The sequence below is a fragment of the Pinus tabuliformis genome, chromosome 2_1, assembly GCF_031772625.1.
Source record: "Pinus tabuliformis cultivar Carrire ecotype Pingquan chromosome 2_1, CPIR1, whole genome shotgun sequence".
NCBI classification, from domain to species: domain Eukaryota; kingdom Viridiplantae; phylum Streptophyta; class Pinopsida; order Pinales; family Pinaceae; genus Pinus; species Pinus tabuliformis.
In genome coordinates, this window is record NC_142299.1 from 862,797,180 (window position 1) to 863,010,895 (window position 213,716).

Consider the following 213,716-nt stretch of genomic DNA (forward strand, 5'->3'; position numbering starts at 1 on the left):
CCAGGATGAGCACCCCAGTGCTTTGAAGAGTCGGGAACTCTTCCCACATGAGAGGTCATATTGTATTTACGACAGGGAGATGCTGGCCATCATGCATGCGTTATCCAAATTCCGATAGTACCTAGTGGGCAACAGATTTCAGGGGAAGACGGACCATAACGAGTGTCTGCCATTTCATGGGGCAGTAGGGTCTCAATGACAAGCAACAGAGGTGGGTTAGCAAGGTGTAGGCCTACGATTTCGACATTGAGTATGTGAACGGGCAAGCAGAACATAGTGGCGGATGCATTATCTAGGAGGCTTGCGACATTTTCACTCATGAGCATTTGCCATCACTGGAAGGCACAATTACTAGTGGAGTACTCTAAGGACCAAAGGGCATGCGAGATATTGGGGGGCATTCACGCTGATGAGCTCTATAGGGTGATGGCTGAGGTCATTTACTAGAAGGGTAGTATATTCTTGGTGTCGGGCTCGCAGTTGAAGGAGATGGTTCTCCACGCAGCTCATGACTCCCCACTTTCGGGACAACAGGGGTCCTGAAAGACATATATGACAGTTAGAGAGCAATTCACATGGAAAGGCCTCAAGGGAGATGTGTTTAAATATCTGCAAGAGTGTGAGGCTTGCCAGAGGAACAAGGGGGGGTTGACTCATCGAGCTGCGTTGTTGCAGCCACTTCCCATTCTCGAGGGGAAATGGGAAAGTATCTCCATGGATTTCATCATGGGGCTCCCAGCTGTGTAGGGGAAGGATTGTATTTATGTGGTAGTAGACTGGTTGACCAAATATGTGCACGTCTTTGCCATTCCAACCCGGTATACAACGTCACAGGTGTTCGAGTTATCCTTCAGGGAGGTCTTTCGATTGCATGGACTCCCTAAGACCATAGTCAGTGAGAGGGATAGTCGGTTCATGGGAGCATTTTGGCAGGAGCTTTCACATTAGTGGGTACTGAGCTCACACCTAACACGAGCTATCATCCTTAGACCGACGACCAAACTGAGAGGGTTAACAAATGGTTGGAGGGCTATCTTTGGAACTACGTGATTTAACAGAGAGCATAGATTTAGTCGCTACACCTTGGGCAATACTGCTACAACACCACCCACCGCATGTTCATTGATATGTCATCCTTTCATGCCTTGTATGGATATGATGCTTTATCTGTTGCTGACATTGTTTTTGGAGACAGCAGGGCCCCAAAGGCCAAAGATTGGGTCCAAGAGAGCCAAGACATCCTTAAGGCTCTCATGGATAACTTATTCAGAACCCAAAACCAGCAGAAGATTTATGCAGATAGGCACCAAATTGAGAGGTAGTTTGAGGAGGGGGACTTGGTTTACTTGCGATTACAGCCATATTGCTAGTCCACGTTGAAGCAGAAAAGGGTCAAGAAGCTACAACCATGTTTTTATGGGCCGTATAGGGTGATCTGTAGAGTTAGAGAGGTGGCTTATGAGCTGGAGCTTCCTCCAGGAAGCAAAATCCACAATTTCTTTCATGCCTCAAAAGGGTGTTGGGTCAGCAGGTGACAACCACTGTGGATTTGCCACCATTGGATGATGAGGGGCATCTGTTTCTGGAATCGGAGGCCATTCTAGAGATTAGGGAGATGAAGCTGAGGAGCAGGATTATCAGAGAATATTTGGTGCGTTGCATGAACTTACCGGATGAGGATGCCACTTGGAAGGGTGAACACATACGTGAGCATCCAACGTTGAAGTTGCTTGGGGACAAGCAACATTTGGGAGGGGAGGACTGTAATGTCCCTTCCTAAATTAATTTGTCACAGGTTCATTTGTTCTAAATTTTGACAATTTTGGAAGCCATGGGACCCGTGAGATTTTTGGGAAAAGACTTAAGAAGGAAAAGGGGTCGAAATGTTTTGTTGGTAAAGCGTGGGGGCCACCCAGATGAGAAAATACACACTGCGTTAGAGGGAAGTTCGAATGGCTAAGGAGAAAATACACACTTCCTTAGAGGGAAGTTCGAATGGCTAAGGAGAAAAAGTCGAAATTCTAGTTGGAGGGGGCCCACATGGGGAAAAATAGGCACACAAATTATAAATAGGGGAGTCCCAACCTCATTTGGCATCTTTTTTCCTAATGAACTCACCTTAGTTGCTCGAGCTACTTAGCCAGGTCACTTGCCATTTAGCAATGAGCTCTCCAAGTGGAGAACTCACACTCTTTGTGGTGGACTATGAGTGCCACCCTAGTGAGGTTCCAATCTGCCATTCCGGAGGAGTGCAGGAGAAGATTCAGGGCGTTAAACTTAGTTATCACTCAGCCAGTGCGTACTTCAAGATGACTCAGTAGGGGAACACGCAAGCGCTGTTTCAGGGGTCTTCTACTGTGCAATTTCCGAGAGAATTTTGATGAAGGGAGTACAAGGAGACATTGGCCTTTGGGAAGATTTTGGGAGCAGGAGCTTGTTGTTTGAGAGTAGTGTGATTTACAACACCCAAGGCCAGCGCAAAAGCTTCTAACTGGGCACACATGGGAATTTGTGGGTCAAATTGTGGAGCAAGTATTTGCTGGGAGAGATAAAGGGAAGTTTGGGGAAGATTGTCTCAACTATTTTGGAGTGTTTTGGAGGTTTTTTTTTGGAGTTATAGGTAGGCGGTAGTTTTCGGCAGTTGGAGGAGGGCATGGTTCTTGGGAGGCCGAATTTCTAGGGTCAAACCCAGGCCAAACCCTTTCTGGGTTTTGCTGGGTTTTGTTTGATGAGCGTGGGGTTAATTTGGTAGAATTTTCTAAGCACCAGAGGTGGGGTTTTCACAACATGTTTGTAGCAGACAACATAGTTTCACTGGGGCATTACAGAGCATCATTGCAGCAACTATTTCTACCATCTGGGTTTGATCACGCACAACATAGTTTCACTGGGGCATTACAAAGCATCATTGCAACAACTATTTCTACCATCTGGGTTTGGTCACGCTTGCCATTGAGGTAAGCCTAGGTGCACCTCTTCCACATTATTGTACTATTGCTTCTAGATTGTAATAAAATGGCTCAATTGGTCGTTATTTCTGGAATTTCTATGGGTGTGCACTGAATGTTTAAATTTTAAAATTTATGGTGTTGTCTTTATTGTTTGCTTTGCATATCACTGTTTTTCCTAGTTTGGGACATTACAGGTCTTGATCGCGCATCATTGCCTTCACAATTTTTCAATAGTTCTGTTTTTTCTTTCTGTAACTCCATTTGGTTGTGGATTATAAGGAACTATCGACTCGCTCTTATTCCTAGCTTCTTTGCAAAATGCAATGAGCTCCTTGGAGGTGTATTCTCCATTATCTGATCTCATAATCTTGATTTTCTTGCCCTTCAAGTTCACTTCAGCCTTGAATTTCGGAAACTTGTCAAAGACTTCGTACTTTGTCTTCATGAAGTAAATCCATGTCTTGCAAGAAAAGTCATCAATTAATGTTACATATTATAAGGACCCTCCAAGAGATTTTACTGGCATCAGACCACATACATTGGAATGGATTAGATCTAAGATTTCCTTAGATCTAATTTCACTTCATGGAAAAGGATTTTTGACATTCTTCCCAAGCGCACATCCTTTACATACTCCTTCATGTTCTACCTGCAACTCTGGAACACCTGCAACCATTTGCTTTAAAGCTGGCAAAGCTCTATAATGAAGGTGGACATATCTTCTATGCCAAAGCTCACATGGGTTAATATCATTATGTACAAGTACTTGGGTAGGTTGTTTCAAAAGTCTATTCATCCTTCCTTCACGAAATCCAATCACTCTAGTGGAATCTATCCTAGAGCCTTTGGGCCAAACAAGAACTTTATCTTCTTTATTTTCCAAGCATGAAATAGAAACCAAATTCTTGTTCAAACCTAATACATATAGTATGGTGCTAAGATGAACATTATCAGCTAATTCTAACTCAATGGACGTTTTACCAATGCCTTTCACTGCATAACTATTATTGTTTCCAAGTTCCACCTTTTGTGATAATCTTCTTTCCATTAGACTTGTGAGGTTGTCACGATCTTCCATCATGTGCTTTGAGGCACCGCTATCTACTAGCAACAGGTTTCACTATCTGCAAAAGAACTAGTAAGAGAAGAAACATAGAATATTTCTTTATTACTTGGATCTTCATTCTTAGGCTTCTTTGGAAATTCATTCAAGTCTACTGTGATAGCATGTTGGTTTCCCTTCCTCTTTCTATCATTTGATCTTTTATGATAATCACTTCTATAATGACCAAATTTGTTACATTGGTAGCATTGAACTTTTGATATGTGTCTCTTTCCTTGAGGAGTGGATCTTCTTTCTCTAGGCCTCCTTCTTCCTCCATTTCTTCATTGAAAGCCAAACTTCTTTCTTCCTCCACCCTTCTTGAAATGTGCTACATATGCCCGGGAGTCACCTTCCGATCTGTGAATCCTTCCTCTTGACATGAGCCTTGATTCTTCTTGCGGTCCATAGTTCATCAAAATTCAGAGCTTCTTTTCAAGACAAATTTTTGCTACAAATGAGTCCTATGATTCATGCAAACCCAGTGTTCCACGAGGATGCGTCCCCCCACCTGGGAAATGCGTCCCCACGCTTCCCTGTGCTCTGGGGATGTGGGGATGTCTGGTGGACATTTCCTCACGTCCCCAAAAAACGGAAACAGGAGAAAACTTGAAGGGGGGACGTTTCCTCCCAAAAGAGGAAATGTTTCATGTGTTTCCAAAAGGATTTGAGGCCAACTCATAAAGAAAATCCCTATTTTTTATATAAAATACTATAAATATACTATGAATTGATGGGGGGAGGGGGAAGGGTTTTTTTGGTTATTTTATTTGAAGGAACCAATAACACGATGAGATGTTGATCCAAAGGATGATGCATAGGTAGATATGGAGGAGGGACTTGATGAGACATAGATGGGGTTGGTTGGTTTGCCACTTGAGCATGTTAGTGATCATGATTCAGATGGTGACATGGTTGATACTGATTTATTCATGTAGGAGCTGGATGCAGAGACTAGTAGGTCATTAGTTTGAGGCTTGAGCAATTATGCTCATTTGTCATTTGATATGTTATTATGTCACTGCTTTTTCGTTTCAGAGTTCAGTTGTAGTTTGTTTTGAATCTTGATATATGATATATTAGACTTAACTCTATAAAATTTTGAATCTTGATGTATCAGACATGACTTTTATTTCAATATTCAATATTCACAGTTATAACTTCAATATGGTTTAAACTTTTATTTTCATTGTACAATGTTATAGTTACATGTATGATTGTATCATGCTTTTGGTTTTAAATTTGTTTCAGTTATATGATTCATATTTATCCTTCATGATGTAAGCGTTATATAATGATAAAGACAATTAGTTTATAAAATTTCAATGATATATTTATAATTTTTTAGTATTTTACTGTTTTTGTAAGGGTCCCTTGTGTTAAGGACCCTGACGGCCCCCCACGTTTCCTAAATATTATCGAAGAGCTTTTGCATAGGTCGTTGTTGTGTTTCCTTGCTCCCCTGTCCCCACACCCTCGAAATTCAACCATAAGACCATAAGGATAGTAGAGATCACAATACACAATGAGAACCTTTTTCTTAGAGAAATTCTCATTGTTCCACCAAGTTTCCGGGACGAGGAGGCGAGGGAACGGGGATATGTAGGGGCGGCCTATGCAAAAGCTCCCCACCAAGTTTTAGGAAACGTGGGGGGACGTCAGGGTCTTAAAAACTTATAAATATAAAATATAAATCGATGAATCATATAACTGAAACAAATTTAAAATGAAAAGCATGACCATTGATATCACTATTATATAAATTATAATCATACATCATACATGTAAGTTTGTAACTATACAATGTAACTCCTAGTCTACTAACTTAATAACAATGCACAATGAAAATAAATTATAAAATTATAAATATTTAAAGTTTTAAACTTTAAACCTTAAACCATATTGATGTTCTACTTTCAACTATGAACATTGAACACTGATTATTGAAATAAAATTCTAACAGTAAACTCTGATACATCAAGAGTTTAATTTTATAGAGTCAAAATAACGTAAGTACTAAGAACATATCAAAAGATAAATGAGCATAATTGCTCAAGGTAATGCCCTGCTAGTCTCTGCGTCTAGCTGCTGCATGAATAAATCAGGATCAACCATATCACCATCTGAATCAGAATCACTTGCATTCTCAAACATGCTAAGTGGCACACCAACCAACCCCATTTGTGTCTATTCAAGTCTCTTCTCCATATCTCCTTGTGCATCATCCTTTGGATCAACATCGCATCGTGTCGTTGGTCCCTTCAAATACATAGGTGTCTTCCTATGCTCAAGATGTAGGGCACTGTGCATAACAACTAACTTCTCAACTCTTTTAGAGGTAAGCTTGTTCCTCTTGATAGAGTGAATGAAGCTATATGTGGACCAATTCCTCTCTGCTGCAGAGGAACTAGCAATCTGAGACAACAAACACATAGCTAGATGTTTGGACTCTGGAGCACCATCACCATGCATCCTCCACCAACCAATCGGGTCATTTTGGGCTAGATCTATGCGATCTTCCCGAGCACCACGTGTGTTGAAGGGGCCACTAAGAGATTCAAACTGAACAAATTGTTTTCGAAATCTTGATCCCTCCACCTCATTGTACATCTTTGCAATTGCATCTAGGAAGCTGTTCTTTACCTTAGGATCATTAATAGGAGGCATGCTCCCAGGCCTTTCAACATACCATTTTGAGTTTAATTCATATGCTGCCATGTGCAAAGGTGTGTTCATGCGATTCCACCTACGCTGAATGATGGGTCAAATTTGGGATGTATAGAACTCTAATGAGGGCTCCCTCTACTAAATGGCTGCCTTCACACGACCTAACATGCTATCAATGGTCTCATAGATTTCTCCAAGACTAGGAGCATTTGAATCAGTGTAACGAATGGCTTCGACAATAGGGCCCAAGAATGACACCAAATAAGAACAATTTGCCCACCAATTATTGTCCAAGAGCTGAAGCCTGATCTTCTTCCCCGTGTTTGTCTTTGATTCTAACCACCTTCTGCACTTTGAACTCACAACGAAGGATTGTAGAGGTGCTTGTACCTTTAACATCCTCTCCAATAAGAGAAAATAGTTAGCATATCTAGTATTAGTGCGATTGGGGAATTCCTTCCTCGTGTGAGCCCTCTACATGGCCAAGGAGGTGTGGTGGTTGCAGATAAACATCTGCACATCTCTAGCAGCTGTCACTAAGTCTAATATCCATTGAATCTTGCCAATGTCCTTCACTGCATTATTGAGTGCATGCACACAAGTAGTCCAAAAAATATGTTGATACCTGCTTTGAATCAATAACCTAGCTGATCTACAAATTGCTACTGAATCTGTGACAACTTGTGCCACACTATCCAACCCAACATCCTCTATAGGTTCTCGAAGAAGCTTAAATTGAAAAGATACATCCTTGCGCTTTCCAGACCAATCAACAACTTTAATAAAGAATGGACCTTCTGAAAATGTCACTATGATGTTGATTAGTGGGTGTTTTTGGATGTCAGTTCATTCATCCATAACAATAGAGCAACCAAACCTCAACCATGTTTGTCTCATTCTTTCTTTTTGCACATTAATTTGGGAGACTTGTCTATCTAAAATTGTTGTTCTTAGTTTATGTTCTCTGGGTGGTACATATGAAGGCTCTATTCTTGCAATTGCTTGGACCATTTCCTTGTAATAAGGAGAACAAACAACATGGATGGGAATTCCATTGGAAAAAACAAATTTTCCAATTGCATCATCTGTGTCATGTCGATCTAGAACATTGTATATCCCAGACACTGTTGCACCCATTGCATAAAAATGAGGCGCACCAATAGAACCCTTTGTCTTTTTTGATGAAGAACTAGATGGAGGCATATTTGTGGATGGATCAACATTTTTGCTAGAAAATAATCCTTTTCCAGTGGTTGCCCTTTCTAGCCTCCAAAGTTGCTCTCTTTGATTTGAATTCAAGTTCTTTGAGGGGCACATATTGATTTCTTTACCTGTAATAGCCAAAATATGTTGCTTCACCCTAGTATAGCTGCCAACAAAGTGATGCCCACAAATATTGTAGACTCAATCACATGAGCCACCACCAACTTTTGGATTTTTTTCGGAAGTCTGGTTACATAGATTAAAAGCGGTTTTCGAGGATTAAATGTCCCCTTTGCAAATTTTTCCAAATCTCTTGGTGGGCTTTTAGAATCTACACCATGTAAAGACCTATTCTGATTTCCTACCCTCCTGTGACTACTTTCAATTTCTTCTTGTGCATCATGTGATTCACTACCATTGTAGATGTTGCCACTGTTCCCAGAATAAATTTGACTCATTGCTGTAACTTGTAGGCTGCAACAAGGGTTTTAACTTTTAACTTTACAATTTTCAAATTTCGAAAAATTAAGATTAAAAAGTTCAGTGAAAATTACAGTGAACAACTGAAATTTACATGGAGAAAATTTCAAAAAATGCATATGCGACTATGAAAATTACAGTGAAAAATAAAAAAATAAAAAATAGAAATATTTACACAGTAGTGAGCACTCAACACTGTGCAACAAACTTACAGTGGATGGGGCCGATGGGCTGGGTGGTAGATCAACTGAGTGTAGCAGCGGGCAGAGGTTCAACAATTTTGTTTCAGGAGTGTCTGTGTGAGTGATGGATTGAGCAGTGAGCGTCAGCAATGGACTGAGCAATCGTTGATGTGTTGAGTGAGAGGATCAGCAGAGGTTGACCAAGTGTGGAGGCTGGCCGACAGAGGTTCGAGCCTTACTGTTCGATGGCGCGATGCTTGGTGTCGTGCGAGTCAACATGCAATGGTTCTTTGCATCGGGCGAGTCAGCATGCAACAGTTCAATGGCGGGTTGCTTCACCGAGTCAACAGGCAGTGGTTCTTGGCGTCGGGTTGCTTGGCGTTGGATTGCTTCACCGAGTCAGCAATGGCGGGCTGCTTGAGCCTTGGTGTCGGGCGATGTGTTTGTAGGCTGGTTGGGGATGGCGACAGTGTTCCATTCAATGAAGGAGCAGACATAAGGCTGCTTGTCGATGGCGGGGTGCTTGAGCCTTGGCGTCGGGCGATGTGTCTACAGGCTGGTTGGTGATGGTGGCAATGTTCCATTCAACGAAGGAGCAAACATAACGCTGCTTGGCGTTGGCGGTAGTGTTTAGTTCAACGAAGGAGAAAATAGAAAATGAAATGTGAAATGAACATAACGTTAAGCCCTTCCCGGTTGGTCAACTAATATTAAAAATTACGATTTTTTTGTTTAATAATTTTTTTTTTTTGCAAATTGTTTCTAGGGAAACGTCCCCTCAAGACCCCTTAAGACCCCTTTCACCTAGGAAACAACCCCAATTGGAGGAAATGACCCCAAAAATGGAAGAAATGACCCCTTTCAAGTTCCTTCGCATACCCTATCTTTTGGGAGTGTGTGGAAACCACCCCCTCTCGTCCCCAAGTCACCGTAGAGTGAGGGAGCTAGGAAACTCGACCCCTAGTTGGGGAGATGCGACCTCGTGGAACACTGCAAATTCTTCAGTTCAACAAGAAATACATGTAATGCTGCTAGTCAACTCTGAGGTCAAACTGACCAACAACGCTTAAGGTCAAACCTGGTCAGCTACCCTCAAGTCATGCCTCCAATGTGCCTTGTAACTTGGCCTGATCTAATCTTCTCTAGGCCGAAATTCGGCCTTCCATAAACTGTCCAGAAACCAGAAATGTGGCATCCAAGTTTGCCCAGAAATTTGGCTTGCCTAAAATATGTTACCTAGAAACACACACGTTGTTAATTTTCCGTTGTTCTGTGTTGTTACAATCACTTTAGTCCAATTCTTAACTTCAATTAGCAATCAAATCAATCTTCCAGTAACAAATAACAATTGTAGATAGAACAATAAATGTAATGTACAATAGAAGACAATCAAAAGCAATGATGAGACGTAAGAATTTGTCAAAGACCAAGGAAAAACCCCACAAGGGGGAAAACCCTTTCAATTTTTTCTTCTTATTAGATTGTCATAGAATGTCTGGCAAAGAGAGATACAATAATCCAATTCGTCGAAAGTCTAAGTCAATCCCTTAACTATCGAACAAAGTCAGGCAACCAATATCAAACAATGAGGCAATAGTTAAATCTGTCCCAAGACAAATATGGTCGAAGTCAAACTCTGCAATTCTGTCAAAGTCAACAACAGTCAAATGTGCCCTAACCAGTCCACTAGTCAATGGTCGAAGTCCTACAATCAACTTGGTCAAAGCAACATTAAATTCGACCTTCCAAGATTGGCCAAACCTCACCAAAACAGTGAACAAAACTCGGTCAAAAGAGAGATGAATATGTTGTCAAAGCTTCAGCTAGTCTGCGGTCAACACATGTTAAAGTCCTGTGGTCAATGCAAGTCAAAGTGCCCAGAAATCCTCATTTTTTGTGTCAATAAATGCGACCTCCTCAAACAGATCCAAATTTGGTCAAACCAAGTCAAAAGTTGCCAAAACAATGCTAGTCAAAGTATCCCAAGCATAAGTAAAACTCGATCAATAGAAAAAGACACCTTCTCCTTCTCACGTGTGAGATCAATCTTCAATTTTCAAAGCTGTACGAACCAATCCAAGCAAAAGAGAGAAGATGATGTGATGTGTGTCTTAATGAGGTACTAGTGCGCTGAATTTATATGCATTGGAGGAGACCCAATTTATCTCTAACGCTGACCCGTACGTTTGTGTCATTGTGGGTTTTCACTTTAAAAATACATTTTTCCTTAACCAAATTAAATTCTTCTTGTTAAAATTCCTAGATCTAACAGTCTCAGGAATCCTACTGCAACTAGCTGAATCTACTTCACCTAGATTGTAAATTACATTACAAGGTTATTTCAAATTTCTTCTTGAAACATTTAAGTAAATTATTGAAGCAGCCTACGCCAATTAATTATGATTCTGAAACATCGAAACTGAGCAAGGAAAATAGAAACACATAGGACACAATGATTTTTGGACAAATGTCCCCGAAAAAATTCAGTGCAGGAAAACCGATGCAACAGCTTTGAGGGTTTATTATTATTAAGCAGTAGCAAAATCTGAATACATCACTAAATACTTGACAGGGTTTTTCAGTTACAGAGAGAAATACTAGTAGAAGCTTTGTGAGTTTACCTCACACAATCACTGAGAAAAAGTCCCGACTTTTCCGGCTGCTGGATGAGATGCCCCTAGCAGTGCTGCCTCTACGCTCTCCCAGCGTCAACCCTTTCAGGCACTGCGTCACCCAATTGGGGAATCGATCAGTAGCGTAGAGTCACTGCCCTCAGCCTCCCGGTCTCACACCTCGACTTCCGGCTGCTGACACTGACCCTCTGCTCTAACCTTCAACTTTCTCTCTCTCCTTCTCTGTCACTTCTGCTTGGCCCTTCTAGCCCTGCATCAAGGCTTTTGGATCACTTACTGCCTCTTTGCTGATGTATCTCCGACTAAGAATCTCGCTCTCTAGAAGCTGCTATCCCTGCCCCTCAACTGCAAGAGATTTCCTCAATCGATTTTTCCTCCTGTGAATTTCTCACTTCAAAAAATCGATTTTCTCTATCTCTCTATGTGTTTTCCAAATGATCCTCAAGCCCCTTCTTATATCTTCCTGTTGGACAACCAACAGCCTAGATTAAATCATAATCAAAGGCTCAGATCGTTTTGGCTTGATCTACGGCTTTTTCTAGAAGTTTCACCCTGATTAGGTTAATACCCATTAATATTTTAATTTTCCCAAGTTTAGACCTAGGAATCCCATTAAAAATAGTAATTATTTTAATAAAATCACTTTTGGGTGGAATTTCCCAAAACGCTTTCTGGGTTATTTGGAATACCTATGCCCAAGCTTCCTTGCAAAAATTGAGGCTTAGAGCACATCTGTTGCTACCCCAAGTCAACACTTCCAATGACAATTTGGGGTTTTCTCTAGATGAGGAAGATTGTCCAATGGAGCAATTTATCCCTAATATGCCAAATCAACACGTACGAGCTAGGAGATAGATATTTGGATTAGAGGGAGAGAGAAGTTGACCTTTGTCCTTTCCTTTTCGTGCTTCTTGTTCTTCTCTTCTTTTGCTTGGATGCACAAAAACTGTCTTTCTTGTGAGAGGTCGACTAGTGCCTTTGTGGAGGAGGTGGAATGCCTTTATATAGTGTTCTGCCTGTCCAAAATGTGTGTCTCTCTTCACTGTGCCAATTGGACTTGAGAGGGTCGACTTGACTATTTTGGAGCCAAAAGTACCTGTGCCCAAGCAAGAGTGAAAGAGCAATCACCAAAGACAGTTGGACAAGGACAAAAGGCTCAATGGGTTCCTCATCCCGCTTCTCGGCTGAAGACAAACTCCATGATAAATCTGACTATCATGGATGGAAGATGTCTCTTGATTTGGCCTTGGAAGAAAAAGAAGTGATGGACTATGTGCAAGGTAAAATCCTCGAACCTCCTTCAAATGCACCAGCTGTTGCGAAGACGAAGTACAATAGGGTTGAAGTCAAAGCAAAGAAGATTATCAGGGATTCCATTGACAAGCATCTAGTGGCCTACCTCTCCGAATTGAAGACCTCCAAGGAAATCTACGACAGGTTGGTCGGCATGTTCATGGTCGGTAATGCTAATCAAATTCTATTTCTCAAGAATAAGTTGGAGGATATTAGGAAGAGCATTCAATCCTATTTCTTGAGGATTACTGAGATCAAGAATGATCTACTCTTGATTGGAGAAGTCATTCCTGATAGGGAACTTAGTCTCACCACCCTTGGAGGACTCCCACCTGAGTGGTATGTTTTTAGAACCACTATGCACAACAATGATCGAATTCCAGGGTTTGAAGAATTGATGTCGAGATGCATTCAAGAAGAAACAAGAATGGTGGAGCAAGAAATGCCTTCTAATAAAAACAACCCCACTGCATTCTCCGCTCATGCCAAAAAGAGAAATAATGCAGGGTCTAAAGGTCATTTCCATGGAAAGCCCAGATCTAAGGGAGGAAGGAAGGGCAGGTGCTTTGTTTGCAATAAGTTTGGCCACAATGCAAGGGAGTGTCCAAATAGAAGGGAGACATCCCATGATGATGATCACAATCATTCCAGGGGCAACTTCAACAACAACGATCAAAGGAATGGCAGGTCCAATGGCAAAGGAAAAAGGAATGCAGGACATCAAGGAAATGGTTGACCCTCCAAGAAATAAAGGAACTCCAGTTGTGAAGAATCAAATGTTGTTAACAATAAGCAAAAGGAGTACTGTCTTATATCAGCCCTCTCCATTGCCTCTCCTCCAGACACTTTGGGAAATTGGCTGATTGATAGTGGTGCCTCAAGGCATTTCACCGGATACAAGGAAGCCCTCTATACTCTGATAGAAAATGAGACAAACTTGGAGATCATCCTTGGAGACGATGCCACGTATTCCGTGAAGGGAGTAGGGAATTTTACCCTTCAATTCAAAGAAGGTAACACTATTCATTTGCAAGAAGTACTATATGTACCTGATCTCAAGAAGAACCTGATGTCCATTTCAGCTATGGAGGACAAATGATTCAAGGTGCCATTCATCGATGGAAAGGTACGTGTTTGGAAAAGAAATTTTAAAGATGCTTTTACTCTTGGGTTTAGGGTTGACACTTTGTATCAAGTTGGAGGAAGTCCATTGGGAGCCATGTTTTGCGACACATCTCTACAATCTGAACTATGGCACCGGAGGTTTGTCCATCTTCATTATAAGGCCCTACCCGATGTGAGACAGATGGTGACAGGTATGCCTGAGTTCAAAGTAGAGCATGAAGGTATATGTCCGGGATGTGCCGAAGGAAAACCTACAAGGGGACCATTCCCCTCAAGTAATAGCAAGACCATAGATATATTGCAATTGATCCACTCTGACATATCTGGTATGATGCCCGTAAACTCTTTGGGAGGATACTTATATTATCTCCCCTTTACGGAAGATTATTCTCGCAAGACCTGGATCTACCTCTTGAAGAAGAAGGATGAAGTGTTCACCTGGTTCTGACACTTCAAAGCCTTGATCGAAAACCAATCCGAGAAGAAAATCAAGATATTGAGGACTGATAATAGGACCGAGTTTGAATCTAATGAATTTCAAGATTATTGCAGAGAAGCTGGCATTAAGAGGGAGACTACAACGCCATACATTACTGAGTAGAATGGTATGGCTGAAAGGAAGAATCGCTCTATTGTAGAAGCAGTTCATGCCATGCTTCATGATCAAGGCCTTCCTAAGTTCCTATGGGCTTAAGCTGCAAATACCGCCGTGTATGTTCAAAACCGATGCCCTCATCAAGCATTGGACTCGAAGACTCCCGAAGAAATGTTCACTGGTAAGAAACCCGTTGTCTCTCATTTTAGAATTTTTGGAAGTCCTGTATATTTTCATGCGCCGAAAGGGAGAAGAAGCAAATTGGGTGCGTTTGGGAAGAGAGGAATCTTTGTGGGCTATAGTGAAAATTCTAAGGGATATAGAATTTATGTGGCTGGTCAAAAGGAAGTTGAGATAAGTCATGATGTCACCTTCAACAAAGATATGGTCCTCAGGAAGATCAACAACCTTCCTATCCTAAGGAAGGAAAAAGAAGCTGACACTGGAAATTAGGGTGAAAAAGAGGATGAAACAATGCCTAATGTTGATGAACCTACGGATCCTATAAATCCTCCTCCTCATGAGCCTTCCTCCTCTAAGGAAAGACCCTCCTGGCTTAGGGAGACTCTCGAAGATGCCGAGAGACATCTTGGACCAACGGGGACTTTCTGTGAAAGCAAGAAGACGAACAAGTATCAAGGATGCTTGATCGTCATGAGCACTATCATTCAAAATGAGCCTTCATTATTCGAAGAAGTCGTGAAGCAACAAGTATGGAAGGACGCTATGAATGAATAATACGAGTCAATTATGAAGAATGATGTCTGGGATGTGGTCCTTGGACCCCAAGACAAATCGGTTGTCACCTCTAAGTGGCTCTACAAAATCAAGCATGGAGCTGATGGAAGTGTAGACCCTCTCATTCACAAATGTAAGAGGGAGTTGGCTTCTGAATTTGAGATGAAGGACCTAGGACTCACACACTATTTCCTAGTGTTGGAGGTCTGACAAAAGGCTGGTGAAATTTTTCTCTCTCAAGGAAAATATGTTGTGAAGATATTGGAAAGATTTGGGATGGTGGACTATAAGCCTGTGACTACTCGAACGGAACATAACTTTAAGAAGTTATGTGGTAGTGTTTCTGGACTTGAATTGGGAAATGCTTCTGAGTATCATCAACTCACAGGAGCACTGATGTTCTTAGTGAACTCCTGACCGGACATATGTTTTGTAGTTAATACATTGACCCATTATATGGCTGAGCCTCATCATATACATTGGATTGGTGCCCAGAATCTTCTAAGATATCTTCGTGGTACAATCACTCATGGATTGCGATACATTGCCGAGATGTGAGGCTGCATGGCTATTTTGATGTTGATTGGGCTTGTCAGGCCAGGCAGTAACTCTCCAAAGGTAGAAAAACTGATTTGTCTAATTATTCCATAGGTAGGTTATTGTTATATACATTAGGAGTGATTGTTCAGTTCATCTCCCGATGACTGTTCACATTCCTGATTTATTTATTTACAAATTCCCCCAATCATGAAGATTAGGTGTCAACATTCCCCCCTTAATCTGAAGGGATGTTGGTGAGTCCAAGCATCATTCTGAATCGTTCAAGCTTTTCCTTTCCAAGTGCTTTGGTGAAGATGTCTGCAATTTGCTCATTTGTGGAACAATGACGGAGATGGATTGTTTTGGCCTCAACATGATGTCGAATCAGATGATATTTAGTATTGATATGCTTTGTTCGATCATGGAACTTTAGATTCTTGGCCAACTTTATTGCAGAGGTGTTATCAATCATGAGTGGAGTTGATTGTACTTGTTTTACTTGCAAATCTTCAAGAATTTTCCTGAGCCACACAATTTCTTTCGTTGCTTCAGCTGCTGCCACGTATTCTGCTTCTGTTGTGGAATCTGCTGGAACTGATTGTTTGTGTGATCTCCAGGAGACAGCTCCTGATCCAAGACTCATAACATATCTTGAAGTAGATACCCCAGTTTCTTTGTCTCCATCGAAGTCTGAATCAGAGTATCCAATCAAGCTGAAGTCGTCCACCTGTGTATACTTGATTCCAAGGTCTTGAGTTCCCTTCAAGTACCTTAGAACTCTTTTTGCAGTAGACCAATGTCCCTCACAAGGCTTTTGCATGAACCTGGAGAGGATTCCAACAGTAAATGAAATGTCTGGTCTGGTAGTAATGAGGTAGATGAGACTTCCTACAAGCTGTCTATACTTTGTTGCATCCTCAAATTCCTTTCCTTCAATAGATGTGAGCTTTAAGTTTTGTTCCATTGGAGTAGAAAGAGGATTGCACTCTGTCATGCCAAATCTGTTTAACAAATCTCCAATGTATTTCTTTTGAGAAAGAAATATGGATTTTGGATGTTGGGTTACTTCAATGCCAAGATAGTAATGAACATAGCCCAAATCAGTCATTTCAAAACGTTTCCCCAATTCCTTCTTTATGGATGCAATGTAGCTTTCATTGTTCCCTGTCATTAAAAGATCATCTACATATACCACAAGATACATAACTGTTTTGCCAACTTTCTTGACAAATAAAGTTGCATCATCAAGATCAAAATGATTGAAGTTGAGTTTCAGAAGATGCTCAGTTAGTTTTTCATACCAGGCTCGCGGTGCTTGTTTGAGGCCATACAAGGACTTCACAAGTTTGCATACTTTATGTTCATGTTCTTTCACAGCAAATCCTTTAGGCTGGGACATAAAAACATTCTCTTTTAGATCTCCATTCAAGAATGCAGTTTTTACTTCCATTTGATGGACTTTCCAACCGTTCTGAGCTGCTAGTGCAAAGAGTGTCCGGATGGTGGCCCATTTTGCTGTGGGGGCAAAAGTTTCCTCATAATCGACCCCTTCCTTCTGTGCAAAACCTTTTGCCACAAGCCTAGCTTTGTGCTTGTCAAGTGAGCCATCAACTTTGTACTTGTTCTTGTAGACCCACTTGCAGCCAATTGGTTTGGTTCCAAATGGAGGATCAACCAGCTTCCAAGTGCCATTCTTTATGAGGGCATCATACTCCTTTTGCATCACTTCTTTCCATTCATCATGAGAAGCAGCTTCTTTGAAGGAAGTTGGTTCAAAATCTGTAGACAAGTTCAATTCACAATCATAAGTAACATCCATATCAACAGGTGAATTAGAGTCATCTATATCACCTCCATTTTGTCAGTTTGAATTTCTGGTTCCTGTTTTTCCAATTTCATCAGGATGAACACTTTCAAGTGTCTTTGTCAGCCACTTTGGGGGACCTTTCTGAGATGGTCCAGGCTGCTCTGTTGATTGAGTTGAGACTGAATCAAGATTGAGTGTCCCAATTCTATCAATTACATGACTTAAAGCAGCATCCGTTGTTGGAGTTTCATGCAAAGGAGATTGTTCTTCAGAAGAAGATTCCACATGTTGTTCTAGTATAGGAATCCCCCCTTCAAGATGTGGAATCTGATTATCAAATTCTTGAAATGATTTCGTTTTTGCGAATCTATCCAAGCGATCAAGTTGCCGCTGAACAACATTGTCAGATTTGGATGATTCAAGAAAAATGACATCTCTAGATACAATAAACTTTTTATTTACTTCATCATAGAGGCGGTATGCTTTAGAGGTGTTTGAATACCCCAGGAAGATACACTTACGACTTCTAGCACCAAGTTTGTTTCTATGTACCTTTGGTATCAAAGCATAATAGGTGGAACCAAAGATCCTGAGATGTTTTACCGAAGGAACATGTCCATATCACAATTCATAAGGAGTTTTGTTTCTTATAGCATTAGATGGACATCTCTTCTTTATATATGCAGCACATAGAACAGCATTAGCCCAAAACATTATCTTTACATTTTTGAAGAAAAGCATGGATCGTACCATATTCAAGATTGTTCTATTCATTCTTTCAGCTACACCATTCTGTTGGGGATTATAAGGCACAGTTGTTTGATGTTTGTTCCCATGTTGGCGAAGATAGTGTTCAAATTCATTTGATGTATATTCTTTTCCATTATCAGTGCGAATAGACCCAATAGGAACAGGCATTGGACCACATAAATCTGAATGAATGAGTTCAAGCTTCCTATGTGCTCTTGAATGTGAATCATGAAAAGACTGTTTGCTATGCTTTCCTAGAATGCAAGCATCACATTGCTTATGTTTCCTAGGAATTGTAGGCAAACCAGCGACACCATTTTTCTTCAATAAGCGAAGACTGTCATAGTTTAAATGTCCAAATCTAGCATGCCATAATAAACTTGATGGAAGTGTACCTTCTTCATGATGAGAAATATATGAGAATTGTTGTGCATGAGCAGAGGTTCCTTGCAGTTTGAGAAGTCTTTCTTCTTCTATTCCCCTCATGACAAGTGAGTAGTCAGATGCTTTTCTTACCTCAAGCTTGCCATCAAACATATGAATGGAGTGACCTTGCTGGCGGATGTGGACAAGGACAACAAGTTTCTCTTGAGCTATGGGAGATATAGAACATGATCCAGAAGAAAGTTTGGAAGACCAGGTAGTTTAAGCCTGATTGTGCCAAGCCCTGATGGCTTGATTTTTGACTGATCTACACAGTATACTGCTCCATCAACATTGTCAATGAAATCTTCAATTTTTTTTTTTCTATGAGTCATATGACAGGTTGCTCCTGAATCAAGCAACCAATCATTTTTCGAAGAAGCAAGTGAAGCATTAAACAAATCTTCATTTACTCCAATGTTACATTGTGCCTCAATATAGTGAGCGGATTCAGGTGCTTTACCTTTGTCTGTATCATCATTTTTACCTTTCCGCTGGTTTCTTTTCTGCTCAATTTTGTCCCATTGTAGCTTGCATGTAGAAGCATCATGTGATCCATTTCGTTTGCAGCGAATGCAATGCATATCTGCGTTTTCTCCTTGAGAATGTCTGCCCCCCCTGCCTCTGAAGTATCTTCCTCTTCTTCTTCGTCCACCTCTTCCTCTTGTAGAATCTTGAGCAGGATGCTTTTCTTTATGAGCAAGGCACACAGTCTCTTCAGAAGATTCAGGAGCTGTCTTCTTTCCAAAGGCTTTCTCTCTTTCAGCAAACTTTTTCACAAGAGAGTCAAAGGTTATATCTTTAAGATTTCCATTTGCTTGTAAAGACTCAAGATAATTGGAGTAGGTAGGATAGAGTGCCTTGAGAAAAGCAATAAGAGGGATATCCAGCTCAACCTTAGTGGATTTAATATCATGCATTATAGACTTTACTTTAGATGCAAGAGCAAGAGGATCATTATTTTTCAGTTCAAGAGTGAAGAGTTTAATCATGAGCTGAACAACTTCAAGTGCAGAATGTGAGTCATAGAGTTCTTTCAGATTTTGTAAAGCTTTAAAGACAGTTGAATATGATGAAATATGGCGACTTACTTCTTCATTTACAGATGCTGCGATTAATGCATAGGCTTTGCTGTTCTTGTTTTCCCAAATGACGAGCTCTTTGTCTGATGTAGGCTACACTGGGTCATTGTCTCCTTCTCCGACACACACTCCTTTCCACAACTCATTGAAGATGAGGGTGTGTTTTATCATCCGGGACCATAGAGATGATTGAATGCATTCTGTAAAAAAATACTTCTGCTGATAAAAAAAAAAACTTCTGCTGATAAAAAAACTTTCTGCTGATATACAGTGAAGTTGTACTCAAAAGGGCAACAGATTTCAAATTCTTTATGCACTAAGTTTTCTTCAAATGTCTCCAAAATTTATAAAATATCCTCCCCTTTCATTTTCTTTTAAACAAGAAAACCATTCAATATATATATATACCACAGACTTGGACAATATATATATATATACACCCACAGTGCTCAACGTTAATACCCACAGTGTTTTCCCCGGATGCGCTCAGCTTTAATACACATTCAATACTTGAATATAGTGAGCGGATTCAGCTTTAATTCAACGGGGTTAATAATGCAAACACATTCAAACATTAATGCAAACGCATTCAAACATTAATGCAACTTCAGCTTTAATTCAACAGCGCATTCAAACGTTAATATGACTTCAGCTTTTCAAAGGAGCCTTTTATCTTTCACGGAGTTCAGAGAATTGAATAAAATAGCCGATCAACGTTTCAAAGAATCTGTTGCCTAATGCAGAAATCGACAATGAAGTAGGTTCAAGGAAGCAATCTTCAGCTATTGTTCGTGAAAAATTTCAAGGCAACAAATTTCAGAAAATCCCTCACCGAGAAGTCCACAATGAAGCAAAAGATTAAATTCAGAAGCCTTTGTCATCAGCTTTACAAAGAAGTCCCTTTTCGCCGGAGTCAAAGAATTGAACCCAATAGCAGATACCAGCTTTAATGCAAACGCATTCAAAATTCAAAACAATAATACCACTGCGCATTCAACATTCAAATGTTAATACAAATGCGTTCTTCTCCGTTCTGAAACTCCCACTTCCATTGGCGATAGCTATGCTCTCTTTTCGGAAAGCCATGGTTCAAGGCATTGTGTGTATGAGAGAATTCGCAACTCGGTCACGTGAGAGTGAAATGATCTTGGACAGGTCTGCATAGAGGCACCAACGCATCTCTGGGCATGTCAGGCCATCGACAGAGGCAGAGCAGCGCTCAGGACTGAGGCAGTGCCAGACTATTTCAGGACAGAGGCAGTGCCAGACTATTTCAGGACAGAGGCAGTGGCAGAGATGAAAGGAGTTACAACTATTTTTAGAACTGGCTCTGATACCATGTCAGGCCAGGCAGTAACTCTCCAAAGGCAGAAAAACTGATTCGTCTGATTATTCCATAGGTAGGTTATTGTTATATACATTAGGAGTGATTATTAAGTTCATCTCCCGATGACTGTTCACATTCCTGATTTATTTATTTACAAAGTCCCCCAATCATGAAGATTAGGTGTCAACAGGGCTGGTAGTGTGGTGGATTGCAAGAGCACTTCTGGATGTTGTTTTTCTTTGGGTTTTGCTTCGATATCCTAGATGAGCAGGAAGCAAATATTGGTTGCCTTGAGCATCGCCGAGTTCGAATACACAACTACTAGTATGGCCTCTTGTGAAGCTGTCTGGTTGAGGAAGCTCTTTAGGGGGCTGTTTGGACATGTGCTGGATACCACTGTGATCCTCTGCGACAACCAAAGTGGGATTTGATTATCAGAGAATCCTGTGTTTCATGATCGCTCCAAGCATATAGATATCAGGTACCACTTTATCCGGGATATGGCACAACGAGGAGCATTAAGGCTCCATCACATTGGGATTGATAAGTAGGTCACCAATATTCTGACAAAGCCCCTGGGGAAGGTCTAGTTCTTCGCCTTCCGAGAATGACATGGAGTCGTGGAGAGACACTCTTATGAGGGTCTTGTATGAGATGGACATTGAGCTCTGGGAGCTCTGGGGGCTTGGGGTACTTCTTGGAACAATGAGCAACCATAGGTTGAGTGGTTCAACCTTCCCCTAGTGGATTGTTGTGTACAGGGTGAGTGGTTCAACCTTCCCCTGTGATACCCCTTGGCGACATGTAGGCATGATGAGTGGTTCGTCCTTCTCCTGCTGAGACATCCTACCAATGTGGTCTGGGACTCATGGGAAGTACCTCTCATCTAGCCAATGAGTAGGGAAATGAGGATAGGGACCATAGTACTATCGATGGACGCATCGTGTACTACCATACTCCCTATGCTACGATGATTGATATTGATCTGGATCAATGGGAATTGACTTCGGGTCAATAAGAGTGATATGAGACACTCTCTTTTGATTGGAACTGGCTTCGGGTCAGTAAGAGTGGTATGAGACACTGTTTTATTTGGGATTGACTTCGGGTCAGTAGAGAATGGTATGATACATTCTCAATCACTTCTTCTTCTTCATAGTTCAGCAGAGCAGAGTAGAGCAGTGCATTGATGGCAAAGATAGTACAAATTGGCAGATGGATTAGCAGATGGAATTCTCCCTAGTTGAGAGAGAGTGTTAAAATTGGAAACTAGGGCCAAACTCCACACAGGTCATCTTATTTATGACAGCTGATATTTTTCTTGGATTCCTCTCTCCGAGAGGTGTAGGATTGATCTAAAGATCATCCGATTCCGACATGTACAAATGAAGTTATGAATTTATTTTGATCATGGACAAATTGTCAAGGTCGGCCAACAAACTTATGTAGGCTCATAAGCCCAACAGTCACATCTATTCATCCTCAACATTTGCTAGAAATAGATGATGCCTTAGCCTCATTTGAATACACTCATCTTCACACTTCTCTCTCTCTACTCATTGATTGGGTACGAATTCCTGGGCTTCTCTCTCTCCACAGGTCCGAAATTTCAACAACGAAATTTCGGGAGAACGAAATTTCAGGAGGCTGAAATTTCACGAGGCCAAAATTTCATGTGAGTGAAATTTCAAGAGGTCAAAATTTCAGGAGAGCGAGATTTCAGGAGGCTGAAATTTCAGGAGACCATATTTCTAGACTGTTTGATCAATGTTGACCAACATTCGTTGACCTTTTTTGACTACTTTTTTGTGAGGGCTATCTCTGTTTGGATAGGCCGCATTTCTGGGCACAGAAATCAAGGGTAAACGTTGATTGTTGACCAGCATTGACTGTAGCTAGGGCTGACCTTAGTTGCGTTGTTTGACCAGACTTTGACTGGGTTTAATTTGATTGTTTTGAGGGCTGTTTTATATTGCTGTTTGGAGGCTGAAGTTGACTGAAGTTGAGCGATTTGCTGACGGTCAAATCTGCCCTGTTGACTGGCATTGACTTTTCTGGTTAGGACTCTTTTGTTGCTGTTATAAATGATCAGATTTGTAAATTGTACTATCTCTCTCTATTGAACTATTGAAGACTAAAAGAAGATTTGATCAAGGGTTTCCCCACATTTGGGTTTGGCCCTGGCTTGTGCCACATCTTGTGTCCTCTTGCCTTGGCTTGTCTTCTACTGTTTATGTTTATGTTTTATCTGCATTTTACTATCATGTTGATGTGATTGCTAATATGAATATTGATACTGGGCTAATAAAAAAATTGAAGTAAAATTGCTCTAAAGCATAGAACATACCATGGTTGCCTAAAATTCATAGTTCATCACCCACCAGGGGTTGGGGAAATCATGGGTTACTTAATGATGCAGGAGGCACTCATGGGGGCCCCATGAACCACGGTGATGGCCATAATGATAGTTCATGTTTAGCTTTTACCCACACACTAAATTCTTTTGTCCTGACCATCTTTTTCATTTTGTGGTACATTTCATGATGTATGTGGCAATATTAGGCTTTTATCTTTCTTTTTAGTTGCATCAACCTCCAGGGCATCATTCCAGGCGCCACCCAAGGTGTGGACAGGAGGAAGGGGAGGCTAACATGTTGTAGACCCAATGGACAAATGCGGACGCAGATGGAAAAATGTGTGAAAGGGGTTGTAATGAAGCGGGAAGCGGAACCACAGCGAAAATAAGGGTTTCCCATGTAGTGCCACTTCTAAAGCTAATAGCTCACAAAGGAGATCCTACGAGGCTAGGATTGAAGATTAAATTCCAAGATGATGTAAGGGAACAAGAGTGCAAGTCAAAACCTGTTCTTTCCTTTGAATCCCCCCACCAATCCATGCCCAAATGTGCCCAGGAAATGCAAGCATAAACACACAATTTCATAATGAAAAGTCACACTTTCAGGTTTGGAAGGCCCACCTTTAAATATACGATCATGACTTATGAGCGAGGGCACATAATGTCTGGCTCAAGCAACAAAGAATAGTAGCACATCGAGCTATCAAGTGGTTGCAAGGGGCTACTGGCTGCCAACTGAAGACAACTATAGGAGAAAATTTCTCCTTTACGGGTCACGCACTGGTGGTGGGTAACAAGGCTTTCATTAATGTCATTGCATCATCACCAAAATGAGCGATGTTCATCAAAGTAGAAGATTGTTCGGGTAAGGTAAAGGATACTAAGTTCTTTGCTGTTATTGAACAAGTAGGGCCAAAAAAAGTGGTGCAAGTTATCACATATAATGGACATGTGTGTAAAGTTACAAGCTTAATTGTTGAGAGTAGATACAATCAGATATTTTGGACTCCTTGCATTGTCGACAATTTGAATCTAATATTAGAAGAGATTGAGATAAAAACATAATGGATTAAGGAGGTCATAGGGCAAACTAAGGAGATTACAAAACTTCATCACTAGCCACCACCAATCTCGAGCAATATATTGAGAAGGGAAATATGGTGATCATATTACTTGCATTTGATCTTCTCTGAGATGTAGACATAGAGAAACCTTTCATAGGAGAGGTTTATGATGGCATCGATACCATGGTTGAGAAAACTGTGGAAATTATTACACAAGAGGCTCCCACTTTTCGTTTTTGTGGATTTTGATTTTGTTGAGCAAGCGAGGTCGATCATTGTTACAAGGTGGAATGGCTTAGACACTCCATTGCGGACTTTGGCACATGCTCTGGATCCAAAAGTTTATGATGAAGAATTTGTTGTTGAAGGCAATGGGAAGAGTAAGGACCATATAAGGACAAGGAGGTGGCCAATGGAGTGAAGAAAGCCTTTTAGAGGTTGCTTCCAAGTTCTTTACAAATTGATGTAACGGAGGAATTTCCCTGTTTTGTTGCTGGATTAGAGGATTTTGCAGATATATTAGCTTTAGATGAGGAGGACCGTGAACCTAGTTGAGTGTTGGACTTCTCATGGGGCGTGGTGTTTATTTGCAAAGTCATGCCACTTGTATTTTATCACAACTAGCAAGCTCTTCATTGGCAAAACGTAATTGGAGAACTTCTAGGTTCATGGAGTGAAGCTCAATAGGTTGGGATCACAAAAGGATGGGGATCTTGTATATGTTCATTTAATCCTATGCCTTGGGTCTCGTAGGGGTGAAGAATATACAAGTGGACCTCATAAATATTGGGATGTGGAAGCAGAATATCCAAACTTAGAGCTTTCTCTTTCTGCTCTTGATATTAGTGCTAGTGGTGAGGCAAGTGGAAATGCAAGTGGAAGTACTAGTAGAGTTTCCTCTTCTACCAAGCAAGTATCTTGTTCTATTTTTGTTGATTAGGATGAGGATTTTTATGATTAATGATATGTTAATGTAGCCAATAATTGTCTTTAGCTCATGTTTTATTTCGGTTTTAACACAGATGGCCTCATGTAGAAAGGTTGATTTTGGAGCCTTAGATGTAAAGCCACATCTATAAAGGCTAATTTTGAATTTTTTCATATGTAATAATCTATGAGAGTTAATATAGACTTAGTTTTCCTTCTAAAATGTCATTTATGTGTCTCATTATTTCTTTTGTTGCAAGATATTTTGTTATTAACTCAATTATTACATATGTGTGTGTGTGTGTGTGTGTGTTGGTGAGACCTTCCAGCCGATGTTTCCATTGTTTGGGGGTTGTGTTTTGGACTGTACTCATTTCGTAAACTTCTAGACATTTCTGCATTTCATGCAAGTCAGCTCCAAATATACACAACCATGAGACTTATCGGACAGTGGAAACCTAGCAAAATGAGTTTTATGATTTACTAAAAGGTATAAAGTGATTGAGAATGACGGATTAGTGCCTTTGATTATGAATGAATTCTAGGCATATGGAATCAAACAAGGAGTAGATTTGTGTTGGGGAGGATAATTTGATTGGAGAGTTCTCTTTCTTTGATGATGAATGATGATTCTATGATGATGTTGTGCTAAATTATTGTAAGTGTCTTCTTCCATCTTATACTTGTAGACTTAGGGTTTTAATGAAATTTTCACTCTAGTATTGTTGAATCTTTTATGGCTCCAACATCCCCTTGAGAAGATTATCATCAAGTTTCTGTTGAGGAACCTAAGTGTAGCTTCCTCTCATTTTATCTACTAAGAAGATTGAAGGTTGCTAGGATTTAAGGGATTGAGAAACCTATGTATAGCTTTCTATTTTTTCTTGAAATTGCTTCTATCAGTCTTATTCCATAGATATTTGGCCGTAGACTCCATTAGATCTTGATTGAGAAGCACTAGTCCATTCTCTTGTGTCAATCTACACAATTAGATTGTTTTTTCAAATGTTTTCTAGGGTAAATTAGGGTTATTTTATAGTAAAATATGCATTTTTCAACTCTATTTACCTTGGACCTAATTGTCCTAGGGTTAGACTTTCATTGCACTAAATTGAAAAGGTGGAAATATTATTTGAGATGTGCTTTTTCAGTCTTTAATTGGGGCTGATGTCTAGGGCTTTTATTGCTGTTTTATGTGTTTTCAGTGATTGAAAATTGCTGTAACTTATTTTCTAGATTACTTGTTGAATAATTGTAATATCCCAAACACAAAATTTCTTAGACAATTGCTCAAAAATTTAAACCGTCAATTCCTAAAACCATTTGCACAAATTAATCCACAAAATCAACGACAAAAACCTGAAATACAATTTGCAACTGAAGATTTGACAAGATAATCATGAAGAAAACTCAACCTTATTCTATTAAATAGAAGAGTACATATAATGCTATAAATCGCTGGGAGAAATGTCTCCCACAAATTTCTGCGACAAGCTGAAATTGGGCCTCCAAAATGTGAACTTAAAAAAGTAGCTGCGACTGGTGAATTTTGGATGAATTGACCAAGGAGAGAGATGGGTGCTTTCCCACTCTCGCTGAATCACTTGAGGGTTTCCATCTTGGGGCTACTGAAGTTGAGATCTTTGTTCCCAAAACCTCTCCACAGAAAATACTCAAATCCAAGATGTCTCCAAATTATCTCCTCCTCTTTTATAGATTTGATGGATAGATCTCCAAGCCTCTAGAAGCGTCTCATTTTATTATTATTCTAGAGGCTTCTCTCTTGACCTACCTTAAGTGACCTTTTAATTCTATTTTATTTCACTTAAGTTACTTTTAGCCTTTTTCCTCCAGTGAATTATTTTCCCCCTTAATTAAATGACTAATTAAACCCATTTTTAATCAAGGAAAATAGTAAATCTCCCACCATACTCTCTTAGACCATCGGAAACCCCCGTTGATATAAACATGCCCCCATGACCTGGGCATCCCGTGCCCTAGAAGTCCACTTTGGTTGTGCTATAGAGGAAAATAAAAATGGGGACTTGACAAATCCTTCTACCCCAAGATTGCTTGCCCTCAAGCAATCCGTATCTGTTGACTGCAGAGGCATTTGTAAACTGATACAAGGATCCCAAATGAACCACTGTACCACACCATGGCTCCAAGCTAACTAAACATGAATGGGTCTCCCAATGCCTAAATCCCAAACAAACTGCTGACTCAATCCACCATCCATGGATCCATCTGGATCCCAAACCCCACCATAACTAATCATCCTCATCCATCCCCCGTGGCTTGAGTTGTGCGCTGTCTCTGACCGTAAATGCTGCTCCACCAGGAGAATACCAACTCATCACCTCTCTCTAGTCCAACCCCTAGCATAAACCAAGGTCAATCCCACTATGCTGATGCTGTGCTGCAATGCTAGCGAGCTGATGACCTACATCCCACTGCCAACATGCAATATCCCTCACACTTAGGGCTCTCACTGCCTATATCTCTTAATAAAAATACCGCTCCATCAATAGGATACCAGTGCATGATCTCTCGCCAATCCATCCTATGGGAAGGATCAAATGCATAGGCACTTGTATATGGAACAACTCCCCTATGTTGCACCATGGCAAACTCACGCTGCTCTGTCTGGTCCATCAACAAGATCTCTTCGAGAAATCTTGCTCCTCTCCCTATAATGGGAAAATGTGGGCAAGCTGTGCTACAAGCTTTGTCTATGTACTGTTGGAGAGGGTCGCTGCCTGAAAGTACTGTAGCTCTGCCAGCTGCCTGTGCATCTACCTACCCCTGATTAGTGGGTGGGCCAAAGATGGATGCACTACCATCTCAAAAAGGTCCTCCCTCATCTTACTGGAAACTCCATGCTCCTCTAGTCTACCAACCTTTGCAAATCTATCCTGTCAGGCTTAAGCATCTCCTGATGACAAGTGGCTACAAATATTGCCAACCTACTGGCTGTTTGTACATCTATCTGCTCCTCACCAATGGCTGGCCCCAGGGATGGCTACTTGTCCTCCTCCATCATGGGCTCAACATGGGCCACCAACTGGCTCTTTTCTAGATTAGCAATCACATCAGCATTAAAGTAAACTGCAGATAGAATATAAATATAAATTGCAGAAGACAAGCCAAGACAAGAGGACACAAGATATGGCGCTAGCCAAGAACAAACCCCAATGTGGGGAAACCCTTCGTCAGTTCTTCTTATATGTTCTTCAATAGTTCAACAGAGAGAGAGAGAGAGAGAGAGAGAGAGAGAGAGAGATAGAGATAGAGATAGTACATTTACAACAGAAGTCAACATGTTGACTTATCTAGATAAGAGCATAGATCATCTCCTAGGATGATGATACATGAGATCAGTTGAAGACATGCTGCTTTGACTGATTCTCCAAGGTGACTCCTTCACCTATCATAGTGCTGCATCTCACCATGCTGCACCATTCTGCACCCATCATCACAATGCTGGACCTCATGCTGTTGCTGTCCCAGTGTTTAGCACTGCTGTACATAGTGCCACTGCTGCACCATGCTTACTACTGTCCTAATGTACTTGCAGCACTGTACTTGCTGCTGTCCATGCTTTACCATGTTGCTACTGTCCATGATTCTTCATGCTTGCAATTGTCCCATGTTGCATCATGCTTTACCATTGCATGCTGTAATACCTCAACATTACCATGCTGTCCCATTGTAGCACTAATGTCTAGCAATACTGATCTACACCATGCTGCACCATCACTATTATTATGTGCACTATGCTGCACTATACATTGTGCTTGGTATTGCTGCCCCTATTTGCCATTGCTGCACCAATGTACAACTGCTATACCAATTACCATTGTTGTTATGACTGTGTTCAGGTTAGGGCATGACTTGTAGTCTACCACACAGTCAGGAGATAAGTCCTTTTAGGACATTGGTTTACCTTGGAGACCCTTCTCTCATGCCAAGATGCCTTCCAAAGGTCTTGTCCACCCTAGAATGCTTTTATCACAACCTCTAGCCGTGTGCTATGGCCGGTGGCCTAGCACAACATCTAGCTGTAGATTTTGGTTTGCCCAAATGACACCCAAACAACACAGTCTCCTCCCTGAATATCTTGGCTTAGCTGACTGCTCTTGGCAACACCCAAACGCATACACAATTCAGCCCTATGTTGATCTGTTCTTAGACTTGAGTGTAGACTTCTTTGACACACAACCTCACCTTATGACTGTGGCTCCCTGTCTTGCAAATAGTGCTCAAAACATGCCCAGAAAAAGTTCTGTTACTGCGCTGTCACCTACATCAACTCGAATTCCTTCACGCTGTCAACATGCTTCTACTTGCTGCGTTAGGGCTCCTTTGATTTGTGGCTAGGTATTCTTTTGCTGCAGCTTAGGGTCTCTTCTTAGCTGCGTATAGGGCTCCCTCATTGCTTTGGATTAGGGTCTTTTCTTGCTGCGAATTAGAACTCATGTTGACTGCGGCTAGGGCTTTTTAGATCTGCGGTGAGATCTACTTCAAGATTGTAGCTAGGGCTCTCCCTTCAACTACGGCTAGGGCTTCTTAGTTCTGCGTCCAGATCTCCTTCAAGATTGCGGCTAGGGCTCTCCCTTCAACTGCGGCTAGGGCACCTTTGATGACTGCATCTAGGGCTCTCTTAGATGACCCTTTCCACTGCGTCTTCCTTGAGAGAAGACAAACCCAAACAAGTGGAGAGAGGGAGATCATGAGAGTTGTGTGTTCTCAAATGACTTTCAAGGCACCTCTATTTATACTAAAATGTTGAGCACATGTGGGGTTTATTTGGTTGCTGGCCGACCTTGACGAATTGTCCCATAACACAAATAAATTCATATCTCCATGAATACTTATCGAAATCGGATGAAGTTTAGATCGATCCTACACCTCTTGATGAGAGGGATCCAAGTAAAATATCAGTTGCCATTAATAAGATGAACCACATGGAGTTTGGCCCTAGTTGCCAATTTTAACATAATTTAATTGTTTCTATATTCACACATTGAAATTTCCTGATTGTACAGTAGATACAATGATGCGTCCATTGATAGTACTACTATGGTCCCTAACCCCATTTCCTTGCTCATTGATCAGATGAGAGGTACTTCCCATGAGTCCCAGACTGCATGGGTAGGATGCCTTGACAGGAGAACTAATCATCTAGTCCCAAAGTCGCCTCGGGGTATCACAGGGGAACACTGAGCCATTCACCCAGTACACAGTGCACCATAAGGGGAGGGTGAGTCGCCTTATGATCGTGTGTTGCTCTAGTAAGTACCCCAAGCCCCCAAAGCTCCTAGAGCTCAATGCATGCAAGATGCAGGACCCTTATAAGAAGGTCTCTCAATGACTCCAATTTGTTCGGTAAAGTCACAGATTTGACCTTTCCGGGGGCTTTGACAAAATCTCTGCGACCTCTACATCAGTCACAATGCACTTGAGCCTCCTCGCTCATCGACTTACCATATCCTAGATAAGGTAGTATTTGATGTCTATCTGCTGGAGCAATCATCGAATATGGGATTCCTCAACAATCGAATCCCCCTTGGTTGTACAAACAACTCACTGAAGAGCTTCCGCAACCAGGCAGCTTCACACGAGATCATACTCGTAGCTATGTATTTGGTCTTGGCGGTGCTTATAGCAACCGACTTCTGCTTCCTGCTCATCCATTATATCGAAGTAGAATCCAAAGAGAACCAACAATGAGAAGTGCTCTAGTGATCCTCCACACTGCCTGCCCAGTGAGCATTCGAATAATCATGCAGCTTCATATTTCTGGCAATGTATATCCATGAGAGATTGTGCCCCGAAGATATCTCAGGAGATTCTTGGCACCAATCCAATGAGGCTCAACCAAATATGAGCTCACCATGCTAACTGCAAAACATATATCCAGACAGAAGTTCACCAAGAACATCAATGCAAATGAGTTAATGAAACTCAGAGGCATTTCCCAAATCTGGTCCGGCATCGTCACCATATAACTTCTGAAAGTTAAGATCCTCAAGGTAGTCACAGGCTTGCAAGTTACCATTCCACTTCCGGAATCCAACTCCCTCTTACTTCTGCAAGTGAGAGGGTTTGCACCTATTAGAAATAGGTCGTTCCTAGAAGGTGCTGGTATGAGAGGTCTATCATCCACAATCTTCAAACAATAGTATTGGATCGACTTCACTCTTAGTGAATCTCAGCTTCATCTGACAGCTATCAATCCTCTCACATGTACAAGCTGGTCACTGAAGAGCTTTTGCAACCAGGCAGCTTCACACGAGATCATACTCGTAGCTATGTATTTGGTCTCGGCAGTGCTTATAGCAACAGACATCTGCTTCCTGCTCATCCATGATATCGAAGCAGAATCCAAAGAGAACCAACAATGAGAAGTGCTCTAGTAATCCTCCACACTGCCTGCCCAGTCAACATTCGAATAATCATGCAACTTCATATTTCTCGCAGTGTATATCCATGAGAGATTGTGCCCTGAAGATATCTCAGGAGATTCTTGGCACCAATCCAGTGAAGCTCAACCAAATATGAGCTCACCATGCCAACTGCAAAACATATATCCAGACAGAAGTTCACCAAGAAGATCAATGCAAATGAGTTTATGAAACTCAGAGGCATTTCCCAAATCTGGTTTGGCATCGTCACCATATAACTTCTGAAAGTTAAGATCCTCAAGGTAGTCACGGGCTTGCAAGTTACCATTCCACATTCGGAATCCAACTCCCTCTTACTTTTGCAAGTGAGAGGGTCTGCACCTATCAGAAATAGGTCGTTCTTAGAAGGTGCCGGTATGAGAGGTCTATCATCCACAATCTTCAAACAATAGTATTGGATTGGCTTCACTCTTAGTGAATATCAACTTCATCTGACAGCTATCAATCCTCTCATATCAAACCCGGGGTAATTTGCTTCAAGCCATAGAGGGTTTTCTTCCACCTGCATAGATGAGATTCCCGATGAATCTCAAACCCCTCAGGGTGTTCCAAGTCTGTGAACCTGCTATATGAGGGGAAGGGTCCGCTTGTAAGGTTTTCCTTCGGTACATCTCAGCCATGTACCTTCATGCTCCTTTTGAATTCGGGCATCTTGGTCACCATTAGACTCGCATCGGTTAGGGCCCCATAAGTAGACCTCCAGTGTTATAGATGAGATATGTCAATTGACATGATCCCCAATGGACGATCCTGCAACTTGATACAAATTGCCGACCTTGAACCCATGAGAAAAATAATCTTTGAAAATTCTATTTACGTACCTTTCCATTGATGAATGCCACCTTGAAACCTTTGACTTCCATTGCCGAAATGGACACCAGGTTCTTCTTGCGATCAGGTACATAAAAGAGATTCTTGTAAATGAAGCGAGTTACCCTCATTCAATTGAGGGGTAACGTTCCCTACACCCTTCTCGGGATAGGTGGCATCAGCTCCAAGTATAATCCCACGATTGTTTTCATCTCTACCAAATTAGAGAGAGCACCCTTCTATCTAATGAAGTGACTTGAAGCACTACAATCAATAAGCCAGATTCCCAAAGAATCTGAAGGAGAGGGCCAATACAAGATAACACTTCTTTATCCTATCAAAAACAACATTCGATTCTTCATACGAGGGTTCCTAGTTTTCTCTGAAGAGTCGGCTGTTTCCTTGATGACATGCATTACTTGTCATTCCTCTGATCATTGAAGATGTCCCTGGAATGATTGTTATCATCATCGAGTGATGGGTCCCTGCCAATTGGACACTTCTTTGCATAATGGGTGAACAAACTTATTTCAACCAAGGCATCTATCTTTCCTTCCACCCTTAGATCCAGACTTCTCATAGAAGTGATCTTTAGGTAGGCCATCAAAATTTTTTGCTGTGCCATTCTGATAATATGCTCTGCTTCGACTTCACCCGTAGTGAATTAGAAGAGGGATGAGGAATCCATTGATCCTTTTGTCCTTTCCCAACTGTCTTCGGTGATTGCTCTTTCACTCTTGCTTGGGCTTTGCCTTCACCTCAGCTCTGATACCATGTTAATTTTAGGTATGTTCTATGCTAGAGCAATTTATTTCAATTTTCACAATTAGTTCAATATCCTTTTCAGATTTGCAATCACATCAGCATTAAAGTAAATTGTAGATAGAACATAAATATAAATCGCAGATGACAAGCCAAGACAAGAGGACACAAGATATGGCACTAGCTAGGGACAAACCTCATCGTGCTGCACCATGCTGCACCCATCATCACAATGCTGGACCTCATGCTGCTGCTGTCCCAGTGTTTAGCACTGCTGTACATAGTGCCACTGCTGCACCATGCTTACTGCTGTCCCAATGTACTTGCAACACTGTACTTGCTGTTGTCCATGCTTTACCATGCTGCTGCTGTCCATGATTCTTCATGCTTGCAGCTGTCCCATGTTGCATCATGCTTTACCATTGCATGCTGTAATACCTCATCATTACCATGCTGTCCCATTGTAGCACCAATGTCTAGCAATACTGATCTACACCATGCTGCACCATCACTATTATTATGTGCACTATGCTGCACTGTACATTGTGCTATGTATTGCTGCTCCTATGTGCCATTGCTGCACCAATGTACAACTGCTACACCAATTACCATTGCTGTTATGACTGTGTTCAGGTTAGGGCATGACTTGTAGTCTACCACACAGTCAGGAGATAAGTCCTTTTAGGACAACGGTTTACCTTGGAGACCCTTCTCTCATGCCAAAATGCCTTCCAAAGGTCTTGTCCACCCTAGACTGCTTTTATCACAACCTCTAGCTGTGTGCTATGGGCTGCGACCTGTTGACCCTGCCGCCTACACCTACCTACAAGTTAGTGAGAAAAGCCTTCAACCCCACAAGGTGTGGTTGGTGGCAAGGAACTCAGAGAAGGGGTTGTCACACTAATCCCGACTCACTCCGTTTGAGCTATCTCCTAGGTTAGCTAAGAGGGGTGGTCCCTTCTTTGAGTTCCCTGCCACCAACCACAACTTGTGGGGTTGAAGGCTTTTCTCACCGACTTGTAGGTAGGTGCAGGCAGCAGGGTCAACATCTTTGGCGTCGCTGTTGGGGACAAGTTTTCTTATACTTGGGCAAAATTGACTAACCTTTTGGTTTTAGCATTTTGAATTTTAGATTTAGATTCTTGCTTAAGTGGCGACTCCACTCAATCAAAATTTTGCAAGAGTCTCTAGTACGAGAAATTCAAGTGGTCTAGTTAGCCCCTCTCCTGGTCCTGAAAGGGTTTTTAGAGAGAGGTTGAATAGAGTTTCTCGTAGTAGAGCTATTGCTAGTCTTGGGCAAGAGGCTATTTCTGATATTCATTTGCTTTTTCAAGAACAAGTAGAGCCTAGCATCATGAATGATCTTTTTTTCTCCTTGTGACTTCACTAACATAGATGGCTATCCTCACAATATCCCTGACAAGGCTATTGAAAAGTTGCCTTCCTTTCAAGGTAACAATGCCATTAGTGCTACATCACATGTGAAAAACTTTAATGTTCGTATCTTTAAATGGTGTAACACTGCTAATTATGAGGATGTGAAGATGAGGCTTTTTGTTTTATCTTTAGAAGAGGATGCTCTTGATTGGTTCACTGAGCAACATGCTAACTCATATAACTCTTTACAAGCCATTCTATCTGCATTTTTAGATAAGTTTGGAGAGAAGAAGGAAAATAGGCATTTGATCAATGCCGTTAGCAACATGAAGAAAAATGAGAATGAGACCATGGAGGAGTTTAACAAGAGAATCAATGAATTAGTAAAAAGTATGCTTGCTACTGTTAAACCTCCTGATGAATTTCTTTTATGCTCATATCTAGATGCTTTTGGGGTTGACACCAGTGTTGTGAAAAGCGCGATTAAATCGCGCTTTTTTGAAAAAAGCGCGCTTTTTTCCCTAAGACGATTTAATCGCGCGTTTTATGGGAAAAAAGCGGCTAAAATTTTTTTTGCCGAAAAAATCGCGCTTTTTTCGGAAAAAAGCTCGGGGTGTCAGGGCAGCACGATTTTATAATTTTTTTTTTTGGTTTTTCATTTGGTCATTTGGGTTTTTTCATGCAATTTTTTTTGAAAGAAACAAATAATTTTTGAGTGGGGCAGCTTAATGATCAAGTCTAGGCCCTAGTATGGATATGCTATTCATGGTAATGTTAAATTCTTAAAGTAAAAGTGACATTCTCCTTAATCTTCATTTTCATCCTTTTACTTAAATTTTTAACATTACCATGAAATGACTCAGGATGTTTGAGAGTGGTTCCAGCCTCGTTGGATTTCATATGGAGAAAGTAGAATTTTAGATTTCATTTAAAATCCAGCAGACTTATCAGTTTTTCAGGATTTCAGGATTGGAAGATTGTAATGTTTCCAGGTGACACCACTTGCTCGGGCTACCCCTGCCACCAGTAGAGGACGTGGTCTACCTCCTATAGCTCCTACTTCTAGTTCTTCAGCTTCTAGAGCACATCAGACTCCACTGCACCAGCATCTACATCTAGAGGGAAAGGGAAAGCTGTGGCATTTTCTCGCAAGAGGGGCAGAGGAAATCAATAAGATTAGACCTCATTTTATTGTATATGACATTATGACATGATGAGATACATTATCATATTTTTTGTTGATATTTTGAGGCTGAGCTGGGACTCAGGAGTCAGGACTTACTATTCAGGACATGATTCAATGTTATGTGTGATTTTAGCGCTAGAAATGATATTAAACATCTTATATATTAGTTTTTTTATCATATTTATGTGTCAATGTATTTATTTTATGTTGTAGATGGTTTAGATATTAAAAAAATTGAAAAAAAATGAAAAAAAATGAAAAAAAATGAAAAAAATGAATATTTTTGTGCCAAACGCTTTTTTCCCGCTTTTTTCCTGCTTTTTCCGATTTTTTCCGCTTTGTTCCCCACGCCGATTTAATCCCGCTCGCGCTTTTAACAACATTGGTTGACACTGCCTATGAGTTGAGGGGGAAGGAACCTACGAATCTAAGTGTAGCTCAATCTGAAGCCTTGAAGATAGAAAGGGCTAGAAAGCAGTCAGGAAACTCTGAAATTCTTGGTTTCAATAGAGGGCCATCAAAATCAAATGATTACAAAGGCAATGCCAAGGAATAGACTGCACATGATCCTATTAAATAATTAACTCAACTCATCAAGAGAATGGAAGCAAATCACATCAAGAAAATGCAAACCATGCAAAATAGGTTGGTGGCCATGGAGAGATCACAAGTGCAAAGATTCCAAACTAGACTAAATGATAGATGGCAAAATAATAAAGGCCCTCAACAGGAGCATAGGCCTCCAAATCCATTGGAATCCACCAACATGGTAGATTAGATTCCCCCTTTTTGTAGGCCATGTAATGGTTCCATGAAGAAGCCACATGCCCATATGTGAAGAGAATCATGGAAAGTGGCATGTTAGGAGGGACAAGTGGTCAAATCAATATGTTCTCCATGGAAGATCAGATATAAACCTTTGAGAGAAATCAAGAGATTGACCATAGGCCTAATAATCTTGGGGTTTACAATATGATTGCAGATTTTGATGAGGTCACTAAGATTTTTGGGGAAAAACCTACATCTGGATAGATTCTTGCTATGGCAAAACACAAAGGGATGATTTATCAGAGAAGGGATATCCAAGACCGGAATAATCACAAATTTTTTTCTCCTACTTCAAAATTGAATTTTGACTTCGGCAATTGGGTGAATAATGCAAAGGTGTCTAGTCCAGTGACAAAACTTTTAATGATACCATCTCAAAGGGCCAAGTTACTAATGCCACTGAAGTTACTCAAAGGGAAGAAAAGCCTAGTGACGAACCAGAAGATGAGGAAATTGTATTGAAAAGTATGAAATGTTATGTGGGTAATGAAGATCATCTACCATTTTATGTTTCTTTGGTAGTGAATGATCGTCTTTTACACAACTGCATGCTTGATTCAGGGGCTTCATCAAATGTCACGACCAAGAAAGCCATGGAGAAACTGAGTTTAAGGGTTTCTAGGCCCTATCACAACATATGTTCAATGGATTCTAAAAGAATTGAAGTGTGTGGGATAATTAAAGATTTACAGGTTTTCCTTGCTGCATATACAGATAGAATAATGACTATGGATATTGTTGTGATAGATGTTCCAGATTCATGGGGAATGCTCCTATCAAGAAAATGGGCATTAGATCTAGGTGGCAACCTTCAAATGGACTTATCCTATGGCACCATCCCCATGCTTGATAATATCTTTGTCAGACTTGATCGAGAGTTAGAGAAAAGATATCAAGTTGAAGATCCAAGGAAACCCACCAATGAGATTATCTATAGATCATGCCAGACAGGGAGTGATGTAGTGTTGACAAATTTCCTTCCCCCCTTAACAGAACAGATTCAAAACGAAGAGATTAGGCATAGCTCAAAAAGATTGGGCACTTCAAATTTTCCATCAGAGCATTTTCAAGACAAAGCAGTAGGATTGGAAATAAATGCATCATCATCACCATCACAACTAACCAAGAAGAAAAGAAAAAAGCGAATATATATACCACCAATTTTGAGCAGGATCAAGTCTCAATGCATCAATAGTCGGAAAAGGAAAAGGAGCAGGTTTCGTATATCTGATGGCCACAAACATGTTTATATTGGGGCAAGTCATAGTCCCAAGATAGTCAGAATTGGGCTAGGCACATCAAAGAAAGAACCTATGGACTTGCCTGTGAGTAGGCAGGTTCTCAAGATGGATTTCACCGAAGACATCTGATGCCATGGGACATCTTTTTGTATCATATTTCTAACCTTATCTCTTGTCATTTTTGTTTAAGTAGTTTATTTCATGAATAAATTGTCATTTATGCTCTTAGAATAAATTTTCATTTCTTCGTTTCTGTACTTGATTTCTTTTCATGATATTTTGAATGGATATTGCTGATATATGTCTTTTGTTGGTGGATGTAGATTCTAAGTTCTTGCACACTGTCACTTCATATCTAGCATGCATCCCCATATGGAGCCAAATGTTGACCACTGGAGTGGCACCTGATGATTATATGAAGACTCCATGCCTAAGGATGATCCAGAGGACACTTGTACCATCGGATATCATCAGTCAACAGAGTATTTTAACTCTGCATCTATCTTCTCAGCATCTTTCTTGTACCCAGATTCCACACCCTACGGGGAATTTTAATAAGTGATACTAGTAATGATGAGTTTTGAGTCTGTAACAGACCTAAGATGTTGGGACTTGATCAACAAACTAGTACACCTTGGAATGTTTTTTTTTATCTGGTTAATTATCCCTTCTTTTTCGGAGGCAGATAATTTCTAGGTTTTTTCACTCACGTTTTAGCCCAAAGCTGGGGTGACGGTTTGAAGGTTGAGCCGTTGACACATCTTAGTGTCTGGAGCTGATGTATATTACCATACTAGATCACACAAAAAATTTCGTGGAATTTGGTTAGGTCTAGGTAGCCATTTTTTAATTTTTTAGATTTCTCACAGGTAAAAAATTGCAAATAAAATTGTATTTAAATTGTAATAAGTGTGTCCTAGTAGAAAGTTGAGGGTGAGAACTTTCTGCTATGACACTTTTTACAATTTAAATACAATTTTATTTGCAATTTTTTACTTGCGGAAAGTCTAAAAAATTAAAAAATGGCTACCTAGACCTAACCAAATTCCATGAAATTTTTTGTGTGATCTAGTATGGTAATATACATCGACTCTAGACACTAAGATGTGTCGAGGGCTCAACCTTCAAACCGTCACTCCGGCTTTCGGGTAAAACGTGAGTGAAAAAACCTAGAAATTATCCGCCTCTGAAAAAGAAGGGATATTAACCAGATAAAAAAAACACTCCAAGATGTACTCGTTTGCTGATCGAGTCCCAACATCCTAGGTCTGTTATAGACTCAGTCTCATCATTACTAGTATCACTTATTACAATTCCCTGTAGGGTGTGGAATCTGGGTACAAGAAAGATGATGAGAAGATAGAAGTAGAGTTGAAAAACTTTGTTGACTGAGGATATCTGATGGTACAAGTGTCCTATGGATCATCCTTGGGCATGGAGTCTTCATATAATCATCAGGTGCCACTCCAGTGGTCAACACGGCCTAGCACAACATCTAGCTGTAGATTTTGGTCTGCTCAAATGACACTTAAACAACATATTTTCCTCCTTGAAGATCTCAGCTTAGCTGACTACTCTTGGCAGTACCCAAATGCATACACAATTCAGCACTACGTTGATCTGTTCTTGGACTTGAGTGCAGACTTCTTTAACGCACAACCTCACCTTATGACTGTGGCTCCCTGTCTTGCAAAGAATCCTCAAAACATGCCTAGAACAACTTCTATTACTACACTGTTTCACCTACAACAACCCAAATTCTTTCACGTTGTCAACATGCTTCTACTTGCTGCGTTAGGGCTCCTTTGATTTGCGGCTAGATCTTCTTTTGTTGCGGCTTAGGGTCTCTTCTTAGCTGCGTATAGGGCTCCCTCTTTGCTGTGGATTAGGGTCTTTTCTTGCTGTGCATTAGAACTCCTATTGACTGCGGCTAGGGCTTCTTAGATCTGCGGCTAGATCTCCTTCAAGACTGCTGCTAGGGCTTCTTAGATCTGCGGCTAGATCTCCTTGAAGACTGCGGCTAGGGCTCTCCCTTCAACTATGGCTAGGGCTTCTTAGATCTGTGGCTGGATCTCCTACATGATTGGGGCTAGGGATCTCCCTTCAACTGTGACTAGGGCACCTTTGATGACTGCATCTAGGGCTCTCTTAGATGACCCTTTCCACTGTGTCTTCCTTGAGAGAAGACAACCCAAACAAGTGGAGAGGGGGAGATCATGAGAGTTGTGTGTTTTCAAATGACTTTCAAGGCACCTCTATTTATACTAAAACGTTGAGCACATGTGGGGTTTATTTGGTTGCTGGCTGACCTTGACGAATTGTCCCATAACACAAATAAATTCATATCTCCATGAATACTTATCGGAATCGGATAATCTTTAGATCAATCCTAAACCTCTCGATGAGAGGGATCCAAGAAAAATATCCGCTGCCATTAATAAGATGACCCAGATGGAGTTTGGCCCTAGTTGCTAATTTCAACATAATTTAATTGTTTTCTATATTCACACATTGAATTTTTCTCACTGTAATAATGTTTCAGAATGCAATAAAGTGGCTTATGACATACCCAAAAAATGGAGTAAAGGCCATCAACCACAACCAACAAGGGAATATGTTCACCCAACCCCAATCGTCCCTCTCGCAAGGCATACACACACTGGAATAGGAGGAATGGAGTTCTGTCTGTTGTGCTGAAGAAACACGACTTAGTGATGAGGAAAACCATCTAACAAAAATAAAGAATCTCGTTTAGAATACAACTTCTACAGGCCCAAATGACCTTCAACAATGATCTTCAGCAAGTTTACATGCACAGGTAATAGTAATGCCAACTCCCATCCAACAAATCGTGATCATGGTCTATTTGTCCCTGATGATAACCTTGTGTTGGTCAATAGTGAGCAGTGAGAAATGGGGCCTTCCTACTGTAGACAAATCGATTTCTTTAATGAAACTCATGGGATTTGTGGCCCACTTAAAACCCTTGATCTTGAAGAAGAAACACGACCTTGGGTTGAAACAATTGGTTGCCAAGATAATCAATGAACTTTGCTTCTAATTTTGAAAAAGAAAATGATGCGTTGGCCTCTTGTTTGAATAATGATTTCGGTCTCTTTCAATTGATCATCTACTGTAGATCTGATTTTCGGTCCAATGGAGCTGGTGGTGGTGGATCACTACACAAATTGGCACACGACAATGATTGAACGACCTCTCAGAATTTTGGTACGAAATTGAAGCACTTACACGACTTTGAAAATGGTGGCTCCTTGGCTTGTTAAGACCTTCGATCTGGAATCTTACAAATACAAGACCAACCTTCCTTGGAATAATATTTGCGTCCTCAAAAATCTTCAATCTGAAATTTTTATGAAACTTGGGCTTGGCTTTCATTGTTTCAAGGGTCAAATTCCAACCTTGGCTCTCGCTCCTTCTGAAACAAGCGTTTGGCCCTTCAAAATTTAATTAAAATGATCAATTTTCCCTTGAAATATTCTTCCTCCATCTGAAAAATTCAACCTTTCTCAGCTCTTCCAAATTACTTATTCAATCGTCCAAGGAATGAATATATTTGGACCCCTAAAATTTTACAAACTTTGGCCCAAAAGAAATAACAATAAAAGTTAGCTCTAATAAACTCTGGCCACTTTTCAATTTCAAAAGTGCAACTTGGGCCCTTTTCAAAATGGTATTTGATTTATGACCTTCACAAAATATCAATGTTGCACTAATCGTTATCGGGATAATGTTGGCGTGAGGAAACAATCGTAAAAAATCGTAATAATCGCGAAAAAATCGGTAATAATCGGGAAAAAGTCATTTGGTACAAAAATATTCATTTTTTATCAATTTTTTTAATATCTAAACCATCTACAACATAAAATAAATACATTGACACATAAACATGATAAAAGAACTAATATATAAGATGTTTAATATCATTTCTAGTGCTAAAATCACACATAACAATGAATCATGTCTTGAATAGTAAGTCCTAACTTCTGAGTCCCAACTCAACCTCAAAATATCAATAAAAATATAATAATGTATCTCATATCATGAGCCATAATGTCATATACAATGAAATGAACCAAATAACTAAAGTCTAATACTACTGATTTCCTTTGCCCCTTTAGATGTAGATGTCGGTGGAGTTGGCAGGCTGCAGTAGACTATGGAGTCTGCTGTGCTCTAGAAGCTGAAGAACTAGGAGCTACAGGAGTAGACCACGTCCTCTACTTGTGATAGGGGTAGCTTGGGTCACCTCCTCCTAAATTTTTTATTTTTTATTTTATTTTTTTATTTTTTATTTTTTTATTTAAATTTTATTTTTATTTTTATTTTTCCCCACGATTTTTTCGAAAAAATCGGGCAAAAAGAAATTTCTGATTACTAAGCGTGGTTTTATCTTTTTGTTGAAAATATCGCGATTATACGATAATATCACGATTTTAACAACACTGCAAAATATAATCTTTGATTCTTTTAATTTGTCGCACAATTATTATGCAAGCGACATTGTGTAGGCTTATTTGTCGATCACTTATTAAGGATGCAACAATTTGGTAAATGGATCAACTCAAGGTGTTTTTTTCAACAACGATCTGGCTTCTGCTTCTCTAGCAAAATTTTCTGCAATAAAAAATTAGCTCTGGCAATAGAATTTGGTATCTCCATTGTAAATCCTCGAGCTTGGTCTTTAGAAATAACCCTCGAATTGATCTGCAATAAACCCTTAGGCTGGTAGGAAAACCAACTCTGATACCACTGTAATATCCCAAATATAAAATTTGCAAACAATTGCTTAAAAATTTAAACCGTCAATTCCTTAAATCATTTGCACAAGTTAATCCACAAAATCAATGAGAAAAACATGAAATAAAATCTGCAACAGAAGATTTGACAAGATAATAATGCAAAAGACTCAATCTTATTTTGTTAAATAAAAGAGTACATATAATGTTTTAAATCGCTGAGAGAAATGGCCTTCCACAAATATTTGCTACAAGCTGATATGGGCCTCCAAAATCTGAACTGAAAACAATCACTGCAACCTATGAATTCTGGATGAATTCACCAAGGAGAGAGATGGGTGCTTTCCTACGCTCGTTGAATCACTCGGGGGTTTCTGTCTTGGGGCTACTGAAGTCAGTGTTGCAAAAATCGAGATTTAATTGCGATTTTCTGGAAAAATCATGATTTTTTGCTTGAAATGATTAAATCGGTGATTTTTTCCCAAAAAAACTTGATTTTTGTAATTTTTTAAATTTATTTAATTTTTTTGTAATTTTTTAATTTTGCTGATCTTTTGCCAATTTTTACCAATTTTATCCCGATTTTTACCATTTGTTCGCAACGTTCACTGAAGTTCAGAACCTTGTTCTCAAAACCTCTCCACAGAAAATAGTCAAATCCAAGATGTCTCCAAATGATCTCCTTCTCTTTTATGGATTTGATAGATAGATTTCCAAGTCTCTAGAAGCGTCTTATTTAATTATTATTCTAGAAGCTCCTCTCTTGACTTCATCTTAAGTGACCTTTTAATTTAATTTTATTTCACTTTTGGCTTTTTTCCTCCAATTAATTATTTTTTTCCCTTAATTATTTGACTAATCAAAGCCATATTTAATCGGGGAAAATGATAAATCCCCCACCATACTCTCTTTGGCCACTGGAAGTCACTTCTTAGCATCCGATCCTATGGATCTTCTCCTTCCGGTTCCAATGAACTTTTACACTGCTGTATTCCATCAAATATTTCTCCCGGATTGCCACCTCACGCAAAATTAATTAAGTCAGGTTCAATAATAACCTTGTTTTCTGAAAGTTGTCGGAATGCAACAGAACGAAAGGCAAGTTGTGTGGATGAAAGAATATGGCAATCGAATACCATTGAATCCCGTAAAAGCTCCTCAAAACACCCCCGAAACCCCTTATCACATGAACGTGCTCCCATGAGTAGGCCATCCCGTGCCCTGGAAATCCACTCTGGCTGTACTATAGAGGAAAATAAAAATGGGGATATGACAAGAGCCCTCATTTTTCTCTTGACTATTATAAATTTTGGGCTGTCTTGTTATTGCTGTTATAAATATTTGCATGCTGTAATTGTGCTGATTAAACCTCTGGTTTATAACAGCAAAGTGTAATTTTTAGATTGCTCTTTAGGACTTGCTAAGTCCTTGTGATTTAGCCATAAGGTCCTTTGAACTCGTTATCTGGAAATTATTCCTTAAATCACCCAAAACCCTAAATTTTGAATATGCTTCGGTGAATTTTATAGTAGAACCTTTAGGGGTTATTTAGCCTAATCGACTTGGGTCACTTATCCCTAAGATTTGTTGGGGTACCCCCTTTGTAGGATTGTATCTAAATATTCTTAATATAGAATATTTAGCAAGGCTTTGTCCTAAGGTGCTACATTTGGTAGTAGCAATGAGAACACTGATTGATATTCCTGTGTCAACATCAACTTGTATTCCACTTGCATTGGTCGTCAATCTGTATTTTGGCCTTGCTTGACCCTTTGATCAAATTTTCTTTCTTGGGACTTAGCCATTTTCCCATGGCTGGTACAATCACTGAATTTTGGTAGACGAATTTTATATATGATATGCTTTTTTGTTCAAAATTCTGTGTTTCATCTGTTATGTGTTGGTGAATATAGCATAGAAAAATTATAATCACATGTTATTGTTGTATATATATATTATAGAGTGTCACTTGCCCCCATATTCTGATGAATTCTACGTTTGAAAATGGTTTCCATTTACCTAGTTCCACACCAGAACTTCCATCTACACTTGGAAACATTGGCAACTTTGTCTTCAATTGATGTTTTGGAGAGTCATATTGGATGCAGGGGTTGTTTGTGTATTTTAAATGCTGTTTGAAGTAGAAACTATTGTCAGAAGTTCTGTTCAATTCTCTGTTTCAACTTTCATATCATCCTAAAATTGTTGGAACACAAATTTTGAATGTTTCCTTGTGAACTAGAATTTGGGCTAGTCCAATAAATTCCTATTTTCTTATGATATTTCTTTTCCTGATTGTGATGTTTATTGTTGGTTTTCTTGTTTTTGGCTGCAGACTTGAAATCTCCAGTGGATAGTCCAAAGCTTGTTGAGGCGTTTGGTAAACTAGCCATAACCTTTTTAAGCATGAACTCTATGTTAGTTTTCTTGAAGTAAATTGGGTGAATGTTTAGACGAGCAATAATAAATATTTCATGCTTATATGCCAACTAAGAAAAAGAGGATCCTCTTGTGCAGAACTGAGCCAGGAAGAGGTTGAAGATGTTCAGTTTAAGCAGGTTTCGTTTGATCTTCCTAATTTAAATTTTAGAATACATTTAATAATTGCTATCTTAATGCATGGCGTGGATGGCCTTTCTTAATAATTATTGTAATTGTTTCCGTCCTGTTCTTCATTATTGAGCTTGTTCACTAAAATAAACTAATCCTGCCATTCTTAATGTTGGTTAAACACTATCTCAATGGAAGCACACATCCTCTGAATTAGTGTTTGGATCAAATTGTAACAATTCCAGTCAGGTACTTGAGAAAATTGGACGATGTTAATATTGGTATCTTTTTGGTTAGTTATGATGTCCAGTTGAGTATTATACACGTAGCCCTTTTAGATTGATATTCAGTGTGTGGAGTTCTTTTCCAGGCTTTATTGATATGAATTTGATTTTTTTAAGTCTATTGAAGACCACGACCTTAGTCTTGCAGAGGTTCACTGTTGAAAAGGGCATCTCAGTTCCTCTGTAAACCTTAGGGTCGTTATAAAACCTTCAGGGAGGAACCAAGAAGACGATGTTATTTGCATCAATGTTAACAGAATTTGGTCAGCTTGAACCAATTTATATGTGCAGGGTGCAAACCAGTTCATCTTTGGCATGGTCTCAACTGGACCTACAGATTGGTTCCTTCCTGAACTGATCGGTTTGGTATTTGAACTGGTCGATTCAGGTTGGTTCTGATATGGATTGACACTTATTAAGCCTTCAGGATTAACTTGACCTTTATCCAAGCCTCATCTGGTCGCTTCTTTTTGGTTCTTCAACACCCTTTTCTGATTAGTTCAGGCTTCACTTGACCTTTATCCAACGCTCATCTGGTCACTTCTTTTTGTTTCTTCAACACCCTTTTCTGACTAGTTGTTGGAAAACAAGGTACAACACCTTATTGAGAAGGAAGCATCAAAATCTTCAGATATAGAAATTCAAATTGAAGAAAAAAGAATGAATAGTGATCTAGTTAATAGCACAACTCAAGAAGAAGACAAGCCAGTTGAGGAAAAAACACACTCAAATGTTTCAGTTTAGAGGATGAAAATTCCGAGTTAAGATTTTAACCAGCTCAACAACATCAATACCTAAAGTAAATCAGAATATTTCCACACACATGATAAGGGAAAGACAAACCAAAAGAACTCCTTATCTACATCCGAATCACAAGAACAAACATCTCAATCAATCTATGAATCTGTATCAGTCATGTTTCAAAGAATACTGAAGTTGCACAATCCAATGCTTTTATAACAATTCATCACAAGTTTCCAGCGACCTCAAGATTCCATAGAAAATTGATTTAGGATGGTCAGATCCCTTTTCAGTTCGACTATTTTTTTATCACTCAAATGATCCTTACATCTTGTATCAACGAAGATGACAGATCAAATAATTCCAAAAGATGCGAATAGATTACAAAGACAAAGAACAGAGGATATGCCTTATCAATAATAAGTTTTAAAGACAAAGCTTTTTGAAGAGGAAGGCAGTATATATATATATATAATGATAATTGTAATAATGATTAATTGAAGAGGCATGCTTCTAAGGACATGACCAAGGCTACTTGGAAGCGGGAGTAGGGAGCAACATTTTCAAAAGCTCCCGGTTTTGGAGCGAATCGGGAGCGAATTTTTATAGAATATATATTTTGATGTATATATGTCAACAAAAGCAAGTAGAATGGTGAATTAGATATAAAAAACGTAAAAACATGGATTAGACCATATAACATCAGTCATCTAGAAGTTATAATCTTCATCAGCCACGTCCACAAGTTACAAGTTCTCATTTATATAGCATGTAAGGGTGCACATAACCAAAATAGCATAAAGTGTAATCCATCTCTGAATTGAAAGTACATCAACAACTAGGCTCTAGATGGCCTCTAGCATCCAAAAAAATCATGCTACAACAAATAGCTACATATAATCAAAATCATTGCCTATCTTGGGATCTTTGTCATTAATATCACCCTCTAAGCAATTAACATAAGATAGAAAAAATGTAGCATGTCAAGTCAAGATTTTGTTTAAGTGACAGGTACAGTTTTATTAGGGTCATGATAGAGGAGTTCGACAACCAATGTCACTAACATGAAGGTACATTGAGGGCTTGGTGCTTTTGATTAAATACAAGCCTCATACCCTAGTACATAACAAAATCCAATGGAAACATTGCAATCCCCCCAATCCCGAAATCCTGAAAAACTGATAAGTCTGCTAGATTTTGAGTGAGATCTAAAATTCTACTTTCTCCATATGAAATCCAATGAGGTTGGAACCACTCTCAAACATCCTGAGTCATTTCATGGTAATGTTAAAAATTTAAGTAAAAAGATGAAAATGAAAGACAAAAGGAGAATGTCACTTTAACATTTCCATGAATTGCATATAAATAGTAAATACTAGGGCCATAAGCTTGAATATTAGGCTGCCCTACTAAAAAAATCTTGTCTTTTTGAAAAAAGTGTGTGTTTGGAACATCTTTGTGATAATTTTTTTGTGAAAAAAAACAGGGAGTGTTTTTATTTTTGCGGGAGCGTGACGGGAGCGAATTTTGGGAGCACTCCCGATTCTTTCTTGCTCGGAGTGCGCTCTGGGAGAAATTTGAAAGGGGGGTGGGGGGGCGGAGGCAATCCCCCGCAAACCTGGACATGATCATTTGTGAAAGGGTAACTACCTAGGTATATAAGCAGACCCCCACCCTCATTTGTAACATTCTCATCATATCATATTCTTATTCAATACATTTTATATATTATTGTATCCTCAATGGATATCAACATATTCTGAGTCTTTTGGAGCGTTTAACCTGCTATTACAAACTTTGTTTGTAGCATTGGTATTAGAGTGTTTACAAACTTTGTTCGTTACAATTCTCCACACGCATACCATATTGATGGATATCTTCTTGGTTTGGGCTTCGCCGAGAGTGTGGCAAACTCAAACTTGTACCACATGTTGAGGTGAAGCACTTATTTTGGTGTTGCATGTTGATGATCTCTTCTTGACAGGATCAAAGAGGCTCATAGTGATGTGCAAGGAGGACCTTGCTTTTGAGTTTGAGATGAAGGATTGGCTTGATGCATTACTTTTTGGGATCGCAGGTGTGGCAACAATCAAGAGAGATTTTCCTAGGCAAAGCAAGTATGCAGTACATATCCTGAGGAGATTCAGGATGGAAGCTTGTAGGCTTATGTCTACACCTATGATCACCAACTTGAAGAAGCTGAACGCTTCTGAATGTGAGTTAGTGGATCGACATTCTATAGGTAGTTGATAAGTTCTCTGATGTATATGGTCAACATGAGGACATATATTTGTTTTGTGATGAATACACTCAACCAGTTCATGGCGAGCAAGAAGGGTTCATTGGGTAGCAACAAAGCATGTGCTCAGGTACTTGAGGGGAATAGTGGAGTATGGACCAAGGTATGTCAGAGTTGGTGAAGTGGAGTTACAGGGTTGTACAGATTTTGCGGGAGCGAATTTTGCGAGCGCTCTCGATTCGTTCCTGCTCGGAGTGTGCTCCAGGAGCAATTTGAAGGAGGGGGGGGGGGAGCTGCTCCCTTGCAACCCTGGACATGACCGTTTGTGAAAGGGTAACTGCCTAGGTATATAAGTAGGTGCCCACCCTCATTTGTAACATTCTCATCATATCATATTCTTATTTAATACATTTTATATATTATTGTATCCTCAATGGATATCATCATATTCCATGTCTTTTGGAGTGTTTAACTTGCTATTACGAACTTTGTTCGTAGCATTGGTATTAGGGTGTCTACGAACTTTGTTTGTTACAATTCTCCACGCACATGGTATATCAATATCGATGGATATCTTCTTGGTTTGGGCTTCGTCGAGAGTGAGGCAAACTCAAACTTGTACCATGTACTTGTTGAGGTTAACCACTTATTTTGGTGTTCCATGTTGATGATCTCTTCTTGATAGGGTCAAAGAGGTTCATATTGATGTGCAAGGAGGACATTGCTTTTGATTTTGAGATGAAGGATTCGCTTGATGCATTAATTTTTGGGATTGGAGGTGTGGCAACAATCAAAAGAGATTTTCCTAGGCAGAGCAAGTATGCAGTAGATATTCTGAGGAGACTCAGGATGGAAGCTTGCAGGCTTATGTCTACACCTATGATCACCAACTTGAAGACGTTGAATGCTTCTGAGTGTGAGTTAGTGGATCCACATTGTATAGGTAGTCAATAGGTTCTCTGATATATATGGTCAACATGGGGACGTATATTTGTTTTGTGATGAATACACTCAACCAGTTCATTGGGTAGCAATGAAGCATGTGCTCAGGTACTTGAGGGGTATAGTAGAGTATGGACCAAGGTATGTCAGAGTTGGTGAAGTGGAGTTACAGGGCTATATAGATTCAAACTAGGAAGAAAGTGTAGTGGACAAGAAGAGCACATCTAGATGTTGTTTCAACTTGGGATCAACTAGATATGATCTCATGGTTCAACAAGAAGCAACACTTAGTGGCACTTAACTCGACGGAGGCCGAGCACATGGCAACTATTCTGGCAAGTTGTGAGCCCATTTGGCTTCAGTATGGAGGTATTCACCAGCTACACAGGTTAAAAGAAAGAAAAAATAATTTTTAAATTAAAAGAAAGAAAATCAAATTTAATTTGGAAAGAGACGTGCTTGTTGAGTACCCTAAAATCACTATAAAAAGACACTTGAACTTCTCATTTACACCCACAATCATCACTCAGATATTTCTTGTAACGAACAAAGTTCGTATACGCAGTGGAGTAAGCATCAAATTACTTCGAAGACATAAACATCCATTGTAGGACAAGTAATGTATATTAAATATTGTATAAGAATTGATATGAGATGATTACAATGAGGGTGAGGGCATGTTCCTCTTCATCAACGGTTATGTCCTTAGGGACATACCTTTTCATTAAATAGTTACTACTTAACTATTATTTATTATTATTATTGTTTTACATTATTTATATTATTTTGTTATATTTTTATTCATAACATTGCCTTCCTCTTCAAAAAGCTTTTTTCTCAAAGCTTAATGATCAAAGGGCTTGATCTCTTTTTTCATTTCGAATATCTTCTTGTTTCTGAACTTTCATTTTCATTGATACAAGACGATATGATGCTCTGAGTGATAAACAAAATTGTTGGAATGAGAATGGATTGGACTGTCCTAGGTTAACCTTCTGTGGAATTTTCCGATCACTGGAATTTTGTAATGAATTGTTATCATAGGATTGGATTCTGCAAACTTGAGTTTTCCTTGAAACATAAATTTGTTGTTTCCGTTCTGAATGCTTCAAATTTGTAGACTGACTTAGTTGTCTACACTTGTGATTCAGATGTCGATAAGGAGCTCTTGCAGTTTGATCTTGCTCTAATCTCTTTGTGGTGATTTCCCGATTTACTTTAGGTACTTTTGTTGTTGACTTGGTTACTGAATCATAATTTGGAATTTCCATTGTTTGAGCTGCAACATTTGAATTGGTTTTGGCTTCTAGTATTGACCGGATCGGTATTTATTCCTTTATCTTCAACTTGGATTGAAACAACTTGAGATTTTAGTACTTTTTCTCGAAGTTGTTCTAACATGTCATTTACTGATTTCTTGTCACTTTTAAGCTTCTTTATTTGCATAAGGAGGTTTTGGTTATGATTCCTTAGACGTAAAAGCTCTTCGCTTTTTGGATTGTTGACTTTGTTCTTAGTATCCTTCTTATCTTTTAAATTTTTGATTTGTTCTAATAATGTTTGATTAAGGTTCTTTAAATGTAAATTTTCCTCTTCTTGTTCTGATAAGTGCTTCTTGAGTTCCTTCCTTGTGGCTTTAGCTTTCTTGACTTGTTCGAGTAGTTTTTCATTGTGATCTTTGAGGCGTGAAATTTCTTTGTCTTTACTAGAGATGACTTCTTCAAGCTCCTTTTGTTTCTTTGATATTGTTTCTTGATTCTCTTGTAGCATCAATTTTGAAATATCCTTAAAGTCTTCTGATGACGACAATCTTGACTTTGACTTCATTGTCACTTCTTGGAATGTGATCATTTTTTTCTTATAAGGAAACATCAAAATCTTTTTTCTAAGTTTAGCATGAACGTACCCAATTCTTTTAACCAAGGTTGACCAAAAATTATGTCAATATTTGGGTTAAACATAGTTACGACTCAGAATTGAGAGATGCATTCATAGTGGTCAATTATTACTTGTAAATCATTAATTTCATACTCTTTTTGGCCAAAACTATTTGTTCTTTCTCCTATGCTTGACTTTGGAAGTAATAGTTGATTCGCCAAGTTAACATTGATATAATTTTCCTCGTCACTTGTGCTGATAGCGATATTAATCTCCTTCCCTTGGGTATTTCCTTTTAATGTAATTAATCTACAATCTGCAATTGGAAGACATTTATAAGAGAATTTTCTTTCCCTTATTTCTAAATTAGACTCCATTTTTTCCCCTTTAGAAATGGACTTTCTTTTGTGTTTTTTGATAATTTCATCAAAAAATATTTTGACTAATGAATTTTGTAATATCTATCTATATATATATGGAATACATGAATTTAGCAATTGATAGCCATAATATATATTTTATTAATAAATGAACAGATGATGATTACGTTTTGTGGGAGGCCCTGGCTATATACTGCCTTGGGTGTCTCCCCTTTGCCTAATAACTTATAAACTAACTAATTTTTTATATAACATTGCCTTCCTCTCAAAATAATGCTTTGTCGTCAAAGCATACGTAACAACAGATGTTGTTGACGAAATGCTTCAGTCTCCCAAGAAGCTTCTTCTTCTGATAAGTCCTTCCACTTGATCAAGTGTTCCTTGATTACAGAAGATCGAAGCTTCCTCTCTCTGGTAGATAATATACCTTCTGGTCTAAAATGACCCTTCCTTCATCATCTAGGGATGGAAACATTGTTTACGTTGATTGATGTTCGCACAGTGCCTTTTTAAGGCAGGAGACATGGAAGACGTTGTGAACACGACTTTTCTATGGAAGGCTTAAACTATATGCAACTTGGCTGATCTTTTTATTGATCTGATAAGGTCCATAGAACTTTGGTGCCAATTTATTTTTTCCTTTTTGTTTCAAGGACCACTGTTTGTATGGCTAGAGCTTGACAAATACCCATTCTCCGACTTCAAATTCTCTTTCGGTTCTGTTTCGGTCTGCTTGTTGCTTCATACAGTTCCTTGCATTATTCAAGTTTTCTTTTATTGTTTGGACGATTTTTTGGGTTTCTTCTAGTTGGTTTTTAACAGCAGGTAGATTTTTCTGGACGGTAGCTTGATCCTTCCATTTTGGAGGTTCGTACCCATACAAAGCTTGGAATGGAGTCATTTTTGCTGACGTATGATAAGTAGAATTATATCACCATTCAGCGAGATGCAACCATTGAACCCACTTATTTTGTTTTTCTGTAGCGTAACAACGTAGGTAGGCTTCCAAACATTTATTGACAACCTCTGTTTGTCCATCTATTTGAGGGTGATAAGCAGAACTCATATTTAGGGAGGTTCCTATGTGGTTGAACAATTCCTCCCAGAAATTACCCTTGAATTTGGCATCTTTATCACTCACAATGACTTTCAGAAAATTGTGTAAGTTATATATATTTTTGCAAAATATTTCAGCGATTTGTTTAGCTGACTCTGATTTCTTTATTTCTATGAAGTGAGCATATTTGGTGAGTCTATCGACCACTATGAAAATCTTGTCCTTGCCTTCAGATACAGGTAATCCCTCAATAAAGTCCATTGATATTTCTTCCAATTTCTGATTCGGAATGTTTAAGGTGTGAAGTAATCCAGGTGTCATAATATTTTACTATTATTTCTTTGACATGTGTCACATTCTGCTACATACTTCTGAATATCGCCACTGATCCCCTTCCAAAAGAATGATTGATGTGCATTGTAGTAAGTTTTAAAGAATCCTACATGTCCGATTGATAATGAATCATGTGACTCGTGGAGTATCTTGGATTTAAACTTGGAGTTTGCATTCAGATAGATTCTTCCTTTGTACCATAGAATATCATTCTTCCATTCAAATTTTGAGTTGTTTGGAAGGTTATTGATTATCGCTGTTATTTCTGGATCCTTGGCATACTCACTTCGAATCTCATTAACCCATTCAGGAACAATAACCGAGACTCAAATAATGTTGGTTCTTCGTCCTTCCTAGATAGGGCATTTGCTACTACATTGTCTTTTCCCCTTTTATGTAGTATCTCCATGTCAAAGGCGACAATTTTTTCAATCCATTTTTGTTGTTCTTTGGAAAGTGTTTTTTGTTGAAGGAGGTGTTGGAGACTGTTATGGTCTGTTCGAATGCATAATAGCGAGCATTTCCTTGTTGTATGTGTACTTAAGACGTTCTCTTTTATTGAGCTTCCTGCTTTCAAAAGCTATTGGATGCCCTTCCTGCATTAACACTGTGCCTATACCGAATCCGGAAGCATCACACTCGATGATAAATGGTTTAGAGAAATATGGAGTTGCTAATACTGGGGCATTAGATGTAACTTTCTTTAGTTCTTCAAAACACCTTCCTGCTTCCTGATCCCATTGAAATGAATTCTTCTTTAAAAGGTTTGTCAGAGGTGCAGTTATATGTGCATAGTTTTTAATAAATCTTCGATAATATCTAGTCAATCCTAAGAACCCTATTAGCTTGGATATATTAATCTGTTTGGTCCATTCCTTTATAGCTTTGATTTTATTAGTGTCCACTTTTACGCCTTCATGGGATATAATGTGTCCGAGGTATTCTACTTCATCCTTTCCAAAGGTGCATTTGGATTTTTTTGTGTAGAACTGATGCTCTTTCAGTAGTGTAAGAACTTTATCCAAATGTGGTAGGTGCTCTTTCTAAGTTTTACTGTAAACTAAAATATCATCAAAGAATACTAATAAAAACTTCCTAAGATATGGAAGGAATAATTCGCTCATAGTGGCTTGGAATGTTGCTGGTGCATTGGTTAACCCAAATGGCATTACTTTAAATTCATAGTGACTTTCGTGTGTTCGGAATGCCATTTTTGGTATATCTTCCAACCTGATTCTAATTTGATAATAGCCTGATCTTAAGTCCAATTTTGAGAAGTATCTTGTGCCATGGAGTTCATCGAACATTTCCTTGATAAAGGGAATTGGGAATTTGTTTTTAATCATTATTTTGTTTAATCCTCTATAGTCAATGCATAGCCTGAATGAACCATCCTTCTTCCTTGCCAATACCACTGGAGTTCATCGAACATTTCCTTGATAAAGGGAATTGGGAATTTGTTTTTAATCATTATTTTGTTTAATCCTCTATAGTCAATGCATAGCCTGAATGAACCATCCTTCTTCCTTGCCAATACCACTGGAGCAACATACATACTCTTACTTTTCGAAATGATCCCACACTTTAAAAGGTCTTGGATTAATCTCTCAATTTCCGTCTTTTGGTGATGTGGATATCGATACAACTTGATGTTGACGGGGTCTGACCCTGCTTTGACTTCTATTGTATGCTCAATTTCCCTGTTAGGAGGCATTTTCATAGGCAGGTCTTGGAATACCTTTTCATGCTTCTGAATTAGATCTTGTATCTCTGGTGACTCTTCGTTGATCATGTTTGCAGATAACATTTCTAATTGGTGACATTGTACTACATAAGCTGGTGCTCCTTTTCGAATCATCTTCATCATCTGAGATGACGATACAATTTGATTTTCTGGTGCTTGGAATCCATATAACTTGTACCTCTGCCCTTCCCAGTTAAAGCTTATGAATTGTACTTGATGGTTGGCAGAATAAGTGCCTAGAGTTCGTAACCATTGGATACCTAAGACGACATCTACTCCACCTAATGGTGTAGTGAAGAACGGGGATTCATTGAATTTGACCTTATGGCATTTCGCTACCTTTTGGATCTTCTTACCATCGGCTACCATCACCTTCATGTTGGGTAAGGGAAATGAGAAAATGTTGAGTCTCTTTGCCATGGTTGCATCTAAAAAATTGTGGGTGCTACCGGAGTCAATGAGAACCACTATGTTGTTCTCCTTTATACGTCCTTTCAATTTTAGAGTCCGGGGTTGTGATATACCTATCATAGCTGATAGTGACACTTGCGGAATACTTCCATCATCTAATTCTGGGGCATCTTCTATTTCTTCTATGTCGGAATCGTCACTGTTTGAATCAATAGTTACTTCACAGTTATATAGGTTCTTTGATTCCTTTCCTTTTGCACACCTATGTTTAGGGTCCCACTTCTTGCCACAACATTTGCATTTTCCTTCTTTTATCCTTTGCATTTCTATGTTAGATTTTTTGCCTTCATGACGATGTGGTGGAACATATCTTGTATTATTCGTATCCACAGACTGGGGCATTCTTCATCTCGAATATACTTTTTCCAGTTTTGACCATAGTATCTGTTCAAATTTCTTTTCAGCAACTTTTGCTTTTTGTCTTGCTACTTCTATTGACGTAATGTCATGAAGCTCAAGTTCCACTCGTAGATGAGTTTTAAGTCCGGAGATGTATGATTGAATTAGACGAGATTCTGATAACCCATGTACTCGTGTTGCTAAGGTCTCCCATTCTTGAGTGTACTCATCCACATTTCCTTTTTGTTGCAATCTGATGAGTGTTGAAAAGAACTCTTCTTCCTTTACACCTTGGAATCTTTTAAAGATTGCATCCTTAAATTTTCTCTAAGCGATGGCAATTGTCGTCTTTTTCCGCCACATATACCAATTATATGCTTCTTCCATTTTCATGGAAACGTGCCTGATCTTTTCATCATCATTGTCGATGTCGTAAATCTTGAAGTATTCTTCTGCTTTATTCAGCCACGCAGTGCTGCATTTTTCATTACCATCGAATTTGGGCAGCTCCATTTTTGCCTTTTGCTGATATGTCGCTAATAGTGGAGCGAAAAGAGGGTATTGATTGGCAAATGAATATCAGAGTTGCTTCTTTGAAAAAGTCGCGTTAATATTTCCTTGATGGTGCATGGATGATTTTTTTTGGAGACTCCATTTCTTCATGAGAATCTGCTGAATTTGTTGAATCCGATGAATTGTTTTGTTGATTACCTCCATCATCTTGGAGTAGTTGTTCGGGTGTATCCTTACTCCTTTCACACAAAGTGTTCAGCAACGTCATTGTCTGATTATGATTGATTTTGAATTGGATATGGTTCTGCCCGAGCTGTAGTTCTATTCGATTTGTCGTATGTTGAAGCTTCTTGATATCGTCGGAATGTCCGATAACCCTACTCTCGAGATCGACTAATTTTTGGTTGATATCATCGGAGTGGCTAGTAATCCTATTCTCCAGATGAACTAATTTTTTGCTGAAATCGACTATTGACATCAACGACATTGAATGAGTTTGTGGGGTTGTATATTTGTCCACCAGCTTTAAAGTTTCTTCCTTAATTTGAACTTAATTTATTTTAAATAATAATTATAATATTCTTTTAATATAATTAAATTAAATTAATTAATTAAATTATATATTGAAATTATTTTATAGCATAAAGTTTTTTTTAATAATTATAATAATAATAAAATAATTAGGGATTATAATGTTTGATGCATTGACTTGGGCGTATAATGAAAAAGACACAACAAAGGAAACGACGACAGTGTGTAATGACGACACAAATCAAACAGTGTGAGGTGAGTCGATGGAAGAGTGACCAACAAAGTGAACACGAGATCGATGGCAGACAGAGAGTATGGTCGGGGAGTAGAGACAATGTCGGAAGATATGGGGAACAACCGGGGAAGCACGGTCGGGAGTCTGAGTTTTGGGTGCCACGGTAGATGCAACAATGACAAGGATTATTGCATTCAACGGGGCACGATGTGGTGTGGTAGGTTATGACGTTGACGGGGAATTGATGTAGTCAGCGGGGAATAAAAGGGCAAAGATGAGAGAAGATGACAACGAATGATAACAGATAGGCATAGGCAATTTAGGACGGTGAAAAGACATAGCGGAAAGACGACGAAGGAAATACACATCGGATGGAATACCGATGGAACGTCGATGGTGAAGAACAACGAATAGAGTTGTAGCTTGGCTACCTCTGATCCCGGATGGAACACACGAATTTAGCAATTGATAGCCATAATATATATTTTATTAATAAATGAATAGATGATGATTACATTTTGTGGGAGGCACTGGCTATATACGGCCTTGGGTGCCTCTTGGTGAATGGACATGATCTTTGATCATGCCCTTTGCCTAATAACTTATAAAGTAACTAATTTTTTATATAACAATATAACAATATATATATATATATATATATATATTTTAAATAATAATATAACACTTTTTTTTGCCTTTTAATTATTTCTAATTTTCAAAGACTTCTTGTTAAAATTGGCAACTAGGGCCAAATTCCACTTTGGACAATTCATCCAATGAAGATAATCATTGCATTAAATTCCTCTTCTCGAGAGGATCAAAATCGACCTAAAGATTGCTAAATTTGGTTAAGGAAAAATGTGTTTTTTAATTAAAGCCATCTCATGTGCAAATTTTTAAGGTCACCCTCACCCTTGTTGGCATTATGATACAGGTTTTGTCCTTGATAGCAACTCACACAAAGGACAGTTCACAGTGCAACAGGTTAACAACAAAGGATTACAGATCAGACTGTAGAGATTGAAGAAAGAGAGGTATACGCTGGTTCACTTTGTCAAAGTAGCGTATACACGCGGGAACATAGAACAAAAAGAGCATATACGTATCCACGCAATTTCACAGAAGGAAAAGCGCGTATGGGGTGGAAAATCAAGGTTTTGGTCGAAGGTATTGGTCCAAGGTATTTGGTCCGTGGTATTGACCCTAGGTATTTGGTCCAAGGTATTGGGCTTAAATGGTTTTGGTCCAAGGTATTGATAAAGGGCCTAAAGCTATATAAGGAGGAGAAGATCATAAGGTCAAGTGTGCAAGCAATATGATTCTAAGGAATACTTCTGTCTGAAATATATTTTATTTGCAGGGTTATGTTTGGGACTAGATCTGAAATATTTATGTGCACCCTGAGTTCAATATTGGATTAGGATCATGAGACCTGAAATGACTTATTCTTGAATGATTTGATATTGGTTGAGACTAGCTCTGATATCTTTCTCTTGTTTTATTTGTCATCTATCATGATATGGGTTTGTTTGTTGCAGATCTGTACGCAGATTTGTCTTGGCCAAAGAGCGCGTACATGCAGGTTCTGTTCTTTCAAGTAGCGTATACAAAAGAAAAGCTTCTTTTTCAGATCTGATTAGTCTATCTCATCAAATTCTGTTGTTTTACTGCTGTCTGTCAATGAAGTCTTCTCAGATCTGAATGTAAAACTGAATGCATAAGGAGGCTGGCATTTGATTGATTGATGGTATAAGTGAGAAGAAGTGATCTCTGTCCGTGGCTGTGTGAAGCTCTGCAGGTTGACAATAGATATTCAATATATTGCTGGTTTGTACAGACTTGATTGAAAAGTTTATGTTTGTAGTAGTTTTGAAGGTATACGCAGGTTTGATTAACAGAAGTAGCGTATACACACAGTTTGGGTTCAGCAAAGTAGCGTATACACTAATGCATGATTTTTGAGGTTACAACTGGTTCTGAATGATGATGCAGAGTTCTGGGTTCAACACAGTGTTCTGGTGTCAGTGATCTGATTATTCAAATTAACTGAATGTTGGTTGATGCAGTTTAAGTTTAAAATGTTTTTGATGGGTCCAATATGAAAATTGGATTAAACGTGGCCTTCAGATTGTGGTGTTTTGATCCAGTCTAAAAATTCATGAAACGTGGTCCCTGGAGGAAGAAAGAAGGTCGTAGCCTTCTGTAGATCAACGCCTACGTACTAGTAAACATATTCGCTAGTAGAAGAGATAGGAGGTTGCAACTCCCTTCTAGTAGAAGCTGGAAAATGAGAGAAGGTTGTAGCCTTCTGCAGGTGGGTGCCTGCGTACTGGTATGAGTCTGCACTAGTACAAGATTGTAAACAATTTTTCTTATTATTAAAAGAAGATAGAGATGACACTAGCAGGTGGTTTTCACCCACATTGGGTTTCCACTTTAAAACTTGGTGTTCATGTGTGTTGCTTATGTGTGATGCTTTATTCTGCTTTTACTGCACTGTCTAATAAGTTACTGATGTGCTGGTTTAATATCAACACATGATAAATTGTCTAAATCACAAGTTCTTTGGATATACGCTAGTTTCTTTAATCACAGTTGTGTATACACGCTAGTTCATATCAATGAAATAGCGTATATAAATTTGTTTGGGAAATAAAATTATTGATTCGACAATACTGATTCACGCCCCTCTTAGTATTATTTCCAACAATTGGTATCAAAGCAGGTCCTTCAGAAGAAGCTTGATCACTTGAAGGGAGATCCATCAAGTTGAATAACCACGAAAGCATGGGATCCATCAGACCACCAATATTCGATGGGAGCAACTTTGTTTATTGGAAAATAAGAACCATAGCCTATCTACAATCTCTTGGAATAGATGTTTGGGAAATTGTGGAAGGAGGATATACATTTCCAGCAGCAATTCCTAGAGACGCGGTAGGCAAAAAGCAATATGAGACCATAGCCAAAGCTGTCAAGACTTTATGGGGAAGTTTGTCACAACTAGTGTTTGTCAAAGTCATGCAACTCAAATCAGCCAAAGAGATATGGGACAAAATCGTGCAGAGCTAAGAAGGGGACTCTCAGGTAAAACGTGCTATGCTTCAAACTCTCAGAATTTAGTATGAAACTCTTAAGATGCATAGTGATGAGAGTATAGCTAGTTACTTTTTATGTATAGATGAGGTTGTTAATTGTATGAAGAATCTGGGTGAAGAAATAAAGGAAGTTACCTTAGTTGAGAAAATTTTGAGATCCTTGTCTGCTAAATTTGAATGAAAAGTGTTTGCCATAGAAGAAAGACGGGATTTGAAGAATATCACTATGACACAGCTTCACAGAATCCTAATTGCTTTTGAGATGAGAAAAGGAAGTCCATTAGATATGAGAGAAGCCGCATTCAAAGCTTCAGCAAAAGGAAAAGAAAAGGAAGAACACAATGAATCAAGACACATTTCAGAAGAAGAAGATGAGGTAAATTTTGTCAAGAAGCTTCAATGGGGTTCTGGAAGGTTTAGAGGTAAGCTACCTTTCAAATGCTTTGCTTGTGGCAGAGTTGGTCATTATGCTTTCAGATGTCCTCATAAAGATAAATATGAAAAAGGAAAGGAATATGCAAAAGGGAATAGGAAACATGTTGTGAATAAAAGGAGTTACTATACTCATGAAGACAACGATGGTTTATCTAATAGTGATGAAGATTAAATTGGACAGGAGTACAGACTTCTCATGACTTATGATAGCAATGATTTTTGGGATAGTTTAGAAGAGGATAATGATGGTTTATCTGATAGTGGTGATTATAGACTTCTCATGGCTTATGATGATGGTAATTTTTGGGATGCTTTAGAAGAGGAAAACTTTCATAAAGAAATCTCTAAACTTAAAATCTGTTTAGAAGAAAAGAATATGATCATAGATACCTTGACATACCAACTTGCTGAAAAAGAAAAACACAATTAAAAACTAGAATGTGAAATTGTGGGTTTAAGAAATGATCTTGAGAAAACAAAATCTCTCAATCTTAGATTTGCTAAAGGATTAGAAACTTTAAATGAAATTATCAAAGTTCAACCTTCTCCTCTGATAAAGACAGGTCTTGGATATATTGAAGAAGCATTTCAATCATAGAAGCCGTCAACGTCCACCAAAAAAGCTATCTTGATGCAACAAAGACTAGTGAGCAGTATGACAGTCGTCAACAAAGGCATAAAGCTGATCACCAGGTAAATCATAGTCAATTTACTCCAAGGATGAATATCAATAGAAGTCACAACCAACCTCAGGCAAATCATACTCAATTTGCTCCAAAGATGAATATCAATTGAAACTACAATCAACAGGTAAATAGATTCGATAGTCGCAGAAACTTCTTTAATGGGCAATGTTTTTCATGTCATAATTTTGGGCAGAAAACTGCTCAATGCGTTGCTTACAAAACCATCATGACTAGAGAAGCACGAAATCAATTGAATGTAATAGGGATCAAGAGAAGTTCCTATAGTAAATTTTTTGCTCTTGAAAATGAAATAGAATGCTCAATCTGTAACAACTTTGGTCATGAAGAATCTGAATGCAGGAGCAAATTCCGGCAAACACCTCAAAAGGAGCAAACACCATTAAATCCCAAGATATGGAGAATGAAAGAATCTCAAAAAGAAAGATGTGGTATAACTTTTTATGCAAAAGGACAAGAAAATCGGTGGTACATCGACAATGGATGCTCCAAACACATGACAGGTGACAAAGAGAAACTTCACTCATATAATCTCTTAGAAAAGGAAAATAATGTCTCATTTGGAAATGACACTCCAACTGTTATAAAAGGTAAAGGTTCTGTTTTCTTGAAAGAAAAGGTTAAAGTTGGAAATGTTATGTATGTAGACGGTTTAAAGCATAACCTGTTAAGTGTTAGTCAAATGTGTGATCAAGGAAATGAAGTGGTGTTTCGATCAAACGGATGTGTTGTTTGTGAGCTTGATACTAGAGAGACTGTGATCAAAGGTACAAGAACTCCAAACAACTTATACATACTCAAAGGAGGAAAACAACAGTGCTATCTAAGCAAAAATGATGAAAACTGGCTGTGGCATAGAAGATTGGGACATCTAAGCTTTTCTCAAATAAGAAATGCATGTAGACTTAAGGCTGTTCGTGATCTTCCACATATCAGCATTCCAGAAAATACAATATGCAAACCATGTCAAATCGGTAAGCAAACCAGAGTTCACTTCATGGAAAAAGAAGGGTCAGCTAGTAAGCCTCTTGAACTTGTCCATAGAACTTGTCCATACTGATTTATGTGGACCAACAAGGAAAAAATCACCTCGTGGAGAAGAATACTTTATTTTGTTCATTGATGATTTTTCTAGAATGTGTTGGATAGGTCTTCTAAAGCATAAAGATGAAGCATTTGAAAAGTTCCAAGCCTTCAAAGCTTTGGTTGAAAATGAATCAGATCGAAAAATCAAATGCCTTAGATCTGATCGAGGAGGGGAATTTATATCGAATGAATTCTTTGACTTTTGTGAACAACATGGAATAAAAAGGCAATTCTCCACCGCAAGAACTCCTCAGCAAAATGGTGTGATAGAAAGAATGAACAGAACAGTTCAACAAATGGCTCGAGCTATGCTAGATGAATCTGGAACTCCTGCAACCTTCTAGGGTGAAGCTGCATTCACTGCCGTGACTATTCTCAACAAAGCAAATGTTCGGGTAAATAACATTCAAACTCCACATGAACTTCGGTATGGTAAGACTCCTACTATAAAATACCTTAAAGTTTTTGGAAGCAAATGTTTTATCAAAAGGACTGATGAAAAACTTGGTAAGTTTGAACTCAGAGTAGATGAAGGTATTGTTTTTGGTTATTCTTCCAGAAGTAAAGGATATAAATGTTATAATAAAAGACTTGGGAAAATTGTTGAAAGCATTGATGTTGTAGTTGATGGAGCATGCAAAAATCCAAAACAGATAAAATCAGTAGAAGATTATGACAATGAGGAATATGGGGATTACTTTCCCACATCAAATCAAAATTATATTGAAGAAGAAACCAATGAAGCACCAGAAGAAGGTATAATGGTGGAAGAAAAGACTCCGTCCAGGTATGTTCAGAAAAATCATCCAAAAACTCAAATTTTAGGGGAAAAGAAGGCAGGTGTATAGACAAGAAGAACTATTACAGGGACCTCAAGCTATCTAGCATTACTATCTTCCACCGAACCTCAAAATATAAATGAAGCATGCAAAGATGAATGTTGGGTCAAGGCCATGGATGAAGAACTTGAGCAAATTGAAAAGAATAATACTTGGGAATTAGTTCCTAGACCTCATGATAAAAATATTATAGGAACTAAATGGATATTCAAGAACAAGCTGAATGAAAATGGAGAAGTCATTAGAAACAAGGCCAGATTTGTTTGTAAAGGGTATGCTCAACAAGAAGGTATAGATTTTGAAGAAACTTTTGCACCTGTTGCCAGACTTGAAGCCATAAGGATGTTTATTGCTCTTTCCAGCTTTCAGAAATTCAAAGTATACCAAATGGATGTAAAATCAGCCTTCCTTAATGGAGATTTAGAAGAAGAAGTTTATATTGAACAACCAGAAGGATTCTTTCTTGGAAATGAGGCAAAACTTGTATGTAGACTAAAAAAAGCTCTCTATGGTCTGAAACAGGCTCCAAGGGCCTGGTATTACCGCTTTGACAAATATCTACACCAACAAGGGTTTACAAAAGGTTTTGCAAATAGCAATCTATATACAAAGATTGAAATTGATAAATTGCTAATTATTATTGTTTATGTTGATGATATCATTTTTGGTAGCAATGAAGAATCCATGAGTCAGAATTTTGCTTTAGTAAGGCAGCAAGAATTTGAAATGTCCTTGCTTTGTGAACTTACTTATTTTCTTGGTCTACAAGTTCAACAAACTAAAGATGGTGTTTTTCTTTCACAAACCAAATATCTCAAACAGATCTTGAAAAGTTACAGAATGGAAGATTTTAAACCTGTATGTGCCCCAATGGTAATAGGATGCAGTCTCAGCTCAAATGATGAATCAACAACAGTACATCAACCAACTTATAGATCCATGATTGGCAGTCTGCTTTATTTAACAGGTACCCGACTTGACATCATGCATTTAGTAGGAATAGGGGGAAGACTCCAAGCAAATCCAAAGGAATCACACCTTCAGGCAATCAAAAGAATTTTCAAATATCTTCAAGGAACTCACTTCTTTGGACTATGGTATCCTAGAGATGCAGATCTTACTCTTCATGCATATACAAATGCAGATTGGGTAGGAAGTGTTGATGATAGAAAAAAACATTAGTGGTGGTGCATTCTATATGGGTTCTAGGTTAGTGCCTTGGTTCAGTAAGAAACAAAGTTCAATTGCTTTATCTACCGTTGAAGTAGAATATGTGGCTGCTGCATCTTGCTGCACACGACTACTTTTGATGATGCAAACTTTGCAAGACATTCAGATCACATGTACTCCGCTGATCTCCATTCTATGTGATAATACAAGTGCCATCAGTGTTTCAAAAAATCTAGTCATGCACTCCAAGACTAAGCACATACACATCAAGTACCATTTTCTACGTAAACAAGTGCTTGAACAAAAGGTCAAATTGGAGTATGTTCCCTCCAAGGAACAGGTTGCTGATGTATTCACTAAACCACTGCCCAGAGAAACATTTGAATATATCAGACAAAAGCTGGGAGTAGTTGCTGCATCATCCTGCTGTTAAATCTAGTTTTTCAGAGGACGGTTATTATATGCATGTTTCATGAAGTATAGTCGCGTATACACGTGGGTTTCTGTGGGTGAAGGAGCGTATATGTTTTTTTGACAGGAAAAACAGTGGGCCAGACTCTGATATGAGTGCTCAGTCTGATGTTGACGAATTACAGTCTAACGATATGCCTTGTTCATTAATTTTTATTTGACTGACAAAGATGATTTGGTTATTAACTTGTTAACAATGCACAAGTAGCACAGGTTTAGGTGGAGCATTAGCCTTCGCACACATTTTGCATTGTTGGCATTATGGTTGCTGAATCCAGCTATGGCTTCAGATATTTATACCATTTGTTGCTTAAGTCATGTAAAAGTCTAGGGTGTGATATGTCTTCTCATACATTTGAATGAGTCCTATTGGATAAATGATGTAATTTGTATCCCCACTTTGCATGGGATGGATGATGTAATATTTATTGTATTTCTGTCATGTATTAACAATTGGTATATCCTCACTTGGTTGGGTGGATGAGTCAAATCTAGTGTATCCCCACTTGGTGGGGAGATTGATGTATGTATTCAGTCATTGGTGATAGGAAGGTCATATTCACTTAGTTGAGTTATAGAGTCATGTTATTCTTTTGAAAAACATTTTTTTGCAAACTCTGCATGTAGTCAGGGGGAGCATCGACAACATAATATATCAAAAGGGGAGAATATCTTGGTCTGCCCTTTGCCCTTGATGTCAAAGGGGGTGAGTGTCTTGGTGTTGTTGTTGCCATTAAGTCTAGAGGGGGAGACTGTTGGCATTATGATACAGGTGTTGTACTTGATGGCAACTCGCATAGATAACAGTTCACAGTGCAACAGGTTAACAACAAAGGATTACAGATTAGACTCTAGAGATTGAATAAAGAAAGGTATACACTGGCTCACTTTGTCAAAGTAGCGTATACACGCGAGAACACAGAACAAAAAGAGCGTATAAGTATACACACAATTTCACAGAAGGAAAATCACGTATGGGATGGAAAAGCAAGGTTTTGGTCCATGGTATTGGTCCAAGGTATTTGGTTAGTGGTATTGACCCTAGGTATTTGGTCCAAGTTATTGGTCCTAAATGGTTTTGGTCCAAGGTATTGGTCCTAAGTAGTTTTGGTCCAAGGTATTGACAAAGGGCCTAAAGCTATATAAGAAGGAGAATATCATAAGGCCAAGTGTGCAAGCAATAAGATTCTAAGGAATACTTCTATCTGAAGTATATTTTGTGTTGCAAGGTTATGTTTGGGACTAAATCTGAAATATTTAGGTGCACCTTGAGTTCAATATTGGATCAGGTCATGAGACCTGAAATGACTTATTCTTGAATGATGTGATATTGTTTGAGGCTAGATTTGATATTTTGCGCCTGTTTTATTCGTCATCTATCATGATCTGGGTTTGTCTGAAGTCTGGGATTGCAACAGAGTTCTGAGTCAATATTTGCAAATATGCACGCACTTTCGTCCCAGCGAAACAACGTTTACATGCAGGTTCTGTTCTTTCAAGTAGTGTATACAAAAGAAAAGCATCTTTTTCAGATCTGACTAATCTATCTGATCAAATTCTATTGTTTTACTGTTGTCTGTCAATGAAGTCTTCTTAGATCTGAATGTAAAATTGAATGCATAAGGAGGCTGGCATTTGATTGATTGATTGTATAAGTGAGAAGAAGTGATTTTTGTCCCTGCTTGTGTGAAGCTCTGTAAGTTGACAGTAGATATTCAGTATATTGCTGGTTTGTATAGACTTGATTCAAAAGTTTATGTTTGCAGTAGTTTTGAAGGTATACACAGGTTTGATTAACGGAAATAGCCTATACACGCAGTTTGGGTTTAACAAAGTAGCGTATACACTCTAATGCATGATTTTTGAGGTTACAACTAGTTCTGAATGATGATGCAGGGTGCTGGGTTCAACACAGTGGTTTGGTGTCAGTGATCTGATTGTTCAGATTAATTGAATGTTGGTTGATACAGTTTAAGTTTAAAAAGTTTTTGATTGGTCTAGTATGAAAATTGGATGAAACGTGGCTTTTAGATTGTGGTGTTGTGATCCAGGAGTATCCAGTCTGAAAATTCATGAAACGTGGTCCCTGGAGGAAGAAAGAAGGTCGTAGCCTTCTGTAGGTCGGCACTTACATACTAGTAAACATATTGGTTAGTACAAGAGCTAGGGGGTTGCAACTCCCTTCCAATACAAGCTGGAAAACGAGAGAAGGTTGTAGCTTTCTGCAGGTGGGTGCCTGCATACTGGTATGAGTCTGCACCAGTACAAGATTGTAAATGGATTTTCTTATTATTAAAAGAAGACAGAGACGACAATAGCAGGTGGTTTTCACCCACATTGGTTTCCACCTTAAAACTTGGTGTTCATGTGTGTTGCTTATGTGTGATGCTTTATTCTGCTTTTATTGCAATGTCTAATAAGTTACTGATGTACTGGTTTAAGATCAACAAATGATAAATTGTCTAAATCATAAGTTCTCTGGATATACGTTGGTTTCTTTAATCACAGTTGCATATAGATGCTAGTTCACATCACTGGAATAACGTATATAAATTTGTTTGGGAAATAAAATTATTGATCTGATAACACTGATTCACCCCCCTCTCAGTATTATTTCATTGAGTTAACAATGTCATCTACTATAAGGAAAAAACTAGCAATATTTTCATCATCATGCATTCTAAGAGTTTCATATTGAATTTTATAAGTTTGAAGCTTAACACTTTTTACCTTAGTGTCGCCTTCATAGCTTTGAACAAGCTCGTCCCATATAGCCTTCGCGGTATTCAACTACACGACTTTCACAAACTCAGATTCAACCAAACTTCCCAAGATAGTATTTATAGCCTTTGCATTGATCTCATACTTCTTCTTCCTTGCATCATCTGTGGGAATGGAGGCCGGGTATTGATATCCAGCTTTTACAATTGCCCATACATCAACTCCTAGTGCCTGGAACTTGGAAGTATGCTCTCATTCTGCTTTTCCAAAATACAAAGTTAGTTCCGTTAAACAAAGGTGGCTTGATAGAAGATACTCCCTCTTGATTGCCCATATTGATAAATCTCCATTTAAGTGATCAAGCTTCTTAGGAAGGACTTGTTCTAATACCAATTGTTAAGAAAAACACTAAGACAAGGGTGGGGGGCAGGGGGGTGAATCAATATTTTTAATTCACTTTAACTTTCAATTTTAGAAACATAATTCTGTACGCGACTGTTCTTAAATCAACTTACTTATGTATGCGACTTCAAAGAATGAAAACAACATATATCCAATATAATAATTTTTCATGTGTTCCATCGAATGATCATCCTTAACCATTGCATCAATAAATAGTAAAATAAGAAATCATAACATATAACACACATAGAACACCAAAACTTTAGGTGGAAACCCAATGTGGGAGAAAACCACCGCTACGTTGTCTCTGTTTTCTTTCTTATGATATAAGGAAATTCTTCATTACATTTTTGTATTGATGTAGACTCTTACCAGTACACAATCACCTACCTGTAGGAGGCTACAACTTGCACTCGTTCTCCAACTCCAACTAGAAGGGAGCTACAACCCCCTTAACTCGTTAACCGACTCCTATCAAAAGGGAGCTCCTACCCCCTTTGTAAAGGTTGCAACCCTCAGTTCCTTATGGACCACTTTTTAGAAAATTTCAGACTGGATCGAGAAAATTTGTAGGCCACCTTTCATCACATTTTCAAATTGGATCCATACAAACAATAAACCCAAACCAACATGAAAAACTGAAACACTGAATCTGAGTTACTGAAGCACTATAAATCAACTGAAATTCTGAATCGTCGAACCACTAAATTCAGAACCCAACAAGCACGGATAAATATCAGGGTATTTAAGTGACTATTTCAAATAAAACCCGTGATGTACACGCTTCCACTGTGTTACACCTGTGTACAAATATCAAACCACTGATAAAAATATTATGAATTACTGTAACACTGAATCAATCATTAGACCATATATAGATCATTGAATCAATCACAGTCCGCTGAACCAAACACAAATCCCCAGGCTGTATCATCGTTACCAATCCACATTCAACCCAATCAACACTGTTAGACACAAATCTTCAAGATAGAGACATCATTGACAGACAACAACAAACATAGCATAACTCATCAAATGTCATCATCAAGTTGTACTGCAAATCCTAGATCATATATGCCATATTCATGAAACATGTCAGTGTATGTACATGACTACCATGCATGACACCACATATATATTTCAAATTTTCAATACGCTGAGTAAATTATCGCAGAATTTATATGCTACTTTACTGAACCAGACCCGTTTATGTATGTGACAAATCAGAAACAAACAAGCGTACAGATCTTGACTTACTAAATCATACCTTCACTGCAATTCACAACATCTATTTAACCCAAATATTGACACAGATCACTATATTTAGATCAAACCATTATCATAGGTACATATCTAACATTACAAGCATAAATAAATCAAGCAAGTATTATTATTAGTCTTCACAACACTTTTAAATTTATCAGATCAGAACCATCTCCTTGCTCCCTGGTGCACACCTGTTCTAGATCAAATCACACATAGATAGATCATATACTTGCACACCCAACACCTTGATCTCCGTCTCCTTATATAATATTTGCCTTAGCCAATACCTTAGGCAAACACCTTGGTAATGTCGTAAATATTCTTTGACGGGATCAAATAACCATTGTCGCTCCAATTACTATAGGCCAATACCATGGTAAAGACCCTTGGTATCCAGATTACCATTATTTAGATTCTGTACGTGACTTTTGCTCATAGGACCTGGAGATGTACATGACCCTTCTTTATAGGATCCACGTATACTTTCTCAAAGTTCACCTTTAACATCTATTTGTCTTTGAACTGTCAGTTCTCTGTTTGTAGCATCTGTACCAATCTTTATTAGTTCTACGCACATAATAATATTATTGTTGACATCAATTACATCTATATCAAGTAGGTTGCCATCAAGGACAACAATTTAGCCACAATGCCAACAAAATTACAGTGTGAATAATTCATTATTTTGCCGTAAACAAAATAAATCGCATAATTAATTTATTAGTTAGAAGAATTATTTCTAGTTGCTACATTTAAAGCAAATTTTCACATGGTAGCAGAGAACAATTGACAGACAGGAGGCTCAGAGTCGAAGAGGAAAAATTTTGCTGTTTAGAGGGAGCAACAGGATAAATTTTTTCAGACGTTGCATAGTGCCTGGCCAGGTAGCGTGAATTGTTGGAGAAGGGTTCGATTTTCCAGTTGCAGTAGCCAAGACAGTTTGATTTGTCCAGGGAAGAGATTCCAGCAGGTAGAGAGAGAAACAACTAAACCTTTTTTGTAGAGTAGATTTCTTGTCTTGGCACAGAGGGTTTGCAACGGTTTACTAGAGCAGATTCAGTGGCAGGTGGAAGAGAAAGTACACACAGAGTGGGAGTTTCTCCTAGAGGGTTCCTAACTTCAGGAATCCAACAGTTTCCAGTTGCAGCAGGTAGATTTTCTTACTCCAGTAAGGAGTGAAAATAATAGTTCCAGCAGTTGAGCAGGTGAAAGAGGGAGATTTCTACCCCAGGTTGAGTTTTTGCAGAAATGGCCATAGCAAGGCTTAGAGACCAGGATAGATTGGATGGTGCTTCCAACTATATCATCTAGAAGGCCATGATGTCCTTTCTCCTAGATGAGTATGGTCTAAAGACTTATGTAGATAATGGTGTGGCAGAACCTAAAGAACACCACTAGCTAGTGAACTTCAGAAAGGAAATAACCAAGGTGAAGTGAAAGATTCTGGATGGAGTTTGAGATCATATAGTCTCACACATAGCGGCCAAGAATACGATCAAAGAGATGTGGGATTCTCTTGTAGGCTTATATCAAAATGCTTCCGAGTAGCAGAAGATGTTTATGAGAGAAAAAATGAGGAATTCTAGGTTGCAAAAGGGTGAATGCATCAACTCCTTTCTCACCAGACTTCAGGATATCTGAGATGAACTTATAGTTGTAAGAGAGCTGTCTCCACCTACATAAATGGTGAGGTTGGCCCTCAATAGTGTTACCGAGGATTGGGGGAATTTTGTCCAAGGCATTCTGTGATGAGATACATTGTTTGGGTGCGATCAAATGTGGGCAGATCTCTAACAGAAGAAGATGGGGTGAGCTCTAGTAAAGAGCTCCCTCACCGACAATAGCATCAAAGGATCTAAGGGTGCGAAGAAGGAAGACAATGCAACCCTTGAATCAAAAAAGAAAAAGGTCCCAGTCAGGGACAATGCTTGCAATGAGAAATGAACAAGAAGAAGGATCTATCATCAAGTGCTTCAGGTGTGACAAGTTTGGTCATCATAGTACTTAGTGTCCTTAGAGGAAGAAGGGCAATAAGGAGAAGTAGGATCAGGCGGTAGCATCCACAGAGATCGATAATCTTTCCTCTAGGCTAGAGGATGATATCGCCATGTATGTAGCTATACCTCTATGAGAGAGGTGGGGTAATGTAGAGCTTTAGTTCCAAAGTTATAGAGATCTAGGCAGGGTTTAACACAGATTGTGGTAGCATGACTGTAACAAACTAAATTTATATAAAAATAAACACAAAGAATGTAAAAGACAACAAATATGATTAATGATTAATTAGTTAGCAATTAATGAAAAGGTATGTCCCTAAGGACATAACTGTTAGTGAAAGGGTACTTATCTGGCTATATCTATATATATATATATATATATATATATATATAGGACCCTCATTCTCATTTGTATCATCCTACATTAATTCTTTTATTCAATATACAATTTACAATTACTATCCTAGAATGGATGTCTTTGTCTACGAAGTATTTTAAATATTTCTGCTGCGTATACAACTTTTGGTAGTTACATTGGTATTGGAGCAGTTTGATCCTCTGGCCACTTCACCGTTGCACAAAGTCATGTTCTCTGATCTAGGGCCTTGGCCATCCAGGTTTCGTCAACATTGTTGTTGTCGAGTTTGAAGAGTTTCGCTACATTTTTGGGAGTTTCTCCGTTGCTAATTCATCAGAGACCCTTGGCAATTAAACAAAAAAAATAAAGAAAAAAGTAAGTATTCAAAGAAAAAAAAGTACATATAAAGTTTAAAAGAAAAATTAAAGAAAAAAATCATATAAAAATATACTGGTAAAAAAAAGATATATATAGTCTGGTGTAAAATTTGAAGGAGAACATTCATATATATATAAAAAGGTTCTACATTATTGATAAAAAGTGCATGATAAAGTTAAGATGGAATCCTTCTAAAGAGAAGGAAGAGTATATAATATTATCTTGATTCTTCATTAAATGGTTTAGAAGCCCGTGGTTTTAGCAACCCATGGTAATTGCCCATGGTATTTTCAAGGTAAAAGAAAAACAAAAGGAATACACTAACTATATATGTGAATGGTAAGTTTTACTTTTACATGGAGAAAATTAACCGAGTCAAAGAAACATAAATGGACATATATTTTATATTATACCCCAAAGAGATGAATAGCCACATTTCACGAGGGTTGTAACTTTTCGAAAAGAAAAAGAGAAGATTATAAATAAAAGATATATAAAGAGAAGTTTTATATTATAAAGGGGTATTTTAAAGAAAAGTTCAAGTATATATATATATATACCCCTTTAAAATACCCCTTTATAATATAAAACTTCTCTTTATATATCTTTTATTTATAATCTTCTCTTTTTCTTTTCGAAAAGTTATATATATATATATATATATATATATATATATATATATATATATTAAAAATTAAGAAGATTACGAGAAATCATATCTCTTTATATAAGTATAAAGTGAAACATTCAAATATATACAAGTGAATATAAGAAAAGGGTAGTATTAAATTTTGTTCCTTAGTGGATTAAAGGGAAGATATATATTCTTATAAAACATAAAAAGGTGAATTTGGAGAATATTCCAATTGATAGCTAAGTATTCACAATCCATGAAATTAAAAGAAATTTTATATATTTAGGTTACATAATACCTTAAGTCATCTCGACAAAACAAATGGGATCAATCATTGAAAAAAATGATGGAGTTCAATTCTGAAATGACGAAGGAAGAAAGTTTTCCTATAATGGTCTTTCAATTATAGATCACAGAGTAATTACATTAAAAGGAAGTATCCAGGGAAGAGAAGTTAATGTCGCTATCAACCCAAGCAATGATAAAAATTATATCAACATCAACTTGGCAAATCAACTATTAATTCCAGATCCAAGCATTGGTGTAAAGAAAAATATTTTTGACCAAAAAGAGTATAAAATTAGTGATCAATAGGACATTATGAGTACATATCTCGATTTCATGTTGTAAGGACGGTTAAAAAGACAAACATCATACTTAGTCAATCCTGGTTTAAGGATTTGGGTACATTCATGTTAAACATAGAGAAACAGGTTTTGATATTTCCTTATAAAGGGAAGATGGTCACGTTTTGAGACATAACAAGTAAATAAAAATCAATAAAATCTTCATTAGAAGACCTTAAGGATATCTTAGACTTGATGTTTCAAGATAATGAAAAAACTATATCAAAGCAAAAGAAGCTTGAAGAAGTCATCTACAGCGAAGACAAAGAAATTTCGCGCCTCAGAGATCACTAAGAAAAACTAGTCGAACAAGTCAAGAAAGCTAAAGCATCAAAGAAGGAACTCAAGGAGTGTTTGTTAGAACAACAACAAGAAAATTTACGTTTAAAGAGCCTTAACCAAACATTAGTAGAACAAATCAAGTGTTTAAAAGACAAGAAGCGTGAAGGCCAAAATAAAGTTGACTTAGAGAATGAGGAATGCTTACGTCTCAAAAATCATAATCAAAATCTGCTCAAACAGATTAAAAGACTTAAGGACGAAAATAAATCATTGACGAATAGGTTCAAAGAACTTGTCACAAAGGAAGCATCAAAATCTCCAAATGTAATAGTCTGAATTGAAGAAACAAACATCAATACCACTAATCTCGCAGTTCAGGCTAATGCAGACCCTATTGAAGTAAAAACATACTGAGAGGTTGTCGTCAAACATAGGACACCCCAAATAAGGATGTAGTAGTTAAGTCAACAACAACAATGCTTGATGGAAATCAAGAAACTGCCTTAAAAACGTTTAAGGAAGTTCAAACAAGAGAACTTCCTTATCTACAACTGAATCACAAGAGTAAATGCCTTAATAAGTCTACCAATCTATATCACGTAGAACATAAAGAAACTTATGTTCCGAAGAATACTGAAATAAGCTCAATCCTGTCATACAATAACTATTCACCACATATCTACAAGGGTCATAAGATTTCCTAGAAGATTAATCTAAGATGGTTTGATCCGTTTTCAGTACGACAATTTTGTATATCGCTCAGAACATCATATCGTCTTGTATCAACGAAGATGAAAGTTCAGAAATGAGAAAATATTCCGAACGACAGAAGAGATTCGATCCATCATCAGTAAGCAGTAAGCTTTGTAGACAAAGCTTTGTGAAGGGGAAGGCAATGTAACAAACTAAATTTATATAAAATAAACACAAATAATGTAAAAGACAACAAATAAGATTAATGATTAATTAGTGAGCAATTAATGAAAAGGTATGTCCCTAAGGACATAACCGTTAGTGAAAGGGTACTTACTTGGCTATATATACAGGACCCTCATTCTCATTTGTATCATCCTACATTCTTTTTTTTATTCAATATACAATTTACAATTATTGTCCTACAATGGATGTCTTTGTGTACGAAGTATTTCAAATATTTCCGCTGCGTATACGACTTTTGGTTGTTATAAGGACCATACCTTTGTTAGAGGGGCCCACAGTATTTAGTAGCAGGAGAGTTAACGTCAGTTGGTGTAGTCAGTTCTAGAATGCTAGTTGCAGACTAGTTGCAGTCAGATGCTGAGGGGCACTGAGCAGTTTTGATAGTAGTGTAGGAGGCACAATTCAAAGTCAACGATGATGCAAGTTTCCCAGTAGACAGTGCAAAGGCTAGTAATAGTTAGAGACTTAGGAGACAGTTGCATTACAGAGACACGATTCTGATACTTCTCAGTTGTAGTAGTTGCAACAACAACAACCAGTGTTGATAATATCGCCGAAATATCGGCGATATTCGGAAATATCGCGATATTTTCGGCGAGCCGAAATATCGCCGACAAAATATCGCGATATTTTCGGCGATATTTCATATCGCGATATTTCCGAAATATCGCCGATATTTCCGAAAATATCGCGCGATAATCGAAAATATCGCCCAGTGACTGTAAAATTTTTCCGCATGGCCTATAAAAATCCGATTTTGGTTTTTTCCATATCATTTTCATTTTTTGTTGCTGGAGAAGGAAGGGGAGAGCTATGTGGTTTCTACCAAGGAGGGTTTGAGCGTTCTAGGCCCTAGTATTGATATGGTATTCATGGTAATGTTAAATTCTTAAAGTAAAAGTGACATTCTCCTTAATCTTCATTTTCATCCTTTTACTTAAATTTTTAACATTACCATGAAATGACTCAGGATGTTTGAGAGTGGTTCCGGCCTCATTGGATTTCATATGGAGAAAGTAGAATTTTAGATTTCATTCAAAATGCAGCAGACTTGTCAATTTTTTAGGATTTCAGGATTGGGAGTTTGTAATGTTTCCAGGTGACACCACTTGCCCAGGCTACCCCTGCCACCAGTAGAGGACGTGGTCTACCTCCTGTAGCTCCTACTTCTAGTTCTTCAGCTTCTAGAGCATAGCAAACTCCACTGCCAACTCCACCAACACCAACATCTACATCTAGAGGGAAAGGGAAAGCTGTGGCATTTTCTCGCAAGAGGGGTAGAGGAAATCAATAGGATTAGACTTTAGTTATTTTCTTATGTGCTTGTAAGTTGTACATGAACAATGAACATTGAATATTCAAGAATCAAGACCAAGCATATCACATTCTAATTTCTAAATAGTAAATTTTGATTCTATTTATTTTTTAAAGTGAACTATGAACTTTGAGAAGTAATTATATTTTAATTTGATTAGATAGGCTGCAACCTGCAATTTAATATGGATAAAAAACTATATTTCGGTATATATATATATATAAAATGTGTCCCCCGTGTCTTGTTTCCAGGTCGTTGTGTTTCGTATTGAATACTCGTATTTACGTGTCCTCCGTGTCTCGTGTCCTCGTGTCATGTGACTTAGCTTAGAAAATATTGATGTATTGTCTCCATGGAGGGTGGAGTCTGAGGAGCCCCTCTTGGAGGAGTCACCTTCATGGTTAGAGCCAGTGGCAGTTGATCCATTAGAGTAGGGGCAGCAAGAGGAGGACTCGGAGTCAGAGGAGCAGCAGCACTCAGAGGAGTAGGAGGAGGAGGAGGACACTACGGGAGCATCGGCATCAACACCATCTGCTATAGATATAGGAGAGCATAGCCCCATACCTAGCACTCATTATTTGACATTAGGTGCAGAGGCAGGGTCAGGGCCTCCTATTACTAGGGGCAAGCCTGGCAAACAACCCATCATGTTTTCCCGTAAAAGGGGGAGAGGGCAGTGATTTCAGATAGATAGTTGCTATTTTTATTTGTTATGCTACATATAACTCATGATGATGAGATACTTTTATATATGTGATGTTATTTTGTATTGGTTCTCCACATTTGAGTCCTTGAATGGACAATTATTAGGGATCAGTAGGATTTGGTATCGCCTTTGATGTATCATTTCTATTTGACATCATATATATTAGTGTTTTCTTCATATTTATGTGCCAATGTGTTTATTTCATGTTGTTATTGCTTTATATGTTTAAAATCTGAAAAAAAATGAATATATTATGCATTTTTTATGCTTGCCGATATTTGCCGATATTTTGCCGATATTTTCGCCGATATTGCCGATAAGATATTTTCTGGACCCTCGCCGATATTTTCCCGATACCGATATTATCAACACTGACAACAACAACAACAAAAGTTAGTTGGGTTGTAGTGCAGATGCAGAGTTGGCAGCAGTAAATGGTTGTACGGTGTAGTGTTGGCAACAACACAGATGTAGCATGGTTTAGCTACAGTTGATAGCAAATGAATCAGAGTTAGCGCAGTGGTGGTGGATAGTGGCAGGGAACTACAATTGTTAGACATCAACAATGTGGGGAGGATGTTATAGAGACAGTGGGAGAACACCTTCCTCGCTAAGAGGGAGTGTTGGTTTTTGTAGCATCAAATGGTGTTTTAGTCTCAAACTTTGTGGAGAGGCTAAAACACATGAGATCTCTAGAACACAAAAATCGTTTCTGGAAATTCCACCTAGAGATAACTCAATTAAATTAATTGGTCGATAATTAAAAATTCCTAAGTTTAACTTACGGAAATCAATTAATTAATGGGACTTAATTAAGAAAGGTGAGAATTCGCTAGAAACTCACATGGATTGACTTAGAGATGATCTCAACCATTGATTAAGATTTAATCGTGGCCGTTGAAGTCTCAATTAGAGATTATAAGAGGAGGTCGATGGGGTAGATGGAGAATACACCAATTGCAGATACTCAGTGATCGAGGCAGTTCGATTTCCTAGTGGCAGGTGATTTAGTAGTGAGATTGAGTCAGTGATTGAGTAGCAGGTGGCAAAGGTGCAACACAGAGATTTTTCGGAGGAGTTTCTAGCTCTAGAGGAGTCAGAAGAGGAGGCCGAAATTATTATTCAGGAGGCTGCGTAGTGCCTCAAGAAAGGTAGTTCGATTAAGCTAGGAGAGGGGTCAATTTAGCTTCCAGTGGGCAGGAAAATTTTTAGGAGGTCCGGAGAACCACTTCCAAAGGCATCATCAAACATGACGCCATCTTCAGAGGCAGATTCCAGATATTGCATAGAGGCTTGCGCATAGGCAACATAGAGGGGCTTGCACAAAGGGTTTGGAGAGCCAGTTTCTGAGGCTTACTTTGTTGCGGGATTGCTTGAGGAGGAGGGTAAATTCCCTTAGACATTTTTGCCAATATTTATCTTAGATAGAAATGCAAATTTGGCATCATTTTATTGTACTCAAAATTTCTATTATTTCATATTAATAAAACCCTCATTTGTTGCACTAGTTTTCCCTCATTGGGATTTTTTGGGGGCAATTGCCCAAAAGAAACAATGCCAATTTTTATGTGTGTGTGTGTGCTAGCGTTTCTCAGTTCCTATTTTTGTTTCCGCAATATTTTTTATGGTGAAGAAATTGTAGTGGGAATAATTCGCTATTTTGCCGTAAACAAAATAATCTGCATAATTAATTTATTATTTAGAAGAATTAAGAATTAAGAATTATTTCTAGTTGCTATGCTTCCTCATCATCAGGTACACTAATTCGTTAGTGCATCTAATTGAACCAAGCTTGTTTGTCAAGGGCACATTGAGACTTCATAATGGGTTTCGTTTCCAAATTTGGGGCTTTAAACTTGTAATAGTGTAACCTCCCTAGGTAGCAGTGGCTAATAAATAAACCTATTAAATGTTCCTAGCCCCTAAGGTGAAAGAGAGGTCCAAGGAACACCCTTCAATTGAGAGGGGTCATGTGAATAATGATGAGGTGGATAGGGACACAAGGGTATCAAAGCCAATTGCCATGGATTCAAGGATGGTGTTGATAACGGATGTCTACATATTTGGGTGTATAGATGTGAGAGGGAGCAATCATGGTTACATGAGTTACCCCACCCTTTGTTTTTCCACCCTTCTTCATTTTCCTTTTGCCTTTTTTTGATTTTTCTTTGTATTACTGCTGGGGGCTCTAGGAGATCAGAGGATGCTATGTATGATATAAGAAATTATTACCCCTTAAGTTGAGATAGTTCATCGCCCACCAGGAGTTGGGATGTGCATGGTTTCCTTAATGATGTGGGGGCATTCATGGGCCCCTAGGAACCAGGGTGATGGCCATAATGATAGGGGGTAGAGCCCATGTTTTGCTTTTTCCCACATGCTATTTTAATGTCTCGACCATCTTTTGGATTTTATAATATTCTTTTCTTTTGTTTCTTGCTTGTGGCAATGATATGCTTTTAACGTTTTTTTAGCTGCATTAACCTTTAGGGCAACATTTCTAGGTCCACCCCAAACATGTGGACAAGGGGAGGGATTGTACTAGTGCCTTGTGGATCTAGCGGTCATGTGGACCCAGAGTGGGAAGATAATGAAATAGGGTTTGTAATGTGCAGAGGGGAGTGAAAAATGACAAATGGGAGAACAGGACCGCACTGCCAAAATCGGGGTTTCCCAGGTAGTGTCGTTCCTAAAGCTATAGGCCAATAGGGAAGATCCCACGTGACTAGGATTGAGGCTTAACTGCGCATTTAAGGTGAGGGAACAAAATTACAGTCAAAACCCTTCCTCCAAGTCACCCAAGAACCCATGCCCAAAGTTCCCAAGGAAAAACAAGCATAAGCACTCGATTGCACAATGAAAAACATACCTTTAGGATTGGATAACCCACCTTCAAACATATGCACTTGACAGATGGGCGAGGGGACATATGATTGGCTGAGGGAGCGGAGATCAAGTGGCATAATACATCGGCTACACTGGTGGTTGTTAGGGGTTGCCGACTTAAGACAAATCTAGGAGAAATATTCTCCTATGGGCTCACGCACTTTTGGTGGGTAACATGTCCCAACCATCTTTCGCATTTTACATTTTTATTCATTGTGGCTTTATATGATTTTATAATTTTTTCAGCTGCATCAACTTTCGAGGTCAAGGTTCCAGGCCTTGATTGAAGGATGTGGATATAGGGTGCCAATACCAATGACTATCAATTGAAAGAATGGATACGAAGAATCAAGAGAGATGGAAAGTGGTAAGTAGGGATTGCCTTAGACATACTATATCGATCAATGCCTACCCAATAGTGCCCTTCTTAAATCCTAAGGCCTTAAAGGAGGTCCCACTAGACTAGAGTCAAAGACTAACTTCCTTAGTGTGGTGTGTGAACAAGGATACAATTGAGATTGGCCAATCATTCAGTTTGCCCCATGAATCCATATTTATATGCCCACAACGTTATATGAAAGAACATGATTGCAAGAATGGCTAGAATCACTGTAGATAGATGAGCCACCTTCTTTCAAGAAGAATGTCAAGTGGGAGAGAGTTCTGACTAGAGCAATGGGTACAAAACTCTAGCTTAATGCTATATCCTGACCATCATAGGATTGCTGACCGACGAATTGTCAAGTGAGGAGAATATTTTTTTCCTCATCTGGCTTAGCCACTTTTGGTGGGTAACATGCCGCATATAAATACCTAAACAATGGTACGTTTTTCACTAACAAACATGTCTTTTCATTACCAATTGTTAGTTATTATTTATATTTAATTTGATATATTTATGTGAATTACAACATGACTATTAAAATCATTGATTTCATCATTGATTTCATCACTGTTTGAATCTTTATCGTCTGAATCGTGTACTGTATTGCATGATCTCTCTTATGTTTTACTTCATCGTTGAGTGCTACAACACATTGGATTTTGTAGTCCCTTGCACTATGGACTATTTCCCCACAGTAGTGTTAATTTTTGTGTAGCATCAAGAGGTATTCCCGCATGCCAAGAGGCCTTCTAAGTCGGCCTAGAAGAATTATGGAAATTAAAATTTTATTTTATTTTTGTGCAGTATGTAGGCTGCAAACTATCAGGTCGGACCCACCGTGAAAGGGTGTGACCCTTGGTCAAAAGTCACCCATTTGACAAGTATAAATACACAATTTGACTTCCTTATTTCACCAATTCGGATCACATATTCTCTTTTCTATTCTTATCCATGTGCGAAGTCAAGAGGAAGATTTGAAGTTTGATCGAGTTACATAAGTTGCCATTTGATTGAGTTTGACCTGCTTTATTTGATCGAAAATCTGGTTGTGTTTGACCGAGAATCTTGTCGTTTTTTACCGCAAGAAAAATGGAAAGTTTGATAGCAGAATAGGAAGAATTTCACTGCAGGATTTGGCCATAGTTAACTGCAATTGACCTCAGGGGCCGCAGGGCCGAAATTTGGCCACATGGAGACGGTTTGATCATAGTAGACAATTGTGCATTTTGATTGGTTTGAACAACATTGATTGGCATGTATTTGAACAAGTTTGACTAGTATCTTGGACTTGGTTTTTGGCACATATTTATACACAATTTATGTGATTGTGACCGTTGTTGAAGAACAATTTGTTGGAAAATCAATGCAAATAGATTAGGGTTTGATTCTCCTTACTTGATAATTACTTGTGAGTTATGTTGGCTTCTTTTACTTCTTTATTATCTTATCTTTCATCAAGGAATTACCATATTACGTGTGTATGAAGAACACAAAACAAGAGACACAAGATGTAGGCACTATGCCAGGGCGAAAACCCCCTTGAGGGGAAAACCTAGTAAATTTTTTTCTTTCTTTCAATAGTATTCATTGAGACTCTTCACCCTAGACAAATACCAAACCTTCTCCACACCAAGTTAGCCTCCCAGATCTTCGACCTCTTTCCAGTAGCACTTCCTTCCTAGCAACTTCGACTATGCAGCAGCTTTCGGCATCAAGCAACAACAGAACTTGGAAGACTTCGATCTCCCAAACTAGGGCACAAAATAGAGAGAGAGAGGCACCAAAAGTTTGATTTTCTTCTTCTCCTTAGACTCCACCCAACTCACACTTCCTTTTGCTTCCTTACACTCACTTCGCACTTCTCTAGCTTCTCTTGAGATATCGAACTACCTTCAGATGAGATGCTCCACATGAATTTGACTTGCTTCTATTTATAGGCTTCAAGTGAGGTCGAAGTAGTGTCCTTAGGTTGACTTGTTTTCTTCTAGGCTGACTTGATGTGGAGGATACATATATTATATTTGAATCAATAGCAAACATTTTTACATGATTCAAAAGCCCAAGAAGATGTGGAGGATACATATATCATATTTGACTCAATAGTAAACCTTTTTACATGATTCAAAAGCCCAGGAAGGGTCTCTTTGAATGTGCAATGAATTTATAAACTCAATATTAATCTTAGTAGTCCACAATGGGGACTTTGACGGATATAATGATGACCCAAGCATGAAACTCATGCTTTAATAAGCCATTAATACAATAATAAAAATTCTTTTCGTTATTCTTTTGACAAGTACATTTCATGATGACTCAAATACATTAATGAAGAACGAACTTAGTTACATTTTCCAACACTCCCTTTTAACTAGGGAGGTCTTCATAATATACAAATACAATGGAAGATCTCAAACTATATGAACATTGAAGAACTTTAGGCACCACAATGCCAGAGAGTAGATGCCTGACCAGGGCAATCTATCCATTGGTCTCTCATCGCAATGGCACGGATTGGATTCCTGACTAGGGCAATCTATCCAAGTGGGAATAAGGTGGACTTAAGCTTTCAGCATCTCTAGGTACCATCAGGATTACTTGCTAACCACCAACCCAGGGACCTAGGTGCGTATCCATGGTCAGAGCTCTACGACCCACGCCACCTTCCCTACTTTGGGACCTAGACATCAACACAAAGTGCCGACCATATGTCCTCCTAGGCAATGCTTCACTCGCAAAGCCTCAACAAATATCTTCTAATCTCTTATCATCAATACAATCAACAATATCTACTAAACCAAGCAGGTTCCTCAGATATTCAAACTTCTTATTGGGAAGAACCTTTGTTAGTATGTCTGGTACTTGTTCATCTGTCGAGACATACTCCAACTTCACGATCCCATCCTGCACCAGGTTCCTAATAAAGTGGAACTTATTGTTAATGTTGAAATTTCTAAGTATTACCCATTAGAAATTTTATCTGTATTCTCTAGTTTATTTCTTCTACTTGTTAATTACGAATAAGTTATTTAAACATATAAATATCGAAATAAGCACAATACAGTCTCAACCATATACAGATCAATAGCTGAAAGAAATAGCAAACACACAAGTGACAGTTATTTTTGGACAACTCGTCCCCGAAAAACCCTACTTGGGAAAACCGGTGCAACAATTCAGAGGGTTTATTTTATTATGCAGTCTATCCTTGAGTACAACTGGGTGCCAAACCGACTCACCTGATAGAGAAAATAATCCGACAGTAATACCTCTGTATTCAGAAGCAGATATTCATAAAATTTTCCCCATGCAACCCTATCCAGCAACCTCTGAAGCTCAATGTTAGTCCACCTGGCCTTAGCGTCAACCCGAAACCCTCTGCATCAGCCCTTTGAGGCACTGCGTAGCCTCTACGGCCCTTTGCGCCACTCCTGCTGCCCTTTGCCCAGATGACACAGGCCCTTCTAGCCTTTGCACTGTCTCTGCTGGGCTCTGCGTGTTCCCTCTAGCTTAGCGTCTGCCTCTCTCTACTTCTACGTTGGTCTCACGGCACTATCTCTTCTTCTTTGTCTAGTACTTACTGCCCTCGCTGCAACTGATCACTGATTCAAATTGTCTTAGCAAACCCCACTCTAGAAAATCGAATGTCTGATCACTCTGGTGTCTTCTTCAACTGACCTTCAAGCCTCCTATTATACTTTGACTGTTGGTCCTTCAATGATCGAGATTACATCTCTAATCAACGACTAAGATTAGATTTGGCTTGATACATGTCTTTTAGAACCTTCTAACCCGATTTTATATTAATACCCATTAATATTTTATATTTCCTTAGTTTAGACTTAGGATGTCCATTAAAAATATTAATTATTTTAATATCTCCTAAATTGGGAAGAATCTATCCAAACCATTTCTGGGTCTTGGAGATCTCACGCGCTTTAGCCTCTCCAGCAATTTTCATGGCTAGAGCACATCTGATGCTACCCCAAATCAACACTCCCTCTTAGCGAGGATTGTGCTCTAGTAATACTCCACACTGAGCATGACTCTGATTATACGACACCGATTGCTGTGCTGATGCTAGGCCTCTCCGCCGAACATCCTCTGCACTACTGCATCCTGTACTGCTGCCCATGGCCCTGTCACTGCCACTGCTGCATCCTGTACTGCTGCCCATGGCCCTGCCACTGCCACTGCTGCATCCTGTACTGCTGCCCATGGCCCTGCCACTGCCACTACTGCATCCCTACGACAACTCCCTTGCATCCATTCTGTTGCTGGTCCTTTCTCCCAATACTGCATCTGCACTGCAACCCCCTCTCATCATGTTGCATCGTGCTACTGCCAACTGCTACTGCACTGCAACTCAGTTACTAAGAAGTAAGTAACTAATCCACCCAACTACTGACATCCCTGTTAGGCTAGAAACACTCTTGATGCTGAAGCTCTCTCTCCTGCTATTTTGTGCTGCCTCTACTGCTTCTGCGCTACTGCAACAACTCCCTGCCTCTCGCACCACTGCAAAACCTCTCTGTGCCATCCTGCACTGTTGCAACCTCCTCCGTGCCTCTCGCATTGCTGTAGCCTGCTACTCTGCACTGCCCAGGACTACTGCACTGTAGCACTCTTTGCCGCTTCATCTGCATCCGTTTCTACCAACATCCGCCAGTCTTGCTACTTCTCACTTTGGGGCTCTCGTAGCAAGGATTTGATCCAAGAGTTTGAGTACCTCAAGGATCTTGCCCCTTATCGCCTGTAGTCCTCTTGACTACAGCTCGATGTCTCCCCACCTCTTCTCTAAAGGTACATGAGCACTCATGGCACAATTGTCATCCTTCTCTACCTCCTTTTCCGCCTTCACTAGCGCTGCCTTGGAGTCAGATGCCTCTCCCTTGTTCTTATTCCTTGGACACTTGTTCGCATTATGACCTAGTTCCCCACAGTTGAAGCACTTAACCTTGGAGAGGTCCTTTTTCTTCCTCTTCTCCTACTTCCCCGCAGATGCCAGAGCTGCATCCTCTTCCTCTTCCTTTGATCCAGACTCCTTTGCTGCTACTTCCCGTCTTGGAAAACTGTCTGATCTCTTCTTGGCGAAGAGCTGCCCACAATTCTTCCCAGTCTGGAAGATTCACCCTGCCTAGAATGCTCTGGACAAATGTCGCCCATTCCTCGGAGATTGCATTTAGGGGGATCCTCACCATCAAGTCCTGATCCGGCGTGGCCCTATGGAAGTCAGTTGGTCCCAGATCTCCTTCAATCTACCGAGGAAGTGATCTATCTACTCCCCATTTTTCAAGGCGTCCCACATTTCCTTTGCCGTCTCCTTCTCAGCAATATGTTGGACCACATGATCTTTGACCCCATCAAGGATGATGCATTTTGCCTTGGACATCACCTCCTCGTACTTTTCATTGTCAATTGTGTCAACTGGGATAGCCACTGTTCTCAAGCCAAAGGCCTTGATGCGATGTCTATCTAGAATGTACAGGATTGTTGCCTTCCAGACCACAAAGTTGGATGCCCCGTCCAGCCTGTCCTCATCCCTTAGTCCATTGATGGCCATCTCTCTTCTCCTCCTTTCGACTCCACTGAGTCTCTACTTCCCTCTGGAAGTTCTCTCTTCGACTCCCTCTGAGTCGCTACTTCCCGTCTGGAAGTTCTCTACTAGACTCCCTCTGAGTCTCGATTTCCCTCTTGGAAATCTGCCTGCCAACCATCGAGTCGCTCCTCTCCAATCTCCTATGCACCTGCAACACTGATCCAGATTCCCTGGCTAGAAATCCTTCTCGGTAGTGACTCCCTCTACCTTGGTTTTGCCCCGTTAGGTATTGTTCTTCCCGCAACACCCCACCAGCGCCACTCCCCGCAATCTGCCCACAACTTCTTATGCCCCAACCACTGAAGGATTGAGCCTCTAGGCTTTGCGCAATCCCGACACTGGCTGAAATGCTCTCCTAGTCAACTGCGTCAACCCTCCTAGTTTTTGCGTGGCTCTTTGTGAGCCTTTTTTTCCCCTCAGCCTCTGTGCTGGCCTCTCTTTGGCTCGAACTGATGACGCAGTCCCTATGCGTCAACCCTTCTCTGCTGCTTTCTGCAAGGAACAACTTTTGTCACTCGAGACAGTTGTCTCTGTTGCAAATGATCTGCTTCAACTCTCCTGTGATCTGTAACCACGCTTTGATACCATGTTGAAATTTCTGAGTATTACCCGTTAGAAATTTTATCTGTATTCTTTGGTTTATTTCTCCTACTTGTTAATTACGAACAAATTATTTAAACATATAAACATCGAAATAAACACAATACAGTCTCAACCATCTACGGATCAACAACTGAAAGAAATAGCAAACACACAAGTGACACTGTTATTTTTGGACAACTCGTCTTTGGAAAAACCCAACTTGGGAAAATCGGTGCAGCGGTTCAAAGGGTTTATTTTGTTATGCAGTCTATCCTTGAGTACAACTGGGTGCCAAACCGGCTCACCCGAGAGAGAAAATAATCCGACAGTAATACCTCTCTATTTGGAACCAGATATTCAGAAAATTTGCCCCACGAAACCCTCTCCAACAACCTCTGAAGCTCGATGTTAGTCTGAAACCCCCTAAGGCTCTGCGCAACCTCTACTGTGCTTTGCGTCACTCTTGCTGTCCTCTGTGTGTATGACGCAGGCCGTTCTGGCCTCTGTACTTTCTCTGAGTGTTCCCTCTAGCTCAACGTCTGCCTCTCTCTGCTTCTACGCTGGTCTCTCGGTACTATCTCTGTCGCTTTGTCCAATACTCACTGCCCCTTGCTGCAACTGATCACTGATTCGACTTTTCTTAGCAAGCCTCGCTCTAGAAATTCGAATGACTAATCACTTTGGTGTCTTCTCTAACTAACCCTAAAGCCTCCTCTTATACTTTTCTTGTTGGTCCATCAACAACCGAGATTACATCTCTAATCAATGGCTAAGATTAGATTTGGCTTGATCCATGTCTTTTAGAACCTTCTAACCCAGTTTTATCAATACCCGTTAATATTTTATTTTTCCTAAGTTTAGATTTAGGAACTCCATTAAAAATATTAATTATTTTAATATCTTCTAAACCGGGAAAAATCTGCCCAAACCATTTCTGGGTTTTGGAGATCTCATGTGCTTTAGCCTCTTCACCAATTTTAATGGCTAGAGCACATCAAATGCTACCCCAAATCACCAATTGATATGGTTTGTTCTAGCATGAAATACGAGATCTCCATACATCTTGATACAACTTTGATTGTCACAATTAATCACATTAGGACCCAAAGACTTCTCAAACAAATCTGTCAGAAGCTTCCTTAACCAAACAACCTCTTTTCCTACTTCACGTGCATCCACATATTCTTCCTCAACGCTACTTAAAGCAACGAAATTTTTCTTCCTGCTCATCCATGAGATCATAGTAGCTCCCATAATAAAACATCCTCCGGTGGTACTTCTTCCATCGGTCTCAATGCCACCCCAATTAAAATCTATGTAGCCAATTAGCTTGACTTCCTTACTATCATACTTTAGGTGGTGATATATAGCGCCACGAAGATACCTCAATATATGTTTGGCAACTATCTAGTGATCATGAGGAGGCTCCAATTGAAACTGACTAAGAATGTTTACTGCAAAACATATATCTGGCCTAGTACTTACTAGATACATTAGGGAACCTACCAACTGTTGATAGGAGGTGGGATCCACGAGACTAGACTCAGACTCCCTCAATTTCTTTAGATTAGTGATCATAGGATTAGTCATCAGCTTGGAATCCATCATCCTGAATTTCTATAACAACTTGATGATGTACTTTCCTTGCCCTAAATATATCTCCCCAGGTCTCTGCCATACTTCTAGACCCAGGTAATAGTGCATTAGTCCTAGATCCTTCATTTCAAATTCAGTTGCCAACATCTTCTTGCATTCTTGAATTCTTCGCTCCACACTTGTGATGAATAGATCATCCACATATAGTAGAATAATGACAGGCTCATCATTCACGACCTTGATGTAGAGATTAAGATCAACAAAATACTTCACAAACCCAATTCTAAGTAGATATGCATTGATCCTTGCATACAATGCCTTAGGTGCTTGCTTCAAACCATATAGGGCCTTCTTAAGTTTGCAAACATGACAGTCCCTGCTCTTAACTTCAAAGCCTTCGGGTTGTTCGATGTACAGTTCTTCATCAATGGGTCCATTCAGAATTGCAGTCTTCACCTCCATTTGATGGATATTCCAACCCATTGTAGCAGCCAATGAAACCAAAGATCTAATGGTAGTGTACCTTGCTGTGGGTGCAAGGGTTTCTTCATAATCAATGCCTTCCTTTTGAGAGAAACCCCTTGCAATGAATCTTGCTTTGTACTTGTCTATACTTCTATCAACATCATGTTTGATCTTATACATCCATTTGGAGGTGACAACTGATTTGTCACTATGTCTAGGAACGATTTCCCAAACCCCATTCTTGTAGAGTCCAACTTCTTTAGCTTGTCCTTTGGAAGATGGATGTATACTAGATTTCCAAAGATTCGGCGGTGATCCACACTCGACTTCTTTCCTGTAAATACTTCTTCAGGTGTTGTATTATCAAGACTTTTATGAGGACTTCTATTTTGAATGTATACGACTGTCATTGTTGCTTCTCCCCATAAAAAATTTGGTAGGTCTTGATCAGTTAGCATAGTTCGAATGCCTTCTTCAATTGACTTATTCTTCCTTTCAGCCAATTCGTTTTGTTTGGGATAATAGGGAACAATGAGCTCCCTCTTAATACCTGCTTCCTTACAGTATGCAATCAATTCCTTAGAAGTGTATTCGCCACCATTGTTAGACCTTATAGTTTTTATCTTTCTTTCGGTTAGGGTTTACACTTCGGACCTAAATTCCTTGAACTTATCAAATACTTCATCTTTTGTTTTGAGGAGGTAGAGCCATGTCTTTCTAGAATGGTCATCAATGAATGTCACATAGTAGAGATGACCTCCAAGTGATTTGTCAGACATGGGCCCACACACATCAGAATGGATGAGGTCTAATATCTCTTTAGACCTAGTTTCACTATTCAGAAATGGATTTCTTGTATGTTTTTCCAAAGAACATCCCTTGCACACACCTTCAGGATCTAACTTCATATTGGGAATACCATGAACCAATTGACTAAGACTAGGGATGACCGTATAATGTGGATGACCATACCTCCTATGCCATAGCTCAATAGGACTTCTTTTCATATGAACCAAAGCTTGAGGAGGTGGTGTAATGACTCTGTAAATGCTTCCTTCACGAACTCTAATAACCCTAGCTTTATCAATGCTAGAGTCTTTCCCCAAACCAATACTTTTCCATCAACAAAAGCCACTCTTTCTCTTTTATTCTAAACAAGAAATAGAAAGAAAATTCTTTTCAAAGCTGGAACATATAGAATTTTGTTGAGGTGCAGCTTCAATCCATTTTTCAGCTTCAACGATGTTGATCCTAGGCCTCTAACAACATAGCTTTTGTTGTCACCCAATTCCATTGCATGAGAAGATGGCTCCTTTGATAGTGTATGAAGTTGTTTAATTTCTCCTGTCATGTGTCTTGATGCTCCACTATCAATGATCCATGTATTGTCATCATTAAGAGAACTTGTAAGAGCAGCCCATAATCCTTGACTTTTGACCTTTTGAATAAGTGGTAGATGACCTTCTTGATCCAGCTTTCAACATTGTTGATACCCATTCTTATGTAGTTCATCAAAGAGGGAGAATCCATGCTAACAAAGTGATCTTCGACTTTTCCTAACTTTAGCTCTGAAACAATGTTGGAAAACCACTGCAAATAGATTAGGGTTTGATTCTGATTACTTGCTAATTACTTGTGAATTATGTTGGCTTCTTTTACTTCTTTATTATCTTATCTTTCATTAAGCAATTACCATATTATGTGTGGATGAAGATCAAAAAACAAGAGACACAAGATGTAGGCACTATGCCAAGGAAAAAACCCCCTCGAGGGGAAAACCCAGTAAAAAATTCTCTTTCTTTCAATAGTATTATTTGAGACTCTTCATCCTAGACAAAGACCAAACCTTCCCTCCACACCAAGTCAGCCTCCCAAATCTTCGACCTCTTTCCTGCAACACTTCCTTCCCAGCAACTTCGACTTGTGCAGTGGCTTTCAGCATCAGGCAATAACAGAACTTGGAAGACTTAGATCTTCCAAACCAGGGCATGAAACATAAAGAGAGAGGCACCAAAAGTTCTATTTACTTCTTCTCCTTAGACTCCACCCACTCACACTTCCTTTTGCTTCCTTAGATGCTCCAAATGAATTCGACTTGCTTCTATTTATAGGCTTCAAGTGAGGTTGAATTAGTGTCCTTAGGCCGTCTTGATCTCTTCTAGGTCGACTTGACGTGGATGATACATAAATTATATTTGACTCAATAGTAAACGTTTTTACATGATTCAAAAGCCCAAGAAGGGTCTCTTTGAATGTACAATGACTCTATAAACTGAATATTAGTCCTAGTAGTCCACAATGGGGATTTTGACTAATTAATGATGACCCAAGCATGAAACCCATGCTTTAATGAGTCATTGATACAATAATAAAAATTCTTTTCTTTATTCTTTTGACAAGTACATTTCATGATGACTTAAAAACATTAATGAAGACCAAACCTAGTTACATTTTCCAACACAATTTCTCCTAGAAGAAAAGTTGCTAGGATTTCTTCCGTGTTTTGGTTTCCTAGGGAAGATTTGTTGTCTCTATTGTGCATGGTTGTCGCTTTATGATATTACTGTTTTCATTGTGTTACTATTGAGATTTTCTGTGTTTAATTGCTCGATAATATGAGTGGCATAAGATAAATTGGGTAGAAATCATTAGGAAGTAATAATCAGATCAGAAGATTGATTTCTACTGCGCATCCTAGTAGAAAATTCAACAAATAGTAGCTGTTGCATTTGTTGCTGTAAGTAGTTACTAGTTACTTTCGCCTTTATTATCCTTCTTAGTTTGGTTTTCTTTGTTAAAAACATCATTTTCTCAAACCTCCTCTTCATATACTCACTTTTCGTCAGCCATGAGTTGTGGGAATGTGATGTTGGTATAGTTTGCAGGTAGACTGCTTTTGGCATCCTCCTGAATCTTGATGCCACTTTCTTACAATATTTGCATACATGCATTTGCTGTTGGATATGGTTTTTCCATATGCTATTTTTCATTCGCAAAATTGCTTGCTCAATATAAATTTAGTGTTTTGGGGTTTTCACATAAGTACTTATTTAATTCATCCCAAATCTCTTCAAAACGTTTAGTCAATTCCTAAATCTCTTCTGACATAAACGATCCAAAGACAGACACAGTTCTTGCCATATTTTTTAGTTCACTGAACTAATTTTTTGTTTTATTGAATGCTGCTGCTCAACATGAGCGAGTGACAACTACTCTATTTTGATCTTCTATTCACATAAACATCTTGTTAGTTTACATATGTCACCCATTGACCGAGGGGCCATGAGTGATGGGTATCTGTTTTGGCAAAGCTGCCCAGGGCTCGTAGCTGGTCCCACCCATTTTTTTCTAGCACATGCACACATGAGCATGTGCACAAGGACATGCATGTCTTTGGAGAGATTTGAAACCTGGTGTGGGTGATAACAATACTCCACTTTCACTGACCTAACAAGCCACTGAGTTAATTGATTTGGTTGTTAATGTTTTTTTCTCAATTCTACTTGTTAATTATCTAACCCTAGTAAATAACTAATTATTTCCTATTAAATTTTCTTGCTAATTTTAAATTTTAAAATTCATCTTTACTAAATAAAACCCACCACTGGGATTTTAGTTAGCAAATAAATAAATAAAACAAAGAAAGCAAAACAACAAATTTCCACAAAAAATACACAGATATTTTCCCTTTCATATCTGCCTTTCATTTAGTAAATTTGCAGATTATACAAGGGCTCCCTTACTGGGAAAATAGTAACGTTCCACCATGGTTCCGGGACGAGGAGGTGAGGGAGCGAGGATACGCGGGAGCGGCCTATGCAAAAGCTCCCCACCAATTTTCAGGAAACGTGGGGGGATGTCAGGGTTGTAAAAACTTATAAATATAAAATATAATTTATAAATCGATGAATCATATCACTGAAACAAATTTAAAATGAAAATGTAAAAGCTGCAAAGCATGATCATTGATATGAATATCATTATCATATAAATTTAAAATTCTAATATATAATCATACATGATACATTATGATTAAACCATATTGATGTTCCACTTCCTACTATGAACATTGAATACTGAACAATGAATAGTGACATAAAATTATAAAAGTCAAGTCTGATACATCAAGAGTCAAAATTTTATGGACTTATAAAAGTAAAGTTTGATACATGAAGAGTCAAAATTTTATAGAGTCAGAATAACATAAGATCATCAACGTATCTAAAGATAAACGAGCATAATTTTGCTCAAGATAATGCCCCGCTAGTCTTTGCATCCAGCTGCTGCATGAATAAATCAGGATCAACCATATCACCATCTGAATCTGAATCACTAGCATTCTCAAACATGCTAAGTGGCAAACCAACCAACCCCATCTGTTTCTCATCAAGTCTCTCTTCCATATCTACCTGTGCATCATCCTCTAGGTCAACATCCCATCCTGTTGCTGGTCCCTTCAAATACTCAGGTGTCTTCCTATGCTCAAGACGTAGGGCACTGTGCACAACAACTAACTTCTCCGCTCTTTTAGAGGTAAGCTTGTTCCTCTTGATAGAGTGGATGAAACTATATGTGGACCAATTCCTCTCTGTTGCAGAGGAACTAGCAATCTGAGACAACAAACGCATAGTAGATCTTTGAGCTTTGGAGCACCATCCCCATCCATCCTCCACCAACCAATCAGGTCATCTTGGGCTAGATCTATGCGATTTGCCCGAGCACCACGTGTGTTGAGCGGCCACTAAGAGATGCAAACTGAACAAACTATCTTCGAAATCTTGCCCACTCCTCCTCATTGTACATCTTTGCAATTGCATCTAGGAAGCCATTCTTTACCTCAGGATCATCAATAGGATGCACCCTCCCAGGTCCCTCAATATATCATTTTGGGTTTAATGCATATGCTGCCATGTGGAAAGGTGTGTTCATGCGATCCCACCTATGTTGAATAATGGTTCGAATCTGGGATGTATAGAACTCTAATGAGGGCTACCTCTGCTGAATGGCTACCTTCACACGACCCAACATGGTATCAAAGGTCTCATAGATTTATCCAAGACTAGGAGCATCTAAATCAGTGTAACGAATGACCTCCACAATAGGGCCCAAGAATGATACCAAATAAGAACAATCTGCCCACCAATCATTGTCCAACAGCGAAAGCCTGACCTTCTTCCCCATGTCTGTCTTTGATTCTGACCACCTTCCCCACTTTGAACTAACAACCAAGGATTGTAGAGGTGCTTGTACCTCTAGCATCCTCTCAAATAAGAGAAAATAGCTAGCATATCTAGTATCAGTGGGCTTGAGGAATTCCTTCCTCGTGTGAGCCCTGTACATGGCCAAGGAGGTGTGGTGGTTGCAGATAAACCTCTACACATCTCTTGCAGCTGTCATCAAGTTTGATATCCATTGAATCTTGCCAATGTCTTTCGTTGCATTATTGAGTGCATGCACACAACAAGGAGTTCAAAAAATATGCTAATACCTGTTTTGAATCAATAACCTAGTTGATCTACAAACTGTTGCTGCCTCTGTCACAACCTGCACCACACTATCAGGCCCAACATCCTCTATAGCTTCTCGAAGAAGCTCAAATTGGAAAGATGCATCCTTGCGCTTTCCAGAATAGTCAACAACTTTAAGAAAGAATGGACCTTCTGAAGATGTCACTATGATGTTGATTAGTGGGCGTTTTCGGATGTCAGTCCATCCATCCATAACAATAGAGCAACCAAACCTCAACCATGTTTGTCTCATTCTCTCTTTTTGCACATTAATTTTGGACACTTGTCTATCTAAAATTGTTGTTCGTAGCTTATGTTCTCCGGGTGGTACATATGAAGGCCCTATTCTTGCAATTGCTTGGACCATTTCCTTGTAATAAGGAGAACGAACAACATGGAAGGGAATTCCATTGGCAAAAAGAAATTTGCCAATTGCATCATCTGTGTCATCTCGATCTAGAATGTTGTACATCTCAGACACTGTACCACCCATTGCACAAGAACGAGATGCACCAGTAGAAAAATTTGTCTTTTTTGTTGAATCACTGGATGGAGGAATATTTGTGGATGGATCAACATGTCTGCTAGAAAACAATTCTTTTCCAGTGGCTACCCTTTCTAGCCTCCAAAGTTGCTCTCTTTGAGCTGAATTCAGGTTCTTTGAGGGACACATATTGACCACTTTACCTGTAATAGCCAAAATGTGTTGCTTCACCCTGGTATAGCTGCCAACAAAGTGATGCCCACAAATATTGTAGACCCAATCACGTGAGCCACAACCAACTTTTGGATTATTTTTCGGCAGTCTGGTTGCATAGATTGGAAGTGGTTTTAGAGGATTAAATGTCCGCTTTGCAATGTTTTCCATCTCTCTTGGTGGGCCTCCAGAATCTACACCATGCCTGTGACTGCTTTCAATTTCCTCTTGTGCATCTTGTGGCTCACTACCACTGTAGCTGTTGTCACTGTTCTCACTATTCCCAGAAGAAGTTTGACTCTGACTCATAGTTATAACTTTGTAAGTTGAATGACAAATGTAGGTTGCAGCCTGTAGTGAACCTAAAAAAATTTTAAAAACATTACACAGGCTGACTAATACTAACAACGCACACATTAAACATTGTTTTTTTTTTGTTTTTAATTTACAAGAAAAAAATTTAATACATAGTCAACACTAAAAAATTAAAAAAAATGAAAAAAACACAGTCAAGTTTCAACTTTTTAAAAAACACAGTCAAGTTTAAAAAAAAGTGAAAAGAAAAGCAGCCTATAGGACTGAGACAAATTTTAAAAAATTACAATTTAGTATTTACAAAAAAAAATGGAAAAAAAAAGCAGTGGGTACTTACTGTCACAACTTGACTGTCGATGGGGGATGGGGGCTGCAAACTAGACTGTCAGGCAGTACAGTGCGGTGGTGTTGGTGTTTGGACAACACGGTGCAGTGGTGTTGGAGTCTGGTGGTAAAAACGACTCACAAAATTCTTCCTTCACCCTCAAAATCAGTGATGTGAGAGCTTCCCGAGTTTTTTATTGTTTCTTGGGATAAGTACTCACTCCCTCAACAAAACTCAAACCAAGATTTGCCTTAAGACTCAGGTAGCATGATGCGGTGGTCAGGTAGCACGGTGCTTCAGGTGACGGCTAGCACGGTGCAGCAGCGTGGCTTCCAGCAACAATGGCGTCCATAGTCCGAGTGATGGTGTCTAGGCTGCAACAATGGTATCATCGGCGTCAGCGTCCAACAATCGGTTCGATGAGCTGCGAATGGAGTGAGGGAGGGAAGCAAATAAACACTTAACAAGTTAACTTTAAAAGTTAAACACTTACCCGATAAAAAAAATTAAATTATGATTAAAGAAAATTCATTTAAAAAAATTGAATTTGGTCAAAGGGAAACGACCCCCCTTGACCCCACACAACCTGTTTTTCGGAAATGACCCCTCAGCGGGAGGAAATGACCCCTTGCCACGCCTCCCTACGTACCCTGTTTTTTGGAATCATGGGGAAACGACCCCCTCTCATCCCTAAGTCCCCGGAGCGCGGGGGAGCTAGGAAGCTTGACCCCTAGGGGGGGGATGCTTCCCCATGAAACATTGGAAAATAGCCATCTCAGAAAACAATTTGGCTGCAACAATATTTTTGGAATACACTGCACACCTGTACAAGCTGTACCACCTTTCCAAAAATTTCTAAATCACCCACAAACCACTTCTTGTCACCTATCTAGCCTGCTGTATGGCCACGCTGTTCATCAAATCTATATCCTGTTATGTTGTATGGCTGCTGTACAGCCTAATCTGCATCTCAACCTAGTCGATCTACCCTCGTACAACCACGACCTACACATGATGATATCCCTCGCTGCTACACACTATTGTTGTCATCTTCTCGCTTTTGCACACTCGGATGAATGTCCTTCACTTAATCAATTGAGATCCTCACTCATCCCACTGTGTCTTGTGCTTAATAATGTGTTTTCTTCCATAGCCCAATTTTTTTTTTATAAGTTTATGTTATGACTAAGTCCACAACCTTAATCTCCAAAGTGATTGATTGTTGAGATTAAATTTCAACTTATCATTGGTTGAGATTTATCTAATTCATTAATGCAAATAGCCTTTGCATTTCATTATATTAAGCTCACTTTTTCTCATAAAAAGAAATTACTATAATAATTAAAGTAATTGCTAACGTTAAATGGTAGCTAGACATCTTCCATATTTCTAGACACTGAGACCTGTGCATAAGTATTGGCTTGAGATACAAACATCAAAACTTCTAACTATGCTTTTTGTTTCTAAATGCATTTACTACAGTTGCAATTTAATTTTCCAAATATGGAAATTACTTGAAATTGCTTTCATTGAATTTTTATGGTACAAGTTTCTCCATTTAAAAAAACGCAATTAATGCAAAAAATATAGTATTTCTTCCCTTTATGGAAAAGCCAATCTTCGAGTTGATTTTTCCTTGGGCCCTAGGTCTGGTCTGAGGCTAATTGTGCACACAAACACACTAGGAACCCTCAACCTTCTGGCACTTTGCACAATGTAAATCTTCAACAATTAAATCAATTTAGTACACAGAGATTTGAGCCCAAAGCTTGATTATTTTAGTAATCCATCAATAAAAGAATCACGGGGCTCCTGTACTAGGGATCATGGCCCTTGATCACTAGTACTAGTATATACTATACATAGTATACAACTAGGGCTTGCACTGTGCATCATATGTTGAAGTTTCTAAGTCTACTTAGTTAGAAACCCTCCATGCACTTTATCTAATTTATTCCTACCTACTTGTAATTTTCCTTAACAAGTTATTTACAATGTAAATACTGAAAATAAACACTAGTGCATGCTCAACATATACAGATCAACAACTAAAGGAAACAGAAACAATCACACCATATGACACCATTATTTTTGGAGTAATGTCCCCGAAAAAAACCTAATGTGGGAAAACCGGTGCAACTATCTGAGGGTTTTCTTATTAAGCAATATCAAAGTACAATCTGGGGTGCCGAAACTGGCCTATCCAATAGAGAATTTCCTTGGCAATGATACCTCTCAATTTGAGACAAATCTCCTGGTTGAAACACCGGATAATCCTTCTGACAACTCCTCAGCACCAATCTTCCCCAGAAACCCCAACGCTAGCCTCTCTCTGGACTGCGTCAGCCCCTCTCTGCCCAGCACTGGCCCTGCGTCACCCCGGATGGGTCTGCGTCAGCCTTAGGAGGCCCTGCGTCAACCCTTTGGCCCTCTGCGTTAGCAACACTAGCCTCTTTGAGGGTCTGTGCAGCTCCCGACTGCCTCTGTGTGGCCCTGCATGAGCCTTGGCTGGCTCTGCGTCATGTCCCTGTCTACTATGCTCTCTCCCGGCACTATCTCTGCCTCTCTGTTTCTCTGTACTCAATGCCCCCTCAGCTGCAACTCCTGATCACTAATTCTATCTCTCTTAGCAAAGCCCTCTCTAGAGAATAGAATGACTGATCACTCTCGTGTCCTCAATAAGTGACCCTCAAGCCTCCTCTTATACTTTTCCTGTTGACATATCAACGATCGAGATTAAGTCCCTAATCAACGGCTGATATTAGATCTGGCTTGATCCATGTCTTTTGGACCATTCTAACATAGTTTCATATTAATACACATTAATATTTTATTTTTCTCTAAGTTTAGACTTAGGGACTCCATTAAAAATATTAATTATTTTAATATCTTTTCAACTGTTTAGAATCTGTCCAAACCCTTTCTTGGTATTGGAGATCTCATGTGCCCCAACCTCTCCACCAAATCTCAGGGCTAGAGCACATTCGATGCTACCCCAAATCAACACTCCCTCTTAACGAGGATTGTGCTCTAGCAATACTCCTCACTGAGTATTACTTTGATCATCTGGCATCTCTACTTGTGCTGATGCCAGGCCTTCCTGCCCAATAGCCTCTGCACTGCTACATCCTGTATTGCTGCCCATGGTTCTGCCATTGCCACTGCTGTATCTGTACGACAACAACCTCTGCATTTGTGTTGCTGCTGGTCCTTTCTCCCAGCATTGCTTCCACATTGCACCTCGTCTCATGATGCTGCATCGTGTTGCCCACTGCTGCACTGCAACTCAATTACTGAGAAGTAAGTAACTGATCTCCCAATCTGACCTCCCTGTTGGACTAGAGACCCTCCTGATGCTGAAGCTCCCTTTGTCGCTGACAAGTGCTCCCTCTCTGACCTCTGCGTTGCAACAACTCCCTGCAACTCACACCATTGCACACAATGTTGCAGGAACTGCCCCCCCTCAAGGATGCAAAGGTAGATCCGCGTCCCGTATGGATCTGCCACTGATCCTTCTGCGGAACCGCGGATTGGAAAATCAGATCTATGGTTCCTCCTTTTTTTGGCGGTTCCTACAAATTTGGATTCGTGGGGGCCCAATCCGCGACTCCTATTTCCCTATCTGCAGTTCCTATTTGCTGATCCGTGGATCCAGAAAGGATCGGGTGCGGATTTGTGGAGGTTCGAGTGTGTATCCATCGCGGATTCAGAGTGGATCCAAGAGAAGATGGACAGTTCTGCGGGGCTTTTTTTGTTTTTGGAAATTTCGAACTGTTCTTTGAGGAACTGCACTTTCCGAATACTCCGAAAGTACCCCTTGATGCTCCCTAGACGCTTCCTAGATGCTCCTTTATCTTTCATTTCTGTCTTTTTACTTAAATTTTTAACATTACCATGTAATGACTCAATAGTTTTCAGGATCAATGGGATTGTGGCGTTTCATTGGATTATATCATGTATGAGGGCATGTGATTGGCATTTAATTAAGAGCAACAAGACCTATATATACCCTAGTGTTGGTGTTATTGATTGTTGAACTCCTTTGTCATGGCCTTAGCAATTATGTACCCTTCACTCAAGTCAAAATCATTGATCAGGCATGTTAAGCTTTCTCTACCATATTATAAGGCTTGAATTAAGCTGTTCAATCAAAATTAGGCAATGTTGACTAAAATCCATATAGAATTGAAGTAGAGGCAGAGGCTAGACAAGAGAAGAGGAATCTAGATTGTAGATGGTTGATGCTGGAATAATTAATCATTGATATACAATGGATGCCATATCTATCTTGATTTATGTAAAATTATGCATGTTTTCATGTCTTCTACAACTAATTTGGTATTTTGGATGTTTTCTTTAATATAAATGAAAATATGTATATATATATAGTAGACGCTTCCGAGATGCTTCGCTTCCTAGATTTTTGGAAAATGACGCTTACATGTTCTCGCTTCCAAAAAACGTCCTTGTTTCGTCCCCACTTTGTGCAACATTGGTTGCACACCTCTCTATGCCATCCTGCACTGGTACAACACTCCTGTGCCTCTCGCATTGCTGCAGCCTACTAGCCTCACGCTGTCTTGGGACTCTTGCATTGTAGCTCTCTCTGCCGCTCCATCCGCATCCGTCTCTACCCGACTCAGCCAGTCCTGCTACTCCTCTTCGGGGCTCCTGTAGCAAGGTCTAATCCAAGAGGCTGGGTACCTCGAGGATCCTGCCGCTCATCTTCTGTAGTCTGTCTAACTACAGCTCGATGTCTCCCCACTTCTGCTCAAGTGGTGCGTGTGCACTCATGGCACAGTCATCGTCTGTCAAAACTTCCTTCTTTGCTCGTGCTGGCGTTGCCGTAGTCTCGGAAGACTCTCCCTTATTCTTCTTCCTTAGACACTGGGTCGCATAATGACCCAGCTCCCCACAGTGGAAGCACTTGATCTTGGAGAGATCCTTCTTCTCTCGCTTTTCCTGCTTTTTCTCAAATGCTAGGGCAACATCTTCTTCCTCCTGTTTGACTTTGATCCCCTCGCTGCGGCTACCCGTCTTCGACTACCCTCTGATCTCTTCCTGGCGAAGAGCTGACCACATCTCGTCTCAAGGTGGGAGAGTCTTTCTGCCCATTATACTCTGGACAAATACCTCCTTGTCTTTTGAGACAACATTTAGGGCTGTCCTCACCATCAACTCCTGATTCGGCGTGGCTTCTATAGCAGTCAACTGATCTCGGATCTCATTTAGTCCTCCGAGGAAGGTGTCAATCGGTTCTCCCTTCTTCATCTAATACGACCTCAATTGATTCTCAAGTAGCATTTTTCTCTGCACAGAAGTATGCTGGTGCAATTTCTTGAGAGCCTCCCACATCTCATATGTTGTTTCCTTCTCGAGAATGTGTGGTACTACATGATCCTTGACCCCGTCAAGGATAATGCTCTTGGCCCTCGCCATTGCCTCCTCGTACTTGTCGTTATCATTGGGGTCGACTGGGATAGCTATTACCTTGAAGGCGAAGCTCTTGACACGGTTTCTGTCAAGTACAGATAATATTCTGGCCTTCCAAACTGCGAAGTTCGACTTTCTGTCCAATCTATCTTGGTCTCTTATTCCGTGTAGTGCCATGATGCTCTTCTACTTCCCTCTTGGAAGTTCTCTGTTTGACTCATCGGAGTCTCTACTTCCCGTCTAGAAGTTCTCTTCTAGACTCCCTCTGAGTCCCGATTTCCCTCTTGGAAATCCTTTTGTCACTATCGAGATGCCCCCTACATTGATCGTCTTGTGCAACTGCACCTCTGATCCGAGTTTCTTGGCTAGAAAGCCTCAGTAGCAACTCCCTCCTCTTGGCCTTGCTTTGTTAGGTACTGTTCTGACTACAGTACCACATTAGCTCCACTATGGAATATTCCCACAGCATTCTAAACCCCATCAACCTGAAGTTGAGAGCTCCTAGGCTCTATGCAACCCCGACACTAGCAACTTGGCCTCCTTAGCCAACTTCTTCAGCCCTCCCAGCTTCTGCGTGGCTCTACGTGAGGCTCCCTTTGCCTTCCTTAGCTTTTGCGTTGCCTCTTCTCGGCTACCCTTGATGACACAGGCACTGCATCAGCCTTCCTTGTTGCTTCTCTGCTTGAAACAACTTCTGTCACCTCGGGACAACTGTTTTCTGCTGCTATTGCTCCGCTCGGCCGATGTCTTTAGTCCTCCTGTGATCTGCAATCACGCTCCGATACCATGTTGAAGTGTCTAAGTCTACTTACTTAGAAACCCTCCATGCACTTTATGTGATTTATTCCTACCTACTTGTTATTTTCCTTAACAAGTTATTTACAATGTTAATACTGAAAATAAACACTAGTGCATGCTCAACATATACAGATCAACAACTAAAGGAAACATAAACGATCACACCATTCGACACCATTATTTTTGGACCAATGTCCCAGAAAAAACCCAATGTGGGAAAACTGGTGCAACTATCTGATGGTTTTCTTATTAAGCAATATCAGAGTACAATTTGGGTGCCGAAACTGACCTACCCAACAGAGAATTTCCTTGGCAGTAATAATTGTCAGTTTGAGACAAATCTTCTGGTTGAAACCCCAGACAATCCTTATGGTAGCTCCTCAGCACCAATCTGCCCGAGAAACCCCAGCGTCAGCCTCTTTCTGCACTGCGTCAGCCCCTCTCTGGACTGCCTCAGCCCCTCTCTGCCCAACGCTGGCCTTGCATCACCTCGGATGAGTCTGCATTAGCCTTAGGAGGCCCTGCGTCAGCCCTCTAGCCCTCTGCATCAGCAACGCTGGCCTCTCTGAGTCTCTACGCAACTCCTAACTGCCTCTGCGTGAGCACTGGCTGACTTTGCATCAGTCTCTCGGGCTAATGTGCTCTCTCCTAGCACTATCTCTGCCTCTCTGTCTCTCTGTACTTAATGCCCCTCATCTGCAACTCCCGATCACTAATTTTATCTCTCTTAGCAAACCTTGCTCTAGAGAATAGAATGACTGATCACTATGGTGTTCTCTCCAAGTGACCCTCAAGCCTCCTCTTATACTTTTCCTATTGACATATCAACGACCGAGATTAAGTCCCTAATCAACGGCTAATATTAGATCTGGATTGATCCATGTCTTTTGGACCATTCTAACATAGTTTCATATTAATACACATTAATATTTTATTTTCCCTAAGTTTAGACTTAGGGACTCATTAAAAATATTAATTATTTTAATATCTCCTGAACTGTTTAGAATCAGTCCAAACCCTTTCTGGGTATTGGAGATCTCATGTGCCTCAACTCTCCACCAAATTTTGTGGCTAGAGCACATTCGATGCTACGCCAAATCAACAACATACAATTTGCAATCTACCCAAAATAGACAAGAACAAACACATAACTTGCTGAAGTAGACCATTTAGATCAGCCGTTTCTGCACCTGTTGCCCTTCAGACTTGGCAGGTCCTTTGACTCCTTAGATCAGTTGCTGACAAGTGTATTTGCTGCTCTAGAAAACATTGTACAGTAAGCCTTAACTAGATCTGCCTTCTCATAGTGAATATGTTGCTTCAAAGTCACTGTATATAGGCCCAAAACATACTCAGCAACTCACATTGGCATTTTCCATCAACCCATTGCATATTAGCCTTCATTTCATGCTATTCACAACTTCGTTTGTGAACAGACTTTGAGATCTATGGTCAGAATCTCCCCATTGTCCTTCTTGTCTTAGATCTAGGGCTTGGATTACTCCCACAGCCCTAGCAGACCTCGAATCTGCCTTTAGCAACCAACCAACACAGAGTATGAACCTCATATATGTCTGTTACACTCTTCATTCCGTCCTCTTCAAGACAAATCAAGGGTCTTGGCCCTCCACAACTGGATCTGCTTAGCGTTGAGGCCTTACAACCTTGTTGTGCCAACCTGAGGTCCTTACGACCTTCTCCTAATAGAATTGTGGTCTTTTTCGGTCTGCTATAGCATACATAGAGATCTCATCCTCCTCCACAAGGCTTTGACCCTCTCTTTCCAAGACTAACAGACTCACGACAACCCCTTTGTAACTCAGTCTTGCTCAGAACACAAAGCAAAGATAACTCATCCAATCCTCCTTAGGTCGAACTGCTGAGACTTGAAATAAACTCATCATTCTTTCAGCTTGGCCTTCTTAAGGGTTTGCGGCTGACGCTTGTTCATGGATGGCTGATTGTTCTTGGTATTGGCTCTGCCCACAACCTTTCTTTAGATATCTGTACATGTGTCCAAGTATCTTGAGGCCCTTAACCTACATCCTGCAGGCCTTGACCTCTTATTCAGCCCTACTCGACCTTCCTCTTTCATCAAAAACCCTCAACCTCTTTCATGGACAAATCTCGAGTCCTTTTGTAGCCCTACTCAGCTTGGAGGCTTGGCTTCTCTAGGGCTACATCCTTCACACACAATGAAGTTCATCTCGTTGACGTGTCTTATGAACCTCACCTTAGGTTCCTTATATACGTTTCCTTGGGTCTCTTAGGAAACCCTCTAGATCAAGGGTTCTAACTAGTGTTGCACAATCCTCTTGCCCCCCCCAAGGATCCAAGGCCGGAACCATGTCCTATATGGATCCTTGGCAGATCCTGCGGTGGAATCGCGGATTCAAAAATTAGATCTGTGGTTTCGCCGATCTGGGGCGATTCTTGGAAATCTAGAACTACTTGGGTCCGATCTGTGGTTTGGGATTTGTGATCCGCGGTTCTGGGTTTTCGATCCGCAGATCCAGAAAGGGATTTTCCTCGGATCCGTGCAGGATTGGGCACAGATCTGAGCAGATCCCGAACGATTCCTGAGGGCAACAAGCAGTTCCACGAGAGGCCCACGTTTATTTTTATTTTTTATTTTTTCCTTGATTTAGCTTAGGTTGGGGGTGGGTTTATGGTGAGTTAGAGAAAGGATAGAAGGGGTTAAAAGCCATTTCTCCCTCTCTTTTCCTCATTCTTGCATATTTGGAGTGCTTGGAGACGAGAGGAGAAGAGAGCTTAGAGAATAGATGCTTGAGGAGAGCTTGGAGGAGTGAAGGAGGAGGAGCTAGGAGGAGTGAAGGAGGAGTTTGCAGGAGTAAAGAAGGGCTGCCATCTACAAGAGTGAAAGAGGTAAGTGCAAACTCCAAACTCCCTCATTCTTGAACACCAACAACAAGGGTTTCATCTTCATTAGTTCCACAACTTCCATAGCCTGAGCCATCATCTTCTTCACTGCCACCACGTGGAGGCTCACATAGTGTTCGTGGTGGAAAGAGGAGAGATTAGTAGATATATTCACAATTTACCTTTGTCATAGATTACACTTGTGAATTTGAACTTTTGTTTGTTACTCTTCCTAGCTCAGTGTGTACTTGGTGGTGGCGAGGTGGCCCATTTTGTAAACATTATTATTTGAATTTTGGACATGACTCATGTTGACAGTTGCTCACTTGCTGGATAAGTTATTTTAATGCTTTATGATTTTATCTTCTAAATGTTTTATGTTTTATGATATGCTTAAAAATTTGATCTACGTTTGTAGTTGCTAGAATCTAGATGGTTGATGTTTGAATAATTAATCATTGATGTACAATGGATACCATATCTATCTTGATTTATGTACAAATATGCATGTTTTCATATCTTTTACAACTATTTTGATATTTTGGATGTTTTTTAATATAAATGCAAATATATATAGTAGACGCTTCCAAGACGCTTCGCTTCTTAGATTTTTGGAAAATGATGCTTCCGATGCTTCGCTTCAAAAAAACGTCCCTGCTTCGTGCAACATTGGTTTTAACCTCTTGACCCTTAGAATATTTAATTATTTTTTTCTTTGTCCTAAACCCCTTGCTTGGGTCCAAAACCCCATTTTTGGGTAAATCACCCAACAAATAACTTATTGATGGGTTGTCCTCTCTCAGTGATACCTTTTGAGCTACCCAAAATCTAACACTTTGAGAAATAAATACCTGTAAATATTTTTTCCTCTCTGTGCCTAGGGTTTTTGCACTTCACTTTCTCTGCAAATTTCCTTTGGGCATGTTTAAATTTGAAAGAAATACACATTTAAGGGTTTTTCATTGTTATTGGGAAGGGTATTTGCTTCTCTGCTACAGGTATGGTGGCTTTGGCTAATGGTATTTTGCTTTTGTTTTGTTGAAAAAATCATCTGGCTCATGCCTGTTGCGCGTGTATGCTGGTAGGCTAAATCTCTTCATAAAAAACTCAATCTTTTAACTTGTATTTATGGTGTTCTAACACCTGTGTATGGTAGGTTGTGTTTCTTCTGCCCTGTTTCATGTGCACTTGTAGGAGCAATTCTTATCAACTCTTCTTCATATCTGAAGTGTCTTAAGTTTTCTGGTCATGTTGGCTTCTATGGCTGTAATTGGCCACTTAGTGCGTGGAACTGTTATTACTAGCCACTTTATTATATTAGGATTCAATATATATTATCAAGTGTTAGTTAGCTTAACATAAGAAATATATGTTAATACTATCATTTTGTCTTCGAAATTGTCTTCTTTTTGCTTACAATTCAGAAGTACAGCCAGCTTATTATCAGAAAGCAGTCAGAACCTTGAAGAGTCTGACTGATATTAAATGTGAAGATACTGCCATATCAAATTTAATTATGTAAACTACGAGATATTAACGTGCAAAGAACATGTGATCTTAGCATTTCTAGCAAAATATAATTGGAAAATGAAATTCTGTAGCAGATGTTGAACAAATTCTCATTACTTATGGTTAGTAGTGATTTCAGGCCTGGCTCATATATTTTTGGCGAAGAGCCAAGAACCATGGAGTGGAAGAGGATATTGCAGATGAGCGCCTACAGTACTGGATTAGTCGAAATAATCAGTTGCCCACATCTCATGATGCAGTTGATGGTAATCTTCACTTGGGTCACACTTTGAGCAGGGAGTGATGTCATGATATTCATAATTTTTATGGATTTGGTTCTCTCTTTTGTTAGATTGGTTTTCCTAGCATTTTGACTATTATCATATTCCAAAGAGTACATGCCTTATTATGCAGAACATGTTTGTGCAGTCTTTAGACATTCTTTAGTTTCTAAATGGAGGTGGAACATAGGCTTCAGGATTGCGCATAGTGAGTCCCTGATGTACAGTCTTTTTTTATCTATTCAATATTTTCTGAAATGTCCATCCAAGATTTGCCGAGCTACTCATCCAATGTGAATTCAATGATATTTGTTTTGGAGCTGCAAGAACAACTTCAGTTGAGCTAAAGTGAACAGTCATCTCTCAGAAAAATGCTGAATGAAACCCAAATGCAGGATGCCCTACAGTCACTGTGATGCTCTATGTGCTGAAAATCTTGACCCGAAAAATCAACAAGAAATTCAAAATCAGCAGGCCAATTTAAACAGGAAACAGAGACACATATCAAAACATTGGCACATGTGGTTATGGAGAAGGAAAGATGCCCCCATGTCCCCTCCCCCGCCTTCTTGTTGAGGTTGAGGAAGTTGTTCATGTCAAGCTACAGCAAGAGCACACTAGGAGGGTTTGAGAACTAAATTTAAAGGCCAGGGAGCTTCCCTGACCATCTCCTTCCCTGGACACCATGCAGATTGGCCTGGTTTAAGTCAGTTGGTGATTGGATTTTTGTGCTTCGTGTTAAGCATAGGCTATTTTTCCCTCCCAATAGGAGAATTTTAGACAAGGATCCACTTGATCCGGAGTTGCAGAGCTAAAACGCTACAAGGAGTTGGTAGCAGCATCACGCCTGGCAGGTAAATGGGCAGTCATTCATAAGTTAGGGATCATCATCTGAGATTCCCATTCCCCTAGCTACTGCTGGCATGGAGTGTCGAATGTGAAAATTTCATCTATTGCAGCAACTGGAAATTATTCTTCTAACTGTAAATTTAATTATGCAGTTTATTTGCTACGACAAAAAAGAAAATCACTACTGCAATTTTCACCATAAAAATACTATGAAAAAAATAGCAAACTGGAAACTGAGAGATTTTAGTACGCACATAAAATTATGACATTGTTATTTGTGGACAATCGTCCCCAGAAAAACCCAATGCAGGAAAACCTGTCAGCAGATGAGGGTTTTAATATTATTATGTAGTAGAAATTCTCAGTACAATAAAAAGATGCCAAATTGGCGTTTCTATCTAAAAGAAATACTGGCGAAAATATCTGATGGAATTTTACCCTCCTCTCCAAGCAATCTTAGTTCAGAAACTGACCCGTGGAATGATTTGCATCAACCTCTGCGCTAGCTCTGTGCAGTCCCTTGTATGCTTATCCTGGAACTCCCTCTGAAGTAGACGTCTTGCCTGTCTCTGCTGCTGGAAGTATCTATCCAGTCCTTCTGGAAATTTTGTTGGCCTCTGGGACTTGAAACAATCCACTCCACAGCTAAATCGAACTACCTTTCCTGACGCACTACGCGGCCCCTGCATAGACTCCTGGAGAATAATTACGACCTCCTCTTTTGACTCCTCCAGAACTAGAAACTCCTCCAGGGAATCATTATGCTGCCCTCTGCCACTTGCTATTTGATCACAGACTCGATCTCACTACTAAATCATCTGCCATTGGGAAATTGAACTGCCTAGATCACTGAGTATCGACAATTGGTGTGTTCTCCATCTACCCGTCGACTTCTTCTGAAATCTTCTGTTGGAGCACCAACGACTAAGATTAAAACATAATCAATGACCCAGAGTAATTCCCCGTTGATCGTGTGTGTTTCTAGATGATTCTCACCTTATCTCAGTTAATACTGATTAATTAACCATATTCGTTAAGTTTCGACTTAGGAAATATTTAAAAAAATAGCTGATAATCTAATTGAGACACTTATAGGTGGAATTTCCTGAAACAATTTCTAGGTTTTGGAGATCTCATGTATTCTAGCCTCTCCACCAAATTTCGTGGCTAGAACATATCTGATGCTATAGAAACTAACACTCCCTTTTAGCGAGCACTGTGTTCTCTCTCTAGTGCTGCACATCCTGTTACAACACCTTATCTCTGTATCAACTCTGTTACGTTGTTGATGTCTGATTGCTATTGCCCACCAACTACTGCGCAACTCTGATGCTGCATCTGTGCTGCTGTTGCTAACTCTGCATCTGCAGTGCAACTCTCTCTTATCTGTTGCTACTGCAACTGAGAAGCATCCTAAATAATTTGTCCTTGCTACTGAAACAAGTTCTTCACCATACCCATCTGTTCTCTGAAATAGATAAACTTAACTCTCCTTAGAGATTTCGTGAGTATATCTGCAACCTGCTCTTTTGTGGGAACATATTGTAGTTGGAATCCTCCATGCTGTACACAATCTCTGATGAAATGACATTGAATATCTATGTGTTTCGAGCTGTCATGAAACACTAGATTCTCAGAGAGATTTATGCAACCTTGATTATCACAGTTGAGAGTTGTTGCCTCTAACCTTTCCCTGAACAAGCCTACTAGCAGCTTCCGAAGCCATATAGCTTCACACATTGTTGTGCTTGCTGCCATACTCTGCTTCTACAGAGCTTAGTACTATTGACTTTTGCTTCCTGCTACACCAAGAAACCATCCCTGATCCAACACTGAAACAATACCCAGAGGTACTTTTCCTGTCCACTGAATTGCTTGCTCAATCTGCATCTGTGAATCCACATAATCTGACATCATCCCCTTATGTATATATCAACCCTTACTCGACTTCGCCACACACATAACTCAAAATGTGTCTCGCTGCTATCCAATGTACCCTCTTCTTTTCTACCATAAACTAACTGAGGGTATTGACTGCGAAGCAAATATCTGGCCTACTGTTGACCAGATACATGAGAGACCCGATAAGCTGTCTATACAAGGTGGGGTCGACATCCTTGTCATTTGATGCATCTATCTTCTTCTAGTTGGTGATCATGGGTGTAGACATGGGTCTACAATCCTACATTTTGAACCTCTTTAGAATATTTGTAGCATATCTTCCTTGTCCAAGGAAGACCTCCTCGTCCTTTTGCCACACTTCCAATCCTAGGAAATAGTGCATCAATCCCAAATCCTTCGTATCGAACTCTGCTGCCAGGTTCCTCTTGCAATCTTCTATGAGCCTTGATGATCTTGTCAAGAAGAGATCATCCACATAAAATACTAGGATGAGTGGCTCACCCTCTACCATCAAATAGTAAAGTTTGGGATGTGCATCACTCTTGACGAATCCCATCTGCTGTAAGTAGTTGTCAATCCGACCATACCATGCCGTGGGAGCCTGTTTGAGCCCGTATAAAGCTTTCTTCGATCTGTACACATTAGTGTGTCTCTCATGAGTCTCGAAGTCCTCTGGCTGTTCAATGTACACCTCTTCCTCTATCACCCTGTTCAAGAATTTTGTGTTGACGTCCATATGGTGAATTTGCCATCCCATATGATGTTGAAGTTTCTAAGTTTACTTAATCTAGAAACTCTTCATGCACTTTTCCTGATTTATTCCTATCTACTTGTTAATTTTTCTTTAACAAGTTATTTACAAAGTAAATATTGAAAATAAACACCAGTGCATGCTCAGCATATTATAGATCAACAAGTAAAAGAAACAAGAACAAACACACAACATGACACCATTATTTTTGGACCAATGTCCTCGGAAAAACCCAATGCGGAAAACTGGTGCAACTATCTGAGGGTTTTCTTATTAAGCAATATTAGAGTACAATCTGGGTGATGTAACTGGCTTACCCAACAGAGAATTTCCTTAGCAACTATACCTCACAGTTTGAGAGAAATCTCCTGGCTGAAACCCCGGAAAACCCTTTCGGTAGCTCCTCAGCACAAAACACCTCCTGCAACCCCAGCGTCTGCCCAATCTGGACTGCGTCAGCCCACGTTGGCCCTGCGTCAGCCTTTCTTGGCCTGCGTCAGCCCCAGGAGGCCCTGTGTCAGCTATGCTAGCCCCTCTGGTGCTCTGCGCATCACTTGGCTGCCTTTGCATGGCCCTGCGTGAGCCCCTGTTGCCTCTGCGTCACCCTCCTTGGCTGCTGCGCTGCGCTCTCGTCACACTCTCTGCCTTCTCTGTTCCTCTGTACTCAATGCCCCTCAATTGCTCTCTTGATCACTGATTCTATCTCTCTTAGCAAACCCCGCTCTAGAGAATAGAATGACTGATCATCTGGTGTGTTCTCCAAGTGACCCTCAAGCCTCCTCTTATACTTTTCCTATTGACGATTCAATGGCCGAGATTAAGTCCCTAATCAACGACTAAGATTAGATCTGGCTTGATCCATGTCTTTTTGACCATTCTAACACAGATTTGTATTAATACACATTAATATTTTATTTTCCCTAAGTTTAGACTTAGAGACTCCATTAAAAATGTTAATTATTTTAATATCTCCTGATTTGTTTAGAACCTGCCCAAACCCTTTCTGGGCATTGGAGATCTCATGTGCTCCGACCTCTCCACCAAATTTCGTGGCTAGAGCACATCCGATGCTACCCCAAATCAACATATGAGCTGCTAGGGATATAACTGACCGAATAGAGGTGTATCTGGCAACTGGGGCGAAGGTCTCCTCATAATCTATCCTTTCTTTCTGTGCATACCCTTTTTCCACGAACCTAGCCATGTACTTCTCTACGTTGCCATCTGCAGCATACTTGATCTTGTAGATCCATCGATAACCTACAACTGACCTTTCCTCAGGTCCCAACACCATCTCACAAACATCATTCATCATGATAGAGCTGTACTCTTCTACCATGGCATCTACTCGCACTTGATGGTGTGCAACTTCTTGAAAGGTGGAAGGTTCTGCGACCTAAGCTACCAATGCTTGATGCATGCTCTGCCTTTTGTTCGTCCTGGGAACTCGAACAAACTCCTTTGCATCTCTCAATGTCTGACGAACCTCTTTGCTGGCTCGACCACTAGTAGTAGGAGGTTCTACCAACTCCTCCTCATCCTGCTCTTGCTGCTTCGTCTCCTGAGATCTCACTGGATTCCGTGCTCCTGAAGAAATACTAGTATTGGTTACTGTACTGGATCCTTGTGACTGTCCCAATGGCTGCCCTTGTTGCTGGACCAATGGAGCTTCAACTGGATGATATTGATGACTTGCAGGCATCTCACGTGATCTCTTGAAAGCTCGATCTTCCATGAACTCTATGTCCCTTTTTACTACAATCTTCCTATTGTTAGGAATGTAGATCCCGCATTCCTTGGAGGTCTCACTATACCCAACGAGAAACCCCTTCTCTGCAGTATGATCCAATTTGGTGCACTTCTCATTTGGCACGTGGCAATAAGCAACGCTACCAAAGATCCTGAAGTGACTAACTTCTGTCTTCTTCCTTGTGAAGACCCCTTCTGGCGTTTTCTTCTCCAATGCTCTATGAAGAGTTTGGTTCTGAATGTATACCGCTGTGTTACATGTCTCTGCCCATAGAAACTTAGGCAGATCCTAGTCATATAACATTGCTTTTGCAGCCCCGACTATGGTTTTGTTTTTTCGGTTCGCTACCCCATTCTATTGTGGATTATTTGGAGCTGTCCATTCCCTTCTGATGCATTCCTTCACACAAAAATATGTGAAGTCTTTATCAATATACTCTCCACCGTTATCTGAGTGAAGCACCTTGATCTTCTTCCTTGTCGCATTCTCCATGAGGGCCTTAAACTCCTTGAAATGATCGAAGACCTCATCTTTGGTCTTCAAGAAGTAGATCCAAGTTTTCCTGGAATGGTCATCAATAAAGGTGACGAAGTATTCGGCACCACTGGGAGCTCTAGAGACATCATACAACAAATATCTAAATGTATAAGTCCTTACATGCCATCTTCTCTACTGTCACTTCTTGGGAATGTTGCCTTAGCATACATCTCAAGTACACATCCTGTACACACATCATCATGTTCCGTGCCAAGATCTAGAACCCTTGTTATTATTTCTTTGAGGAGCTTGAGTGCTCCATGGTGTAGATGTCCCATTCTCCTATGCCATAACTCATTTAGCTCCTTCCCACTGCTACTGTCACTGCCTATTAGTGCCATTGGAAAGTTGAGCTGCGACTTGTACAATCTATTACTTCGCACTCCAACTATCTTACCTTCTTCTAGCTTGAGTGTTTGACAAACACTTTCTTCACTACAAAGTGGATATCATATCCCTTATCCTGTCGTTGGGATACTGAAATCAAGTTCATACCAAATCATGGCACATGCAATACATCTGTAGCGCTGGCGTTGGCTCTTGACTCCCCTTGAAAATCAATGGTACCTCTCCCTACTGGAGTACACTTCGTTCTGTTTCCCGTAGTAATTTGGAAGTCCATCTGCTTCTCCTCGTAGCTAGAGAAATATTCTCTAACCCGCAGTCATATGAGCTGATGCTCCACTCTCTATATACCTGACACCTTGTGAAGCTGATCTTGACAAGCAAGCAAATTCATCCTCCAACTTGGAAGACAAGTCTTAAGCCTCCTGAATGTCAATTCTGTCCATGGTCATAGGAAGGACAATTTGTGTGCTATTCCTCTTCTACCCGACGCTGATTCTACAACTGCAAACTGCTGCAAAATCCTCTGCGTCCAACCAAAAATCTGCTCAGTGAAAATCTAAGTTGTTGCTACTCCCTCTAACTACTGGAATCACAATCCATGCAAATCGAATTTTTCTTCCAATCCTACACTGAAAAATCAAACTTCTGCCCTAAGTTACCAGAAAACGGATACTGGAACGGATACGGGTACGGGGTTTGAAATGGATACGACAAATTTTCAAAAAATCTGGATACGATACGGCAGGAAACGGCACATAATAAATATATAAAAATTTAAAATATATATATATATATATATATATATATATATATATATATATATATATATATATATATATTAAAAATAAAAAATTCATATTACCATTCATATTTCAGAATCTAAATTTAAATTATCTATGATCTATCATGATTGATGATTGATGATTCATCATCATCAATTCAATTTTCAACTTTCAACTTTCAACATATGCCATATGGCATAAACATTCAACATTGCCATCATCATTAACGATTATTCTAACATTCATGATTCAAGTTTCAAGTTTCAACATATCATCAGACATCAAGTTTTTGTTTCAAATTTCAAACAATGTTTATCAACATGACAAACATCAAGTTATCAACATGACAAGTTACAAATTACAATTTACAAACTTACACAAACACCATCATTACCAAAATTAATAATGCATACTAATTACTACATACTATGATAATGAAAGTACAAATTTCAAAATGAACTATGACTGGCAGTCGTACTATCATAATATCATTACTCATAAAGTCATAATTCATATGGTTGTTCAAAACTTAAAAGTTTAAAAGTTAAAAGTTAAAAGTTAAAACACCATCATAAATTACAAATTTACATATCATCAAATATGTCTTCATTCATGCCACTATAATGTTCCACTTCCACATCCTCTCTAGAAGTGGCACTGGGAGTGGGAACATTGCTTCCATGTCCACTTGAAGATGCACCTATTCCCAATGATGGCTCCGAATCAAACAAACTCATGTGAGACATGGCATTCAATGTCATATCCAAGTCAGGCAACTCTGGTTCCACTTCCCATAATTTGGTGGGCCCAAATTTGTATTCATCTCTCTTGTGTGACAGAAGGCGAAGGTTTGAATGAATATACACTAGTTCCTCAGCCTTCTTAGAGCCCAATCTATTTCGCTTCACTGAATGGATGAAGCCGTATGTACTCCAGTTCCTTTCTGCTGAAGAAGAACTAGCAACCTGTGACAAGACCTTGATGGCCAATTTTTGGATATGTGGAAGTGCCCCACCATAGAAGTTCCACCACTCAATTGGACTTAATCTGCTCTTGTCCCGCATACACTCAATATCACAACCCCAACCCTCCGATCCCACAAAATGAGAAAACTATGCACGAATCCGAAGCCCAATTTCAGGATCTACAAAAAGCTTTCTAAAAGCATTTTTAAATCCTTCTGCGACTTCTGGGTCTTTGTTTGGTGCGCTTCTTTCTGGATCACGTAGCAACTCTGCAGCATAATATTTTGGATTCAGTGCATAGGCTAAAAGGTGCAATGGAGTGGTCATCTTGTTCCACCTTTTGGTCAATATATCTTTTACTTCTCTGTAAAAGATTTCATCTGGGTCATTCTCCTTGGCATTTATAACCAACCTTATCTTCTCTATCATGGAATCAATGCCCTCATACACCTCTCCCAGATTAGGCATATCTGTGTCAAACATACGGAGCAAATCCACAATTGGCTTAGTAAATGCCAAGAGGTACTCCACCTTATCCCACCATTCGTCATCAACAACCAACCGTTTCATTGCTTGTGCTCTATCAGATTGGGATTGCCTCCATTGATTCCAAAGAGAACTGCATACCATTGATTGTAATGCATCTTTCACCTGCATGAGCCTTGTTAAGACTATGGTGTGAGAAGCAAATCGAGTCTCAGCAACCTGCAGGTGTCAAATTGCCAATGTTTCAAATTTCAATCAATTTGAAAATCAAAAATCATAATTTGAATCAAATTTGAAATTATTTGATTGAATAACCTATTATGATTCATCAATTTAGATATTTGAATTTAGAGTCAAATATTTAATAAACTTTAAACTTTAAAGTTTAAGTATATGTACCTTAAGCAGCTCCAACTTAGCAAATTCCCTGTAGATGCCTTGGGACGTGGTGGTTTGTGATAAAGGCTTGAATTTCTTTTGCCTCTTCAAATATTTTTCGAATCCACTCAATTTGCTTCCCCAACTTGCTCAACATGAGGTTCAATGAATGCACAACACAAGGGGTCCAAAAAATGTGTTGATATTTGCCTTCAACAATTAGGCCTGCTGCTCTACACACCGTTGCATTGTCAGTTATTACCTGGACAACATTTTCAGGCCCCACCAATTCAATTGCTTCAATCAAGATGTTAGCAATGAATTGAGAATCTTTCACCTGCCCCTCACAATCCACTGCCTTCAAAAACATTGCCCCATGTGGGCTCTGAGCAATCACATTGATCAAAGGCCTATTTCTTTGATCTTTCCATCCATCAGAAATGATGGACACCCCTGAAATGAGCCATGAATCACGAATGGGGGCTAATTTAGCCTCCAAATCTAACTTTTGAGCACTCAACAATGTGGTGCGTATCTTCTCATACCCAGGGCTCTTGTACCCTCTTGGGGCTTCATTCAAACATTTTACCATCTTTGCCCAGTAAGGAGATCGCACAAGGTTAAAGGGAAGGCCATTTGCATAAATGCATTGGGCTACAACTGCATCTGCTATCTCTCGAGCATCATTATTAAAACTCTTCTCAAGCGGTCCCAAATTTGACCGCTTTGACCCAACATTTCCATGAGAATAAAGTGGAGGCTTTGAGACTGAGTGTTTTAAATAGGAGGCAGGATTTGCTTCATTTGCTTTAGCATCTGCCTCTTCTTGTTCTCTCTGATATTTTGCAATTTTTACCTTGCTTAAACCATTTCCATCTTTCCCATTCTCTTTAGGTGGGCCACTACATATTCGAACCCCATTGTTTTTTAACCCAAGCAAATGTGCTTTAACCCGTGTGTATGACCCCTTAAACTCCTTTTTACACTCACTGCAAACCCATGCCAATGATCCACCTCCTTGGATCTTCCCAACAGTAGTGACATATTTCCAAAGTGGTGACTTTGGATCAAATTTCTGGGTTGTTTCAGTGTCCTGTGCCACTTCCTCTGCCTCATGAATGGCTGAACTTGAAGTTGCCATGAATGATGATGACATTCACTGAAGTCTGAAACTGAAAAAAGAAAATTGACAAATATATTATATCAGTCTGGAATCTGGATGCTAATAAAATTATGTCATCATTTATTTATAAAATTATACGCCTTTCTCTTTACTCTGTTTCATAATGACAGCGAACATTGAACTTTGAAGCAAGAAGTTAGAACTTAGAACACTGTTCTTAGAACAACAGCCACTGTTGGGGAAACACTGGGTGTTCTGTTTACAGTTACACTGTGTAATTGAAGGTGGCTTCCTACACTGTACAGCCAGCTCCATGGCCTATTGGAGTCTGGACATTGCTGGTAAATTCCAATTTTAATTTTAGACATTGCTGGTAAGTGGTAAGAGTACCTATAACTGAACCTTGTTAAAATTTTCAACTTTTCAGTGTTCACTGTTCACCAGATGGCAAAAGTACAAATGATACATAAAATAAACATTTATACCATGAACCATCATATTTATACAGAATATTAGGTTCAGAACAATCATTAGAAGACTGTAAACATGCTCTAAACTGCACATTATTAGTAGAATAATCACAGGGATATTCTCTGCATAATTTTCTGAGATAGAAAGCGGATTACACTGTTACAGTGAAGATCAAGAAGGCAGAACTTCGGTGATATATCACAGTAAATGTTTCAGACTTCAGTGCTATATCTCGGTGCCTCCACAACAAATAAGTTTGGTGCTATCACAGTGATAAGGGTTCAGAGTCCAGACTCGATTGATCTCTAATATGTTGTTTACCAAATTTAGTCCCACAAATCCTTCACAATTAAGTTATTAACTCATGCATCAAAAACGTAACTTCCAGCCTTAAATTTAAATAAAAATTCTACTACGCTAGTTGCCTATTTACTCTAAATTTCGATCACAAGCTTTTCAAATTGAAATTTGAATCATGTTTATACCAGCAACTATATTAGTATATAAATGGTTTCTCACTGGACCTCTTGTAAATTGTAATTTTGTAAAAGTCTTAACAGTGAACACCTGTTTCGGCTATAGGTCTGCTTATTAAGTTATTTGTTGAGCAGCTCTGTGAAAAAATTAACCTCCATACTTATAAGTTATTAATGATAGCTGGGAAATCTATAATATATATAGTATATCGGATATCCATTCTGGAATCTGATATAATGATGACTCACAGAGTCACAAATTTAAAATTTTAAACCAGTAGAGTAAATGGCTTTTCAAGTTTTCTCCAGAGACTAGAGTCCATAATGAAACTAAAGGGAAGTAGAAAGGATGGCAAGTGAAACTATAACCGTAACGCTGCTCTAAACTTTGGGTTGATTTTAGGGATTTTTTCAATTCCATACAGAACAGCCATAGTTATGCCCATACTGCAGTATATGAAATTGAATACAGATATAGTATCACCAACAATACGTTGATTTAACCATACCATATAGTATGGAAGGATATGGCAGTATCTATATTTCTCCCATATTTCTATATGCTAAGGGCTTGTACGGTAGATGGATTTGCTTTGTCTGCTTGCGGTGGGCTCACCATCCTAAGCTGGAGTCTCGTGGATACAACTTATTAAAGTTTTAAACCATACGACAACTTAAAAGTTAAAAGTCTTTTTAACTTCTTGTTTGCAGAATATAGAATAACGGTATAACCCCGTGGGCCGTCATCTGTATTGACAGTCTCTAAATTGTCCGATATCTGCTCTGAAACAAAGTATAAAGAAATATAGATACGATCTTTCATATAAACTATAGTGATTTCAGTTTATCAAACCAGGTGATAAAAATATCAATAAATAACAAATGCAAAATAAAATACACAACCACCAGTGTATGCGAGTGTGTGTAGCGTATTTAGCCCAGTTGGAAAGGAAACTATAACCGTAACCGTAACGCTGCCATTTTAGAATCGATAGTATAAGCTATTAAAATTTAAAAGTTACGTGCGTCGTGTACCTTGAGGGCCGAGGCTTGTTCGATGCCGGCAGGAACCAGTCACTCCAGAAAACTCTCAACTCTCACTGCTCAGCGGCCGCACTCACTCAGGAATCAGAACTCGTCGTTTAGGGATTAGGTATAATAAGGTTAGGTAAGATAGTTATTAATAGGGAATAGAACGAATTTGGAACGCCCGCCAAGTGAATTTAGACCGTCGGCCAAGTGAATTAAATCAGTTCCCGGCGGCCACGAAAATCAGTTCAAAACGTATTGAATTTTCCCAAATACGCATTCGATTTTTCACATACGTATTGAAATTTCTCTGATACGAATTCGATTTTTTCAGATGCGTATTAGAAAATTCGAAATACGTTTTCAGTTTCTCTGAAACGTATCAGGTTTTTTTAAACGGGACGTGTTCTCCTTCAAAACGCCTGAAAAACGGCAAATTTTTTTTTGATACGTTTCCAAACCTGAAAAAACGTTTTTCGGCCGTTTTTCCGGCGTTTCTGGGCGAAATACGTTTCTGATACGGGAAACGGCGTTTTTGCCTGCCAGGGAGCCGTTTCCGGTATCTTAGCTTCTGCCATAACAATTCAACCTGCCTATCAAGGAATTGTGCTGCCTTAGGAATTTCGGCCTGCTACTCCTTTTGAGCAACAAAATTCTTTCCTTCGCTTTAGAGCTTCCTGGCTGATCACTCACTCTCTGATACCATGTGAAAATTTCATCTATTGCAGCAATTGAAAATTATTCTTCTAACTGTAAATTTAATTATGCAGTTTATTTACTACGTCAAACAATGAATAAAATCACAACTACAATTTTCACCATAAAAATACTGCAGGAAAAATAGGAAACTGGAAATTGAGAGATATTAGCGCACACATAAAATTATGACAATTATTTTTGGACAATCGTCCCCAGAAAAAGCCAATGCAGGAAAATCGGTGTAGTGGAAATTCGAGTACACTAAAATGACGCCAAACTAGCATTTCTATCTGAAAGAAATACTGGCCAAAATATCTGAGGGAATTTTACCCTCCTCTGTAAGCAGTGTCGGCTCAGTCTGGATGGTCATGAAGGGCCACACATTCTTTAAAATCTATGTAGTGGTCTTCCATTTGAAGTTCCCTAAGAAGATATACCTATATACTTTTAGCTTTTTTTGGAGTGAGGAGCATTGGTGACCCAATTTATCACTTGCTTGATGCAACTTGGGCACTTATGAAAGATGATGTCATGGTGGAGATCCTTATTTTCCGCACGTGTGGGTTATTTTTAGCATTTATGTTACGTTTTTGTTTTTGAGCTATCTTAAGGTCAACTTGTGACCTTAGAATCATTGAACGCATAAGCAAACATATTTTAGGGCTTTGCTTGTAAAATTATAGAAATAAGGCATGTTAGACCTCATATAAACAAAGGAGGCCTTATTTTAGTTTATCATCATCCTTCACTCATCACACTCTCCTTTGTTTGGGAGTTCACATTAGTCCTTGTCTCTTCTATTTGGCTAAAATGTGGTCTTTGTGGTGTTGATTGCCCTTGGAGATGGAATTTTGGTTGAAGATGGTTTCTTGGGATTAATTGAAGTGATTCTTGTTAGAATTTTGTAAGTTTATTGCACATTTGTGTTAAAAATAATAAGGGTACCAAGGTGGTGTTTCCTAGTGCATTATCTTTTTTGTTGAGGAAGACACATTAATTACCTTTATGGCATGTGACTTTATGGGTTACATTAAAGTCATGGTGAAAAAAATCACTTTATGTGGTACATGTACTAGGTACTTTATATTAATATCACTTTATGTCTTGAGGTGACTTTATGATAAAAAGTACTAAAGTATCTTTTAATATTAAAGTTACTTTCTATTTTGAAGTTAAATTTATATGGAGAAAAAAGTACAAGGTACAAAACATTAAAGTGACTAGGGAGTTCATTAAATCAAGGGGACCACATGAGAAAGGGGGTCAAGTGTGGGAAATGATCTCTACCATTGATCTCATGGGTTGAGATCTAATCTCAGCCCTCGATAAATATTGTTAGAGTTATCCTTGTTGGAAAATGCAATATGGCACCTATCAATTCAGATTTTCCTTATTTCTTAATACTTGCCTGTGAACTTTAATTATCTTCTTGTGTTTCTTTATTAGAACTTTTCATAAAAAAAATATCAAGATCAAAATAGTAAAGACAATGTACACAGATATTAGGCTCCAAGCTAGGGCAAAACCCATCCAATGGGAAAACCTAGAAGAAATCTTCTCTTCTTATAGAATCTGCTTCAAATGAGACAACAAAGACCCAAACCCTAGACCAAGTCCTCCAAGTACCAAGTCAGGCCTTCCAATATAATCAAATCAACACAACTTAATCCTGCATCAATCTACAACATCCACCACAACTTTGAACTTGCAACTTCATCTTGCACCTTCAGCCTTGTAGCTGCTATAGAAACCCTACTTCAACTTCTTCCAGAGATCCTTCTTTGAGCAAGGCAAATCTTCCCAAGGGCAACGAAGTCAAAACAAAGTATTTCTTCTTCCAACAACTTGATACTTCAACTCGTCCTACTACAACTCGAACTTGCAATTGTGGCCTTCCTGGAAGCTGCCAATAACTTAATTCTTCCCATTCGTGAGAGAGATAGAGCCCCAAAAAACAAGTTTTCTTCTTTCTTTTCTTCTTCTAGACCTTTGTTCTTCTTGTCTTCTTGCTTCCTAGCTACATATCGAATTTCGTTTCTTGAGATCGAACTTGTGAGTGAGTGAGTGCTAAAATGAGGTCAAATCTGCTTCTTTATATAGCCTTTCCAAGGGGTCAAATTCCTTCCTTTAGGCCGACTTGTACTTTGGAGGTTTCCAGGACTTTCTAAACTCAAAATAAATTCTTTTACAATATACATTGTTCCCAGAAGGGTCTTATAAGCATGATGTTAACTCTCTCGACTCATGACAATATATCCTATGACCTAACAAACCCTAGAGGCATGAAGAACATGCTTTTACCTAGAAGACCATCAATAATGAACACAAAACACATGCTTTAAAATAACATTTTTTTTGTTTTGTTTTTGTTACATAAGATACATATTGAAATGTGTAAAATAACAATTATGATGATTGAAACTAGTTACATTTCCAACACTCCCTCTTAACTAGGGAGGTATTCATAATTGTACAACTAGCACAACAACACTCTCAAACTAAAGAGTTCTCATAGGAAGAGTCAGATTGATAAGCCAACTGTAAGCATCAACATTATAACCAACACTGTCTTTGGAGGCCTAACTAGACAAACTCAGCTTCATTCAAGAGAATTATGCTAGGAGGATTTACGTGTGATACTGCACTACCTCTACAAGGCACATACCCCATTTGGATGTTCACAAGGTATGTCTTTTTTAGGACTATTCTTATCTTGGATTCCCAATCCTCAAAGAATATCCGTCCTCTTCAACCACTCTCATCGTGGGTACTTGTCTTATCCTCAAAGAGTGTTGGTCCTTTTCCTTTCTTGGATGCTTTATCCTCAAGGAAACCGCAAATGCTTATCCAATTCTCCACCTTTCTCTCTCCAAGGCCTTCACTTGGACTTCTGACTATTAGTCTTGGTCAAGTGATTGACACATGAAGAAGAGAATGCACATGTGATGTCCATCATCTGTCCCTCTCACCTAGAGAGGATATCCCTATTCCCTCTTGACCAGGGAATAGAAACTTGCTCCTATTCAATGAGACTCCTTTACTCCCTCTCAAATCTAGGGGAGATTTCAGACTCCTTTCTATTTGGGAAGTCACAAGCCTTGTAGCTTGTTTTCATATCGACAATCTGATCTTGATGGATGGCTACCTCTCTCTTTCGGATCTTATTATATCGAGCTTGCTTCCTTTCGAGGTACCATGGAGCCATCTTGTTTCTTCAATCTTGTGACAGGATCCAGGTCATCAATATTGCACATAACTTTCATCTTGTCCTCAATAATATATGCATTATATTGAGCCTTTCCAATCTTTAAGTTGATCATAGCTTCTTCATGAAAGTGATGTCCTTGTTATTATACGAACTTGACCTTCAGGTTATCCTCTAGCACTGCTACCTTTTATTCCCAAGATGAGCACATCTTGTCTTCATAATTGCCAAGATCATATCTTCAATTCATAGAGTTGAACTTACCAAAATTGTCATCACTTATTCTTGCAATATCCTTCCAGGTAGAAAAACAATATGTTAATCAGATAACCAATAACAAAAATATTAGACTTACCTCATCAATATGACTTTCTCATCAAGGCAGCAACATCTTCATGGCCCATCTCCACACAAATCTTCCTTCATGCATCAGAGTGCCCAAGGGTTGAACTTGATTACCAACTTTCAATTTTCCTTTAGAGACTATATTGTATGTTGCTTACTATTCTATATAATCTAGTGAGAAAGTATTGACCCTTTTATTCATTCTAGAGTAAGTCAAAATTATTTTCTTAAGCATCATATAACCATACTAAGCAAATATCATGACCAATTTCTTTTTACAAGATTTTGTACATATGAATGCTTCCCAACAGATACTTTAAGTATGCATTCCTATGCTTTAATACAATCATCTAGTTATGTGTCTTAGAATGAGTCTACAATATGACCAATTGCATCCCTTCATCCTTCAAGAGTATTGTTTCAATATATGCTAACCTTGTCATAATGCTTCTTACAAGAACCTTCCAAAATGATGGTTCTTATAGGATCGTAGTGATCCACCTTAGCAAGAATGACTACCTCTAGCATAATGTTAGACAACGAATGGATGAACATTATGCAACATGGTCCCAAAAGACTAGATGATTCTTCTAAAGCAACTCACGTAGACTCTAAATACGCTGCTATCACATGCTTCTATCTATGATGCTATGTATTTATAAAACTAAGATTCTCTAAGAGCAAACAACAATGCATGCTATTCTAAAGGAAAAACTAACATCCCAAGAAACTTGCCAAGTACGATGCCTTCATCAATAGTAAAGGTCCTTGATATCTTCTTTCTTCGAGTTCTTCTCAGGTTCTCCCATTTCTTCAGCGGTGTGAGCTTCACTTCTTTCCTTTCTTTTGTTGTTTGGCTTGTTTGGACAATCCCTCTTAAAGTGTCCAAATTCATTGCATCCAAAGCATTGAACCTTGGACATGTCTTGCTTCTTCTTGGACTTTCCAAACTTTCCCTTCTTCAACTTCTTGGTTCTCGCAATGAAGGCTTGAGACTGTTCATTTGATTCAATATCATCCTTTGCCTTGATCCTAGTCTCTTCCAAGATTCATTGAGCCCACAACTCATCAAAAGGAGTTGAATCTTTCTTAGAGTAGATGCTTGCTGCAAAACTGCTCCATTCTGGTGGCAAAGCATTTAGTACACATATGGTCATCTCAAAATCAGAAATTGTCTCCTCAAACCCTTGCAACTGATCTCTTATTTGAAAGCATTTAGTACACATATGGTCATCTCAAAATCAGAAATTGTCTCCTCAAACCCTTGCAACTGATCTCTTATAAGAAAGAAGGCCATGTCCTCATCCTTTGATTTCTTCATTTTCTATTGCTTATTCCTCAAAGACATCTTCTGTCCTAATGTACTTAGAGAGTACAAATTCACTATCTTGTCATACATAGCCTTTGAAGTTTTCATGTTAGCAAAAAATGGAACAAGATGATCCTTAATTGTTTCCACAATGATCCTTTGTGCCCTTACTTCCCCTTTCTTGTATTTTGATAACTCTTGAGTCTTGTCTTTTGTTGGTTTACTGACTTCTCCAAGAACATATTCCATTACTTCATGATCTGTAAGTGCCAAGTCAATCCTTTTCTTCCATGGTAGAAATTTGTCGAGCCAACGAGCTTATTGCTCTCCTTGCAAACGGAACCCATAAGACCTTTAGATTCATACATAGAATAATGTGATAGTTGTCAATTGAGAGTCCTTTCCTTGATGATGTCCAACTATCTTGAGGCTTTCAAGATTTTCAATGAGACTTCAATAATGTCCTGGAAAGATGTCTTGTAGGATAGCTTTAGAAACAGATTCCAAGAGTGATGAATGATGCTAAGATCCTTTAAGATCCTTTGATGCTTCCGTCAAGGATGTCTTTTGATGACCCTTTGAATAGATCTCCTTCCAAGAGAGATTAAGAACCTTCTTGTAATCTTCTTCTTTAGGCTTTCCTTTGATGAGGGCTTGATGTAGTCTTCTGCAAGTGATTTGCATTAGCAAACCCCTCTTGTGTCCACAAGGTGATCCTTCTAGCTTCCTTCTTGTTCACCTTAGCTTTGATACCATGTTGGAAAATGAAATATGGCAACTATTAATTCAAATTTTCCTTATTCCTTAATACTTGTGAACATTAATTATCTTCTTCTGTTTCTTTATTAGATATTTTCATCAAACAAATATCAAGATCAAATCAGTAAAGACAATGGACACAAATATTAGGCTCGAAGCAAGGGCAGAACCCGTCCAAGGGGAAAACCTAGAAAAAATCTCCTCTTCTTATATAACCTGTTTCAAATGAGACAAGAAAGACCCAAACCCTAAACCAAGCGTCCTCCAAGTACCAAGTCAGACCTTCCAATAGAATCAGAGCAATATAGCTTAATCCTGCGTCAATTTGCAACTTCGACCTTGCAACTTCATCTTGCACCTTCAACTCTGTAGCTACTATGGAAACCCTAATTCAATTTCTTCAATAGATCCTTCTTTGAGTAAGACAAATCTTCCCAAGGTCAACAAAGTCAAAACAGAGTATTTCTTCTTCCAATAACTTGATATTGCGACTCGTCCTACTACAACTCAGACTTGCAATTTCGACCTTCTTGGAAGTTGCAAAATCCCTAATTCTTTGCACATGTGAGAGAGATAGAGCCTAAAAAAACAATTTTTCTTCCATCTTTTTTTCTTCTAGACCTGCACTCTTCTTGTCTTCTTGCTTCCCAGCTATAGATTGAACTTCTTTTCTTGATATCAACCTTGTGAGTGAGTGAGTGCCAAAATGAGGTCGAATCCACTGCTTTTATATATCCTTTCCAAGTGGTCGAATTCCTTCCTTTAGGCCGACTTGAAGCTACTAGGGCCGACTTGTACTTTGGAGGTTTCTAGGACTGTCTAGACTCAAAATAAATTCTTTTACAATATATATTTTTCCCGGAAGGGTCTTATAAACATGATGTTGACTCTTTTGACTCCAGACAATATATCCTATGACCTAACAAACCGTAGAAGCACGAAGAACATGCTTTTACCTATAAGACCATCAATAATGAGCATTAAACCCATGCTTTAAAATAATAACCTTTTCTTTTCTTCTTTTGTTTGTTACATAAGATAATGAGTACAATAACAATTATGAAGACAAAGAAGACAATCTTGGGCCCAAAATACAATAAATGCCATAGTAGAATAGCCATGCACAGTAGACACCGAATTTTTTCCCTAGGAAACCCAAACTCAGGAGAAAATCTAGCAATCTTTTTTAGAAGAAATTGTTCAGTGTAGCAAAAGTACAATCTGCTATTTACAAGTCAAACTTGGTCAACTCAGACCAAAATGACAACACTGGTCAAACTTGGTCAAAAGGCTGAAATTTGGCCTTCTGTAGCAACAGATTAGCTCTGTCAAACTGCCCAGAAATGCTCAGTCAAACAATCAAACAATGCAGCCCACACATGTGAGGTCACACTCATTCATCCACATGTCAAACAGATCACATAATAGCTTGTTCGATGCTGGTCAAATATACCTCAGAAAACTTGGTCAATGTTGGATGGTGTTGTCATTGATGTCAACCCATGGATTTGACTGGTTTTGACTTTGACTAAAAACACCAATCATTGATGTCAAATAGTTATTGAACGCTTCTTAGTAATTGTCAGATTACATCAAGTTGGCAGCTACATTGTTGGATGGTTAAAACCCCAAGTCTTAGGGCTTGGGTTCCCTAGATTGAGAATCTACCTCAAATTTGTCGAGGGTTTTTGAAGGGTCAAATCAACGGGTTTGGGTTGGAGATATATATAATTAGATTCTCCTTGAAAATATGTTTCTCGTGGTATGTGGTACGTCATGTGGTTCGTCCTGGTTTGAGAGATATTCCCATTTGAAGTTAGGGACCCCAGTTGGTGGGATAGAACCCCAGCGAAGTGTCAATTGGCTTATTCCCATTGGCTGTGGGCATCCAAATTCAGGCATAAGGATTCCTTGTCATATCTAGTGGAAGAATTACCTTAAGAAAAATAATAACAAGTGTTCCACACCTATAGGCCCAAATCTTCATCTTGAAATCAACAGTCTTTGGGCTCAAGTAAGTAAGTAAAGAAATTTTGAATGAGTTAACATTATTAAAATATAAAGAAAAAGCTATTTAAATTTACTAAAACTCCTCAAGCGTACACTTTGAAGAAGCCCCTCTTAACTTTATAAAAGGAAAACAATTCACCTTACCTGTCACATCATTTTCAACAACATAACACATATACCTCTCTGAAACATTTGGCTTTTTTAGAAGACTCCTGAGGAATATAGAGCTCAGACTTTCCTGAGGCAACTAAGGAAGCAAGCGGATTTTTTTTGAGGTACGTTAAATATCTGTACGAAATTTTTTGGGTTATTTTATTTTGTTAATTAGTTTCTCTGTCCAGGCTTTCTCGGCCTTACCTTAGCGAGCATTTGTGACAACTCCGAGTAAATTCCTTTTCAAAGATCGATTGCATTTTTCTGTGGTTTTGACCCATTACAGTTGGAATTCAAACATTAGTTTTTGCTTGGCTCCTTGGCAGATTGGTTAGGCTCTTCTATTTCTCTTGGATCAAGTATACTTCTTAAAGGCTCCCGACCCTCCTTAGATCCTTGTGGCATTAAGGGCACAGACTTTAAACACGCACAATGCGGTCCTGGATCATGTAATGGACTCCTTTTAGTCTATAGATTAGGGTTTGAAAGATTAACAATCTTCATACAACTATGGACTGATTTTTGACAGTGCCGTGAAGTATCTCAGTAGCTGGACTTAACAAACAATTCCTTGCGACACCTAAGTAATCCAACAGTGGCATAACCTATTTCTTGGAATGAAAAATTATTATACAACGATCCTTGATGTGATTAATAGCAGCAAAATTTTTGACAAGGATTTTGACATTAATAGTATGACTTGGACTTGATTTATGTTAGTTTATTGAGACAACAACTTTTGATCCTTTGACTTGGTTATTTGCAAAATAAACACAAGCATGCTAACCAGTAATCTTTGATGTGATAACCAAACTACTATAACTTATTGACTGTGATAGATTGGAGGATCATACTACAATGCTTCTACTTGAGCCTAGAAGGACAATAGTGTGTTGAATGATCAATGGTGGGATTAACAAGTGCTGACTTGACACAGTGAATTGATATATAGGTAAACTAGATAGTGACATTTAGGCCAGCAAGTGAAGTCCATCTTGAAGCAGTGTATAGGAAGTTTTTTCACCTGCACTTGTTAATATATGACAGTAATTCACGCCGCAATGTCATTGTGTATAAGTAGAATAACTTCAAGAACCAAAGACAATAACCCTATCATAGACTTCGAATTTTATTTTGTATATCTTGTTGACAAACCTCTCATTGCAATTCTGAACCAAAACATATTGACATAATACTTACTTTATGTGACCTTACAATAATATAAAACAATGACATAGAACCTTAATTGACAAGAACACTCTTGACAGTGACCTTGTACTAATAAGGCAAGTGCAACAGTGAAATGAAGTGGCTCCTTGGGTATAGATGTGCAAATAATAAACTAATGAATTTGCGATATTATGTTAAGCTACTGTACAAGAATGTATTATAAATGTATATGTTTGTTAATAGAAATGCAATTCAGATTTATCTTTTGCATCTGGTCCATTCCATTTATGTTGTTTAACATGGTATCAGAGCTCATGGTTTCTTGAATAATCTCGAGCGTTTTGATTCACCCACCACTTCTATGCAGTGAGCTCTTCCCTGTCTCAAAATTTCACTTTATACAGGTTAATTTGTATTTGTGCTCTGCCTGTCAAAATGAACGTTTATGCTGCTCTTCCCTTTCTATTTGTCACCGCTGCTTTGTGCCTCACCTATACCCGTGTCTGTCATCTCTGGCATTCTTCATCGTCAGTTATGTCATTTAGGCTTACAATTTTGAATATTCTCTCAGTGAAATAGCATAAGAGGAGTTCTCATCGTGCTCACCCATTTTCTTTGTTGAGAAATGGCAACAAGAAATTCCAGTTTAATTTGTCCTTGAATTGAACTGTGAATTAAATTTGAATTCTATTCTTATAGCAACTAAAAATAGTTAAATTAAGTTTATTAAACTTACTTAACTTAGGAAATTTGAGTTGGAAATCTTTTGGAAGTCATGTATATGTTCTCCCTACTTTATTGGAGTCTAGTGTGAGTTAATTGTGAGTTGTAAAATAGAAGGCTCAATTTCATGAGTCAGTTCAGTTAAATTAGTTTTCAAATTGATTGAGAGAACTAATAGTGAGTTAACAGTCAGTGGTGATACTAATGAACTCCACTAGTGCTACTCTAGTTAACTGAATATTTACTCATCAGAAACTCATTCATGTGGATTATGAGAAAGACCCAATTGAGACTAGAGTGTAGGGAAATGTACTATTTGTTTTAGATTTTTCTAAGTTGCATTGGTAGTGCATGCATTCAGGAACTGATCTTTGAGGGATTGCACTATTTTTAGAGGTGTTATTTCCTTTTAAATACAAGCTATCTTTCATAGGAATTACACATTGGAATAGAGACTTGGAGAGCTTGTGAATTGGCTAAGCTTTGGCCTTGAGCTTGCTTATGAGTTGGAGATTGAATTTGCTGAGTGCTGTGATTGTTCTAGAGATAACAAGCATTGTAATTTCATCTTGATTTTCTAGATTAATACAAAACAGATAGTGGGGTTTTGAGCTGTGGCTTTCGTAGGATATTTATTGTGTTATGTGCCTTCGATTCTCTTCCTCTATTGATTATTGTTTTGCTCGATGTTTATGGGCTTCCATTGTAAAGAGTAGAAGTAGATTCTTGTCTCTTGCTTTAGCAAATTGCATTAGCTTGTGAATCTACAGGATTTTCTACATGGTATCGAAGCAAGATTTTTTTCTGGGTCGAGAGTTTGCATAGCAGATCTGGATTCCTTGGGAAAAGATACTCATTCAAAAAAAAATCGGCAGAATCGGAGTTCGGATGAGGGAGATAACACTGATTTAAAATCATCTATCTAGAGGAGATTTCGAAGTTTTGAGTTTCTGGGTTACAGGTGAAAGTCGAATTTGCAATACATACCTCAGGATCGACAGATGGCGTTCCATGGGTTGAGGCTTGAGTATGCCTTGGAAGAAAACTCGAATTTCATAGCCTGGAGGGACAGGATGGAGGCTGTGGTAGAGGATAATGGCTTGAAGGAATTTGTTGAGCAAACAATTCCTATGCCAGCAGCTATTGAATAATCCTTTGGACTTGGCTGAGTGGAAGAAGTGTGTGGCGAAGGCAAGGCAGATAATCCTTGAGAGAGTTCAAGATCATATTGTCTCAAGTCTCCATCTAAAAGAAACCCCGCATGCTATGTGGAAAACATTGACGGACTTGAATCGGAATAGCAGTGATCAAAGGAAGTTGGCACTGAAGGATAAACTTCATAAAATCAAGATGGAGAAAGGAAAAACGATTCCAAAGTACTTGACCAAGTTCACTGAATGTCGGGATGAACTTGGAAGCGTTGGAATCAAGATTGCCGAGGAGGATATGGTGAGCCTTGCTCTTCTTGGACTCCCAAAGAGTTGGCATAATTATTAGGACTCTGTCAATGGTCGGGAGAAGCTGCCAGATTGGGAACGACTATGGTTGGATTTGATGCAGAATGAGATCAGGAGGAACACCAGGGATGGCTCTTTATCAAAGACTAATGATGAAGGGAACTGTGCCTTAGTGATTAAGGCGAGGAAGGGGAAAGGTAAAATTTCTCGTTCCAAATTAGATTCTTATCATGGAGGTAAGAAGAAGGACATGACGAAAGTTTAATGCTTTCATTGTCACAAGATGGGTCACTTTGCTACAAATTATTGTTGAAGAAGTCCAAGGAGAAGTCCTTAGGACGAGCAGTGGGTGAGGCTTTGGCCTCCCAATTCGAATTAGACTTTTCCCTCATTGCATTCATGGTGTCCTCAATGATGGGAAGTGTCTGGTACTTAAACAGTGGAGCTTCTTTCTAGATGTCTGGCGACAAAGAGTTATTCAATGAATTGGAGGAGAAATATCTCAAGATGCATATCGAGATGGGTGATGTCGGTAAGTATAGTGTTATTGGTGCGGGCACTATTACTTTTCAGAGGGAGCATGCGACTTTAGTCACCTTGAAGAATGTTATGCATGTGCCCGGACTAACAAAGAACTTGGTATTCGTTGCCATGCTTGAGGATAGAGGCTATGATGTGATCTTTTAGAAAGGAAAGGCATTCCTTCGGCACATAGCCACGGGTCAAGTAAAGAAGATAGGGATTCGAGTTTAGAATCTCTAAAAGGTAGAGGTAGAGGATTGTGCTGCTTTGAGTTCAAAAGCGGAAAAGATGTTGAGCCGAGACATCGACGAGTTGTGGCACAGGCGATTGGGCCACTTGCATCATGGGGCTTTGAAGATATTGCAACAAATCTCAACTGGTCTTCCCAAAGGTACACTTGAGTAAGTTGATACATGCAAGTGTTGTACTTTGGGAAAATACACTAAGTCTTCCTTTGGAGACAGAGACAGAGACAGTCAAGCAAAGTCTATTCTTGAGAGTCCTTTCAGATGTGTTTGGATCATTCTCAACAGCATCCATGGCCAAACATAGGTATTATGTTATATTTGTTGATGACTATTCTCGTAAATGTTGGGTATTTTTTATGTTGAAAAAGGATCAAACTTTTACAAAGTTTTGTGAGTTCAAATCATTTGTAGAGAAAGAGTCTGGCAAGAAGGTTAAAGCTCTACGGAGTGATAACGATGGTGAGTATGTCTCCAATGAGTTTAAGAACTTCTGTACAATAGAAGGGATTAAACGAGAGTTCACGACACTTCATAACCCTCAACAGAATGGGGTTGCCGAGAGGAAGAACAAGAGCAGAGTAGGGGTAGGAAGGGCGATGTTTCATGATTAGGGCCTACCCCTACACTTTTGGGTTGAGGCATGCAACACAAGGGTTTATGTTCAGAACCGTAGCCCACATCGGATACTTGAGATGAAGACACCAGAGGAGGCTTATTCCAGTAAGAGGCCAGATGTTGGTTAATTCAGGATTTTTGGGTCATCGGTTTATTTCCATGTGACCAAAGATGCACAGAAGAAGCTTGAGCCAACAACAAAGTTGGGGATCTCTGTGGAGTACACTGATACACACCACAACTATCGAGTGTATATACCGACCAGTCGGATGACAGTGGTTCACAAGGATTTCAGGTTCGATGAGGAGAAGTCCATGCGAGTATCCCTTGAGAGGGAGCTTAAGCTACATGCAGATGAGGAGATTTTAGCTCCTAAGGTTGAGGGGCCTCAGATTGATGTGGAGCAACCACATGTAGAGGTTCAGAGAGTGGAGACATCCACTCAAGCAAAGTCTTCCAGAGAGGGAAGAAAGCGCACTAGAGAGGCTGACAGATTGTTGGATGATGCACAGGAGAATGTGGGAGCACCCACTTCTCAGCGCAGACAATCGAGGTCACTAGAGAGGTATACTGGATACATGGCACTTATGGGTGCATGTGTTGTGACAGAGCCATCTTCCTTTCAGAAGCAGTGCGGCAGCTGGTTTGGGTTGATGTGATGGTGGAGGAGCATGACTCCATAGTTCGAAACAATGTTTGGGATGTGGTCCTGAGATCAGAGGACAAGTCAGTTGTGAGATCTCGTTGGCTTTACAAGGTTAAAGGAAGCTGCAGATGGTAGTGTCGAGAAGTATAAGGCCAGATTTATGGCTCGTGGCTTTTGACAGGTAGAGGGGATTGACTATGATGAAACCTTTGCTCCTATTGCAAGGTACTCGTCAATCAGATCTATTTTGGCACTATCAGCACAAATGGGTTGGAAGATCCATCAAATGGATGTGAAGACTGCCTTCCTCAATGGCATGATTGAGGAAGAGGTGTACATAGAGCATCTTGAAGGTTTTGAAACTTTGGATCGTGAGTCGCATGTGTGCCGACTCAAGAGGGCGTTGTATGGGTTGAAGCAAACACCCCGTGCTTGGTACACCAAGATATATAGCTACTTCACTGGGTTGGGCTTCACGAAGAGTGAAGCGGATGTGAACCTGTATCACATAGTGGTGGAAGGTAAGCTGTTGATCATTGTACTTTATGTAAATGATCTTGTATTGACAGGTGATGAGAAGCTCATCAAATCTTGCAAGGAGGACCTTGCAAGAGAGCTTGAGATGAAGGATATGGGGCTCATGCATTACTTTCTTGGCATGGAGGTATGCCAGGGAGATGGGTATTTGTTTGTATCTAAGGGAAAGTATGCCAACGAGATACTCAAGAGATTCCGCATGGAGAGCACTAAACCAATGGAGACTCCTCTAGCTGGCAACTGGAGGAAGGAGGATGCTACTTCAGGGGAAGTAGTGGAAGCTATTGTTTACAGGCAGCTTGTGGGTTCACTCATGTACTTGGTGAACACACGACCGTATATGTGTTATGCAGTTAACTAGCTTATTTAAGTGATGGTTAGGCCTAGCAAGCTATATTGGAAGGCAGAAAAGCATGTATTGAGATACCTCAGAGGCACTACTTAGTTTGGGTTATGGTACAGACAGATAGAGAGAGTGAAGCTTCGAGGCTTCACCGATGCAGATTGGGCAGGGAGTCCATCTAATAGGAAGAGCACATCAGGAGGGATCTTTAGTATTGGGTCAACGACAATTTCTTGGTACAACGGGAAACAAATATCAGTTGCACTCAGTTCGACAGAGGTAGAGTACATGGTTGCAAGTCAGGCAGCATGTGAGGCTATCTGGATGAGGAAGATCCTGGTTGGTTTGTTTGATCAACAGATGGATCCGACAATGATTTATTGTGATAATCAGAGTTGTATCAAACTCTCTGAAAATCTAGTCTTTCATGATCAGTCCAAGCATATTGATATCCAGTATCATCATCTCAGAGATTGTGTATTGAGGCAGAGCATGTTGTTAGATTACATTCCCACGAAGGAGCAAGATGCTGACATCTTGACAAAGGCATTGTCAAGATGTAAATTCGAGTTTCACAGAGACAGGATCAGGGTAGCTGATAATCCCTTTCTTGTTGAGAGGGAGTGTTGAGAAATGGCAACAAGAAATTCTAGTTTAATTTGTCCTTGAATTAAACTGTGAATTAAATTCGAATTCTATTCTCATAACAACTTAAAATAGTTAAATTAATTTTATTAAACTTACTTAACTTAGGAAATTTGAGTTGGAAGTCTTTTGGAAGTCATGTATATGTTCTCCATACTTTGTAGGAGTCCAGTGTGAGTTATAAAATAGAAAACTCAGTTTCATGAGTCAGTTCAGTTAAATTAGTTCTCAAATTGATTGAAAGAAATAATAGTGAGTTAACTGTCAGTGGGGACACTAATGAACTCCACCAGTGCTACTCTAGTTAACTGAATATTTACTCATCAGAAACTCATGAATGTCGATTTCAAGAAAGACCTAGTTGAGACTAGAGTGTAGGGACAATGTACTATTTGTTTTAGATTTTTCTAAGTTGTATTGATGGTGCATGCATTCATGAACTGATCCTTGAGGGATTGTGCTAGTTTTAGAGGCTTTATTTCCCTTTAAATACAAGCTATCCTTCATAGGAATTACACATTGGAATAGAGACTTGGAGAGCTTATGAATTGGCTAAGCTTTGGCCTTGAGCTTGCTTATGAGTTGGAGATTGAATTTGTTGAGTGTTGGGATTGTTCTAGAGAGAATAAGCATTGTAATTTCATCTTGATTTTCCGGATTAATAGAAAACAGATAGTGGGGTTTTGAGCTGTGGCTTTCCCCGGATATTTATTGTGTTATGTGGCTTTGATTTTCTTCCTCTATTGATTATTGTTTTGCTGGATGTTTATGGGTTTCCAATGTAAAGAGTAGAAGTAGATTCTTGTCTCTTGCTTTAGCAATTTGCATTAGCTTGTGAATCTATAGGATTTTCTACATGCTCTGCGGCTCTTGTTGCTACAACATATGGTGTCTATCATGTGTGCACATAGTAATGGTGTTCCGTTCAATATATGATCCTATAGTAGCCTTAATAGAAACCTTTAGCATCAGCCTCCTCAACTTCTTTCATTCCTGAAGTAGCCTATTAAAATGAAAATTTTGTGCTTCTTATAATCTATTGAATCATCCTCTCCCTGTTCGTATTCATTTCTTTGCCATTCTAATTGAGCCATACACCTAACGTTGTCAGTATTTCCCTTCAGTGCCTGTTTCTATGCACTCGACCATCTCATTTACGTAACTTCGCTAGCACAAAATCCACGCTTGTCTCCACTGCAAAAGAGTGATGACCAGTGAGAATTACAAACTTTCATTGTTACAAAATTCCATTTGGTGCTTGACTTTTAGTATGCACTTCCGATTATAAAAATTGTGGAAGCTCTTCGTATGGAGGCTTTGGTGGCCCGACGGTTGAACGACGTCAATCCATCATAAGAAACGAAACGACTTTGATTCTGCAATAAAAAAGGAGACTTGGATTCTGCAACAATTGAGATGCGTATTTGACATTATTGCATGAGCTGCTACAAATGAATAGTACTGACACCATTCCCAAGCAAAAAAAAAGTTGTTCTTGTTCTTTCCTCCACACAGAAGTGTTGTCGTGTAGTAAAAGTGCAAGGGGGAGCACATTCCTAGAAGGTAAAATGAGAGAGAGTGTTGCAATTCCTAGCACTCAAATTTGAGACTATTTAGAGAGAATATTGCAATTCTAGCATTTTTGACTGGAAATTCACAATATTTGTATTGCTGGTTCGATGACAAATTTCTTTTAGTTTTGAAGTATTTTCAGTCTAACAACAAACTGGGATGTTTGAGAAAAATATACACATAATTACCCTTGTTGCTAATGCGATTGTCTTCACAGTTTGGGTGGATTTGATCATGAAACTTAGCACACTCGCACTATTGCTTGGCATTTCATACACAAACTAGTGCTCATTTTGGGGAATGCAAGGTTAGTGTGTTCGAGACCTGTACTTTTGTTGTCAATTTGAATGAGAATCACAAAATTTTGGAGCTCGTGAGAAGAACAACACAATCATCCAGGTCGACTATTAGTTTGGTTTCTCCTCAAGCTTCTTGCTTCCCAATGGAACTCGCTGCTAGAGAGAAAAGGCATATCATCTTTCCTAAGATCGAGGCCTTTGATGTGCCTATGTGTTGCTACCATTGCTCTTTGAAGTTGCTACAACAAAGCCACATGAAAATTTACTTTCTGCAGCCTTTTATTAATTAATGGCCTTTTATTAATTAACATGACAACTTATAGGATGTACAAGCCGAGTGAGGTTTTCTTATGTGACATCACTAGTCATTTTCTCTATGTTTTAGATTTGTGGTTTGTATTGATTTGTGATAGACTTGTGACCATCTGAAAGGTGTTGACAGTGTGGAGGTAAATGTAACAAAATTGGTCACCATTTTCAAAAATTGCAGTCACCATCATAGTTTCACTCATATTTTGGCCACATAGAGCTTGGTTTTTGGAGTTTCCCTTAGTCTTTATTGTGAGGCAATATAGCAAGCCCAAGCATCCAAGTTTTTGAATCTCCTTCTTTTGTTGAGTTGAGATGTTGAAAAAATGACCAGGATCACTGAATTATTAGAGTTGTTAAATACTTTAATACACTCCACTATTCATGATACAGTTGAAATTGGCAAGGGCACTCTCTTTGACATTCAAACATGTTTACAAAATGCACAAGAAAATATCGAATTTTTGCAGCTTGAATCACAACTACAACAAGAGGAGTTACAAAAGCATAGTCATCATTTTGAACTTGTCTTTGTTCATGACAATCCTCTCTTTGAGATTGAGATAGATTCTCATCAACTACAAAAACTAATCAAGTCATTGAAAGGACAAATTTGCATGCAGAAGCAGAAATTCAACCCACACTTTCCGTGTCTATCATCAAACCTTGGGAAGAGCTTGTCAACAAAAAGCACATAATCCGTCTTGGATATGAGAAAGATGTTTCCTTTCATATTCCAGACTATTCCAAGCCAATCAAATTTCAGAGTGTTGGATTTCTTCATGGCAGTTCATATTCCCCTGTTCTTGCTCCTCCATCACAAAAGATTGTCAAATGCCAACATTGTAATTGAGTTGGCCATGTGAAAGATCACTATTTTGATCTTCGCTTGTGCAAGCATTGTGGTCAACACACTCATTCTTCAAACAAATGGTTTAGAAAACAACCTCCTGCAAGAACAAAGATTCACGTTGGATGGATCGCTTCTTGGAAATGGGCTTCAACAACCAAGAAGATATTTCACTCATGCAACAAGATTTGTTCTCGAATATTGAAAAGTCTTGCAGTTGAGATCTCTTCATCTTCCCACCTTGTATTTAATGCGGCGGTGGGGGGGGGGGGGGCAATTGATGGTCATCTACAAGTTTCAAAGATAAATCAACAAGCTTGAGCCACAACCTGAACCTGCTACCTGAGCTTTCATATAGTGATAGCCATACCCAGATTCAAAGTTGTATCCAGAGACACAAAAGCCCCTAAGCATGCCTTTGGTTGGTGGCCTTCCTTAAACCACTGCAAGTTACAAACCTCCCTTTTCCAGGTTGAAGGTCTCCCTCTTCAAAGAACTAAGGAGCACTTCCTCTAGCAGAAGACTTCAACTTCTTGCCAATTTTGGAAGAGTTTCGGGAATCACACTAAGTGTTCTTTTGGTTGGTGGCCTTCCTTAAACGATAATAGGTTGAAGACTTCCCTTTTTCTAGGTTGAAGGTCTCCCTCTTCAAAGCATTAAGGAGTACTTCCTTAAGTAGAAGACTTCAACTTCTTGCCAGATTTGGAAAAGTTCCGAGAATTGCTCTAACCGTTCCAGTGTTGGTGGTCATCCTGAAACCACCACTGGTTGAGACCTTGAGTTCTTCCACCTGATGCCATCATTTTAGAGAGCACAATCAGCCAATTGCTATTACAACTCTCTTCTTGGACTCATATATGCCCCTTCGGATTAAGAGGGGGGGGGGGACGTTGGACACCTAATCCTCTGAGGGTTGGTGTGGAATGTGAACAGTCACCGGAGTCCCATAGACCACTTGGTATACGAAGACCAAGGGTCAAACAAATGTATTATAAATGTATGTCTTTGTTAATAGAAATGCAATTCATGTTTATCTTTCACATTTGGTCCATTCCATTTCTAAGTTGCAGGAAACGTGGCCCTAGGGGGCGTTTCGCCAAGGGAAACGAAACGAAACGCGTTTCCCTGTACCGTACGGCCTGGAAACGCGTTTCCGGCCGTACGGCCACGTTTCCCGAAACGGAAACGTGGCCATACGGCCGGAAACACGTTTCTAGGCCATACGGGCCACGTTTCCCCCAAAAAAACATTTGTTTTTTATTTTTATTTTTCTAATGTAGATCTCTTACATTTGTTTGCCCTAGTGTTGATATGCAGTTCATGGTAATGTTAAATTCTTAAAGTAAAAGTGATATTCTCCTTTATTTTTCATTTTCATCCTTTTACTTAAATTTTTAACATTACCATGAAATGACTCAGGATGTTTGAGAGTGGTTTCGCCGTCATTGGATTTCATATGGAGAAAGTAGAATTTTAGATCTAACTCAAAATCCAGCAGACTTATCTGTTTTTCAGGATTTCAGGATTGGGGGGATTTCAATGTTTCCATTGGATTTTATCATGTACTAGGGTATGGAACTTGTATTTAATCGAGAGAACAAAGCCCTCTATGCAGGGGAGACTCCCAATAATCAAGAGAATGTAGGGTACTAGGGTATGAAACTTGTATTTAATCAAGAGCACTAAGGTCATTCGACTACGTAGGAGGAGACTCCCAATCAACCACGAGACAAAAAATTAGAAATTTCTCGTGGCTGATTTTGGATATTTCTATTTTCATTATGTGATTATTCATGAGTAAATGTGATGTAAATTTAGATACTTATAGTCTATGCATTGACAATTGACAATTTTATCATAATGTAATAAATTAGAATGTATCATATATGCTTTATGATTGCACATATTTCTTAAATTCCTAATATATATATATATATATATATATTCGCGTTTCCCCGTTTCCAAAATTTGGGGAGGTCGCGTTTCGTATCGCTTCCCGTTTCGGAAACTCGTACCCGTTTCCCCGTTTCGTGCAACCTTGTTCCATTTGTGTTGTTTAACAATATGAATGTAACAATAGCAATAGATATAATCTTAACTTGAATTGATATGACAATGTCCTAGTACAATAATGAAATTAGTGAGCAATATTGACCTTGTAACTTTGTACAGTAACTTGACATAGACAACGAATTTAGCCTAACAAGTGACATGATTGGACTTGATGTGACAAAACTAAGTAACAAATATTTGATTAACTGTAATTTGACATCGATGTGATGTGACTATTCTAGAGAAATTGTGACTTGATGTGACATAATTCTTTGTAACTTTTGCTTGGCTTGATATGGCTTTACTTCTTAAGACAATGACATACTTCAGCTTGACTTAACAAGAGATCTAAACAATGACATGTCAATGACCTTATGACAACTGCAATTCATGATTAGTATGATGAGCACTTGATTAAGTAACCTAACTCAAAGTCTTGATAATGTAATTTTGATATAACACTTGGTAGGAATCCAAATGATACATCCTTGTGAGTGCCTTAAGTTGACATTATATATGTAATAACTGGGTACAAATATGATGAAGTTCACTAATAATATAAGTTCACTGTTAACCTGGTACTTAGATATGATACTAGACCTAACACTTAAACATTACATAAGCCATAGTCTAACATGTGGAGATGATGCTTTCATCTTGACTTAACATGACCTAGCAGTAATACTTGACTATATAGGTACAAATATTATGATTGTGATGTGACACTGATACTAACATGTCATACAAAGACTTGTGACTGAAATAAACTAGGAATGTGTACCAAATGTCTTGCAGTGATGACCTAGAGAGTGTAAATGACACAACTATGACCTTGTAGGGCAACGGGTCTTTAAGGGCGGTATCATCTTGTTGTACAACTTATTGGCGTAAAGATGAATAACAGTGTATGATCAATGATTAGCAACAGTGAAAAGACATGTTGGTAGCTCTGTGTGTGTAAAGCTTGAGTGCATTGGTAGCAAGTCATAGGGATGACTTGAGGCATCTTGGAGTATGCCATTATCAAATGTTTGGGTTTAGCATTTGCAACAGTGCAGACAGTTTGGGTTAGTGATGTGGTTGCTTGCATATAAGCTTTGATGCTTATTCATTCACGAGTAGTGTAGTGCAGTGATGTGCAGTTGGTAGCCAACATTGTGAAGTGCAGTGATTATACAACAATGTTAAGTGGCCTATGTGAGCAATGCAATTGAGTAGCGACAATGATATGCAGTTGAACAGTGATAGTGATGTGCAGTTATTAGAGATAACAGTGACAATGATGAGCAGTTGGGCAGTATTGTGCAGTGATGAACTTGAGCAATTTTGTACAGTGGTTAGTGGTTACTAGGATTTGACATCTTCTTTACAACATTCTTCTATTAATTCAGAGAATAGGGGGATCCAGTCTGAAAATTGTGAAACGTGGTCTGTCGGCTCTTCAGGGCGGTAGGGTGGTCCAAGGCAGGTGATTGGAGACACCTTCAAGTTGTGGCTTGAAAACTTTTCAGGGTGGCAGGGTGGTGCTAAGGCAGGTCGTGGCTTGCATAGGGCATTGTGGCGTCTTTTCAGTTGGGGTTGATAAATTACAGGGCAATGAAGGATCCTTCTGATAATAGTTGGTAAATAGAGTGTTGGGGTACTCATTAGGTTGTGACCTGAATCATACGGCGTTGGGGCGTCCTTCTGGTTGCAACACGTATTAAGGTGTAGTAGCATCCTACAAGTTGTAGCTTGTGAATTAGGGGGTTGATGCCTCCCTCAGTTGTAGCTGAAATCTTGATGTAATTAATTTTTCTTTTGAAGAGAGGAAGACAAATACTAAGAAACATTTGATGGTTTTGGACCCGAAGGTGGTTTTCCACATAGAAATTTGTGTCCACTATTTTATCTTTCTGCATTGTTGTATGGTGTTGCCTACTACTGATTATTGTTTATGATTATTTGAAGAAGAACAATAATAATAAGTTAATAACTGAATATTAACTAACACTTTGAAAAGTATTAAAATGTGCTAATTGCTAAGAAACACTGATTCACCCCCCTCTCAGAGTTTCCAACAGTCAAAGCTAGTCAAAACAAATCTTAGAAAGTTTCTTTCAACATTGGTCAATCCTGGTCAAATGGTGGTCAAACTTTCAGAAATTAGGCTCCTTCGAACTTCAGCCTCTTCTTCATTGCTTCCCACATATGAGAGAGAAATCTGTGAGTGATGAGTGAGTGTCCAAGTGAGGAGGTCAAATGCCTATATATAGTGTTCTTGTGGTGCCCAAGGGGCACGTCTCCTTGCTGGGCTGACTTGACCTTTTGGAGCGAAATTAAAGAATTTATTTTAATTTCATTTTCTTTTATTAAGTCGAATTGAGTAGCTAGGGAATACCTCCCGCAGCTACCCAAAAATCAACACTCCCTCTTAGCTAGGGAGGTATTCACCTTAACTTCCATAGATGTCCACTTTGCTAAAAATTTCTCCATCCCAAGAAAAGATTGAATGAGCCTGCTATGTTAATGTATTCATCCACTGGAAAGCATCCTTCATGAGCATCATGCAAATGATCTAATCACCCACTAGCCAAATACCCTTTGGCGATATGGTCAAGTACCCCTTGACTAGGGTAAAGACAAAACTAGTCCTATGTCACCAACTAACCAAGTCATCTCTCCCTGGCCAATGGTGAAACCCTGGGCCCATTTACCATTCCCCCATGTTGTCACATGGCACTCGAATGGTAAAAATACTTGCCCAATCCTTTGAAGCACTCACTTTACCCACTAGCCAAGTGACCCTTGGCAATATGGTAAGAACCTTCTGACTGGGGTAGCACTCCAGGCCCTAATGCTATTTGGGCCATTTTCTCTAGCCACATGACATGGCACCCAATCAATACCTTTGAGCTAAGGAGAACGTCTTCCTTGATGCTACAACATCAACACTCCCTCTCAACGAGGGAGGTATTGTCAACTACGCCAAGATTGCCCCTGAAGTATACAGACTTCATTCGAGACAGAGTCTTTGTGATGATGTTAGTAACTTGTTCGTTTGTAGAAATGTATTGGAGCCTCACCACTTCATTCTGTACCATGTCTCAGATGTAGTGGTACTTGATCTCAATGTGCTTCGACCTGGCATGGAGAACTAGATTTTCTGAAAGCTCCACACATCTTTGATTGTCACAATGTATCACAGTGGTCTTCAACACCTATTCAAACAATCCTGCGAGCAACTTCTGAAGCCAGAATGCTTCACTACTTGCCAGACTAGCTGCAATATGCTTAGCCTCTGTAGTTTTGAGTGTGACAGATGTCTACTTCCTGCTCATCGAGGATATTATAGCAGAAGCCAAACTAAAGCAACATCTTGATGTGCTATTCTTGTCTTCAACACTTACTACCCAATCAGAATCTGTGTATCCCTGTAGTTGTACTTCACCATTTGAGACATATCCCAGTCCATAATTGACCGTACCACCCAAATATCTCAACACATGCTTTGCCGCAATCCAATGTCGATGCCTCAGTTCCACCATGAACTTTCTTAGAGTGCTTACTTCAAAGCAAATATCAAATTTGGTATTAACCAGATACATCAAGAATCAGATCAATCATCAATACATAGAGGGATCCACCAAATCTGAGTCAAAGTCTCTCAACTTCTTCAAATTGGTCACCATGGGTGTGGCCATGGACTTGTAGTCCATCATCCCAAATCTTTGAAGAATCATAATAATATACTTCCCTTGACCAAGGAAGATCTCACATGGTTTCCACCACACTTCTAATCCCAAGTAGTAATGCATCAAACCTAGATGCTTCATCTCGAACTCAGAGGTCAACTTCCTCTCACACTGCTCAACGACATTTTTTGCTCCCGTAAAAAACAAGTCATCAACATATAACAACAAGATCATAGGTTCACTTTTAACAACCTTGTAGTAAAGATTTGGATCGGTATCACTCTTGGTGAAACCAAGACTCATTAGGTATCCATCACTCCAAGAATAACAAGCTCGAGGTGCCTACTTGAGTTTGTACGAAGCCTTCTTCAGTTTGTAAACATGAGGCTCCTTCTCATGTACCTCAAAGCCGCAAGGTTGCTCTATGTACACTTCTTCCTGTTGATGTGAGTAGGCATTAGAAGGCCCTCTACAATTGCTTAGTGTCTTATCATTTGTTAGATATTATTTGCCTCTTCTAGTGATATATGCTTCTTTCCCAAGTTTAACTTAGGAAAAGTACAATAATTAGAGTCAATTAATTATTGTGGACTATTGGGTTATTTTATAAGGATAAATAATTTAATTTTTTAAGTGAATTAGAATTAATCTCAGCTCTTGAACTCCAAGATGTTTCTAGAAGGAAGATTCAAGATATTTCTATAAGAAATCTTCAAGATGATTCTAGAAGGAAGATTTAAGATGTTTGTATAGGGGAGATTGGGGCTAGAGATCTAGACTCAATGAAGACTATAAATGGAAGCTAGCGATGGAGGTGAAGACACAACAAAGAGCATAAGTGTGTGATTGAGTCATCACGAGAGATAGAGCGTTTCTCTATGGAGTGTGAGTGGTTCACTGACCAGTGCATAGAGGAGGAGAAGTGCGAGTAGGTTTGATCGAATCCATGAGGGCCGAGTTGGAGGAGATTGTAGGGACGAGTTGCCAAAAGGAGATCGAGTTTGTCTAGAGAAGGCCAAGTTGTTGGAGTGTCGGGTTTTTCGAGTGCACATTAGTGGCAGGGTGCAGATCAAGTTGCTGGAGGGCGCAAATCTGATTGCTGGAGGCGATTTCTTCAGAGCAATTTGATATGGAGGCATATTTCCTTGATGCCTATTTAATTGGGCCGAATTCATTCTGAGGGAGCTGAGTTGTAGGTTCCAGATTGCATTTTTCCTTTCTCATGTGGGTCGAAAAACCTAGATTTTCCATATAATGAAACAATGGAGAATTGTTTGTGGGTTAATTAATTTTGGCAATGTGTGATTGATCTCTTTGGTTTATTTCTGTCGCATATATTTAGTTCTAGAAGTTAAAGATACCAGTAATTTTATTTTTTGATGATTCAGTTATTATTTTGGTAAATAAATAATAAACTGGGGATAAATTAAATTGTCGTGAGAAAATAAATATAGCTGGTATTAGAAATTTAACATGGTATCAAAGCAATCTAGAAGACTTTGAAAGGGAGATCTGAGATCACAAGGGTTTGTAGCAGGAAATTTTCCTTTTTGCAGCAACGGAATTATTTCTAAAAATTTTGTAGCAGGGTTTTGTGGTCGTGTTTGATTTGCGAAGATGGCATATCATTAAACAGTTTGAGATATGAAGAAAAGTTGGATGGGGTATCAAATTTCAGTCCCCGGAAGGAGCGAATTACCTAGATTTTGAAGATGAATGATCTCTGGGATTTAGTAAGCACAAATGTGCAGGTTCATTGTTAATTTTAGGTAACAATGATATGTTATATGCTTAGCACAATTACTTCAATGTTCCTTTAGCAACCCAATGACAATTTCAATTTAGTTTTCCAATAGCAATCACATTAACCATTAATTAGATTGACACTAAAAGTAGATAGAACATGAAACAAGATGCAGAAGACAAGCCAAGAGAAGAGGACACCAGATTTGGCAATGCCAGGGAAAAACCCCAATGTGGGGAAACCCTTTTGATCAAATCTTCATTATTCATATCAGTGTTCAGCAACGCAGAGATGAGATGAGATACAAATATGGTTCATGATGACAGGATGGCATGATGATTGATGATGATGGTTGGATTGGCAGGTGGAATTCTCCCTTGTTGAGAGGGAGTGTTATAATTGGCTACTAGGGCCAAATTCCACCTTGGGACAACTCATTTGATGGAGATGATGATTGCATTAAATTCCTCTTTTCGAGAGGACCAAAAATGATATAAAGATCATCCAATTTGGACAAGTAGAAGTGTCTTTTGGAATTTATGGCCACACATGGGCAAATTGTTCAGGTCGGCCACATCATCATGTAGGCTCATGAAGCCCAATGGACATGACTCTTCACCCTCAACGACTTGTATAAATACAAGTGACTTCTCACCTCATTTGGCATCATCATCACTCACACATTCTTCTCTCTCCTTCTCTCATTGGTTCGTACAACTATTGGACAACTTCTCTCTCTCACATGTGTGGCAAGAAGGATGAGTTTTTGGACTGAATTGCAAGGCCAAAAATTTCAGGAGCAGACCAAGTTTGACCAACATTGACCAGGGACTCTTTGACCTGTTTTGACTGTGATTTTTGGAGGGTTATTTCTGTTTCTTTAGGTTGCATTTCTAGGCACAAAAATCGAGAAGATCTGGGCAGTTTGACGAGCACGGACTTCAGGGTTGATTGCAATTTTGACCACAGATTTTAGGAAAAAAGTTTGATAGTTGAGTTTATCACTGTTTTGGGCTGATTTTGACCTCCTATTCAGGCCGAGTTTGACTGAATTTGACCGAGCTTCAAAGGAGACATTTTGCTATTGATTTGACCACCGTTGACTTTCTGGTTAGGGCTGAATTTGATTGCAGTTGACTGCAAATTTGATAGGGTTGTTTTGATTGTGATTTGGCAAGTCAAATTTGACTTTTTGTACTCTCTCTCTACTGAACATTTGGTATAATAATAAGAAGATTTGATCAAACGGTTTTCCCCACATTGGGGTTTTTCCCTGGCATCTGCCAAGTCTAGTGTCCTCTTGTCTTGGCTTGTCTTCTGCATCTTGTTTCATGTTCTATCTACTTTTACTGTCAATGTGATTAATGGTTAATGGAATTACTTTTGGAAAACTAAATTGAAATTGTCAATGGGCTGCTAAAGGAACATTGAAGTAATTGTGCTAAGCATAGAACATACCATTGTTATCTAAAATTAACATTCTCTAAGATCCTATACAAGCAACAAAACATAGAACCAAAGATATGAAGGCAAGCTGCATAATTCTGGATGGTGTGAGGGATCATATAATTCCTAACATATCAGTGAAGGATACTTGTAGTCAGATGTTGGTAGCTCTAACTAGTCTTTATTAGAGTACAAACGAGAATAGAAAAATGTTGCCATGGGAAAAGTTGAACATCATCAAAATGGGCAGATCTAAGATCATGACTTATATCTCACAAGGGTCCAACAGGCTCGTGATGAGCTTGCAACTGTGGGGGAAACTGTGCATGATCTAGAGCTCATCAAAGTTTCTTTGAAGGGGTGCATAAAGCAGCGGTCTACTTTTGTGGATGGGATTCTTGCTTGTTAGCAACTTCCTAATTGGAGCCTACTATGGGACAATTTCACCTAGAAGGAGATCTAGGAAAATTCATTGACCGGAGGATAGTGAAAGGGTGGTGAGGAGAAGGACGAAGTTGCTCTTGCCACACAAGTGAAAAAGGGCAAAGCGAAGGCCAAGTAGAACTAGGGGGAGGAGCATTTTCATAAAGGAAGAAGGAAAAGGACATGAATAAAGTTAAATGATTTGCTTGTCATAAGTTTGGGCATTTTGCTACTCAGTGTCCCAACAAAAAGGAGGGCAAGGGAAAGACTGCTACAACAAATACTGTGCATCTGGAAGAGATGGCAAAGAAGTTGGATAAAAAATATGCCCTAGTATCTTGCCTTTCTGGGACCGTCATGAGAGGTGTCTAGTTCGTGGATAGTGGAGCATCTCATCACATGATGGGATCGTGGGACTTCTTCACCAACATGACTAGGGGGCCTAGAGATGTAAATGTGGAACTTGGTGACAAGGCCAAGTATGCATTCGAGGACACTAGGAATATCGAGTTCTGGATGGACTCCATGGCATCACAGAGGTGAACGAAGTGCTATATGTACCGGGCTTGGGGAAGAATCTCATTTCAATTTCAGCTATGAAAGACAAAGTTCTGGAGGTCAACTTTACGAGAGGTGAAGTGGCTGTTGGGCCGAAGGGGACTGATTTCGACAACAAGCGAGTGATCGGTAGCAGGGCGAGAGATCTCTATCTGTTGCGAGGGAAACTGGTGAAGGCTCTCATCCATGAGAGTGATAGCTAGAGAAAGATTTGGCATAGGAGGATGGGACACCTACACTACAAAGCTATTCTGATGGTGCAAAGGATGGTTACTAATTTTCTAGAGATCCGGGTGGAGCGAGATGGAGTTTGTAAAGGGTGTGCACTTGGTAAGCAGGCTAAAAATGCGTATCCTCATAGTGAGACTAGGTCTAAGGGTGTGTTAGACTTGGTGCGTTCTTATATTTGTGGTCCTATGTTTGTGACATCGATCATAGGATCTTTATATTTTGCAACGTTCACAGATGATTGTTCTAGGAAAACTTGGATCTACTTCTTGAAGACCAAGGATGAGGTCTTTGATCGGTTTCGAGAGTTTAAGGCTCTTGTGGAGAGCCAGACAAGAAAGAAGATTAAGGTGTTGAGATCAGATAATGGGGGCAAGTATACCTCCAATAAGTTCTTGGAATTTTGTAGGTAGGCAAGAATTGCGAAGGAGCTCATAGTTTCTTACAACCTTAAACAAGGTGGGGTTATCGAGAGGAAAAATAGGGCCATCATGGAGGTAGCGAGGGCAATGATCTATTATCAGGAGTTTCCTATGGTTTTGTAGGCAGAATACCACTGTGTATGTGCAAAACAGGAATCCTCACAGGTTGTTGGAGGACATGACTCTTGAGGGGCTATTTATAGGAGTGAAACTAGATGTGAGCCACTTGCGACAAATTCAATTGTTTAGTTTATGTCCATGTGCCTAAAGAGAAGAGGACTAAGCTCGAGCCCTTATCTGAGAGTTTCTAGATGGTGGGGGGTGTCAACTGCCAGGTACTCGGGGATTAATTTCGTGACGTCTTGGTGACTTTGGCCTTGAACAGTTTGGCTTTTGTAGTTTTGATATAATTTTCCAAACCAATTTCTTGTTTACATTAGGAGACATCATTGAATGTACGTTGCCTTAGGCAGTTGTGATTTTCTCTTTTAGTTTTGCTGGTGTCGTGGTCACCAAAGCAGGAGTTGTACACAGAGGCTCTGTAAGTTCCTCAAAAGTATTGGTTGCTTCTTTAGTCTAATAAAATGCTGCTTTCTTCAAAAATTTTGTTAGAGGTGCTGCTATTTGACCATAATTCTTAACAAACTTGTGGCAATATCTTGTCAATCCTAAGAATCCTTTGAGTTTCTTCAAGGTATTGAGAATTGGTCATTCCCTCGTAGCTTTGATTTTGTTAGGATCCACCTTGATACCCTCATGTGATACAACTTGACCCAAATATTCCACTTATTGAACCCCAAAGGAACACTTGGAAGGCTTTGCATTGAGTTGTTTCTCTTCTAATCGTGTTAATACTTTGTCGACATGTTGTACAAGGTCTTCCCAAGATTTGTTGTAGATAATATATCATTAAAAAAATACTAACACAAAATTTTTAAGGAAGAGTTTGAAAATAAAATTCAAGTTTTGAAATGTTGAAGGTGCATTTATAAGTCCAAATGGCATAACCAAAAACTCACAATGAGATGTTCATTTTTAAAGGCTTTCTAATCCGATAATTACTTTACAATGATTTTTTATGAATTCATCTTATAGCACGTTCATAATTAAGTAATTATATAAGAAAATCTCAATAGTAAACAATAATGATAGTGGGATCGCGAAGAGAGTCAAACATGAGACAAATTTTTGCCCTGGTAAAACCCTAACTAGGGGAAAACCCAACAACCTTTTCTTAGAAAAATTATTCAATTCAACAAGAGATACAATATGATTTTTCTAGTCAAACTGACTAGCAACAAAACCAAGGTCAAAATTGGTCAAACTGAGAAATTTCGGCCTCCTACACCTCAAAAAGAAATTGGCCTCTTTCCACACATGCAAGGGAAAACAGTAAGAAAAAAATAAGATTTGCTTGTTCAATGCTTGGACTGTGAGGTCAAACTTCAGACTACCCTTCACCTTCTTTCACATGGATGAACAAAAGTTATTGTATTTTGTGTTATTCGAATTGGTGCTAAATGGAGGAACATGAATGGTGTATATATAGTAGATTAGAGTACCCTAATGGGCATGTCCCTTGTCTTGGGATGACTTGAGCAATTTAGAGTCGATTTGACTTTTTGGAGACAATTTAAATTCAAAATTCTTCTTTTATATTTCTTTTGTGGGCCAACTTGGAGTAGCTTGGAATACCGACCACAACTACCCCAAAATTCAACACTCCCTCTTAGCTAGGGAGGTATTCTCTTTGACTTCTTTAGATGATCTCTTGTTGAAAAATTTCTCTATTCCAAGAAAAGGTTGAATGAGCTAACTATGTTGATGAATCCATCCACCTCATGTTTTATACTAGAACCACATGGAAAGCAACTCGCATCAACATCATGCAAATGAATCTAGTCACCCACTAGGCATATCCCTTTTGCAAAGGATCTAGTTAGTCACTCACAAGCCAAATACCCATTGGTTGGTCAGGCATTCCTTGACACAAGTCTAGTCCTTGTTTCACCAATCCACCAAGTCGTGACCTGGAATCAAACATGCCTTGACACATAGTGAAACCCTGGGCCCATTTACCATTTCCACATGTCATCACATGCTATTGAATGGAAAATCACTTGGCCGAGGCTATAGGCACTCAGTCAACCCACTAGCAAGTAACCCTTGGCAATATGGTCAGACAACCCCTGACCGGGGAAGCACTCCTTTGCCTTAATGCTGGTTGGGCCAATTTCCCTAGCCACATTACATGGCCCTAGGTCATTACCCATGACGTGTCAATCCTAACCTAGGGAGAATCTCCACCCGTTGATCCTGGAACACAGGCTTTGTGAGAATGCCATCAATCCTTCTTGTTTGTAGAAATGCAATGGAGCCTCATTGCTGTACCATATCCCGGTACTTGATCTCAATGTGCTTCGGCCTATCATCATGGTTGTCTCCAACATTTGATCAAACAATCCCGCGAATAGCTTCTAAAGCCACACTGCTTCACAAATTGCCAAACTAGCTGCAATAGTTTCTGCAGCGTTGAGTGCGATAGATGTCTGCTTCTTTCCCAAGTAGAATCCAAACTAAATCATCATCGTGATGTGCTCTTCTTGTTTTTAGCACTCTTTGCCCAAGCTGCATTTGTATTATCTCTACGACTATACTTCATCATTTGAGACATATCTCAATCCAGATCCAATTGAACCATGCTGATATCTCAATGCATGTGCCACGACTGCTTTCTGGTCACCGTAAATGGGTGCTCACTAGTGATGCCAAAATAGATCATCTTGTGGCAATCCTGTACAATGTTGCACGAAGCGGGAGCGCGAAGCGGGAGCGCGAAGCGGAAGTGCGGAGCGCGGAAGCGTCATTTTCCAAAAATCTAGGGAGCGAAGCGTCCGCGGAAGCGTCTGCTATATATATATATTTTTATATATTTTTTTGCATTTATACTCAAAACAAACATCCCAAATACCAAATTAATTGTAGAAGACATGAAAACATGCATATTTTTGCATAAATCAAGATAGATATGGCATCCATGATTCCATTGTAGTTACTAGTATGTACAACAATCATCTATATTCTAGCTATTACAAACATACATCAAATTTTTAAGCATATTATAAAACATAAAACATTTAAGCATATTATAAAACATAAAACATAGAGCATATTATGATTTATCTAGCAAGTGAGCAACTGTCAACATTTGTCATGTCCAAAATTCAAATAATAATGTTTACAAAATATGTCACTTGGTCACCGCCAAGCCAAAAAGGTTCAAAATTCAAATTCACAAGTCTACAAGTCTAATGAGTAATCTATGACAAAAAGAAGTAGATTGTGAATATATCTACTAATCTCTCCTCCTTCCACCACGAATAGAACGTGATGGCGGGCCTCCACGTGGTGGCAATGAAGAAGATGGTCCCTGTGTAAGTCGTGGCACTGGAACTGATGAAGAAGAACCCCCTGCCGTTGGTGTTGAACCATGGAACCTAGAAACCAAGGGACCAGATGGGGGTGGGGGTGGTGGCATATCAACACCCGTGTCATCATCCTAGAATCGCTCAAAAAATTCATGCAAAAAAAAAAACACTAGTTAACAAAAAAATTAAAAACATGAATTAGAGAAATGCTTTATAAGGGAAATTTGGAAAATTCATACCACAATGGACATACCTGGATAAGAGAATCCTCTAATTGCTCTAGTCGCAACACTCCATCCTCCAAATTGGGCTCCTCTGGATTCTTGTCCCAAGTCAACAAGTCTTTATTAGACTTTGCATCTTCACAGTAATGGGACAACAATCGCAAGTTGTAATGAACATAAACCAAGCTCTCTGCCCGGTCTAAATTCAACCTGTTCCTTTTAACACTGTGGATGAAAGAATAAGAGCTCCAACACCTCTCTGCAGAAGAAGTGTTTACCACCTGTGATAGCACCCGCAATGCCAAACTCTGTAGAAGTGGAGTAGGCCCTCCATGCATGTTCCACCACTCAAGAGCAGAAAAATGCTCTCGATCTTGAATTGCATGCATGCTCGAAAATGGACCAGTGTTGCTCGTATAGTTGCTCACCTGTCTCCGTACCAATGCAGCCTCCTCCTCATCAGGGATTAATCTACTCAATGCAGCCATATATTTTTCGTGAACCTCTTTATCTTGGTGTGGTTTTCTCCTGACTCCCCCCCCAGGTGCTGGTTTTGAAAGCCATGATGGATGATAGTATTTAGGTGTCAAAACATATGCTAATGCATGCAATGGAACATTTAGCATATCCCATCGTTTTTCCACCTCTTCACGAATATAATTGTACAAGGTGGTATCTCTAGGCTCAACAATGTCTTTAATCTGCCCCAACATGCTATCCATTTGCTCATACACCTCCCCAATTACTGGTCGATCTGAATCTGCAAACTTGATCATGTAATAAATTGGTTTGGTGAATTGCAAAACATATTTAACCTGTGACCAAAAGTAACTGTCAAGAACAGTGTCCTTGACTTCATTAGCACCATCTGTACTGACGTTAATTTCATCCCATGTTTCAGCACACACCAGATTAGTTAAAGCTTGTCTCACCCTCACTAGCCGCCTAAAGGTGAGGTAATAACTAGCAAATCTTGTCTTTGCAATTTTAAGCAATTGCAACTTGGAGTAAGTGCCATAGAAGTAGTTTACCCTTGTATGCCCTGTGATGAATTTAATGAGCTGCTTCCGTTTCCTGTAAACCTCAGCAATCCACCCACAATCTTTGTGTTTCACAATATCATGCATCAAAAGGTTCAATGTGTGAACCAGGCACCCAGACCAAAAGATGTGTGGATGAGTACGCTCAATAATTTTTCCTGCTAACTTACAATTTGCTGCATTATCTGTGATCACTTGAACCACATTATTCGGACCAACATCTTTGATTGATTTCAATAGGAGATCTGCAATGTTTGGTGCAGTTGCACTGATGGAGGAGGAGTCATGAGATGCAATAAATACTGCACCACTAGAAGAAACACCAAGAACATTTATCAAATGTTGGTTTCTAATATTTGTCCACCCATCTGATACAATGGATACCCCAGAATCCACCCACTCATGTGTAAAACGTGTCAAAGCTCTTTGAACCTTAGCTTTTTCTCTTTCTAATAACACTGTTCTAGCTTTCTCATAGTTGGGGGCCTTGTATCCTTTTGGGGCTTCATTGATGGCCTTTACCATTTCATGCCAATAGGGAGAGCGAAGCACATTGAATGGTACACCGCAAGCACAAAGAAAACGGACTATCTTTCCATCCACATCATCCCTCCCAGTAACATTAAGGAAATCCCCTATTGTTTTTCTACCTCCAGAGGTTGCAAAAGTACCATGAGGAGATGGGCAACTACCAAATTTAGAGGTTGCACTTGATTCAGAATGAGTTTTTTGTTTCTTGTTTTTTCGTTGTGCAGCCATCTCTATTTTGATGTATTTTTGTCTTTGTTCACTTGAAATGTTTGGGCAAATGGTTACCCCCACAGAACCCTTTTTTTCATCACTGTCTAGCACCCCACAAAGATGCCTCCTCAGACTGGTATATGAACCCGTATATGGTTTTCCTCCATGACAACCATGAGGGCACATCCATTTGTAAGATCCACCACCCTTTCCCCCTTCAAGTTTGGTCACATAGTTCCACAAGGGATTTGATGTACCTTTCCCATCTTGTGCTTCAGTGTCCTCTTCAAGTTCATCCCCTTCCTCTTCAAACCCTTCCTCCTCATCATACATTGGGTCACTACTATTAGGACCAAGTTCATCCCCTTCCTCTTCCCCTCTATTCCTCACCCTTGCCATCATTAAAACCAAGAGTGGAATGATACATAGAAGCCAAAAGAACACCATCTTGGAATATGGATATAGGTGGTGGACAACCTGTAAATAAAGGAGCAAGTAGAAACAATGGGAAAGAGTAGGAGAGAGAGGAGAAAAATACAATTTTTTTTTCAAAAAAACAAGGGAGTTTGGGGTTTGAACTTACCTCTTTAGCTCTTGTAGATGAAGTCCTCCAAGCTCTTGCTCCAAGCTCCTCCTCCTTCTCCTAGCTCCTCCTTCTTCACTCCTCCAAGCTCTCCTCTCTTCTCCTCTCCTTTCCTCTCTTCTCTTCTCCTCTCCTCTCTTCTCTTCTCCAACTCTCATAAACTCAAAGTGAGCAAATGAGAAGAGAATGGGGGCTTTATTCTTTTCTAAAGTCACCCTAAACTCACCCTAAACTCACCTAACCCACCCCCTCATGCTAGTTAAGTTAAACTTTAAAAGAAATTAAAAAAAATATATGTTTAATTCGCTGCCCGCGGGGTTGCGTCCGGGTTGCGCCTGGGTGGCGTGCGGGTGGCGTGCGCTTCCGGGTAGGTTGCGTGGCACCACCCCGTGCCCGAAGCGTCTGCCGAACCGCGATTCCGGGGGGCCGCAACATGAAATGGCAGGAATCGTTTTTTTTGCCCGGAATCGCGCCACCTCCAAAACGGAATCGCGCTTCCAGTGGGGATTCCGGATCGATTCGCTCCGATCCGCGATTCTGCCTTTGGATCCGGGGGGGGGGGCGATTCCTGCAACACTGATCCTGTATTCTCCCTTTGCCACTCATCTTCTTTAGATTAGTTACCATGGGAGTAGCCATGACATGGCTGTCCATCATCCCAAATCTCTGCATGATCATGATAATAGGATTTCTTTGACAAAGGAAGATCTAATCCGGTCTTGCCACATTTTTAGTTCCAAGAAGTAATGTATCTAATCAAGATCCTTCATCTTGAACTTTAAGGTCAACTCCCTCTAACGCTAAAGCAAACTTTCCAGTGGTAATCTCAACAACTCCCTCTACCACGGAAGCAAATTCTTTTGCCACTGTCGCTTCCTCTGTTATGTGAGTCCTTATACTCTTGTCAAAAACAAGTCATATGATAACAAGATCAACCAAGACACATAAGATATCCATCCATTTGAGAATACAATGCCCGATGTCCATGCAACGCCTTTGTTTTTTTGTAAACATGAGATTTCCTTTGATGTACCTGAAAGCCCTGAGTGTTGATTTCTAGTAGCGTTGGATGTGCTCTAAGCCTCAAATTTTGCAAGGAGGTTTGGATACATGCATTCCACAATACCCAGAAATCGTTTAGGGAAACTCCACTTCGAATCAATTTTATTAAAATAATTAATTATTTTTAATGGGTGCCTAAGTTTAAACTTAGGAAGTAAAATAATTAAAAGGTAGTAATTTAACTATGGGTGAAACTTCTAGAAGAAGACAAGGATCAAGCCAAAATGATCTGAGCCATTGATTAGGATCTAATCTTGGTCATTGTTTCTCAACAAAAGAATTATAAAAGGAGGCTGGATGGGCATTTGGAAGACACATTGAGTAGAGATTAGAAGATCGAATTTCTAATGCATAGCAGTTGCCAGAAGAGGAATTTGAAGTGATCTTTTGCAGTGAGGGGCAGGGATAGTATCCAGAGGGAAGTTTTCTTGGGCCGGAGAGTACAAGATAGAGAGGGTAGAATGACGTGCAGAGAGGCCGATGCTGGGCCACACAGAGCTACACTATGGCAGCACAGAGCCTGAGAGGGAGATCAAATTCCTGCTGAGGAAATCAAGTTTTAGAAGCCCAGAACTGAGATGTGAGATTGAGAGCTGAAGTTTCCAGCCAACATAGGATCAAAAGGAGGGGCAGCATAGTCCTAGCAGAGGTGACTCAGAGACTGTGTGGAGATGACGTAGTTCTGCGCAGAGGCTAATGCAGAAGGGACGCAAAGGCTCATTTCCAATGAGATTGGAGCTAGTGCTTCCAGTGACAGGGTGAGATCATCTCACTATTTGTTTTGCCCAATTTCTCTCTGTATCAGTTAGCTAATTGGGCATCCGACGAATTATACTCATAATTACTACTGCTTAATAATAAAACCCTCAATTGTTGCACTGGTTTTTTGGTATTGGGTTTTTCCGGGGGCTTTTGTCCAAAAACTACGGTGTAATGTGTTTCTTTCTCAGTTTCTTGTTTCCACTTATAATTTAATTGGTGAATACTACAATGTATTAGTTTCGGTGTGTACTGTAGGAAATAGTAAATAATTTGTTCAATAATTAACAAATAGAAGGAACTTAATCAGTTTCTGCAGTGGTGAATCGGGGTCCTCGAATTTTCACATGGTATTAGCGCTGTAGGTGAAGCAAGAGAGCAAAACCGGAAGAACCCAACGTTGAAGAGAAGGAGGGTCGAAGTGCTGCGTAGGCAGCAAATTGAATCCCCAAAAGAATTACGCAGTCTAGGCCAGGACGACAAAGATTTTCGATGAAGGTCTCTCTCTGAGTGAGTCGACAAAGAGGTAAGACTTCCAGATCAAAGTTTGCCAGTGTCAGAGGGAGCAGCACAACAACTTCGACGATGAGGTAGTTTTCTAGTGTGATACAGTTTTTTGCAGCAGTTGCTTGGGCAGAAAAACGTCAGATGGAAGAAGAGAGACACTGTTGAGGTAACTCTTCCTTAGAGGACTTCCAACCAAGAAGTTCAAATTCTCATTTACTGAGAATCAACAAGGAGCAGGGGATCTACTAACTCCAGCAGGAAGTATGTAGGCCAACCCAGTACTGTGCAGAGGAGAAGGGAGGTAGTTCACAACTCATTGACAGAGATGGAAAGAAATGGGTTGCGAGATCAGGATCGGTTGGAGGGAGCAACCAACTATGTGATCTAGAAGGCAAGGATCTCATGCCTTTTGGATGAGCACGATCTCAAAACTTATGTAGACAGTGTGGTAGTTGTACTCACAGATCGAGATCCGCTCAAGAAGTACAAGGTCGAGATGGAAAAGGCCAAGAGGATGATCCTCGATGGAGTGAGGGATCATGTAGTGTGTCACATTGCCGGCAAGGATATTTCTCGGCAAATGTGGAAAGCTTTGGCCACGCTATACGAAGGATCTTCTGAGTAACAGAAGATGTACTTGGAGCAGAAGATAAGATCCACGCAGATGCAGAAGGGGGAACACATTGATCCATTCCTTACAAAGCTTTAAGAGATTCGAGACTCGTTGGTAGTTGTGGGGTCAACACCTCAACCTATCGAGATGGTGAGGTTGGCATTAAATTCAGTCTCAGAAGAATGGCAAGTGTTTGTCCAGAGCATCCTAGGCGGAGAGAGATTGCCAAATTGGGAAGGGATGTGGACTGCTCTTCAGCAGGAAGAGATGAGGAGAGACTTAGTCAAGTGGAAACTTGATAGTAGCAGCAACAGTAGTGGGACAAAGCCGAAGGAGGAGGATGAGAATGCAGCACTCGCATCTAAGGGGCAATAGGAGCAGCGGAAGAAGAAGAAAGATGTTTCGAAGATCAAGTGCCTCCCGTGTGGCGAACTTGGTCACTACGCTACATAGTGTCCTCTCAAGAAGAAGGACAAGGATGAGAAGCATGACTCGAAGGCTGCATCTGCACTGATCGAGGAGGAGTTTGCCATGATCACCCAGAGGTGGGGTGATATAGAACTATAGTTCGAAAGCACTGTAATTGGGCAGGATCCTTCAGGAATCCACCTCTTTTATCAATACCTTGCTACAAGAGCCTAGATCAGAAGTAGCACGATGGACCAGTGTCAGTTGGTGCAGAGGAGTGACAGAGTGAAAGTTGCAGTAGCTAGGACCACTAGAGACTGAGCAGTGTAGAGCTAGAGTTGGCAGTGGTGTAGTTGGCATAGAGCAGAGGTCAACAACAACGCAGAGGCTTCAGAGGGTCAGCGTAGAGACTAGTAGCAGTCAGAACTCCAACAACAAGATGCATCATATTGAACACATGCTCAGTAATTTTGGATGCTTTTCTGTTGCTGATGCAGTAGAAACAATAGTTGGAGAAGGGTGCAGTGCAAATGCAGTATTGGCAGTGGCAGGGTCAACAATAGTACGGATGCCGAATTAGAGAGGGAGTTGTAGTACAGATGCAGTATTGACAGTGGCAGGGCCAACACCAGCACGAATGCAGAATTTGAGAGGGATTTGCAGTACAAATGTGGTGTTGGCGTGGTAGAGTCAGCGATAGTACAGATGCAACATTTGCGCAGTAGTTAGTGGGTAGTGATGTCAGAGATCAACAATGCAGAGGGAGATGTTACAAAGCAGGGTGATGCTTCCGCAAGTTGCATTACTAGAGCGCATTCCTCGCTAAGAGGGAGTGTTGATTTCTGGTAGCATCGGATGTGCTCTAAACCTCAAAATTGCAGGGAGGCTTGGACACATGTATTCCACAATACCAGAATTTTTTTTGGGAAATTCCACCCGGAATCATTTTTATTAAAATAATTAATTATTTTTAATGGGTGCCTAAGTCTAAACTTAGGAAATTAAAATAATTAAAAGGTATTAATCTAACTGTTGGGAATCACAATTGCCGTTAGACCAAAACCTACAGGTATTAGTCAATGATTGCATCGCCAGAGATAAAGATCCACGAGGGGCGGTTAGTCCATGTCACTAAACACACGAGGAGCGTTGTTTTATCCAATTTCCAACAATCTCCCCCCAATGTGAGTCGAGTGTGTATCGAACTTGTGACCTATTCTCTGATACCACAATTGCCGTTAGACCAAAACCTGCAAGTGTTAGTCAACGATAGCATCACCTGAGATAAGGATCCACGAGAGGCGGTTTGTCCATGTCACGAAACACACAGGGAGCATTGGTTTATCCAATGTCCAACAGTAACTGTGGGTAAAACTTCTAGAAGAAGACGAGGATCAAGCCAAAATGATCTTGAGCCATTGATTAGGATCTAATTGGGGCCGTTGGTTCTAAGCAGAAGGATTATAAAAGGAGGCTTGATGGGCATTTGGAAGACACATCGAGTAGAGGTCAAAAGATTGAATTTCTGAAGCACATCAATTGCCGGAAGAGGAATTCGAAGTGATATTTTGTAGTGAGGGGCAGGGATAATATCCAGAGGGAAGTTTGCTTGGGCTGGAGAGTACAAGGCAGAGAAGGTAGAACAATGTCCAGAGAGGTTGATGCTGGACCACGCAGAGCCTGAGAGGGAGATCAAATTCCTGCTGAGGAAATTGTGTTTCAGACGCCGAGAGCTGGGGTGTGAGATTGGGAGGCTGAGAGTTAAAGTTTCCAGCCAGTAGAGGATCAGAAGGAGGGGCATCACAGTCCCAACAGAGGTGACGCAGAGACTATGTGGAGTTGACGCAGTTCTGCGTAGAGGATGACCCAAAAGGGACACAGAGGCTGATTTCCTATGAGGTCAGAGCCAGTTCTTCCAGTGACAAGGTGAGCATCTCACAAATTTTTTTGCCCAGTTTCTCTCTATATCGGATAGCCAATTGGGCATCCAACGAATTGTACTCATAATTACTACTACTTAATAATAAAACCCTCAGCTTCTGCAACGATTTTCCCGCATTGGGTTTTTCCGGGGATTTTTGTTCAGAAACAATGGTGTAATGTGTTTCTTGCTCAGTTTCTTGTTTTTGCTTATAATTTAATGGGTGAAGACTACAGTATATTAGTTTCGGTGTTTACTCTAGGAAACAGTAAATAATTTGTTCAGTGATTAACAAATAGAAGGAACTTAATCAATTTCTGCAGTGGTGATTCGGGGTCTCCGAATTTTCACACTGAGGTAGCTCTTTGTACACTTCTTCCTCAATTACTCCATTGAGGAAAGTAGTCTCCACATCCACTTGATGTAATTTTAACCCACAATAGAAGCAATAGGAATAATAGTTCTAACAGAAGTGTACTTGATAACTGGAGCAAATGTCTCTTCATAGTCCTCTCTCTCTTCCTGGTAGAATCCTCACTTTGTACTTTTCTATGTTGCTTTCTACCGCAAACCTCATCTTGTAGATCCACATGGAAGTCAATACTAACTTCTGTCCAGTGTTGAATTTTTGTAGCTAGGGCTAGTCTTCATAATTGATATTTTAACTCTCCAAATATATGTAAGACATGCTCTTCATGCCAACTTCAAAAAGAGGGAATTTTGAATTTTCAAACATTGAATTTTTGCCTCCAAACATAAGGTCGCCTTCAAGTCGGCCCTAGTGAAGGGTCACACCAATTCATCCTCGTAGGATCACTATATATAAGCCATTCAACTTCCTCCACTTGGCCAATTTGGATCGCACACACAACAAGCATTTTTTGCTCATCCATGCAAAGGAGACAAAGAAAAGAGAGGCCGAAACTGACTAGAAGAAGACCAAGCTCTCTCTCTCTATTTGACCTCACACGTGTGACAGATAGTTTGAGATTTTTCTGAGCATCTTTACTGAGAACAATTCGAGTTTTTCTATGGAAGGAGCAGGTCCGAATTTCAGCTTGTTTGATTGGCCTTGACCAAATTCTCAGGTAGCATCTCATCTCATCTTGTGGGAAGCCAGATTCTTGGGTAGCATCTTATCTCATCTTGTGTGAAGACTGATCAAGTCTGACTTGGGAATATTGCTGGTCAGTTTGATCTTGTTTTCACTAGAAGAATTAGATGTATTCCTTGATGAATTGAATAATTTCTCTAAGAATAAGGTTGCTGGGTTTTCCCCCCAAGTGGGGTTCCCAGGGTAAAAATTATTGTCTCTTGTTTGGCTGTCTCTTTATGATCCTACTGGCATTTTGTTTTTACTGTTGAGATCTTCTATGTAATTTCTTTATGATGAATCTGCATAAAAGGAATATTAACATAAGAAATCATAAGAAGTAATTATCAGATTAGAAGATCCTTGAAAAATCAACATGGTATCAGAGCTTGGGTGAAAGAGCATGCTAGTCAAGTCAGCTTGCTTTGAATGAAAAAGAATCCATGGACAACTAATCTCTGTGTTAAGAAAAGAAGTCTGCCCTTGAAGCAATCCAAGCCACTTTGAATTCAAGTTTCTCTTTTCCTTGAAAATCCTAGATAAGGGCCCTCATATTAGGGCCGATATTCTCTGAAGGCCGAAAGGCCTCAGTCCAAATATCAGGAAGGCTGAAAAGGCCTCAGAAGCTGAGTGTAGGGGGCCGAGAGTCTCACGATTATCCTCAGGAAAGTTAATCAAGGCCAAAAGCTCTCAAGGACTGGGAAAATTAGGTTGTAGACCATGGGAACTAAAACTCTTGACAATCCAAATCCACAATGCCTTCGAAATCAATCAATATGGATAGAAATTATGGATAGAAGGTGAAAATGATAAGGATTCAGCCATGAAGAGGCCATTGATTCTGAAGAGGTCAAGGATTCTGATTGATCTGTCTCAAGGAAAACATGGAGCAATCTCGATCCTGCTCTAGATAATCCGAATTCATAAGATGAGGAGGACAGTTTGAAAGCACCCTCAGTGCATAGGGAGTTTTTGATCTGATAAAGGCACACTTAAATCTCAGATCTGGTGAATATATGAATGCGTAATGATTCAATACCTATCTAATCTTGAGCGTAGTAGTATGCAATCTGATTGTGTGAGTATGGAACAGCTGTTGCAATGATCGAGGAGTTAACATGTAAAGCATATGTGCTTTGGTGTTTTTGAACTAGTAATGTCATATATATACTCTGTTCTGGTACGCTAATTCCTATCTTCTCTGTTATGAATACCATATCAAATCTTCTATGATGAGCATCGTATTGAAATGTGCATATGGAAGGAAGATTTTCTTCATTATGATCATAGTTTCGTTCCTTGTTTTGAAATTTGGAGTATGACCGAATATGTGTGAACTTCAATCTGGTATGTTACAAAAAAAAAATCAATCTTCTATCATGTTGCGAATTGATATTGTTATCTATGATCTGTGGAGTGATCAAGTGCACAAGATTGCAATATGGACTGGGGAAACCAATCTGGAAAAAGGAGCAGGAGTTTGATCACATGTGAAATTGTGGAAGAAAGTTTGGGTCTGATACAATCACAGAATATGTATGGCTAATCCAAGTTTTGACTTGAGTAATGATGAGATTAAGGAGTCTGAATGCTATGGAATGAAATGAACAAATTGAGAACACATGTGCAGTTAGTAATCCAACATTCAATGGAAGCTTGTTCAGTATGCAATTGAAATCTATGCCAAAAATACCTACCTGTCAGTTTTGATGCATGCAGATGAGTGTTCTGTTGTGAGGATTTGATCATGTGCAAATTCAGTGCACAACTACTGTCTACAATCTAGTCCAACAGGCAACGCGTTTTAATGATCTTTGCTCCAGATTGAAATACAGCGCAAACACCTTGTAACTTATCCATGGACCTGTTTGATCAAGAGCAATCTGTTTATTAGTATATTTGTGGACAAATCCCTTGACTCTATTTTTCCAGAACAGATTGAAAGTTACTCTAGGGCCAGAGGGAGCCAAGGAGAAAGGCTCTATCATATAAACCAAGAAAAATCATATCACTTGTATGAGTCCCTGCCTTGGAGAGCCGATAGACTTAGGGTTTTGTAAAACCCTAGAAGTCCTGAAAGATCTGTCTTGAATAAGGATTTTGCATATTGATTTAGTGTTCAGTTTTGTTGACATGAAATTGAAAGGGCATTCTGAAATTTCTCTTGAAAATATCAAGTTATCCTTGTAAAGAACATGTTATCGCTGCAGCTACTACAAAGAAGAGGTCGAGTCCCCTTTCAAGTTTGGAGACCAAATTCCTCTTAAGGAAGATGAGTCATTTGCAGAGCTGAAAGTGTTCTTATTATTTCTATTGCTATGATGAAGGATAGACTTCTTGGGTTGAAAGGGTCAAAATTAATGTTTAGGTGAGAATACATAATTGCAAGAATATCATTGCTAGTACTGCTAAAGCAGTAACCAAGTATGTCGTGGGTCTACCATATTCTCTCTTGATGAAGACATCTCACATTTATATAACAATCTTGAATCTTGATACATTTTCTTAGTCTGACATCAAGATGGAACATCCTTTGATTGTTTGATGACATGATGAACTTCATCACATATGCTGAACATTTGGATATGGACTTTTTTTTTGCAGATGACAAAGTCTAGAGGACTTGCAAAGGATGATAATGAAAATTCTAGGGTTTGTAAACCCTAGCGGAGTAGAAGGCCCTAGGGTTTATCAATAAAACCCTAGAGCTAGACCTAAATCAATATTTCTGCTGAAATAAGAAAACTTAGCTCGTGCAAGGAAGAAAGGACATCATGTTGATGATGAGGACAAAGTTGATAAATTTTGCAAGATGGATGCAAGAAGGCTAAGATCAAGCAAAACCTGACATTTCCCTATAATCCTCAAAAGATAAGTAACTTATATCTTTCTTCCTTGATTATCGTTGTTGTTTTACTATTAAGTTTAGCTTCTTGACTTTGTATCTTTTGCTTGGCTATAATCGTTCTTCCATGGCTTCCTAATGATGTTTGTAGGTACATTATGGAAGCTAAGAGCTGGCAGCAGGAGGAGGCATCAAGAAGAACATAACAAAATTTGTGGCGAAAGGATTTGCGCTCAAGAGGGAGAAATGGATCAAGACATCTAGAACCATATTAGATGACCAGAAGAACTTCTAGTTCAGAGGGAGCAAGCAAGCTAGCAAGTTTGAAGGATGTCATGATGAAGGAAAGTGTTCTAAGGACCCGAAGAAGTTTGTGGTGACTTCCAAGTGAATCTTCAAGATTTAGCTTGCAACATATCGCATCATAAGGAAAAACTCATGGCAAGAGGGTTCTCCTAGTAAGAGGGAGAAGACTATGCTCCACTTGTGAATTACACTTTTGTTGGGATTATTATCACTATGGTTTCTATTGAAGGTTGCATTAGTTGGATGTAAAGATGGAAGAAGAAGTCTACATAGAGCCACCTCAAGGTTTTGAGGGACATGAAGGAGTCTCTTGCTTGCAAATAGAAGAGGGCTTTATAGATTAATGGATCAAGGTTGATCTTGTTAGCATATGACTTGTTTGTAACAAGGGTAGAAAGAATCACATAATAGGGGGAGCAGTTAAGCCCTACTTCAGCTTCAGAGGAAGTTGACCTCTTAGTTTGAGATGGACCTAGATTTGATGCATTACCTCCTAGGTCAGAAAAACAAACTATTGAGATCCCTCATAGACTCTTGGAATGACAAATTGTTATTGAGATTGTTAGACTAGATAACTGATATGATAGAGTAACTAGAAAGCTGCAGTGATAGAGGGAGCGACCAAGCTTACCATAGCAAGATCTGTTTCAGAGTGAGCACCCAGTTAGGGTGACCATAAATTTGTTGTTATGGTGGCTCTGGAAAAGGCAGTCGGTCAGTTTATGGTTGAGCCAAGACATGTAACTCAGCATGTGTTGAAGTACCTATATGGTATAGTTGGATATAGAATGAAGTGATGAAGTACAACTGCAAGGATACACAAATTTAGATTGAGCAGTGAGTGCAGGAGATAGAAAGAATACATCAGGATGTTGCTCCGCTATGAATTCTTGGATGAGTAAGAAGCAAAAATCTATTCCACTCGTTATTGCAAAAACCAACTATATTACAACTTGGTTGGTGAGTTGTGAAGCAATATGTCTTCAGAAGCTACTTGGAGAATTGTTTGATCAAGTGTTGGTGGCAACCATGATGACATGACTAAGCACAGTAAGATTTGACACTGAGACATGGTACAAAAGGGAGAAATATGACTCCTGTATTATTCTGCAAACAAAGTAGGTTGCTAACAAAGCCCCTGTTTCAGGATGAACTCTGTATACTTCGAGGACAAGCTTGGAGTGGTTGAGAATGCCTCTCTTAGTGAGAAAGAGTGTTGATGTGATAGCATCAGCGATAGTCATTCTATCTGGGTCAAGTATGTTGACCAAGATTAGGGAGAATGGTCTGATAGAGGACAATCATTCTCCCTGGATCAATATTGTTGACTAGCATCAGGAAGAATGGTCCTAGAGGCGTAGAATTACTCAACCATAGAGTTAAGTGGGTACCTTTCAACGCCAGGCCTAGGATTACTCTCCAGATAGGTTGATTGAGCCCATTTAGCATCATGGCATAGAATTCCTCATGTAGAGTGAGGCCTTTGAATTTGGGACAAGGATTACTCAAATGGATTAAGTGTGTCCCTAGGGTTTCACCATGGGTCAAAGATGTTGACCAAGATGATGGTGAACTTGGACTAGTCTGTATACCATAGGTCAGAGGTGTTGACCAGAATTATGGTGGCTAGTTGATGCTAATGATGTACCATGGGTCAGAGGCGCTGACCAAAATCATGGTAACTAGTTGATGTTGTTGATTCACCATGGGTCAGAGTTGTTGACCAAGATTATGACAATCAGATGACGCGGAAGTTGTCTTAACCTTTTGTTAAAGACATTGTTCATTAAGAGAATATCTGGATAGTCATTATGAATACCTCCCTAGCTAAGTGGGAATTTTGAATTTTTGTAGCTATGGCTAGTCTTCATAATTGATATTGAGACTTCGAAATATATGTAAGACATGTTCTTCATGCTGACTTCAAAAAGAGGGAATTTTAATGTTTCAAATATTGAATTTTTGCCTCCAAATGTAAGGTCGGCTTCAAGTTAGCCCTAGTGAAGGGTCACACCAGTTCGGCCTCCTAGGATCACTATATATATGCCATTCAACTTCCTCCTCTTGGCTAATTCGGATCACACATAGAAAAAGAATCTTTTGCTCATCCATGTGAAGGAGACGAGGAAAAGGAAGGTCAAAGTTGACTAGAAGATGACCAAACTCTCTCTCTTTCTCTATTTGACCTCACATGTGTGACAAACAGGGCAAGATTTTTCTGAGCATCTTCACTGGGAATAGTCTGAGTTTTTTGGTGGAAAGAGTAGTTTCGAATTTTAGCCTATCTAACTGGTCTTGACCATATCCTCAGGGAGCATCTTATCTCATCTTGCTGGTAGATTGGCCAAGTTTGACTTGGGAATATTGCTAGTCAGTTTGATCTTGTTTTGACTAGAAGAATTAGTTGCATTTCTTGATGAATTGAATAATTTCTCTAAGAATAAGGTTGTTGGGGTTTCTCCCGAAGTGGGTTTTCCCAGGGTAAAAAATCTTGTGTCTCTTGTTTGGCTATCTCTTTATGATCCTATTGGCATTTTGTTTCTACGGTTGAGATCTTCTGTGTAATTTCTTTATGATGAATGTGAATAAAAATAAGATTAACTTAAGAAATCATAAGAAGTAATTATCAAATTAGAAGATCCTTGAAAAATCAACATTCGACACAATTTCCTCCATCATGGCATCCTTCAAACTTGTTGGCCTGCTAGCTCCCTCTGAAATAGGAGCTCTTCTAGTCATCAGATATGATGTCAATACAATTTCTCCCTCTGAAACAAAAATCATTGATCTTGGAAGATTCCTCTTTTCACAAATGTTTCTTTATTCTTCCTGATGCTTCCATCTGTTGCCAGAGTCATGGCAACCTTCACGATGCACCCACAACCCTCATTAGGGGGTCATGGAAGAAACGATTATAACCCAACAAAAGAAAGAAAGACAAGAGTTTAACTAATAGTAAAACAATAATAATCAAGGAAGATAGATATAAAATACTTACCTTTTGAGGATTTTAGGGAATTTTCAACTCCCTCTTGATCTTGCCTTCTTGCAGAAATCATCCATTTGTAAACTCATCATCCTTGACCTCATTATCAAAATGTTTCTTTCCTTTCCTTCCTTGCATGAGCTAGGGTTTCTTGTTTTAGTGGAAACATCGATCTAGGTCTAGCTCTTAGGGTTTTATTCACAAAGCCTAGGGCTTTCTTGTTCAAGAATTCTAGTCTTATAGGGTTTAGCAGACCCTTAGGATCAAGATAAATCCTCACATAACAACCCTCACAACTTTGATTAAAATATTTACAGAGTCAATGACCTTTACTCCAAGAGTTTTGACAAAAGAACTTATGAACTTAGGTTGATATCAAGTTTAGATCTTATGATACTGCACCTTGAATTGCTTCACTTGTATATTTTCAAGTTTGTGCATGAACCATAAATTGGTTTTACCATTGCACATGCACACGTACTGATATTGGAGGTCATTCGCATTTACCACATTTATAGGTCACAACTCTACTGACACAAAGTTACTTAGACCACAATCAACACCCTCAACCACACCAATCTCTATTCAAATCGGAATCCTATAATTATCAGACTTTGCTCATGGCACCAATTTTTCTCCACCTTTGAATGCATATCAAGCATTACCCATTGAATCTCATCAAACTTTGATACTTAGACCACAGTCAACACCCTTAAGTGCACCAATCTCTATTCAAATCAGAATCCTATAGTTATCAAACTTTGCTCATGGCCTTTCGTTCCTCAATAGAATTTGACCAATACTTGATCTCCTTGAAGACACTTTTAATGGCTACTCTTATTAACATTGCTCTGATACCATGTTGATTTTTAAGGACTTTCTAATTTGATAATTACTTTCCAATGATTCGTTATCGATTCATCTTATAACACGTTCATCATTAAGTAATTATATAGGAAAATATCAATAGTAACAATAATGATAGTAGGATCATGAAGAGACAACCAAACATGAGACAAATTTTTACGGTAGGAGAACCCTAACTAGGGAAAAGCCAAACAACCTTAGGAAAATTATTCAATTCAACAAGAGATACAATCTGATCTTTCTAGTCAAAGTAACATCAAACTGACCAACAACAAAGCCCAGGTCAAACCTGTTTAAATTGCAAAATTTTGGCCTTCTAAAATTTCGGCCTCTTGAAATTTCGACCTCTTGCGCTTTCTTCGAAAACTTCGATTTGTTGCTTAACAAAATGCCCATAAAGACTTCGGCCTTTTTCCATACATGCATGGTCAAACAAATTCAAAACATGGGTAAGATTTGCTTGGTCAATGCTTGGACTGTGAGGTCAAACTTCACTCTGCTCTTCTTCTCCTTGTTTCACATAGGTGAACATAAGATGTTGTAGTTTGTGTGACCCAAATTGGTGCTCAAAGGAGGAAGACGAATGGCATATCGTCCCTTGGGTTGGGCTGACTTAAGCAATTTATAGTCGACTTGACTTTTTGGAGGCAATTTGAATTCAAAATTATTCTTTTATATTTCATTTGTGGGCTGACTTGAAGTCACTAAGAATACCGACCATAGCTACCCCAAAATTCAACATGACATTTATGTGTTTTGAAGTTTATTTTGGAATTGTCTCACTAGGGGAATTTTGATGTAAAAAATGTGTCTCAAAACAAAAAATGTACTAACAAAATTAATTTTAAAAGAACTAATAGGATTTATGTTAAAATTGGCAACTAGGGCCAAACTCCATGTCGGTCTACTTATTCATGGCAGCTGATATTTTTCTTGGATTCCTCTCGTTGAGAGGTGTAGGATTGATTTAAAGATCATCTGATTTCAACATGTATTCATGGAGATATGAATTTATTTGTGTTATGGGACAATTAGTCAAGGTCGGCCAGCAACCAAATTGCCCCCACTCATCCTCAATGTTGCACTATAAACATAAGAGGTTTGCAAGTCTTTTGGGACACACATTCATTTCTCTTCTGATCTCTTCCTCTCCACTCATTTGGGTCTTAGTGGAAGGAAGAGTCACTAAGAGTATACGCTGCCCTAAAATGAAAGTCCTAACACAGTTTATGGAAGATCATGGAGAAGCATCGACGCTGCCCTAATAGAGAAGCCTAACGCAGCCATGGAAGAAGCCTAAGAGCTCTAGATTACAGTCTAGATGAAGCCCTAGACATGGAGGAGAAACGGTCCTCTTGAAGATCCTACAACAACCCTAATAGCAATCATGATGGAGAACCTTCATCGATCTTATAAAGACTATAATGTAGCCTTGGAATCACAATAAGGAAAGGCATAACATAGACACTAAGACATTGTCCTTATATGCCCTAACGATGTTCTAAAAGAGACCTCTATTCACAACAAGGAGAGGCCCTAGTCATGAAGGAGACACAGCTCTAACGCTGCCCGAAAAACGGTCATGGAAACACAACAAGGAGTGCGTAAAACACAGGTCTATAACAAACATCTAGACGCTGATTTAGGAGGATCATATCATGCCCTAGCCACAGAGAATACGAGGGCTAATGATTGTATAAAGGAGGACTGAAAAGACAGGTTTCAAATGCTGTCAAGAGAGCTCCATATACGCTATCCTAAGGTGGCCCTAATCCGCAGCTACAGAGCTGCCCTAGCTGCTGTCTATCTAGCCCTTAAGAAGGGTCCTGTAGCATTGACAACATAGTGATAGGGTGCAACAACATGATATGATGGGACAACATAGTAATAGGGTACAACAACATGAATGTATTGAAGTGCAGCATGAAGGATGTAACATGTGTATGATGGGTGCAGCATAGTGCATAGTGATGGGTACAACAGCCATTGGTGCAGCATAGTGCATAGTGATGGGTACAACAACCATTAGTGTAGCATAGTGCATAGTGATGGGTACAACAATGAATAGGTGCAACATAGTGCACAGTGACAATGGTGCAACACAATGATGCATAGTGCAACATGATGATGAAGAGCAACATGTTGGTTACAACATGATGAGGTACAACTCAGTGATGGTGCAACATGGTGCGACACAGTGATGATGAACATGGTATGATGGTGGATCATGGTGCAACACAGTGATAGGTACAACAAAATGATGGAATCACTTGTGTTTGGATCGGCTACCTCATGTGTCAGCTTCTTAGAAAAGATCTCTGCACTTATTATGACAAGTCAAAATGTTGACTTCTGATGTATTCATATTATTGAAGAACATATAAGAAGAATTGATCAAGGGTTTCACCACATTAGGGTTTGTCCCTTGGTAGCGCCACATCTTATGTCCTCTTGTTTTGGCTTGTCTTCTGCAATTTATGTTTATGTTTTATCTGCATTTTACTATCATGCTAAATGTGATTTCTAATCTGGAATTGATGTTGAGCTAATATGGAAAATTGAAGTAAATTTGCTATCATTGTGAAACATACCTAAAATTAACATGGTATCGGAGTTGAGGTGAAGATAAACCCCAAGCAAGAGTGAAAGAGAAATCACCGAAGACAGTTGGGAAGTACTAAAAGGCTCAATGGTTTCCTCGTCCCTCTTCAAATTCACCAAGGGTGAAGTCGAAGCAAAGAAGATTATCAAAGTGGCACAGCGGAAGCATCTGATGGCCTACCTAAAGATCATTTGAATGGGAAGTCCGGATCTATGGGTGGAAGGAAAGGCAAATTCCTTACTTGCAATGAGTTTGGCCATAATGCGAGGGACTTTCCAAATAGAAGGGACACATCACTTGATGATGATAACAATCATTCCAGGGGCATCTTCAATGTTCAGAGGAATGACAAGTAATGCTGGTCATCAAGGAAATTATCGACTCTTCAAAAAAAGCAAGGAACTCAAAGTATGAAAAATCAAATTTTGTTACTATTAAGCTAAAGAAGTATTATCTTATATTGGCCCTCTCCACTACTTCTCCTCCAGACTCTTTGGGAATCTAGCTTATTGATAGTAGTGCTTCAAGGCACTTCATTGGATAGAAGGAAGCTCTCTCTAATTTGGTAGAGATGGAAACAATCGTGGGGATTACACTTGGAGTCAATGCCACCTATGCCGGAAAGGGTGTAGTGAATGTTACCCTTCAATTGAATGAGGGTAACACGATTCATTTATGAGAAGTTCTTTATGTACTTGATCTCAAGAAGAACCTGGTGTCCATTTCGGCAATGGAAGTCGAAGGTTTCAAGGTGGCATTCATCGATGGAAAGGTACGTGTTTGAAAATGGAATTTTCAAGGATGCTTTTACTCATGAGTTCAGGGTTGGCAATTTTTGTCAAGTTGCAGGAAGTCCATTCGGGACCATGTCATGTGACACATCTCTTCAATGGCACTGGAGGTTTGCCCATATTCATTATAAGGCCGTAGCCGATGTGAGTTAGATGGTGAAAAGGATGCTTGAATTCAAGAAGAGCATGGAGGTACATGTCCGAGATATACCGAAGGAAAATCTTACAAGGGGACTATTCCCTTCATGTAGCAAGTCCACAGATTTCGAACAACCCAAGGGGTTTGAGATTCAAGATCGGGAATCTCATGTATGCAGATGGAAGAAAGCCCTCTATGGCTTTAAGCTAACACCTCGGGCTTGATATGAGAGGATTGACAACTATCTGATGAAGCTAAGATTCACTAGGAGTGAAGCCGATCCAAACCTTTTCTTTGAGGTTGTGGATGATAGACCTCTCATACTGGCACCTTATGAGGACGACCTCTTTCTAACAGGTGTAGACCCTCTCATTTGCAAAAGTAAGAGGGAGATGGATTCCGGATTTGGAATGGCGAACTACAAGCCCGTGACTACCTCAATGGAGCTTAACTTTCAAAAGTTATGCGGTAATGATTCCGGACTTGATTTGTGAATGTCTCTAAGTTTCATAAACTCATACTAGCATTGATGTTCTTGGTGAACTCCCTTCCAGATATATGTTTTGCAGTTAGCATGTCGAGTTCATATGTGGTTGAGCCTAACTAGATCAATGCCAAGAATCATTTGAGATATCTTCAAGACACCATCTCTCATGGATTGAGATACACTGCTGTAAATGTGAAGCTGCATGATTATTCTAATGTTGATTAGGCAGGCAATGTGGAGGATTGTAAGAGCACTTCAGGGTGTTGTTTCTCTTTGGGTTCTTCTTCGATTTCCTAGATGAGAAGGAAGCAGAAGTCGGTGGTTTTGAGCACCGCTGGGGCCGAATACATAGCTACGAGTATGTCCTCGTGTGAAGTTGCTTGGTTGAGGAAGCTCTTCAGTGAACTGTTTGGACACATGTTGGATACCACTGTGCTCTTCTGTGACAACCAGAGGGGGATTCGATTGTTGAGGAATCGTGTATTCTATGATTGCTCCAAGCATATAGACATTAGGTACCACTTTATCTGGAATACAGTACATCGAGGAGCAAGAAGGCATCATCACATTGGGACTGATGTGCAAGTCGCCGACATTCTGTCGAAGCCCTTGGGAAAGGTCAAAATTATGACTTTCCGAGAACGACTAGGAGTCGTGGAGAGACTCTCTCCTAAGGGTCCTGTATGATATGGACATTGAGCTCTGGGAGCTCCGGGGGCTTGGGGGTACATCTTGGAGCGACGAGCAACCATAGGGTGAGTGGTTGAGCCTTCCCCTAGTGGCTTGCTATGTAGGCAAGATGAGTGGTTCATCCTTCTCTTGTTGAGACACAGTCATAGAGTGAGTGGTTCAACCTTCCCCTAGTGATTTGTTGTGTATAGGGTGAGTTTATCCTTCCCTTGGGATACCCCTAGTGACATGTACGCGGGATGAGTGGCTAGTCCTCTTGTCGAGACATCCTACCCGTGCAGTTTGGGACTCATGGGAAGGACCTCTCATCTGGCCAATGAACAAGGAAATGAGGTTAGGGACCATAGTAGTACTGATGGACGCACTGTGTTACTACCGTACTCCCTATGCTAGGATGATATTGATCTGGGATCAATTGGAACTGACTTTGGGTCGGTAAGAGTGATATAACTCACTCTCTTTTGGAACTGATTTCGGATCAGTAAGAGTGGTATGATACACTCTCTTTATTTGGAACTGATTTCAGATCAGTAAGAGTGGTATGACACACTCTTTTCATTGGGACTGAATTCGGGTTAGTAAGAGTGGTATGAGACACTCTGTTATATGGGACTTGCTTAGAGTTAGTAGAGGATGGTACGATACATTCTCGATCACTTCTTCTTCTTCTTCATAGTTCAGCAGAGTAGAGCAGAGCAATGCAGAGCACTGATGGCAAAGATAGTACAGTCTGGCAGATGGATTAGCTGATGGAGTTCTCCCTAGTTGAGAGGGAGTGTTAAAATTGGCAACTAGGACCAAACTCCATGTGGGTCTACTTATTCATGGCAGTTGATATTTTTCTTGGATTCCTCTCGTTGAGAGGTGTAGGATTGATCTAAAGATCATCTGATTCCGACATGTATTCATGGAGATATGAATTTATTTGTGTTATGGGACAATTCGTCAAGGCCGGCCAGCAACCAAATTGGCCCCACTCATCCTCAACATTGCACTATAAATAGAAGAGGTTTGCAAGTCATTTGAGACACACATTCATTTCTCTTGTGATCTCTTCCTCTCCACTCGTTTGGGTCTTAGTGGAAGGAAGAGTCACTAAGAGTATACGCTGCCCTAATATGAAAGTCCTAATGCAGTCTATGGAAGATCATGGAGAAGCATCTACGCTGCCCTAATAGAGAAGCCTAACACAGCCATGGAAGAAGCCTAAGAGCTCTATATTACAGTCTAGAAGAAGCCCTAGACATGGAGGAGAAACAATCCTCTTGAAGATCCTACAGCAACCCTAATGGCAGTCATGATGGAGAACCTTCAACGATGTTCTAAAGACTTTATGTAGCCTTGGAATCACAGTAAGGAAAGGCATAACGTAGACACTAAGATGCTGTCCTTATATGTCCTAACGCAGTTCTCAAAGAGACCCCTATTCGCAGTGAGGAAAAGCCCTAGTCATGAAGGAGACACAACTCTAACGTTTCTCTAAATACGGTCATGGAAACACAACAAGGAGTGGGTAAAAACGTAGGTCTATTACAAGCATCTAGACGTTGATTTAGGAGGGTCATATCATGCCCTAGCCATAGAGAATAAGAGGGCTAATGACTGTATAAAGGAGGCCTAAAAAGACAGGTTCTAAATGTTGTCAAGAGAGCTCCATATACGTTGTCCTAAGGTGGCCCTAATCCGCAGCTACAGAGCTGCCCTAGCTGCTGTCTATCTAGCCCGTAAGAAGGGTCTTGTAGCATTGACAGTATAGTGATAGGGTGCAACAACATGATATGATGGGACACCATAGTAATAGGGTACAACAACATGAATGTATTGAAGTGCAGCATGAAGGATGCAACATGTGTATGATGGGTGCAGCATAGTGTACAGTGATGGGTACAACAGTCATTGGTGCAGCGTAGTGCATAGTGATGGGTACAACAGTGAATAGGTGCAACATAGTGCACAGTGACAGTGGTGCAACACAATAATGCATAGTGCAACATGATGATGAAGAGCAGCATGTTGGGTACAACATGATGAGGTGCAACTCGTGATGGTGCATCATGGTGCAACACAGTGATGATGGACATGGTATGATGGTGCATCATGGTGCAGCACAGTGATAGGTACAACAAGGTGATGGAATCACCCGTGTTCGAATCAGCTACTTCATGTGTCATTTTCTTAGAGAAGATCTTTGCTCTTATTATGACAAGTCAAAATGTTGACTTTTGATGTATTCATACTATCTCTTTCTCTCCGCTGAACTATTGAAGAACATATAAGAGGAATTGATCAAGGGTTTCCCCACATTGGGGTTTGTCCCTGGCTAGCACCACATCTTATGTCCTCTTGTCTTGGCTTGTCTTCTGCGATTTATGTTTATGTTCTATCTGCATTTTACTATCATGCTAAATGTGATTGCTAATCTGGAATTGATGTTGAGCTAATATTGAAGTAAATTTGCTATCAGCATAGAACATACCTAAAATTAACAATTTAAGATGATGATGTCATCCCCAATGTTGAAATTTGGACAACTATGGGACAAATTTCCCATAGAAACCCTAATACCCCAAGAGGAGCCCATCGTGCCCCCTAAAGAATTTGTATTGGTTAAAGAAGAATTCAAATTGGTCAAAAGAAGATATTATTATTAATGTGTTTGTCACTCCTATTATTATTATATGACATGACAAATTTGTCTGGTTTAGCAGTCACTAAAACATGTGGTGAAATTTATTTGAATATTATTAAAAATTAATAAGGCCCTCTTCAAGTCGGCCTCATCAAAGAGTCAAGTCGGCCTGCCCAAGAGACACGACTATTCATATGCGGAAACAACTATAAAAGGGGACCTATCCTCGTCCATTTGAACTCAGTCTTTTTGTGACAATTCATGTGTCTCTGCGGCGTAATCTTCTGTGGAAGTTCATGTGTCTCTGTGGCTTAATTTATGGAAGTTCATGTGTCTCCACAACGAAATCTTCTGTGGAAGTTCGTGCATCTCTACGACCTATAATGACTCCCTTTTGTAGCCTATGTAGGGCACCTTTTGCGACTTGTATAGGGCACCTTTTGCGACCTGTATAGGGCACCTTCTACAGCTTGTATAGGGAAACATCTGTGGCCTAAATAGGGTAACCTCTAAGGCCTAAGTAGGGCAACTTTTGCGGCCTAGTATGGCATCAAATGCAGCCTACTTTGTGTGTGTTGTGGAGTGGTAATGTGACTTGTTCAACAACTAAAGAATGCCCTAACTAGGACCAAGATTTTTAGTAATTAGTGCATAGGTTGAAGTGTAATGAAGGACAATATCATGTTGTCCATCAAAGGTATGCATTTGTCTTCTTTGTTTTGTAGATGGTCCAAGATGAACAATCTTATTTGGCAGCTAGCATACAGTTTTGAGGGCTAGTTAAGTCTCTTGTGAAGGGCTACAAGATATGATGCTTATGAGGCCCTCCTAATGTGTATTGAGAGATCATTACAGTCTACATTAGCAAGGGTTTATGCGCCCAAGTTATCAGTGTTGTATCGTAGTAAGTTTGTGACATAAATGTATGACTATGCTTCTATGATGACTATGACCTTGATCTTCATGTCAGTGTTGTTCATATTGTATGTGACAGTGATGAATAAAAGTGAGATTTGTGTAGTGACTCTTATGACAATGAATTATATTAGTGATACTTATTATATATGCTAGGAGTGCTTGTATGGCCCCATGACAGTATGGATGTGATAATGATATATGACAGTTGTAACAATGCCTCTATGATAGTGACCTTATGACAATGACTTCATGACAGTGATGCGATTTATGACAATGCTCCTATGATATTGATATGATGACAATGATGTGATTTATGACAGTGCTCCTATGATAGTGATATGATGATAGTGGTGTGATGTATGACAGTGCTCCTATGACAATGATGTGATGTGATCTTATGATAGTGAAGTGATTTGTGATAGTGACACTGGACATTGAGATGATAACAGTGACTCATGACAATTATATATATGTTCTTGTAATAATGATTTGGAAATTGCATATCATGAAGATCTAGTATGATCCAGGATTGGCCCTAGATGGTCCAATACGATTGATGTATTGTACTTTGTACCTTAGTTGAACAATCGATGAATATTTAATAGAAGAAGAATTTGGTTGGGTTTTCCCCCTTGTGGGGTTTTCCCTGTCTCTGACTTATCTTGGTGTTGCTATTGTGCATGTTTTTCTTCTATTGTTCCTTATTGTTTGCTGCATTGTTGATGTTTTTTGTTCTCTCTACATATTGCTAATGATAATCTAGTATGAGGTGAATGTTATAATGAAAAATGTAATGTGAAGTTGATTAAAAATTCATAAATGCAATTATCTACAACAAAGAACAATCTAGCCCTAAAAATCAATGCCTAAGGGAGAATATTTTGGAGAGAAAAAAAAGAAAACTACTTTTTAATTGTATTTTTGGCTTGCCTCTTTGTGGGTTTACTTAAATGTCAAGTGTAGACACCCGTTGGATGCAGAATTAATTTCCACATCCAACTAGTACCCACTCTGTATACTTTCGATAGACCCACATTGAAAAGATTGAAAATAAATGAAAAAACGTGTTTCATTTCCACATTAACGAGTACCCACTTTGCGTACTTCCGAGTAGACTCACATTCAAAAAAATTGAAAATAGATGGAAAAAACGTGTTTCGATGTGGGTCTACTCGGAAATATGCAGAGTGAATACTCGTTAATGTGGAAATGAAACACATTTTTTCATTTATTTTCAATTATTTTCCATGTGGGTCTATTCAAAAGTATGCAGAGTGGATATTCGTTGGATGTGGAAATTAATTCTGCATCCAACAGATGTCTACACTTGACATTTGAGTAAACCTACAAGGGGACAAGTCAAAAACACAATTAAAAAAAGTATTTTCCTTTTTTGTTTTACTTAAAAATTTCTCTCTTATTTTATTATTTTGTTAGGGGCCCATTTAAAACGTGTAGTCAATTTATTTGCCTTAATTTGGGTTTGCCTTGCCTTTCTCTCAGTGGCTAAAATTGTCTACTGTTATCCAGTTGAACGAGGCCTTGTAGAGCTTCGGAAGCTCGGGATAGAAGATCAATTGTGGGAAGCATCTCGGAAGGAAATTGAACTAGAAGTTAATAATCAGAAGAACAATGCAGAGGCAGAAGCGGCTGCTACATGATCATGGTATGGACATTATGTAACCATAGTTTGAAAATACATTTTTCAGTATCCATTGCTGCAATCTTGTTATATAATTGAACTGCTGGTGTATTTTTGCAGATTCCAAGGCGAAAACTTCAAATTTTTTTGGGTTGAATCAGTAATTTATCAGTTAGTTCCAATTTCAGGTTACACAAATCTGCTCCTGATATGTTTGGGTAATTATGTAAAATAAAATACGAGCTGCAGTCAATTACTTTTAGCTGACTGGGGGGTATTGCAGTTAAGCATTGTTGGGCTTGCTAATTTCAAAATCAAAGAAAAATTAATTTTAAGCACACTTACGATTTTCGTCGATTTGTTGAGAATTCCTGGTTTTCTCCTCACAGGGCCAAGAGCATGTAAGAAAAATTTTCTGAGATGAAATCCAGCTGTAAATTTGAAGCATGCGTGTTTCTGGCAGATAAGAGGTTGTATGGGTATGACTTTCTGAAAAAAATGTATAACTGAAAGGTAAATTAATATAATCGTTATTTTCGCATAGAACGGAGTATTTTGAGTTAACTGGCTTATTACAACTGATTAGAACATTTTCAGTATATTTGTTCGTTTAGATCAGAAATTTGTTTTCATTTTCTCTACCGTTAGGTTTTGGAACCTCATCCTTGTGTGTTCCAGTTTGTGTTTTCCAAATGTTTTGGGAGGGGTGGATAGATTAATGACTTTTTCTTTATCTTGGACATGCTTAAAGAAATAGGCTCGTTTCCTTTTGAAAGCCGTGTTATGTGGGTGGAACAGAGCACAACAGTAAGGGAATCTTGGTAAACGGCCTAATCCTCTGTTGACTTAACCAGTGAACCAATTCCCCATTGGCAATCATTTGATATTTTATTGTTTGTTTATATACAAAAACTTCGCGTTTAAAGAATGCTCTTTCATGTGTTATAATTGAAGAGTTGTCTATTAAATAGTCATAGAGAGGACCCAGCTGGTTTATTGTTGCATTGCCTGCGTGTTATGCGGGTATAAGTAAATAATGTCACAGTGGCTTCTGGTTATGGAGGCAAGCATAAGTGAAAAACCCAACATTCAAAGTCAAGGCAGCAAAATAGAATCTCTATCAAACCTAGCCATTGAATCTTTCACAGCATTCCGCTTTATAAAGTTTCAATCTTCTTACAAATGGCAAAATGTTTTGCTAGATTTGGCAAGTTGAAGTAGGTTAATTAATCATTTTTCATGCGTTTTTTCTGGGGCCACTTATATTTTCAACTTTCCAATTAAACGCGTTCTTTTTTCGGTCCGCTTATCTTTTCAACTTTCCAATTAAACCTGTTGGATTACCTCAACGATTATGTCAATAGGAGTTCAACGCAGTCTAAACGAGAAGTTTTGGGAGGCAGAGGAAACTCTTTTGTTGCAAGTTCGTGTTCTTCAGTTGTCAGCCACTAAAACTCTGGGATCAATATATATACCCTGGTTGGCTAAAAGGACAAAGAAATACTGATGATGTGATTAATTCAGAGAAACAATCTCGAAAACAAGATGGATAACAAGATGGATCACAGAATCTTGAAATTACGTGATTAATTCAGATCAACAATCTCGAAAACAAGATGGATCACCGAAAGCTTAAAATCAGAAATTTCACCTTCATCGGAAAGTCCTATTTACACAGTGGGCGATGCAAGTTCATTTTAAAATGAGCCGATATTTATCATATATATATCAATATGTGGTTCTCGAATCGTACAAAAAATCTTGATATAAGTTGAAAAGAGATTTGAGAGTTTTCAAATGTTTAAGCTTGAGAATGTGATCCTGAATGTCTTAGTGTACTTTATATAAGTTGTTTATGGTTTGCATGAATTTCAATTTTTTCCACATCTAAATTTTTAATTTAAAAAACTGGAATCATGAAGAAATGACAAAAAAAACTGACATAACTCAGCGAGTATTGTGCAAACAACCACAATTGAAAAAACATACGTTGATATCTGGCTTTTATAACATGAATTCAAAATCACTTTAATTTCAATAACCAATATTCAAGAGCTACTAAAAAAGTGCATATGAGGGAAAGAATAAAATTAAAATGTGCGATTGCATATGATAGAAAGAATAAAATGTGTTAATGTATGATGAAAGAAATGTATTGATGAAAATAAATATGATCCAATTTTTTTGGATTTTTTTCCGATGAGAATTAGAAATAGTTTAATGATGAGAAAATAAAAAAGAATTTATGTTTTGTTAAAAAAATAAAAATAATTCCGTTAAAGTTTATGTTATTCATGTAAGAAATCTTACAAATGAACATTGATCATTAGAATTTATGTTTTATATGCAACAAAAGTGAAGGTTTCATTTAATATGTTTTATATGCAACACCAACAAAAGTAAAGGTTTCATTTAATATGTTTGATAATATTGACAGTTTATGTTTGCAAAAGATATTTCAGTGAAAACTCTGTTCTTGAATTAAGAATGAGAAAATATTCCACAAATGTAGAAGATTTCACAACGATCTTCTAACAGTGTTGTTCAATGACCAAAATAATCTGTAGCCCTTCTGTCATTCATTTCCTCAACACTAGTAAAACACATGATCTTTCAAAAACTTTAAGACTACCTTCGGGAATATGAGGTTGTTGAGACTAACTTTCATGGAATTGTTTTACAATACAATGACATGGCTTCTGAATTCTCTCAATTAAGGCTTTGCTTTGATTACTCGTTGGATTAAAGCAACCATATTGGCCCTTGCATTAACTAGATTAAACTTATTATTAAATTTAGTGTTCAACTTAATATAAATTTTGTTGAATTTAGCTATATCATCCTTTGGACCTTCATTGATGGTCTTAACTCTGCTACTCTCTTTCTCACTCAAGAACAACTATATTGAGTTCACTCATGCATTTGTGGGTGTAGAATATCTCCTGTATAGAGGATACATGTTAGTTGTTTCCACCTTTGAGTTGAATATGCGAAGGATATGTTTAGTTGCATTGAGTTACTGAAGTGTACATAGACATAACCTTTTTTGTACATGCATGTATTATTTTCAATGGAAGTACAAGAATCTATAATGATTTAGTTCTTTCGTATTTTGTACATGGCCACTTGTGTTGGATAAGGCCTCATAAGTTAAATAAGAGCGTAATGGGTCCTCTATGGTAACTTGTTTGAATATTTTCTCTTTTAAGAATGAGAAATGGATATATATTTCTCTATGTATAAGGTATTATAGGTGCATTCCAAACCCTAGGCTTATTGGTGTCTCCAATATGTTTCTCTTGATATTTATTGATATTATGAGTGCGTAGTGTATTTCCATTTTTTATTACAACGACATTGCATAGTGATGGAGTTCAATAGATTTTCGCTTTGTTATCTGAAAGGAAAAAAACAAAATTAACAAGGCACAACACTTGTTTTTTTTTAAACATTTCGAGTGATATTTAGAACAAATTATGGATTTGGAATTACTTGAAAAACATGCATGTAAAATATTTAATAAAATAGAAAAAGGGCAGAGAGTTAGAGTATTTATTGACTTGATTTCTCTTTCATCCTTAACATTTTCTTGTGATTTATATTAGGACATTATCATCATTATTTAGTTATGTTCATCATCAAGACAAATGCCAATAAGATCACAATGCAAACATAAGAACACTAGATGTAGGCTGCTAGCTAGGGCCAAAACCTCTCCTAGAGAGGGAAACCCACAAAATTCTTTGATTATAGAATATCAATGAAGACTTCCAAGACATTTCTAGTGATATTTAAAACCAATTATGGATTTGGAATTACTTGAAAAACATGCATGTAAAATATTTATCAAATTAGAAAGCTATGTTGAGAAATATAGGGCAGAGGGTTAGAGTATTTATTAACTTGATTTCTCTTTCATCCTTAACATTTTCTTGTGATTTATATTAGGACATTATCATCATTATTTAGTTATGTTCATCATCAAGACAAATGCCAATAAGATCACGATGCAAACATAAGAACACCAGATGTAGGCTGCTAGCTAGGGCCAAAACCTCTCCTAGAGAGGGAAACCCAAAAAATTCTTTGATTATAGAATATCAATGAAGACTTCCATGACCTTGACCTTGACCCAAGACCAAACCTTCCAAGAGATGAGCCAACCAAACCCCAAATAATAACTCTGCAAAATTTGTAATGAGGAAACCCTAGGTCCTCCAACCATCTCGCACTGTGAGCAAATAGAGACGAAAATCAACTTCTTTTCCTCCTTCGCTAGCCTCAAAAATTTGCTTCTTTCTCTTCTTCACTGGATCAGAGCACCTTATCTTCCTTGCTAGGACCAAAGTTGTAGCTTCTTGAAAGTGTGTAAATGAGAGAGCATGTCTTCTTTTATAGGCTTCCATGAGAGCGAATTAGGCCTCCTTAGAGCGACATGAAGAGGGCTGACCAACAGATCTCTTGGAGGCTTCTAGCCTCCATAAATTACAATAATAATTTTTCTTCTCTGTTACATGGGCCCTTCAAGGGCTAGTCCATAATGACATCGAATTTTTGACTTGACAACAAGACCCCTAGAGCACTCAATGGGTGCTTTGACCTAGGACCACAACATGATGGGTAAGAAACTCATTTCAATAAAATATTTTTTCTTTTTACAAATAAATTTTCTATTCTTTTCTTTTGACAAGTACATCAATAATTACATCAAGTAAAAAATTTATGAAGATCGACACTAGTTACAATTCAAGAAGCTAGATCCCTAATGAAGATTGAAAAGGTCTCATTTTAAGGTATTTATGTTACAACTGCAACTATGAATTTTAGCCTTACTTTAAAAATGATATTTTTTTTTTTCTTTCACTTACCTTATTTTAGAATTACAAATATATATGTATTTTGAAGTTATAAGGAATAATATGAACATTTCAAATCTAGAGAGGGCATGCATCTTACTTTTAAAGTTGTGAATTTTTATATTTGTGAGTGGAACGTTTTTGACAAATTACCATATTAGAGTGAAACCATTGCCATTTTGAATACCATGTGCATGGCCACAATTTGATATATTATATGATGCTTTATATTATATATTTAACAAGTTAACAAGATTTGCAAGGTGTGTGTTTTTAATCTCAATACCTCAATGGAAAAGTGAAAACTATAATTAGGGTTTATTTTTGTATAAATCCTAAAACCACATATTTGTTAGGTTAGCCTTGACTTGGTCGAAGGTAGTTTACGGTTATGATTGACTCAATCAATAATGACCTTACAATAGGTAGTTTGTAAGTCCATTTAATGAGCAACCAAATGGTCTATGCTATGATGAAAAGACATTTTGTACTTCATTATAAGATGTCTCAAGTGGTTTATTTTGATTGACTTGGTTAGATTGGACAAGGGTCATATTGGCGCTAGTTTTCTTGATAAAGGTTTTTCAGGGAAAATATTAATTTTTTTGTCTTATTTTTTTCCATATTTTTTTTGTGATATCCCTCAGCGTAATGTTTTATTGCAAATAAATGTGCATATTTAATTTTGATTCAATAAGCTACATTAAAAGACAGATTGACATTTGATTACCAATTATTTTACTGATAATAACTTATGTAAAGAAATTGTCATTTCATTGTCATTTATTTTTATTGATAATAACTTATGTAAATAAATTGTACGTAAAGTTGTAATAATGTTTTATTTTATGAAAAATTGTGAAATTAATGGTTGAAGTATAGATAGCTAAAAGAGGGAAAACATAGTCACTGATCAAATGAAAACTTTACTGATCACCTGTTTAAGAGGCCTTACTTTTGACACTTTAAATTTTCTAGTGTATTAAGTGTGGATAATTTTTTTAAATGGTGGTATTTTTATGCATCTTTTGAGAAACATCAACATTTTTTGAAGGCATGTTTTTGACACTTTGAATATTCTTATGTGCTAAATATGCATATATATTTTTTTACATGTTAATTATTTAACCATTTATTAAGTTGTCTTATTTCTCTTGTCTTATTCCTCTTCTTGTTTTTTGTTCTAAGATGTTTGTTTTTTAAAGGTTCTCTAAATATGTGTTTTTTTTTTAATAATACACATTTTGCATATAGATATAATTAAAAAAAATACGAATTTCGAGACGTTTTAAAAAAATGACATTTTAAATAAAATTAATTTATGAAAAATTTGAATAAAAATATTGGAAAAATTTATAATTTTATATTAAAAAATGGCATTTTCAGACGTTTTTTTTAAACATAATTATGATAAGAGTTTTATAAAAAAAAAAAAAAAAACCTACCATATTAAATAATAAACAATTCTATTAGGAAAAAAAATCATAAAAAAAAAATTGGAAGGAATTAAAAAAAAATGTACAAAATAATAATTAAAATAAAATAAAAATAAAGACATTTAAAAAAATTAAAAAACCAAAATGGTTTTAATGTTTTTTCAATTGTTTTTGTTTTTTTTGGTTAGGATTTTTTATTTTATTTTGTTTGGTTGTTTTTTTAAATTATCTAATGAGTAATATTTGTTTATTGTGTAAATTTTTTAATTTATTTTTATTAAACTATGTTTTTCTTTGAAATATTTGTATTTTTTTTGTTTTTGTGATTATTATTATTATTATTATTATTATTTTAATTTTAATATTTTATAAGTTGTATTTGTGTGTGTGTTTTTTTTATATTTTTTAATGGTTTATTAATTTTTTTGTTTTTTTATATATTTAGGCTGATAGGCGTTTCTTTGAATCAATTCAATCGTCTACACTTTTGTTTTCCTTTTAACACCTAGCACACACTTTGTAAAACACTTGTATTGTTAAACTTTAAACACGCCATTTTTTTTGCTACATGTATCCACGCATTGCCCGAGTTTTTCTAGTCACCAACTGGTGGTATTTTCATGCAGCTTTTGAGAAACATCAACATTTTTTGAAGGCATGTTTTTGACACTTTGAATATTCTTATGTGCTAAATATGCATATATATTTTTTTACATGTTAATTATTTTAACCATTTATTAAGTTGTCTTATTTCTCTTGTCTTATTCCTCTTCTTGTTTTTTGTTCTAAGATGTTTGTTTTTTAAAGGTTCTCTAAATATGTGTTTTTTTTTAATAATACACATTTTGCATGTAGATATAATTAAAAAAATACGAATTTCGAGACGTTTTAAAAAAATGACATTTTAAATAAAAATAATTTATGAAAAATTTGAATAAAAATATTGGAAAAATTTATAATTTTATATTAACAAAATGGCATTTTCAGAGGTTTTTTTAAACATAATTATGATAAGAGTTTTATAAAAAAAAAAAAAAACACCTACCATATTAAATAATAAACAATTCTATTAGGAAAAAAAATCATAAAAAAAAAATTGGAAGGAATTAAAAAAAAATGTACAAAATAATAATTAAAATAAAATAAAAATAAAGACATTTAAAAAAATTAAAAAACCAAAATGGTTTTAATGTTTTTTCAATTGTTTTTGTTTTTTTTTGGTTAGGATTTTTTATTTTATTTTGTTTGGTTGTTTTTTTAAATTATCTAATGAGTAATATTTGTTTATTGTGTAAATTTTTTAATTTATTTTTATTAAACTATGTTTTTCTTTGAAATATTTGTATTTTTTTTGTTTTTGTGATTATTATTATTATTATTATTTTAATTTTAATATTTTATAAGTTATATTTGTGTGTGTTTTTTTATATATTTTTTAATGGTTTATTAATTTTTTTGTTTTTTTATATATTTAGGCTGATAGGCCTTTCTTTGAATCAGTTCAATCGTCTACACTTTTGTTTTCCTTTTAACACCTAGCACACACTTTGTAAAACACTTGTATTGTTAAACTTTAAACACGCCATTTTTTTGCTACATGTATCCACGCATTGCCCGAGTTTTTCTGAAGGCATGTGCTGCCCTGAATGATCCGCAACGCTGTCTGGAGATTCATGGCTATGTAATTAGAAATGGGTTTGATTCGGTTGTTGTTGTGGCTAATGCCCTTATAGATATTTATGACAAGTGCGGAAGGTTCAAGGATGCATGGCAAGTGTTTGACAAAATTTCTCAACGATATGTCATCTCATGGAATACTATGATTTCATGTTATATGCAGAATGGGCATGTAGACGAGGCTCGAGGCCTTCTTGCACAGATGCAGATGGTAGGCATTAAGCCTAATGTGATCTCGTGGAATGCTATAATCGGGGGTTGTGCTTAGAATAAACATGATTATGAAGCATTGGTTCTCTTTTGGAAAATGCAGCTGACAAGTAGGAAGCCAAACTCGGACACAATTGCAGTGTTCTTACTGCATGCAGCAACTTAGCAGCTTTGAAAGGGCAAACAGATCCATCGTTACATTATTAGAAGTGGGATTGGTTTAGATGTGTTAATGGGAAGTGCTCTTGTTGACATGTATGCTAAATGTTATAGCGTTAATGATGCTCGCCAAGTTTTTCACAGAATGTCTAAGAGAAATGAAGTTTTATGGAATGCGATGATTGCAGAATATACTCAGAATGGACATGTAGAGGAGGGCTGCTCCTCTTTCGCCAGGTACAATTGGATGGCCTAGAGCCGAATGCCATCACATGGAATTGAATGATTGCAGGGTGGACACAGAATGGTTATGATGATGCTGCATTGGAGCTCTTTTGTCAAATGCTACTTGTAGGTGTAAAACCTGACTCCTTTACCTCTGGGAGTGTCTTGACATCCTATGCCAGCTTAATATCTCTGGAAAGAGGCAAAGAGATACATTCATGCATAATAAAAATAGGATTCCAGTCCAATGCCTTTATTGGGAGTGCTTCTGCTTCCAGTTCTGGAACTGAAACACTTATTGGAATAAGGTAAGGCATCACTAGAATATTTGGATAGCCTAAAACCTTGAGAGAGAAAAAGGAAGCACATTTTCATCGCTGATTTTGACTCCACTTACTTCTCTTGATACATTTCGAAGAACAAGGAACCTCTCCCAAGAACCAGCCTCTGTCTTTCTTCCAACTTTATCATTAGTATCCCAATAAGCTAGTTGTTCACAACCACTGAGTTCCCAATTCAACAAGAATGTTGACGAGTTGGCAAATGGATTTCCAGAATGATGAATTCCAACGACAACTACACAATTGTACGACCATTAGTCATAGTGATGGGAGTCACATGAACATGGTCTGCAAAATGATCAGCTTGGGATGTAGCCCAAATTATAGCCGATGTGTTTTCTAGACAACGAATGACAGAATCAATAAGTTAGTGCAAGATGAGAATGTAGTTGGAAGGATTGTTTCATCTGTTAAAAGACTTAACTGTCACATCTTAAAAAGAGTCTTCTTCACAAATAATTTAAGAATATACAATCATAGTGCTTCTCAAATCAGAACATACCAGATTCATCAGCAATTACTATGATCAATGATGGAATGCTACAGACAATAGGCAATTCAACTTTTGCAATAGCTGGTGATGGATGATCCTCTCCAATTAAGTTACCACGTTTAAATGTAAGTGTCTATCCAAGCAAATGAAAACAACAAGCATTTTAGATATGTAGCTTATGTCAATCTCATTATTCTGGAATTATTGTCAAGGTCCTAAACAAAATTTCTACTCAAGGATAAACAGTAAACATGAAGGACACTATGGGTTGTATTGTAAAACCTACAAAATTCCCCAAATAATGGCATGAAATCTAGTGTAGTCTCCCTCTACCTTCTGTCAACTGAGTAATAACAATGCTCTCTTTCACCTGGGCTTTTCCATCATAAGCAACTACACTTGAAGACTCAACAGATTCTATGGGAATATTTAGGCCATGACTTTTCAGTTGCAGCGACCTACTATGTGCAAGCTGCCTCACTTTGGCCATCAAGTGGAAATCATCATCATCAGGTTTGATCTCAATTTGTGGTTCTGTTCTTTTTAATCTATCTTAGTTTATCTGAATCTGCCTCCAAAGTGAGCAAACTAAAGTATTAATTTTCTGTGGGAAGTAACTGGACTTATTATTGTTATATTACTGCAGCCCTATTCTAAAATTGATTTATCTTTGTACTATTAAATCATATTGGTATCTAACTATTTGCCAACATTGAGTTGCAACCTTTTCGTCTTGTATTGTATCATTTTGTGGGTTGCGGCTTCTAGCTTGCAATACTAGCAACATACATGGGAGATGAACTCGTTGTAGTCTATCGGTATTTTCGAAGCTTGGCAGTTGAAATTCCATTCTCTACAACAAGAGACAATTTGATTATTATATTTGACAAGGTATTTGTCTTTTTTTTTTTTTTTTTTTTTTTTTTTTTTTTTTTTTTTTTTTTTTTTTCTTTCTGTGAAGTAAAACTGATTATAATGAATATAGTTTTTATCTGGTATGGCTCTTCACGTAGGTGTTCAAGGGCTAAAGTAGGTAGTGGTATGTTCGTTTAGTGTATTATAATTTTAGTCTCTTGAAGATTATTGTTACTATTTAACTTGCAAGAACAACAGTCTGCGGCATGAATCAAAGATGATGTATCTTTCCCCCTATCAAACATTTTATTACTGTACATTAGGTTTACAAATTCTTGATTGTCTTGCATTGACCATTTTATTATTATTAGAGCCAATTCTGCGCATGCCCATCGATAACTTATGAAAATTTCCAATTTTAATTTGGGCTTTATTCTTCCATAGTGTATTATGCTAAGAGTATTTTGCTTGCTCAGTTCTTTCATCTATTGAGGATTTAGTTTGATTTGTGTTTCTACAGAATCATCAACGTTATTCTCAGTTGCTTCCTAAGAAGACCCCTACAAATGGTGCTGGTGGGAGAGGGAGAGGGAGAGGTGATGGGAGACTTTCCCTTAAGGATCACCATATCAAAGAGAAAACAACTGAATATTTCAGAGGTTAACAAGGCTTTTCGAATTCGCTTCGTTCACCTTAATGGGATTCTCTTTACACACACAAGGTATGCTCTGTTTCATTCTTTCAACTTTTCAATCCAGTTTTTGACATTGTGTTTGGTGTTTTCCTAGTTCACAGATACCTCTTTACTTATAAATTTCAAAAATTTTAAATTGTCAGCCTTGAGACATTTGATGAAGTTTGTTCCTCTGCAATAAATGAATTTGAGGAGCTTACAAAACCTGAACTCATTTCAGAGATGGGGATTGGTTTGGATACATTGGTCGATGGCTCAACTTTTAGTGGACTTGTGGTTCTTCAGATTGTGTCAATTCTAATATTCACAGTTCATAACATAATTCTTGTGTTGCGGTTTTCTTCCAGAATGACTCTGAAGAATGTTACCAATATCAGGAGATCAAATCCTTGGAACAAGTCTCAAATTAGAGCATTAGGACATTTATCAGGGGTTTGGATTGTTGTCATGGTTTCTGCACTAGGCTTTCTTACATGAAGATATAAGGTGAAGAAGAAAATGGTGAAGCCCAAGTCTGAAGAAGATGAATTTCTAAGGCCTTATCTTCTTGCCTGGACAGAATACTATATGGGAGGTCATGGTACCTCTTGTTGGGTGTGAACTTCTTGTTGGTGACTGAGATCAGAAGCAGGGACCGTTAACTTCCTTGTTGGGTGTGAACTTCTTGTGGGTGGTTGCGAACGGAAGTAGGGACTGTTAAATTCCTTTGTAGGCAGCATGGATCCCTGATTCGGCTGTGTACATTACCACTAGGGGTTTTATACCATCTGGGAGTTGCATCTACAAGATGGAGGTGTGAGCACTGAAGGGAAAGACAATCATTCTCATTTCTGGGCATTACCTCCTCTTGGTCACTTGATATTCATCCTTGAATCAACCATACTGTCAATATAAAGACCATATACATGCTGTAACAACCAATATTGCGGAAAACACTCATTATCTACATTTCTATGCATTTGTTCAAGCATTTCTAATAGTGTGGTATTCATTCTCTATTTGTATTTTATTGTTCGGTTCTATTGTTCTCTCAACTTGCAACATATATACATCCCAGGTTAACAGGAATATACTTCATTGTTACTACTGTATATGAGGCTCATAACCATTATGAATTAATGTTCTCTAAACTGGCAGCATATATACATCCCCAAGTCAGCAAGAATACACTTCTTTGTTACTGCTGTATATGAGGTTCATAACCATTATAAGTTAAGACAAGACAATTGTGTTACTTTAACACCAACATATAACTATGTATCTTTCAATAATTATTTTCCGGGCTAATTTGTGGGCTCTTTAGACTAAGCACTGGTGGAAAAGTTTTGTTATGATTTTACATTTGTTGTTTAGTTTTATGGAGGGTTGGATATTCCTTTTGCAAACTAGTCAAGGGCTTAATTTTCAACTCTTCTAGGTTACAGTTTTTGACAAACTCTATTGTTTCCATTTGCATTTTCATTGGAGGAAATGTACACAAAATTGCCTTTTGAAAACCTTTTTATGGCCTTTGTATGACTTTGTTCATCACAGTGTTAATCTTCATTACAAAATTTCATTATTTTGTATTTTAATTTGGATTATATATGAAATTAAAATAGCACTAGTTATTATTCATATGTAAATTAAAATACGATTTAAATATTTTAATTAATTTTTAGAAAAAAAGTATTAATTAATAATATAATTTAGAATGTTGATGTTATAATCCAATCATTTTAACTAAATTTAAATGGTGGTTTCCAACAACTGTTATTCTCTATTTTTATTATTTTGTTAGAAGTATATCAAAGTAGTGTTTTTAGTTTGAGCTCTATATATATATATATATATATATATATATATATATATAATTTTGCCAATACATATGGTATATGATATACATATCTACAAATGCATTTCTCATACCATTTTTCTAATTTAAAAAAACTATCGGCTTCTGTTTGCACCTTTTGGGGCAATTGCTAGTTTATATATTTGTGTGTTTTTTTGTTGTTGTTTTGTATTATATATATATTTTTATATTTGATTTCTTTTGTGTATATATATATATATATTAATTTTTTTAAACTTCTTGTGTTCTTTTGTTTTTGTTTTTGTTTTAATTTTTTCAATTTTTGTTTTGTTTTCCATTTTCCATTTTTATTTATTTATTTTGCAGAGTCTGTGTTGATCATGGACTAGCAACCCGAATCCATTATGTGTCAATTTGATAGCTGATTTTAAATTTTTTGTTATAATTGATTGAGACTGACTCCACAATGTGTCAATTTCATGGTTGGTCTTTAAGTCTTTATTACAATAGGTCGAGTTCTCATACACTGTGTCAATTTGATGTTTGATTTTTAAATTTTTGTTGCAATGTAAGTTGTCTTAGGCTAAGATTTTAAAATTGCTATAGTTTTAACATTTAAAAAAGAAATTACTCTTAGTATAATGACTTTCATTCATGTATTTATTTTTTAAAAAATTAGTCATATTTTTTTTTCCATAATGCCATGGTTGAAATAGCTTGAAAACTTCAAAATTTTTGTAATCATGATCTTTGGTTTTAATTCCATGGTTGAAAAATTGTCGAAATTTTAAGGTTTTTATAAGACATGATATTTTATCTTTAATGCTATGGTTGAAAAAACCGTTATAAGTATTTTTTCTTTAACACCATGGTTGAAAATTGTTGGAATTTGAAGGCTTTTCATATACATGATATGTTATCCTTAATGTCATGCCTGGAAATTGTTGGAATTTTAAGGCTTTTTAGAGACATGCTATTTTGTCTTTAACACTATCCCTGAAAATCGTTGAAATTTTAAGACTTTTCAAAGACGTGATATTTTATCTTTAATGTTAAGCCTGAAAATTGTTGAAATTTTACGGTTTTTCAGAGTCATGATATTTTATCTTTAACCTCATTATTAAAAAATGTTGAAAATTTACCTAGACGAAAAAGACATTATTCCAACATCAACACTTTTCGCTTTCAGATTGTTTTTTCATGTTTTTTTTGGGGTTCTTTGACTAGAGTTCTCGTTTTGAGGTAATAGTTTTCTTGTGATCGGTAACTTTGTTGAAAATGAAAGCAATCTATTTTAAAAATAATTGTCCATCAGAAAGTCTTAAACATCTAATCTGGGTGATTAAATTTAATTATGAAATTAATGTATTGACCAATCTAATGTTTCCTAGATGACATGAAGCTGTCTTCAGAAGTGGGAAACAAAAGTTCATTAATGAGAAGTTAACTGCCTACCACCTATTGGTGAGGTGGTGATAGTTAATAACTACATAAAGAGTGGTAGATGGATAATATCTCTAATTTTTTGGCTTTTGTCTCACAATTTTCTTGAGAAGAAAATTAAAAAGACTAAAGAGAAGCAATGAAAAAAACATAGAAGAGATTGCAAGTCTGTTTTCTCTAGGGGAAAAGCTAAATGTCATGTCAAGGTTGAGAGGAGCCAAAGTATTCAACCCTTAATTTCCATAATTACTTCAAGAGTCAAAATTACTTTGCAAGTCAATGCTTCAAACTTTTCTATTGCTTAAGTATTTGATAAATTAAAATGTTAATTGTTGTTAAACAAATAATGTAGTTGAATGATTTTTTGTATAGATGGGTTGGTAAAAATAAAACCTTTAATATTTTCTCTAATGTTGGTGGTTCAATAGAAAACCAGAAAACAAGTAAAGAAAAAAAACTGATTTGGTTAATTCTCCTTTTATATAAATCGAAAATATCACTCTTTTTCATAACATCTATTAGAGTTACAACAATGTAAACTTTGAAACGAGAACTATAAACTCAAATCAGGAACTTTAGCCAACCCCCTCCCCTCCTCCCCAAAAAAAATATGAAAAACAATACTAAAATCAAGAAGTGTGTATACTGGAACGCTGCTTTTTTTTGTTTAATTTTCAACATATTTAAAAAATGATAGTTAAACCAATTTTTTTTGTGCAAGAAACAATTGTTTTTGAGGAAAAAACACACTAATATTTTTGGTAGAATAACATTTTTCTTTCCTGGGTATAATTTCAACATTTTTTAGTAATAATGTTAAAGATAAAATAATGGGTCCGGAACACATTAAAATTCCATCAGTTTTCATCCATGTTAAACATATAATAACATGACACTAAAGATCGCTAAAATTCTAATTGTTTTCAACCATAACATTAAAGATAAAATAAATAAATAAAATTGGAAAATTTTCGATCATAGAATTAAAAAAGTTTTAAACACATTTAAACCATGACATTATGAACAAATTATATGATGAAATTAATCAAATGTCAATACTTGTAGATTAAATGAAACATAAATTATATCTCTAATTTATTGTTGCATTGTAGATATTCTAAACAATAAAAATCATCATAATTAAAACATATAATCCAACAAACATAAAAATGACTCATAACTTCATTTAACACCACATGGAAATCAGAATTTTTATTTCAAGATACGAAGCAAACATCAGTTGTATAAACTATCTTAGAAAATATTCAAAATCACTCATATTTTCTTACACGCCATCAGAATTCACATCTTTAGATGAATGACTGGATGCAGATGAATATGTTCCATATTTTTCTCTTTCATCAACTAGTGCCCCATTTGAGTCCACATGCATGCCCACCATTTCAGGTTTCAAAATTCTTCTAGATCTACGACTGGTTTCAGCAGACTCCCATCTCAACATTGTTTCTTTTGGTAACAACCTCTTCAGAATCTCTATCGTCTTGAAGCGAAGAGTTCCTCTCTTTGTTAAATTGAAGTCATAAACAATTGTGTCAACATCCTTTGATTTTAGGAGGTCTGTGCGACGATAATTTATATTTGTACTTTTTCCTTTTCTCTTTTTGCCAATTTTTTTATTAACTACCATCTCTGACTTGTACACACCATTGAATGGGTGTGTATTTGTGGCATACCAATGTATTTCAACACCTAAAACATCTTTATTTTCTGTAATGACCTTTATAGCCTTAGCAACCCAGAATGGATAGCCATTGGGATATCCATCTGCTAGCACTACAATCATGCAACTCTCCTTAATATCATGTAATGAACCCCTGTAAAGATTTTCCATAGTTTCATGTTATGCACGAGATCTTCTGGAACCATTATACATTTTTCTTTCCTCTACGTGTGAAGAATTAATAATACCTTGAGATTGTTGTTCAACAATGTTTATTTTCTCATGTTCATTTGACACATTTTGTGGCCAAATAAATGGAATTTTCAAAGGTATATCTTCATTTGTTGTTCTTGAAATGATATCACTTTGATTATTGAAAAAATACTCCCACCAAACTGAATCAACAATATCAAAGTACTCATGTATATCTAATACATTTTTTAATTTTTTCCAAGCAAACAGAATAATTTATATCTCTATTCTACTTGCATGCATTATGAACTTCTGCAACTGATTGTAATAACAATATATTTGACGCAAATATTGGATGATCTGGAATGAACTTCAAAAATGCCAAACCTGATGATGACACCCATTCTATAGTAGTTGAATACTTCTTGCCCCATATTAGTGTTTTTCCATCTATTTTTATGATATGAAATTGATGTTGGAAGCTAATTTCATTAAGTTGTTCAATCCATTTCTCCTCACCATGTGATCCCAAAATAAACCTTCACATGTCAATAGTTTCTTCCAACACATCAAAAATGGGCTCTGGCATGTATGATTTCTTAATATATTCAATTAATGATGGCAAGCTCCAAACATCCTTCCTCTTCAATGTAACTAAAAATCAATTGAACATCTGATCAATATGGCCATGAGTGTGCCCAACAAAAAGGAAACCAACCTTTACCTTCTGAAAAATTCGTAATTCAACAAGCATGTTTAGATATCCAAAAACAATCATTTTTTTTTGTTTTCACGACAAGTGTTGTCCAATTGTAGATACAAAACTTCAGGAAGATTATTGGACCAATGAGAAAGAACATCATGAGTTATGGTTATTGTCAAATTTGCATCATTATGAATTTTTGGAGCTGTTAAGTATACAATTGGCAACATTTTCCCATTGAAGGCCATATAACCGACCAAGTGATACTGAATAAAAAAGTTTTCTTGTAAATTTTTGGGTGTGCGAACAAAATGTGGTAGAAGTGTTTTCTTTTGGTCCATACCATCAATTATCAAACCCAAATATTTATTTGGATTATCATAACACTTCTTTCGATGTTTATACAACTTTTTCCTTTCACTTGTTTGTTGTTCACGATGCTCTTGAAGTGCTTTGACAATGGAATCTACACAACATAAAAGAAAGTCACTAATAAATATGTTTTCATAGTTGTGTAGGTTTTAACTCCATACAGAAATTACCTACATACGAATTCTAAAACACAGAAAATAAACAATGCGAGATCATAACACATAAAACACATATACACAGAGATTTTCACTTGGATCCCAAAACCGGGTCTACCAGCTTGATTTTTCATTATGTTCCTTTCAATGTTACAATACATATTTATACATGCCAAAGCGTCCAATACCATGGACCGAAAACCATCGCGTCTAATACCATGGACTAAAAACCATCGCATCCAAAAAACATGTGCGAAAATCATGTACAAAACCATAGGTGGGTCCACCTAATCTAACATAGGGTCCAAAATCAAAATTTTCCGGGGCGCTGACTCGGACCCCATAAAGTGGGGTTACAAGTACAACTCAAACCCCCTGTTAACTACAAGGAAAGAATATAACACAACCCAACATTCTCCCACTTGTTGTTTTCTTTCCACAGGAGGCCACAGGAGAGCTTAGTCATTTTTCCAGTCCTGAAACGCCCATTGTTTCTCTACACGAGGAGAACTTCTCAGAGCTCACAGATTTTTTCAATGCATCTGCAGTATTCTTCAAAGTGTCCACCTTTACCAGCAACACCTTTTTGTCTTCTATCATATCCCTCACAAAGTGATATTGAACATCAATGTGCTTTGTCTTTGAATGACAAGCAGGGTTCTTTGCCAAGAAAATTGTACTTTGGCTGTCACAATCTATCCTTATAGCTCCTTGTACTAACCCCATACTTGAACACAATCTCTGCAGCCAAACTGCTTCCTTGCTTGCATGAGTGGCTGCCATGTATTCTCCTTTTGTAGTTGATAGTGCCACTACAGATTGTTTCTTACTCATCCAACTGACTGCGCCTCCAAATAGGTTAAACACATACCCACTTGTAGATCTTCTCTGATCTAGATCTCTAGCCCAGTCTGAATCAACAAAGCCATGGATATCCAAAACTCTGTCCAATCTTGGTCTTCCTTGGTAGCACAAACCATAATTACTAGTGCCATGCAAATACCTGAAAACCCGCTTCACTGTTGTCCAATGCTCCTTTCCTGGTTTTGACATAAATCAACTCAATAATCCCATTGCATGTGAAATGTCTGGTCTAGTATAGACCATTGCATACATCAAGCTACTGACTGCACTTGCATATGGAACACGAGACATGTCCTCTTCCTCTTCTTGTGTCTTGGAACACTGTTCAACAGATAACCTCACACCTACAAGAATAGGAACCTTCACCGGTTTACTATCCCACATATTAAACCTCTACAGTATTGTCTTGACATATTTCCTCTGGTTTAACCAGAGCTTCCTCTTTGCCCGATCTCTTGTAATTTCCATGCCCAAAATATAGTTTGCAGCACCAAGATCTTTCATGTCGAATTTGGAGGACAATTGAGTCTTCAAATCCTAGATAATTTCTTTTTCATTTCCAACCAGCAACATATCATCCACATACAAGACCAGATAAATATCACGGTCACCAATTAATTTGAAATATACACAGTGATCTGCTTTGCTTCTGGTGAAGCCAAGTCCCTGTATAAATGTATCAAATTTCTGATACCACATCCTTGGTGATTGTTTTAACCCATACAGAGACTTCTTTAACTTGCATACCAGTTCTTTCTTACCCTTCACCACAAAGCCTTCAGGTTTCTTCATGTAGATTTCCTCTTCCAGATCCCCGTGAAGAAATGATGTCTTCACATCCATCTGTTCTACCTCAAAATCAAAAGCAGCAGCAACAGATAAAAGTAATCTAATAGAAGTTACCTTGGTAACAGGAGAAAAAATATCACCAAAATCAATTCCTGGCACCTGGGAATAACCTTTTGCTACCAACCGAGCTTTGTATTTCTCCACCTTTCCTTCTGCATTTGTCTTCTTTTTGAACACCCATTTGCTGCCAATGGGTTTCCTTCCAACCGGCAACTCCACCAGATCCCAAACCTCATTTTTGTGCAAAGATGCCATTTCATCAACCATGGCCTCTTTCCAGAGTTTTCCATCCTCTGAATCTACTGCTTCCTTCACAGTTCTGGGATCATCATCAGTAACAAATAAAGCAAAATTTGAATAGAAAGCAGATGGACTATACCTTTCAGGCTACCTTCTTTCTTGAACTGATCTTCTCACAACCGGAGTTTGTGGCTCTTCATCTTCTGATTCCTCCTTTGCTGTAGAGTCTGATTCTTCCTCCTTTAGCTCAAACTCTATCTTCTCAGGTTCCTTTCGTTGGACTTCATGTTTAATAACATCTTTTACTTCTCTGAACACCACATCTCAACTGTACACAACCTTTCATGTGACTGGGTTCCAAAGCTTATAACCCTTTAAACCATCCTTATACCCAATAAAGATGCACTTTTCAGATTTACTATCCAATTTGGTTCGTTTCTCCTTTGGAACATGTACATATGCATCACTTCCAAATACCCTCAGATGTGAAAGAGAGGGTTTCTTACCAGTCCATACCTCTTGTGGAGTCTTATCCTCCAACGATGAAGGTGACTTGTTAACCAGGTAACATGCAGTATGCACCGCCTCTGCCCAAAATCCCTGTCCTAACCCGACACCACTGAGCATGCTTCTTGCCCTTTCCATCAACGTCTTATTCATTCTTTCTGTAACTCCATTTTTCTGAGGTGTATATGGAGTAGTCTTCTGCCGTGCTATACCACACTTCTTACAGAATTATTCAAATTCCTTACTGCAAAACTCTCCACCGTTATCTGTCCTTAGCACCTTTATCTTCTTCTCTGTCTAGTTTTCCACCAGAGCCTTAAATTCTTTAAACCTGTCAAAAACTTCAGATTTCTTCTTAAGGAAATATATCCATGTATTCCTTGAGAAGTCATTTCTAAATGATACATAGTACACAGACTTACCCAGTGATGGAACCTTCATAGGTCCAAACACATCACTGTGCACAAGTTCTAATATCTGTTTTGCCCTCTTAATACCAGAGGGGAAACTCACCCAATTCTGCTTCCCATATACACAATTTTCACAAAAATCAAAATCCAGAGAGCTATTATTCATACCTTCTACCATACCTTTACCATGAAGTATCCGAAGGCCCTTTTCTCCAATATGTCCAAGCCTTTGATGCCACAACATGGTCTTCTCTCCAGAGACCACTAGATTTTCTGCTCCACTTTTAGGAACCACAGAACTATTGCACCCATCAATAACAGTGCTACCTTTCATCTTGTACAAAGTTCCAATCCGAACTCCCCGCATCAATACCAGTGCTCCCCGAACCATCTTGTAGGTATCCTTCTCGAATACTATTTTTACACCTGCATCATCCAGCTTACTAACAGAAATCAGATTTTTGGCTAATGCAGGAATATGTAGAACACCTGGAAGCGTTCTAACCCTTCCACCTTGCAACTTCAACTTTACTTTTCCGCGACCAATGATTCTAACCTTCTTGTCATCCCCCAAGAAGACATCACCACCATCATATTTCTCATACTCGCAGAACCACTCTCTATGGGGAGTGAAGTGAAAGGATGCACCTGAGTCAATCAACCATGCCTCATGATCTACATGTGTACTTGAAGAAGCTAAGTACACATCCCCACCTTCATTTGTGGTGGTTTTTTCCTCTGTTGAAGGAGCATCATCAGATCATTTCCTTTATTAGGAGCTTTAGATTTACAATCCCTTTTGTAGTGCCCTTCCTTTTCGCATTTCCAGTACACCACCTTTACAGGTTTTCCTGGAGATTTAAATCTCCCTCTAGATTTAGATCTCCCACCCGATGACTTATTTTTGTTTCTGTTCTAGGTTTGCCCTTGTACAGATAAGGCATCGCCATTTTGGCTCTCCGTATTTTTCCGTCTCATCTCCTCTGTCAGCAAGGATGAGACTATTTCATCAAAATGCAAGGCAGTTGCATTACTATCTATTGCAATAACCAGACTATCCCACGAATCTGGTAGAGAACACAACAAACTGATGCACTTATCTTCATCTAAAATTTTAATATCAACAGATGCTCACTGACTTACCACAGTATTAAATGCATTCAGATGCTTTGTCACCGAGTCTCCATCCTTCATCCTTAGGTTATATAGCTTTTTCTGCAGGAACAATTTATTCACCAGAGACTTAGATTGGTACAAAGTCCCTAACTTGTCCCACAAAGCCTTTGTTGTAGCTTCCCCTGATACTTTCAGCAATACTGAATCTGAGACACACAATTGTATTGTGCTTTTTGCCTTCCGATCCAACTTCTTCCATTCTTCATCGGACACTTCCGTTGGTTTAGTACCCGGATCTACTGCGATCCACTGGTCTTTATCCACCAACAGATCATCCATCTTGAGTTTTCACAACTCAAAACTTTGACCATTAAATTTCTCGATCTTTATCTTTCCACTGCTCGCCATCTTCTTTCACCACCAAAATCGATCTCGCAGATCTCCCACTGAATAGGGTCTACCACAGGTCCGAACGAAACCCCTCAACAACAAAGGCGTCCCCTTGAAGCCAAAACAGCTCTGATACCAAATGTAGGCTTTAACCTCATATAGAAATTCCCTGCATATGAACTCTAAAACATAGAAAATAAACAATGTGAGATCATAACATATAAAACACATATATACAGAGATTTTCCCCAGGATCCCAAAACCGGGACTACCGGCTTGATCTTTCATTATGTTCCTTTCAATGTTACAATACATATTTATACATGCCGAAGTATCCAATACCATGGACCGAAAACCATTGCGTCCAATACCATGGACAGAAAACCATCACATCCAAAAAACATGTGCGAAAATCATGCACAAAACCATAGGTGGGTCTGCCCAACCTAACATGGGGTCCAAAACCAAAATTTTCCGGGGCGCTACCCCAGACGCCATAAAGTGGGGTTACAAGTACAACTCAAACCCCCTGTTAACTACGTGGAAAGAATATAACACAACCCAACAAGTTAATGACTATACAATTTTAAAAATTAATGTTATGAATGCTTACCTCTTTCTACCCCTTCACATTTATCCCTTTTTGATTTAAGAGAAGCAGATGTACTGCAAATCCCCATCCTGTCTTCTTAGGAATACGAACATTTTTGAATTCTTTCTTCTATATCTTCATAAAATATTGATATGTAATAAATCAACCATTTCCTTCAGCACCTTCTGCATAATCTTTGTATAAGTTGTATATTTCTCGTCTTAAGAAATTATCTGGAATATGTATTGTCTCTCTATTTTGCATACACTCTCCATGCTTTGAAAATAAATCTTTCATCCATGACATTGCAAAATTTGATAATGGCCCAAACTGTCGTTTATGACGTACTTATGAATAAAATGTGGGATCCTTTTCCAAGTTTCCTTGGATTCTTGACAGACGAAAATTACCTATTGAATGAAACATTTTGAAATCCTTTCTATAGATAAATAAAGACCCAATATGATAATCATAACCTGATAATGTAGATAGCAAGCACCCCACTAAATATGAGTTTTGCATGCTTTTATTCATTGACAAATATCTCTTCCTTTTCTCCAACGCAAAATTGGAATCCATATGTTTCAAGCAATAATTTTGACAACATTCACTTGAAATGAGAGCACTGACAAAACTTCTTCTCGTGAGATATTCTGCTCTACCCCTTGTATAACTAGAACATTTTGGATTGATACGAAAAGGTTTGGTCGTACTCCTCGATACAATATTTGCTAGAAACATCGCCATCATTGGATCATCATCTGTATAACCATTTCCATCATCATTATGAGGAATATTATCCTCACTATGATCATCTATGATTTGGAGGATATTCTTCATCTTTCCCTTCTTTAGTGCTACCCTGATAGTCCTTAGAATTAGGCCTAAATGGAAAATTTGACTTGATGTTTATTGGATATTCTTCATTATGTGCATTGTTAGTGTTTCTCTCACAGTCCATAGGATTAGGACTATGTGGAAAATGTGACTCTTTACTTACTGTAAATTATTCATCTTGCCCTTTGTCACGGCTTCTCTCATAGTCCTTAGGATTAGAACTAAGTGCTTTATCCTGCCCTTCGTCACTGTTGCTCTAATAGTCCTTAGGATTAGGACTAAGTGCTTCATCATTCCCTTCGTCACTGCTGCTCTCATAGTCCTTAGGATTAGGACTAAGTGCTTCATCCTGCCCTTTGTCACTACTACTCTCATAGTCCTTAGGATTAGGACTACGTGGAAAATGTGACTCTATTTACTGGAAATTCATCATCCCGCCCTTCGTCACTCTTGCTCTCATAGTTCTTAGGATTGGGACTAGGTGGAAAATGTGACTCTTGATTTATTGGAAGTTATTCATCCTGGCCTTCATCATTGCTGCTCTCATAGTCTATACGATTAGGACTAAGTGGAAGCTATGACTCTCGATTTATTGGAAATTCTTCATCCTAGCCTTCATCACTACTGCTCTCATAGTCCATAGGACTAGGACTAAGTGGAAACAATGACTCTTTATTTATTTGAAATTCTTCATCATGCCCTTCATCAATGATACTCTCATAGTCCTTAGGATTAGGACTAAGTGGAATTTGACTCTCTATCTATAGTGAAAGACTTTCCATTATATTTATCAATATGAATAGAGTTTTTACGTGATGAAGATGTTGATGCTTCACAAAGAGAAATTTCACTATCAGAAGAATTCATGCCTTTCAAACAGAACAGGTTGAATGATACAAATGCACTCTCTCCTAATGATAATACATAGCTTAAAGAATGAAAATTTCCCTCCAAAGTTTCCCTCTAATTTTTTTCGTAAAAAATTTTCCCTCCAAAATTTGTTTTATGTATTTTCCTCCAAAATTTTCTTTTACAATTTATTGAAAATTTTTAACTAAAATTTTCTTATGAAATTAATCTTTTGAACTAAATCTTTTACCTAAATTGATTTTTTACTTAAAATATATAACATTTGCTAGACAATTGAATATTTCTTTTAATTTTTATTATATCCTCTATCACACATTTAAAATAAATTGCTATCTCGACATAACATGATTTATATGTTAAAGTTTTATTAAAAAAAAAAAATTAATACCATATTCACCATGCAGCAAAACAATTCTATAATGTTCACTTTATCATAAATTACTATATTGCCATAATAAGATTTATATGTTAATGTTTTTATAAAAACAAATTAATACCACGTTCACCGCGCAGTAAAACAATTCCGTAATTTCCACTATATCATAAGTTTCATTATCACTATTCCTCACATCACATCAAGGTTTTTCGAGGTTCGATAAAAGACTTGGAGCGATTTTGTGGAGCAACTACATTGTTATCGACAACATATTCAACGAAAGGTTATCACATTTGAAATGTTAGTTTCCCTATTGTTGTGTGCAAGTCTTAAACTCCCATAGGTTTACTAGTAGTTATGTGTTTGTTGGGTTGTTATTTTCGTGTAAAATACCATTCCAAAAACATATTCCAATAAAATAATATTTAACTTTTTATTAATGAAATTTAGATTTATTTTAGAAATTTAAAATTTAGATGAGCTAGTCTTACTCGATAGCCCCATGGCAGGCAAAAGGCCACTACGTTTGCAGTGGATGTGGTGGGCCGGTTCGTGCCCACCGACGGCACCCACCCTCACAACCCAACCCGTCAAGGGTGAGAGACGATTTTTAGAATTGGGCCTCCACCCCCGCGGCCTAATGGGCTCGTGGGGGTGGAGGTCCGCTTGGCCTGTGGGAGTGGAGGTCTGCGTGGCTCATGGGGGTGGAGGCTCGATTCAAAATTGGGCTTCCATCCCCACAGGCCCGTTGGGCCACGGGCGAGGGAAGGAGGGGGCTGCACGCAGCCCCTTCCACCCCACCCCTGTGACCCAATGGACCCGTGGGGGTGGCAGGCTATTTTTGTTTTTTTTAAAGGTTAAGTTTTAAAAATGATTTATGATTTATGATTATTTATCGTTTTTAGATTTTGTTTTGTTTTGTTTGTTTACTTAAGCCATTTTTTTTTTGTAATTTACTGATTTATATATGTGTATATTTTTTGCAGGAAAATGGCATCAAAGAAGATTTATGTGAATCTTTATGGACCAAAGACCGCTAAAATTAAAGGTGGATCCTCAAAAAACATTGTTGAACAAACCAAACTCAAGGTAATAACTACAAATCTATCAAGTGCCTCAAACAATAAGAAGATGATTTCTTGCTGGAAAAAATCATAAGAGGTGAATCATATAAAAAATGTATGGTATGTGAAAGATAGATAAGGTGAAAAATATCTAGAGATATATCTATATGTTGATATCCCTAATGATAGTGAACTTTATGAGGTGCTCGGAAAAGTACTAGACATCTGTTTGATATCAGACACTGAAGTTGTTTATGTACTTACAAAACTGCCCAAGTCACATGACAAGATTAAATATTAATTATCATTGTCAATGTATGACATGACATAGGAATCTACAAATATGTGTAAACAAATCATAAATGAGTTTGCACAAGATATCGTAAGTATTGTTATTTATATTTATGTGTTTTGTGTTTTGTGTTAGTGTAACTGTCTCATTATATTTTTATAACTTAGTTTTTATTGACATGTGATATTTTGTTTGACATAATTTTATTGAAAATCTTTCAATTATTTTGGGAGGCATTTATTTCATAGAGCAAGATATTATGAATGTTGTCAGTAGTTTCTACGATCAGAAGAAGATATGGCAAATAAGCAAAAAATAGTAATTCAAGATGCTATAAAACTACATCCAAGGGATCAACAAAGAATGTCTATAGTGGATTAATCTAGCAAAGGTAGACATGTTACTTTTTAAGATGAAGAAGTTGAAACTGACACTGAAGAATATGTTACCATTACTGAGGATGAGAGTAGAACTGATGTTAGAAAGGAGATGAGCCATAAAAGGCCAAAAGTAAAAATGCCTAGGAATGTCTCTGTTCTAGTTAATGCTGAGAATGTTACTTATCTAGAAGAAAAGAGGAGGAAGAAAATGAAAGTTGATCATTCTCAAATAGTCGAGGCCAACAATGAAGATCCTAGTGAAAATTCAAAAGAAAGCATGGAAATCATTACACCAGGAGTTGATTTAGAAGATGACATTATTAAAACAAAACAAAATTCTATTCGACATAACTTGACAAAGACAAACTTAATTGAGGGTTGCCGTACATTTCAGCTTAATGTGAGACAAATGTATAAGCCAAGTGAATGACAATTTAAATATCAAATTAGAAATCCACACTACCTACATTGTTCACAACTTGGGGTACAATCCACCGCCTCATGTGGTTGATTATGTGCTTCTTGTTCATCCAATTCAAGTTCCCAACAAAGAAGCATTTGATAAGTCAAAATGTTTTGAATACAATTATTATGTGCTTGGGGGAAACCATTATGTAGAATACAAAGGCAATTGATGGAGGAATATCCCAATAACCCACGTTTTGAAACAATTAAATGTATCATTTATGTTGGTTTATCAGATAGAAAAGTAAAGTTATTAGCAAAAGATCATAATACATATAATGAGTATAAGATGTCTATGGCTTTCATCAAAAGTGTTAGATTTATTCATAATGAATTTGAATAAAAATGTGGTGGGGATAAGATAAATGTTAGTTTAGAATTTCGAAAGGAATGTTGTATGAAAATAGGCTATCAAATTGAGGAAAAAATCAATTCAAAAGGAAACAAAGAATATTATGATATATTCAGAAGTATTGATAACATTTTCGAGTTGGCATTTAGAACTAGAGAGATATGGGAATTGATTAATGATATTTTTAGGATGTGAGAGAACATTGACATTAAAAACCAGAAGGTGAAAATATCTAAATCATTGATATGTAGCAGCAGTAAATCAGGTCCTGAAATGAAGCAACTTCCAGAAAATATGACTATTACACCTTTGAGAGCAGTGCAAGGAGTGAATGATGAAATTTTTTTCAAAGAAATATTATCTCGTGTGAAGTCAGGGGAATTATCATTGGACGAAATATGTGAGGAATTTCAAAAGTAAGTTTGTTGAATTGTTCTTCGTAGTATTTCTTATACATATCATTATATTACCTTTTTTAACTTTATCTATTCAGTCACAAAGTTTACATGAAAATACAAGAACAAATGGTTAAATTGTTGAATAAAGATAGTTGGGATGATGTTGTATGCAACTACCTAGATTCAAGTTCTACATCAACACTAAAGGATTTTTATCTTGCATTTAAATAGGTATGTTGAATTATACATTCATTTTTATTCACCTGTATACTATTTTTATTTTATAACTTATACATATATTTGTTTATTTTATTAAAGATGAGGAAAGATGCAAATGGAGCACCAGATAGTTTCAGAAGCTTTATTGAAAAAATTAAGGTCGAAAGACTAAGAAAGTAGCATCTTATGAATGTTGAACTTGATCAAACTCTTATTAATTTCATTTGGAATGGGCTTAACACTATTCAATATCAAATAATACAAGGTGACTGTGAAGACATTGCTAAACTCATACCTAAAATGGGTTATTCCCTATTTATTGTAGATATTCCCCATGGTTTCAATATCCGAAACATTGACTATGATAGTGACCCTTATACTTATCAAGCGCTTAGTAAAGTGGTTGTGGGATTTGTAGAAGTCACATCATCACCATTATGGAGATTTGTGACATTTCATTCAGACACACAATTGGCAATATTATTGACAAGCTTCAAGGGGAAAACAAACTCAAGGATGGAGTTTATATGGTAAGACATTGAAATTGTATGATTAATGTTAAAAAATTCATTTATGTACAAGTTAATTGAATTTTTACTATTTCATGTTACATGCAAAAGTAAAATCTTCTTAACTGTGAAGATTAATCAATTTTAAATGATTGTGAGTTCACCCATATTGATAGTTGGACAAATGATGGTAGCTATAAGTCTATGCTTCTTAATCAGGTAGATAGAAAGAGTCATTCACCAGGTATTGGTTTATGATGTTATTGTGAAAAAAGTAACATATGAAGATAAAGAAGCAAAATGAGAGATAGTTAACATTTATTAAAAACCACAGTCTTGTATTAACTATCTTATAGACTTATGTTAAAATGAGGGTGGTTGGGTTTTGGATTTACTTTTAGGCTTAGGTAATTTTATTATATATAATTGAATTTCAATATCTTCTTTCTTAATTTATATGTCATTATACTAATTTACTTCATTATTTCTTTTGTTCTTGATAATTAGGTACAACACTAGCATGTTGCCTACAAAAAGGAAGAAATTGCATTTCTATTGAAAAAGACCCAATACAGTGCAAATTTATTCAGCAAAGAATTAATACTCTTCAATTTCTTCCAGATGCAATGCAAGAAATTGGGTTGAGGAAAGGGGATTTTAATGAATCACGTGTGGAAAAAAAGGAAAATGAACCTCAATCACCATTAGATGGAATGATTGGAAAAACATACATTGGGAGATTCATAGACATCAAAGATCCATTAGAAGAGGAAAATGAGCAAAATGAAGCAGAAAATATTGTGGAAGAAGACAATGATGAAACTCTAGAGGATGAAGAGTTTGGATTACGTGATATTATTTATTAAATTTAAGTTATGCTTGGAAATCAAGCTCATTTTTTGTAACTATTAATTAGTTATACTTGTAATGTTTTGACTTTGACATTTTATGAGAAGAATAAGTATTCAGTTAATGTTGTTATATGTTCAATATTTGTATTATATGATTTTCACTTTAATTTTTATGTGAATCATTATTTTTTGAAAAAAAATTGATTATTATTATTATTGTCATGAAATTCAATAAAAAAAACTATTATTTAACCATTTTTTGTTAAATTTTTCCTATAAAAATTGTGATTTTGACATGTCATTTCTAGCAAAAAATTATCAAAATGTGTAATTTTTTAGTTATATTTATGTTCAAAATGTTTATTTTTATGTCAATTGTTAAAAATTATTGTTTTTTAAGAGACAATTATTTGATGCGCATTGAAAAATTAATCAACGATATATAAATATGTAGAATATCGAAACTTTAAAATATCGATCTTTTTCTTTAACTATGCAAAAAAATAAAGACCTCACTACAAAAAAATAAAATTAAAAGAAAAAAAAGAAAATATGAAGAAGAAGACCACTTCAAAAATTGTTAAATTTAGAAAATAATTATTCACATTTAATACATTATAAAATTTAAAGTCAAAAAATAAGTCTTTTAAAGAAGGGCTTGGCGCAAAATCAACACTTTTTAAAATCAATATGCAAATCACTAAATTCTAAAAACTAATGTACATAAAAAATTTTAAAGTGTCAAAAACTATGCTAATATATATATATATATATATATATATATATATATATATATATATATACATATATATATATATATATCACCACTTTTCAAAATCGGTTGATTTTTTTCTACCTCAATGAAACAAGTAATTGTATCGGTTCCCATTTCAAAGTTTACATTGTTTTACACTAATTTTGAAACAAAGACTCAATGCATATATAAAGATTATGCATTCTTTGAATATCACCAGAAAGTTTGTAATACAAAAATACTATGATCTAAGCGAATGAATTGTATGTAAAAGAAAGGATTTTTCATATTCAAAAGAAAAATTTAGAAGTGAGGGTTATATTTCTTGTTAACTAGAGAACTGTAGAAGGAATATTGAAGATGAAAATAGAAGCAAAAAGAAGAGTGAGATCACAATAATATAAAGTGCAAGCTATTAGATGCATAACTAATAAAGACAAATATAATAACAACAAATTACTAGAAGAAATTCATGCATCATTTAGATGTATATTTAACAGTACTAGCTTATGAAATTACCTAATGAACATCACATAAAACAATTATAGAAGTATTTTCTAAGGCATTAAAATTACAATTAAAGTAGTGTTGAGAAATAAAAGTATTTCATTTTAAAAATCATCTTAATCATTATTACCAGGTCAAAACCTCTGAATCGAAATATATGTGAACCCAAATTATATATATACACCATAAGGGTAGGGTTTATAAAATAATTTCGATGTTAAAATAAAAGTACATGACTAAAATATTATAGGTCTACAACCCTTAAATTAAAAAATGTGTTTCTAGTTCTCATAGAATGGTTGAATTTCTAAAAGAAAACCCTATAAGGGATTATAAGCATAAATATAATAACAATAAGATAAAAACTATGCCAACCATAAGAAAAATAATTTATTTATATATAAATAATAACAAAGATAATTGTAGAAAAGCTTCGACCTCGTAAGATGAAGACAACTTGGTTGTATTTCTCTCAAACCATAGGAAATTCCACTTGCCAATAAAAACAATTCCAGAGAAGAATAGCTTATGGCATGAAGCACATTGTGAATGTACCTAACTGTAAAAATAGAAAATTAATATGAGCATATATGTAAAATTTACTGAATATACTGAAATAAAGAATGGAAGGAAGAGTTTTATGAAAAATATACCTGGTAAACATTATCACCTTGTCTCAGTAAAAACCATACATACAGATGCTGAAAAGTTAAAAAAATTTGATGTAGGTGTTTTACCAAATAATAAGTAGAAAGACACCTATATCTTTAGTATGGACTACATCTTGAAAGAACTCAGAAAAAGAAAATATATGGAACACATGCAAATTGGACAACTATAGGTAGAATCAACCATATCAAATACAAATAGAAAGTTATAGACATAAACCATGATAGACCCTAGGTTTCTTATCACATGTAAAAATTTCTAAAAAAACAATAGTAGCTTCGACGGTCTTGGGGAAAATATAAATAAAAACCCAGAAGAAAGTATTCAACATTAAATTGTATATCCGTATAAAAACACAAATGCAATGAACTAACTTCTGAAGTCATAATAAATCCTATGACGATAGATATTGAAGGAATATAAACGCTCCTTTCATTCAAAGACTAGAAACGCAATCAAGAATTTAGAGGAAAGAATAAATAATGGAAAAGGATTTTATATCTGTAAAGAGAAATGAGAATGGAAACATAGAATACAAATTATTACCATTTTCAGCTAGTGATTCCTTCTTATTTTGCATAAAAGCCAACATTTCAACAATACCCTTACGAACCATGTATATTTCCATTAGAAATAAGAATAAGGGTTTTGGTATGAATCCTATGAAAAACCTGAAACGAAACAAGAATAAAGCTAAAGAAACTATGAACTCAAAGAATTAACCTTTGTTAAAATTGAAACATTTGATTAATAGTTACTTGGATGGGACCTCAGATTGGAACTCATAGTTTGTTTAGAGTTCCTCTTAGAGAAACTAAGTGAAACTAAAGGTACATGGCTTCAAAAATTAATTAAACTTCTTAAAACCCCTACAAGAAACATAAAAAGTGTATGATGCTAATATATATAATTCTCAACTATAACTTAAGGAAAATTTTGAAATCTTACTATTAAAGTAAAAGTTAATGTTACTTTCTTTAGGGTATTGACACTTACTAGAAGAGAAAGAACTCCATGGGACAAATTGTAGAGTCAATGGCCATCGTGTGACAGATGGAGGCAGTGAGGCAGGGGATATTATCCTATTTACATCTGTAACCTAATGCAACAAAAGGGGAGAATTACCATTGAAAAAATTCTGAAACCTATCCATAGAGAATGGTTGTTCCAAAGAAGAAAATGAGAATGGAAAATAGCATTACCAAAGTGGAGATAGGTCATTAAACCCTGGTTGAAACCATAAACTCTCAGGGACTGTCGATCAAATAACAAACAATATGAATTGTAGACCAATCCAAATAAATTATATACATGGCAAAAAGGAAGGGATTCCCAGGCAAGCTTGAAAATTTCTAGAAGAGGAGTTAATATTAGAATATCCATAAATAATAGGCCTAAAGAATAATGATTACATATCAATACCACATGCGGTAACCAATAAAATTCCCACATTTATATATATGTATATAGAAAAAACCAAATAACATAATGAATAATTGTAACAACATTAATATAGTAAATTGCAATTTGGAATGATGTTTACGATTTGTAAAACAACTGTGTAAAAATCCAATGTCACATATAACACTAATATCGATGTTAAACATACTCAAAAAGGTGATTGGACTGAGGTACACTCCTTTTAATATAATGTATAGCAATCCAAAAATATTCCAAGCTGGAGAATTATATATATATATATATATATATAAAAGTGTGATGCTTCAAAATAGGCATGGTGGAGATTCTAAGCTATAGTGGAGTCATACATTCATATACGATGTAATATGTGGGATATAAAGCATAAACATTTATTCAATAGAACGATATCATATACATTGGTATAGTACGATCTCAATAAAGAAAACTTTGAAAAGTAGAATTTTCAATATAATATTGATATGTAAATAAAGTTGTATGGTTAAGAAGTAAAAACCTTAATAACTTTAACCAGTCGTAATGAAATTATGAATTTAATTCATATAATATGTATAAAAAAAATTGCATAGTTGAGGGTCATTACAAGTGGTATTAGAGTTGTAGTTACATTATTGAGACTTTTTTGGGTTGAAAACAAAAAAAAAGAAGTTGAAACCTTTATTTTGTCTATGAACAGATTGCTTGAAGATAAGTAAAAGAAAAGATGACAAAGGAGTTTAACATAAAAACTTTTGTAGGATCACTAGGAGGTGATGTAGAAACATGATACTAAATTAGGAATGGTTGGGGGTGGGACCAATAATGTAGAAAGACAAGATTCTGAATTGTTGCAAATAATAAAGAATCTGAAAACAAATCTGGATGATATGAAGACTAATTAGTAAAGGTTAGTCAAATCTAGAGAAGAGAAAGACGAAATCAATGAACACCTGTTAAATAAGTTGGAGGATGAAAGAGTCAATAACAAGACTCATAGAAAAATGGCTAGAAGTAAATCTACTAGTACCATAAGCAGAAGCAATTCAACAACTTCTAGTGACAACCAAACAAATGAATCTAGTGATCAAGACACACATAAATCAGATAGAAAAACTTCCCTACCTAGAAAAAGGAAGTCATCCTCTCAGTTAAAGGGAGAGTTTAAGCAAAATGAACCTCCCAATTTCGATGGTGAATATGAAGAAGAAGCAGAGGTCATTAGAGAAACTTTGAGGTAAAAAATGGGCCTCAAAACAAAAATTTACAACAAAAATAAACTTTATAGGAACCAAGAAGATTCAATCTGATGATGTCAACTATGGGGGGTGATTCACTATTATTAGATTAAAAAGGTAAAAAAGATAAAAATAAATAAATAAATAAAATACTTTTTCAACTAGTAGTTTTAACTTATGTCCCTATGATTTTACTCAAATTTCGAGTGGGAGCAGTCGAGATGCAAAAATTAATTTTGCATCTAAGGTGTACCCATGTTAAATGTTCATGTATTTCACATTTTCATGTATTAGGGTCCATCAAAAGTATGCAACATGGGTACTCCTTGGATGCAAAATTAAATTCTGCATCCAACGAGTGCTCCCGCTTGAAATTTGAGTAAAATCGTAGGGAGATAAGTTGAAAATATGAGTTGAAAAAGTAGTTTTTTCTTTGTTTCCCCTCCAAAACTTGATGTGGTAATCTAATCTTATTTTATTATTTTTATTATTATTTTATAATATTCCTTAGGAGGCTCATTTTAGACCTCAAAATTTCTCTAATGATGGCTCCTCAATATGTCCAAATAATTTGAAGTGTACAATTATCCTAATAACCTTACGGAAAGGGTGACCACCTATTATTCGACTGGTAAGATAACCTTATGGTGGGAAGAAAACAAAGAAGTTAAAATAATTAGAAGCAAGAATTTAACTTGGAAATTGTTTAGAAAAGAATTCAAAAATAAGTAATTAATTGAGATATATTTTGATGAGAATGTTAGAGAGTTCCATGAGCTGAAATTGGGACAACTTTCTATGGATGAATCTGTTATCAAATTCATGAGTCTGTTGAGATATGTTCTATACTTGAAAGAAGAGAAAGAAAAAATCCAAAGATTTTTCAGTTGTCTACCAAAAGCAATGGATGAAACCATTAAAAAAATAAAATTGTGCTTTAACTAGAGTAAGAAAAAGGGGAAAATTATAGAGGATGGGTGTCAAAGAAACCTGAAAAATGCAGCAACATGATAAATGGTTTAAAAAACCCCACTTTTACTAAAAGTGTACAAGAAAGAAACTACAACAAAAATTTCAATCAACAGAAAAATATTGGTTAAAAGGGGGGATCCGTTATAGGAAGAAAGAATTTCAGTGAGTCTATAAAACCACCTATTAAATGTTGGGGAAGTAGTGAAAATAATTTGTGAAGAGTCTTCCAAAAAACCCATTAAAGAAGAAGAAAATGTTAAATCAGATTCAGGAGGCGTCAATAGTCAATGATGTAGCTTGTAATATACCCAAAATTAGCATTGCATTGGATGAGAGGCAACCATATCATCAATCAACTCTGGTTGAAGTCCAAGGTAATATCTCTGATATAAAAATATATGTACTTACAGATCCATAATCTACCTTAAGTTATGTCTCCACTAATTTAGTTGAGAAGTGTAAGCTTAGAAATGAAAAACAAAATAAGCCTTGACTAGTATAGTTGGCCATAAGAACTAAAAGAAAAGAAATTGAAATTAGTAAAAACTACATCATAGATCTAAATGGAATATAAACTATCCTCACTTTGAATATTCTACCATTAGGATCTTATGATATCCTTATAGGAATGGGCTGGTTAGAAGCACATAAAGTGATATTAAATTGCTTATAAAAGTCCTTTACTTGTGTAAATGATGAAGGAATTGTTTGTATGGTTCAAGGAATTCCAGGAGAAATTTTTTTTAGACAAATGTTTGTTGTACACATGAAGAAATATGCTAGGAAATGTTGCCACCTATTCATTGTCCAAGTACAAGATTTGTCTGAAAATAAACAACAACCATCATTAGAGGAATATCCTGTACTAAAACAGTTTAACAATGTATTTCTAGAATAAATACCAAGATTGCCTCCAAGAAGATACATTAACTTTACCATCAATCTTATACCTAGTGTTGTTCCAATTTCCAAGGCCCCATACAAAATGAGTGTTCCTGAATTAATGCAGTTGAAAATTCAATTACATGAATTATTAGACAAAGAGTACATAAGACCAAATGTATCTCCTTGGGGAGCACCCATATTATTTGTAAAAAGTAAAGATGGAACATTGATATTGTGCATAAATTATAGACAACCAAATAAAATGACTGTAAAAAATAAATACCCCTTGCCAAGTAGGTTCTATATTCTCTAAAATTGATCTAAGGTTAGGATATCATCAAATAAGGATCAAGGATGAAGATATACACAAGACAACTTTCCACACACGCTATGGGCACTATGAGTTTGCAATGTTTCCTTTTGGGTTGACTAATGCCCTTGCTACATTTATGTACCTCTTGAACAATGTACTAAGGCCATTCCTAGATAAATTTGTGATTTTCTTTATAGACAATATTATGGTATACTCAGAGTAAGGAAGAGAATGGCCAACATCTGAAAATGGTCCTCCAAACTTAAAGAGACAATGAACTATATGCTAAATACAACAAATGGTCATTTTACCAGCAACAACTTCATTATCTAGGACATGTAATATTAGAAGAATGAATTGGGTTCGATCCCGAGAAGATAAAAGAAATCATGGAATGGACAACACCCAAGAGTGTGGAAGAAGTTAGGTCCTTTATGGGTATCATAGGTTAATATAGGAGATTCATATAGGGATTCTCTAATCTTGCTTATCCAATCACTAATCTACAAAAGAAAGGAATATGATTTGAATGGAGTCAAAATTGGTAAGCTAGTTTTGACAAAGTTAAATAACTTTTAACTACAACTCCAATTCCAAAACTAGCTTATCCTAATAAGGAATTTGTGGTTTGTGCATATGCAAGTAAAGAATGCCTAGGAAGAGTTTTGTTAGAAAATTATATATTACAGAGCAATGGAACACATAAAATATATTGGAGAAATATAAACACATAAAACACATAAAACAAGAGAGACACGGATATACGTGGTTCACCCAATTTGGGCTACATCCATAGAGAAACAGCCATTCCTTCCTTTTATATTATCCAGCAAGAGATACAACCTACAACAGATCCGTTGTAATTCCCTCTTCGCTCTCACACAATATCCTCTCTCTTTCTCACTTAGAATACAGATCTACATAGACGCAATACAATTCCATCTTATACAGCAAGGGGTTTCCTTCTAGGGCAAAAAACCATAAATTAAACATAACTTCTACCGTCAGATCTTCGCCTAATGAACGGTCGAGATTGACTATGAAATTACAACATTTTACAAGGAAATTTTACATCTATTTTTGAGCTTCGGGGGCATTACCCCCAATCCCCCACTAGGGGGGTCTCCCAAAGATCGTAGCCGCCCCCCCCGTGGACCCCCCTTACAGCGTATATTTTTACAGGCAGCGTTGTCGCCACATTACGAACTAGGGTCCAATGCAGCGATACCTCTAAATAAATAAGATAACCAAGCTCCACACCCAACAATCTCCCACTTGGAGACTGATTATAGCAACTCCACCGCTGCTTCATTTGTTGGACAATGAATCCACTTTGGACTTGGTTGTTTCTCATCTTCTTCATCGTACTTGAAGACCAATTGAAACTGAGCAGAATCTTAGTTTCTCCTTGGTTACAACTTTTGTTAACATATCTGCAGGATTCTGGCTAGTGTGTGTCTTTTCCAGTTTCAACTATCCATCTTCCAATGCTGACCATATGAAATGGTACTTGAGCTGTATATATTTAGTCTTGGAATGAAATGCAGAGTTCTTTTCAATATGTATGGCACTCTGGTTGTCACTGTATAACTTGCCCAACTCCTGCTTCTTACCCAATTCACCCAGAAACCTTGGTAACCAAATCATTTCTTTACTATCCTTTGTAGCAGCAACATACTTTGCTTCTGTTGTTGAGAGTGCAACAAAACTTTGCAGTTTTGAAACCCAACTGGCAGTTGTTCCACCTACAGTAAACACATACCCTGTTGTGCTCCTCCTGTTATCTCTATCACTTGCCATATCTGCATCAACATATCCCTATATAGAAATGTTTGAACCACCAAAGCATACTTATTGATTTGTGGTACCTCTCAAATACCCGAGAATCCACTTCACCACCATCAAATGTTCTTTTCCTGGATTGTTCATGTATCTGCTTACAACTCCCAGTGCATGTGCAATATTAGGCCTTGTGAAGACCATTGCAAACATTAAGCTTCCAACTGCTGATGCATATGGAACTTTAGAAATATAATCCATTTCTTCCTGAGTCTTGGGACACATTTCCTTACTTATTTTGAAATGGCTAGCCAAAGGTATCATAACTAGTTTTTCATTCTGCATATTAAATCTTTTCAACACCTTTTCTATGTACTCACTCTGAGACAATGTTAATTTTCGATTCTTCTTGTCTCTAGTTATTCTCATACCAAGGATTTGTTTTGCATCACCCAAATCCTTCATTTCAAATGACTTTGCCAATTTTATTTTGAGCACATTTATTTCGTGCATGTTAGAACTTGAAATAAGCATGTCATCTACATATAATAACAATATAATATAGTTTCCATCATTTTGGCTTTTGAGATAAACACAATGATCATAGTGACATCTAGTATAACCTTATTTAG

The 213,716-nt window shown here is 38.1% G+C and overlaps 1 long non-coding RNA gene across 1 annotated transcript; it reads left to right on the plus strand.

Annotated features, from left to right (window-relative positions):
• Positions 1–45,002: 45,002 nt before the first annotated feature.
• On the plus strand, positions 45,003–175,960 carry LOC149203404 (uncharacterized). Its single transcript, XR_016253621.1, has 5 exons — positions 45,003–45,053; positions 45,191–45,231; positions 105,451–105,577; positions 175,572–175,707; positions 175,804–175,960. It is a non-coding gene; the product is annotated as an uncharacterized LOC149203404 (long non-coding RNA).
• Positions 175,961–213,716: the final 37,756 nt, after the last annotated feature.